The following is a 288,358-nucleotide window of genomic DNA, read 5'->3' on the forward strand; positions in this document are numbered from 1 at the left end:
GGCCACACACACACCCACCCCTTCATTGGCAGCAGTTGTGCCCCAGTTGTACTCTTCACAGCTAGATTTACATCAAGCACATTCAAAAATACGCCATTCCTAACCGTCCCCAGGATGACACCGGAGTAGGTAGCAAAGTCTTTGCTGAACCATGACTTGTTCATCTTAGCTCCTTTTAAAAAACACAGCAAGCAAGGGTTACTCCAAGCGGAGTCTCCCTTTTTTACAAAAATTGGGCCACACAGACACTACCCCTTCAGTGGCAGCAGTTGTGCCCCAGTTGTACACTTCACAGCTAGATTTGCATCAAGCACGTTCAAAAATACGCCATTCTTAACCGTCCCCAGGATGACACCGGGGTAGGTAGCAAAGACTTTCCTGATCCCAGCTCTGTTCATCTTGGCTCCTTTTTAAAAACACTGTAAGCAAGGGTTACTCCAAGCGGAGTCTCCCTTTTTTCCAAAAATTGGGCCCCACACACACCCACCCCTTCAGTGGCAGCAGTTGTGCCCCAGTTGTACACTTCACTGCTAGATTTGCATCAAGCACATTCAAAAATACGCCATTCTTAACCGTCCCCAGGATGACACCGGGGTGGGTAGAAAAGTCTTTGCTGAATCATGACTTGTTCATCTTGGCTCCTTTTAAAAAACACAGCAAGCAAGGGTTAGTCCAAGCGGAGTCTCCCTTTTTTCCAAAAATTGGGCCACACACACACCCACCCCTTCATTGGCAGCAGTTGTGCCCCAGTTGTATACTTCACAGCTAGATTTGCATCAAGCACATTCAAAAATACGCCATTCTTTACCGTCCCGAGGATGACACCGGGGTAGGTAGAAAAGTCTTTGCTTAATCATGACTTGTTCATCTTGGCTCCTTTTAAAAAACACAGCAAGCAAGGGTTAGTCCAAGCGGAGTCTCCCTTTTTTCCAAAAATTAGGCCACACACACACCCACCCCTTCATTGGCAGCAGTTGTGCCCCAGTTGTACACTTCACAGCTAGTTTTGCATCAAGCACATTCAAAAATACGCCATTCCTAACCGTCCCCAGGATGACACCGGGGTAGGTAGCAAAGTCTTTGCTGAACCATGACTTGTTCATCTTGGCTCCTTTTAAAAAACACAGCAAGCAAGGGTTACTCCAAGCGGAGTCTCCCTTTTTTACAAAAATTGGGCCACACAGACACTAACCCCTTCAGTGGCAGCAGTTGTGCCCCAGTTGTACACTTCACAGCTAGATTTGCATCAAGCACATTCAAAAATACACCATTCTTAACGGTCCCCAGGATGACACCGGGGTAGGTAGCAAAGTCTTTCCTGATCCCAGCTCTGTTCAACTCTGCTCCTTTTTAAAAACACTGCAAGCAAGGGTTACTCCAAGCGGAGTCTCCCTTTTTTCCAAAAATTGGGCCCCACACACACCCACCCCTTCAGTGGCAGCAGTTGTGCGCCAGTTGTACACTTCACAGCTAGATTTGCATCAAGCACATTCAAAAATACGCCATTCTTAACCATCCCCAGGATGACACCGGGGTAGGTAGAAAAGTCTTTGCTTAATCATGACTTGTTCATCTTGGCTCCTTTTAAAAAACACAGCAAGCAAGGGTTAGTCCAAGCGGAGTCTCCCTTTTTTCCAAAAATTGGGCCACACAGACACTAACCCCTTCAGTGGCAGCAGTTGTGCCCCAGTTGTACACTTCACAGCTAGATTTGCATCAAGCACATTCAAAAATATGCCATTCTTTACCGTCCCCAGGATGACACCGGGGTAGGTAGAAAAGTCTTTGCTTAATCATGACTTGTTCATCTTGGCTCCTTTTAAAAAACACAGCAAGCAAGGGTTAGTCCAAGCGGAGTCTCCCTTTTTTCCAAAAATTGGGCCACACACACACCCACCCCTTCATTGGCAGCAGTTGTGCCCCAGTTGTATACTTCACAGCTAGATTTGCATCAAGCACATTCAAAAATACGCCATTCTTTACCGTCCCCAGGATGACACCGGGGTAGGTAGAAAAGTCTTTGCTTAATCATGACTTGTTCATCTTGGCTCCTTTTAAAAAACACAGCAAGCAAGGGTTAGTCCAAGCGGAGTCTCCCTTTTTTCCAAAAATTAGGCCACACACACACCCACCCCTTCATTGGCAGCAGTTGTGCCCCAGTTGTACACTTCACAGCTAGTTTTGCATCAAGCACATTCAAAAATACGCCATTCCTAACCGTCCCCAGGATGACACCGGGGTAGGTAGCAAAGTCTTTGCTGAACCATGACTTGTTCATCTTGGCTCCTTTTAAAAAACACAGCAAGCAAGGGTTACTCCAAGCGGAGTCTCCCTTTTTTACAAAAATTGGGCCACACAGACACTAACCCCTTCAGTGGCAGCAGTTGCGCCCCAGTTGTACACTTCACAGCTAGATTTGCATCAAGCACATTCAAAAATACGCCATTCTTAACGGTCCCCAGGATGACACCGGGGTAGGTAGCAAAGTCTTTCCTGATCCCAGCTCTGTTCAACTCTGCTCCTTTTTAAAAACACTGCAAGCAAGGGTTACTCCAAGCGGAGTCTCCCTTTTTTCCAAAAATTGGGCCCCACACACACCCACCCCTTCAGTGGCAGCAGTTGTGCGCCAGTTGTACACTTCACAGCTAGATTTGCATCAAGCACATTCAAAAATACGCCATTCTTAACCATCCCCAGGATGACACCGGGGTAGGTAGAAAAGTCTTTGCTTAATCATGACTTGTTCATCTTGGCTCCTTTTAAAAAACACAGCAAGCAAGGGTTATTCCAAGCGGAGTCTCCCTTTTTTACAAAAATTGGGCCACACAGACACTAACCCCTTCAGTGGCAGCAGTTGTGCCCCAGTTGTACACTTCACAGCGAGATTTGCATAAGCACATTCAAAAATACGCCATTCTTTACCGTCCCCAGGATGACACCGGGGTAGGTAGAAAAGTCTTTGCTTAATCATGACTTCTTCATCTTGGCTCCTTTTAAAAAACACAGCAAGCAAGGGTTAGTCCAAGCGGAGTCTCCCTTTTTTCCAAAAATTGGGCCACACACACACCCACCCCTTCATTGGCAGCAGTTGTGCCCCAGTTGTACACTTCACAGCTAGATTTGCATCAAGCACATTCAAAAATACACCATTCCTAACCGTCCCCAGGATGACACCGGGGTAGGTAGCAAAGTCTTTGCTGAACCATGACTTGTTCATCTTGGCTTCTTTTAAAAAACACAGCAAGCAAGGGTTACTCCAAGCGGAGTCTCCCTTTTTTACAAAAATTGGGCCACACAGACACTACCCCTTCAGTGGCAGCAGTTGTGCCCCAGTTGTACACTTCACAGCGAGATTTGCATAAGCACATTCAAAAATACGCCATTCTTTACCGTCCCCAGGATGACACCGGGGTAGGTAGAAAAGTCTTTGCTTAATCATGACTTCTTCATCTTGGCTCCTTTTAAAAAACACAGCAAGCAAGGGTTAGTCCAAGCGGAGTCTCCCTTTTTTCCAAAAATTGGGCCACACACACACCCACCCCTTCATTGGCAGCAGTTGTGCCCCAGTTGTACACTTCACAGCTAGATTTGCATCAAGCACGTTCAAAAATACGCCATTCTTAACCGTCCCCAGGATGACACCGGGGTAGGTAGCAAAGTCTTTCCTGATCCCAGCTCTGTTCATCTTGGCTCCTTTTTAAAAACACTGTAAGCAAGGGTTACTCCAAGCGGAGTCTCCTTTTTTTCCAAAAATTGGGCCCCACACACACCCACCCCTTCAGTGGCAGCAGTTGTGCCCCAGTTGTACACTTCACAGCTAGATTTGCATCAAGCACATTAAAAAATACGCCATTCTTAACCATCCCCAGGATGACACCGGGGTAGGTAGAAAAGTCTTTGCTGAATCATGACTTGTTCATCTTGGCTCCTTTTAAAAAACACAGCAAGCAAGGGTTAGTCCAAGCGGAGTCTCCCTTTTTTTCCAAAAATTGGGCCACACAGACACTAACCCCTTCAGTGGCAGCAGTTGTGCCCCAGTTGTACACTTCACAGCTAGATTTGCATCAAGCACATTCAAAAATACGCCATTCTTTACCGTCCCCAGGATGACACCGGGGTATGTAGAAAAGTCTTTGCTTAATCATGACTTGTTCATCTTGGCTCCTTTCAAAAAACACAGCAAGCAAGGGTTACTCCAAGCGGAGTCTCCATTTTTTACAAAAATTGGGCCACACAGACACTAACCCCTTCAGTGGCAGCAGTTGTGCCCCAGTTGTACACTTCACAGCTAGATTTGCATCAAGCACATTCAAAAATACGCCATTCTTAACCGTCCCCAGGATGACACCGGGGTAGGTAGCAAAGTCTTTCCTGATCCCAGCTCTGTTCATCTTGGCTCCTTTTTAAAAACACTGTAAGCAAGGGTTACTCCAAGCGGAGTCTCCCTTTTTTCCAAAAATTAAGCCCCACACACACCCACCCCTTCAGTGGCAGCAGTTGTGCCCCAGTTGTACACTTCACAGCTAGATTTGCATCAAGCACATTCAAAAATACGCCATTCTTAACCGTCCCCAGGATGACACCGGGGTAGGTAGAAAAGTCTTTGCTGAATCATGACTTGTTCATCTTGGCTCCTTTTAAAAAACACAGCAAGCAAGGGTTAGTCCAAGCGGAGTCTCCCTTTTTTCCAAAAATTGGGCCACACAGACACTAACCCCTTCAGTGGCAGCAGTTGTGCCCCAGTTGTACACTTGACAGCTAGATTTGCATCAAGCACATTCAAAAATACGCCATTCTTTACCATCCCCAGGATGACACCGGGGTAGGTAGAAAAGTCTTTGCTGAATCATGACTTGTTCATCTTGGCTCCTTTTAAAAAACACAGCAAGCAAGGGTTAGTCCAAGCTGAGTCTCCCTTTTTTCCAAAAATTGGGCCACACAGACACTAACCCCTTCAGTGGCAGCAGTTGTGCCCCAGTTGTACACTTCACAGCTAGATTTGCATCAAGCACATTCAAAAATACGCCATCCTTAACCGTCCCCAGGATGACACCGGGGTAGGTAGCTAAGTCTTTCCTGATCCCAGCTCTGTTCATCTTGGCTCCTTTTTAAAAACACAGCAAGCAAGGGTTACTCCAAGCGGAGTCTCCCTTTTTTCCAAAAATTGGGCCACACAGACACCCCATCAGTGGCAGCACTTGTGCCCTAGTTGCAAACAGGATGTTTTGATTTGCATCAAGCACATTCCAAATCCACAAGTATTTACTCTCCTCAGGATGACACAGGGGTGGTAAATTCCTTGTGGATCCATGACTTGTTCATTTTGATGAACGTTAGTCTGTCCACATTGTCACTGGACAGACGCGTGCGCTTATCTGTCAGCACACACCCAGCAGCACGTTCAGAGACAACGCTGGCAGCTGGACACGACAAAATCTCCAAGGCGTAAGTTGAGAGCTCTGGCCATTTTTCAAGATTTGAAGCCCAAAATGAGCAAGGCTCCATTTGCAAAGTCATGGCATCAATGTTCATTTGGAGATACTCCTGTATCATCCTCTCCAGCCGTTGATAACATGTCAGACTTGTTGTCTCTGGTGGCCTTGCAAAGGTTGGTCTAAAAAAAATATGAAAAGATTCCATAAAATTGCTGTTACCAGCACCAGATACGGTGCTACTGGTACGGGTAGACTGTTGAAGATGACGAGACCGTCCCATGTTTGTCAAGTTACAACTGGGAGATTCACTCCCAAAGTTGAGCTAAGGTCGAGTAACAGCTTCTGCTGATACTTCTGCATACGTGCGTCCCTTTCTATGGCTGGAATTATGTCACAAAATTTGGACTTGTACCGGGGATCTAATAGTGTGGCAAGCCAGTAGTCATCATCACTTCTAATTTTGACAATACGAGGGTCATGTTGGAGGTAGTGCAGCAAGAAGGTGCTCATGTGTCTTGCACAGCCATGCGAACCAAGTGCACGCTGTGTTTGTGGCATAGAGGTGCTAACCGTTCTTTCTTTCTCTGACATCTCCCCCCAACCTCTTTCAACAGAAATTTGACCAAGGTCTCCCTCATCCGCTGAGTCTTCAATGTCCATGGACAGTTCGTCCTCCATTTCTTCATGTTCTCTTGCACCTTCCTCAACATTTCGCCTGCTACCATGCGCCCTTGTTGATCCCTGTCCCCCATGGTCCCATGCCTGCCGCGTTGGTGATGATGAATGTCTGGACCTTGGTGATGTTGTTGTGTCTTGTGCATATGAATCCTCCTGTAGTTCCTCCCCTTCCTGTTGTCTCACCCCTGACTCCGAATAGTGTTTAGCGTGTGCTCCAGCATGTAAATGACTGTAATTGTCATGCTGATAATGGCATTGTCAGTGCTAAACATATTCGTCGCCATGTCGAAACTGTGCAGAAGGGTGCATAGGTCCTTGATCTGGGACCACTCCATCAGGGTGATCTGCCGCACCTCTGCATCTCGTTGGCCCAGGCTATACGTCATGACTTATTGCACCAGGGCTCGGCGGTGCTGCCACAGTCGCTGTAACATGTGGAGAGTCGCCACATCGCATTTCAGGCGATGAACCGGCAGGCCGAAAGACTTCTGGAGCGATGCAAGTCGCTCAGCTGCGGCGGTTGAATGGCTGAAGTGAGCAGACAGTTTTCGTGCCCTGGTCAGAAGGCCATCTAGACCGGAATAGTGTGTTAAAAATTGCTGGACAACAAGGTTCAACACGTGAGCCATACAAGGCACGTGTGTCACCTTGACCAGGTGAAGGGCCGCACCCAGGTTTGCAGCATTGTCGCACACGGCCTTACCAGGCTGCAGGTTGAGTGGAGACAACCATTTATTAAACTCAGTCTCCAGAGCTGCCCACAACTCAGCCGCTGTGTGACTCCTATTTCCAAGACATGTCAAGCTAAAGACCGCCTGATGCCGTTGCGCTCTGCTGCCAGCATAGTAATGAGGGGTGCGTGATTCCTTCTGCGCAGTGCGAATGCTGGTGGCCTGACCAGGCAGGCTTGGGGCGTAGGTGGAGGACCCAGATGAGGTGGAGGAAGCAGAAGCAGTGGCGGAACTTGGACAGACAGAGGATTGACACACAAGTCGTGGGGACGGCAAGACTTGTGCAGCAGACCCTTCACCATCTATCACCATAGTTACCCAGTGCCTAGTAAGCGACTTGTAACGTCCCTGTCCATGCTTACTGGTCCAAGTATCGGTGGTGAAATGCACCCGATGACACACAGAGTTTCTCAAGGAAGCGGTGATGTTGTGTGCGACATGCTGGTGTAGCGCGGGCACACCTTTCTTAGAGAAGTAGTGGCGACTGGGCATCTGGTACTGGGGCACAGCGACAGATATAAGGTCTCTAAAATCCTGTGTGTCCACCAGGCGGGAAGGCAGCATTTCGGTAGCCAAGAGCTTACAGAGGGATATAGTCAACCTCTTAGCTTTGTCATGGGTCGCAGGAAATGGCCTTTTATTTGTCCACATCTGAGGGACAGAGATCTGGCTGCTGTGTGTAGACGGTGTTGAGTAGGGTGTCCCTGGAAAAATGCAGCTTTGTGAGGAAAGTGCAGGCGTAGACATGATGTCGCCTTCATCCAACGTTGGTGCTATCGATGTCTGAGAGAGCTGCACACACGTACTTGTTTCCTCTTCCAAACCAACTGATGACCTACCAAGCAAACTGCCCGTTGCAGTTACAGTGGTGGAAGTTGTGCGTGGAAAACCAGGTGTGACAGCTGTCCCCACAGTCCTAGAAGATGAAGAGCGCGCGGATGCACTGGAAGGGGCAGGCGGTGGATGGTTCGCTCCTCTAGGCCGCATTGCAGCACGGTGAGCTTCCCACCGGGACATATGATATTTATTCATGTGACGATTCATGGAAGAAGTTGTCAAACTGCTGAGGTTTTGCCCTCTACTAACAGAATCATGACAAATTTTACAGATCACATAATTTGGGCGATCTTTTGCTATGTCAAAAAAGGACCAGGCTAGGCAAGGCTTAGAGGGCATGCGACCTGCTGATCTACCCCGACTAGTGCTCAGAGGCACAGTGGTGGCTGAGGATGCAGTTGTAGACGAGCTACCAGTACTCCTACTCTGTCCAGGAAGGCGCAAGGTAACTTCGTCGTCAGTTGCATCCTCCTCCACCGTCTCTGTTGACCTCCTCGAGGGCCTGACTGTGGGTTGACAGTAGGTGGGATCTAGAACTTCCTCATCAATTGTTGTGTTTGCACTCCCCTCACCCTCAGACCGAGCCTCTTCTTGCCCTGACCGAATATTTAAGTTGTCATCCCAATCTGGTATCTGCGTCTCATCGTCATCAGTATGTTCCTCATTGTCTATAACAACAGGTGTTACAGTTTGTGAAAAAGGGTCAACATTATGCTCAGAAACTTGGTCCTCACGGCCTGAATCAGAGTCACAAAGGTTCTGGGCATCACTGCAGACCATTTCCTGGTCTGTACTCACTGTAACTTGGGAGCAGACCTCTGATTCCCAGGCTATAGTGTGACTGAACAGCTCTGCAGACTCAGCCATTTCGGTTCCACCATACTGTGCAGGGCGGATGGAGACTTCAGAGCTGGGAGAAAGCAAGTTTGATTGGGATGACAGCCCAGAGGACTGGTGTTTTTTGGATGCGGTAGTTGAGGTGGCGGAGAGGGCACTTGTTGGACCACTTGAGATCCATTCAAGCATTTTCCTTTTTTGGCCATCATCTACCTTTGTTCCAGTTGTTCGTGTCCGTAAAAAAGGGAGCACATCGGATTGTCCACGGTAAGTAGTAGACATCTTACTTTTGCTGGAAGATGGTCTATCTTCAGCAGATGTTAATGGAGCTTTGCCACCTTCCCCACGGACAAACCCTTTTTTTCTTTTTCCAACACGCCTCTTCCCCTTTCCACCAGCATCTGTCATTTTGCCACTCATTTTGATTGCGACAAGATTATGCACTTAAAATGTGGTAGTAAAAATTGAGAGGTGGTGTAGATTTCAGCGGTGGTCTAGCTTTATTAACAGCAGAATAAACATCAATAATTATCCCTGACAATGCAACTACGGCCCTTAAACTGGCAGCACAGTTTGGTAGTATAATGGCTTAGTAACAATGAGTTTGAGTGTGCAATGCAGGCAGACGTGCTGCAAATATCTTTGCACTAGTGGGACAATACAGAAGTCCAACAGCCACTTTTATGATGCCACTAAGTTCACTTAGTGTTTGCTAGTATAATGGCTTAGTAACAATGAGTTTGAGTGTGCAATGCAGGTAGACGTGCTGCAAATATCTTTGCACTAGTGGGACAATACAGAAGTCCAACAGCCACGTTTAGGATGCCACTAAGTTCACTCAGTGTTTGCTAGTATAATGGCTTAGTAACAATGAGTTTGAGTGTGCAATGCAGGCAGACGTGCTGCAAATATCATTGCACTAGTGGGACAATACAGAAGTCCAACAGCCACGTTTAGGATGCCACTAAGTTCACTCAGTGTTTGCTAGTATAATGGCTTAGTAACAATGAGTTTGAGTGTGCAAAGGGCAGGAGGGTACAGTGGCAGGGTTGTGGGACTCTGGGTAGAGGAAAGGAAGCCTGCCTTTCTATCCCTCCTAATGGGGAAATGCAGTGAGGAAATCCCTGACCTTAGCTACACAGACGCTGTCATCTTGTGTAGCTGTGAAACTCTGTTTTCCTGGACCTGTCACCTATGGCTCTGACACTGCCGGTATTAGTCCTTAAAAGGACTGATAGAAAGTGCTATCCCTATTCTGTACAGCGCTGTGTATAGAGCGTACACAGCAGTATTGGAGATAGGCGCTGCACCAGCGGTGACTGACACCAAGGTCGCAGAAGAGATAATGGCATCCGGACGGGCAGATACTCGTTTTTATAATGCAGGGACATGTGACATAGACATCCTATCACACATGCCGTTGCTTCTCTGGCTATAAGTCTACTTAGCTGTGTGTGTGTCTGGGATTGGCTGACATGCTGGCCCGCCGCACTACACTCGCGCGCTTAGGGAAGGAAGACAAGGAAAAAAAAAAAAATGGCGATCGCCATTATCCAAACAGCAGTGATCTGAATGCGCTGTTCCCGCACACTATACACTGAAATTTCATAATAGTGTGAGTCACAGAGTGACTTACACTATTACAGCGGAAAGCCAGCTAGTAATTAGCTGGTCTTTTTGCTGCTAGAACCGTTCTCGAACGTATCTAGAACTATCGAGCTTTAGCAAAAAGCTCGAGTTCTAGTTCTATCTAGAACAGCCCCCAAAATCACTCGAGCCGCGAACTGGAGAACCTCGAATCGCGAACCGCGCTCAACTCTACATCTAACATTCTCTTGATGGAAAAAAAGTGTGCTATATATAAACAGAAATATACCTTTATCGCATATGCATACTGTGACATGCGCCAAATATGGGCTCATAGTATATGTTCACACTGAGAAAAATATATCTAGCCCTAGTATCAGCGCTGCTCTGGATTTGCATCACTTGTGGGTGTTTATCATTTAATACAGTCACATTGATATAAAGTAACAAACTATTGTTTTAAAAATTGTCCAGACCTTTAAGCCAAGACAATCGCATCTTGCACAGTGTCTTATATCTCCACAATTGTGTACCATGCACTGTAATACTTTGTTTTTTTATGTGGTTTTAGCAACTGTTTTGTCATTCTATGTTTTTGTACCAATAAAAATAATTTTTGTATTTTAAACGTGCGTAACTACCCCCCCTTTTTCAGATACAGGGGGTGGAGTCAGGTGGTTGGCCCCGCCCACCGAGGAGTCCAGAGAGCCTGAGTCTGGAAAAGTAGTCAGTTGCTAGTTGCTGTCTGTTAGTGGAGGTGAAGTGAAGTGGAAGCAGGCCTGTGCCCAGGACTGCAGCAGACTGACAGGTACCAGGGTTGGAGCCAGGGCACCCTTGGCTAGGAGGCATACGTTGGCTTCAGCCTGCAGGAGCCGGGAAGACGGCTCGGTGGAACCGTGGTGGACCGGGACAGGGTAGTAGCTCGCCGGTACCGACCCGGGGAACCGACTCAGAAACCGGAGCACAAAGGGGAGTACTCAAATCCTGAAACGAGGTCCAGAAGCCACTGGACTGAGTTAATTAACTGATTGCGGTCTGGACTATAGGTCCTTTCCCACCCAAAGTCCCGACTGAAGACAACAGCCCAACAAGGGGGATAGAAAGCCACCGCACAGGCAGAGAGATCCCACGGGCCAGCGTCGGTGGGCAAAAGGGCTCTCCCGACATCCACAAAGCCTGGGAGCGGACTTCCGACACTGAAGCGCAGGTAGCCCACAAATACACAACACGGTGCAGGAGAAAGGCAGAGACCACCAACCGGGTGGGGACAAGACGCAGCCAGCTGCGGGCACCGACCACCATCAACTTGGTTTACAAGACACTCGTGTACGTTACTACCTGTGAGTACAACAGTGCCCTCCGGCCGCGCACCTCCCTGCATTGCCCAATTACTACACCAACGGGTCCCGGGGCCACCATCCCTGCCCACGGACAACTTGCTGCATAACATTTCCCTCGGGCGCCCCCGTAACTGCAGCGGTGGTGTCTACCTTCACCACATCCCGTGAGTGGCGTCATGAACTCAAACACGGCTCCGGCCGTACACTTATGTCCCCCTAAAAGCGCCAGCCCCCCTTTCAGATCGAAGTGGACCACGGGGCCCCCGGGTCCGGAGATGCTCGAGCCACCCACCAGCGAGCCCGGATCCGAGAGGCTCGGTTGCCGCCGAGCACGGGGCGGTACATTGCCGCTGCAAGGTTTTAAACAGTAATAATTTATGAATACCAAAGGTATTTATTGGGCTGTGTCAAAGCCAAATACTCCACTCATAGTTCCGCCCCACAGCCCCGCCCTGTTGCATGAAGAACTTATTGTATTAAACTTCTAATGAACATTAAAGAACAACCAGGCTGCAGATTTCTATGGTAAAGGTATCTAATAAATAAGTAGAACACCTTTGTAACCATACCTTTACTTTAACATACCTGATGATATAAGCAAGCTCAGGAGATGAGGCTGCTTCATATAAAGGACATGTGTCTTACAAAATTGGCATTTGTCTATACCTATAGAAGCAATTTAAGGTGTCAGTTTCTGACAGTGACATTAAACTTATAACACTGCTGGTGCTGCTGGCAATGGAATCTATTTGCTCCTCGCGATATGACAATGAAGAACAGATGGATTACCATGTTAGGCTAGCGCCACACATCCGTGCCTCCGGTACGTGTTTGGCATTTTTTAAACGTACCGGCGGCACGGAGACACGTACAGCAATGCTACCCTATGGTAGCAGGCACACACACGTAAAACCACACGGAACGTGTGTCTGTGTGCGTTTGTATGTGTGTGCGTTTTTCAAAGCGCTGACATGTCCGTTTTTTCACCGGCAGCACGGGTGTCACACGGCCCGCACCCGTACCACACGGGTGTAGTGTGGATGCGGTCCCGTGTGACACGCGCCGGAGAAAACACACATGTCAGTGAAAAAAAAACAAAACATTAACTCACCTTCTCCAGCCCTCCTGTCTCTGCCGCTGCTGCCTCTTGCTGCCGACCGCCGCTCATTATTCTCATTGAATATTCACTTCACTGCCTGGCAGCAGCAGCAGCGGGGAGACGGGAGGGCTGGAGACCGAGGATCAGCACCACGGACAGCAGCGCGGACATCAGGAAGGACCAGGTGAGTATAATAATTACCGGTTCTACGTGTGCTATCGCGGATAGCACACGTAGAACACACGTGTCACGCACGTACCAGAGACACGTACTCACCTGCACGCAACACGCAGGGAAAATACGTGTCTCTCGGCACGTGCGTGAATTTCACGTGAGTGTGGCAGAAGCCTTAGACAGTGGCCAGATGAAGACACTTTTTGCTGTGCTCAAATGAAGCTCAGTTGCAGGTTGAGCAACATAGGGAAACCATTATTTCCCTAAATACTGAAAGACTGCAATGTTCCAGTTTATAGTATAAGCAATTGTAGGTTGAAACCCACTAGTGGAATCAAGAAAAAAAGTAAAAATAAAACAAATATATAAAAATAAATTAAAATGTTATTGACTCTTGAAGAACGGAAATAAAAAATAAAATTACAATGATAAAAAATTACTGAGTAATTCATGGGTTAAATCTTAGGATATTTGACCTATTTTTATAAGTTATAAGTTATAATATAAGATGAGTCTTGTACTCCATTTAGCTTTCCTATACTGTATACCGTATATGTTTGCTAACTTTTGATTCTTACTGAAGGAAATGCTTCTAGAAATAGAACTCAAAATGGAATTTGCATCCCTTACAAATCATTCCCCTTTTATGTCCTGTCAGTGAAATCCCTGTGAGTGCTATCAAATTTGCTAAGTCTTTATGCAATTCTCTGATGATGTTGTTGGTAAGTCATAATGCAGTCTTCATCGATCTAACTTCTTCACAAATTACACTATTTTTTTTCAATGCTTTATATTCATGGAGATGAAGACTATAAGTCTTTAGTACAGTCATGGACAAATGTTTTCAAACTGACACAAATTATGGCTTTAACAAAGGTTATTGCTTTAGTTTTTATACTGACAGATAACATTAACTCTAGATTATCAAATTAATTGAAAAAAAAATGTCATTACTTATCATGAAGAGTCTGGTCTTCAATAAGGGCTCATTCAGATGGCCGTTCCGTCTGTCCTGTTCAGTTCCTGTTTTTTTGCAGACCTACTGACAGGACCATCTTTTCAATGTCTTTTGTGTAGGATCCGATGGCACACGGAAGCACTTCTGTGTGCATCCGATCCTAAGAAAACCCACATCGGATGCCATATGTCCGTTACGTTATTATGGAACGTGTCCTATTCTCTTCCGTAATAACGGACCATGACTCAATACAAGTCAATGGGTCCACAAAATGAAAGCCGCATGGAAGAAATTCAGTGTTACGTCCTTCAGGTGCCCCTGCAGACTGTATCCCACTCCCCCGCCAGCCCCACAGCTGCTTGCACTACAATGGGTCAGCATCTGATTGCACTGCAGTGTGTCAGCATCTGCCCACACAGCAGTGTCAGCAGCTGTGGGGATGACAAGCACCGACATTAGGAGGTTCATAAAATTCATTACCTGCGGTGAAGTAGTCCAGCACTCCTGACGTCAACGCTCGTTCTGACTTCCATGCCCGCCGCGTTCTCACACTAAGTCTCACGGGCGGCCTGAGACTGTGACTAGAGGTGACGTCACGGGGTCCCTCGATACTTCACTTGTGGACGCGGTGCACAATGGATGTCAGTGACGAGCACTGACGTCACGAATTCAGCGGAGTTCATCACCCCAAGTAATGTACCAAGCTACCCCCCTGAAGTCATCGCTCGTCATCCCCTGCGGTGACCTGGGCTGACCTATTGATGTTAGGTCAGGTCACTGCACTGTTCTCCCAGCCAATGGGGAGCATTGTGTTCTTCATTGACTGGGACAGTGAGTATGGATCATCGTGGGACCCCCTTATTGGATCATGCCAGACCTGGATTTGTTTTTTCTTTTCAATAAATTGGTGAAAAAGGGAATGTTTTGGGAAGTGTTTTTTCAAATAAAAATTTTTTTGTCATCTATTTTTTTTATTACTGACTGGGTTAGTGATGTCTGGTATATGATAGATACCGTGACATTACTAACCTCTGGGCTTGATGCCAGGTGACATTACACAGCTGGTATCAGCCCCATATATTACCCCATTTGTCACCGCACCAGGGCATTCGGGATGAGCCAGGTAAAGTTCTTAGACTATCACATCTAATGGATGTGGCAACTCCGGCCAGCTGCTGGATGATATTTTTAGGCTGGGGGCTCCCAATAACATGTGTTTACCCAGCCTGAGAATACCAGCCAGCAGCTGTGAGGCTTTATCTTGGCTGGTATCAAAATTGAGGAGAACTGCACATCGTCTTTTTAAATGATTTATTTATTTTACTGTATGATATAGACCCGCCCACCGGCGGCTGTGATTGGTTGCAGTCAGACGGCTGTTACTCAGCTTGGAGGACAGATACCCTGGACTGCATGTAACTCTCCTTCTGTTTTATTTTGCGGTCTGCATGGATGACACACGGACCGTATACGGAATGGAACGTGACAGATGCGGTTGTCACACGGATGCCACATGGATGCTTCCATGGAAAAACGGGACCATTTTTTGCGGACCACAAAAACGGAACAGTCGTGTGAATGTAGCCTGAAAGTTTTAAGTCACACCATGTGACATCTGCATCCTGACCGCATGCAGTGCACTCTTCACCAATTGCCAGTGAAAGAAGGTACTTACAATTGGCATACATGTGTCTACATGCCAAGTAGACATACTCAACTTCTAGTGTATTGAGAGAAGCAAAGCATGTCTAGTTGAAATGCGCCTGAAAGTATGCAGAAGACAATATGATCAGACTGGTTGCTTTAAAAGGGTTCTGGTGCTTAAAATGTGTTAATCATGGTTACTTCCAAATAAATATGTGCTTTGCATCAAAAGAGATTTATTGGCAAGTATATTGCTGCTTGTAGGATTGATCCTGAATCATCTATCGTATAGTTGTTAATTTCAGAATGAGAAGTTCAATGCTATAAAGAGAAGTTTAGGGTGCCTAAGAAGGTTCAACAACTGCCGTGACTGTCATCGATGCATTCCACAGCAGGTCCTCTATTCATTTAACAGCAGGTCCTCTATGCGTTTCACAGCAGCTCCTTGTGCTCCACTGCACTGTGTCGGAAGTATTTGGTATCGCAAGATGTGGTGAGTGTGTGTTTGAAATCTGATGTGTGATTGTGTGTGGGATCTGATGTATGTATGTATGTATGAGTGTGAGCGATCTGATTTCTGGGAGTGTTGGCCAGAAGCTGGGGAGAACACAGTGGATCATACTTGCTGGGAGAGCCCGCCAAAAATCACAGGAGGACCTGGGAGCAATGCAAAAATCCGGAGTTTGGTAAGTATGATTCTCCTGGGAAGGGGGATCTGCTTTTTGGAAGGCTGAACTTACACCATTTGTGTTTCCCGAGAATAAACAATACCCCAAAAATAAGCCCCAGCACATTTTTCAGGACAAAAAATAATATAAGACAGTGTCTTAGTTTTGGAGAAACAAGTGAGTTCATGCCCAAGTACATATAGGTATGTCCTTGCAATCATATGGGCATCAACGCTGTGCTCTCTGCAATCACTGCTGTGGGCTTGCCTTTTTCCTTCAAGATCAAGGATGGTGCTCTTCCTGTCCCTGGCTGTTTAACCATGTAAATGCCATGATTGATGGCGGTTGCGACACCTAGGGGATTGGGAGAGAGATTGCGGTCTCTCTCTCTTCGGGACCCCCGCGATGAAACCACAAGAATGACTTCTGGTTCACCTGACTAAGGAAACCCTAAGTAACTATGCGTGCAGCATATAGGGACTAAGTAAAAAAGTAAACAAAAAAAAGAAAAAAATCTACAAAAAAAATGGAAAATGAAGAAAAAAATAAAAAAAATATTCAAATAAATAGGTATATTTGTGTAAAAGAAAAAAGTACACATATTTGGTTTGGTCACTTTCATAACAACCCAATCTATAAAATTTTCACACTAGTTAACCCCTTCAGTGAACACCATAAAAAAATAGATATAGCAAAAACTATTTTCATCATACAGCTGTCACAAAATTTGGAATTAAACTCAATGAAAAAGTTATATATAATTAAAAATACTACCACTGAAAACATGATCTTGTCCCCCTCCCCAAAAAAGCTACTATACAGCTCCATCAGCAAAAAAAATATTAGCTGTAGCTCTCAGAATATAGCAATACAAAAACTGATTATTTTCTATAAAATAGTTTTTATAGTATGAAGCAGCAAAACATAAAAAATGCTACACATATGTAATATTGCTCTAATCATACTAACCTAAAGAAAAAAAAGCTTTCTTATCAGTTTTATGGCATGGTGAATGGTGTAAGAAAAAATCCTGCACTGCTTTTTCTTCTTGATTGTGATTCACAAAAAGTGGAAAAGAAAGCGATAAAAAAAATTATGAGGCCCTAAATGATACAAACCTACAATTCATCATGCAAAAAACAAGCCCCTATATGACTCTGTCAGCAGAAAAAATAAAAAACTATAGCCTTCAAAATTCAGTGATGCAAAAAACCTTTATTTTTTTAAAAAGCATGTTTAGCATAATAGTAGCGAAACCTAAAAGAACTATATACTTGGTATTGCTGTAAACATACTGACCAGAGGAATATAGGTACCTCACGACCATCTCTACCATCACCTACTGTATCCTCACCCATCCCTTGTAGAGTGTGAGCCCTCGCAGGTAGGGTCCTCTTTCGTCCTGTACCAGTCTGTGCATTGTTTTGTTTTTAATTATTGTACTTGTCCCTACTATGCATACTCCTTTTCACATGTAAAGCACCATGGAATAAATGGTGCTATAATAATAAATAATAATAATGATAATAATAATCATGTATACTGCATGGTGAACAGCATAAAAACTAAAAAATAAAGCTATTATTCAACTGCTGTTGATTAGTTAATTCTTTCCCCCAAAGATCACAGTACGGAGCTGCTGTTATTAATCCTGCGCTGTACGCTGAGCGCCTATACCGGGGGTTATATGTAGGGGCATGTTATTATTCAAATTATTCCATTATTCCTTTGGGCATGACAGCTATTAAATCATGAGACAACCAAAAAAATATCCTAATATGAATGGAGACAAAATAAGACTCATGCACAAATAAAAATTAACATTTTTATTAAACAACAATACTAAAAATTCTTTACATAAATAGTATTTAAAAAAAGAGAAAAGTGAAGTACTACCAAGAGGAACCACAGTACTATCTGGTAAACTTAATTGGGAAGAAACGTAATACAATAAGTGATAGACAATCATATAAACACTATACGCAGTCTTATATATAATATTCTCATGAAAATATCACCTAAACATGTAAATACACTTTATAATTGCAATAGACTTTGGCCCAAAATACAGGTGTATATACAACATCAGAAAACAAATGTGGTGTGCTACTGTGTAAGACACACCTAACTGTATAAATCTACTTCATAAATTGCAACAAGCACACCCTCCTCCTTCTTTTCTTAGACTTGCCATGCACCCAAACAGTAGATTTCCACCATATGTGAGGTATCGTCGTACTCAGAAGAAATTGCACAATAAATTGTATAGTGCATTTTCTTCTGTTACCCTTGTGAAAAGAAAAGATTTGGGGTTAAAGCAACAATTTGTGGGGTAAAAAATGTTTATTTTTATTTTTACAGCTCAACATCACAAAATTCTATAAATCACCTGGAGATGCAATATGCTCACTAAACAGCTAGATCAATTCCTTGAGGGTGTCTAGTTTTCAAAATAGGGTCACTTTTGGGAAGTGCCACTGTTTTGGCACCTCAGGAGCCCTCCAAACACAATATGGTAAAGGTTCCAGCTAATTTTGCGCTCAAAAAGTAAAATTACTCCTCCTTCCCTTCTGAGCCTTGCCGTTTACCCAAACAGTTAATTTCCACCACATATAAGGTAGAAAATAGAAAATGCATCATACAACTTCTTGCGCAATTTTTTCTGTTACTCTTGTGAAAATAAAAGATTTTCAGTTGAAGGAACAATTCTCTGGTAAGGATGTATTTTTTTTTATCTCAGCTCAATGTTATAAAATTCTGTGAAGCACCAAAGGGTTTAAGGTGCTCATCAAACATCTAGATAACTTTGGTGTGTGGTCTAGTTTCCAAAATCTTGTCAATTGTGGGAAGCTCCACTATTTAGGCCCATCAAGGGCTTTCCAAACGTGACATGGTATCTGATATCTATTCCGAACAATTTTGCTTTTTAAACTTCAAATGACACTCCTTCCCTTCCGATCCTTGCCATGCGCCTAACCAGTAGATTTCCACCACATATAAGATATCAGCATACTCATGAAAAATTGCACAACAAACTGTATGGTGCATTCTCTCTTGTGACCTTTGAGAAAGCACAAAATTTAGGGCTAAAGTAAGATTTTTGTGGGAAAGAGTAAAACTTATTGTTTCTCCTTCCACATTAGTTTACATTTTATAAAGCACCTAAAGGGTTAATAAACTTCTTTGATGTGATTGTGAAAACTGGGAGTACTTTGCGGGGTGCAGTTTTTATAAGGGAATTACATTAGGGTATTTTCTGTTACTTTACCACCTCAAAGCCACTTCAAATGTTATGTGGTCCATAAATTGCTAAGAAATTGCTAAGAAACTTTGAACCCTTCTAACTTCCTAACAAAATAATTATGTTCAATAAATTGCACTGACGTGAAGTAAACACACAGGAAATGCTATTTATTAACTATTTTGTGTGACATAACTCACTGGTTTAAGAGCATAAAAAAATCAAAGTTTTAAAATTGTAAAATTTTCAAAATTTTAACCAAATATCCAAATTTTTCACAAATAAATGCAAAAAGTATCATCCTAAATTTACCACTATCATGGAATTCAATATTTCATGAAAAAAACAGTCTCAGAATCCATTGCAGCGTTCCACAGTTATAACCTCATAAAGTGATACTGGTCAGCTTTGAAAAAAAAATTGCCCGCTCATGAAGGTGAAAACAGACTCTGGGATGAAGGGGTTAATAATTAACATGAGCAAATCTGTTTGATAAAGGTTTGCCAATTTTGAATTTGGTACAAGCATTAGCGGAACACTTTAAGCAAAAGTCGGTAATGTTCGATCACTGATCGCGTTTTTCAAAAATGCTTTTTAAGCAATGTGTTATGCTTTTGGATAGAATTTTAGTGCTGTAACATGAAAGAGGGATGCGTTTAATGAGTGGATGGTGTGGAGACTCGGAAGACCCCTGATACGATTACCCAGCGTGCCATCTCCATTAGGGCCACTGGACAAGCTGGGTAAAATGCCTGAAAATAGCGCTAAGAAACAATGCGCCATTTCCGTGGCGGCTGCGGTTTTTATCGTAGAGGGGGGGAAACGCTTGGGCCTCACCACGCTGAGAATTCCAGTCTCCAGCTGCCTGGCTTTACTTGACTGGCGATCAAAAAACGGTGGGAGCTCACGCTTTTTTTTTAATTATTTTTTTAAATGATTAAAAAATAATAGTGGGCTTCCTGTATTTTGATTGCCAGCCAAGGTAAAGCCAGGCAGATGGGTGTGGCAGCCCGTAGCCGTCCGCTTTATCTGCCTTGAGAATCAAAAATACTGCGGAGCGCTACGTCATTTTTTAAAATTATTTATTTATTTTTACACTACTACTACTAGATGCTAGAATGTATGGCCTGGTTTCAGGTGAGTCCAGCATCCAATCACACATGCCCACTCTGTGACAACAGAAAATAAAGTCTGGCTCACTCATAAATGTAATTGGTGCCTCCGAGAAAAATAACAGTAGAGTCAAAAGGTAACTCGGGCACACAGTAAAGATAAGAGTCCGACACAAATGATATTTGAGTTTCAGTAAGCTTGTTTTATTGATGCAAAGGACCAAAAAAATCTGACGTATTGGCCTTCACATATAGGCCTTCCTCAGAGATGGTCTATGGTACAAATTCACAGAAAGAAAAAAGTAGAATTATTACATGTACAGACATCCATATGTCATATGAACATTACAGTCTGAAAACATAAAGATAGCATCAACAAGCATATAAACACTGTTGTTGGGTTGAAAATCAAAGAAACAAAACCATATATAGCAAAAGTTCCATTTTATGGAATGGTATATATTAGAGAAGGTCCGCATTACTCTGAACGAGAACCACCCTAACCCTAAGTAACACGGAAAAAAAATTAGGACATACCTAAATGATTATAGGAGGAACTATGTATTTGAATAACTACTCAAAACGAAATCCTCATGGTATATACGAATGCCTAAAAATAGAGAGATGTAAATATACTAGAGCCGGCCATAAGTGAGGGGTTTGAGTAGAATAGAAGGTATAAGAAAAAATAAAAACAAGGAAGAGGAAATAGAAGTAGAAAAGGTCCGAGAAGGGATTGTGAAAAAAGTCAGTTGCAGAATGTATAGAAACAAGTGTGGAGAGAACAGAAAAGAGGGAAGACCTATAACAGGACAGAGATGGAAACGAAGGGAGGGAGGCAAACACAGAGGAGAGAGAACAAATGAGTGAAGGTAAAAAAGCAAAAAGGAAAAGAAGGAGACAAACACTGCACACCACAAATGAAAGCAACTAATGCAGATACCTTTGTAAACATCAGGGATGCAGTAGATTGCACTCTGGTAATAAATAGGTACTACCGGGGGCCAGCTTATGCGGTACTATGAGACGAAAGTATATAGATTATAATCAATGTGAAGTTTCTATCATACTGGTATAAAATGCTCAATGTGACTACTATAGGTGTATACATACCTAATAGGAGGGTATGAAATGCACATAGGACTGCCAGTCAACAAATGTGCTTATACCTTTGTAAATCTCAGAAGTCTGGACTAGTGGCTAGTGTGATCTAAATACATGAAAATAGATTGCATATACTAGAACTGTCCTCATAAGATCGGGAAAGCATATAGCAAAGAAAAGTGCACATACCGCTCAATGAGAATACTGAACAAAAAGATGTCTTTCTTTCTCTAGAAAAAGGGGGCAATGCCCAGGTGCCAAACACCTAATGTTTTTAGTCTGTGAATGTACAAAAAGGTATGAAAATGTAAGACTATGCCACCTGGACTATTATCACATACAAAGCCATGTTAGGCTATGTGCACACGGTGCGTTTTTCTCGGCGTTTTTGCGCGTTTTTCGGGTGCGTTTTTGGCCTCAAAACTGCATGACTTTGCTTCCCCAGCAAAGTCTATGAGTTTTCATTTTTGCTGTCCCCACACAGCGTTTTTTTTCATCTGCGTTTTTGTGGTGACCACAAAAACGCAGCATGTCAATTATTCCCGCGTTTTTCACTGCGCTTTTCATCCATTGAGTTCAATGGGATGTTGAAAGACGCAATGAGAAACGCAAATAGCTGCGTTTTGGTGCGTTTCTAAGACCAAAAACGCAGCTATAAGCGCAGGAGGTGGGTAGTAAAGTGACGTGTACAGGAAGAGGATTCCTTCTGTCAGTATAGACAGAAGCATGAATCCTCCCGGTACCGTCACCGCCGCGTCCATCTCCCGTCCTGTGCATGTATGCTGCCGTGCGGCGCCATGTACAGGCAGGAGGTGGAAGCGGCTGCGAAAACAAAAGTTAACAGTAGAATAAAAAAAAAAAAAGTTATACTCACCTGTCTGCAGCCTCGCGGTGCCATGCCCGCTCCCAGCTCCTGTCACGGTATCGCCGCTCCCGCTCCGGCTGTGTGCAGTCTCCCCGGGGCAGGACCTTGCTTGCAGGACCTGGCGATGGATCACCTGATGCAGTCACCTGACGCATCAGCTGATCGAGTCTAGGGCTGACGCGGGCGCCCGGCCGGTATCAGCGGATGCGTCAGGAGACTTCATCCCTGATTACCGGCAGCTGCTGCAGCGATCGGACAGGATCAGACTCCCGCCCCATCGCTCCGGGAGCTGCCGGTAATTCAGCACATAAGTGAGTATTATTTTTTTTTTTTTTCTACTGATGCATCAGCTGATTGTATAATCGGCTTTTATACAATCAGCTGATGTGTGATGGGATTCACATCTTTGAACCTGACACATCATCTGATCGCTTTGCCTTCCAGCAAACCGATCAGATGATATTGGATCCTGATTGGACGGCGCGGGACCCTGACCCAGGATTACTGCGGAGGGGGGTTTATTTCAATAAAGATGGAGTCACTAATTGTGTTGTGTTTTATTTCTAATAAAAATATTTTTCTGTGTTGTGTTTTTTTTTTATCTTTACTAGAAATTCATGGTGGCCATGTCTAATATTGGCGTGACACCATGAATTTCGGGCTTAGGGCTAGCTGATAATATACAGCTAGCCCTAACTCCATTATTACCTGGCTAGCCACCCGGCATCAGGGCAGCCGGAAGAGTTGGATACAGCGCCAGAAGATGGCGCTTCTATGAAAGCGCCATTTTCTGGGGTGGCTGCGGGACTGCAATTCACAGCGGGGGTGCCCAGAAAGCTTGGGCACCCTGCACTGTGGATTCCAATCCCCAGCTGCCGAGTTGTACCCGGCTGGACTCAAAAATAGGGTGAAGCTCACGTCATTTTTTTTTTTAAATTATTTCATGAAATTCATGAAATAATTTAAAAAAAAGGGCTTCCCTATATTTTTGGTTCCCAGCCGGGAACAAATAGGCAGCTGGGGGTTGGGGGCAGCCCGTACCTGCCTGCTGTACCCGGCTAGCATACAAAAATATGGCGAAGCCCACGTCATTTTTTTTTTTTGGGGGGGCAGAGAAATCCTGCATACAGTCCTGGAAGGAGGATGCTGAGCCTTGTAGTTCGACAGCTGCTGTCTGCTCTCCTGCATACACTATTGGATGGAGGATGCTGAGCCTTGTAGTTCGACAGCTGCTGTCTGCTGTCCTGCATACACTATTGGATCGAGGATGCTGAGCCTTGTAGTTCTGCAGCTGTCTGCTCTTCTGCATACACTAGTGGAGAATGAAGAACACATTGAAGAAGGAAATGACATCAGACCTTTTTTTTTTTGTTCACTGATAAAAAACGCATAAGGACGCAGTGAGCAAAAACGCAGCAAAACGCAGCAAAAAAACGCACCAAATCGCGGCAAAACGCGTGCGTTTTTTGCCGCGTTTTTTCGACGCAGGTGCGTTTTTGTGCGTTTTTAGCGGCCAAAAACGCACAAAAACGCAGCGTCAAAAAAACGCAGCGTGTGCACATAGCCTTATAGTCAATAACAAACCTTAATCCTATTTAGGAAGTGTGACCAGATAATCCTGAAGCAGGAGATAATATGATTAGGGGAAGGAGATGAAGTTCCTGAGAGAATAAAGCAGAGAGCAGGTTGAGAAAACAGATTGTAGCCAGTGGGACAGAAAGAGAGCAATCTATACCTGATGGTGGAGAAACTCCTGTGTGAATACTGGTTGGAATCCTGCAATGCACATGGCAGCAGGAAGCAAAGCCTATTTAAGAGGTTCTTAATTACTTAAAAGGAGTCACCTGTCGGTGAAAGCCAGGACCGGACCGTGGTATGCGATTAAGGTTTGTTATTGACTATAACATGGCTTTCTATGTGATAATAGTCCAGGTGGCATAGTCTTACATTTTCATACCTTTTTGTACATTCACAGACTAAAAACATTAGGTGTTTGGCACCTGGGCATTGCCCCCTTTTTCTAGAGAAAGAAAGACATCTTTTTGTTCAGTATTCTCATTGAGCGGTATGTGCACTTTTCTTTGCTATATGCTTTCCCGATCTTATGAGGACAGTACTAGTATATGCAATCTATTTTCATGTATGTAGATCACACTACCCACTAGTCCAGACTTCTGAGATTTACAAAGGTATAAGCACCTGTGTTGACTGGCAGTCCTATGTGCATTTCATACCCTCCTATTAGGTATGTATACACCTATAGTAGTCACATTGAGCATTTTATACCAGTATGATAGAAACTTCACATTGATTATAATCTATATACTTTCGTCTCATAGTACCGCATAAGCTGGCCCCCGGTAGTACCTATTTATTACCAGAGTGCAATCTACTGCATCCCTGATGTTTACAAAGGTATCTGCATTAGTTTCTTTCATTTGTGGTGTGCAGTGTTTGTCTCCTTCTTTTCCTTTTTGCTTTTTTACCTTCACTCATTTGTTCTCTCTCCTCTGTGTTTGCCTCCCTCCCTTCGTTTCCATCTCTGTCCTGTTATAGGTCTTCCCTCTTTTCTGTTCTCTCCACACTTGTTTCTATACATTCTGCAACTGACTTTTTTCACAATCCCTTCTCGGACCTTTTCTCCTTCTATTTCCTCTTCCTTGTTTTTATTTTTTCTTATACCTTCTATTCTACTCAAACCCCTCACTTATGGCCGGCTCTAGTATATTTACAACTCTCTATTTTTAGGCATTCGTATATACCATGAGGATTTCGTTTTGAGTAGTTACTCAAATACATAGTTCCTCCTATAATCATTTAGGTATGTCCTAATTTTTTTTCCGTGTTACTTAGGGTTAGGGTGGTTCTCGTTCAGAGTAATGCGGACCTTCTCTAATATATATCATTCCATAAAATGGAACTTTTGCTATATATGGTTTTGTTTCTTTGATTTTCAACCCAACAACAGTGTTTATATGCTTGTTGATGCTATCTTTATGTTTTCAGACTGTAATGTTCATATGACATATGGATGTCTGTACATGTAATAATTCTACTTTTTTCTTTCTGTGAATTTGTACCATAGACCATCTCTGAGGAAGGCCTATATGTGAAGGCCGATACATCAGATTTTTTTGGTCCTTTGCATCAATAAAACAAGCTTACTGAAACTCAAATATCATTTGTGTCGGACTCTTATCTTTACTGTGTGCCCGAGTTACCTTTTGACACTCTGTGACAACGTCTGTGATTGTTATTATAACAAAAAAATAAAACAACAACACAGAGAAAAAATATTTTATTAGAAATAAAATAGAAGACATTTAGGACTCTATCTTTATTACTCAAAAACCCCTCCGACGTAGTCCAAAGGTGGGCTAGATACTTCAGCTCTGCTACTTCTGACTTACAGGACTTTCTATGATGTCATATCCATGTGACCAGTCTGGTGTGAATGTCATTACCTCATGGGTTACAGGACCTTCTGTGACATCATAGCCATGTGACCAGTATTTAACGCAATGTCTGTACAACATTCATACCAGACTGATCACATGGCTATAATGTCATGGAAGGTCTTGGAAGTCAGTGGTGGTTACCTGGGGGCACAGCAATAATCAGACCCAGAATCAGAAGCAGCTGAGATACAGAGTCTGCAGGACGTGTTGCGGGACGTGTTGCGGGACCTGTAAGTATAATGACAATGTTTATTATTAACTATATTCTTTGTTTAGCCCCCTGCCCCATCACATAACTGTAAAGTCCAAGTTCGGTGTTTGGATGCAAGTTTGTATTATCTCAGAACCTGAACTTGAACTTTTCAAAACGTTTGAGCGAGGCTCCCGAACACGAACATTGGGGGTTCACCTATCACTAGAATTAAGATCTTGGAAAAACTTCTTTGGAAAAAATAAATCTCCAGAATCTGTTGAAGGTGTTGAGGAACTGCTAAATTTATACCAGTGTCTTGGATGTCGCATGTCTCTGAAAATGCACTTTTTGCATTCACATTTAGATTTCTCCCCTCAAAATCTTGGGTATGTAACTGATAAAGAAGGCTGACGGGTATACGAGGACATTAAAGTAATGGAACACCACTACCAGGCTTTTTGGAATGACTCATGACTCAATGATGGTGTGATGCCCGTGGACTATCAGGTCGTCACAGTGTATTGCACAATCTGCCCTCCCGTGCAGTATCTACCTCCCTCTTGGTTATAAGTCCCTAACCAAGTGGTGTTGCCTACTTCAGCTAATCAAATCCTAGATACACCCTGCACCACACCCACCAGATACACCAGTGGACGGCTTGAGTGGAATAGAGTCGCCCACCTGGGGAGTCAGAGAGGGGAGGTGAGGAGTGTAGTGATTAGTCAGTAGTGAGTCAGAGAGCGAGTTAGTGAGTGGTGTGAGAGAGTAGCCCTCAAGCTGTGAGGAGCTCTGAGGAGGTTGGGAGCAGGGACTCCCATAAGGAAACTGTCTAGGTTGCAGATGGTGGTCTGGGCCTAGAGGAGTTGAACTCCCATTCACAGGGGAGGGGGGCTCGGATCTGTCGAGCAGGACAGCCGGCGGCCTTGCACCATCACTGGACTGGGACCAAGGTACAACGGGGTACGTGGACCCTAGGTCGTGGAGTAGATGCATGCAACCCGATAATTCAACCGTGGAGAACAGAGCCTTCAAAATTCGTTCCCAACTGCTCCAAAATCAGGGCACTAGCGCAACGAGGGGGATCAGACTTTAAATCCAAAAGGGTCCAGAAAATCCCAAGCGTGAGCCCTGAGAGCAAGCTCCCATACTTAGCCACAGTTAGGAGTGGGGCCCAGCAAATTTCACACTACTGGGACCACCAGAGAAGTAAACTTAGTGCCAGGGAGCAGGTCAAAGATCACCAGGCAGCACCATTGGGGACGGGACCTGAACTAGCTCCCCTTAGTGGCAGCGGTGTATAGAGACTTGGTTTACTCAGTTGTCGGTGTCTGATTAATGGACTGAGTGAGTACAAGAGTGATCCCTGCATCCCACGGCCTCTTCCTCCACACCGGGACCTGGGGCATTCCCCCTACCCGTGGAGGGTTCTAACACTTTGCTGCCCCGTTCCATCACCCCCGGGTACTCCCAACTGCAGCGGTGGTACTCCTAATTACCACACATCACATCACAAACTCTATAATCCCTTGTAAATAACCCATTCATTTGAGAGGCTGCATGACCCACATTTATTCCATTGGAGAGCAGAATGGTTATGACATGTAAGTGGCTGAAAAATGTAAAAGAGAGGAGAAAGAAAAATTCAAGGACAAATTCTGGCATAATTATGCTGGTTTGCTATTTGTGAAAGGAGACTAGGATTAAAAACTGCCTGAAACATTATGATTTACACACCTGTTGGTTTAATGTGTGTGGATTGTGGACCAATGTTCATCTTTTGTTAGGAGGTTCAAATTAAAATGTATCAGTAACCAAGTGCTGTTTTTCTATTTATTATATTATTTTGCTAAAAAAACAAAAAAAAACCAAATATATTCTTCACTATCAAAGGCAATTTTTTTAAAATATTACTCTTTTCTTTCCCTTTACATATGTTTTACAGTATGTCAGGAAATATATATGTTATATGTGTCTGGAATGTTGAATTCACTGTAACACCAAGAAGTAAACTGTACATAACTTAAGGCAGCTTTACACGCAACGACATCGCTAGCGAGATGTCGCTGGGGTCATGGAATTCGTGATGCACATCCGGCCTCGTTAGCGTCGTTGTTGCGTGTGATACGTACGAGCGACCGCTAACGATCCAAAATACTCACCACATCATTGATCATTAACACGTCGTTCATTTTCAAAATGTCGTTGATCTTCTGGGACGCAGGTTGTTCACTGTTCCTGAGGCAGCACACATCGCTACATGTGACACCCCGGGAATGACGAACAACAGCGTACCTGCGTCCTCCGGCAACGAGGTGGGAGTGACCTTCATGCGGCTGCTCTCCGCCCCTCTGCTTCTATTCGTTGCCTGTTGTGTGACGTCGCTGTGACGCCGCACAAACCACCCCCTTAGAAAATAGGTTGTTTGCCAGTCACAGCGACGTCGTTAGGCAGGTAAGTATGTGTGACGCGTACCTCCGATATAGTCCACCATGGGCAACGATTTGCCCGTGACGCACAAACGACGGGGGTGGGTGGAATCGCTAGCAACATCACTAGCGATTTCACAGCATGTAAAACGCCCTTTAGTCTTAGTGAATTTCCAGCTTTTAGCTGCATTTAGAGATAGGAAATACCATTCATCATTAATTAATGTTTGCATTCTTGTCTGCTAACACTATAATGGCTCAAGAAATATGAGAGGAGCATAATAATCTTCATGATTTTAGAGTAGATCAAAAAACTATGCTGGTACATTCACCTTATTACTAGTGATAAGCGAGTGTATTTGTTACTATTCGCTATTTGCAGAATAGTACATTACTCGGGCTATTCGTTATATAGCGAGTAATAGTGTATTCACCTTGCTATATTCGGATGTCCCACCCAGCAATTTTGGCACCTTATTTGCAGCCAACAAACATGATTGGCTTCTTAAACAATCACTGTAATACCGCAACCATCTTGGTTGTGGCGTTACCGTGATTGGCTGGCCGTACAGCGTCATAGGCTTTATAAGAGACTTTCCGCCACCATTTGGCGCACACTGCATCTGGAGCTGCTTTGTATCAATGTAGGGACAGAGTGAGAATCTGCTGAGAACCTCCTTTCTCCCCCATCATCAGTAACAGGATACACATGACCCCAAGCTTGGCCACTATGAGGATCTGTTTTGTATGTATCCTTTGGTTAATTCTGGCCTCTCACCGTTCAGCATTGAAGAGGGACATGAGGAGGTGGGATGCGTTGAATCACAAGTATTTGAGGACCTATGGCCAGAAGAAAGCCTTTGAGGAACATGATTTACTGTCTCCAGTGGTGGAGGCTGATGATGATGAGACACAGTTGCCATCACGTAAGCCTAATATCTCAAGTGGGAAGGAGGATGAGATGGAAGACGAGGTGATCGATGATGAGTCCACTGATCCGACAGGACCGTTGACATGTATAGCTAGCACAACCACACAGAGGAAGACGGATATGTAACCCTAACACAGGCACCAAAGGATAGTGCTTTGCCCAGAGTGAGAACTGGGTCAACTGTTTCTAAGAGCACCCCCACTGTGGTCTAAGTCAGGGCAAGGGGGCAATCACCTGCTGTCTGGAATTTTATTTGTAAAAGTCTTTCAGAGAAAAACATTGTAATCTGTAGCATCTGCCATACCAGGTTGAGCAGAGGCTAGGGGAAAGGCAACCTGACACCACAGATATGCGGAACCACATGGCAGCCAAGCACCCCAGTAGGTGGGCAGAACACCAGGGTACCAAATTTTTATCTGCGGGTCAAACCACTGCTATGTTGACTGTGCTACGTCCTTCACAATCTGCTGTCCAGGAAGCAGGCATTCATACATCCTGCCCACAAGGTGCAATTGCACAGACACAGCAAACATCAACTATATCCACTTCCTTGTCCCAAGGAAGTGTCCAGTTATTTGTGCCTGAGATCTTGGAAAGGAAGCATAAATACCCAGCCACGCACCCACAGGCACAAAACCTAAACTCGCACATTGCCAAATTTCTAGCCTGGGAGATGTTGCAGTTTAGGCTTCTGGGAACACAGTGGCTACATGATCTCTTGGCTGTGGCTGCACCACAGTGTTCAAAGCAGCCACTATTTTGCCCGTTGTGCCATCGCCGTGTTATACAAGCACGTGTTAAACAATCTCAACTGTGCTCTGACCAGTGCTGTAACCGGGAAGGTCCACGTTACAACTGACACGTGGACAAGCTTTTGTGGACAGCAACGATACATATCTGTCATGGCACACTGGGTGAACCTTTTGGAGGCTGGGAGAAACTCAAAAACTGTAACACCACACATCCTACCTATGCCAAGAATAGAGGGCCCAACTTCCACCAGCGTTTCCACCTCATCCTATGCCATTTCCTGTCTCCCCTCCTTCTCCTGCTCCTCATCCTCTGCTGAATTACCCACCCCATCAATGCAAAGCTGAGAGTTTTGCAGCAGCGCATCGGCAAAGTGACAACACGCCATGCTGAAGCTGATCTGTTTAGGTCAGAAACCACATACTGCAGCAGAGCTGTGGCAAGGTGTAAAGGAGTTGATCAATCAGTAGCTCTCTCCACTGCACCTGCAACCTTGCCTGGTCATTTGTGACGATGGGCATAACCAGGTGGTTTTAAAGATCGGCAAGCTGGTACACGTGCCATGCATGGCTCACGTGCTGAACCTAATTGTTCAGAAATTTATGAAAACATACACTGACTTTCAGTACCTAGTTGAGAAGGTGTTCTATATTAGTGCCCATTTCCATCATTCCTCTACCACTTTTGCTGGTCTTACAGCACTGCAAAAGCGCTTCAATTTGCCAAATCACTGACTCATGTGCGACCTGCCAACACGGTGGAACTCTACATTCTATATGGTGGCAAGGATTACTGAGCAGCAGAGGGCAGTAGCTGAATACCAGCCTCAAAATGCCCGTCAAACTGAGGGTCAGCCACCACACATAACAACTGTTGAGTGGGTGTGGATCGCTGACATTTGTGAGGTTCTTGAGAACTTTGAGTACTGCACCAACCCTGTGAGCGGTGTTCATAAGGTGACCATAAGGTCAGGAGACCGCAAAAGATCTTGCAAAAATCCCATGAAAATGATAGAAGACAATGCACAATAGTGCACAAGAGTGCACAAGAGAGTTGAAAACTTAGCTGGCTGCAATTTACTAACTACACAAACACAACTAGAAATAACGGTGGAGCGTTCCTAACAAACCTAGACGCCTCGTCACTGCCAGAGAACTAACTAACCTTAAAGATGAAATGAGGAATCTTGACTTGCCTCAGAGCAGCCCCAAAGGAAAGTCAAAAGCCCCCAACATATAACAAAGGTGATGTAAGAAAAAAAATCCACACAGATAGTAGATATAGAATTAAGCAAAGTGAGGCCCTGCCTGCTACATACAAAAGTACAAGATAGATTGCTTGTTGCAGCCAGTAAAAACCCTGAAAAAATGCCAACGTCTGAAAAACAATTCTCCTAAAGACCACACAATCTTCCACCCACTATATCAGGAACTCTTATGTAAATACATTTAAATAGAAAAAACAAACATAATGGGAAAAACCTTAACTACCGTACAAAAACACAGGAGCTACAAAAATACAAAAACTACTGAACAAAACAGGGAGTAATAACTCCCTTTCTTACTAGGAATAAATCTCTCTCTAAAAATAGTGCAGAAAGAGCATTTATTCAGTTGCAATTAACAAAAGGGAATGTTCTCAAACATTGATTTAGAAAAAGACCAAGATTAAGCAGAAACACCCTTCAGTGCAAATTCAGCCCGTAACCAAGCCCAGACTAAGAGAGCAAAAATACTTATCAGAGTCATAGCTGCAGACTCAGAATGACATGGAGACAAAACAAAAGGAACGAAAAAGCCACTGTAGAAATCAATCCTGGAAAATCCAAAAAGGAGCAGAAAAAAGCAAAAACAGAACCTACAGGGAAAGGCAAAAAGCCAAAAGGCTGGAGGAGAAACTTCAGGACATCCTCACATGGAGTAGAACCAATTATAACTGGCAAAAGTTAGACATAAACTGCCTTCCTATATCCTCCAGTTTGGACTCCAAGGCTCCCTGAAGCAGCAATTATCTCCTACACCTGTCTGAGCAACAGATGCAGAATCAGACTCACTTCCAACACTAGCCACCAGAGGGAATCTAGAAACACTGCGCCATCTCTGATGATATTCACAACAGAGCGGTGATCAGGGTATTATCAGCTTAACCATCCCGTTGCTGTGTCTGTTGAAACAATCACTGCAGAATCTCAAAGAGGAAGCTTTCAGTGCCGAGTATGTGGCTATGGAGCCAGATTTCCCAATTGGTGATACTACCCAGCCTAGCCAATATTTTGAGGCAACATTGAGTGATGATGAGGAGGAAGTTTTGTTTTTCTGTGCTACCCAGGGGATTCCCAATGCTACACAGGGGACTCTCAATGCTGGCTTCATGTCTGTCCAGAATGGATGGGCAGGAGAGGAGGAGGTGGAGGAGGAGGAGGCGAATCAGCATAAGGAGAGGATGAGTGTTGTTCCTCCTGGTGTGAATGCAGAACCTTTGCCAGTTAGCAGCTTGGCCCACATGGCACAGTTCATGTGTAAGTGTATGTGGCAAGACCCTCACATGATACACATTTTATCCAATAATCTTTACTGGTTGGTCACCTTTGTGGACCCACGGTACAAGGATACATTTCCTTCTCTCCTTTTGGAGTCACCAAAGAGTTGCACAATGGAATCCTTCAAGAGGGTTGTTGTAGATTAGTTGATGAAAACATTACCCTCAGGCAATGCTGACAACATAGTTACTGGCTCCTTTCAACACCAAGGATTAATGGGGAGAGACGCCAACACCAGGTCCAACATAGGTGGGGGAAAAATGTGCACAAACTAAGCCATTTTCAATAAACCAGGACATCAGCAAGGGCTATCTGTGCCTGTAACAATGCAAAGGAATGAGAAGTGGCAAAACATGGTCAAGGGGTGACCATACCTGCGTCCTTTCTGATGCTTCAGTTCCCTTTAATTATTGGATGTCCAAGCTGGACACTTGGCTCGACCTCTCCTTATATGCCTTGGAAGTGCTGGCCTGCCCGGCTGCTAGTGTGATGTTGTGATGTCAGAGCGTGTTTTCAGTTCTGCTGGGGCAATTATCACTGATAGGCACTCCCACCTCTCCACAGAAAATGCTGACAGACTAAAGTGGGCTTTACACACTGCGATCGTACGATCGATAGCGAGATCGCAAGCGATCGTACCTGCCCCCGTTGGTTGTGCGACACGGGCAAATCGCTGCCTGTCGCGCACAACCTCACTTACTCCCGGACATCAGCAATGGCTATCTGTGCCTGTAACAATGCAAAGGAAGAAGAAGTGGCAAAACATGTCAAGGGGTGACCATACCTGCGTCCTTTCTGATGCTTCAGTTCCCTTTAATTATTGGATGTCCAAGCTGAACACTTGGCTCGACCTCTCCTTATACGCCTTGGAAGTGCTGGCCTGCCCGGCTGCTAGTGTGATGTTGTGATGTTAGAGCGTGTTTTCAGTTCTGCTGGGGCAATTATCACTGATAGGCGCTCCCACCTCTCCACAGAAAATGCTGACAGACTAAAGTGAGCTTTACACACTGCGATCGTATGATCGATAGCGAGATCGCAAGTGATCGTACCTGCCCCCGTTGGTTGTGCGACACGGGAAAATCGCTGCCTGTCGCGCACAACCTCACTTACCCCCATCACACAGACTTACCTGTCCGGCGACGTCGCTCTGGCTGGCGATCAGCCTCCTTTCTAAGGGGGCGGGTCGTGTGGCGTCATAGCGATGTCACTCAGCAGGCATCCAATAGAAGCGGAGGGGGGGAGATGAGCGGGACATAAACATCCCGCCCACCTCCTTCCTTCCACATTGGCGGTGGAGGCAGGTAAGGAGATGTTCATCGCTCCCGCGGTGTCACACACAGCGATGTGTGCTGCCGCAGGAATGAGGAACAACATCGCTAATTCAAAGAGAATTATATTTTGTTTTAGGATGACCTCTCCACGGCAAACGATTTTGTCCGCTTTTGCGATCGTTTTAGGTCGCACATAAGTGTCACACACTGCGATATCGTTAATGACGCCGGATGTGCGTCACAAACAACGTGACCCCGACGATAAATCATTAACGATATCGTAGCGTGTAAAGCCCGCTTTACTCTGATTAAATTCAACAAGGACTGGATTTCTTCACAGTTTTAATCCCTCCAGATGAGAGCAAGCCAAACTAAATTCCCCCAAATTGTTCATTTTGGCTACTGATATTAACATCCACACCTTGCCATATAAAGCTACTTTTTTTCCTGAGTCAACCATGACTCAGGCCATAAAGCTAATTCTTGTAAACACTGCATATTGTGCAGTGGCGGACAAACTAGGACAGTACTCCTACTGCAGCCTAACTACTCTTTGTCATTGTAGGCCTTTTTGACGGGGACTAAATTTGTTAAACTATGCACATCTGTGTGACAACCGCATCCTTTCCGTTCTGTATATGGTCCATTTTACATCCGCGTGCCTACCATTGTTTTTTTTTTTGCATACTGGAGGCTTTTTTGCAGATGGAGGTTTACATACAGTCAAAAGCTAGCTGGATAGATAGATAGCTGGATAGATAGATAGATAGATAGATAGATAGATAGATAGATAAATAGATAAGTAGAATGCCCCACCCCCCTGCATTTTGTAATCTTGCATTGTTTAGTGCCTTTCATGTAGCACTAAAGGGTGCTTAGTCTTGTATTTAGCCACAAAATAAATAAATAATTAAAAAAACGACATGGATTCCCCTCTATTTTTAGTAGCCAACTAGTCTAAAGCAGCCTGCTGACAGCTTCACCTTGGCTGGTAAGCCAAAACAGAGGACACCCCATGCTGTTATTATAAAGTAAATAAATAATTTAAAACAAAAAAAGTGAGGTCTCCCCTAATTTGGATCACCAGCCAAGGTAAAGCGGACTGCTGTTGTCTGGTATTTTCAGACTAGGGAGGTCCATGGTTATAGGACCCTCCCTAGCCTAAAAATAGCAGGCCGCAACCACCCCAGCAGTGGCGCATCCATCGCACTTTGCCTCAGCTCATCCCGTTGCCCTTGTGCGGTGGCAAAGAGGGTAATATGGGGTTGATACCAGCTGTGTAATGTTACCTGGCATCAAGCCCTGGCATTAGAGATGTCACAGCATCTATCAGATACCCGACATCACTAACCCAGTCAGTAATAAAAAAAATAGACAACAAAAAAAATGTTATTTGAAAAAACACTCCCAAAACATTTCCTCTTTCACCAATTTTTTGAAAAGTAAAACAAATTTGGGTCCGGCATAATCCAATAAAAGGGTCCCACGAGATGCATACCATACTCACTGTCCCAGTTAATGAAGAACAGAATATCCCCCATTGGCTGGTAGAGAAGTGCAGTGACCTGCGCTAAGATCATTAGATCAGGCCTGGTCACTGCAGGGCATAAGGAGCGCCGACGTCATTAACTCGTGAGGTCAGCGCTTGTCACTGAGTTCCATGGCCGCGGCGTTCTCATGCAAACTGACCCGTGAGCCTATGCTGTCACCGCTAGTCAAAGAATCGGGCCGTCTGTGAGACTTGATGTGAGAACAGGCATTAAAGAAGTTAGTGACAAGCGCTGACGTCGAGCGCTGACGTCACGAGTTAACATCCTGCTGTTGGCGCTCATCATCCAACAGCTCCTCGCACACTGATGTGTGAGTCACTGCAGGGCTGGCCAGAGCAGTGCGACATACACTACAGGGGTACTGATAGACTGAAGACACACGGAAGTTCTTCCGTGTAGATCCCAGAATTCATATGTGAGTCAGAATTGCATGCAGGCATATTTTCCGGGCTTTCCCCATTTAGTATCATTACTTTCCCATCCATTTAAGCCTTTTCCTCAGGCCCCCAGACCTCTTTGTTGGGTCCAGCAGAAAATTTCTCGCATTTCCCATTGACTTGCATTGTACTCGCTACTTGGAACGAATACATGAATATTAGAAAGTACTCGTTATGAGTATATCGATTATGAATATTACGGTACTCTCTCATCTCTAGCAATTATATCTCTTGTTCCTCTGCCTTTTGTTTTTTTCTTTCTTTTAGGCCTCTTAGGGAAGTTGCTTGTGTTGATTGGCGATGTCTCTGTGACAATGCTGCAGCCAATCAGTGAGCTCACCTGTTTTACCTGTGTAGATGGCGGACGTTGCTGAGCTCACTGATAGGTTGCAGTTTGGAAGACAAATCACAGAGACCGAGAAACCAGTGGACACATGGCGCTATACCTAGTGACAGTAAGTAGTAGTACTTAATTTGTCTTGTTATGAGCACAGCAGCTTATAGGCCAGAGTTTTCTGAAACCATTTTGTGACGCCCGGGGACCAGGGGGTACTCAGATCCGGGCCACAGGGTCACTTCTGCGGGTATCACGGTGGTGTGACCCGGTCTGTGATTCCAGGCTCCACAGTAAAAGGGGTTTTGTTAAGGGAGATTGTCCGTGACGCCACAAAAACAAAAGCAAATCCAGCGCCTTGGCAAGGAGACTCGAGTGATAAAACTCCAAACCTTATTGTATCAAAATTAAAAAAATACAGACCACTATGTGGGGGGACAAGAAAAAGTGATCCACAGACAGAGGAAAAATTCCTACATGTTTCGACCAGTAGAGGTCTTAGTCATGGAATGAAGGAAGGTCTCCAGTGGAGGTGATTTAAAACCACATGCACACCATGTCATCAGAGCAGGTGCTCTAATTAAGAAATATGTGTTACCAGTCCATTCAAAGTGAATGTGTGCAAACATATGTAACAAGACATAATAGAGACAAAAAATAAAATAAAAAAACTACACAATGTGGCAGTCTATGAGAAAAAATTAAAATAAAAATGGATACAGAGGAGGAAGATCCAGAAAATACAAAAGCAAAAACCCATGTATGCTAAAAATTGTAATAAGGAGGGGATGTAGTCACACGATACATTTTTTTTTTTCTTTTTTCTGCTTCCCTTCTCTCTCTCTTCTCCCTTATTCTCTTTTCCCCCTTCCTCTCCCCAAAAACATCCCTATCTCACCTTCTTCTCACTATCTATTATTGGATCAAATACTAGGTTGACAAACTAGATATAATTTTTTATATATTTTGTTTTTTATTTTTTTTTTTTTTTTATATACTATAATTGATTTATTATTAGATCCAAGAGAGAAGGAGAGAAGGGGGGGGGGAGAAACAAAAACAAAAACCCCAAGGGGGGAGGGGAGAGGAATAACTCCTTATGAATACTGTATGATGAGGTCATTTCTAAAATTCATACCATGTGGAACCCGTGTACCCAATTTAAAAATCTAAAAAGACTCCCTGTTGAAAATTTTTCTACGATGGTCACCCCCTTTCAATGGTTTATAGACTTTCTCAATACCAGAAAAGATAAGAGAATCAAGGTTCCTATTGTGTATAGAAACAAAATGTCTAGTGACCACAGATACATTAACAGCCGTTAAATTTGACGCATCGGACATATGCCGTCTGATGTGTTTTTTCAACGGGCCACTAGTGCATCTGTGGCGCCCCTGACCTGGTCAGGCACCACTGAGTACTGCACCCATGCTGGGGACAGTACAATACAGGTAATCCAGAAGGCTGACTGAGGTGTGACTACACAGGCGCATAGTGATCAGGTCTCACACATTTACCTTTGAGAGGACCCCTGGGGATCCCAGGAGGGGGCGAAGCCTCCATCTCCACCCGAGGGGTGGAAGGGGCGAAGCCTCCATCTCCACTCGAGGGGTGTGGTAGAGAGCCTGGTTGCTAGGTGACGTAGGCAAGAATAGGAGAGGAGGAGCAGTGAGCCAGTTTAGTGTGCAGCTCAGGGAAAGGAGACGTGAGGAGCAGACCCTGGAGCTGTGGCAGTCTTACAGCGTCCGCGCAGTGACTACCGACGGGGGAGAACGGTCACCTGGGAGTGCTGCCCGAAATCCACACACAGCTAAAGAGAGAGCAACGGAGTGGAAAGTAAGGAGACTGTCAGGGAGAACCAGGCCCAAACGGGTAGCAGGTCCCAGTGCAGGGATAGATTCACCTTTCCTTTGCCAAACCTGCATGAGGGGGCACTTTACACCCCCAAGGCAACACCACAGAGTCCGCAGCCACGTAGCCAAAGTTAGGGCCCATAGCTCACAGGAGGCAAGCAGCCGGAGTGATCTGGTCCAGGCTACAAGCAAACGGGCCAAAAAGAAGGGGAGAGAGGCACCAGCAACTTCCCTGGGTGACCCCAGCAGGGCTTCAAGCAGGGGTTACCTCAAAACACAACGGGCTAAGGAAGGCGAGTTGGTAGTCACCCTCATCAGTCAGCCTGAAGGACACCTGGTTCCAGCCTGGTTCATCCCAGCTACGCCCGGGTTACTCACCCTGCCATCATCAGTGAGTAAAATCCATGAAAGACATCCTGCTTGTGTGTGTGAGTTATTCTGCGACTTGTAGTTCCACACACCTACACGGGACCCTGGGGCATGCCTCACTCTCAGGAGGCTATTACAACTGACTGCACCTACCATCAGCCCCAGGCACCCCTAACCTGCAGTGGCGGTCTCCACTGACCGCAATTCTGAGAGTGGCGTCACGACAATCAAAATAGAGGATTTCCTACCTGTGACAAGATCCAGCCGAGTGGAGTCACTGAAGGTAATGCACCGCTGCACCGACACCGAGCCTCGGGGCCCCACACATCCCACGTACTGGATTCTGCAGGCCGTGCATTCAATCAGATAGATGACGTTTGGTGTGTTACAATTAATAAAATCTTTTATGTCATAGGATAGACCGGTGGTGATAGAAGTAAACGTTTTACTTTTTTTGACATGCTTGCAAGAAATACACTGATTGTGACCACAGCCGTAGAACCCAGTACATGAGAGCCAATTTTTGTTGTTTTTATTAGTATTCTGTGAGCCTTTGCTGGCAACAAAACTGGGAGCCAAAAGATTTGATAAATTGAGAGCCCGTTTAGCAACAAAATTGATGGAATAGCTAGTAAGAATTTGACTTAAGTTATTATCTTGATGTAAAAGAGGTAGGTATTTTCTGATGATTCTTACAATATCATTGAATTGCGGGGAATAAGCTGTAGCGAATGTTATTTTGTCAAGATGTTTCTTATTGTCGATTTTTTTGCATTTGAAAAGGTCTGTTCTATTGAGATCCTTTACTATAGATTGTGCTCGATTGAGACACCAGTCTGGGTAGCCCCTTTGTTTCAGACGTGTACATATCCCTGATGATTCCTCCAAAAATATGTCAGATCTGGAACAATTTCGTTTAGCCTTAATCAATTCTCCTAGAGGAATATTTTTGATGGTATGGGGAGGATGGCATGACTGGGCTTGTAGACGCCACCCACGGTTGTGGTGATTGTGGACACCACCGCTGCTCTGTATGGGGATCCCGGGAGCGGTGACAGGGAGCAGCAAAGTTGTTGGTTCTCCACTCCGTGGGTAGGGGGTAGTTGTCCCGGGGCCCAGTGATGGGGTAAGCAGGGAGCAGGGTGCAGTGCTGCGGTGCGGTGCCCGAGGGCACGGGCGTACTCACAAGTATTTCACACAGAATCACTGGTAAACTAGGAATTGCCGGTGTCCGCAGCCTTCGGTACGGGGGTGTCAGTGTCCCACACACGGTGAAGCAGCTCCTGTTCTTTCCCTGCAGCCAGGTACTTTTCTCTCCACTCTCTTCCTCTTTCTCCTCAGCCAGGAACGGGGAATCCACTCCCCTGCAGTGATCCGGGTCACCCTAGGTACTGTCGGGCCACTACCCTGCTCCGGCTACCTCTGGCCCCTTCCTCACTGCAGCCTGTCCCGGCCCTTTCGGAGCATGCTTCACTATCAGCCTGGGAGCTACAACTCCAGACTCCTCTTCTGTCTGTCTCTCCAAACACTCTGCTCCAGCCCCTCCCCTCTGCTCTGCTTTTCTCTTACCCTAGGGGATGTGGTTTGTCCTGCTGCACCGGTGTGAGATCAGATTACCAAGGAGGATTAACTCTTTCTGTGACAACCTGGCTTTACCAGGGCGTCACACACCCCCTTGGTAAAACACGGCCCGTCCTTGGGCCGTCTGGCCACCAACATTTATTAAAACTGGAAAAAATCAACACATTACAATCATACATCTTCCCACATCGGGAGGTACGTTTTCTAGAACTTTAAACTGTTCTGCCACCCCACACCTGCGGAGCAGATGGCCTCCTCCTGAACTTGAGGGCGTTTAACAGGGGTGACAGTCCATGAAACAGTCAACTTTTTAACTTGTGGGTAGCCATCCATGCTCCACTACCACTGCCACTGCCGCCACTCCTAGTACGGGGCACGGGCTCCGTGCTCTGCCTCCTGCTCAGAAGCCAGGACCACTTGGATGCCCTCGGCGCCGGCTACAACTGGCCTCGCTAACTGCCGAAGGCTCCATCTCTCACTGGCCTGCTCCTCCTCTCTGCAGGTGCACTCCGGCTGCTCCACAGCCGAGATGGGGTACCTGGGAGCGGTTGGCGCCACATCTGGGGCAGACTTCCAATCGGGTGCCACCTCCGTTGCGGCCGGGCGGACTGCCGGAGCCGACGTCATCACCGTGGCGGCTGGGCGGACTGCCGGAGCCGGGTAAGATGTCATCGGGGTTGCGGCTACTGCTTGTCCAGGAACGGAATTAGGCAAAGTCCTGGCGTCCCTGCCTTTACAGTCCTGGTCACATAAACTGCGGTTCCTTCCTGCTGCTCCCCCTTGGTACTCGGGAGCAGTCCTTCTAGCAACTTTTAAAGTTTTCCTTTCGCTTCCGGTCCTCCGGAGCTTCACTTCCACCTGCATTCTCAGGGGGCGGAGCCTCTTTTTTGCGCCCACCGCTTTGGGAAGAAGGCGCTGGGCGGGAGATTTTCGCGCCCAAAATGGCGGCAAAGATGGGGACTTTCAAAATTTTTGCAGCGGAACACCGCTGACAGTCCAGAGCAAGGCGCACTTCCTCCAGGTAACTGGATGGGTTCGATCCTGTTCGTGACGCCAAATGTGATGCCCGGGGACCAGGGGGTACTCAGATCCGGGCCACAGGGTCACTTCTGCTGGTATCACGGTGGCATGACCCGGTCTGTGATCCCAGGCTCCACAGTAAAAGGGGTTTTGTTAAGGGAGATTGTCCGTGACGCCACCCACGGTTGTGGTGATTGTGGACACCACCGCTGCTCTGTATGGGGATCCCAGGAGCGGTGACAGGGAGCAGCAAAGTTGTTGATTCTCCCCTCCGTGGGTAGGGGGTAGTTGTCCCAGGGCCCAGTGATGGGGTAAGCAGGGAGCAGGGCGCACTGCTGCGGTGCAGTGCCCAAGGGCACAGGCGTACTCACAAGTATTTCACACAGAGTCACTGGTAAACTAGGAATTGCCGGTGTCCGCAGCCTTTGGTACGGGGGTGTTAGTGTCCCACACACGGTGCAGCAGCTCCTGTTCTTTCCCTGCAGCCAGGTGCCTTTCTCTCCACTCTCTTCCTCTTTCTCCTCAGCCGGGAACGGGGAATCCACTCCCCTGCAGTGATCCGGGTCAGCCTAGGTACCGTCGGGCCACTACCCTGCTCCGGCTACCTCTGGCCCCTTCCTCACTGCAGCCTGTCCCGGCCCTTTCGGAGCACGCTTCACTATCAGCCTGGGAGCTACAACTCCAGACTCCTCTTCTGTCTGTCTCACCAAGCACTCTGCTCCAGCCCCACCCCTCTGCTCTGCTTTTCTCTTACCCTGGGGTATGTGGTTTGTCCTGCTGCACCGGTGTGAGATCAGATTACCAAGGAGGATTAACTCTTTCTGTGACAACCTGGCTTTGCCAGGGCATCACAATTTCATGTGCATTTGACAGCTAATTTGACCAATTTGAAGCTACCTTAACTCTGCTGCTCTTCCATTTATTCAAAACCATCCATTCACGAACATGAATCTAAAATCTGGTAGGTATGCTGCTCTTTTCTGCTATGTATATTGGATTTTTTTATGCATTCCCATGGATAATGTTTCTTTTGTTGATACTGGACATCTCCTTTCAGAAAGAAAGCAATATTCATGTTAAACTTGATTCTAATGAGGTCTGCCTGTATGACATATTTGCCTTACTTACACAGATTTTCTAGCGGCTGGCAGCTTTAGTAGACACACAGAACTAATAAGCTCCTGGGCATGAATATCCCGAACTTATTTCAAAAGCCAAGTGTGAATACCATATGTGGAGGGAATGTCTGAATATGTATTGCCTATGATATAGTAAGGCTGTCTATTTCATTTGTCTCTCCTATTGCATAGCATTGTACATCTTGCCAATTTCAAAATTATTATGCCACAGGCTTCACAACTGCAATAGGGATTTTGCAAAGCTTTGTATAATACGTTAGCCTAAACCTTTGAGGCAGGTAAATCAGATATGTTATACTGCTTATTGCATTACATTTATTTCTGAAATTATATTTATTTTGAAATAGTCTACATATTAGAATTGTGAGTAAGGATAACACCTGACCATTGTGTAAAAAATAGAATAAATGAGTGTCAATTAATGCAGAGACTTCGGCTTGAATAAATAAGTAAATGTTAGTGCAGTGATACCCAGTGTTCAATATGTTTAGATGGGTCGTTTACTACTTCACTAACCTGTTTGTATTTGTATCTGTGCCCCATGTAAAATTAAAACACCATAAACTCATTCCAGATTAGCTCTGTTCCAGTGATGTTAGCGCTATGTCTGTTGGCGCCTGTAAAATTGTTAAGCAGACACAGCGCCAATGACATCACAGGAAGTACTGGGTCTCAGAGGTGACTTAATGATGTTTTTTTTTACATTGCTACCAGGATTCAGGAGTGGGAAGACAGATCTTGAAGGCAGTACTCTGCCATTACAAGGCTCTGGGATGTCAGATTAACCATGTTCATCTTAAAGACTAAGGAATTATATAGAACCTTGCCATTCCAAGATGCTGGTGCGTTATGTGAACCTTCTCCAATTGCAAGGCTATACAACTGTCAACTATTACAAAATGCTGCAACATCAGATTTACCACTTTGATCTTGAAGGTAAACTTCCCTTATTACTATAACTGTTGGCATCAGTGCAAAGCTATGGGGCAGTCTCCACTTGCAATTGCTTTCTCATGTCATATCAGCATGAGAAATGAATCGCAGATTGCTGCATTTGGCAGCAAGTCTCGGCTCACAAGCACCCATACAAGTCTATGGGTGAATGTGAAACATCATACTGCACTCGCATGTCATCTGACCGAAGTGTGATGTATGCAGAGACAGGCCACAGAGGGGAAGAAAAAAGTTCTCCCTCTCTTCTTCTCCACAGCTGTGATCCAATTGCAAGATGGGATTACACCCGCAGCAGAACTTATGCGCAAGTGGAATCGAGGCCTTTTTCTGAGTAGCCACATGGCCCGTATAGTCAATAGCTTTAACTCAGAAAGCGCAAAAGTGTAGAGGAAATCTGACAGAAGAAATGTCATCGTTCTTTATTAGCAGCACTATCATTTCAGACTAGCACTCGCTCAGGGTCACAATAATTGGACTCTCACCAATTCAAGATTGAATAAATATCCTACTAATATACCCAATGTCTATGATGATACATTCCCTTTAAAGCTTGTAAGATTTTTTGTTCTTGACTCAGTCCAAATATTTCAGTTCCCAAAATGCACAAGGCACACATCTAATGCACAAGGCAAGCAGCTAACATCTAATGATGTTATTACATATTTATGATGAGAATGAAAAGGGATTTTCTTAAGACAAGTTATAGTAAGAGAGCACAACTGTTTTATTTCTTCTATCTCTGCGGCTCGCTAGAGCTGATTACTATGGAGGCAAGCTGTTAACATCAAACTATTGCCCTCTCAGCAGTATTTTTTGTTAAGCATTCATTCAATACAATGCAGGATTTCACTCCTGTTTTTCTAAGGCACAAGCATTGGCGTTTCATCACGTAGAAAATTAAAATATAAAGAAATTGCTAACTATGATGTAATCTGCCCACACAACAGATTCCTGTTTAATATGTAAAAAAAAGTGCGTTGCTCCACATTTTTATGCGGTGCAGTCAAATTATTTTATGGAAGATTTAACCTATTTTGTGCTCCACTATATGTAGATTATCAATCTGTACAATGCAGTCTCGGTGACAATCCTATATATATATTTTTTGTCACAAGGAAGCATTGCAGGCTCGAAAGCTTTCAATCATCACAAACTACTTAGTTCATGCTGGCAGGGAGCAATCACCTATGATTCTTGTTCATTTGACGATCATTAATTAAAGCACAGCTCCATTTTTCATGCAGTAGAACATTTTGAGGATATACTGTACCATATAAGACTATACATAGACTTACCGGGAAATTGTTTGGCTACTTTACTTTGATTCAAAACACATTTTTTTTATAATGAGACTATAAATTCACTCTACATTTATTGGAGTCAATGAAATGCTCTGAAACGTGCATGTGTTTCCAGTAATATATTATTGTTGCATAGAAAACCTAGGTTATAGAAGTTGTCCACTTTGACCAATTCATTGTTTTTGGACCAGTTTCACACGCGTTTTGACGTTCAAAAATTAACTGGAAACAGAGCTCCTTATGGAAACTCCACAGTCTCACATATACCTATGTGGTTGTCGAGCATGGGTCAGGAGACTCAGCCTGTGAAATATCACTTTGTAAAATTAGCCTTAGAAAAGTGCTATTAAACAGCTGAGTCACAGGCAATTGGTTGCAATCTTTATCAGAACCTGGAAGAAAGTATAATTTCACTCCTCTGACATTCATGGCCAAAGTATGGACTACCAGGGGTGGACACATCATTGGTGCAACAGGGGCCCATGAAGCAAAGAGGCCATTTCTCTCAAAAGCAGGTGGAATCGTGCATTATTATGAAATATTGGATTGCGAAAGGCCCATATACTGTTCTTGCACAGGAGCCCTCTTCTGTATGTGTCATTTAAGGCAGACCACAATATATTCCTATCAGTCTGTTGACTTTTGGTAAGGACACCTGACTCTAGTGGTCTGTTGCTCAGCTTCATGCGAGCCATTTGCAGTGTTTATACGGATCACAGTGGGGGTAATAACAGCATGATTAGACATAGTGTGTAACAGAAAAAAATAATTTGAATAACCCCGCCCACCCTCTCCCGGAAGTGATCTGTTTATGGCTGGCTGTGTGTGGGCTGAAATTCAAACTGCTAATCAGTGATTCAGAACCTCCTCGGGCCAAGTTCTGACCAGTGGAGATTTGATTCATTTGCTGCCAGCGACCTGAACATCCAAAGGTTTGCTCATCTCTAGTGAAAGTGTTAATTTTCCTTAAAGCACCTCATCAGCTGAAATTACACATTAGAGACTTAAAATCAGTGGGTTCTCCCTGTAAATTCTTATGATGTTGTCTACCATGTAGCTAGTTGGTCTGGCTTATGGATAAGGGCCATAAATTGACGTGTCTCCGTAATTTAAGGGTTTTTGTCATCATAGAAAGTAACAGTATAATGCTAGGGTATGCCATTACTTTCTTATTTTTATGATTCTGCCTGTGAGTCCAGAGAAGAGCAACTAAGATGGTAGAAGGTCTGAAAACCATGTCATATGAAGGCTGGCTAAAATAACTAGGACTGTTTAGTTTTCAAAAGAGAAAGCTGAGAGGAGATTTAATAGTGGTCTACAAATATCTGAAAGGAAGTCACAGTGCAGAGGGAACTACCTTATTCTCATTTGCACAAAGAACTAAAAGAAGCAATGGGATGAAACAAAAAAGAAAGAGATACAGACTACACAATATTAAAAACTTTCTGACAGTGAGGGCAGTCAGAGAATGGAACAGGCTACCACTGGAGATAGTGAGGGCAGTCAGAGAGGGGAACAGGCTACCATGGGATGTAGTGAGGGGAGTCAGAGAATGGAACAGGCTACCACTGGGGGTAGTGAGGGCAATAAGAGAGTGGAACAGGCTACCATGGGATGTAGTGAGGGGAGTCAGAGAATGGAACAGGCTACCACTGGAGATAGTGAGGGCAGTCAGAGAGGGGAACAGGCTACCATGGGATGTAGTGAGGGGAGTCAGAGAATGGAACAGGCTACCACTGGGGGTAGTGAGGGCAATAAGAGAGGGGAACAGGCTACCATGGGATGTAGTGAGGGGAGTCAGAGAATGGAACAGGCTACCACTGGGGGTAGTGAGGGCAGTAAGAGAATGGAACAGGCCACCATGGGAGGTAGTGAGCGCTCCATCAATGGAAATCTTTAAGTGGAAACTGGATAAACATATAGCTGGGATGATTTGGAAAACCTGCACTTGCAGGGAGTTACACCCAATAGCCCCTGAGGTCTGTTTTAGTTCTACCATTCTATGATTTTATCAATCAAACAAAAGTGCTGAGTAATGTGGTCATCTTCTACTTGAATAAAGCTGTATGGCATTTCTCAGACAACCAAATAAAATTATATGGTGGGAAATATTATCAAGTGATTTACTAAAAACTGCAAATTTATAAAAGGCAAAGAAAAATGAGGCCTCTGTAGTTCCCCAATAAGTGCATGAATTCGCATTGGTGTGTTATTTTGAATAAATGTAAAATATTTTCTGAACCTCTGATATTGGTATTTTGCTATATTTTTTGCAACTGTATACTGAATACTCAAAAAGGTGCTTATGAGTAAGGAATAATCGTTTCTCCTTTTTAATTGTTTCCTCCTTCCTAATAATAAAGTCTTCTTAGTTCATAATCGTCTCCCACCAGAGCAGCAGTACTAATGCACGACTTGTATAACAAATTATGGCTACATTGTGAACAAGGTAGCAGTTTAGCCTCTTCGACTTGTCTTAACATTTCCCAGTAACTATTTTTTTTTTTCATTAATATTGAAGTTCCTCATAGTACAACTCTCTTATCTTGACAGTACCTCAATGACTGCAGCTGCCTCATATTTTTAATTATTCATGTACAAACAGGGACAGCACGAGTGTCTGTTGCTCACTAATTGAAGTAAGGAAGCTCAGAATAATGAGTACATTTCATCAGTACATCTCAATAAAGACTAAGTGCCAGTCATTGTAACTGTGGAAAAAAACGTGCTGCACATTAAACTTTATAAGGGGAATCAATCATTCATCTAGAGCTTCAATCTGCGTTTTCCGCCTAATAACATCTTGCAAATAACTCAAAAAGTGAATACTTTTGGTTATGTAACATATTGATGCATCTTCTTTGATCCATTTATAGGCTTACATAAACAATGGCATAATAATTACTAATCAGACTTTAATTAATTGGCTATATGTGATTAATATTTTGTGTATATGTGGCTGTACCATTGTCTGGTCTTTTCTGTAGTCACATACGGAAGTGAAACCTGGACGATAAAGAAACAAGGCAGTAGAGGAATCATCATCTTTGAAATGTGGTGCTGGAGAAGGATATTATCAACATCATGGATGGTAAGAAGAACAAACAAGTTAATCTTGGAACAAATCAGGCCAGACATGTCACTCGAAGCAAGGATCACCAAGCTACAACTTATCTACTTTTGGTCAATAAACGAATAGAGCAATCACTGAAGAAGGACATCATAGTCAGACAAATAGAAAGAACAAGGTGAAGAAGAAGACCAGAAATCCGATGGCTTGATATCATCCAGATAAAGGCGGAAAAGACCCTAGTGATCCTATCTTTCCTTGTACAAAAACGATCTTCCTACAGAGCGTTCATCCATCAAGTCGTCATGGTTCGAGAACCAGCCGAAGGATATTAAAAGAAAGAAGAACCACCATTCATGTGTTCACCTGTGCCAAACAAGCATATAGCTAAATGATTGTCTAAATCTTTTCATGGCCTAAAGTGCTGTTAATTTAACATAGCTTACACTTTTAGTCATGATTTTAGAAATTACTTTGTCCATTCCTATACAAGTTGACTAAATCTTCCTTTCACATTAAAGAAGTCAGGATAATTCACTGTTTCATGCTGAATTTTAATGATAGATTTTTTTGCTTTTGCAGAAGGCAAGCTGGTTTCAGAAGGGTCTGTCAGCAGCTTTTTACCTCTTTCCATAGAAAACGTACACATTTCGATAAAGTAGACATTCATTAAGAATATTATCACACCACTTCAGTTTGGGTTTTTTTTACAACCACATACCACCGGGATGTCAATTAGCCCATCTGCTTGTCCCGGCAAAGTATAAAAAAATTATTACATTATATGTTGCAATTAAGAACTTAAGGTCAAAACGCGTCAACAAATATGTATTACCACAAAGCCCATTGAATGTTAATAGATAGTAAATAAAAGGATAATTTTCATTCACACTGATTTTGTATCCAAATTTTCTTTTTTTGGATTCATTATATGTAGGTGGAATATGTTAGGTTAATTTGCAGAAGATTCCTATTTTGACTCTCTTCAGGAATGCACATTGAAGTCATAGGTCCTCTGGGGTATTGAGAGCTCATTAATGTTCTAAGCCTTTAGTAAAGCTGAAAGGCTTGTTTTACTGATGATTTATTTCTAGAATATGCCATCAATGTCCAATTAGTGGAGTTCACTCACTGTAATATTTGCTGATATCTGCAACAAATGGACACTGCCACAAGAATAGGGAAATAACTGCACTCCAAAACTAGGCAAATCAATTCTAAAGAAATCAAGTTAGTTAAAAAAAAAACAAAAAAAAAACAAAATTTGAGGACTAAGCAAATTCTAATTCTGGGGAATTCAATTTTTAAGAATTAGCAACTCAGCTGTCATTCATGTGAGTTGGTAAGGGATTAAGAAAAGTGCCATATTTGCCTTGCCCCGCACCTGTCCATGTTGAAGCAGTTCTCTGCTTGCTCCCTAAGGCATCAGCTCCTTCTCTGGTGCTGTGTCTCGACACACATAAAGATACAGTAGTGTCATAATGTGCATGTTTTCTTGCAGTCATGTTGCCAACATGACCATGTTGAGTAATACATGTCATGACATAACAATGTTCATTGCGATCTAAACAGCACTGGAGGGGCTGGCAAAGAATGATGAGAAGACTGGTGCTTGTCACTTAGGGAGCTACTAGAGGAGAGTTAGAGACCTGTAGCGCTAGTGCAAAGTCAGTGTCCCAGTTTACGATTTTATAACCCCTTATGGGTCAAATTTGTTATGTTTTGTGCTTTAGAGACCTTAAGCGCACAATATACAAAACAATTTTAAAAGCAAATAAAGCCCAATCGATTTACATGCAAATCAAGTTTAGGAAAACATTGGAGTTTATATGGCAATTTTGATTTTTTTTTTTGGGGAGACTCAATCATTTTACTGCATTCTCCATGCTACTTTGGGGGACATTTTGCATGTAAGAGGAGCAGAATGCCAGATGAAGAGTCGCCTGAAATAAAATACTTTGCAGAAACCCAGTTCCAAGCCATATTTGCCTCATATTTGTGGAAATGATCTGATTGTCTTTTTTTCTCCTCTGTTTTACAATTTTATTCATGTACATCAATCTGTCTTTATGGGTGTTTCCCAGTGACCTAATAATAGACTTAGCAGTAAATTTGAAGATTAAGATCTGCAGGGGCAGGGAGAAAGCAGCAGACTAAACCAATGAAGAGACAGGAGATATGTCTCAGACCACCTTGGACTCCCAATATGCTTTATAGTTAACCTTTAGTGATATATCACATCTATAATAATCATCATGTGCAAAACACCTGGTAGTAAGTTACATGCCTCAATTACTAGTAATGAACAAGCCTATTAATAATTCTACTCAACATTGTTTTTTCAAAATGCGAAGGATTCCGATTCCCTTCAAATTTTAAACCTGACTAATCAATTCTACCATCTCTACTCATAACATTCAAATAAAGAGCCCACTGGGAGGGAACATTATGAAAAATGAATTCATTATTTTCCCTATCAGCCAACTGTTCAGCCAAAAAAATGTTTTAGGGACTCAAATGTAAGCGGAATTTGGTTTTGATTGTCATTCTGAAATAAAACTGCAAATGAAAATATCTTCCTGTGGATAGTTCAGAATGCAATGCATTGACACACAAAAGCTCTTTTTAATCAACCTATTGTGATTTGATTTATTAGGAACCAGAATTAGGATTGAAAAACAGCAGCCTAGTCAACAAATTGAAGTAACCCAATGATTGTGCTCTGCAGTTGCATAATATTTTCAGGCCTGGATCAATCATTTCTACATGGCCAATTGTTTGTTTTATGTAAGAATATAATAATAGATTTTCTGACATGAAATATTTTATTTCACATTACTTGCATGGATATTTCTTTATGAAAATCTTCTATGGCAGCAATGTGCTGATTGTTCATGGAAATAATCACGGAATTTGTGGCTGCCAGCTGTTTTGTTGGAAATGCTAAAGGAAAGCTGACTTCAAGCAGTTAAATCGCTGAGGAACACATATGAAGTGCATTGTGTAAGTGTAGTGACATTAAAACCTGTGATCATGTAATGGAAAAGACTGATTCATTTTTTTTTTTATATTTATGTTTTGGTGTTAAAGGGAAAGTGACAAATATAACCAGTTAACTTTGTATTCTTCACAATACAAAATCAGTAACAGTTCCTATTGATTATAAGGCTACATAGTCTTCTTTTAAGGCTGAGTCTATGTTGAGGCCCATCTGGTGAGATGGATCCCAAAGCCGAAGGTCCAAGTGGGCAAACAGTAGTCGGTGCAGCAGGCAGATGACGCACGTGAGAAACTGGTAGCATAAGCACTGGAGGTCACAGACAAACAGGAGACTGAGAAGCAGGCAGCAGAAACACTGAAGGCCTTAGGCAGACAGTAAACCAGAAAGCAGGTAACAGAAATACTGAAGACCTCATGCAGACAGAAGACCAGGAAGTGTCGAGGGCGGAAGGGACGCGCTCGCCACGCTCAGGTCCGGGGCTTCTGCTGCTGCTCGGTGGCTTGAGCAGTGGGCCGGACCCGGGGACTCAAGCAGTGCTCCTCGTCCACGAGTGAAAAGGAAGTGGTTTGTTTAGGGAGATAGTTTGTGACGCCACCCACGGGTCGTGGTGATAAAGGGAACCACCGCTGCTGGTGACGGGGATCCCGGGAGCGATGGTAGGGAGCAGCTAGGATGTTGTCCCCTCCGTGGGTAGGGGTTGGTGATCCCGGGGCCCGGTGGTGTAACGGGGAGGCTGGATGGCTGGGATGCAGGGTTGCAAGGGCAGCACGGCGCGGTGCCGGATGGCACTGGTGTATTCACTCAGGTTGTCAATGACAGAGTCTCTGGTAAACCAAATGGCTGGATGGACGAATCCCGCAGCCGGCTGTAGTGTTTTTCTGCTCTCCCCGGACGGTTGATGGTGGCTGTCTTTCCCTGCACCTGTTAGAATGTTCTGACTCCTGTGGTTGCCCACCGGTAGTCCGCTCCCTGGCGTATAGGTACCGAAGGAGCCCGTTTTGCCCGCAGGCGCTGGCCCTTGGATCTCTATCCTAGGCGGTGGCTGTATATCCTCATGGTGTGGACTGCTTCCTTCTGTTGGGTCTTTGTTGTTAGGAAACCCCTAAGGTTCCGGTCACACTCGGATTAGACCGTTGTCAATGGCTCCAAGCCTAGTCGGGGTCCGATGGCCCTGCCTGTGTGCTTAGCTTCACTCCACTCCCCAGTTCGGTACCGGCGGGCCACCGCCCGACCCCAGTCCTATGGTTCTGCAGAGGTCCACTAACTCCTGCAGACGGCCACCACCGTCTGCCAACCTTGCTGTTTGTGTCTGGGCCCCGACACAGACACTTGCAGTTTCTGACCTCTCACTTTCACCTCCAAACTCTAACTCCTCACACTTTTCCCGCCTCCAGGCCTGTGAACTCCTCGGTGGGTGGGGCCAACCGCCTGGCTCTGCCCCACCTGGTGTGGACATCAGTCCCTGGAGGGAGGCAACAAGGGTTTTTGTCTGACTGGTATGACTATCCAGGGGATGGGGTGTGTAAGGTGTTATCTCTGTGACTACCTGGCTAGTCCAGGCCATCACAGAAGCAGGCAGCATAAACACTGAAGGCCTTATGCAGACAGGAGATTAGGGAGTAGGAAGCAGCTGCTCAAACCTCCGGTTTTAGCAGAGTCGGCCAATCCGGCTCTAAAACCTATGCAACGGATGCGGCGACAATGCCGCATCCTTTGCATTAGTTTTCGACATGAGGCCCATCCGGTTTTTGCTGCTTGCGGCATGCTACTGAGCATGAGCAGTGGAAAAAAACTCATACGGCGGCCGGATGCGGTGTTTGCCGCAGGACGCCGCATGCGGCGTCCATAGGCATGCATTGCAAATCGCGACGCATCGGCCGGATGCGGCACGATGCGTTTTTTTTGCCGGACAAAAAAACGTGCCAGGCAACGTTGCATCTGGCCGCTGCATTGGCTAAATCTGCCGTATGCGTCATAAACCGGACCGAACGCAAGCCCATGCGGCACAATCCGGCACTAATGAAATTCTATGCAAAAAACCCGCAACCGGCGGCAAAAAAAAAGCGGTTGCATTTTTATGCAAGGCGCTGGATTGTGCCGCACAGGAAAAACCGGATGTGTGAAAGCAGCCTTAGTGTGCCCAGGCAGATAATCACATGGAAGTACGCTGGGCCACTTACAAAGCCTGACATGGAGCAAATCAGAATCTAGTACACCAGGTTAAGGGGAGCAAACTCCAGATCAGGGACAGGTGTGTTAAAGGACAAATGGCAACATTGACTACAAAACAGGTTATACAGCCAAAGACAGCTCCCTGCAGCTGATTTGTTGCAGCAGAAGACAAGTGAATAGGATGGTTGTAGCGCTGGTGTCCCTGCACCCCTCGCTTCCCTTTCAGGGATGCTCACTTACTCACCGCCGCGGTCGGCTAAAACCACATTACCCGGCATTCCTGCTCTCCTCCATGTGGGTGCTTCCTGTTTCCTCCTCCCGGGGCCTGTGCACACTGCTGCCCTTCTCTTAAAGGGCTAGCTCACCATTTTCTGGAAGTGCCTATCAGCCTATTGCTTAGAGGCACTGGGAACCTAATGCACTCTCCCACTAGGGAAGGTGAATGGTTAACGTATTCAGTTAGTTAGTGGTTCTGTGCCCTAGCCAGCTACTTGTCAGGTCCCATTATCCACTTCACGTCTATTATAGTGTACAGTGCCCTTGCCTGTCTCCCGGTCCTGTCGGTACTCTGTGTCCATTCTCCCTGGCCATGCCACCAGCCTCAGCTACCCCAGAGGCATATGCTATACTAGAGACTATGCCTGTACAACCCGGCCATACCTCCATCCTCAGCTAACCCAGAGGCCCTTGCTATACTAGAGACTGTGACCACCTAGGCCATGCTACAAGCCTCGGCTACCCCGGAGGTCCTTGCTATACTAGAGACTGCGCCCATCTACCCAAGCCATAGCAACATCCTCAGCTACCCCAGAGGCCCTTGATTTACTAGAAACTGTGCCTATGCACCCAGAGTATGCCACCAGCATCAGCTACCTCAGAGATCCTTGAGATCTTTGCTACACTAGAGACTATGTGTGTCCACCCCGGCCATGCCACCAGTGTCAGTTACCACAGAGAACTTTGGTACACTAGAGACTATGTCTATTACTCCTGGTGTCCATCATTGCCCTAGGAGTCAGCTACCACAGTCCCGGTCACTGCCCTAGGAGTAACACCTGGCATCTGCCTCATAATCAGTGCTTAGTCGAGCCCCTCCCTTACCTCCTAATAAGCCTGGGGTCCCACTGTGGACCAGTGGGTCCACTCCTACTGACCACTATATCATCTCCTGTGGTGATGGTTATACAGGCATTGTGACTTCTAGGGGACCGTGACCATAAAAAGGAAGTCACAAAAAGTTGAAACCAGTTAGATTTGTTTTCATTTTGCTTGTCCTAGTTACCTGCATTGTGATATACTGTAAAATTCTCTCCATCACCTAAGCTTCTGTATATATGATTCAAATTTACTACTAAAAACTTTCTTCTTCATATTTAATTCACGCTATACTGTAGCAGCTGCACAAAGCAATCTTTGGCTACATGACCTATCATGTCAGAAGCAAACTCACCAAAGAACCTCAGCCTTAATATCTTTAGTAGATTATATTATCAAGAAGTTGCAAAATTTCATGATGGCCTTAATTGAGGGTCTGACACATTTTCCACACATTTGTGACTTATCCACAAAATAGATTATTTAGTATATGCTATATCATTTGAGTCTTCTGAGTCCCCACATACTTCTTTAGACACACAATGTGGAGGAATTATAACATACAGTGGCATTTATACTAACACTCCATTTAGAGAAATAGGCACTGACAAGTACTTTCACTCTCACATACTTGTTAGGGAGGAACCATGGGACATACATGCACATAAAGACAGCTACATATTAGATGTTTACATGTTAGATGTTTTCCTCTTTAGTCAACATCATATTACAATGGTTAAGCTGAAAGTAATGCCTCCTGTTTATATACATGCATACTACAACAGATATAGAGAACATAATACAAGATAATAACACAGTAGTAAAGAGCAAGATTTCAGCTACATAACATCTGATCCACCAAAGGCAAATTGTTTTTTTACACTTGTGAAGATAATGCCATTGTCTGGAAAAGTTTTCCTACATTGTCTATCTTTCATTGGTCTAAATAGATGAAAGTTTGCAGGCGCCAAGTCCCGTGGCTGTAGTAGGATAGTTCAGCCAAATTTTGCAATCTGCTCGATGGTTTTGGCACTGATATGGAGCTTGGCATTATCCTTTTGAAACGGAAAAGTTGTCTTCCGTCCCTTTAATCTAGAATTGCAAGCCTTGATCTAAGCATCTTCATGTAGCATTCATAATTGACAGTCCTTCAATCTGCAGGAAATCCAAAAGAATCACAACTTTCCAATCACAAAACAACACATATATTTACTTTATTTCATGGGGAGTTTGTATGTCACCACTCCATAACTGCCATTTCAAAGTTGGCTCATGGTGGTAACACCAAGTTTTAGCTCCTGTGACAATGCTGTCCAGGAAGCACCTCATATTGGTCCATCAGATAATGACCGATATGCATTTGATACTTTTTCTCTTCCTTTGTTAGCATCCATTTGTACCCACCTAGCATAATCTCTGTAATAACCAAAAGTTTCCACCATCTTCTCCATTGCATTAAAGCTATTTGGAGTCAGATACTGTCTTGGTAAATTGCCCTTTAGAAGCTCTTTCTCAGACATCTACAAAAATAACAGGAAATCAGAGGAAAGTTTTAACCTTTATTAAAACGCTGGCCTCCAGTTCAGATGTTTTAAGATAACACAACAAAATATGCAAATTGTTTCTTCAGCGAGTAGAACTCTAGTACCACCTACTGGAGATAGCAATCTTAAAAGTCAAAAGGGACCCTTAAATGATCCTTGTCATGTGGCTTATGATTTATGCCAGATCAGAACCTCAATTTGCAGACACTGTGTTTTGGGATGGTTGTGCCTCATCAGTGAAAACTATGAGATCTGATCTGACTGTATGAGAGGTTAAGATGGGGTCTAAGAGAAAGCTATCTCTCATACTGCCAGATCAGATCTCATACGTTGAATTGACGAGGGACACCCATCCCAAAACATTGTATCTGCAAATTGAGGTTCTGATCTGGCATAAATACTAGAGATGATCGACTACCTCAAATATTCGGCTTCGCGAATATTTGCCGAATTGGTCGCCGCTATTTGACTATTCTCAAATATTCGATGCACAATGTAAGTCTATGGGAAACCCGAATAACAACTACTCGAAACTATTCGGGCTTCCCATAGACTTACATTGCGCATCAAATATTCGCATAGCGGCGACCTATTCGTCGGACATTCGAATATTCAATGAGCAATGTAGGTCTATGGGAAGCCCAAATAGTTCCAAATAGTTATTATTCGGGTTTCCCATAGACTTACATTGCGCATTGAATATTTGAGAACAGTCGAATAGCGGCGACCTATTCGGCAAATATTCGCGAAGCCGAATATTTGAGGTATTCGATCATCCCTAATAATATTCCCCGGAAAACTTTTTGGCATGCTGATAGGTCATCATTCTAAAGATCTAACAAAATGCACTTTTCATTATATTGCTTAACCCTGTTCTGCACACTAAATTGTACATTAAAAGCCATTCTATTCTAATCTAAACTCTCTGTATTGTAAGCTTTACATAATCACTTACATAATCAGGGTGCTGATTGGCTGCTCTGCAGCCTATCAACAAGCTTTATTAGTTTGGCAAACCCGAACAGGAACCAGATGTGCAGTCAAAAGTTTGTGTTCACTGTTCAGCATCGACCAAAAGGTGTTTGGTATGGACACCAAACTTTACAGTTCGGGTTTGCTGATCCCTAATATTGTTTGAATTGCAAAAGGTATCTGACTCCAAAATACAATGTCTAGTAGTGCATTCAGTTCAATTTCCTCTTGAATTACCTGGTCATGATGTTAGTACAGTGTTTTCCTGACAGCAAAAATCTTGCATACTGCAAAAAGAAACTTCACTTTTGCACAGCTTTAACACTAAATAAAACTTGTTTCTAGCCAAGTGTTACAGGTTTATAGCTATGATTGGGACTGTCACACTACAAAATTGAAGGCAATGAAGGGCATAGACCCACTTCTCCCTGAACCAGGAATTCCCTGGAGTACGTGACTAAGTTCCTAACCAGTTTTCACCAGAGGCATCTGATGGTTAGGTTGGACTTAATTGACGATAGGCACGAGGAAGCACCCTGGGGAAGCTCCTGGTTGCTGTGCTCCACCAAGGTGAAAAGACAGACATGGGTAAAGAAACAACAATCATACTATGCACACCACACTAAAGGAAGGAGTAAAAGGAAGGGATTAGTGAGGCAAAAAACAGGGAATAAAGGATGAAAAGACACCAAACAAACTTCCAAGCAGCTATCTCTAGCTATGGTTCCTACTAAACCTCCATAGTAAGAAAAAGGTATAAACTCTACTGGCAATTACGCAAGCTTATAAGTGAGTAATTATAGTAGAGGGTAGTGGAAAAATCAAAACAGCAAAGATAAGCTATAATGGAAAGCTTAAAGTGACCAAAAGAACTGCTAAAGTCCTGCAGCATCAGACCAAGTAAAATCTGCACAGCTAACTGAAAAGCAAAGCAGATCCGCCTGGTGCAAGTATGCATGTAGTTATGCGTTGCAATTTTCTGACACCTTAAATAGAGGAGACAACTCTCTGTCATGGGTAGAGATGAGCGAACCGGTCCCGGTTCGGCTCGAGGTCGGTTCGCCGAACGGAGGTCCCGTTCGAGTTCGGCTCGTCGAACGTTCGACGAACCAAACTCGAACTGCATAGGAAACAATGGCAGGCAATCACAAACACAGAAAAACACCTAGAAAACACCCTCAAAGGTGTCCAAAAGGTGACAAACAACTCACAACACAACACAAACACATGGGAAAGTGACAAGGACATATTCTCATGCGAAAACAAAACAGCTGGACAAGGAAAAAGAGGAGGACACACAGATATATGAGTATATGCAAGGAAACATCGATTCCATTATTGTGCAACTTGAGCCCTGCTCATTTTAGGCTTCCAATCTGGATAAATTGCCTGAGCTCGCCACGTACGCCTTGGGGATCTTGTCGTGTCCTGCAGCCAGCGTTCTCTCGGAACCTGTCTTCAGTGCTGCTGGGGGTCTGCTGGCAGATAAGCACACGTGTCTGTCCACTGACAATGTGGACATGGCTCTCAGAGGACTTTTCTTCCCCTGGGTCAGCCAGGGGACGGGAAAGGCACGCGTATTTTTGAGAGTGCTTCATGCAAAGCATCTTTTTCTTTTTGAAAAGGGGCATCAACTGATGTCAGTCAAGTGGGGTGTGTGTGGCCCAATTAGTGCCAACGAGGGAGACTGTGGTTGGAGTCCCCTCGCTGTGTTTCTAAAAGAACCAAAATGAACAAATCATGGCTCTCAGAGGACTTTTCTTCCCCTGGGTCAGCCAGGGGACGGGAAAGGCACGCGTATTTTTGAGAGTGCTTCATGCAAAGCATCTTTTTCTTTTTCAAAAGGGGGTTCAACCGATGCCAGTCAAGTGGGGTGTGTGTGGCCCAGTTAGTGGAAACGAGGGAGACTGTGGTTGGAGTCCCCTCGCTGTGTTTCTAAAAGAACCAAGATGAACAAGTCATGGCTCTCAGAGGACTTTTCTTCCCCTGGGTCAGCCAGGGGACGGGAAAGGCACGCGTATTTTTGAGAGTGCTTCATGCAAAGCATCTTTTTCTTTTTCAAAAGGGGGCTCAACCGATGCCAGTCAAGTGGGGTGTGTGTGGCCCAGTAAGTGGAAACGAGGGAGATTGTGGTTGGAGTCCCCTCGCTGTGTTTCTAAAAGAACCAAGATGAACAAGTCATGGCTCTCAGAGGACTTTTCTTCCCCTGGGTCAGCCAGGGGACGGGAAAGGCACGCCTATTTTTGAGAGTGCTTCATGCAAAGCATCTTTTTCTTTTTCAAAAGGGGGCTCAACCGATGCCAGTCAAGTGGGGTGTGTGTGGCCCAGTTAGTGGAAACGAGGGAGACTGTGGTTGGAGTCCCCTCGCTGTGTTTCTAAAAGAACCAAGATGAACAAGTCATGGCTCTCAGAGGACTTTTCTTCCCCTGGGTCAGCCAGGGGACGGGAAAGGCACGCGTATTTTTGAGAGTGCTTCATGCAAAGCATCTTTTTCTTTTTCAAAAGGGGGCTCAACCGATGCCAGTCAAGTGGGGTGTGTGTGGCCCAGTTAGTGGAAACGAGGGAGACTGTGATTGGAGTCCCCTCGCTGTGTTTCTAAAAGAACCAAGATGAACAAGTCATGGCTCTCAGAGGACTTTTCTTCCCCTGGGTCAGCCAGGGGACGGGAAAGGCACGCGTATTTTTGAGAGTGCTTCATGCAAAGCATCTTTTTCTTTTTCAAAAGGGTGCTCAACCGATGCCAGTCAAGTGGGGTGTGTGTGGCCCAGTTAGTGGAAACGAGGGAGACTGTGGTTGGAGTCCCCTCGCTGTGTTTCTAAAAGAACCAAGATGAACAAGTCATGGCTCTCAGAGGACTTTTCTTCCCCTGGGTCAGCCAGGGGACGGGAAAGGCACGCGTATTTTTGAGAGTGCTTCATGCAAAGCATCTTTTTCTTTTTCAAAAGGGGGTTCAACCGATGCCAGTCAAGTGGGGTGTGTGTGGCCCAATTAGTGCCAACGAGGGAGACTGTGGTTGGAGTCCCCTCGCTGTGTTTCTAAAAGAACCAAAATGAACAAATCCTGGCTCTCAGAGGACTTTTCTTCCCCTGGGTCAGCCAGGGGACGGGAAAGGCACGCGTATTTTTGAGAGTGCTTCATGCAAAGCATCTTTTTCTTTTTCAAAAGGGTGCTCAACCGATGCCAGTCAAGTGGGATGTGTGTGGCCCAGTTAGTGGAAACGAGGGAGACTGTGGTTGGAGTCCCCTCGCTGTGTTTCTAAAAGAACCAAGATGAACAAGTCATGGCTCTCAGAGGACTTTTCTTCCCCTGGGTCAGCCAGGGGACGGGAAAGGCACGCGTATTTTTGAGAGTGCTTCATGCAAAGCATCTTTTTCTTTTTCAAAAGGGGGTTCAACCGATGCCAGTCAAGTGGGGTGTGTGTGGCCCAGTTAGTGGAAACGAGGGAGACTGTGGTTGGAGTCCCCTCGCTGTGTTTCTAAAAGAACCAAGATGAACAAGTCATGGCTCTCAGAGGACTTTTCTTCCCCTGGGTCAGCCAGGGGACGGGAAAGGCACGCGTATTTTTGAGAGTGCTTCATGCAAAGCATCTTTTTCTTTTTCAAAAGGGGGCTCAACCGATGCCAGTCAAGTGGGGTGTGTGTGGCCCAGTAAGTGGAAACGAGGGAGACTGTGGTTGGAGTCCCCTCGCTGTGTTTCTAAAAGAACCAAGATGAACAAGTCATGGCTCTCAGAGGACTTTTCTTCCCCTGGGTCAGCCAGGGGACGGGAAAGGCACGCCTATTTTTGAGAGTGCTTCATGCAAAGCATCTTTTTCTTTTTCAAAAGGGGGCTCAACCGATGCCAGTCAAGTGGGGTGTGTGTGGCCCAGTTAGTGGAAACGAGGGAGACTGTGGTTTGAGTCCCCTCGCTGTGTTTCTAAAAGAACCAAGATGAACAAGTCATGGCTCTCAGAGGACTTTTCTTCCCCTGGGTCAGCCAGGGGACGGGAAAGGCACGCGTATTTTTGAGAGTGCTTCATGCAAAGCATCTTTTTCTTTTTCAAAAGGGGGCTCAACCGATGCCAGTCAAGTGGGGTGTGTGTGGCCCAGTTAGTGGAAACGAGGGAGACTGTGATTGGAGTCCCCTCGCTGTGTTTCTAAAAGAACCAAGATGAACAAGTCATGGCTCTCAGAGGACTTTTCTTCCCCTGGGTCAGCCAGGGGACGGGAAAGGCACGCGTATTTTTGAGAGTGCTTCATGCAAAGCATCTTTTTTTTTTTGAAAAGGGGCATCAACTGATGTCAGTCAAGTGGGGTGTGTGTGGCCCAATTAGTGCCAACGAGGGAGACTGTGGTTGGAGTCCCCTCGCTGTGTTTCTAAAAGAACCAAAATGAACAAATCCTGGCTCTCAGAGGACTTTTCTTCCCCTGGGTCAGCCAGGGGACGGGAAAGGCACGCGTATTTTTGAGAGTGCTTCATGCAAAGCATCTTTTTCTTTTTCAAAAGGGTGCTCAACCGATGCCAGTCAAGTGGGGTGTGTGTGGCCCAGTTAGTGGAAACGAGGGAGACTGTGGTTGGAGTCCCCTCGCTGTGTTTCTAAAAGAACCAAGATGAACAAGTCATGGCTCTCAGAGGACTTTTCTTCCCCTTGGTCAGCCAGGGGACGGGAAAGGCACGCGTATTTTTGAGAGTGCTTCATGCAAAGCATCTTTTTCATTTTCAAAAGGGGCATCAACTGATGTCAGTCAAGTGGGGTGTGTGTGGCCCAATTAGTGCCAACGAGGGAGACTGTGGTTGGAGTCCCCGCGCTGTGTTTTACATGCTTTTAGAAGGGCATGACATGGCTTAGAGGTTGACTTTCAGCATCTGGAAACTGTTGGCTACCAAAATGCTGCCTTTCCAACCTTTTTAACCGAGGATTTTCGAGACCTTATGCCCATCGCAGTGCCCCAAGAGCCGATGCCCAGGCGCCACTCCTTCTCCAACAAAGGCGTGCACGCGCTACACCAGCATGTCACACTAAACATCACTGATTCCTTGAGAAACTCTGTGTGACAGGGTGCATTTCACCACAGATAATTGGCCCAGTAAGCATGGACAGGGGCGTTACATGTCGCTGACTGGGCAATGGGTTACTGTGGGGAGAGATGGAGAAGGGTCTGCTGTACAAGTCTTGCCGTCCCCACGAGTTGTTTCAATCCTTCTTCTGTATGTAGAAGTTAATACACTGCTTCTGCCTCTTCAACCTCGTGTGGGTCCTCCACCTTGGCGCAAACCCTGTGTGGTCAGGCCACTCTTCCTTGTAACTGCGCACAAGGACTACCACACACCTCCTTACTATGCTGGCAGCAGAGCTCAATGCCATCAGGCGGTCAAAGTTTTACTTTGAAATGTATGGGAAATGTGAGTCACACCGCTGAGAAGTTGTGGACGGTTAGCTCTGGAGACCGAGTTTCATCAATGGTTGTCTCCACTCAACCAGCAGCCAGGGAAGGCCGGGTGCGACAATGATGCAAACATGGGTGCAGCCCTTCGCTGTGACAATGTGACACACGTGCCTTGTGTGGTTCACGTGTTGAGCCTGGTTGTCCAGCAATTTTTAAAGCACTATCCTGGCCCACATGGCCTTCTGCAGAGAGCACGGTGTAACGCCTTCCTTGATACACACACTCAGATGGGCTGTAAATGATAGGCTATAGGGAAGCCACTCACCAAGCAGGACCCCTAGAACCCTGAAACACTTTAACCCCTATACAGGGATTAGGAATTGCACAGGGCCCAAGGTGATTAATATCTGTGGAAGGCTGCAGTTCCAGAGAATAGTAGTCAGGCAGGGTCAAAACATTAATTGAGGAACAGGAACAGAATGGGACGGCCAGGACTTAATCAGAAAACAAGCAGAGGTGAAATGCGGATCGGCCAACAAGGTACATAAACAGCAAGCAGGAAAAGTAGTCAGGTAACAAGCACACAAAATCATAAAACTGAACTGGGGGTAAAAGCAGAGCTATGTCTGGCAGTGGTCTGCAGACAGGATGGGCATAAAAAAGGGTGTGGTGTCTTCCCATTGGTTGTAGCTGAATGATGGTATTTCATCTGTGAGATACCCACCAGCTACATTCAGCCAGAGATTCTGCATCTGTCAAGGTAATGCAGCCCAGTGGGTGAGCATAACCTGCATCCACCTGCGCCGCTGGCATCGACTCCTCTCCCATCATCAGCACTATTCATGAAAGGAACACGTTGTCACCTGGCGACCGGAGTACAAATTGACGGAGCGGACTCCGTTGGTGACTTAACAGCCGTGTGCGGCAATGATGCAAACCTGGCTGCGCGCCATCGTCAGGGCAATGTGACACACGTGCCTTGTATGGCTCACGTGTTGAACCTAATTCTCCAGCAATTTTTAAAACACCATCACGGCCTACATGGCCTTGTGCAGCGGGCACGCTCGCTATGTGCTCACTTCCATCGTGCGCACACAGCAGCTCAACAACTTTCGTCTCTACAGAAGTCTTTAGGTCTGGTGGTTAAACGCCTGAAATGCGATGTGCCCACACGCAGGAATTTGAATCTGCACATGTTGCAGCGTTTGTGGCAGCACCGCCGAACCCTGCTGCAATACGTTATGACATATAGCCTGGGATAACTTGATCCAGAGGTGGTGCAGATCACGCTGCTGGAGTGGTGTCAGATCAAGGACCTATGCACCCTGCTACACATTTTACAAATGTCGACGAAGATGTTTAGCACTGGCAATGTCATTCTTAGCGTGACAATTCTGGTCATCTACATGATGGAGCACACTGTAATTATTATTCGGAGTCAGGTGTTGGGACAAGAGGAAGGGGAGGAAGTACAGGAGGAGTCATATGCGGAAGGGATAACAAGATCTACGAGGTCCAGATGGTCAGCGGCACCTATGCGGCAGTCATGGTGAGGGAGAGGGATTAACAAGGGCGCATAGTATCAGCAAAAAGTGTTGAGGAAGGTGCAGGAGCCCATGAAGAAATGGAGGACGAACTGGCGATGGGCATGGAAGACTCAGCAGATGAGTGAGAGCTTGCTCACATTTCGGTTGTGCGAGGTTGTGGGGAGAGGGCAGAGGAAGGAGGCACGATTCTCACCTCTCTGCCACCAACACACCAAGGACTTGGTTCTCCTGCATGCACAAGACACATGAGCGCCTTCTTGCTGCACTACCTACAACATGACCCTCGGATTGTACGAATTCAAAGTAATCCAGAATACTGGGTTGCCACACTGTTAGATCCCCGGTACAAGACAAAATTTGGCAAAATAATTCCTGCCATAGAAATGGACGCACGTATACAGGAGTATCTGCAGAATGTGGTACGCAATCTTAGATCTACTTTTCCACTAAACACCAGTGCTGCACAGAGTGAATCTCAACGCTTTGTCATGGATAGGAGGAAATGGTCTTTTACTTGTCCACATCTGAGGGACCGAGGGCTGGCTGCTGTGCTGAGATGGCGTTGAGTACGGTGTCCCTGCAGAGTTGCACTTTTGGTCATATACCAAAATGAGTTGAAAAACGACAGATGCTGGTGGAAAGGGGAACAGGTGTGTTGGAAAGGGGAAAAAAGTTTTGGTCCGTGAATTTGGTGGTTAAGCAACAGTAACATTTGCTGAAGAAACACCATCTGTTACAGTGGGACTGGCAGATTTGGATAAAGTGGTATATACTATGTTACCGCTATATAACGAAAATTAATAAGAAAAGAAAGAGAAAGGTATATATCCCCATCAGCAGTCAGTGTCCACCGTGCTCCCAGTTGGAAAAGGAGAGGTTGGCAACTGGAAGGTTTGGTGGAGGATACAGAGCTGTGTGGCTATGAACTAATAGTAGCCTGAACCGAGTTAGACGCCATTCGGATCTGGAGACTGGGAGCCCTGTTAGCGTCACAGGGTCCACATGCCCACCCAGCCCAGGAACTCCCTGTTAACAACACAGGGGCCATTGAGTACGCTGACCGTGTGCGTAGGGGCACACCTGTGGACAGCAGGCGCATCAGCAGCAGCAGGCCTGTTAATGCCACTGGGCTGCACAAGCAGGACTGGTAGGACAGGAGCTGGTCTTAACCGTTCTGCGTTACCAACTGTGGTGGTGGCCTGCATCGACACCCTATCCTTGCCTACCTCTGGCCTAAAGCCGCAATGGGTTCAACACATGGAGGTGTGCTCTTTCGGAGCATAATAGAAGACTGCACACCTCCTTGTTGGCTCCAGCCCCTTTTATAACCTGGGTCCGCCCCAAACCAGGGTGAACCACAATGCACCTCCTGGAGACAAAAGTAGAGTGACACATCATGAGTGGCATAACTAGCGTCCTATTTGGAACCGCAACTTCAATGATGACCTCATGGCTGCCATGACCCAAACACCGCACCAGTCATCGTCTGACCATCAATAATGCGGTGACAAGTCATAGGGGTGGGCCTCTGCAAGCCATTTGGGAGTACACCTGATGCCCTGTGGTCTATATTGGACCCCCACATCAGGGGCAGGGCCAAAGAGTTCATTACCGGACCTAGTCTCTGATGCAGTAAGTGCCTGAGCATGCTCAGTAGCATGAAATACAGTCTCTGAAAAAAGACTATCAGCTTTAGCATGGTGTCTAGGCACAAAACAGGACTTAGACCCGGCACGGAATGCAAGCACCTGTGCAAAGAGGCTTTTCACACTTAGTGTGGGAGCATGCGCTGTATCCCGAAATGAAGACTTAGCGTCAGGAATAGCACAGTCAGGCTGAGCATACTTACTAGGCGAAACACTGTAATTAGGCTGCAGCTGGGGTAAATCGGCACATGCATGCGCACTAGCTGCCTCTCCACACTTAGGCGTGGAGGGGAAATTGCTCTTGGAGATGCTGTCTATGAACAGAAGGAGAAGCTAAAGGAAGCCTGACTTTCTATCCCTCCGAAATATCAAATGCAGCAATGAATTCCATGAGTTTGCTATAACATTAGCGTAGCAAAATGTGCATGAGGGTGTCATGTAGAGGTGCTATAAATAGCTTGGCACCAGTGGGGCACTAATGGAATACAACAGCCAGTTCTATGATGCCACTAAATGGCAGTATTTTTTGCTATCATTATAGCTTATTAAAAAAAGAGCAGGAGGGTGTCATGCAGAGGTGCTGCACATAGATTTGCACCAGTGGGGCACTAATGGAGTACAACAGCCACTTCTTGTATGCCACTAGGTACACTGACTGTTTGCTAGTATAATGGCTTAGTTAAAAAGAGTTTGAGTGTGCAATGCAGGCAGAGGTGCTGCAAATATCTTTACAATAGTGTGAATAGACAAAAGTACAATAGCCACGTTTAGGATGCCACTAGGTACACTGAGTGTTTGCTAGTATAATGGCTTAGTTAAAAAAAAGTTTGAGTGTGCAATGCAGGCAGAGGTGCTGCAAATATCTTTACAATAGTGTGAATAGACAAAAGTACAATAGCCACGTTTAGGATGCCACTAGGTACACTGACTGTTTGCTAGTATAATGGCTTAGTTAAAAAAAAGTTTGAGTGTGCAATGCAGGCAGACGTGCTGCAAATATCTTTACAATAGTGTGACTAGACAAAAGTCCAATAGCCACGTTTAGGATGCCACTAGGTACACTGACTGTTTGCTAGTATAATGGCTTAGTCAAAAAGAGTTTGAGTGTGCAATGCAGGCAGAGGTGCTGCAAATATCTTCACAATAGTGTGAATAGACAAAAGTACAATAGCCACGTTTAGGATGCCACTAGGTACACTGACTGTTTGCTAGTATAATGGCTTAGTTAAAAAGAGTTTGAGTGTGCAATGCAGGCAGAGGTGCTGCAAATATCTTTACAATAGTGTGAATAGACAAAAGTACAATAGCCACGTTTAGGATGCCACTAGGCACACTGACTGTTTGCTAGTATAATGGCTTAGTTAAAAAGAGTTTGAGTGTGCAATGCAGGCAGAGGTGCTGCAAATATCTTTACAATAGTGTGAATAGACAAAAGTACAATAGCCACGTTTAGGATGCCACTAGGTACACTGAGTGTTTGCTAGTATAATGGCTTAGTTAAAAAAAGTTTGAGTGTGCAATGCAGGCAGAGGTGCTGCAAATATCTTTACAATAGTGTGAATAGACAAAAGTACAATAGCCACGTTTAGGATGCCACTAGGTACACTGACTGTTTGCTAGTATAATGGCTTAGTTAAAAAAAGTTTGAGTGTGCAATGCAGGTAGAGGTGCTGCAAATATCTTTACAATAGTGTGAATAGACAAAAGTACAATAGCCACGTTTAGGATGCCACTAGGTACACTGACTGTTTGATAGTATAATGGCTTAGTTAAAAAAAGTTTGAGTGTGCAATGCAGGCAGAGGTGCTGCAAATATCTTTACAATAGTGTGAATAGACAAAAGTACAATAGCCACGTTTAGGATGCCACTAGGTACACTGACTGTTTGCTAGTATAATGGCTTAGTTAAAAAGAGTTTGAGTGTGCAATGCAGGCAGAGGTGCTGCAAATATCTTTACAATAGTGTGAATAGACAAAAGTACAATAGCCACGTTTAGGATGCCACTAGGTACACTGAGTGTTTGCTAGTATAATGGCTTAGTTAAAAAAAAGTTTGAGTGTGCAATGCAGGCAGAGGTGCTGCAAATATCTTTACAATAGTGTGAATAGACAAAAGTACAATAGCCACGTTTAGGATGCCACTAGGTACACTGACTGTTTGCTAGTATAATGGCTTAGTTAAAAAGAGTTTGAGTGTGCAATGCAGGCAGAGGTGCTGCAAATATCTTTACAATAGTGTGAATAGACAAAAGTACAATAGCCACGTTTAGGATGCCACTAGGTACACTGACTGTTTGCTAGTATAATGGCTTAGTTAAAAAGAGTTTGAGTGTGCAATGCAGGCAGAGGTGCTGCAAATATCTTTACAATAGTTTGAAAAGACAAAAGTACAATAGCCACGTTTAGGATGCCACTAGGTACACTGACTGTTTGCTAGTATAATGGCTTAGTTAAAAAGAGTTTGAGTGTGCAATGCAGGCAGACGTGCTGCAAATATCTTTCCACTAGTGTGACTACACAAAAGTACAATAGCCACGTTCAGGATGCCACTAGGTACACTGACTGTTTGCTAGTATAATGGCTTAGTTAAAAAGAGTTTGAGTGTGCAATGCAGGCAGAGGTGCTGCAAATATCTTTACAATAGTGTGAATAGGCAAAAGTACAATAGCCACGTTTAGGATGCCACTAGGTACACTGAGTGTTTGCTAGTATAATGGCTTAGTTAAAAAAAGTTTGAGTGTGCAATGCAGGCAGAGATGCTGCAAATATCTTTACAATAGTGTTAATAGACAAAAGTACAATAGCCACGTTTAGGATGCCACTAGGTACACTGAGTGTTTGCTAGTATAATGGCTTAGTTAAAAAGAGTTTGAGTGTGCAATGCAGGCAGAGGTGCTGCAAATATCTTTACAATAGTGTGAATAGTCAAAAGTACAATAGCCACGTTTAGGATGCCACTAGGTACACTGACTGTTTGCTAGTATAACGGCTTAGTTAAAAAGAGTTTGAGTGTGCAATGCAGGCAGACGTGCTGCAAATATCTTTCCACTAGTGTGACTACACAAAAGTACAATAGCCACGTTTAGGATGCCACTAGGTACACTGAGTGTTTGCTAGTATAATGGCTTAGTTAAAAAGAGTTTGAGTGTGCAATGCAGGCAGAGGTGCTGCAAATATCTTTACAATAGTGTGAATAGACAAAAGTACAATAGCCACGTTTAGGATGCCACTAGGTACACTGACTGTTTGCTAGTATAATGGCTTAGTTAAAAAGAGTGTGAGTGTGCAATGCAGGCAGAGGTGCTGCAAATATCTTTACAATAGTGTGAATAGACAAAAGTACAATAGCCACGTTTAGGATGCCACTAGGTACACTGAGTGTTTGCTAGTATAATGGCTTAGTTAAAAAAAGTTTGAGTGTGCAATGCAGGCAGAGGTGCTGCAAATATCTTTACAATAGTGTGAATAGACAAAAGTACAATAGCCACGTTTACGATGCCACTAGGTACACTGACTGTTTGCTAGTATAATGGCTTAGTTAAAAAGAGTTTGAGTGTGCAATGCAGGCAGAGGTGCTGCAAATATCTTTACAATAGTGTGAATAGACAAAAGTACAATAGCCACGTTTAGGATGCCACTAGGTACACTGAGTGTTTGCTAGTATAATGGCTTAGTCAAAAAGAGTTTGAGTGTGCAATGCAGGCAGAGGTGCTGCAAATATCTTTACAATAGTGTGAATAGACAAAAGTACAATAGCCACGTTTAGGATGCCACTAGGTACACTGACTGTTTGCTAGTATAATGGCTTAGCTAAAAAGAGTTTGAGTGTGCAATGCAGGCAGACGTGCTGCAAATATCTTTCCACTAGTGTGACTACACAAAAGTACAATAGCCACGTTTAGGATGCCACTAGGTACACTGACTGTTTGCTAGTATAATGGCTTAGTTAAAAAGAGTTTGAGTGTGCAATGCAGGCAGAGGTGCTGCAAATATCTTTACAATAGTGTGAATAGACAAAAGTACAATAGCCACGTTTAGGAGTCCACTAGGTACACTGAGTGTTTGCTAGTATAATGGCTTAGTTAAAAAAAAGTTTGAGTGTGCAATGCAGGCAGAGGTGCTGCAAATATCTTTACAATAGTGTGAATAGACAAAATTACAATAGCCACGTTTAGGATGCCACTAGGTACACTGACTGTTTGCTAGTATAATGGCTTAGTTAAAAAAAGTTTGAGTGTGCAATGCAGGCAGACGTGCTGCCAATATCTTTACAATAGTGTGAATAGACAAAAGTACAATAGCCACGTTTAGGATGCCACTAGGTACACTGACTGTTTGCTAGTATAATGGCTTAGTTAAAAAGAGTTTGAGTGTGCAATGCAGGCAGAGGTGCTGCAAATATCTTTACAATAGTGTGAATAGACAAAAGTACAATAGCCACGTTTAGGATGCCACTAGGTACACTGACTGTTTGCTAGTATAATGGCTTAGTTAAAAAGAGTTTAAGTGTGCAATGCAGGCAGAGGTGCTGCAAATATCTTTGCAATAGTGTGAATAGACAAAAGTACAATAGCCACGTTTAGGATGCCACTAGGTACACTGAGTGTTTGCTAGTATAATGGCTTAGTTAAAAAAAGTTTGAGTGTGCAATGCAGGCAGAGGTGCTGCAAATATCTTTACAATAGTGTGAATAGACAAAAGTACAATAGCCACGTTTACGATGCCACTAGGTACACTTACTGTTTGCTAGTATAATGGCTTAGTTAAAAAGAGTTTGAGTGTGCAATGCAGGCAGAGGTGCTGCAAATATCTTTACAATAGTGTGAATAGACAAAAGTACAATAGCCACGTTTAGGATGCCACTAGGTACACTGAGTGTTTGCTAGTATAATGGCTTAGTCAAAAAGAGTTTGAGTGTGCAATGCAGGCAGAGGTGCTGCAAATATCTTTACAATAGTGTGAATAGACAAAAGTACAATAGCCATGTTTAGGATGCCACTAGGTACACTGACTGTTTGCTAGTATAATGGCTTAGCTAAAAAGAGTTTGAGTGTGCAATGCAGGCAGACGTGCTGCAAATATCTTTCCACTAGTGTGACTACACAAAAGTACAATAGCCACGTTTAGGATGCCACTAGGTACACTGACTGTTTGCTAGTATAATGGCTTAGTTAAAAAGAGTTTGAGTGTGCAATGCAGGCAGAGGTGCTGCAAATATCTTTACAATAGTGTGAATAGACAAAAGTACAATAGCCACGTTTAGGAGTCCACTAGGTACACTGAGTGTTTGCTAGTATAATGGCTTAGTTAAAAAAAGTTTGAGTGTGCAATGCAGGCAGAGGTGCTGCAAATATCTTTACAATAGTGTGAATAGACAAAATTACAATAACCACGTTTAGGATGCCACTAGGTACACTGACTGTTTGCTAGTATAATGGCTTAGTTAAAAAAAGTTTGAGTGTGCAATGCAGGCAGACGTGCTGCAAATATCTTTACAATAGTGTGAATAGACAAAAGTACAATAGCCACGTTTAGGATGCCACTAGGTACACTGACTGTTTGCTAGTATAATGGCTTAGTTAAAAAGAGTTTGAGTGTGCAATGCAGGCAGAGGTGCTGCAAATATCTTTACAATAGTGTGAATAGACAAAAGTACAATAGCCACGTTTAGGATGCCACTAGGTACACTGACTGTTTGCTAGTATAATGGCTTAGTTAAAAAGAGTTTAAGTGTGCAATGCAGGCAGAGGTGCTGCAAATATCTTTACAATAGTGTGAATAGACAAAAGTACAATAGCCACGTTTAGGATGCCACTAGGTACACTGAGTGTTTGCTAGTATAATGGCTTAGTTAAAAAAAGTTTGAGTGTGCAATGCAGGCAGAGGTGCTGCAAATATCTTTACAATAGTGTGAATAGACAAAAGTACAATAGCCACGTTTACGATGCCACTAGGTACACTGACTGTTTGCTAGTATAATGGCTTAGTTAAAAAGAGTTTGAGTGTGCAATGCAGGCAGAGGTGCTGCAAATATCTTTACAATAGTGTGAATAGACAAAAGTACAATAGCCACGTTTAGGATGCCACTAGGTACACTGACTGTTTGCTAGTATAATGGCTTAGTCAAAAAGAGTTTGAGTGTGCAATGCAGGCAGAGGTGCTGCAAATATCTTTACAATAGTGTGAATAGACAAAAGTACAATAGCCACGTTTAGGATGCCACTAGGTACAATGACTGTTTGCTAGTATAATGGCTTAGCTAAAAAGAGTTTGAGTGTGCAATGCAGGCAGACGTGCTGCAAATATCTTTCCACTAGTGTGACTACACAAAAGTACAATAGCCACGTTTAGGATGCCACTAGGTACACTGACTGTTTGCTAGTATAATGGCTTAGTTAAAAAGAGTTTGAGTGTGCAATGCAGGCAGAGGTGCTGCAAATATCTTTACAATAGTGTGAATAGACAAAAGTACAATAGCCACGTTTAGGATTCCACTAGGTACACTGAGTGTTTGCTAGTATAATGGCTTAGTTAAAAAAAGTTTGAGTGTGCAATGCAGGCAGAGGTGCTGCAAATATCTTTACAATAGTGTGAATAGACAAAAGTACAATAGCCACATTTAGGATGCCACTAGGTACACTGACTGTTTGCTAGTATAATGGCTTAGTTAAAAAGAGTTTGAGTGTGCAATGCAGGCAGAGGTGCTGCAAATATCTTTACAATAGTGTGAATAGACAAAAGTACAATAGCCACGTTTAGGATGCCACTAGGTACACTGACTGTTTGCTAGTATAATGGCTTAGTTAAAAAGAGTTTGAGTGTGCAATGCAGGCAGAGGTGCTGCAAATATCTTTACAATAGTGTGAATAGACAAAAGTACAATAGCCACGTTTAGGATGCCACTAGGTACACTGACTGTTTGCTAGTGTAATGGCTTAGTTAAAAAAAGTTTGAGTGTGCAATGCAGGCAGAGGTGCTGCAAATATCTTTACAATAGTGTGAATAGACAAAAGTACAATAGCCACGTTTAGGATGCCACTAGGTACACTGAGTGTTTGCTAGTATAATGGCTTAGTTAAAAAAAGTTTGAGTGTGCAATGCAGGCAGACGTGCTGCAAATATCTTTACAATAGTGTGAATAGACAAAAGTACAATAGCCACGTTTAGGATGCCACTAGGTACACTGACTGTTTGCTAGTATAATGGCTTAGTTAAAAAAAGTTTGAGTGTGCAATGCAGGCAGAGGTGCTGCAAATATCTTTGCAATAGTGTGACTAGACAAAAGTATAATAGCCACGTTTAGGATGCCACTAGGTACACTGACTGTTTGCTAGCATAATGGCTTAGTTAAAAAGAGTTGGAGTGTGCAGAGGACAGGAGGGTACAGTGCCAGGATTGTGGGGCTCTGGGTAGAGGAATGGAAGCCTGCCTTTCTATTCCCTCCTAATTGTGAAATGCAGCGACGAAATCCCTGACCTTGGCTACACAGACGCTGTCTCTGTTTTCAGGACCTGTCACCTATGGCTCTCTGACCCTACCGGTTTGAGCCCTTAAAAGGACTGATAGAAAGTGCTCTCCCTAAGCTGTCCAGCGCTGAGTATGGAGCGCATACAGCTGTATCAGCGATAGGACTCAGGACGGAGCTGTGACAGTGATGTCTGACACCAAAGACGCAGAAGAGATAATGGCGTCCTGGAGGAAAATGTCCGGTTTTATAATGCAGGGACATGTGACATGGACATCCTATCACACATGCCGTTGCTTCTCTGGCTAAAAGTCCACTTAGCTGTGTGTGTGTCTGGGATTGGCTGACATGCTGGCCCGCCCCACAAGACGCGCGCGCTTAGGGAAGGAAGACAAGGAAAAAAAAAAAAAAAGGCGATCGCCATTATAGAAACAGCAGTGATCTGAAGGCGCTGTTTCCGCACACTATACACTGAAATGTCATAATAGTGTGATTCACAGAGTGACTTACACTATTACAGCGGAAACCAAGCTAGGAATTAGCTGTTTTTTTGCTACTAGAACCGTTCTCGAACGTTTCTAGAACTATCGAGCTTTTGCAAAAAGCTCGAGTTCTAGTTCGATCTAGAACAGGCCCCAAAATCACTCGAGCCTAGAACTGGAGAACCTCGAACTGCGAACCGCACTCAACTCTAGTCATGGTACCCTTGTAATATGTTCTTGGGAAACTTGGCTTTGTGTTTGTTCATTGGTGCTCACCACTAGTGATGAGCGAGCACTGCCATGCTAGCTTGCTTGGTATGCAAAATGAACCAGCTGAACGTTCAGGCATGCTGTCATGGACCGGGATACGGGGGCTCCTCATTTGCCTTCTGGAGCAGTTCCTCCCCGTACCCGAAGTCGCTTGGTCTAGTCTTTTGAGCCACGGATGCTGACCAGGACTTTTTGGCATTCTGACACTAAGTGTCAAAAAGAGTCTACTGAGCATGTGCGGGATTCCTATGGGCGTTTTGCCACTATCTGAGCATGTGAGTGATGTGGCACGTTCCTAATGGCTACAGTGACATCATCGGTGATGTGGTACATTCCCATTGGCCGCCGTGACATCATCAGTGATGTGGCACGTCCCCATTGGCCGCCGTGACATCATCGGTGATGTGGCACATTCCTATTGGTCGGTGACGTTATCAGTGATGTGGCACATTCTTATTGGCCAACATGACATCATCAGTGATGTGTAGGGCTCCCATTGGCCAAAGGGGCTGGCTAAATGTGGTCCCTCCATCTTTTGGGCGGTACAGAGATGATAAATAGCTCTGACACCCACATGGAGGTGCGCACTCGTCTTTGTGCATACCGCTGTACACATCTTAGATAGGGTTAGGCGGCAAAGTCCCACCGGACTGATTGAGGGTCAGGAGGCGGGTTAGGGTGAGGCGTTGCGGTCATATCCATTGACCGAGTTAGGGTCTGTAGCTGGCAAAGCTAGGCTCTAGTGATATCGGGCTTGGGCGGCTTTGGGACCGGTAGCTAACCGGCTGTACCATATAGCAAGCCAATATAGGAGCAGTACCCTGTACACTCACCACTGCAAATACCCTGAGCCCTGCTAGCAGGGTACGGCTAGTGTTCTGCTTATCCACTTCTTTAAATACTGTGTATGCTACATAGATATTACCTTTTGTGAAGGAACAGAAGTGTAATGCGCCATATAGACTCTGTGAGTTAACAGAGTTCTGTTTATTTACTATCATATTTCCTTATCTGATTCTGTCATTTAATAGAGTTCAGTATACATACTGCAGTACCGTGTGGCTTAGAACATGGTTACTGCATATACAGGTCCTCTGTGACGGGACAGAGTCTCTTTACATCTGTTGGTACCTCTGTGTGACCTGTAACATAGAGTACCTTAGTTACCGGGTTACTGTTGGGTTTCAGTAGGGCCTTGTGCCACCAGCTGCAGTTCTGCCATCACTACACGGTGGACCCTGACCACTGGTAGTAGTATATCTTCATCTATTCCTATACCAGGAGGTCCCCCGGTAACACATGCTAGTCTTGAGTGCTGAGTATAATGGAAATCAACAGGAAACTCAAGAATTCTTCCAGAACATCTTCATCAAACTTTATGTGGGCTTTGAAGATCATCATACTTAGTGAGAGGCTATTACAGCCATTATACAACTATTTGGGGGACTGTGTTGGCCATCATACTGTGTAGGGACTGTGGGAGTCATCATACTGTGTAGGGACTGTGGGAGTCATCATACTGTTTGGAGGGCTTTAAAAGCCATCATATAGTGTGGTGGACAATGCACTGTTTGTTAAACTCTGCTGCCATTATTCTGTGTTGGGTGTTGTAGGTGACATCATACTGTGTGGAAGGATTGTAGAGGTTTTCACACTGTGTGGGATCATCAAACTGTTGGTGGGATCACTGTGAGAATTATATTGTGGGAAATCACTGTGGAGGTATAATTCTGAGGGGCTTGGTATTGAGTCGTAGTACTGTGTACGGGGTACGGTGAGGACAAATTGTGTAGCAGAAATAATAGTGTAGTATCACATTATGTATAAGGGCATTTATTATACTTTATGGTGATTCTGAAACAGGTTTAATAGTATATGAGAAAACTTAGTGTCTTTAGTAGGAGGCTCTATATACATACATACGTATATGTGATGCAATGAATGTCTCTTCCTGTATATAAAGTCTAGGAGTTGTTACTGTGCATATGTGTTGTGATTCTGTGTACTCCACTGAATTTTTTTTTTTCAGAAATGTGGCCTAACATTGTCTTTTGTTATTGATCTCATGAATTTTATGTGCTATCTTGCTTTTTTGGCTATATTTTTCAGAGTTTTTCTGATTTTAATATAGCAAAGGTCATGACTTTTTTACATTTAAATTCTCTTTTTTTTATCTACTTGTTTTTTTTACATTCACATAAAATCATGAAAAACTTTATAACTGGACATAATACATATGTGTACCGCATGAGGTTTGTAGTTGAAGCAACTAATATGACTTGGTGCTTTATTGTATTCACTAATATATTGAATATAGCGTGTTTCATCATCTGGAAACAGGCATGTATTTGTGCAAATCAATAGGCAAACCCAACAACAAATCAGTGTGTAGAGAATTTCCTTTGTAATTATTTTCTACGAAGAAAACTACATTGAATTTTCATTTGGAAGATGGTTTATCAAATGAAACTTGTTTAACCCCTTAACGACCTTGGACGTATTGAGTACGTCATGGTGACATGGTGCTAAACGACCCATGACGTACTCAGTACGTCCTGGCGAAATCGCGGTCCTGGAGCCCCGGGGAGTGAAATTTATTTACTTAAACGGTGGATTCGGGAAGGAGGGGACCTCTGCCTGACGTCAGGAGGGGTGGTGCCTCCTCCCCGAACCTACAGAGGCTGTGATTGGCTGACGAACGCCGCTCAGCCAATTACAGCCACTGTAATGTTCCAGCCATTGAAAATGGCTGGAACATTGAAATCCAGCCCTGATCAGTGCTGCTGTAGCACTGGCCATTGGCTGGAGCTGGGTGATCGATGCTTCACCCGCCCCCAGCTCTGATTGGAGAGACCGTTCTTGTGACCGCTCTCTCCAATCAATGTGGATCTGCGGCCTGTGATCGTCCCTAGAAGCCGAGGAGAGCGGTAAGTTGTTGTCCCCGCCGCCCGCCCCTGTCCCCGATCGCCCCTGTCCCCGATCGCCCCGCCGCTGCTCCCGCTTCACCGCTGTCCCCGCCGCTGCTCCCGCTTCACCGCCGCTGTCTCCGATCGCCCCGCCGCTACTCCCGCTTCACCGCCGCTGTCTCCGATCGCCCCGCCGCTGCTGCCGCTTCACCGCTGTCCCCGCCGCCATGCTCCCGATGCACCGCTGTCCCCGCCGCCATGCTCCCGCTGCACCGCTCTCCCCGCCGCCGCTCCCGATCCACCGCCGTCCCCGCCGCCATGCTCCCGCTGCACCGCTGTCTCCGCCGCCATGCTCCCGCTCCACAGCTGTCCCCGCCGCTGCTCCCGATCCACCGCCGTCCCCGCCGCCATGCTCCCGCTGTCTCCGCCGCCATGCTCCCGCTGCACCGCTGTCCCCACCACCGCTCCCGATCCACCGCCGTCCCCGCCGCCATGCTCCCGCTGCACCGCTGTCTCCGCCGCCATGCTCCCGCTGCACCGCTGTCCCCGCCGCCGCTCCCGATCCACCGCCGTCCCCGCCGCCATGCTCCCGCTACACCGCTGTCTCCGCCGCCATGCTCCCGCTGCACCGCTGTCCCCGCCGCCGCTCCCGATCCACCGCCGTCCCCGCCGCCATGCTCCCGCTGCACCGCTGTCCCCGCCGCCATGCTCCCGATGCACCGCTGTCCCCGCCGCCATGCTCCCGCTGCACCGCTCTCCCCGCCGCCGCTCCCGATCCACCGCCGTCCCCGCCGCCATGCTCCCGCTGCACCGCTGTCTCCGCCGCCATGCTCCCGCTCCACCGCTGTCCCCGCCGCCGCTCCCGATCCACCGCCGTCCCCGCCGCCATGCTCCCGCTGTCTCCGCCGCCATGCTCCCGCTGCACCGCTGTCCCCGCCGCCGCTCCCGATCCACCGCCGTCCCCGCCGCCATGCTCCCGCTGCACCGCTGTCTCCGCCGCCATGCTCCCGCTGCACCGCTGTCTCCGCCGCCATGCTCCCGCTGCACCGCTGTCCCCGCCGCCGCTCCCGATCCACCGCCGTCCCCGCCGCCATGCTCCCGCTGCACCGCTGTCTCCGCCGCCATGCTCCCGCTGCACCGCTGTCCCCGCCGCCGCTCCCGATCCACCGCCGTCCCCGCCGCCATGCTCCCGCTGCACCGCTGTCTCCGCCGCCATGCTCCCGATCCACCGCCGTCCCCGCCGCCATGCTCCCGCTCCACCGTTGTCCCCGCTGCCGCTCCCGATCCACCGCCGTCCCGGCCGCCATGCTCGCCACTGTCCCCGCCGCCGTCGCACCCACCTTTTTCAGCCGCTGCTGCCCCAGATCGGCGGCGGCCGCCGCCGCCTCCGTCATTGGCTGCCCCTTCTCCATCGCCACACCACCTATCCCTCCATGTGCTGCAAGCCACCCTCCCCCCACGTGGGGGGAGGGTGGCTGGCTTGCAGCACATGTGGGGGGAGGGTGGCTGGCGTGCAGCACATGTGGGGGGAGGGTGGCTGGCTTGCAGCACATGTGCTGCAAGCCACCCTCCCCCTACATGTGCTGCAAGCCAGCCACCCTCCCCCTACATGTGCTGCAAGCCCCCCTCCCTCCCCCTACATGTGCTGCAAGCCCCCCTCCCTCCCCCTACATGTGCTGCAAGCCCCCCTCCCTTCCCCTACATGTGCTGCAAGCCCCCCTCCCTCCCCCTACATGTGCTGCAAGCCCCCCTCCCTCCCCCTACATGTGCTGCAAGCCCCCCTCCCTCCCCCTACATGTGCTGCAAGCCCCCCTCCCTTCCCCTACATGTGCCATCTCTCTCTCGCATCAGACTCTGCCCCCCTCCCCGATCTGCTGCCTGCTCTCTCCCATTTTCCATCTACTGCCCCCTCTCACCCTCCTCGATCTGTTGCCTCCTTCATCTGCTGCCTCTTCTGTCTGCTGTGATCCTGCTGCCTAGATCCATCCTGTAAGGTAGGTATCCCCATCTCACCCCCCCCATCCTCTGCCGCTCCTCCATCCGCTGCGCCATTTCCCATCATCCATCCGCTGCGCCCTTTCCCATCCTCTGCCGCTCCTCCATCCGCTGCGCCCTTTCCCATCTTCCATCCGCTGCGCCCTTTCTCATATGCCGCCCCGCCCTCTCGCATCGCATTATCCAGCGCAGTTGCTCGCTTCCAGACTGCAGTGGATGATGCGATGCGAGACTCGTGCATTGCTCTCACGTTTGGCACTGGTCTTAGTGGCAGGCGCTCTTTTTTTTTTTTTTTTTTTTTTTTTTTACTGATGTCTGTATTTTTTATTTCGCCAAACTAATTTTTTTTGTATGGGGGGGGTCTAGTTTCCAAAATGGGATCACATGTGGGGGAGCTCCATTGTTTAGGCACCTCAGGGGGGTCTCCAAATGAAACATGGCGTCTGCTAATAATTCCAATCAATTTTACTGTGAAATGGCGCTCCTTCTCTTCTGAGCCCCGCCGTACGCCCAAACAATTGATTTCCACCACATATGAGGTATCGTCGTACTCAGGAGAAATTGCACAATACATTTTATGGTGCATTTTTTTCTGATACCCTTGTGGAAAAAAAAGCTACCTGTTTGAAAAAACAATTTTGTGGTAAAAAAAAGAATAAAATATTTTCACGGCTGAACATTACAAACGTTTGTGAAGCCTCCAGGGGTTCAAAGTGCTCACTAAACAGCTAGATAAATTCCATGAGGGGTCTAGTTTCCAAAATGGGGTCAATTGTGGGGGAGCTCCATTGTTTAGGCACTTCAGGGGGGTCTCCAAATGAAACATGGCGTCCGCTAATAATTCCAACCAATTTTGCTGTGAAATGGCGCTCCTTGCCTTCCGAGTCCTGCCGTGCGCCCAAACATTTGATTTCCACCACATATGGGGTATCTGCGTACTCAGGAGAAAATGCACCATAAATTTTATGGTGCATTTTTTCCTGATACCCTTGTGATAAAAAAAGCTACCTGGTTGAAGCAACAGTTTTGTGGTAAAAAAATGTTTTTTTCTTTTCACGGCTCAACGTTATAAACTTCTGTGAAGCCCCCAGGGGTTCAAAGTGCACATCAAACAACTAGAAAAAATATTTGAGGGCTCTAGTTTCCAAAATGGGGTCATTTGTGGGGGAGCTCCATTGTTTAGGCACCTCAGGGGGTCTTCAAACCCGACATGGCGTCCGCTAATGAGTGCAGCTAATTTTGCACTCAAAAATTCAAATGGCGCTCCTTGCCTTCCGAGTCCTGCTGTGTGCCCAAACATTTGATTACCACCACATATGGGGTATCTGCGTACTCAGGAGAAAATGCACGATACATTTTATGATGCATTTTTCCTGATACCCTTGTGAAAATACTAATTTTTATGGCTAAAGTAACATTTTTGTGTTAAAAAAGTAAAATTTTCATTTTTTCGTCTACATTGCTTTGGTTGCTGTGAAGCTCCTAAAGGGTTAATAAACTTCTTGGATGTGGTTTTGAGCAGAGTGAGGGGTGCAGATTTTAGAATTGGGTCACTTTTGGGTATTTTCTGTCGCCTAGGTTTCTCAAATCACTCCAAATGTGATGTGGTACCTAAACAATTTTTTTTTGTAAATTTTGTTGGAAAAATGAGAAATTGGTGATGAACTTTGAACCCTTCTAACTTCCTAACGGAATTTTTTTTTTTTCAAAAATTGCGCTGGTGTAAAGTAGACATGTGGGAAATGTTATTTAGTAACTTTTTTGTGTGACATATCTCTCAGATTTATGGGCATAAAATTTCAAATTTTGAAAATTGCAAAATTTTCAAAATTTTCGCTAAATTTCCGAAATTTTCACAAATAAACGCAAAACATATCGGCCTAAATTTACCACTGACATGAAGTACAATATGTCACGAAAAAACAATCTCAGAATCGCCAGGATCCGTTGAAGTGTTCCAGAGTTATAACCTGTCAAAGTGACACTGGTCAAAATTGCAAAAAATGGCCGGGTCTTTAAGGTGAAAACAGGCAGGGGGCTGAAGGGGTTAATCATGTCCAGTAGGCACCTGACGCCCAAGCCTAGAGGCAGCCCTGATGAAAAGCCACTTATTTCCTTATGCTAGGAGGAGTGATAGATTGTGTCCTCTTCTAACATGTTTGTTCTATTATATACTTCTATATGATAGAATTTTTTTCTACCATATATTTTATAACTTCCTTATGCCGTTCTTCATTTATTTCTCTTAAAAAATGTATATATAGATTGACAACTGGGTACTACCATTCTCATAATGGTTGTGCAAAGTCATCAAGGAAGCTCCTTTTACTAGCTCTCTCATTTGTCTAGTAGAGTGAAGCCCCTGTCTCTAATGTGTAGTGAAGTTAATAGGATGAGCAACAAAATATTCTGAAACTGGATTTGGACAGATTTGCACAATTCAGGAGGAGTATTTAATTTGCATTGAATAAAAGAAATGGCCAGACCCTCCGGATACTTGTCCCCTTGTCGCTCATCTTCCTTTATCTCATCGGTTCCTATTCCTTCTTTCTTTGGTATTTCAATGGATGCTGCTGCTGAATGGGCACTGTGTGAAAATTGTCATTAGTGGCACCACACATTCAAGCTGGAAGATCGGAGAAAAAAGAAAATGGAAGAGCAGGGGTGGTATGGTGAGGGTTGAGAAGAGAGAAGTGTCACATACACACTTCTCAGTATGCAACAAGCGGGACATCTGCAATTGTTAATTTATCTCCCTTCACTCAATCCATTACTAAACCTCTGTTATAGGCTATTAAGTGAGCATAAATCACACCCCAATACAGTCTACACATCCTGGCTACACAACATACTGCCAACTGAGTGCCCAAAATATACTACTGTTTGACACTAAAAAAGGTTACACACTCTGTAAGGCTATGGATTGTTTAAAGCATACATTCATCAAACTTGTACAATGTTTAAGCTTTAATATAAAAAAGTGCTTACAATAAAAAGTTCTAAACGATAAAATCGATACAAATATGCAAAACAGCTATAAAATAAAAGGGAGAAAATAACAGAAATACCTTAAATTTCTAGTCAATAATTAACTTCTGTTTCCTTGGGGGAAGAGAAAAATGAAATATGAAACATGTTCAAGCATAGGCAAGCCCCCACATATGAACATCTTTTCTAAGTGCCACCAAGCTTTTTAGATTCTTGACCCTGGACTCGTGTTTCCAGGGTGGCTTAAGGTCCCTTTACACACTGCAACATCGCAAACAACATCGCTGTAACGTCACCGGTTTTGTGATGTAATAGGGACCTCCCCAGCGACATTGCAGTGTGTGAAACACATCAGCGACCTGGCCCCTGCTGTGAGGTCGCTGATCACTACACATCGCTCAGGACCATTCTTTGGTCCTTTGTTTCCCACTGTGCAGCATGATCGCTAGAAAGTATCAGTGTGTAAAGGGGCCTTTACAGCAACTTCGTTAGTGACTTCCCTTTCAAAAAGCTGCTTTACATTGCCCCCAATGACTAGCTAGGTCGTTCTGCAGGTCTGTATCGCTGTTGCGTCATTTTCCAGGTATGCCTGTTTGACAGCTCACCAGCGACTCACCAGGGACTTTGTAGCAATCCCGGCCAGGTTGGGATCGCTGGTGGGATCGCTAGAAAGTCTCAGTGTGTAAAGGGGCCTTTAGATGCTAATATTCCAATCTCAGATCTGTAACTGGACCGTTTGCTAATTTACGGTTGAGTACCTTGCATATTAAATAGCCTTTTTCTTCCAAACACGCCCCTTTCCTATTGTTAATAGAAAATGTCAAGCCTGGCCACAAGGGACCATCTGTTTAGGCTTTGAAGCTTTGTGTCTAAGGCCAAGGCATCACAAATGACATTGTCTGTAATCTCATGGAAATCCCGTTTGGCTTTGAGTACCTGTAGTACAAACCCTAAGGCTATGTGCGCACGATGCATCTTTGTGGTGACCACAAAGATGCATGTTTTTAGTCCGGAAAAAAAACTCTTCCTCGGCATGCATTTCTTGCCCCGTTTTACTTTGTTTTTTACAACATTTTTGGCAAGTGCATTTTCTATGTCTAATCTATTTACTGTAAGGGTCAAAAACGCTGGCAAAAAACACAGAAAGAATTGACATCCTGCATCTTGTGGTCACCACAAAGACGCAGCCAACAAAAAGGTGCAAAGTGCGCAGAGCAAAAGTGAAATCTCATAGACTTTGCTGGGGAAGGAAATGCATGCAGTTTGGGACCAAAACTGCACCCAAAAACGCGGCAAAAAAATGCAGCGTGCGCACAAGGCCTTAAGGTTATGCTCTTTGTGTAGAGATGACAGACTTAAACCAATGTTACTTTACTGCTGAGGTCACACATTTCCCTGACAGTTATATATTTTTTTATAGTATGTTTTTTTTTAACTTCTCCTATCTCTCAGAATTAAACAAAATTGAATGCAAATTTTCAGGGAAATTTGTAGCGAATTCGATCAGCTTAGATTTGATTTATTCATCTCCAGTGAACAAGCCTTTTAATGTTGAGTATTCCCAGAGGATCCCTTAATAATGTATCCAAAATAATTTTAAATCACACCTTTAATATATAGAAGCCACAAAAGTATATGGTGTTCATATTTAATCCTGTCATTTTTATTGGCACGGATATACTGAACGTTACGTGCGGCAGTCAGACATTAATCCCTATAATTTTCTATCACATTGTTAGCTAGGCAGCCAGACAGCCAGCTGTTGACACTGACCTCTTAAGTGACTCAGGGCACATTGCTCAGGCACTGATGAAGATTAAAACACTGTTTGTTTTGTTCATCATCGGTAACTTTCTTTTTTATTTTGCATCAGCACCAGGGAACAGATGGGCCTTAAAATCATTGTTCCACTGATGAAGAAGATAAATTGTTTTTGTGTATGAATGAAACATCAGATGCGGTACACCTTTGTGACTTCACCTTTAAAAATAAAAAGTAGTAAATTGCTGTCGTAAGGCCCCTGGGAATGGCGGATATGCATGGCATTCTCATAGGCATTGGTTCAAACATTCTGGCAATGATTTGAATGGACGATATGAAGAGAAGAAAGCCGGCGTCTGTTTGAAATTTTGTTGACATTGGAAACACGAATTTCTCGATCTACTGGGAAATCTTTATGCAAGTCCTTTTTATTTTTATTTTTTTAAGAAAAGGAAATCTTGGTTTGGAGGAAAATACTCTTTTTTCTATAAGAAAATTATCACATTTTTTATATTAAGTTCCTACTATACGTCATAGAGACAAAACCGACAACAACAAAAAACAGCAAATCAATTTTTTTATTTGTATCTTTGTATTTTACATTTTTTTTATGTTAACAGAGCATTGTCATTTATATATTATCATCACCATGCTGACTCTAAAAATGATGTAACTACTCAAGCTGAAATTATAACTGGGCCTTACCCCACAATATACGTAAACTATGGTGTTATTTGTGACCAGTCTTTTGTTGTCATGATATGTGGAAAAAAAGGTGTAATCACACGAAACAAAGCTGACTCATAGAAATTAATAATTCAGTTTTATTGCATATATACATCAAGGAGAGATAATAGCGGTGTGATGGTAGAGCCAAGTATAGATTTTGCACAAAGATTCAAGCTACATATTTGATTATTAACATTAAAATGTAAAAACTAAAGTCAATATTTCTTTTTTATTGGAAGCGGTGAGAGTAATTTATTATGGGTCAAAGGAGACATGGATTTCCCAATCATGTTAAATTTATCTAATGCTGCATATGCTATAAAAAATATCTAGATATGTCAGCTGCATTGTCTTAAGGCCCCGTCACACACAGAGATAAATCTTTGGCAGATCTGTGGTTGCAGTGAAATCATGGACATATTGTTCCATTTGTGCACAGCCACAAACCTGGCACTGATTGTCCACAATTTCACTGCAACCACAGATCTGCTGCAGATTTATCTCTATGTATGACAGGGCTTTTAGTTCAACTCATGGCTAGTATACAATGCATGTGCAGCAATATTTTGCACAAAAAGGTCATACACATATGAAAATATTACACATTTTGGATTTCTCCTAAAGAGCTAATTTCACTCACAGGAAGACAAGGCTCTTTCTACAGATTAACTTATGTTCAGACTTAGAGATATGAAGCAGAAAAGGGAATAATGTCTGATCTACTATAGAAAAAGTGAAAGAAATATTAAGAGGTTATCCAGCCTTAGGGGTACTTTACACGCTGCGACATTGCTAGCGATTGCTAGCGATGTCGAGTGCGATAGCATCTGCCCCCGTCGCTCGTGCGACATTTGGTGCACGCTGCCATAGCAAACATTATCGCTAGAGCAGCGTCACACGCACATACCTTCTCAGCGACGTCGCTGTGACCGCCGAACAATCCCTCCCTCAAGGGGGAGGTGCGTTCGGCATCATAGCGACGTCACTGCGGCATCACTAAGCGGCCGGCCAATAGAAGCGGAGGGGCAGAGATGAGTGGGACGTAACATTCTGCCCACCTCCTTCCTTCCGCATTGCCAGTGGACGCAGGTAAGGAGATGTTCGTCGTTCCTGCGGTGTCACACATAGCGATGTGTGCTGCCGCAGGAACGACGAACAACATCGTACCTGTGGCAGCAATGATATTAAGGAAAGGAGCAACGTGTCAATGATCACCGTTTTTGAACAATTTTTCGATCGTTGATCGTCGCTCCTTGGTGTCACATGGTGCAATGTCGCTACCGGCGCCGGATGTGCATCACTAATGGCGTGACCCCGACGATATATTGGTAGCGATGTCGCAGTGTGTAAAGTACCCTTTAGGGTATGCTTGCACGAGCGTGTGACTTAGATGAGTGCAATGCGAGAAAATTTCGCATTGCACTTGGACCAATGTTAGTCAACGAGGGAGAGCAGATGGTCAGCTTTTTTCTCATCCAGATTTTGGATGAGTGAAAAGTCGCAGAATGCTGTGATTGTCAGCGAGAGACATATCACTTGCACCTATACAAGTCTATGGGCACAAGTGACTGCACTCAGATTACATCCGAACGCCAGGCGATATACGCACATGCTGAAAATGGAAGAGATGGGGAAATTAACCCCTTCCTCTCCTCCCCAGCTAACGCCCTCTACTCCGCAGCTGTGATCAGATCGCAGGATCGGATCACAGTTGCATGACACTTAGCTCATGCTGGCAGCACAGCGGGAGCTGAGGGTCATTAGCATATTGCTTCCGATGCACTCCCATCGGATGACATATGATCATGTGAATACAGCCTTAGGCTATGTACTGCCCCCGTGCCAGCAGCGGAGCCGCTTGGATCCGGAGCCGCTGTGGCTCGAGGGGTCTCCAAATCCAGGGGGTCCGCGCGGACACTCAAGTTAAAAGAAGGGAGGAACTATGTACAAGCGGAAGTTTGTGATGCCACCCACGGTGCGTGGCAATGTGAGAGACCACCGCTACTGTTGGGGAGCCTGGTGACGATGGTGTAGCAGCAGGATGTTTAACCCCTCCGTGGGTAGGGGGTTTGTGTCCCGGGGCCTATTGGATGGTTGGTGCTTGGGGTGCCATTGGGGATAGGAAAAGGGTTTTTCAGTGTACTCACTCAGTCCAGGAATAACAACACTGACAGCTTGTAAACCAGAGTTCTGAGCACCACTGCAGCTTGTAGGGAGCACGCTTGGGTCCGTGCCCTTGGTGTTGTTGTTAGCCTGTGGCCATTTCCTTGGCACCTTTTTCTCTATTTGGACCCTCAAGTGTAAAACTCTTCAGGTCCCGTTCACCCGTATGGCTAACGGAGTGAGCTTGCGCTCAGGGTTCACGCGTAGGATTTGTTTGGACTGTATTGGGAAAGTCATATCCCATCGGTGCGCTAGTACCCCGATTTTGGAGTGGGTTGTGGACGAATCTTGAAGTCTTCACCCCCGTCGGGTAAGTTACCAGAACGCGTGAAGCTACTTTCCAGCCTAGGGTCCACGTACCCCGTCGTGCCCTGGCCCCTGCCCGATAATAGTTCAAGGCCACCTGCTGCCCTCCTCAGCAGTCCGGGGCCATTGACACAATCCCCTGCGACTGAGGTTCCAGCTGCTAGCAGGCCCAGACCAATGTCTGCAACCTAGTAACTACAGGAGCCCTGCTCCAGGCCAGTGACCTTTCCCTCTCAGAGAGTCACCTCTGCCTCCTTCTCCTTCTTTTGCTCCACTGTTACTTTTTCACTTTCCCCTACCAACCCACCAAATGGGCGGCCCTATTCCCTTCAGGCCCCTCAATGGTGTGTCTGGTGGGTACAGTTTAAAGTGTTCCTAGGATTTTGATTGGCTAAGCTGTTAGCAACACCAAAAGACCAGGACCCGTAACCAAGGAGGAGTGGATATTGTGCAGAAGGGCAGATTGCACAATACCCTGTGACGACCTGATAGGCCAGGGCGTCACATTACCCCTTTGTTAAACATAGATCGTCCGCAAGCTACAGGACACCAGAGGTTTATTTTTGTTTTGCTTTTAACTGTAGAAAGGAAAATATAACAGGTTAACACATTTTTATTAACGGTCTCCATCCCTCACAGGGGGGGCAATTCACTTAAATGTTACTAAAATTGTTAAGAGTTCGTCGCCCAACGGTGAGACGCTACCGGTTTCTATGGTAACAGAGGCTCAACCTACTCCATTGCAGCCCCTTCCTGCAACAGTCCAGTCCCAACGTTCCGGATCCCAATAACCCGCCACCTAAACAACCTGTTTCCCCTGGAAACCTATTGTGGGTCCATGAGCAGGTTAAGGTCCTGGGTGTTGTCTTTTAGACGACTCTGATTGGCACAAGAGGTGCAACTATTATACAAGACACAAGTTTGTGTTGGTCATGCCAGTCCTGTGACCGTGGTCCATGTTTACTTATATATAAAACTTAAACGGAGTCAAAGTGCCCATTGTACACTTTTCAACAATTTGCTTGCAAATCTGGTAATTTTCCCTCTTTTCATTAAAACTGGTTGATTAGGCACTCTGTCACACATTCGTGCCTCCGGTACATGTTTGGCAGTTTTTTCACGTACTGGAGACACGTGCACACGTGGACCAATGTTACCCTATGGAACGTGTGTCAGTGTGGATTGTACGTTTGTGCGTGTTTAAAAACGGCCGACATGTCCACGTATCCTCCGGCATCATGGGTGTCACACGGCCCGCACCCATACCCCACGGATGTAGTGTGGATGCGGTCCCATGTGACACGCACCGGAGAAACATATGTCTTCATTATAAAATAAAAAAAACAAATACTCACCTCCTTCTTCCCTGCAGAATCTTCCGCAGTAAACTGTTGCTGCCGGCCGGCGCTCATTATGAGCATGTAAAGGAGGTGGGTGTGATGTCACGGATGCTGATTTCCGCCCCTCCACTCGGCCAGAAGCAGCATCATCGGAGAGTGGGCTAGTGGGCGTGGCTGGAGCCAAAGATCAGTACTCTGGACAGCAGCATGGACCACGTGAGTATGCAAATTACCGGTTCTCTGTGTGTTATCGCGGATAGCACACGGGGAACACACGTGGACCGCACGTACCGGAGACACGTACTTACCTCACGCAACATGCAAGGAAAATACGTGTCTCGCGGCACGTGTGTGATTTTCCCGTGAGTGTGGCACAGGCCTTACTAACATTTTCTATATGGAAAATAACAAACAAAAGCACAGATAGCTAACAATTTTATGGCATCGCAACTACTGGTACTGTAACATTTTTTATAACACTAGTAATAGACTGTCAGGTCCTGTAGCCATGCTTCTTTGAGACTACGTGCTACTGACGCCGACACATACCCTTCCTCAAACATTACATGTTTGGTTACCTCCAGGACATACCAGCCCCGCTTTCCACAATGCTGGGTATAGGTAACCATCTCCTCCGGCTGAAGATTATGCTCCGGGTGGCCCCACTGAAGGTGCTGCGCAACATCTCGTTGAGACACATACACCCCCGCTGTGAGGCCTTCTTCACGGATAAACCCCCATCCTTGGTCAGGGTCAAACCACTCCACAAGGCCACAGCACCATGGCCCTCTTACTCAGATAGCAGCGCTCCTTATCTGCTCCTTTTCTTCTCGATCATGGGCGGCAAGCTCCCGTCGTCGCCGGTCTCGGGTTGCAATTTCTGAATCTAGCTGGTACTGTTGTCGTACCCAGTAGGGGGCATCAGCGTCCGACCTCAGCTCCCTATCTGGCTCTGGCTTTACTTAAACTCTGGGGCCCCAACAGCCGTCGGGATGTCGCGTGGTAACGGAACAGGCAAACATCTTGGTTCCGCTCCCGTAGGTGCAAACTGAAGAACCGACTGCTCCGCAGACGGGATTGCAGGGTCTGGGTGTTCCGCCTCTGAGGACGGGCCGGGTCTGGTCTGGCCGGTGTCTAGGTAACCACTGCCGTGGCTGGAATGAGGGTCTCGGTCTTGAATTACACCATCCATTTTATCATACTCTTACATCATAAGTGGGAAAAAAAAATCCAAATGTGGCGTAATAGCAAGAAAGGGGAAAATCTGATAGGTTTTTTTTATTTTCAGAGTTTATTTTACCATAAAATTGACCTGCAAGTGTGATTATCCAACCAAATTGATTATGTAGATACCAATCATGTTTAGCTTTTTTTTTTTCATTTAAGTGGTGAAAAAAAAATCAGAAATTTTGAAGAAAAAAAAATGTTACTTGTGTTGTGACATTTCCAGAGCAGTAACATTTTACATTTTGAGTTATGGAGCTGTGTGAGGGCTTGTTTTTTACGCCCTGGTCTAATGTTTTTATTGGTATTATTTGGAGTATATGCAATGTTTTAATCACTTATTACATTTTTACTGTGGTTGTGGTGGCTAAAAAACTGCAATTCTGGTGTTCTAAAACTTTTCATTTCTTTTCTCGTTATGCTATTTGCTAATCAGATTAATTTAGTTTATATTTTGATAAATCTGACTTTCAGTTGACCCCTGACTGTCATGACAGCTCATTGGTGTCCGACGATCGTATCGATGAAAGCTCAGACCAGTGTGTCCCCCCTGCCTGTGCACATTAAAATCTGCTGTTAGAAACTGCAGCAGCATTTAACAGTGGCTGTTAAGCCCACTTTACACGTTGCAATTAGTTGTACAATCGCATTTGCGATGTGACACGCCCAGGTTGCATACGGGATCTATGAGATTGCACGTAGGTCGTTCATTTGCTGTCACACGAGCGTTAGTAGTCTATGTTAAATTGGTCAATTTTGTGTGCGATCCTTTAGATCATGTGTTCTGTGACGTATGCATTGAGCACCTTTTTTTTTTTTTTATTTATTGACTTGCCAAGCGTGTGTAATGTGGGATGCGTTTTTACTATGTCATCTGCCATTCAGCTCTGCTACATGGCCGCTAACAGCAGACACAGACAGCCGTGTAGCAGAGCTGAATGGCCGATGACAGCAGACACAGAAAGAGCCGCACGATCAGAATGAACTCGGGTGAACTTCACCCGACTTCATTGTCATGCTGCGGCTCTGTCTGTGTCGCGCCCTGATTAGCGGTCACCAGTGAAGACTCACCAGTGACCGCTAATCTCCTGAGTAACTGAAGTTAGCAGCCCTCTCTCATATACTCACCAATCCCCGATCCCCGGCGCTGCACGGCATTCTCACTGCTCCGGCGGCTTTTACTGTTTTGAAAAAGCCGGCCGCCCATTAAACAATTTCGTATTCCCTTCTTTCCCCGCCCACCAGCGCCTATGATTGGTTACAGTGAGACACGCCCCCACTTTGAGTGACAGGTGTCACACTGCACCCAATCACAGCAGCCGGTGGGCGTGTCTATACTGTGTAGTGAAATAAATAATTAAATAATTAAAAAAAACGGCGTGCGGTTCCCCCCATTTTTAAAACCAGCCAGATAAAGCCATACGGCTGAAGGCTGGTATTCTCAGGATGGGGAGCTCCACGTTATGGGGAGCCCCCCACCCTAACAATATCAGCCAACAGCCGCCCAAAATTGCCGCATACATAATATGCGACAGTTCTGGGACTGTACCCGGCTCTTCCCGATTTACCCTGGTGCGTTGGCAAATCGGGGTAATAAGGAGTTATTGGCAGCCCATAGCTGCCAATAAGTCCTAGATTAATCATGTCAGGCGTCTATGAGACACCCTCCATGATTAATCTGTAAGTTACAGTAAATAAACACACACCCGAAAAAATCCTTTATTAGAAATAAAAACACACACATATACCCTGGTTCACCACTTTAATCTGCCCCAAAAAGCCCTCCTTGTCCGGCGTAATCCAGGATGATCCAGCGTCGCTTCCACCGCAGCTGCATGGAGGTGACCGGAGCTGCAGCAGACACAGCCGCTCCGGTCACCTCCATGCAGCAAATGAACACAGCCGCGCGATCAGCTGCTGTCACTGAGGTTACCCGCGGCCACCGCTGCATCCACCGGTGGCCGCGGGTAACCTCAGTGACAGCAGCTGATCGCACGGCTGTGTTCATTTGCTGCATGGAGGTGACCAGAGCGGCTGTGTCTGCTGCGGCTCCGGTCACCTCCATGCAGCTGCGGTGGAAGCGACGCTGGATCATCCTGGATTACGCCGGACAAGGAGGGCTTTTTGGGGCAGATTAAAGTGGTGAACCAGGGTATATGTGTGTGTTTTTATTTCTAATAAAGGATTTTTTCGGGTGTGTGTTTATTTACTGTAACTTACAGATTAATCATGGAGGGTGTCTCATAGACGCCTGACATGATTAATCTAGGACTTATTGGCAGCTATGGGCTGCCAATAACTCCTTATTACCCTGATTTGCCAACGCACCAGGGTAAATCGGGAAGAGCCGGGTACAGTCCCAGAACTGTCGCATATTATGTATGCGGCAATTCTGGGCGGCTGTTGGCTGATATTGTTAGGGTGGGGGGCTCCCCATAACGTGGAGCTCCCCATCCTGAGAATACCAGCCTTCAGCCGTATGGCTTTATCTGGCTGGTTTTAAAAATGGGGGGAACCGCACGCCGTTTTTTTTAATTATTTAATTATTTATTTCACTACACAGTATAGACACGCCCACCGGCTGCTGTGATTGGGTGCAGTGTGACACCTGTCACTCAGAGTGGGGGCGTGTCTCACTGTAACCAATCATAGGCGCTGGTGGGCGGGGAAAGCAGGGAATACGAAATTGTTTAATGGGCGGCCGGCTTTTTCAAAACAGTAAAAGCCGCCGGAGCAGTGTGAATGCCGTGCAGCGCCAGGGATCGGGGATCGGTGAGTATATGAGAGAGGGGGATAGACTGACATGGACTGAGAGTGAGGGACAGAGATAGTGACGGACTGACAGAGATTAGTGCATGACAGACATTGTGAGGCGCTTCAGAACGCAGCTTTTCAGCTGCGCTCTGAAGCAGACCTTTTTGAAGCTGCGGTGCAGAGCGCACACCTGCGCACATAGCATCAGACACCAAAATCGTATGAGGGATGTCACACGTTACAATTGACTAGGTTCGTGCAACAAAACGCTCAATTCTAGAGAATGATACGATGTGTTTGCGATCAACGGTTTTGCGTTCAATCCTGATCGCATGTAGCTGTCACACGCAGATACCTCACAAACGATGCCGGATGTGCGTCACTTACAACTTGACCCCAACGACGGATTGTGAGATATATTGAAGCGTGTGTAGCGGGCTTTAGAGATGCATATTGGCTGATTAAACTAGCCAACATGTACACGGAGAGATGCAGACTCAGTTGTGTGAGCCCGCATCAAAGGCAGGGAGATGACCTATGTCAGACATAGTATGTTAAGGGGTTAAAATATTCAAATTCACATGGAACTCTGAATTTAAAGAAATTTGATTTAAAATCAATCTTCCATAGATTAATTTTGATTTTTCATTAAATAGAGATGAGTGGATTAAACTTTGTAACACATTGTTCAGCCTGCACCTTGAAAGAGGCTCACTTATTTCTGGAACTGTTTCGGAAAGTTTCAACCCACCCTTAACCTTTGCACTTCTGCTTAGTTCACACCACCCCAGGACAGAATAAACCACACAACAGCTTCAGAGCAGCCAACTGACAATTTCCCACTGCTTTTTAGTGCTACATTGATGTTCTATGCATCCTTTTTGGACTTAGCTGAACTGTAATATAGCTTCCCTGAGTAGAGGTTTTGTACCCCCAACCCTTTTTTGTTTTCTTTCTTGGTTGAATTTTCACATGGCCCCAGCAGAATCTCTAAAAATTGACTAATTTAAATCCAATAATAGTTTATTAAAAATGTTTGCAAGACCATGTTCCATTGGACTCAATAGTAGACCATGGCTGCCAAGCAGAGCACTGGGAACTTTCTCCTATCTGCCACTATCCTTATTGTTGTAAGCTTCGCAATGCTAGGATGACAGCCTGCAAATAAAAATAAAAATAGGTGTTAGAAATTCCAAATACTAGATTGAGATTTGCAGTGCTTCTTTCTTGGGCCACGGACTACCTATGTAGTTATTTACCAGGATCCTAGAAATCTTTTTGATCACCTCTACTGCTCAGCTCTTTACTCAAGGTAACTATAAAGGCAATCTTCAAGTCTTCTTACCTGCTACGCTCCAAGACACTTTCCCTTCCTTGATGAGTGAATTGAATGTGATCATGCTTGTCTAATGGACCAGTGTCAAGTGGCAGACTATGAAACCTTTTCACAGACCTTACATTACATGCTTTCGCATACAGCATACCACTCATCCAGTGCATTAAGTCACTTTTTTTTACTGTGTACCAATGTTCGCCCATTAAATAAACCTACATTAGCCTCCATGTCAATAATGCTCTTTCAATGGTCAATATTTTTTCAAAGCCCATTCAACTGCTAGTCTACTTAAAACTTGTGTGTATAGCCTGCGTTCTGCATTCTGAACACCTCTAAACTCTATCTTACTATCTCTTCTCTGCCCCTTTATTGTGTTACAGACTCTTGTGTTACAACCATCACTATCACTATTAAGGCTGGGTTCACACATAGCGACAGCGATAACGACGCCGCTGTTACGTCACCATTTTCTGTGACGTAACAGCGACCTAGTAAGTCGCTGTTATGATCGCTGTTTAGCTGTCAAACACAGCGACGCAGCAGCGATCATAACGTCGCTACATGTGCAGAGAGCAGGGAGCCGCACACACTGCTTAGCACTGGCTCCCTGCTCTCCTAGCTACAGTATACATCGGGTTAATTAACCCGATGTGTACTGCAGCTACATGTGCAGAGAGCAGCGCACACTGCTTAGTGCTGGCTCCCTGCTCTCCCAGCTACAGTACACATCGGGTTAATTAACCCGATGTGTACTGCAGCTACATCTGCAGAGAGCAGCGCACACTGCTTAGCGCTGGCTCCCTGCTCTACTAGCTACAGTACACATCGGGTTAATTAACCCGATGTGTACTGCAGCTACATGTGCAGAGAGCAGGAGCCGGCACTGGCAGCGTGAGAGCGGCGGAGGCTGGTAACGAAGGTAAATATCGGGTAACCACCTTGGTTACCCGATGTTTACCCTGGTTACAGCTTACCGCAGCTGCCAGATGCCGGCTCCTGCTCTCTGCTCGCTTCATTTCGTCGCTCTCTCGCTGTCACACACAGCGATCTGTGTGTCACAGCGGGAGAGCAACAATAAAAAAACGAACCAGGGCTGTGTGTAACGAGCAGCGATCTCACAGCAGGGGCCAGATCACTGCTCAGTGTCACACACAGCGAGATCGCTAATGAGGTCACTGTTGCGTCACCAAAACCGTGACATAGCAGCGATTTCGGTAGCGATCTCTATGTGTGAAGCACCCCTAAGTCCACACTGTCTTATCTTCTGTTAGCTGACACCTTTTGAAACCAAAAATCTTTACTACTAAAGCATGGCTAAAGCACTGAGTTTGTGGTCCACCGGTCCATCATAGTCTAAGACATGACAGTACATCAAATGTAGAGATAAGCGAACCCAAACTGTGCTGAACACAATCTTTTCACTGTACGTCTGGATCCTGTTCGTGTTTGTCACCTAAATAAAACTTGTTGAAAGGTGGCAGAGCAGCCATCCAGCAAGTTTTTAAGTTTTAGGCACTTTATGGAAACATCGCAGCCATACCAAGTTAAAAAAAAATAAAATAAAATAAAGCATAATGATTAAAGTAGGACATACTTACCAATCTCAGCGACGTGGTTGGAACACTGCTCTTTGGTCTGCTCATTATCCCTCATACAAATTCACTGTTTCCCTTACCCACTGTCTGTGACAGCATCTTTGATTGACTGCAGTCAGACTGACGGTGTGTAGGCATGTTGGCATCTCTGATTGGTTGTCTCTCTAAGGGCTGGTTGTTTAAGTAAAGTGTAAAAATAAATAAAAAAATTATGCTGGGTGTCCCATATATAGATGCCCAGTGCAGATATAGTATTTGGCTACAGGCTGCAGCCTCCAGCTGTGTGCAATATGTATTAAATTTAATAAAAATTAAAATTAAATGTCCAATTGTGTATTAAAATACGAGGGACCCCATGCAACTTTTTTAATTACTAAAATAAATATTTTTTTAAAAAATTGTGTGTGGTCCCCCCAATTTTGATACCTAACCATGATAAAGCCAACAGTTGGTGGCTTGTATTCTCAGAATGGGGAGACCCATGGTTATTGGCCCTCAAGCCTAAAAATTACAGCCTGCAGCCACCCAGAATTGTTGCATCCATTAGATGCAACAATCCTGGCACTTTAACCTGCTTATCCTGATGAGGTGGTAATCAGGGTAATATAAGGGGTTAATAACAGCTCACGGCTACCACTAAGCCTTAGATTTGTAATGGGGGAGTCTATGAGACCACCTATTACTAATCATGTAAGTGAAAAGAAATAAACACAAACACCAGAAAAATCCTTTATTGAAATAAAATACAAAAAAAGGCTTTCTCCAATTTATTAACCCTACGCTTGTACTGAGATCCAACGTAATTCACACAGGATCCCACTATGAACACGGCTCTATTACATACTGAAGTTACAGTGTACGAGCACAGAACATGACCACCCGCTGTGGCTTCAGGCAGAGACTGACTGGGCCACAGCTGGGGCATCACTGAGTTTACCTGTGGTATTAGCTGTAAGCTCCCATGGTCCTCCCTCTGTGACTGCAGGTAAACTCACCTCAGGTTAACTCATTGAACTCAGTGATCGCACCTCAGGTGAGCTTGTTAAGTTCAATGAGACCTGCATCTCTTGGCAGAAAACCACATTTTTTTGCCAAGAGATGCATCTTCTGGCAAAAAAAATGCATCTAAACATAATGTGGTTTTGATGAGATATTGATGCGGGCTTTTTTTGCTACGAGATGCAGATTTGGTGCAGAAATGTGTTGTATAAATTTTCACCACCAAATCTGCATCTTCTGGCACAAAATTGCACAAAACCCATGGTTTTGACATGGTTTTGGTGCGGTTTTCTGCCAGATGAATATTTGATGCAGAAATCTGGGGCAGACATATTTGCACCAAATCTACATCTCCTGGCAGAAAACCGCAGTGATATAGCATCAAATCCAATTTTGTGTGTTTTTTGCCAAGAGATGCAGATATGGTGCTGAAATTCGTACACCAAATTCCTTCAACAAATCTGTATTGTCTGGCAAAAAATGCATTTAAATTCGAGGTAGTTTTGATGCATTTTTTTGCCAGGAGATGCTGTTTTGGTGCAGGAATGGGGTTTATAAATTATAGCACAAAATCTACATGTCTTGGAAAAAAACAAAACACGGTTTTGGAAAGTGAAAGTGCCGCTGGATTTTTGGACCAGAAGCAGTCTCATTTTCACTTTGAAGCCACTGCCTGACAGTTGGATTGCGGGTAATAGCCATGGAAACCCAGTTTTGACCTCCAGTGAACCGATTGATGTCACTTGTCACAGCCAGGCTCCCCCTTATCTGTCAGTGCTTCCTAGAGCCTGAAGAGAGTGGACATGTTTCCCCTCTCTCCAGGCTCCAAATGTTACAGTGCCATGATCCTCGTGGGACCTTGTATACATTACATTGGATCTTCAAGGGTGTTTTTTAGGCTAACAAAAGGAGTGAAAGCGGGTGTGTATACTTTATATCAAGTAAAGGATTTTTTTGTGTTTCATTTTTTTCACTTACAGCATTAGTAATGGGGGATATCAGATGCCTTCCCTTACTAATCTAGGGCTTGATGGCAGCTGACAAATCACTGCTGTCGTTAACCCCTTATATTACACCAATTGTTACTGCACCAGTGCAATTGGGATGAGCTGGGTAAAGCCAGGAATTGTCTCATTTAATGATTGAGACAATTCTGGGCAGATATGAGCTAATATTTTGAGGCTGGGGGGCCCAATATTGGTGGCGGCTCCAATCCTGATAATACCAGCCTCCACCTTTCTGCTTTACCATGGCTGGATATAAAAAATAGGGGTCCCTACATCTTTTTTCCTCCTCTATTTTATATTCAGCAAAGGTAAAGCTCACAGGCCGGGGCTGCTGCCCGCAGCTGTTTTACCAGTGCTGGCTATCAAAATATGGCGGGAGCCTACGTCATTTTTTAAAAAAAATATTTATTTATTTTTACACTACTGTGCTTCAAACTGACTCTAACAAATCACAGACAGAGACAGAGTAGAGGCCATGTATAGCAGTCTGCAAGCATTCACAGACACAGCCACAGAGGGTGGGCAGGTGAAGCAGTCAATATTCATGAACCTTAATTAACAAGCATGGAAGAAAATCTGACTGCGGCATGATCCTCTACTAAAGGCCTGAAATACACGTCCGCAGAAAACAGTGCGTGTCTCGCGGTCCGTTTTTCGGGTCCATGTTCCTTTTTTGATGTCAGTTTCTCCGGTACATGTTACATCAGTGTGATGACGTATGCTTGCTGTGCGTGCGTGTAGAATGTCTGTGTATGCGTGAGATACATACGTGTCATGTCTGTGTGCAGTCCATGTGTCTTGAGCCGTTTCACCATTAAAAAAAATAAAAAACGCAGACGTACGGTACGGATAGCACACGTACATGCTATGTGTCATGTACATGCAGGCACGGACCCATTGACTTTAGCGGGTCCGTGTCTGCGTGATGCCGGTGAAACGCGGACATGTCATCTGTGTTAAAAAACGCACACACGTACAAACCACACGGACACATGTTCCGTGTGGCTTTACGTGTGTGTGCCTTTTACCATAGGGTAACAGAGAACGGTAGAGAAGGGTTTCAACACCGCGCCAATGACTGACAGATCCAGAAGTGTCAGATTAATGTTTATTTATTTCACGCACAGGTCAGGTCAAAGCGTTTCAAGAGACTCAGCTCTCTTCATCAGGACAAGCTGGCAAAGAACATCAAATCTCTTGATTGAGTAACCTGGAGTTACATGCTTGCATAGGAGTTGTGACTTTCACAACCCCTTTTGGTGAGTAGATTTGCTCATCCCAGACCCCTTATATACCGGGGTAAGACCCTATTGCGCTTCTTTTTCCACAGATTTTCCTATTTTTACCATAGGGTAACACTGGTGCACGTGTGTTCGTGCCGCCGGTATGTGTCAAAAAGTCCCAAACACGTACCGGTGGCATGGATGTGTGTTGCAGGCCAAACATGGTATTTATAACTATCCTGCTTTTACTTCCATTTAACTTTCACCACAGACGACTAGGGCTTACTACGGCCATTTTACAGCCATATTAGAGCTACAAATATCTAGTCCCATTGACTGGTATAGAGTTTGTTGTTCAGACGTAAGTTTGACATCACGTTCACTCGCCGATCCCGATTTTTTTTCCTGTGTTGGTTCAGTGGACCCAAATATCCATGGAATAGCTCACCACTAATCTTATTATTATTATTATTATTATTATTATTATTATTTTAGCGCCATTTATTCCATGGTGCTTTACAAGGGAAAAGAGTATACATAATAGCAAGTACAAAAATCACAAACATTATAAAAACAGACTCTATAGGAGTAGAGAGGAAGCTGCCCGCGAGGGCACATAGTTTACAGGGGATGGGTGAGGGTACAGTAAGTGAGGACAGAGCTGGTTGCGCAGTGGTGTACTGGTCTTAGGCGGGCTTTGCACACTACGACATCGCAGGTGCGATGTCGGTGGGGTCAAATTGAAAATGACGCACATCCGGCATCGCATGCGACATCGTAGTGTGTAAAGCCTAGATGATACGATTAACGAGCGCAAAAGCGTCGTAATCGTATCATCGGTGCAGCATCGGCGTAATCCATAATTACGCTGACGCAATGGTCCGATGTTGTTCCTCGCTCCAGCAGCAGCACACATCACTGTGTGTGAAGCCGCAGGAGCGAGGAACATCTCCTACCGGCGTCACCGCGGCTTCCATAGAATATGCGGAAGGAAGGAGGTGGGCGGGATGTTTACATCCCACTCATCTCCGCCCCTCTGCTCCGATTGGCCGCCTGCCGTGTGACGTCGCAGTGACGCCGCATGACCCGCCCCCTTAACAAGGAGGCGGGTCGCCGGCCAGAGCGACGGTCGCAGGACAGGTGAGTCCATGTGAAGCTGCCGTAGCGATAATGTTCGCTACGGCAGCTATCACAAGGATATCGCTGCTGCGACGGGGGCGGGGACTATCGCGTGCGACATCGCAGCATCGGCTTGCGATGTCGCAACGTGCAAAGCTCGCCTTAGGGTTATTGTGGGTTGTAGGCTTGCTAGAACAGGTGGGTCTTCAGGTTCCTTTTGAAGGTTTCCACAGTAGGTGAGAGTCTGATATGCTGGGGTAGGGCGTTCCAGAGTATAAGGGAGGCGCTGAAGAAATCTGGTATGCAATTGTGGGAAGAAGAGATAAGATGGGAGCAGTGAAGGAGGTCTTGTGATGATCTGAGGTTGCATGCAGGTAGGTACCGGGAGACTATGATGGAGACAGGTTGTGGATGGCTTTGTATGTCATGGTTAGTGCTTTGAACTGGAGTCTTTGTGCAATGGGAAGCCATTGAAGGGATTGGCAGAAAGGACAGGCTGGGGAATAGCAAGGGGAGAGGGAGATTACTGGGGCCACAGAGTTTAGGATAAATTGGAAGGGTGCAAGAGTGTTGGAATGGAGGCCACAAAGCAGGAGGTTGCAGTAGTCAAGGCAGGAGATGATGAGGGTACATACTAATGTTTTTGCTGATTGTTGGTTAAGGAATGCACAAATCTGGGAGATATTTTTGAGTTGTAGTTGGCAGGAGGTGAAGGGGGCTTGGATGTGTGGCTTGAAGGATAGAGCAGAGTCGAGGGTTACTCCGAGGCAACAAGCTTGCAAGACTGGGGAGAGTGAGCAGCCATCAACTTTGATGGCTAGGCTTGTTGGAGGGGTTGAGAGAGGAGAAAGAAAGATAATGAATTCAGTTTTGTCAATGTTAAATTTTAGGAATCGTGCAGAGGAGAAGGATGAAATAGCAGATAGACATTGTGGGATTTTGGTTAGTAGGGAAGTGATGTCAAGTCTAGAGAGGTAGATCAGTGTATCATCAGGATAAAGGTGATATTGAAAGCCATGGGAGAGGAGATGTCCCAGGCCAAAAGTGTAAATGGAAAAGAGGAGAGGTCGAAGAACTGAACCTTGTGGGACACCAACAGACAGGGGGCGAGATGAGGAAGTGGTGTGAGAGTGGGAGATGCTGAATGTCAGGTCTGTTAGGTATAAAGAGATGCAAGATTGGGCCAAGTCTGTGATGCCCAGAGAGGAGAGAATCTGTAATAGGAGGGAATGGTCCACTGTATTGAAGGCATAGGGCAGGGCCAGGAGGAACAGGACAGAGTAGTGTCACTTGGCTTTGACAGTTAGTAGGTAATTGGTGATTTTAGTTAGGGTAGTTTCAATGGAGAGATGTGTTCAGAAGCCATATTGTAACCAGTCAAAGAGGGAGCAGGAGGAGACGTGGGAGGACAATTCAAGACAGACATGTTGTTTCAGTAGTTTTGAGGCAAAGGGGAGAAGTGATATGGGGTGATAGCTAGACACAAATGATGAGTCAAGGGAGGACTGTGGTTAGGTTGGAGAAGGGTTAGGACAGGAGCTGGTCAAGTGCATAGGTCATGAGATCTGATTGTGAGAGTAGAGTGGAAAGGTTATCTATTGTCATGGTGGAGAAGCTGGATTTGGAGGAAGAGGGCTGAGTAGTTGTGAGGAGAGGCTGTGGGGCCAAAGTTTGCTCTAATGTTATCAATCTTCTGCTGGAAAAAGAAATAATGTACTTATTATATACATGCATGCATTACAGTTACTTTGCAAATAGAAGGGATGAACAAAATTAATAAGGCAAACAGCTTGGAATCTCTCAGATATTGAAACAATCTCCATAATAGCACAAGGATAATACATTACCCAGCTATTTATTTATATTTTTGGATATACCCTTTGATAAAGAGTATCCCTTTTATATATGTAGACCTAATGGGTTTGCATTATGTTTATAAATATCAAATTTCTAGCTGTTTTGATGTTTATGTGATAAAAGGCATAGTAGGCAATATTATACCTTTTAAAACTTTCTATGTCCAGGCCTCTAGTGCACTTATTCCACTTTAAGGGTCTAGCCATACGTAAAGGATTTTGCAGAATGCATGACTGCTCTGATTTTGCTCTCCCACGTATTGTCCAGGAGGAGCTTCAAGAATTATTTTTGAATGCTACGTGGAAAAAAGGACACTTATTGTACTGTATATTGAAAAAAAGGCATCCTGTCAGTGAGAGCATTAATCTTACATTTAAGACATAAATTTCATGTTTGAGTTGTCTGCAAATTGAGGCGCTTCCTAATTAAAGAGAAGTACCATCTATATATGGACTTTGCACTTTAGTGCCCAAACAGAGTTGTGACTGTAACTATGTAATTGCTCTGAACTAATTACTTAATGTATACAATAGCTAGCACACAGTACACCATTTCAGTTGGCACTGTTGGGGTTGCAATAACTACCGTGTTTTTCCAAAAATAAGACCTCCCCCAAAAATAAGCCCTAGCAGGGATTTTCAGCATTTTCGAAGAAAGGCTTAAATATAAGCCCTCCCCCGAAAATAAGCCCTAGTCCCGGATCAATAATGAAGTGTCCGTGCAGCTAAAAAAGTTACAGATACTACAGGACACTTCATTATTGACAGCGGCACCCGGCAATCACACTCACCAGACGCCGAGCAGCAGGACCTGCAGTGATCGCACACCCGCACACATCAGCTCACACACACACATACACACACACACAAAATCAGATCTCACACACACACCAGATCTCACACACAAACATCGGATCGCACACACAGTCAGATCGCACACATAATCAGATCGCACACACAAACATCGGATCACACGCAAAAATCAAATCACACACACAAACATCGGATCGCACACACATCGGATCACATACATACTCACCTCATCCAGCGACACCGATCTCTTCTCGCCGGGAGAATCCTGAGAGGCAGTGCGGTGCAGCGCGATGAACAGGACCTGCGGCCGGACACGTGACTTGCTCTCATTCCCTGCTGCCGTAAGTGCTGGATGTGATGTGATGTGATGTGTGTGTGTGTGTGTGTGTGTGTGATCTGCTGTGTGTGTGTCTGCAATCAGCTGTGTGTGTGTCTGCGATCGGCTGTGTTTTTCTGCGATCGGCTGTGTGTGTCTGTGTTCGGATGTGTGTATCTGTGATCGGCTCTGTGTGCCTGTGATAGGATGTGTGTATCTGATTGGCTGTGTGTGCCTGTGATAGGATTTCTGTATCTGTGATCGGCTGTGTGTGCCTGTGATCGGATGTGTGTATCTGTGATTGGCTGTGTGTGCCTGCGATCGGATGTGTGTATCTGTGATCGGCTGTGTGTGCTTGCGATCTGCTGTGTGTGATCTGCTGTGTATATCTGCGATCTGCTGTGTGTGTGTGCCTGTGATCGGCTGTGTGTATCTGTGATCAGCTATGTGTGCCTGCGATCTGCTGTGTGTGATCTGCTATGTATATCTGTGATCTACTGTGTGTGTGTGTGTGTGTGATCTGCTGTGTGTGTGATCTGCTGTGTGTGTCTGGGATCTTCTGTTTGTGTCAGCGTGTCAGCTAGCAGCAGGGTAGGACAGCGTGCAGCATCGACCGGAGATCACAGGAGGACCTGGGAACCACGCAGACGTCCTGGTCTGGTGAGTATGAGTCTCCTGGGAAGTGGGGGGGTCTGCTTTTTTGGGGGGGTAAACTTACCCCCAACCGTGTTTCTCCAAGAATAAGACTTCCTCCAAAAATATGCCCTAGTGCTTTTTTGGGGGGCAAAAAAAATATATAAGACAGTGTCTTATTTTTGGAAAAACACGGTAGTAACAGACCTAATATATTTATAGTTTAATGTAAACTATGCGTCACTCCTACAGTTTAGTAAAATAATTGAGTAACACAATAATGTCGTAACACAATAAGACAACTTAAATTTCAAAACTAGGCACAGGTTTATTCTGAGGACAATCTTTTTTTATTTTCAAAATGTATCAGAAATTTAAAAAACTACATATTTCTATTTAATAACATGATCTTATAGGATTTCTAGGATTAGTTTATGATGACTATGCATGTGTCTGACCTGCAGGACATCCTCTGATCCTGAGGATAAAGGAGATATATTATTACTAGTGATGAGCGAGTATGCTTGTTACTACTCGGTACTCGCACGAGTATCAATGTACTCGGGCTACTTGGCGGGGACCGAGTAATCTCGCGATACTCGTGCTGTACTCGGGGTCTTCATGTTGGCGCTCTTTTTACAGCCATCCCTTATGCAGGGATTGGCTGGCAGACCACTGCAATGCCACAGCCCTGTTGTGGAATTGCAGTGATTGGCCAGCCCGCACAGCGTGACCGTGCCTTTAGCCCGTCACTTCCCCGCTCGGCTACGGCCCCTCCCGCACTCCACTCCGCGTGTATATATATATATGCACGCTTACACACACACGCACGTTTTTTTTTTTTAATTTACAGTTTTATGGTTTCTACATGCTGCCGGGGGTCATTTCAGAATAATACTCGGGTCTCCCATAGGATAACATTGGGCTCGGTGCTCGGGCCGAGTACACGAGTATTTTGAGATGCTCGGCCCGAGCCTCGAGCTCCCGAGCATTTTAGTACTCGCTCATCACTAATTATTACATCAACTTCACCATTCATTTCTGTACAACAGTGTCACAACCACCAACTGCAGCCAGATGCCAGGAAAGCAGCTATACAACCCAAACCTTGAAGGAAGATGCAATGCACAATCAGAAGGGCGTTCCCTTTATTATCAATATTCACCAGTGCCAACAGGTTAGACAATATATGACAAAATTTAGACAAATTTATTTGAGTGCAGTTACTTTTTACAAAAATACGTATTCTCCATAATGTTATATTTTTTAAAATTTCTTTAGCTACAATTCAGCAAAGTAGAGGACAAACAATTGGTTAATAAGAACAAAAAAGCCAATAACATATCACTCACAATACCGCCACTGCCACTGCTGGCTCTTTCCTGTATGGTCCTTCACGCCTCCTTTAACCACCACCACTGCAAGCTCAAACTTCAGGCCTTTAAACGTATGACCAGGGCTTCCGACTCCAATCAGGCTCGTTGAAACTTGGTTTGGCAGGTTTAGTTGGACTTTTGATAAAGTTCGGTTTGGGACCTGGAGTTGACGTCAACCACACTGCAAGTCACTGATTCAGCAGTTCGGATCTCCGTTAACTTACAGGGAGGTTTAAAAAGTGCACTTCTAACGTCAATATCACAGCGTACACCAGGATCTTATGGCATAGGACTTCCAGACATGAATATGCCTGGGATGTCCCTGTGCATGTACAGTGATGAAGCACTAGTTTTCAGTGGTGGCAAAGGTACAAAGAAGTGTCAAGGACATTTAGGGGGCAAATAATGTGGCGCCCTGGACTAGCCAGGTCGTCACAGGTACTACAACACACACCCCACCCTGAGACAGGCACATCAGCCAGACACAAAATCCTTGTTGCCTCCCTCCAGGGGCTGATAACCACACCAGGTGGGGTGGAGCCAGGCGGTTGGCCCCACCCACCAAGGAGTTCACAGTCCTGGAGGCGGGAAAAGGAAGGGAGATCAGTTAGAGAAGTGCAAGTGGAAGGAGTGAAGTAGTAGCGGAGGAGTAAACTAACCGTGTCCGGGTGTGTGGCCCGGGCACTAAGAGCAAGGTTGGCAGACGGTGGTGGCCATCTGCAGGAGAGGCCGATCAACGCGGAACCGTAGGACCGGGGACGGGCGGTGGCCCGATGGTACCAAACCGGGGAGCGAAGTGAAGCCAGCACACTCAGGCAGGGCCTACGGACCCCGACCAGGCTTGGAGTTGCCATTAGAGGTCAAATCCGTCAGTGACCAGAACCCCAGGGGTTTCCTAACAGCCAAGACCCGATTGAAGGCAACCGTCCGACCCGCAAAAGGAAATACAGCTACCGCCACAGCTAGAGTTCCAAGGGCCAGAGCCTGCAGGCAAAAGGGCTCCTCCGGCACATATACACGCTGGGGAGCGGGTTACCGGTGGGAACCCATCGGGACTGAACATACACAAAGGTCCAAGGAAAGGCAGAACACACCAACTGTCCGGGAGAAGTCACAGCAGCCGGCTGCGGGACCCGTCCATCCAGCCGTTTGGTTTACCAGAGACTTTGTGTACATTTGTGGCTGAGTGAGTACAACTGTGCCGTCCGGCACCGCGCTGTGCAGTCCAGGCGACCCTGCACCTTGCCAACCCTGCCTCCCCGTCACCTCACCGGGCCCCGGGACCACCAACCCCTACCCACGGAGGGGGAAAACAACATCCCAGCTGCTCCCTACCATCGCTCCTGGGATCCCCGTCACCAGCAGCGGTGGTGTCCAACTCACCACAACCCGTGGATGGCGTCACGGACCAAATCCCCAAACCAAACTACCCTCTTTCACTCACGGGCGAGGAGCGCCGCTCGAGTCTCCGGATCTGGCCCACTGCTCGAGCCACCGAGCAGCCATCGCAGCAGCGCCGACCCGAACGTTAGAAAGCGCAGCACAGCGGCGTCCTATCCCGCCTGCGACAACTTGGCATCACCATCACCGTTCTGCCGGCTGGTATAAGTGCGCCTTGTGCCCCGCCGGCGGTGTCCGGATGAAAAATTTCAGAATCTGCCATCTTGGGCGTGAAGATTTTCCCGCTCGAGCGTCTTCTCGAGCAGCGGAAACACCAAAGCCGAAGCCCCGCCCCTGGAGAAGAGGTGCCGAGAAAAGACCAAGGGGGGACAGATGGCGTCCGGCCGCATGTAAGCCGAGGCCATAAAAGCAGGGACGCCAGGACTCTGCCGCCATTTGGTTCCTGGAATATACCGCTGCCAGCATGCACCATCTGTCCGGTAGCCCCGCATTCCCCGAGATATAGAAATCCGGACCGTCCGTCTGAGCAGCCGTCTGCAGGTGAAAGTGCAGCTCCTCCTGGAGGAGTGGGAGGCCGACATGGCAGATGTGGTGGCGGCCATACGGAGACGCGAGGTGGAGGAAGTCTTGGAGGAGCGGCTGAGCGACCAACGCCCCTGTTTTCTTACAGGATCGGTCGTCGCGGCTGAGGGGCCCGGTCTGTGCCCGCTCACCCTGCTGCCTCCCCCGCTACCCGTGTTGGCTGCTGCCGCCCCGCCACTAGGCCCGCTACCCCCACAGCCGGTAGCGGAACCCTTCCTGTCCGCCCAAGCGGACCAGCCTGCAGACAAGGTCCGAAGATGACCCGCATCGATTCCGTGGAAGCTCCCGAGGGCAGCGTCGGTCTGCGAAGACACATCGGTGGCATCGGAAGTGACCGCACCCAGTACCGTCCCGGCTCCGGTGATCCGTCTCGTCCAGGAGGAGGCTCAGCGGGTGAGGACTCCTGTACCCATACCCCACGCCTCGGCTGAGGCTGCGCTGGGTCGCCGCTGTGAGGCAGCACCCCAGGCCATGACACTGCGAGACCTTCCACAGCGGACGCCAGTAGTGGGCAGTGTGGAGGAAGTCCTGCGGGGCCCGACCCGCGCGCAGGGGCAGGCAAATACCCCTTATTGGGACAGGGAGCCGAGCCAGGTGGGCTAAGAAATTGCGGAGAGGGAGAAGCGTAAGGCTGAGCTGATAGCCTGCACGATTCAGGAAAAAGAGAACCTCCGCAGAGCCACCTTCCGGGTACGGGGCCCGAGATACGAGGGTCAGGTGCGAAGATTCGACCCCCACTGGGGATATGGATTTATTTTTGAGCCGGGCCTGGAAGCCGAGGTGTTTGTGGCCCGTAGGGATGTCAATGCCCACCTACCAGAGGGCCACCCGGGTCGCAACTTGTTCCCAGGCGATTTAGTAACCTACACGCGGCACTGTGGAGAGAGGGGCTGGTTTGCCCTTGATGCCAAGCTGAGAGGAGTCAAGGAGGCCTAGAAACTGGCCCAGTCCCCTCCTCCGGCCTGTGGTGTGGACTTGAAATAAGGCAGCGGTTCCTCCGTTGCACCGTTGTCCCCGTTGGGACCACCAGTACCGTAACCTGTTAAGTAAATGAGTAAATGAATGAATCAACCGAAATTTAACCTGATTGACACCGTGATTGACCCAGCCGTTGCCGGCAAGTTGTCCCTTATAGGGACCATTTGTACAATTGGCATGAGGAACTCTTCATGGACATGCCTGAGAACTTGCAGGGCACCCACGAACTTGTGGGATTGTAAATATGTTGGGGCATGTTTCCGTTGCCTCCTTCGGAGAGGCAGATTGGAGGAAGGGCCCGCAGCAGAGGAGGCTGGGGCCCGGCCACCACTAGGACCGGTGGTCATCCTCCGGAGGTCAGGGGTCCCCCATGGACGTGGGGTCCCCTGAAGTGACAGCCAGGTGCGAGACACCGTACCCGTTCCCGCTCGGGCAGCCTGGATCTGGACTGGGGTCAAGGGGTGCTGCCCACTTCTTAGGGGCAGCATCAGGGTTAGGTTGCTTGGTTGGGAGAGCGGAAGCCGTCCACATAAATATATGTGTTTTGCAACGTTTAAGTGACCTGCCTCCCGTAAGGGAAGATTTTAAAAAAAATGCATAAACTGTTGATGTTTTATATTTTTACAGTTGAAAAGAAAAATAAAACCGGTGATGGACGGGCAGCCCGTGGACGGTCTACATTTAACCAAGAGGGAATGTGGCGCCCTGGACTATCCAGGTCGTCACAGGTACTTTGTGTACATTTGTGGCTGAGTGAGTACAACCGTGCCGTCCAGCACTGCACTGCGCAGTCCAGGCGACCCTGCACCTTGCCAACCCTGCATCCCTGTCACTTCACCGGGCCCCGGGACCACCAACCCCTACTCACGGAGGGGAAAAACAACATCCCAGCTGCTCCCTACCATCGCTCCCGGGATCCCCGTCACCAGCAGCTGTGGTGTCCAACCTTACCACAACCCATGGGTGGCGTCACGGACCAAATCCCCAAACCAAACTACCCCCTTTCACTCACAGGCGAGGAGCGCCGCTCGAGTCTCCGGATCCGGCCCACCGCTCGAGCCACCGAGTAGCCATCGCAGCAGCGCCAGACCCGAACGTTAGCAAGTGAGCGCAGCGCAGCGGCGTCCTATCCCGCCCGCGACACTAGCAGTGTAAGTGAGCTGCAATGTGAGTATGTTTTTTGTTTACAATTACTTTTTCATGTTCTGGGATTTCTAAAGGTACATTAATTTTGCTGAGAATAAACTATTTGCAAATTGAAATTCTCAGTAAAATCTGAGTGATTTGGTGATATGGCAAACCTTGTCAGTACCACTCATCTCTAGAGCTGACCAAAAAGAGATGGCATATCCTAGATACAAGACAACATTTTATAAAACTGGAAGTTTTATAACGCACATATTAATAATATATGTATTTTAGATCAAAATGCTACCATATATTCAGTCTCCGGTATGAGTGTGCCAAGTATCTGAGCAAAGAGTATTTTGCAACAGCTGCTAACAACTAGATGATGTTAAAATCAATACTTTCACACAATAAGAAAACTACATGAGTTTTATTGTTGCAAGCATTGCTGTCTCATATTCAGAAAATAATCTAATGTTACCATCTTAAGTGCACATGAGTAAGCAAAGTTTAAAAGGCAGTAATATGCATTGGGAGCATTTGTATTAGACCATCATATTTCACAAATATATGAGCAGTAATTGATAATGGTGTACAACACAGGAAATTGCACAGCTATCATGTGACAATCCAAAAAACTGAACGTTCCTTTTAATAATAAATCATTATTCACCTTAGTGAATGTTTGCATCATAATATTCATGATTCATGATTAGCGATGAGCATACCCATGTATATTCGGGGTTCACCAAACAAGCAGAAGTGAAAAAAAAAAATGGGGTTAGTCATCAAGTTCAATCGCCCATCCTAAACAAGGAACCCTTTACATGTCAATGGGCACGAGACATTTGGGGATGTAAAATGGCCATAGTAAGTGCTAGGTAGCAGTGGTGGAAGTTAAATAGTAGTAAGTGCAGGATAGTTAAAGATATCGTGTTTTCCAGAGGATCACGCTGCAGTCAAAATCTTTTTCGTTCCTGCTAATTAAGATTTATCAATATTCTCTGCTTCCCCTGCCTACCCTCTGTGTCCGCATCTGTGACTGGTTGCAGTCAGTTTGCTGTATGAGAGTATAAAAATAAATAAATAATCATAAAAAAATTACGTAGGCTCCCACGATATTTTGATAACTAGCACTGGTAAAGCAACAGCTTCAGCCTGCAGCCCCCATCTGTGAGTTTTACCATGGCTGGATATCAAAATATAGGGGAAAAAGATGTAGGGTGCCTGTGATTTTTTATATCCAGCCATAGTAAAGCAGACATGTTGGGGCTGGTATTATCAGGATGGGAGGCGCCATGGATATCGGCGCAAACCAGCCTAAAAATACCAGCACATATTAGTTACAATAATTCCTGGCTTCACCCAGCTCATCCCGATTGCCCTAATATGGTGGCAAATCTGGGTAATATAAGGAGTTAATGACAGCTCCCAGCTGCCACTAAGCCCTAGATTAGTAATGGGAGGTGTCTATGAGACCCCCCATAACTGATCTTGTAAAAGAAAAGAAAAGACAAACACCGAAAAAATCCTTTATTTGAAATAAAATACACACATCCTCTATCTCTCCTTTATTAACCACCAAGACACTCTTGAAGTTCTATACGAAGTCTCATGATGCTCCTCAGCTCTGCTACATCCAGAGCATGGATAGAGAGAAAATATATCCGCTCTCCACAGGCTCCAGGAAAACAGACATCAGCGACGAGAACCTGGGTGTGAACTCTGCTGTCTCCAGCCAACAGGGGACCAGCTGTGAGCAGGTGACATCACTCAGTTAAGCACAGATCACATCCATGCTCCCCCGCTGCTCTCAGTGAAAGTGAGACAGGATTGTCGGATTGCTGGTCATGGCCATCTGACAATCCAGTCTGACTTAGCAAGTGTCACAAGGGTCTTGAGCAAGAATCAAGTTGCATCACCCAGCATGGCCTGCCACTCTCCGGACAGGAGCATGCATCTGCATGTATTTCTATGGAGTTGTATGCTTCTATCTGGAGAGTGGAAGGCAGTTTCTGGTTATGCAACTCATTTCTCACACTGAGAGCAGCGGGGAGCACAAATGGGACCTTTTCTGAACTGAATGACGTCACCTTCTCACAATTGTATCCCCCATTGCCTACTGACATCACTAAGTTAAGCAGAGGTCCCACCCAAGCTCCCCCTACTGCTACCAGTGTTTCCTGGAGCCTGTGGAGAGTAGACGTGTTTGCCCTCTCTCCAGACTTTGGATGTAGCAGTGCTGGGATCATCATAGGACTTCATATTGATTACGTCAGCTCTTCAAGGTGTTTTGATTTTTTTATAAAGGAGTGGAAGAGGGTGTGTGTGTGTGTGTGTGTGTATTGTATTTAAAATAAAGGATTTTTTTGGTACTTGTACTTTATTTTTTTCATCTACAATATTAGTAATGGTGGGGTTTCAGATGCCTCAGATTACTAAAATAGTGCTTAGTCGCAGCTTTGAGCTTTCATTAACTCCTTATTACCCCGATTGCCACTGCACCAAGACAATCGATATGAGCCAGGTAAAGGCCGGAATTGTCTCATTTATTGGATACAACAATTCTGGCCAGCTGGGAGCTGGTATTTTTAGGCTGAGGGGCCCAATACCTATGGTGCCTCCCATTCTGATAATACCAGTCCCCACCTGTCTGCTTTACCGTGACTGGATTTTTAAATTGGTGGACCTACATCTTTTTTTAACCCTCTGTTTTGTTATCCATCCACGATAAAGCTCACAGGCGGCAGCTGCAGCCTGTCGCTGTTGCTTTACACACGCTGACTATCAAAATATGGTGGGAGCCTATGTCATTTTTTTAAATTATTTATTTATTTTTACTCTACTATGCAGTACACTGACTGCAACCAATCACAGACACAGACACAGAATTGGAGGTATTTATAGCAGTCTGCATTCAATCACAGACACTGACACAGAGGCTGGGTGGGGGAAGCAGTGAATATTCATGAACCTTAATTAGCATGCACAGAAGAGAGTCTGGCTGTAGTGTTATCCTCCAGGAAACAACAGAAAACACGGTATGTATAACTAACCTGCTCTCATTATCATTTAACTTCCATTTCTAGTCCACCATTTTTTTATTTATTTTTTACAGTGATTTCCCTGGCCAATCCCGGCCATGCCAATACTTGGTATGGGTGTGATGGCTCCGGAAGTGCCCACAGCCTAAAGGCTTTCTGATTGGCTACTCTGCAACCTTTTATGACAAACATGAATAGTAATTGGACATACGGTCAAAGATCTGTGTTCGAGGTTGAGCAATGGTACGCACCAAGTACTTTACAGTTTGGGTTCGCTCTTCCCTATTTATGATTCTTAGCAAAATCTTAAATATTTTCACACACAAATGTATGGAAGTAAATTTCATATATGAAATACTCAAAAGGAGAGAATTCAGGTAACGGGCACTCCCAAAAGCAAAATGTGGATTATTCACCAGAGTTAATAAAAAATGAAATTTCTTAAAGAACACAATGCATTTTTACTGTACTTAGTCTTCCTTAGGTACCTCTGATTATATTATTGCTCACAATACTCAGAAAATCATTACTTTCCCTCCTGCTTTTCCATATTGTATATATGAAATATTGTAATTAATTGTAATTAATGCCATAACTAAAAATCTATATAAAATTACATTTTTTACCATCTTTCCATCTTAAGGGGAACTTGTCACGTTGCACATGCAGCTCAAACTGTGGTATTTTGACAGTTTAGGAAAGGATATAACAAATAGATATATAATTTTGTAGGAAATTTTAAGTATAATATATTTTATTTATTTAGATTCTGCTCTTTTTATTTTTTTAGCATAAAACAGTTTTCAAGAACATCTGTCAGTCACTAAATAAAATAAGTCATAGTGAAGTTTATTCCCACAATATGCAATAGAACATATATTCTTTCTTACTCTTTCACTTGGTCAAATATTGTATATTTTGCTTTGCGTGTCAGGAAATGACAAACTGGTCAAGTACTTATCAACAAATGGTTAAAAATGTTGGGGTAGTATATGTATGACTGGTTTAAAAAAAATTTGCAGAGTCAGCAGTCATATGGACATTGTGCAGTTGCAGGTTTTATAAGTTGATTGTAAGAGACATCCAAACTCCTCAGAGAAGGCAGAAATGGTTTATCTTTGTCTCTGCCTTCCTGATCAGTATATGCACAGTGCGAATGGAGTTGTTTCTTACTTTGTTTGAAATATTATAATAAAGTTTATTTTTATAGCGCCAACATATGCAGCAGCAGTTTATAATCAAGTGGGGTGTTGTACAGACAAAAGCAAAGCATAGTAGCACACAGTTCAGTGGCCACAATAAGAATGAAGGCCCAGCTTGCAAGCTACAATCCATAGGGAAATAGTGGAACACAAAAGGTGATGTGTGCTTGTAGTATCTGGTCCAGCCATCATTATAATAAATTATTGATTTAATGTAAGGATTATGATCCGTTCTTTAGACAGCAGCCTTTTAAGTGCACTTTCGTGCTACTAGTTGTATGGAGGATATGAGGAAGGAAATAGGAGGGATAAGGTTATGAATAGCATTTAGAAGGTGGGAACAGGGGAGGGTAAGGTTAGTGAGTTAAGATGAAAATCTTTTCTGAAATGTGTTTTTAATGCATACTTTAAAATTTGGGGGCGGATATTAGTCACATCATTTGGGGTAGTGCATTCCAGAAAACTGGTGCAGCACAAGAAAAGTCTTGGAGACTGAGGTGTGAGGTTTGGATTAGGGAGGATGTTAGTCTAAGATCATTTGTGGAATGGAGGGGGCAGGTAGAATAATAGACAGTGATGAGGGATGAGATATAGGATGGTGCAAAACTGTGAAGAGCTTTGTGGGTGAAAGTTATAAGTTTGTACTGTATTCTGTAGCTGATGGGTAGCCAGTGTAGTTACTGGCACAATGTGGAGACATCGGTGAAGCGGTTATACAGGAATACAACCAAGCCTGGCTGCTGCATTCAGGATGGCTTGGAGAGGAAAATGTTTGGTTAGAAGGAGACCGATCAGTAAAGAGTGGCAATAGTCCAGATGCGAATAAATAAGAGCGACAATCAGGATGTTTGTACTTTCAAAGGTGATAAATGCATGGAGTGTGGAGGAAAGTTGAGTTTATTCCGTGCTAACACCAAGATGCAAAGTTGATTAATTCATCTGTTTTATTCTTGTACAGGTCTACGCGTTTCAGAGATTTCAATCTTCTTCTTCAGGACTATCAAGAAAAAAAGAACCCGACTTTCCTCCACATTCCATGTATTATCTCTTTCGGAGCTGTGGTTGTGCACCATATCTGCTACATGATTATAGGTGTTGTGACTACCACAACCCTCCTAGGTGAGTTCATTACTTTTTAACAACTTGGTGTATACCCAGGTAAGACACTATTTGTGCTTCCTTTCCACAGTTTCTGTTGTAAAGGTGAGAAATGGTGAGCTTCTGGAGATGTTTTTAAGATATAAGTGACATGCGAGTGAGTGATTGCATGTGGGGAATGAAGATAAGTTATGTGTCAAATATAACCCCAAGACAGGGAGCATGCCATTTTTGAGTAATGATTGAATCATCAAAAGTAATGGAGATGTTGGGTATAGGTTGGTTAGTAAAGGAAGGAAACACAAGAAATTCAGTTTTGGAGAGATTCAGTTTCACATAGAGGGAGGACACATTTTGAGAAATGGCAGACAGACAATCCCTGCTATTTTTTAATATAGCAGGGGTGATGTTAAATGGTGTGCTTAACCCCTTCAGCCCCGGGGCACTTTCCGTTTTTGCGTTTTTGTTTTTTGCTCCCCTTCTTCCGATAGCCGTACCTTTTTTATTTTTCCATCAATCTTGCCATATGAGGGCTTTTTTTTTGCGGGACAAATTGTACTTTTAAATGAAATCATAAGTTTTACCATATGGTGTACTGGAAAGCAGCAAAAAAATTCCAAGTGTGGAAAAATTGCAAAAAAAGTGTGATGGCACAATAGTTTTTGGGATCTTTTATTCACGGTGTTCACTATATGGTAAAACTGATGTGTGGGTATGATGCCTGAGGTTGGTGCGAGTTTGTAGACACCAAATATGTATAGGTTTACTTGTATCTAAGGGGTTAAAAAAATTCACAAGCTTGTCCAATAAAAGTGGCGTACGTTTTGCGCCATTTTCCGAAACCCGTAGAGTTCTCATTTTTTGGGATCTATGGCTCAGTGAAAGCTTTTTTTTTGCGTCTTGAGCTGATGTTTCTAATGGTAGCATTTTTGCGCAGATGCTACGTTTTGATCGCCTGTTATTGCATTTTGCGTAAAACTTGCGGCGACCAAAAAACGTAATTTTGGCGTTTGGAATTTTTTTGCCACTACGCCGTTTACCAATCAGATTAATTGATTTTATATTTTGATAGATCGGGCATTTCTGAACGCGGCGATACAAAATATGTGTATATTTATTTCTTTTTTAACCCTTTAATTTTCAATGGGGGGAAAGGGGGGTGATTTGAACTTTTAGGTTTTTTGTTTTTTTTTTAATTTTTTAAAACTTTTTTTTTACTTTTTTTATTTTATTTTACTAGTCCCCCTAGGGGGCTATAGCGATCAGCAATCCGATCGCTGATCGCTATCTGCTGATCACAGCTATACCGCTGTAAACAGAAGAAATACTCACTTTTTTTTCCTCTGCTCCGTGCTGAGGAAAAAGGAAAGTGAAACTTCGTAGCAGCAGGCGTCATCACATGACCCTGTGCTACGATGGCAACGACCGAACGTCACGTGATCACTCACGTGACTTCCGATGGGGGCGGCGGTAAGTAGAAAACATGGCCGCGCGCATATAGATCTCGCTGACAGATTTTGGCAGCGAGATCTAAGGGGTTAATGTTCCGGGTGGAATGCGATTCCACTCGGAACATGTAGGCACACATGTCAGCTGTTGAAAACAGCTGATATGTGTGCCGATCCACGCCACCTGCCCGCGGCAACGGGGCGGGGCTTACCGGGACACGATCCATGATGGAAAGATCCGTCCATGGTCGTGAAGGGGATAATTGAGTGTCATCAGCATAGAAATGATACTAGAAACCAAATCTGTTGATGGTTTGCCCAATATGGGCGGTGTATAGAGGGAAGAGTAGGGAGTCCAAGACTGAGGCTTGAGGAACCCCAAAGGTGAGGGAGAGAGGAGAAGAGTAGGATCTTGTAAAGGAAACAGTGAAAGAGCGGTTAGAGAGATAGGAGTAGAACGAGGTGAGAGCGGTGTCCTTGAGTCTGATAGAGTGGAGCATGGTCAGGAGGAGTTGGTGATCCACAGTGTCAAAAGACTGAGAGATCTAATAGAAAAAATAGGGACTTTGCTGAGGGCCATTTCAGTGGAGTGTAAAGAGTAGACACCAAATTGTAAGGGATCAATAAGTGAGTTGTCAGAAAAATAGCGGATTAGCTGAGAGTAAAGCTGGTGTCACACACAGCGACAACGAAAATGACGTTGCTGCTACGTCACCATTTTCTGTGACGTTGCAACGACGTCCCGTCGCTGTCGCTGTGTGTGACATCCAGCAACGACCTGGCCCCTGCTGTGAGGTCGCCGGTCGTTGCTGAATGTTCAGCTTCATTTTTTGGTCGTCACTCTCCCGCTGTGACACACACATCGCTGTGTGTGACAGCGAGAGAGCGACGAAATGAAGCGAGCAGGAGCCGGCACTGGCAGCTGCGGTAAGCTGTAACCAGCGTAAACATCGGGTAACCAAGGGAAGACCTTTTCCTGGTTACCCGATATTTACCTTCGTTACCAGCCTCCGCTCTTGCTGCCAGTGCCGGCTCCTGCTCTGTGCACATGTGGCTGCAGTACACATCGGGTAATTAACCCGATGTGTACTGTACCTAGGAGAGCAAGGAGCCAGCGCTAAGCACGGCTCCCTGCTCTCTGCACATGTAGCACAGCGACGTTATGATCGCTGCTTCTGCTGTGTTTGACAGCTAAGCAGCGATCATAACAGCGACTTACAAGGTCGCTGTTACGTCACCGAAAATGGTGACGTAACAGCGACGTCGTTGTCGCTGTCGCTTAGTGTGAACCCAGCTTAATCCAAGCATTGCAGGAGTTTAGAGATAAAGGGAAGATTAGAGACCGGTCTGTAGTTAGCAGAAAAAAAAACAAAAATAGTTTTCAGCCTACCGTTGTAAGCCTTGAATATGAAACGTTCTCTGATGCATAGAGGATCACCAGGATTGGAGGCCCAGGGGAACAGTTTTCAAAATAGTTATAAAAACATCCAGCACCATAACAAGAATCCAACCAGGAAGATGGATAAAAAGTTTTTTCATTTTATTTAGATCCTAAAAAATACATGCAAAATTAAAAAGCATGACCAAAACCTGACATCTTTCGGACCCTAGAACATGGTCCTTAATCATAGGTCCTATGAGTAAGGACCATGTTCTAGGGTCCGAAACATGTGTCAGGTTTTGGTCATGTTTTTTTAATTTTGTATATATTTTTTAACATTATGATCTATATAAAACAAAAACAACTTTTTTATTCATCTTCCTGATTGGATTCCTGTTATGGTGCTGGATGTTTTTCTATATACTTTGAAGTCTTACAAACAAAGTACATTTTAATAAATGCATCTGGAAATAAAAATGAGCTTGACAATTGTAAATGTTAAAAAATATACTCCTGTGCTGAGATAATTATGTAAACATGTTATGGACTCTGTAGTGGCTGTATCTGACCATGCAAGGACATGGTAGGCACATACCACACCTGTTGGTCATGGAAAGAAGCAAGAGAGAGTATACAGACATCACATCATGGGATCACAGCTGATTTCTGTGAGGTAAAACATTGTTTTTTTACAGGCAGGGAAATAATTTATCTCACAGAAAGCAGCAGCTGCGATCCTTTGCTTTCCTGAATGTATACTCTTTTTCTATATACATACATATATGTATACTTTGCACTGACGAGGGGCAAGCACCCCGAAACACCGTGTCTGCAAATTGGGATTCTGATCTGGCATAAATCCTAAGTCATATGCAAAGGATTGTTAAAAATTCACTTGTGACTTTTAGGATCGCTACTTCCAATAGGTGGCACTGCGCTAGAGTTTGTCTCCTTTACTGGAGAAACAATTTGAAAATTTCCCAGAGGGGCGTGGCAGCTAGAAGTCCCCTTACTGGCAGCCAGACAGACTTACTTGCAAAGTCTCCTTAAGGAGAATAGTGTTCCCCCGTGGTCCCCACATAGCTTTCTCATGAGCCAGATCAGACACCCCATACTTTGCACTGACGAGGGGCAAGCACCCCGAAACACCATGTCTGCAAATTGGGATTCTGATCTAGCATATATCCTGAGTCATATTGCAAAGGATTGTTAAAAATCCACTTGTGACTTTCAGGATCGCTACTTCCAATAGGTGGCGCTGCGCTAGAGTTTGTCTCCTTTACTGGAGAAACAATTTGAATACTCTTTTCCTATCTCTCCTGCCAGGAGATGTGGTATGATCAGACGATGTCTCTGTAAAGTTAGACACAGCTATTACACAGTAAACAGCAGGGGCACAGACTGCCAGGACCCAAACACCACCTTTTCCCCCCTAGAAAGACACCACACAGTTCTTTATAAGTTAAATTACTTTTATTTTCACTTATGGAGAGGCATAGGGAAAAAACACTCTCATCTTTTACTTTGGCATAAATTATGGTCGCAGCTTTAAAATTAGGCATTACCAGCCAACACCATGGGGTTTTGGGAAATTTTCCGCCACCGGCCGTCCGGTACGGGTATTTCACCACCACTTTTCCTACCCCTTCCGCTGCTGCGACTTAACACAGAGACACTCCACAAAAACTCATAAAAACAAAGGGGAGGGAGGGTGGGAAACAGGTCCGGGTCCAGGAACAGAGAGACTGGAAGCTGGGCAGCACAGTGACATATATCCGGTAGGCGGGCAGGAGCAGATCATACCACAGGAGCCAGGGGTAGCTGGTGAGTCTTTCCAGGGGGAGAAACCACCTAAAATTAGCATAGGGGGCCTGCAGTCAGGTGGCAGCATCTCAAATTTTGGCTGCAGTGCCCCTCAGACTGCCAGGACCCAAACACCACCTTTCCCCCCCTAGAAAGACACCACACAGTTCTTTATAAGTTAAATTACTTTTATTTTCACTTATGGAGAGGCATAGGGAAAAAACACTCTCATCTTTTACTTTGGCATAAATTATGGTCGCAGCTTTCAAATTAGGCATTACCAGCCAACACCATGGGGTTTTGGGAAATTTTCCGCCACCGGCCGTCCGGTGCGGGTATTTCACCCCCACTTTTCCTACCCCTTCCGCCAAGGAGCAGCACAGCGCTAGCAAGCTGCGACCCCCCCAAAAACCACCGTACCTGAGCCATCTTCTCGCACATTCCCACTATCAACCCATCTGAAACCGCATCATTGAAGATGCACCCGCTCCCTCATAAGGACAGCAAAGTTAATACCTTCCAGCTGGCGGTACCACACCAATTTTTTTTTTAAATATATATATATATATATATATATATATATATATATATATATATATATATATATATATATTTTTTTTTTACACAATCAACTTAGGTAGGCACTGGTTGCCCGTGCACCAAGGACAGTCCCGTAACACATCCTTCCTTGGATACGTTCCAATATGAGCTGAAAATCACCTCTGGCTGACCCATCTTAAATTAGGAAAATAACAGGGAAAGTTGTACCATCTCTGACCGGATGAGGGTACGAGGCGAAGCACAGCTAGGTGGCAGGAGACCAGATCTGTGACACCTACTTGGGTCGCCAAGTCAACTGTGGAGGGCGGCTCACCAATCCTGAACACCTCAGGTAGCGCACTCAGCTAAACCAGCCCCCGGCAACTTCTCCAATCACCACCCAGGTCAATGGAAACCAGGACCAACCGCCAGGGCGAGGATCAGCTTCTCACGCTACCCGAAAAATATGGGCATGACCTAAGCTCGAACAGTAGGCCAACTGACATCTGAAAAAGGAAACATTGTCAGAAAGGAAAACTCTTAAAACCAGCAAAATTCTCATAACCAGCAGACCCTCTTCCCCTTGGGGTGGATTTGACAAAACCACACGTACATTGTTGTTTTTTTTTTTATTATAAAAAACAAACACGGCATGAACGTCCCTCAAAAATGCAGTTGCATTGTAGACCCCTTCCCATTGAAATCATGTTCATACACACTTGCCCCAAAGCCTCAGGAGTGCCCCAGTTTTGGAGGGGGAGGGAGGGGGTGTTTACAACTTAGGTACTGCAGCTGGCGAACCCATAATAAACAGCCATCACCGTATTACCTCCAAAAATTGCCCGCTAAATATGGGAAAAAATCTTCATGGTTAAACATGCTCCATGTCGCCCCTGTTCGTCTAAGAGCCATCACTAACGCCCTCGGGCATACCTACCAGGGGTGGGGGAAAAAGAACCCAAACTGTGAAGGAAGAATAAGCTTGACTAGATAGACCTAGGTCTTTCTTCAACCATGTGACTTATGCTTTAAGGACAGATCCGCAATGGGCATAACCGCCCAGCCCAGTACCTTTTATTAGGTCGACAAACAGCTAGGAAGTATTAGTCCTCCTAACATCCACCCACTTGCCGCTAATCCACCAACCTTTCCATACCGTGAGTCCCACTAGGCCTTAGTCATGCAGGTCTAGTTCCGCAACTGAAAAATTGGCGAGGCAAAACCCCATACCATTTTGCTCACTACAGGCAAAAACGGTGCTCGTTCGTGAAGTAGAATCACTAAATACTGCCGGTTATATATTAGCAAGGGATCGCTTGAAAATCATCATGCTCTTCACCCACCTGATAAACCCCACTCGCTGCATACCTTACCATAGGCCCATCATGTCTGTGTTGTAACAGGAGGCCGGATCATCGGCCTCCTTTCACTGGGAATACCACTACGAATTTAAGGAATCAAAACCTTGGTCCTGCCAGCGGACGGAGTTAACGAAGATAACTGGGATTGGAAAAGCAATAGGGGGTAAAACAATGCTATCACGACAACTGAATACCTGTACTGACTATAACCTTTCATTGGCTGATGTGCATTCTAAAAAGCGAAAAGCCTAATCAGCCCACTTACTGATGAGGGAAGTTGTAAACGGGTGGTTAGACGTTTTTTTCCCGGGCTTGGTAAACCAACTGATAATACCACTTTTGGAGTCTTCACTCACCCCCTTTTCCAACTCCAACCTATTTGGGGGAAAGTCACTGCTAGGAGGTAGGTTTCTCGAAACATGGCCCCTAGGCCAAGCATACTGACTTTTTTTTTTTTTTTTATAAAAACCCTGTTGTGTTGAAAACAAGCCCAAGAACAGCTAGACCTGCTGCTGTTAAATACACCACACAACTATTTGACCATTCCTGCTCTTGGAGCGAATGTAGCCGTTGAAACTTAAAGAAAAAATTCAGCTACACCATCAGTTCCTCCTTTTCAGGTGCCTGATTCCATGTAGTGGAAAATAAAGTTTAATCTTTCCGCACCTAGGATTGGACCAATGTACCAATACCGGGTAACGTGACCCTGCCGCTTAGTCATACACTGGGCAGCCTAGGAAAGGCGCCTTGGAAACAATAACAGCAATAGAAAATGACCTTACCCGCACAGTTGAGGTTCATACCTGTGGATCCGCAGGGGCTGAAAGATGACAACCTCCATACAATGAGTAATAGCCAATAAAAACTACTTCCATGCGGCAAAACCTTCCAAAATAAAAGGCAAACCCAAAGGAAGGGGATTTTTTTTTTTTTTTTTTAATTCATAATAGGTGCTTCAAATAATGAAGCTACTTGGCACCCTCTATAGTATAGTATTAGAATGATTGCTGTCTGATAAAACATTGGAAAACACTTGACAGTTGCACACACCTGAGACGAAAACTAAAAGTGTTTTTTTTTTTTTTTTTGAGAATATTCATGTGGACGTAGTTGCTCAGGAAATATTAGTGAGCATAATTATGCAATTACATAAAAAATGCCAATTTTCACATTTCACATGTTCATTTTCGTCTGTTAAAATAAAACTCCAACAAGCACGAAAATGCACAGAAATATACTTTGCTATTACCATAAAATTCATAAAATCAGTGACCAACATAACTCCCATCTTTTCAGCTACAGAGCTAAGTTAGAGTGTATAACAAGGGGGGGGGGGGGATCCTGTGAGCCCAACATATTGTAACCCTTCTATAAATCACTTGACAGGCCACATCTAAAATCTGGGATCCAGTTTGGGCTTGGCTTTTTTTTTTATAAAAAAGGCGGTGGGTGGGCATTCTGAAATTAGTCGGTTCAAGGAGACAACTAGATTGCAAGGAATGGAGGAGATCTCATTTATAAGCATAAATACGTGTGTGGTCAATATAAAGAACTGGAACATTACATCCTCCTCCGCAGCTAAATGGGAAGGGTTCTTTACAGTTAGAGCAGTCAGACTGTGGAATGCCAGCCACAAGAGGTAGTAAATGGCAGATATTATAACGCCTTTATCAATGGGTGTATGATGTCCTCAGTACACCTATGGTGGTGGTCACAAATAACTTAGTTACAGAATGTTGAATTGAGGGGAAAAGCTGTTGCCTGGTGACATCACGTGACCCCTCCCCCAGGGCGCTTATTCCACCCCGCAATCCCACATAATGATACTTGCCAGATTGTGCAGGAAAAAAGGGGCGGCCTGACTCTAGATGTTCCTTGCCCAATTCCAACAGCAGCTCCGCTGGCCAGACCAATGTACACTCAGATGATCTTCATCCCGCCACGGGACCGCTTAGTCTGAAGAAAAAGGGGGGTCTAAATCTACACATGTGACCCTGCTACTCTGACACTCACGACGCCCGGAGCCCCGACACCCATGCAGAATCCCAGGTGAAGAATACAGGGTCCGGTCAAAGCCGCTACCAACGGAAGGAGAGGTGGGGGGTTTGTTCAAATGAGTGAGGGTTGTTCATCCTAAGGTGTCACGCCGACCCCTAAAGAGGAGGGGGGTGAAAATCACTGGCACTAGTGGAAGAGGTAGGGTATCAGCATGTGGAGGCTATGCCACCTGCTGCACCTCTCCCTGCAATACTGCCAATGCACGTCTCGGCTTACCTCCCCCACTATGCCCCTTAATTCAACTCCGGTCATGGCGGCTACCCGCGCCATAGTCCCTGCACATGACTGTGCAGCGCGATGATCAGCACCGCACCCACTGCCGCCATAATATGCTGAAACCCAGTGTGACAACGGGTAGGGGCTGTTAACCGTCTCCATTGTATAATGTCAAATGGGGAGGGGGTTTTGCCCGGGAGGTTAGGCTTGGTGTAGGTGGGGTATCAGCAGGAGGGAACCATGCCACCTGCTGCTCCCTGGAAATGTTCACTACCCACCCCTCTCAACCTGAACATTGAAGTGGATCCTAACAGTATCCCTTAACCCGCCCGCTCACTGGGAGACCCACCTGGCCCCTGGTTCATTCCCAGGCTAGCCCCCTTGGCTTTCTGGGGCATACAAAAGGGGGTGGGGGTTCAGTGTGTGTGGGATGGAGCATTTTTAACTTTTGCAGGTTAGTGCCTGCATATTACATTCCCCACTACAGTGCCTCCAACCTGCGCTGTGACAGGGACTGCACTGACTCTCAGTCTGCACTTTAATCCCCCTGCTCCTCCTCAGTACAGGCGGTGGTGGCTGGCCGGCGGGTGGGCGGTTCCAAAGACAAAGAGCGCGAAGCGCTCTTTTTCAAACTTAATGGCGGCTCAAGCTGACCGGCGGGTGGGTAGTTCCCTCAGAACGCCGCTCGCCGGCACACATAGCTTGAACCTCAGGTGGGAGGGAGCCGCTCACAACTAACAGCGCTGTGAGTAGGACGCTTCCCTCCCTGCTGATGGGGGTGAACGACAGCGAGCACAAACGGGCCGGCGGGCGGGTAGTTCCCTTAGAACGCCGTTCGCCGGCACATGTCGCTTGTGCCTCAGCAGGGAGGGAGCAGCTCACAGCTAAAGTGCCGTGAGCAGGTCGCATCCCTCCCTGCTGATACCTCTCTTACCGCCTCCCGGAGCGGGTACATGCCACCGGCCGCCCAAACAGATCCGGGTCCAGGAACAGAGAGACCGGAAGCTGTGCAGCACAGTGACATATATCCGGGAGGCGGGCAGGAGCAGGTCATACCACAGGAGCTGGGGGTAGCTGGTGAGTCTTTCCAGGGGGAGAAACCACCTAAAATTAGTATAGGGGGCCTGCAGTCAGGTGGCAGCATCTCAAATTTTGGCTGCAGTGCCCCTCATACTGTATATAAGAATATGTTAACAGGTATTTTTTTTTATTACACAGTACACAGCAGGGGCAGATATATAAGATTATCTTAACAGGTTTTTTTTTTTATTACACAGTAGAAAGCAGGGGCAAATATATAAGATTATCTTAACAGGTTTTTTTTTTAATACATCCAATTGTGGAAATTATTTTTATTCCAAGATCTATTGAATAAAGAGTACTTTCTTCATGGGACAACCCCTTTCATCTCACCCACATACATTTTTTTGCCGTTTTTGTGTAAGTCTGTGAGGAGATTTTATTTTGTTGTTTTTATTCCTCTAAACCTGCAGAAAAAAATCTTTTTTAGGCCTTGTGCGCACGCTGTGTTTTTTTACATGTTTTTGTGAGATTTCAGGTGCAGTTTTGGTCTCAAAACTGCATAAATTTCCTTCCCCAGTAAAGTCTATAATATTTCATTCTTGCTGTGAGCACGTTGCAGTTTTTTGGCTGAATATTTGTGGTGACCACAAATATGCAGCATGTCAATTCTTTTGCATTTTTTTGCCAGTGTTTTTGAGCCCTTCTAGTAAATAGATTTGACTTAAGAAACGCATGGGTAAAAACACGGTAAAAAAACGCAGTAAAAAACATAAAAAAACTCATTAAAATGCATACATTTTTTGGATGCGTTTTTGAGACAAAGCTGCATTTTTGTGATCACTGCAAATATGCAAAGTGTGCACATAGCCAGTTGCTGATTTCACCAATCCATCCAAATTATCAAAACTTTGCAAACAAACCTGTAAAAGTCTCAAAATAACTTGAGTCTTATGATGTCTGCAGAATATAGGTGTGGTACATAGTTCAACCTCCATCTTAAGTCTTGCTTTTGGATATCTTCATATAATTCTTACTACTCATAACAGTTCATAATCATGTCCATAACACTTCTCCTTCTTCTTAAAGGGAAGCGAAGAAGTTGCACACAAGGTGTAGCAATGCAGCTATGTCACTCCGAAGCATGTGGCTGTGTGTCACCACTGAGCCATACACTGCACTAGTTCAATTAGATGTGGGGAGGTAAATAAATGTGAATATAGCTTACAACCCACTATACAGACAGCTAATAATTAGATGGGAATGAATGGGAATTTAGCACTCATCCCACTATACAGACAGCTAATAATTCTTCAAATATTTGGCTCTCTTGATCTCACAAGGATTATCAAGAAAGATTGTAGAATGTAAATTCATTCTTAATCTCAAAGATGAACTTTCCATAGGTTTTCAGTCTTAATCTACAATTTAATAACCTTCCATTTTTGCACATTTTGCCACTTAAAATACATTACTTCTAAGTACCATGATTGCATATACAACCTGTTTAATTCCCTGACTATGTAAAGGACAAAGGGGACAAAGATTTACTAATAAAAAACACAACCCCCTGCTGTGCTTTGACTTTGGATGAGATAAATCACTATATTTCAGTCTTCTACAGGAAAATATTCTAATTCTCTGTGCGAGTTTCAATAGGGATCTTCAAATGGCTGAGTCACCTACACTCCTGAGCTCGCTTCATCGTTACCATTCCTTTTCACGTTCATCTATGTACCAAGGATCTAAAAAACAGTACATAGTGCTGCATCCTAATGCCATAAATTATTATAAAGGCAGCAATGATATTGGGGTACGTCCTCGTTAGACTAGACAACACTTTACTAACATGCATTTTGCTTAATACTTGTAAAATAATGTGGCTTGGTACACAATCCCTAGAGCTTTCTGACTATTAAGGTCAAAATATGACATTCAACATGTAATATCATTCAATACTGTATATAAACTATATTAAAAAGGCATCACTTATGGCCTTCAAATGTGCAAACAGCAATTCTACAAGTTATTTTTATATTTATATAATACTTATGTGACTTTGCATAGAAATAAGATATAACCTTGGACACAGTCATGCCCTTGTATTATGTTATTAACATCAAGTAAGAAAAAAATGTATTCTAAAACCTCCTATAACAACCTTGCTGCTTCCTACACAAATAGCAGAGATTGCAATTTTATACTATATATATATAGAAATAAGGGTAAACAAGGAATAATATAGATAGATGCTGTAGATAGATAGATAGATAGATAATAGATAGATAATAGATAGATGATAGATAGATAGATAATAGATAGATAGAGAGATACATAGATAGATAGATACATAGATAGAGATAGATAGAGGGATAGATAGATGATAGATAGAGATAGATAATAGATAGATAATAGATAGATAGATAGATACATAGATAGATACATAGATAGAGATAGATAGATAGATAGAGGGATAGATAGATGATAGATAGAGATAGATAGATAGATGATGCAGAATACTTTTATAATTAAAAGTGTTGATAGTTTATTTGTATGAATTAGCAAAATGTAAAGTGAATGAACAAAAGAAAAATCTCAATAAATTGAATATTTGTTGGGACCGTTCTTTGCCTTCAAACCATCTATTCTTCTAGTTGCACTTGCACATCAATTTTGAAGGAATTTTGCAGGCAAATTGTTCTAAATATTTTGAACAAATAACTACAGATCTCTGTTAATGTAGGCTTACACAATTTGTCTATCTGCTTATGTCATCACTGACAGATATAAAGATGTTGAAAATTGGGGGTCTGCTGTAGCCAGATCATCACTTCTAGAACTTTTTGCTCTTCTTTATGCTGAATATAGTTCTTAGTGACATTTGATATATCTGAGGTCATTCCAGAATATATTTGGAGCCTATCAGATGCTTTACTGATAGTTTTGCATGATGGTTAAGTATCTATTTTTATTTCTCATTTTCAAGGACACCATATATTCCAAAGTCCACATCCACTGAAGATGTGTGGTTCGTTCTCCAAGATGTTTGGAATAACCTCCTCCTATTAAGCTTCTTTAAAAATCGTGTGCAAGTATGCCTAATAAAACTGACACATTCTTGAAAGCAAAGAATGGTCACACCAAATGTTGATATGATTTAGATTTCTATTTAATTTACTTATGTTGCATTCTGTTAATTAATAAAAAATTAACTATTACTACTTCTATTTTTTTAAACATTCTTACTTTGAAGCACAAACAAGCATTCAATGCTTCTGTAAAGTATCTTTAATAACTATTTCCTGATATTGTGATGTGTACAATCCCACCTAAGAGACAAGACTAACAGCGCACCAGTCCAACATAATAGAGGGAGCGGTGCACAGATATTCTGAACCGGTTACCAGGTAGTATTGAGACAAAAAAACTAAAAAATCCAGCAACCACAAATGATTGATTAAAATTAGAACATGTTTTTAATAGATATTATTAAAGCTAAGCTTTAAAGCACTTGTAGACAAAGGATCTGTCTATGCATTTTGAGCAACCATAAACATGAACATCGTCTTATTCATGATTGAGTGCATGTTTGTGTTTGTTCGAAACGCGTAGATGTATCCTTTGTCTACATATGCTTTAAATTTTGTTTTTAATGGACATTATTAAAGCTATGTTTTAATTTTAATCAAGCATTTGCGGTTGCTGAATTTTATTGGTTTTTGTCTTTTACTCTAAACCAATGTTCAAATAGCAGCACTAAACCTCAGAACAGTCTCGTCCACAAAGTGTGAATGTAACTAGATTCCTGTGCAGCTCCATCTGCTCAACTACATAGTACAGGAGCGCACAAGCCGCCTGCTATTTACATTTCTGTCAGGACTATAAATTGGACCAGAATACTGCATGCCAATTGTTTTCCATGTAGAATATTGACCCTGTGCACTGGCACACTAGTTATATTGGGTCTATGTGGTCTTCCTATGCGGTATTATATGGTTGTGTGAACTGGTGCTAAAATTGAGCAGATATTATCATCTGCAGATAATTCTGTTAAGTTAATATAAAGAGGTTATTTTATTTTTGCTTATTGTAATAATAATAATTATTATTTGACTGCTGTCAGTGAAAAAATTGTATTACCATTTAGAGGCTTAAAAGTAAAGATGAACAGATATCAAAATTAATTTACAGTAAAGGAAATAATTATTTGATTCTTTGCTGATTTTGTAAGTTTGCCCACTGACAAAGACATGGACAGTCTATAATTTTAAGACTAGGTTAATTTTAACAGTGAGAGATAGAATATAAAAAATAAAATCCAGAAAATCACATTGTATAAATTATATAAATTTATTTGCATTTTGCAGAGAGTAATAAGTATTTAATCCCCTACCAACCATTAAGAGTTCTGGCTCCTACAGACCAGTTGGACTCTCCTAATCAACTCATTACCTGCATTAAAGATAGCTGTCTTAAATTGTCACCTGTATAAAGACTTCTGTCCACAGACTCAATTATTCAGTCAGACTCTAACATGGATTGATGTTAACATTTTTACATAGTTACTGTACATAGGTTGAAAAAAGACCTAGGTCCATCTAGTTCAACCTTCCTCCACCAATTCTACATTCTGTCATTAAGTCATTTATAACCAACAATGTTATGTGTACTGAGGAAATCATGCAGACCTTTTTTAAAAGCTGTTTTAGTATCTGCCATTACTATCAGGATTCATCGGAAGTTTTTAGGAAAGTCAATACCCTGTTCTGGGAACTTATATAGAAAAATCAGCAAGCAAGAATTTGTCTTGAGACTCTACAGAGAAGTAAAGAGGAAGGGAGTATGGCAGTTCCCAACCCGTGGATCTATTATATGGCTATTTTATGAGGAGATGCAGCACTTCAGGGAATGGGGAAAGGATGAGGCATATGATGACAGGGTAAATTGGTACAGAGCTTTACAAAATGGAGATACCCAGTGGCTTTCTTAGATGTGGGATACTCACAAAAAAAAACAGACCATCTCTCCTAACACTGGCACTATTATAAAAGATAGGGGATAGAGGAAAGCAATTGTCGGGAATTTCGGGAACAACAGAGTACTGGCCCTTATGGCATATTCAAGAACTATAAGAGTTGCAGAAGCTTCAGGGCATTAGAATGTAGGTGGGTAGGGGTGTGCATTTGGTCTCTCAGATACTAGAGGATAATACACTTAAAACCTTTGCTCAACTTCAAGCTAAATTTAGAATACCATATGGTTCCTTCTACCAATACTTCCAACTAAGGCATGCCTTTGAGATACAGACACGCCAAGTGGGTATCATTATAGAATGGAATTACACCCTCACCAACTTGCTGACCCTTGACCGCTCCTATAGTATTATTTCTATGCTGTATACAGCAATGCTCCCTGGTCATCAAATCAATTAATCTGATCAGTAAACGACGTAGTGGCGAAAAAATTCCAAACATCAAAATTACGTTTTTTGGTCACCGCAAACTTTGCGCAAAATGCAATAAAAGGCAATCAAAAAGTAGCATCTGCGCAAAAATAGTATCGTTAAAAAACGTCAGCTCAAGATGTAAAAAATAAGCTGTCACTGAGCCATAGATCCAGAAAAATGAGAACACTACGGGATTCAGAAAAAGGCGCATAACGTGCGCCAATTTTTTGGATAAACTTGTGAATTTTTTTTAACCCCTTAGATACAAGTAAACCTACACATGTTTGCTGTCTACAAGCTCACATCGACTTCAGGTATCTCAGCGATACATCAGTTTTACCATATAGTGAACATGGTGAATAAAATATCCCAAAAACTATTGTGCAAGCGCACTTTTTTTTGCAGTTTTTCCACACTTGAACATTTTTTGGTGTTTTTTAGTACACTATATGGTAAAACTTATCATTTTATTTAAAAGTACAACTCGTCCCACAAAAAACAAGCTCTCATATGGGAAGATTGACAGAAAAATAAAAAAGTTACGGCTCTCGGAAGAAGAAGAATAAAAAAACCCGAAAAAAGCGTAAAAACGGGGGTGAAGGGGTTAATAACTGGCATACAGTAGAAGCTTCGTGTAGTGGTTGGAGAGGAATATAATTCTGGCTGCTGCATTCAAGATGTATTGGAGAGGGAAGAGTTTAGTAAGTGGGAAACCACTTAGTAGAGAATTGCAGTAGTCCAGTTTAGAAAGAATAGGAGCGACAGAAAGATTTTTACAGAATAAATTATAACAGAAGGTCAAATTCTTGAGATGTTTTTGAGTTGTAGGTGACATGAGCAAGTGGGTGATCAGATTTTGAGAGTGAAGGCAAAATCTGAGTCAAATATGACCCCAAGACAGTGAACATGGTGCTGTCAAACTGTACACAGAAATGGTAATATTGGGTTTAGGAAGATTAGTAGAGAGAGAAAAGCTGGTGTCACACACAGCGACAACGACAACGACGTCGCTGCTACGTCACCATTTTCTGTGACGTTGCAGCGACGTCCCGTCGCTGTCGCTGTGTGTGACATCCAGCAATGACCTGGCCCCTGCTGTGAGGTCGCCGGTCGTTGCTGAATGTCCAGCTTCATTTTTTGGTCGTCACTCTCCCGCTGTGACACACACATCGCTGTGTGTGACAGCGAGAGAGCGACGAAATGAAGTGAGCAGGGAGCAGGAGCCGGCGTCTGGCAGCTGCGGTAAGCTGTAACCAGCGTAAACATCGGGTAACCAAGGGAAGCCCTTTCCCTGGTTACCCGATATTTACCTTCGTTACCAGCCTCCGCCGCTCTTGCTGCCAGTGCTGGCTCCTGCTCTGTGCACATGTGGCTGCAGTACACATCGGGTAATTAACCCGATGTATACTGTAGCAAGGAGAGCAGGAAGCCAGCGCTAAGCAGTGCGCGCGGCTCCCTGCTCTCTGCACTGTGACATGTAGCTGCAGTACACATCGGGTTAATTAACCCGATGTGTACTGTACCTAGGAGAGCAAGGAGCCAGCGCTAAGCGCGGCTCCCTGCTCTCTGCACATGTAGCACAGCGACGTTATGATCGCTGCTTCTGCTGTGTTTGACAGCTAAGCAGCGATCATAACAGCGACTTACAAGGTCGCTGTTACGTCACAGAAAATGGTGACGTAACAGCGACGTCGTTGTCGCTGTCGCTTAGTGTGAACCCAGCTAAAACATGAGAAGTTTAGCTTTTGACAGATTTAATTTTAGATAGAAGGAGGTCATGATGTTATAGACAGTAAACAGATAATACCTGGTATTTTGTAGTAATGCCAAGGTGATGTCAGGAGCAGAAGTGTGTAATTTGGTGACATCGGCATACAGATGGTACTGTAAATCAAATGTAGTGATGGTTTGTGCAATGGGGCGGTGTATAGAGAGAAAAGCAGGAGGCCTACGACAGAACCCCGAGGAGCCCTAGGACAGAACAACGATGAGCCTGGATAGTAAGGAGAAGAGGAGCGGAAGAGGAGCTGGCAAAAGATACTGTAAAGGAACAGTCAGAGAGGTAGTAGGAGAACCAGGTTTTTAAGGCTGATAGAGCAAAGCATAGTGGAGGTGGACCTGGTGATCCACAGTATTGAATTCCACAGAGAGATCCAGAAGAATGAGTAAGGAGTAGTGACTATAAGATTTAGCTGTTAGTAGATCGTTAAAGGCTTTAGTAAGAGCAGTTTCCATACAGTAGGGTCGGACTTGGGTGTCTGGGGCCCACCAGGGTAATTGACTCTAAGGGTCCACCCTACAGCTAAATATAAATACCCATTAGTGTTATTACCATTATTGTGTTGCATTGACTGTATACACAGGTGGCTCCTGCACATCTCCTGTGCATCATATCTGGGATGTACATTTACAGTAGTTTGCAGTAGAGGGTCTGTGGTGAAAACAAGTTATCACCGATCCACAGGTTCGGTAGGTGATATTATTGATCGGTGGAACCAGACTAGTGGAAACTGCACCGATCGGAAGGTTGGGGAACTTTTATCCCTAACAGGGCACTTTAATCCCCATTATAATATGCAGCGGCGGTAGGTAGGATGTGTGACCGCAGCTCCATTCATCCTCTTTGGGATGACAAAAAAAGCCAAGCACAGCGCTCGCAGCTACTGAGGTAATGAATAACACGCGTTTTGCTCGATTTGGTGCGTTTTTTGCTGCGTTTTGCTGCATTTTTGCTCACTGCGTCTTTATGCGTTTTTTATCAGTGAACAAAAAAAAAAGGTCTGATGTCATTTCCTTCTTCAATGTGTTCTTCATTCTCCACTAGTGCATGCAGAAGAGCAGACAGCTGCAGAACTACAAGGCTCAGCATACTCCATCCAATAGTGTATGCAGGAGAGCAGACAGCAGCTGCAGAGCTACAAGGCTCAGCATGCTCCATCCAGGACTGTATGCTTGAGGGAGAGTCAGGGGGAGCAGACCTACAAGGCTCAGCATCCTCCATCCAATAGTGTATGCAGGAGAGCAGACAGCAGCTGTCGAACTACAAGGCTCAGCATCCTCCTTCCAGGACTGTATGCAGGATTTCTTTACCCCCCCAAACAAAAAAAAGGACGTGGACTTCGCCATATTTTTGTATGCTAGCCGGGTACAGCAGGCAGGTACGGGCTGCCTCCAACCCCCAGCTGCCTATTTGTACCCGGCTGGGAACCAAAAATATAGGGAAGCCCTTTTTTTTTAAATTATTTCATGAATTTCATGAAATAATTTAAAAAAAAAATGACATGAGCTTCGCCCAATTTTTGAGTCCAGAAAGGTACAACTAGGCAGCTGGGGATTGGAATCCACAGTGCAGGGTGCCCATGCTTTCTGGGCACCCCCGCTGTGAATTGCAGTCCCGCAGCCACCCCAGAAAATGGCGCTTTCATAGAAGCGCCATCTTCTGGCGCTGTATCCAACTCTTCCAGCTGCCCTGATGCCGGGTGGCTCGCGGGGTAATAATGGGGTTAGGGCTAGCTGTATAGCTGGCCCTAAGCCCGAAATTCATGGTGTCACGCCAATATTAGACATGGCCACCATGAATTTCTAGTAAAGATAAAAAAAAACACAACACACAGAAAAATATTTTTATTAGAAATAAAACACAACACAATTAGTGACTTCATCTTTATTGAAATAAAGAACCCCCCCTCCGCAGTAATCCTGGGTCAGGGTCCCGTGTCGTCCAATCCGGATCCAATATCATCTGATCAGTTTGCTGGAAGGCAAAGCGATCAGATGATGTGTCAGGATCAAGTGCCTGAATCCCATCACACATCAGCTGATTGTATAAAAGCCGTTTATACAATCAGCAGATGCATCGGTGCAAAAAAAAAAAAAAAATACTCACGTCTGTGCTGAAAACTGGCAGCTCCTGCAGCGATCGGATGAGAGTCTGATCCTGTCCCATCGCTGCAGCAGCTGCCGGTAATCAGGGATGAAGTCTCCTGACGCATCCGCTGACACCGGCCGGGCGCCCGCGTCACCGCGATACTTACGATCACCTGATGCGTCAGGTGACTGCATCAGGTGATCCATCACCAGGTCCTGCATCTATCGGAGGTGTCCAGCCGTCTGCACACAGCTGGAGCGGCGATAGCGTGAGAGTAGATGGGAGCGGACATGGCACCGGGAGGCTGCAGACAGGTGAGTATAACCTTTTTTTTTTCTACTGTTAACTTTTGTTTTCGCAGCCGCTTCCACCTCCTGCCTGTACATGGCGCCGCACGGCAGCATACATGCCCAGGACGGGAGGTGGAAGCGGCGGTGACGGTACCGGGAGGATTCACGCTTCTATATATACTGACAGAAGGAATCCTCTTCCTGTACACGTCACTTTACTACCCACCTCCTGCGTTTATAGCTGCGTTTTTGGTCTTAGAAACGCACCAAAACGCACCAAAACACAGCTATTTGCGTTTCTCATTGCGTCTTTCAACATCCCATTGAACTCAATGGATGAAAAGCGCAGTGAAAAACGCGGGAATAATTGACATGCTGCGTTTTTGTGGCACCACAAAAACGCAGCTGAAAAAAAACGCTGTGTGCAGACAGCAAAAATGAAAACTCATAGACTTTGCTGGGGAAGCAAAGTCATGCAGTTTTCTGAGCAAAAACGCACCCGAAAACTGCACAAAAACGCCGCGAAAAACGCACTGTGTGAACTTACCCTACCTCTGATTGTACGACTCCTGGTTTTGGCTAGAAATACTGAGGTAAAATTCTTCCCAAATACACATTGTGTGCAAGTGGCCTTAAAGAAGATGATTACTTGTTTTGACAAGAGAACCTCTGTTACTGCATATATGCTACAGTGTAATAATCACAGGACAGTGAGGGGTTTAATGTTCAAGTATTTAATCTCCCTCTTATAGAGAGAAAAAGTGACCTCCATACACAACACAATCCACTATACTAAGACCAATAAAACTGCATACAAGGGAGAAATACCACCACACCGTGACCAGACAACATATTACCACTAGTGATGAACGAGTATGCTTGTTACTACTCGGTACTCGCACGAGTATCACTGTACTCCGGCTACTCGGCGGGTACCGAGTAATTTCGCGATACTCGTGCTGTACTCGTGGTCTTCATCCCTGCATGTTGGCGCTCTTTTGAGAGCCAGCCCTCATGCAGGGATTGGCTGGCAGACCACTGCAATGCCACAGCCCTGTTAGTTGTGGAATTGCAGTGACTGACCGAGCCTTTATACCGGCGGGCGTGCTGTGCTCTGCACACAGCCATCTCATATTCCCTGCTTTCCCCGCCCACAGGCGCCTATGATTGGTTGCAGTGAGACACGCACCCACGCTGAGTGACAGGTGTCTCACTGCACCCAATCACAGCAGCCGGTGGGAATGTATATACTGTGCAGTAAAAAAAATAAATAAATAATTAAAAAAAACAGCGTGCGGTCCCCCCAATTTTAATACCAGCCAGATAAAGCCATACGGCTGAAGGCTGGTATTCTCAGGATGGGGAGCTCCACGTTATGGGGAGCCCCCCAGCCTAACAATATCAGTCAGCAGCCGCCCAGAATTGCCGCATACATTATATGTGACAGTTCTGGGACTGTACCCGGCTCTTCCCGATTTACCCTAGTGCGTTGGCAAATCGGGGTAATAAGGAGTTAATGGCAGCCCATAGCTGCCACTAAATCCTAGATTAATCATGTCAGGCGTCTCCCCGAGATGCCTTCCATGATTAATCTGTAAATTACAGTTAAAAAACACACACACCCGAAAAATCCTTTATTAGAAATAAAAAACAATAACAAAGTCCCTCATCACCAATTTATTAACCCCGACAAAGCCCACCATGCCCGGCGTAATCCATGGACCTCCAGAGTCGCGTCCAGCTCTGCTGCATGGAGGTGACAGGAGCAGCAGAATACACTGCCGCACTGGTCAGCTTCACACAGCAACTGAGGTGAGTAGCGCGATCAGCTGCTGTCAGTCAGGTAACTCACGGCCACCGCTGGATCCAGCGGTGGCCGCGATTAACCTCAGTGACAGCTCAGCTGATCGCTATACTCACCTCAGTTGCTGCGTGGAGCTGACCGGAGCGGCGGTGAGTAGCGCGATCAGCTGAGCTGTCACTGAGGTTACCCGCGGCCACCGCTGCATCCACCGCTGGATCCAGGTAACCTCAGTGACAGCTCAGCTGATCGCGCGGCTGTCTTCAGTTGCTGTGTGAAGCTGACAGGAGCGGCGGTGTATTCTGCAGCTCCTGTCACCTTCATGCAGCACAGCTGGATGCGACGCTGGAGGACTGTGGAGTACGCCGGACATGGAGGGTTCGTTGGGGTTAATAAATTGGTGATGAGGGACTTTGTTAGTGTTTTTTATTTCTAATAAAGGATTTTTCGTGTGTGTGTGTTTTTTAACTGTAATTTACAGATTAATCATGGAAGGAATCTCGGGGAGACGCCTGACATGATTAATCTAGGATTTAGTGGCAGCTATGGGCTGCCATTAACTCCTTATTACCCCGATTTGCCAACGCACTAGGGTAAATCGGAAAGAGCCGGGTACAGTCCCAGAACTGTCGCATATAATGTATGCGGCAATTCTGGGCGGCTGCTGACTGATATTGTTAGGCTGGGGGGTTCCCCATAACGTGGAGCTCCCCATCCTGAGAATACCAGCCTTCAGCCGTATGGCTTTATCTGGCTGGTATTAAAATTGGGGGGACCGCACGCCGTTTTTTTTAATTATTTAATTATTTATTTCACTGCACAGTATACACACACCCACCGGCTGCTGTGTTTGGGTGCAGTGAGACACCTGTCACTCAGCGTGGGGGCGTGTCTCACTGCAACCAATCATAGGTGCCGAAAAGCAGGAAAGCAGGGAATACGAGATTGTTTAATGAGCGGCTGGCTTTTTCAAAAGAGGAAAAGCCGCCGGAGTTTAGTGAACAGCTGTGCAGCGCCGCAGCAGTGATCGGGGAACAGTAAGTAAGAAAGAGGGGGAAGAATGACTGACAGACTGTGAGAGGGGGACAGACAAGACAGAGAGACCGACATCGCTAGTAAAAACCACAAAACGTGCGTTTTGTACATTGGAGTGCCACACAATGTTTTACGTAAAATCTTTCATGTATTAATCTCAAAAAGTAACATACACCAGCTCTATCTTACTATTGGGTATGTGCCCTTAACATTTCCGCCATGAAAATTCATTTTGGTGTCATTTTGGAAGGTTTTCTGGTGAGTCCGTAAAAATGGCGTAAAACTTGGACAAAATTGTTCACAGCTGTGACTTTTGAGTGATAAATGCTTCAAGGGATCTTCCCCATGCTGTTGCCATGTCATTTGAGCACTCTTCTGAGACTTTTGTGACATTTTTAGGGTTTCTACATGCTGCCGGGGGTCATTTCATGAAAATACTCGGGTCTCCCATAGGATAACATTGGGCTCGGTGCTCGGGCCGAGTACATGAGTATCTTGGGATGCTCGGCCCGAGACTCGAGCACCCGAGCTTTTTAGTACTCGCTCATCACTAATTACCACCACACACTGATTGAGTACAACCACATACAAGAGAATAATACTACCACACCATAATTAGACGACATAGTAACCGAATATTACCACATAAAAGGGAGAAATACCACAACACTATAACCACATCACATAATAACCAAATAATACCAAACACAAGAGACAAATATCAACACACCATGAACAGACCACATATTACTACCACACAGGGACATATAATACTGCAATAATGACCATGAATAAAAACTACAACACAAAAAACATTAATATTATCATCAGTGCCATAATACACAGGACCTCTGTATACAGTGTATGTACGTATACATGTAATACACTGACTTACCAGTGACATCTCTAGCTGATGTTATTCATCTTTGTTTTTCTATTCATCTGGCACTGACCGCCATCACTTCTTCCTGACATGACTTGACTGCAGAAAATAACACAGTCACCTAAAGCTAATCACTCCCAGAGCACATTCCTCACTTTTCCTTCAATTTCTACACCATGTCAGACTTATTTCCCTCCATGGAAGATAGTATCCTCAAAATTAAATTATATTACAGCAGTAATAATGATCATGAATATAAACAACAATACTAATAACACTAATATTACCATCATTGCCATTATACACAGGAGCTCTGTATATAGTTTCAGTGTACAGGTAATACAGTGACAACCAGTGACATTAATTACTGATATTATACACATGAGCTCTGTATATAGTGTGCGTGTAATACACTTACTTACTAGTGACTTCTCTAGCTGAAGTTATTCATCTTCGCTTTTCCTCTTCATGCGTCGCTGACCGCCATCACTTCTTCTTGCCATGATGCAACTCTACAGAAAATAACACAGTCACCTATAGCTGAACACTCCCAGAGCCCATTCCACACTTTTTCCCCAATTTCTACACTACGTCAGATTTTTGTTTCCCATGGAAGACAATATCTTCAAAATTAACTTATATTTCATCAGTAATAATGTCCCCTAATTTGCCCCTACAGTAATTATGTCCCACTTGCCACCATAAACCAATAATGTATGTCCCTCATTGTGGCCCCTTTATTTAATACTGTCTTGGGAATCAAGTGGAATCCAAAGGGGTTGTTAATTGCTTCTTGCGCAAAATATCCCCCCACACACTGTTCCTCTCCAAAATAGCCCCAAAAAGTGTCCCTTTACATAATATCCCCCAAAAATTTGCCTCTTCTATAATATCTTCCCCATATTACATCCCTGTATAAATCCCCCCCTCAGCGCTCCTCATTATACTATGCTACCTTTCACAATCCCCTTCCTAGGTGCCTCATAATTTCCTTCATTGCCCTATAATGTCCCGATTTGCTTCATAATGTCCCCCACTGCCCTATAGTGTCCCCCACTGCCCTATCCTATAGTGTCCCCCACTGCCCTATAATGTCCTCCACTGCCCTATAATGTCCAAAATTTGCATCATAATGTCCCCACTGCTCTATAAAGTCCCAATTTGCTTCATAATTATAATGCTGCCACCAGGGGGAGCCAGAGCTCTGCAGCAGAAGACACTACACAGAGCAATGAAAACCAGGAAGTGAATACACAGTGTTCTCATACACTACCTCACAGCACAGCTGAGAAGCAAAGCTGCAGGACATGCAAGGAATAGTCAGGCAGGCTGGGTCAAATACAGTACGGGCAGAAGTAGGACCGGAGGAATGAGCAGAAGCGGAGTCACAGTCAGGCCAAGGTCAGTACCGGAGGAAGCGACCAAGTGGGGAAATAGGAGAGGGTACAGAAGACAGGAGGGATGACCAGGGGATGGAACTCAGACAAGGGCACGGGGGCACAGGAACAGACAGATCAGGATATCACTCACAGGACCAGCAATCGCAGGCAAAGCAGTGCTAAGCTTATAGCCGGCGCTGGTTCACTGGAAATGTCAGCTTTTAAGGCATCCAGGGTCTGGAAGTGAGCCCCGAGAGAAGGCTCCGCCCCCTAGCCATGTGGACGGGGAGGCGAACCATGACAATAATGTCCCCCACTGCCCTGTAATGTCCCCCATTGCCCTATAATGTCCCAATTTGCTTCATAATGTCCCCCACTGCCCTATAATGTCCCAATCTGCTTCATAATGTCCCCCACGGCCCTATAGTGTCCCAAGTTGCTTCATAGTGTCCCCCACTGCCCTGTAATGTCCACCACTGCCCTATAGTGTCCCAATTTGCTTCATAATGTCCCAATTTGCTTCATAATGTCCCCCACTACCCTATAATGTTCCAATTTGCTTCATATTGTCCCCCACGGCCTATAATGCTCTCCACTGCCCTATAGTGTCCCAAGTTGATTCATAATGTCCCCCACTGCCCTGTAATGTCCCCCACTGCCCTATAGTGTCCTAATTTGCTTCATAATGTCCCCTACTGCCCTATAATGTCCCAATTTGCTTCATAATGTCACACACTGCCCTATAATGCCTCCATTGCCCTATAATGTCCCAATTTGCTTTTAGTGTTCCCCACTGTCCTATAGTGTCCCACACTGACCCATAATATGCTCCATAAAGTCCCCTACTGCCCCTTAATTCCCCTTATGAAGTAACATCGCTCCTCCCCCACTGCAGCCCATGTAAAATTATTGTACATGTCCTATTCAGTTCCTCTGGAGCGCTTAACTGTGAATGCACATTGTCCTCCTCTTCATCTCTGCAGCTGTGGCCCCGGTGATGATTGATGTCGGTGGAGGACTGAGGCATGCTTCTCTGCCTCAGTCATGTGATGTCCTCCTCCTCTGCATCCCCAGCCCCGGTGATGACGGTAGGTCGCGGTGCAGGGCTGAGCAGCGCTCATCTGCCTCGGTCCTGTCGCCGGCTGCACTGTTCAAATGTATGCATGCCTGAAAGACATGCATACATTTGAATAGCGGCACGATCTATAGGTCCTGCATACATCATCTTTGAGAAAACTATACCTCATGACCGTCATTTATCACAATATGAGGCACAATTGCCCTCAATGGGGCAAAACGTGTGCCTAGCACATACTCCTATACAAGGTCAAAAAACAAAAGAAACATGGAGTAATAAATAGTGCAAAATAGTAACAAATTTTATTCAATTATATGAAATAGACAAGACACAAAAAAATGGGGGGAAGGGAATGGCCATGTAAACATAATAAAATGCACAAAATGGGGGGATGGGAGTGGATGGTGACCCCAGGGGAAGAGGCAGCAGCATGTATGGAAACGATTCAAAAATGTCAGTATAATAACCTGACTGGCAGTTATTATAGACAAAACACCAACATGACAGCATGTAATAAATAAATAGTCATAAAGTGCTAAATGCATAAGTGGATTCAGTGCAAAACATAGCAGCATACAAAGATTATAAAGTGCCAAGTGCAAACATGAAATCGTAAAGCTGCTATGAGCACAATGCATATGTGAAATCCACTATATCACCTGCCATCAACATAGTGCAATATATAACAATGTACAAAGGGCTGCTTGCAAGATGCTGATTGCAAAAAAGAAGCCAAGATCCCCAGATAGGGAGACCCCCCATAGAAGAGTGCCCCCTATAACCTCCAACGTACGTTTCGCAGGATGGATATTACCACTGTGGGTACCGCTTCATCAGGGAGGAAAGGCGATGATGAAGCAGTACCTGATGAAGCGGTACCCACAGTGGTAATATCCATCCTGCGAAACGTACGTTGGAGGTTATAGGGGGCACTCTTCTATGGGGGGTCTCCCTATCTGGGGATCTTGGCTTCTTTTTTGCAATCAGCATCTTGCAAGCAGCCCTTTGTACATTGTTATATATTGCACTATGTTGATGGCAGGTGATATAGTGGATTTCACATATGCATTGTGCTCATAGCAGTTTTACGATTTCATGTTTGCACTTGGCACTTTATAATCTTTGTATGCTGCTATGTTTTGCACTGAATCCACTTATGCATTTAGCACTTTATGACTATTTATTTATTACATGCTGTCATGTTGGTGTTTTGTCTGTAATAACTGCCAGTCAGGTTATTATACTGACATTTTTGAATCGTTTCCATACATGCTGCTGCCTCTTCCCCTGGGGTCACCATCCACTCCCATCCCCCCATTTTGTGCATTTTATTATGTTTACATGGCCATTCCCTTCCCCCCCTTTTTTTTTGTCTTGTCTATTTCATATAATTGAATAAAATTTGTTACTATTTTGCACTATTTATTACTCCATGTTTCTTTTGTTTTTATACCTCATCTTTGCAGGCCTGGGGAGTCCCGCAGTGCAGCGTTGTGACCTTTGGTGAGTCACATGACTGTGATGTCACTAAAGGTTATTCTGAAACTGCGGAAGCTTCAGCGATCACACAGAATTTGTACGATCATAGAAATTTACGATTGAAAGGCTGGGGGCCCCTTAGATCATGGGGGCCCTGTTTCAGTTGCCCACCAATAAACTCCGGCCCAGAGAAACAGGTGGCCCCATGACCCTGTACAGCGGCCCCGCCCTATATAACGCACGAGGGGCACTGAGGGCCTGGGGCCTACCGGGGGATTCCCGGGAACCGCGGTGGGCCAGTCTGACCCTGCCATAGAGTGTAAGGAGCGGAAACCAGATTGTAATGGGTCAATAAGAAAGTTATAGATAGCAGATTAGATGGGACTGGACCAAGTGATTCAGAAGTTTAGACATGAAGGAGAGATTAGAGACCGATCTGTAATTAGCAGTGCAGTTTTGGTTGAGGGAATTTGTTTTAGTAATGGGTGTAAGCTGCTGTGCTTCAAGAAATTTGACGAGAAAGAGAGATTAAATATTTTAGTTAGGTGAGTGGCGACAGCCGGGGAAAGGGATTAGAAAATATATGAGGGAATAGGATAAATCGGTAAGGTAGTAGGGAAGAATATTTGAGGAGCCTGGCAACTTCTTCTGTGACCAGTTGGAACACAGGCAATGAGCTTGATGAAGTGTAGGAGTGAAGAGAATGCATGATATACAAAAATTTAAGGTTTAAACACATGCACAGGCTGTTTTAGAAAACATCAATTGAAAAACATTATGGCATAACTCACCTATCAGATGGTTTCCCCGCAGCATATGTTCTAGCATTGTGTGGCTAGATTTGCTATAGTGTAAGAATGAAGGAAGTTGGATTCATGACTTTTATCCATGGGTATCTTAAAAGACCATGAATAACTGCTACAATACATACAGCTCAATTTCCATGGGTGTATTTTTTTTTACATTTTCTCACATTATGCCTCACGTCAGACATTACATGTGCCTTTGAAGTCAGAGAAAAACATTTTTGTGAACATATATATATACCAAGAAGTAGCTCATAGGTTTAAACTGTAAAGGATACAAACATAATTGAAATCTAATTATAATAATTATAAGTAATTACAAGCTTTCAGTGCATTTATACTCTTGTTCTAGAATTTTCCTCACATGGTAAATTATAAGACATTATAATACATGAAAACAAATATTTAAATTAGTTTGTCATATGCACATAACAGTCCACCCACCATTATTGTTTTTGAGCAGATATTTTATGATTTTTCTCCCTAAGTCCTACTTGTAAGAACTCAATTGCTTAATAAAAATAAAAGCAGGAAAACACCCTGGCTTTGCTTTATGCTTCTCTTTAACATCTGTATGCAAAGGTAGTCGAGTCTCTACCCTGTTTTATGTTATATGTTGTCTAAATCCTGTTTTATGTTATATGCCCTGTTTTATGCTATATGTTGTCTGTATACTAAAAATATTATATAGTATTGATTGTTATAAATGTGTTTTAACATGTATATGTTGATAGTGGAGTGTAGGGTCTGGATATAGCAGAGTCGGAGGCTTTTACCAGCAGGCGCCACCTAACAAGTGGGCTGGATCAGCAGTATATTAGATATCAGATAAGACAGGGTTAAGTTGAGGTAGAGGAGATGTGATAGGTGGCATGTGTGTTGGCTGGTAGTTCGGGCCTTATGGGGTGCCAGTTCTGGATAGGGCTCCAGTAAGAGAAGTCGCCACGGTGTCAGGACCAGTCAGGTAACCTCAGGAGGTCCAGAGCCTATGACTCAACCTAGCAGGCTTAGAGAGTCATGCGACTAGAGAACCATCGAGGGAAAGAAGGGGACAAAGATGTAAGACAAGACATAAACCCAGTAGCTTGAGGATAAGTTCCAAGATAGCGAGGGACAGGTCAAGAAAGAGTACTCCAGAAATAGTAGAAGCAGAACTCTGAGGAGTGAGGCTATAACTGTCATAACAGTATAAAGAATAAAATGAACAAGTTTTGTTGCCAAGTGAACTCTGGTGCCACGTGGGTTACCATTTTGTCTATGACAAGGACTGATAGTGGGGTGATTGACACTAGCCTGAAAAAAACAATAAGTGTCATGCATCTCAGTTTAAGCCACACCCATAAGCAGAATCTCTTTGGCGAAGGAGCATGGAGCCCATAGGGCATGATATCCGTGCCTTCCCACAAGTGGTGCTACGAGAAGGGTCATTCTCTGCACAACCCTCCATTAAGGGCTGTGAGGAAGAGGCCTAAAACTAAAAGATTAATGGCCATTAAATGAAAGATGGCAAGACATGGCCTGAGAAATAGGCAGAAGAGCCAGAAGAGGCCCCCTGGGGGTTGCAGTTTAAAAGCTGGAGGCTCCATCAAAAAAACAGGAGAGCCCTATTCTGTGTCCAAGACAGAGCTAGATGGACTGAGATGGGAAATGGATCCCTTCTTGGCTGAAGACGGCTGATAATATGGGCTTCCCGCTCATAGTGGCTACGGCCGCCATAGCTTGCAAGCTTGGATCACTCAGGTGACCGCCAAGGCGAAACAGGGGTGGCCAGGCAGGTTACAGCTATTAACGAAGGCCCTGACAGGAGGACAACCATGGTGAAAGCTGGCATCTGCTTAAGGCTAATCCCCACTAGTCAAGGTGATAACCCCCAAGCAGCCTTGCAGCCATGGAGAATGCCTGCACTAGTAGGTGCCCTGAGGCTGTGGTCACCACTGACTACCCAAACTGTGAGTGCACCTCATGCTCAGTGGCTCTACCCCAATACTGAGTGGCTGAAAAATCTCCAGCCCCTCAGAAGCTGGATGCCTGTGGGCTTGTGGGCAGCTTGTTTTAAATATTTACCCTCATCCGGCACCCGGATGACTGAAATGAACGTTGGCCTTTCACTGATATAGACTAAAAGTAACCTTTTCATTTAATGTTTTATATTTTTGTATATTAAAGTTATGGTCAGGGTTGACCACATTAAAGCGGGGAGATGTGAAGAGGTGGTTGAGTCCCTATACTGCTTTATCTTATATGTTGTCTACCTGTACTGTGAAAGGTGTTTTATACTAAACACATTATATGGTGTTGATTGTTTATAAATGTGTGTTAAAATGTAAATGCTCCTAGTGAAGTGTAGGTTCTCGATGTAGCGTAGTGTGGACTGTTTATCAGCGGGTGCAACCTGGAGGGCAGGCTGGAGCAACAGTAGATTAGCTATTGGATAGGACAGGGTTAAATCAAGGTAAAGGAGGATTGACAGGTAGCAAGTGGGTTGGCTGCTATTGTGAGCCTTTTGGAGTGCCAGTTCTGGATAGGGCTTGAGTGAGATAAGACGTGGCCACAGTGTCAGGGATAGTCAGAGTACACTGAGGTAACCTTGCGAGGTCCGAGCCTTTGTCTAACCCCAGCGGGCTAGGAGAGTCGTGCAGCTGACTAGAGAATCATCAGGCTAAAAAGAGGACAAAGCAGTAAGGAAGTAGGAGAAGAGACACAAACCCAGCAGTTTGAGGACGTGTTCCAAGACATCAGGGGACAGGTCGACAAATAGTACCTAAGAGAGTAGAAACAGAACCATGAGGAGTAATTCCATGTCTGTCATAATGGTGTAAAGAATAAACTGAACAAATTTGGTTGCCAAATGAACTCTGGTGTTGTGTGGGTTACTATTTCATCTTTGATGAGGATTGGCAGCGGGGTGATTGACACCATCCTGAAGAAACCATTAAGGGTCATGAACCCTACCTGAAGTCAAATCCGTAAATGGAGACTCATTAGTGAAGGAGTGCGGAGCCTGTACGACCAGGCGTCCATGCCTGCCTTCATGTACATACAGCAAATCAAAAATCTTACAAGGTGTAAGGGAAGGTCAGTGCTCTGACACCTGGTGAACATAGGTGGTACTGCAGACTTTTTAATATTGCATACACTCACTAAAAAGGTTTTTTTATATTAACATTCAAATTTTTTTATTTAGTTTTTTCCACATAGATTAACAAAATAATTCAAGATATATTGAATACTAAGGCCTCAATTCATCATTACCTTTGAGCCTGAATTTTCCGCTTCTTTTTTGTGTTCTGAGCCATTTTTATTTGCATCCAATTCATTATTCTATTTGTGACTTTTTTAGTTTTAAGTCTATTTTATATGTGCTCACCTGAAGGTTTTTTTTCTCCTTTGTGGGCGGAATCCAATACTTCCAGATGTTTTCACCCGATTCATTAATTGCAACTGTAAATGTAACTGTTTAAAAACTTGCTAAATTTGTCTCAACTTCACTTTCGTCTTCTCTGGCATGTTTTTCAATACATCCACACATTGCTGCAGTTCTTTTGACTTTTTGTTGCCAATGTGCAAATTTTGGAAGCAAACGCTGCGAAAATGTATTAAGACAGTAAGAAAGTCCATTTTTTTTTACTTTGCACTAAATTTATGAATTGTTTGCACTATTTTGGTGAATTTGGCACAAAAAAATGGCAACTAAAGGGGGCTTTACACGCTACGACATCGCTAATGCGAACTCGTTGGGGTCACGGAATCGGTGACGCAAATCTGGCCGCATTAGCGATGCTGTTGCGTGTGACACCTATGAGCGATTTTGCATCGTTGCAAAAACGTGCAAAATCGCTCATCGGTGACATGGGGGTCCATTCTCAAAAATTGTTACTGCAGCAGTAACGAGGTTGTTCCTCGTTCCTGCGGCAGCACACATCGCTCCGTGTGACGCCGCTGGAACAAGAAAGCTCTCCTTACCTGCCTCCCGGCCGCTATGCGGAAGGAAGGAGGTGGGCGGGATGTTCGTCCCGCTCATCTCCGCCCCTCCGCTTCTATTGGGCGGCGGTTCAGTGACGCAGCTGTGACGCTGAATGAACTGCCCCCTTAGAAAGGAGGTGGTTCGCCGGTCACAGCGACGTCGCCGGGCAGGTAAGTACATGTGACGGGTCTGGGCGATGTTGTGCGGCACGGGCAGCGATTTGCCCGTGTCGCACAACAGATGGGGGCGGGTACCCATGCTAGCGATATCGGTACCGATATCGCAGCGTGTAAACTAGCCTTAATACAAGACAGAAAAGTAAAGTGACTTAAAACAAATGATGACTTGGGGCCTTTATGAACTGACAGCAACACATTCACCCCATATCCTTCTTTGCATTTATAAGTCACTTTTTGCTTTTTTGTCTAGTGGTATTAGATGTTGTTTTTAGTGCCAAATTCACCAAAATGGTGCACATGGTACATGAATTTGACACCAAGTATTTTAGCTTTTGATGACAAAAATCGCACATCAGAACTAAAAATAGCAAGAAATACACCTAAATTTTGGCATACTCAGAATATACAATAGGGGTTGGGGTGAATTTGTGACAAATTTTACCCCTTTTTTTATAAGTTTCAATTGATGTATCAGGCACAAATATCTGGAATCACTATGCTCTGCCCAGCAAAGTAAGAAAAAAAAGGTGAGCCCACATAAAACAAACTACAGAAAAAGATGCAAATAGTATATTTGAGTAGCACCAAAAAAAGTGCAAACACACAAAACAAGACAAAAAATATGCACAAAGGCAATGATGAATCATAGCCATTGTTTTATTTTTTCAAAATATTTTAAGCGTTAGATTAACAATACTTTTCTTGCAAATCAATCAATAATTTTATAGTGACAGTCTACATTAGTCATGCTAAATAATGCATACAGGAATCATTGCAACATCCATTCCCTTGTATTACATTATTATCAGTGGCATAACCAGAATAGGTTAAAGGAAATATATACAGTATGGCATTTTTAGAGCCTACAAAGACAAATGTGTTCAACCGCCGCAATACGATCTTTCCTAAGGAATACTGAGTAATGTTTACTATATCAAAACCAATATCACTATAGAAAGGCCAAATGTTGTCCCCACACCAAGCCCATATTTTACCACCATATAAATATAACCACCATCCTGTAACTAAGCAAAACACATTATCATTATTCCAATATAGGACATAAAAAGGGCAAATGTACCACATAACACCATAACCACATATTAAAAGCATAAATGATCATTAAAAAAAATCACAGTGCTAGCATTAATATTACCTTGTGAGTCAGTTATACTGTATACAGGAGGTATGTAGGTAGTATAGACTGTAGTGTACAGCTAATACTGTGATCACCAGTCACATTATATAAATAAACTCTGTAGATAGTATATAATGCATAATGTAAGAGTACAGGCAATAATAATTATATCAGGGCAACATGGTGGCTCAGTGGTTAGCACTGTAGCCTTGCAGTGCTGGGGTCCTGGGTTCAAATCCCACCAAGAACACCATCTGCAAGGAGATTGTATGTTCTCCTTGTATTTGCGTGGGTTTCCTGTGGCTTCTCCAGTTTCCTCCTACACTACAAATACACACAGATAGGGATCTTAGATTGTGAACCCCAATGGGGTTGATAAATGTAAAGCACTATGGAATTAATAGCGCTATATAAATGAATAAATACTGTATTATTGTCATTGGTGTTATTGTAGACAGAAGCTCTGTAGAAATTATACACTGTGCTGTATAATGTAAGTTTACAGGTGATAGACTGATTACAGGTGACATTTTACACCGGAGCTCTGTAGATAGTATATAGTGTATACAGTACAGGTAAATCCAGTGCTTCACTGGTGATGCCTCCATGTAAAGTAATTAATTTTCTTCTTTATCCTATGCAGACCATTATATATTCTTTCAACAAGTTATCGCTGCAAAATGGAACCCGCAGAAATCTATAGCTAATAGCATCCAGAGTATCCAACCACTTTTTCCTCCTACTTCTACACTACGCTGGATGAATTAAAGTTACATATTGTGTTGGATACTAGTATGTGACTAACAGTAACACTCTTCCCCCCCAACAGCAACAACATTCTAAAACATAAAATACATTTCAGTAGTGATGTTTCTCTATTTGACCCCGTCATAGTAGAAATGTCCTCCATTGTAGCTCCCATTTAGTTTTAATGCTTATGTTTCCTTTTGCGACTCCCAAACAATAACAAAATAATCCTTTGACCTCCCATAAAGTAATAATGTCTAGCCTTGTGCCACAGCAGTAATTCCCCTTATACTGTGGTACCCATATAGTAGTAACATACACCATGTTTAGCCCCATACAGTAATATTATCAACCTTTTATGCTCTGTTACAGCTGTTATGCCTCTATTTTAGTTTTTGAAAGTATGGTGCCATAATGCTAAATATTAGTAAGTTATGGGGCAACAATGAGAGACATTATTAATGTATGGATGGACACTATGGATGATATTAGAAATGTTCCCTTTTGTAGCCTCTTACTTTAATTATGTATTCCATTGTGGACCCATTCACTAATATTACACCCATCTGCAACCACATAATGTAATAATTTCACCCACTCTGCTTCATACTGCAAAATTATCCCCTAATGTGGCTTTATGAATCAATAATATTCCCCATTGTGACTCCTACAGTTATAATGATGTAAAAAGCCACTAATGATGTCACTCATTGTGATTCCCATATACTTACAGTATAATGTATCACAATTCTGGCACCTATACACTTATAACATTGCCCATTTTGGTCCCCATATACTTATATTGTCCTTCATTTTGACCCCTATAGACTTACAATATTCTCATTCTAGCCTCATACACATATGTCACCCATTTTGGCACACAAATGTGTAATGTTACCTTTCTGAGCCCCACTGCATATAATGTCCCAAAATTATGGTCCCCATACACTTTTAATATCCCAAGTCTGGCCCAATATATTTAGATTGTCTCCCATTCTGGGCTCCAAATACATATACTGTAGTGTCTCCTTTCTAACACTTATACACATATAATTTTCCCATTATAATGGCCCTCATAAATATATAATATCCCCTCTATTGCCCCTATCATGCCCCTAATATGCTCAATTCTGGCCCTTATACAAGTATAATGTCCCCCAATTCTGGCCTCCAAATACAGTTACAAGCAAAAGGGTAGCAATGTTTTGAATTTTTTACTATCAGGCTCTAAATCTCATAATCAGTACATTTTTTTAAGTTGAGACTACTTTCAGTTTATAAACAATCATCTTGGCTATCTCATACATAAATTTGACTTAAAACTACTTAGCATATTATTAGTTATTCAGATTCTTGTCATAACATAGTATTGTTCCCATTTTGCTACTGGTGATGGAAAAAAACATTTTCTTTCTGAATACTACAAATTACAACTTGTTCTCCCATTCCCTAATAGCTGAGTGATCTATGAGGTTGATTCCCAAGTGAAAAGGTCACTGGTTCGAATTGAGGAGCAGCCATGAAGAAGATTTCTCAAGAAAAGAGAAACAGCATCATCCAGCTGATCGATAGTGGTGTCTTTATCAAGAAAATTACCAAACTGCATCATGTGAACATGTGAATGCCATGTCAGTTGGAACAATACAAAATGAAGTGCATCCATCCATTTAAAAGCCAAGAGGTGGACTTCCAGACAAAATGTCAGAATCAACAAGTCAGCTCGTTACAAAGTCTATTAGTTCTCGCACAACAAACATGGCAGTGGAAGTGGCTCATATGCTTTGTGAGATTACAGATGTCCATGCAAGCACCATGCACGTTACAAATGTCTGGAGTGGTAGCCCAAAAAAAGGTGAAAAAACCTTGACTACAAAACCATCATATGAAGCATGAAAAGTGGACAGTAGAAGATTGGAAATGGGTTATTTGGTGCAATAAAACAAAAGTCAATAGACTAGGCTCTGATTGGTGCAAATGGGTCTGGAAGAGACTAGGGAAAAAGGGGCTAACAGATTGAGAAGTTGAAGGAACCGTTAAGTTAAGTGGAGGAAACATGAGGATATGGCACTGTTTTAGAGCCAAAGGCATTGGGTGTTTGAGCAGGATTGATGGTGGTCTTAATGCTGAGCTATATGTGAGTATCCCACAAAATGAGTTAATTTGTACACTCAAGTACTATGGGTGTGAAAAGGACAACAGTGTTCCAGCAGGACAATGCACTGAAACATATGTTGAAATTGGGGAAGAAATGGTTCAATGACAATGAAGTAGAGGTGCTGTATTGTCCCCCACAGTCCCCAGACCACAACCCAGTCGAACACTTGTGGGTAGATTTTAAAAAAAAAAAAGCTGTATACATACCCAAGTGAGTTGACGAGTATGAACTAATATTGGAATTGTGTAGAAATGGCCTGGCATCAGATTTCGATCAAGACATGCTTGCATCTGATCAAGAGCATTCCCCCAAAGGATTCAGGCAGTGAAAGGGTAGCAATGTTTTGAATTTTTTACTATCAGGCTCTAAATCTCATAATCAGTAGATTTTTTTAAGTTGAGACTACCTTCAGTTTATAAACAATCATCTTGGCTATCTCATACATAAATTTGACTTAAAACTACTTAGCATATTATTAGTTATTCAGATTCTTGTCATAACATAGTATTGTTCCCATTTTGCTACTGGTGATGGAAAAAAACATTTTCTTTCTTAATACTACAAATTACAACTTGTTCTCCCATTCCCTAATAGCTGAGTGATCTATGAGGTTGATTCCCAAGTGAAAAGGTCTCTGGTTCGAATTGAGGAGCAGCCATGAAGATTTCTCAAGAAAAGAGAAACAGCATCATCCAGCTGATCGATAGTGGTGTCTTAATCAAGAAAATTACCAAACTGCATCATGTGAACATGTGAATGCCATGTCAGTTGGAACAATACAAAATGAAGTGCATCCATCCATTTAAAAGCCAAGAGGTGGACTTCCAGACAAAATGGCAGAATCAACAAGTCAGCTCGTTACAAAGTCTATCAGTTCTCGCACAACAAACATGGCAGTGGAAGTGGCTCATATCCTTTGTGAGATTACAGATGTCCATGCAAGCACCATGCACGTTACAAAAGTCTGGAGTGGTAGCCCAAAAAAAGGTGAAAAAACCTTGACTACAAAACCATCATATGAAGCATGAAAAGTGGACAGTAGAAGATTGATAATGGGTTATTTGGTGCAATAAAACAAAAGTCAATAGACTAGGCTCTGATTGGTGCAAATGGGTCTGGAAGAGACTAGGGAAAAAGGGGCTAACAGATTGAGAAGTTGAAGGAACCGTTAAGTTAAGTGGAGGAAACATGAGGATATGGCACTGTTTTAGAGCCAAAGGCATTGGGTGTTTGAGCAGGATTGATGGTGGTCTTAATGCTGAGCTATATGTGAGTATCCCACAATATGAGTTAATTTGTACACTCAAGTACTATGGGTGTGAAAAGGACAACAGTGTTCCAGCAGGACAATGCACTGAAACATATGTTGAAATTGGGGAAGAAATGGTTCAATGACAATGAAATAGAGGTGCTGTATTGTCCCCCACAGTCCCCAGACCACAACCCAGTCGAACACTTGTGGGTAGATTTAAAAAAAAAAAAGCTGTATACATACCCAAGTGAGTTGACGAGTATGAACTAATATTGGAATTGTGTAGAAATGGCCTGGCATCAGATTTCGATCAAGACATGCTTGCATCTGATCAAGAGCATTCCCCCAAAGGATTCAGGCAGTGATGAAAGCTAAAGATCAATTTAAAAAATACTAACAAAGTAATAAAAATTAAAATTTAGATTTGTAGGCGCAAAACAGTAACAATAAAGTGACATGACAAGAATTTTCATAACTATTCATATGCTAAGTAGATGCAAGTAAAATCTATGTTTGAGATATCAAAGGTGATTGTGCATAAAATGAAGGTAGTCTTATGCTCAAAGATGTAGTGGATGGTGAGACATGGAGCCTGAAAGACAAAAGTTCAAAACATTTACCATTTACAGTTACCCTTTTCCTTATCACTGAATTTATAATGCCCAACAATTCTGGCCACCAGATAATCAAAGTCCCCATTTTGCACATATATTTTGCATGTAAAATTATTTCCATATACTTGTAACGTCTGTAATTCTAGACCCTATGTACTAATAATGTCCGCTGGTTCTGAACACGATAAACTTATCATGTCCCACAATTCCGGCCCCCATACGCTTAAAATATCCCCCAGTTCTTGCCACAATATACTTACGTTTGCATTTAGGCCTCCATAGATTGTACATATAATGGCTCTCATGTACTTATAATGTCCCCAATTTCGGACCACATATATGTGTAATGTCCCCCATTTCTGGCCTCAATACATTTAGAATGTAGCCAAATTCTAGAAGCCATACACTTACAATTTCCTCATTCTGCCCCTGATGCACTGCATGTATACAGTCCCTGACAGAAGTTCTGTCGCTTATTCATGTTATGTAATTAAAAGCTTATAACCTGACTTTAAATTCATCCATTGGTTTGATAAATTACTCTTTTGAAAGCTGAAACCCTCCCAAATTTGGTTTAGGTTATGAAAATAAAGTTGCTGCAAAGCTGAAATATTGATCATTTAATGAACATAGAAAGGTCACATTTTGGCAAGACAAGCGTTTTGTCGCATTGTCATATAATGCACCCAATCTTAGTTTACATCCTCACCTGTGCTCACTAAAGGATCGGTTAATTAGTGGGTGTGTAAAAAAAGAAATCCAGCAACCCAGAACTTCACTTGAACTGCAACTTGACCTCTGACAACATGGCAAAAATCCACCCTGCAACCAAAGCCTTGATTATCAAGAGGCTGAAGAACAGATCCACTGCAGAGGTGGCTGGCACCTTTAATGTGTCTCGGCATTAAGTTCAAACAATTAAAAAAAGATCTGAAGACACTGGAGATGTTTTTGACAAGCCCAGGTCCAGCAGACCCCGCAAGACAACTGTTTAGGAGGAACGTTTGTTGGTTAGAAAATCAAAAGCCAGCCCCTCTTCCACTGCAGCAGATGTCCAAAAGGCCTGGTCTCCTCAAATCTCTGTGTCAACTAGAACTGTTTGTAGGAATTTGTCTCGCAATGACCTCCATGGTCGAATCAGTGCCCAGAAGCCAGCACTAAACAAAAGGCAATTAAAAAACCGTTTGGCGTTTGCCAAGTTCCACAGCCTGCTAAACAGATGGACGCTGGAAAAGTGTCAGAAGGTGGATTTCTCTGATTAATCTTCAGTTGAATTATACCACAACCACCACAAATACTGCAGGAGACCTACTGGAGCCCGTATGGATTCAGAAAACAGTTAAGTTTGGTGGTGGAAAGATCATGGTCTGGGGTTACATTCAGTATGGAGGTGTGCGAAACATTTGCAAGGTGGAAGGCAATATTAATAGCCTAAAATATCAAGAAGTATTAGCTACCTCTTACATTCCCAATCATAAAAAGGGTCAAATTCTGCAGCAGGATGGTGCTCCATCTCATACATCCATCTCTACAACAAAGTTCCTCCTGGCAAAGAAGATCAGGGTGCTCAAGGACTGGCCAGTCCGGTCACCAGACATGAACATCATTGAGCATGTTTGGTGTAGGATGAAAGAGGAAGCTTGGAAGACAAAACCAAAGAATCTAGATGAACTCTGGGAGGCATGTAAGACTGCATTCTTTGCTCTTCCTGATGACTTCATCAATAAATTGTATGAATCATTGTTGAACTGCATGGATGCAGTCCTTCAAGCTCATGGAAGTCACACAAAATATTAAAAATGGCTCTAATAGCACCACAACTGCATTCACCAATGTTATGCAACATATCTTTGCATTAGAAGTTAATTATTTGTTTGAATTTCACATTACTTTCTCTGGGCGACAAAACTTTTGTCTTGCCAAAATCTGACCTTTCTGTGTTCATTAAATGATCAATATTTCAGCTTTGCAGCAACTTTATTTTCATAACCTAAACTAAATTTGGGAGGGTTTCAGCTTTCAAAAGAGTAATTTATAAAACAATGGATGAATTTAAAGTCAGGTTATAAGCTTTTATTTACATAACATGGATAAGCGACAAAACGTCTGTCAGGCACTGTACTGTTCCTATATATGTATAATGTCCCCCCAATTATGAACCTCCTATGTTTATAATGTCCACCAATTTTGGAACCCATATACTTATTATTTCCCCCCTTTATGGACATTATATTTGTTGCATCCTCCATATACAGTACATGTAAAATCCTCCATTGTAGACTTCTTCCCATAGAAAGTAGGTAGTATTATTGGCTATGAGATATTAAAATAAATGATAATGACAAGTATTACAAAATTTCTAACATTCAGAAGACTAGAAATAGCAGTAAATGCTAAATAACAGCAAATCGATACTTACTGTGATTTTTTGTTGCCTTTGATATAGTATCTGCTCTCTAACGTACATTGAGGTCTGGTTTAACAGAGAATATTGTTTTAAGGTTATGGAGACATCTTTGGTGATCTTGACATCATTCTGCTTCAGATTGGATAAAAATATTGTGACAGTTCTATATCTTTGAATTCATGTTTTTCCCTCAATCCGATTGTTACAGGTACTTAAATGAAGAATATTATATTTAGAAAAAAATTAGCTCAATTTCCAATAACAAAATTAAATGTGGACTCCACGCTGGTAGAGTTGCCAGGGAGAATTGAGCAAAAAGATTTGCAGTGCCCTAATCCAGCATCCAGTCAATTCCTCCATGGCAGCCTGACCGAGCATCCTAGGCTCCTGAGTATATAATAGGGACCAAGTTCTACATCATTAAGTCGTGTGGCCTAGTAAATGTCACAGGATGCAATGCTTTAATGTGGTCTGACTGCCACAGACTACTGGATTAGACACTAGACAAGATAACACAAAACTCTACTTCCTAGGTCAGAGGTTGATCTAGGCTTTTCACCACTGGGGCCAAGAATTCAGTTTGGCGCCCCCCAAATGTAGTTTGCGTAATCGTCATGTGACCAATTTATATGCAATTTGCTTACTTGTCAAATGCAGACAAGCTGCTTTTCCTAATTCTCTTAGTGTTCAGTGAAAAACTGAGAAAAGCAGGAAGAAAAGCAAGTTGTTACATGTCCGTAAGTATAAAAATTGTGTTTCTGTGGAGTGTCCATGGAATGACTGTGGAAACCAGCAAGAAGAGCTGAATCTTGACAGATAATATATTACATGCTGTTCGGATTGGCATGCTACAGTGCTTAATTTTATGAGTAAAGGGTTTGTCCAGGCTTATGATGAAAATCTGCAGTCACTTTAGGTGACTGCAGGCTTCTGAATTCTCACAGAGCATGCACTGTAAACGTTTAAGATTCTCCCTTGCCAGTGACGAGAGAGCACAAGTATGCGATTTACCTTACTTCTGGCGACATTCTAACTAAACATGTCTTGCCTCGCTCAGCGCATTTTCATTGAGCAAGGGCACGCATATCTAGCTATCACGTAACTGCCATGTATACAAATTGCATACTTTCGGTTTTGTGACCTCCCACTCTCAGAGCCAGCATCAGAGAACCCTGAGAGTGTGCAGTGTGCACATTGTGAGAATTCAGAAGTCTGCAGTCACATAGAGTGATGCAGGATCATAAAAAATTTGGACAACACCCTTGATGCTCCTAACATAAATAAAACCATAGTAATACTTAACTTGTCAGTTGGCACAACACTTTATTAACATAGCCATGTATTATGCAATCTTGCAAGTTATAGATTGTTACATATGTACAGGATCAGAAACAATAACAACACACAAGACTACTTTAGTAGAACTCCTTTTTGTTCAAAAGTAAACCATCACAAACCTTCATCAGTACAGAAACACATCATCAGAACTGCTAGCAGTACATAAATACATCTCTAGAACACCCATTAGTACAGAAACAGAGGATCACAACCCTCATCAGTATATAAATTCATCACTAGAACCACCAGCGGTACAGAAATATATAACCAGAACCCCCATCAGTAAAGAAACAAAGCATTACAATCATGATCAGTGCAGAAATTTATCATCAGAACATCAGAGTACATTCATCATCAAAAGCACCAACAGCCCAGAAATACCTCATTCAAACCTCCATCAGTACAGAAATACAGCATCATAATCCCCATTAGGAAAGGAATTCATCACAAGAACCACCAGCAGTACAGGAATACATCACCAAAACCATCAGCAGTACAGGAATACATCACCAGGACCACAAGCAGTAGAAAAATACATCACCAAAACCCCCATCAGAACATGGTGCCTCAATTGTAATAAGAGGTCAAACCCATGTATATTTATCTTACATGAGCCTATAACTCCCAGAATGTTCTTAAAAATAGGAAGGAGATACTGAGAGTTGTTATAATCAGTCATCATCCCACTGTGAACCATAAAGGAGCCACAGTACTCATGAGAATTGGTATCATAAATAATAATTTTCATCTAGGTACCTTATTGAAAATGTTGTCTCTGATCAGAGTCATTCTCTTTCTTTTCTTCATTTAGAAGAAAATGCCATGATCACTTTTCAGATTCATAGCTCATCTTTGATGACTTCCATCTTCTGTTGTCTTATGCAGCACATCACAGCACGATACCCTTAAAAATACTAGAGTGCTTAATGCATCTGAATAAAAATATCTGTCTGAAGGAGTCTGAATAAATAATTGTGTCCCTTGCACAAAAGATGATGCATACAATTGTCCTTATTAAGGTTCATGCCCTCCACACTGCTCTCTCCTTTTCATACTGGGCCCCCTCTTCACAATTTCTTCTCACACTGATTTCCATATTCAGCCCAGGCTCAATATTGTTCTCCCTCATCACACTCCCCTTCTTTGGCATACTGTCCCATTCTTTCTGTGGCCTCACACTGTCCCCCCATGCTGCCCCATCTCCATACCACCCTCACAACATTATGCAGTCTCTGTTCTGTGCGCCCTCGCATTTTTCTCATGCCATACTGTCCCCTACCTACCTCCACACTCATCACCCCACACTGTGACTGCACCCATTCCCCACTCACTCATACTGTTCTTGTATACATCCCCCTTGCTGCCCATAATGTGTCCTCAAACTCTTACCCACACACTCTACATAGTGTGTCCTCAAATTATACCCCCTCACTCCTTTTACTGTGTCCTCAACTTCCAGGACCTCACTCACCATTCTGTGCCCTCAAATTCATTCCCCCTTTGCTCCCCATACTTTGTCCGTATACACTTTCCCTCCATCTGTCCACATATTGTGTCCAAATACATTCCCCCACCCTCTATCCCTATACCATGTACTCAAATTTCTTCCCCTCCATCCCTAATTACAATAAATCTTTGATGTATGCAGCTCCACTGGAGCACTTACCACACTAAATTTCTGCAGCCTATACAGTGGTGAGTAGTGACATCAGCAGTGTTATCAGCTGACCTTGTCACATTGCTAACATATCCTTGACTGACCCTGTAGTGCTGGCAGTCAGAGCTTCAATTGTACTCGTGCCTGAAAGTCACAAGCACAATTAATTGCTGGAAGCCAATGTGCTGCACTTTCTTGAAGCTGACTGTCAGCTTGACAGCTAGCTCATAGGACAATGCCCACCATGGGGTGTTGCAAAATGCAGCCACTGCTGAGATGCCTCAGACTGCTGCAACAGACGGCCTGACGGTGCCACACTGTCAGCTGCACCTGAGTCATATACCCCGAGCTCCCCCTAGATAGACCACTACATAGGTGAATGGAATGGAAGTGGAAAAAGTTGTTGTACAGCATCAATGCAATCTGTTAAAAATTGTTTTTTACTAAAATTCGTGTCAAATCTCAGAAATCGAAAAGGTGATTATTGAAATAATTAGGATTGCCTCTGCTTTTTCTCTGATTTTACTGCAATCACATTAAAATAAAGTTTTAAGAATGTATTGGTGCTGGACAGTAATATTTTTCCACTTACATATAAAATATAAAATTCAGAGCCTAGCCTTTAGAAGCATTTTTTTAAAGAATGGATTGTTCTAAAAAAGCTCACTAAATTTGAGTACGGTAAGGTAATAGGAAACCTCCATGGTAACAAGTCAGGTTGTGAAATTGATTCCCATCTAAATATTAAATATTCATCTCTGAATAGTTCTTTTGAAAACTGGAAGAATTTAGGAGCCACAACAATTCAGCTAAAATGTGGAAGACCACATAAAGTATAGAATGGGGTTATTGAGTGCTAAGATGCATAGTGCATTAAAGTTGCTAATGCTCTGCTAACTCAATAACTGAAAAAATCCAAACCTCCCCTGACAATAATGTCAACTCAAAAACTCAGCAGGAGCTCCATGATGTGGTTTTCAATGGCCTACCAGATGCATGTAAGTCTTAAATCAAGAAGCACAGCTAGAATGGGGTAAAGTATGTCATCACACATCAAAGGACAGTAAAACAGAAGAAATGTGTTCTGTTGAGGGAAAGATTACATTTCTCTATCTGACAACTGAGGGTTATTATTATTATTATTATTATTATTTATTTATAGAGCACCATTGATTCCATGGTGCTGTACATGAGAAGGGGGTTACATACAAAATACATATACAAGTTACAGTAGACAGACTAGTACAGAGGGAAGAGGGCCCTGCCCTTGCGGGCTTACATTCTATAGGATTATGGGGAGGAGACAGTAGGTGGGGTGTAGGTGGGGCGACAGCTCCGCACGGTGGTGGGGCAGCAGCTCCGCACGGTGGTGGGGCGGCAGCTCCGCACGGTGGTGGGGCGGCAGCTCCGCACGGTGGTGGGGCGGCAGCTCCGCACGGTGGTGGGGCGGCAGCTCCGCACGGTGGTGGGGCGGCAGCTCCGCACGGTGGTGGGGCAGTGAGGTCATTCAAGGTTATAGGCATTTCTGAACAGATGAGTCTTTAGGTTCCGTTTGAAGTTTGCAAGTGTAGCAGATAATCTGACGTGTTGAGGCAGTGAGTTCCAGAAGACTGGGGATGTTCGGGAGAAGTCTTGGAGACGGTTGCATGAGGAGCGAATGAGAGAGGAGGATAGAAGGAGATCTTGGGAGGACCGGAGATTACGTTTTGGAGTGTAGCGAGAGATTAGTTCAGAGATATATGGAGGAGACAATTTGTGGATGGCTTTGTAAGTCAGTATTAGTAGTTTGAATTGGATACGATGGAAGATTGGGAGCCAGTGAAGGGACATGCAGAGAGGAGAAGCGGGGTGGTAGTGAGGCGAGAGGTGGATCAGTCGGGCAGCAGCATTAAGGATGGACTGGAGAGGGGCGAGCGTGTTAGCAGGGAGACCACATAGGAGGATGTTGCAGTAGTCGAGGCGGGAGATTATGAGAGCATGCACTAGCATTTTTGTAGATTGAGAATTGATGAAGGGACGGATTCTGGAAATATTTTTGAGTTGAAGACGACAGGAGGTGGTGAGGGATTGAATGTGTGGTATGAAGGACAAGGCAGAGTCAAAGGTCACTCCGAGGCACCGAACTTTGGGTGCTGGGGAGAGCGTGATGTTATTTATTGTAATAGATAGATCAGGTAGAGAGTGTAGGTGAGATGGAGGAAAGATGATCAGCTCAGTTTTGGCCACATTGAGCTTTAGGAAGCGAGAGGAGAAGAAGGAAGATATAGCCGATAGGCACTTTGGGATTCTGGACAGCAGAGAAGTGACATCTGGACCAGAGAGGTAGATCTGAGTGTCATCGGCATATAGGTGGTACTGGAAGCCATGGGACTTTATGAGTTGTCCCAGGCCAAATGTATAGATAGAAAAAAGTAATGGTCCCAGGACAGAGCCTTGAGGGACACCAACAGAGAGAGGACGGGATGAAGAGGTTGTGTGGGAATGGGAGACACTAAAAGTGCGGTTGGAGAGGTATGAAGAGATCCAAGAGAGGGCGAGGTCTCTGACACCAAGGGAAGAGAGGATCTGTAGTAGGAGGGAGTGGTCAACAGTGTCAAAAGCTGAGGATAGGTCTAGAAGTAGGAGTATAGAGAAGTGGTTGTTAGCTTTGGCAGTAAGTAAGTCATTTGTGATTTTTGTCAGGGCTGAGTCTTAGTTTGGTCAATACCAATATCACTAGACAGCAAAATACAGTAAGGCACATAGAAGAGAGTTGATGATATGAGGTTTTCAATCGGTGGTTTGTTCTAAGCCCTTTAGTTTGAGTGAAATAAAATTTTAATGCTTCAGCATATCAAGAAATTTTTGGACAATTATATGTGTGGCGCCCCTGAGGCTTCAGTCGCCACAGGGTACTGCACCTGACTTAAGGTGCAGTGCTTAACCCGGATGCAGAGGAAGTTGGTGCCGGTTCCACAACACACCAATTCACACACACATTAGGTTGCCCTCCTTTACCATGGACCGAGCAAGGTTTGGGTCAAAAGTGGTCATCAACGTGGCTGGATCTTTAAGATACCAACACACTTGGGATCCCCAATTCCCTATTGGCGGGAAACTGGGAAGGGGGGGAGCAGCCACCAGGGGGAGTTAGAAGCAACACAACAATTAGAGAGTTCTACAGCAGGAATGGAAGGGAGCAGTCGGGTTTTACGAGTGGCTCTGGTGGGACGCCGAGGGGAGAGCTTTATTGCTCCCTCAGGACCAGCACTGTACAGGGTGCAGAACCCAAGGGTGAATTATACTTCAGGCTTGGGGTATTGCATGTCCCTCCAGCTCCCACAGTTCCTGGAGCACAGTGCTATATAGGATCCGGGGTCGTATTCCAAGGCAGGCCCCACAACGGAACCGCAGTACCTGCATACAGGATGGGAGTAGAACACTTTTCAAGAACTGGGGTCCCCAAGAGCTTCAGGCAACGGGGATCCAACACCAAACGCAAGGAGGAAGGACCCACTGTTCACTGTACCGGCTCTGACTTTTAAAGGATCCGGGTTCAACGGGGACCATCACAGGACCAGTACTACCCGGGCGAGTGGCATAACTGTGCGTAAAACACCTGGAATCCGCAGAGACTGTGTCCGCCTGTCATTCCCGGAACCGCCGGCCCGCGCTTTGGCGCCTGCCATTACTACTCCCATCATCACCCTCCCCGGGGCCCGCTCCACCCGTGGGGAGCAGAAACACCTTAGCTTCTACTACCATCTGTCCGGAGGACAGCGACAGCAGCGGCTGCTACTCCCTGGCCGCATACCGCAGGTGGCATCACAAAAACAACTTCCACCATCATCCTTCACCATCCCCTCCTTTATTGTACACCTCGGGGCCAAAAAACTGGGCAGAAAGGGCAACCCCGTGACATCAAGAGATCCGACTTCATCAGGCCTGGTGACGAGTAATTTAACCCCTGTCCCCATGGGTGCTACATATGCATCGAAATTTGTGGGAGATGTTTGGGGAAGACACTATTCTATTCCAGCAAGACTTGTCTTATATGCACAGTCAATAAAATTGATTAAACAATGGTTGCGTGAGTTTGATCTGGGAGAACATTACTAGCCCTGAAAGAGCCTTTGAGACAAACTAGAAAAATAATTGTGAGCTAGGCCATGGAGTTTAAAATCAGTGTATGAATGAAGAAACATTCCCACAAAATGTCCTCTAAAATCTTGTAAGGAGCCTTCTCGATAGAGTAAAAGTTATTTTAGCTGCAAAGGGGCAACAAACTCTATGTTAATGCATTTGGGTTTTGAATGGTATGTCATAAAACTGTTGTTGGTGAAATGTGCAGGTGTACCAATATTTTTTCCCTCAATATATCTTATAAATAATGTAATGCATTGCTGAGATGAAGGTTTTTTTAGTTTTATTTGATCTATTACAAAGTTAGTTGTCCATTGATAATTTTTTTACCTTGTCAGTAGAAATAGTGGAGATTCAATACATTTTTACCAAAACTTCGATTCGTAGGAAAATACTTTTTACCACCTATCGGCATTCCAATTGTCCTGAAATTATATATATAGCACACTAACGTCTTCTAGAGCTGTACCCAACTTCTTTCTTCTATTCAACACAAATACAGACTTAGTAATGTCAAAGTGACCTCACCATAACATTATCCTGACAATAACCCACTAAACATTTGATAATAGTTTACTGACAGACTTTTCATGTTTTTTTTAAATTAAAAACAGTCAAAAATTATCCTTTTTAGTCTTTTGTTATCAGGCAGACTTTTCTGTACCGAACACTGACTCATACAGAGGGTATCACTATCAGAGGTAATATCATCCAGCTGTGACTGAAACAGATGATTTGCCATATATTTCATAATGCTTTTCCCTTTCTTCCAACTAATACACTTGCACTCTTTGTATACAACATAAACCCGGATTTCAAGTTCATAATATTCATAGTACGCCCACTCATGTTCGGAAACACTACTCATATATCTCACTGACCCAGGCCACTATTCATACATGGATATTAAATCTGTACTTTCAGAACATCAAAACCCTTCCATACAGTGACCCCGGTCAGCACAAAGCGAATCACCTCTGCTCCCAGGGGGTCCCTTCAGAGAGGCTTCAATACCTCTTTCCGCAGTTTAGCAGCCTCTATACACCAAATCCTGTCAGTGCACACACTCTCAGAGAGGCTGATTCTCACAGACTGCTCTGTATCAAACAGTCTCAGGAAGACCCATGAGACACACCCATGGGTGGAGGTATGCGGATAGCCAGACCACTCCATGTCTCCAGCCATCCATAAAACCTGGCCCTGACATGCCCAAGGAAGACTTGTGGCACTGCATGTACCAGAACAGACATCCAGATTGACACTATTTGTGTTTTACCTGCCTTGTTGCAGTGGCCAGCTTAAAAATAATTAACTGCAACATACTGTCTAATCAAAAGCAGATAAGGCACTGAGCTGATTAATAGATGCTTGTGTAGTGGTAATAAGAGAGAATGTTTTTGTACATTAGCTTTAAGAATCTCTTTTTATTTAAATGGTCTCCAAAAACTAGGTTACAGAATATCTTCTGCAGCAACTTGTAGGGGATTCCTGCACCAGCAACCAACAGAGGTGTTATTGATATCACAATGCCTTTGGAAATCAGTGAGCTATTCAATTAATACAGTGACATGTTAGACTCTACAAAAAAATGTAATATTTGTTACTGATTTGTTACTGATCTTCAAAACACATGCACACATATACCCACACACACATAAGCACACACATACACCCACACGTACACACACGCACACACACTCACACCCATATGCACACACATGCACACACCCATAAGTGCACCCACACACACACACACACACACACATACACATACACCCACACGCACACACATACACCCACACGCACACACACACACCCATACGTGGAGCCTCACACACACATACACCCACACATATACACCCACACGCACACACATACACCCACATGCATATACACGCATACTTACATGCACACACATGCACACACACACACACACCCATACATGCACTCACACACATACACTAAGGCCGGTGTCACACTTGCGAGTGCCTCGCGTGTATCTCGCGCAAGTCTCGCGTTGCATCACCCGGCACGGACTCACACTCTGCTCACAGGAGCGGGTCGGTTGTATGTATCTCTATGTATCTGAGACGCTCCTGTCTGTAGAGTGTGAGTCCGTGACAGGTGATGCAACGCGGGACTCGCGCGAGTTACAAGCGAGGCACTCGCAAGTGTGACACCGGTCTTACACCTACATGCACACACACATATTTGCACACACACAAATGCACAAACACATGCACATACACACATACACATACTCACATACACACACATGAACACACACATATATACATCCACACACACATAAACACACGCACACACACACCCATACACACGCATGTACTTTGCTTTACCATGCTTATCATAGTGAGAGTATACTTAGCAGATTCTGCAAGTCAAATATGAACCAGGGATTTACCATTTGCCCTCCATGTACAGATCATCCTTAAACATCTCCTCAGAATAGAAAACAATAATATTGTCTGTTTACATTTCCTTAAGTAATTTTAGAGTGAGGAAATGTTGCAAGACAACACAAATCTAGGGCATTCTTTAAATTATACAGCAAGGATGCCAAACAGGAGCAAAAATACATTTTTTTGTAGAGCAATGAATTATGGTTTGACCCTGTCATGCCCTTAGATTAGTTCATGTCCTTATACATTGCATCAGCCTGTCAAGAAAGTTTACTGTCTTAATTATATTTAATCATTTTACAAGAAGAGATCATCATGATTATGAACTTATCCTACCACTAGACTTCCAGACAAAAGACTTGGTATTAGCATACTGTCTGTTTGTGAAGGTCAGATTGTAATATTCAGCACATTTCTAATATTATGTATTTTAAGACCAGTTTCGATTTGCTAATTTTGTTGCAGTTTTTTTCTCCATAATATCTCAAGTTAACGTGGATAGGACTTTCCAGTCATTTTTCAGAATAAACTATCCTGTGTGAGTACAAATACAAAAGGAATTACTCTTTTCTGGCCATTATAAGGCTTGTATTTTCATTTTCACTTGTTTTCGCCCTCCACATGCACCTCTAATCTGAGCTGATGAGAGGTGACTTGCTGATATAATCTCTACCCACACAGAGGGGGATACCTGCGATACCTGCTCTTCATTGCCTTTATTTTTACCACACAGAGACAAGTAAAAGAATCATGTAGGCAATCACACAGCAGTGTTTATAAGTCTACCTATGAATTCAGCACCGAAGTGAAGAAAACAAATCAGCACAATCTTTCTGCGTCTACCTCTGCTTGTTTCCTTACTCTGCTCCTCTCTCTTCCTCCTCCTCCCCCTCCATACACTCTAATGGCTTGTGTCCCATTAGTATGAGTGAGAGACCTGCAAGTCAGTCTTGTTGAGTAAGACGGATTTGAACATTTTTATTTTAAGTGAATACTAAGATCAGGAGGCAGTGAGAAATGGCTCATAAGTGGAAAAGGAAGCAGATTTCTCTTATTGTTGAGGAGGGCCATTAGATCAAATACTTAATTAACCTCCAGACATAAAGGATTGTGGGAAAAATTTCTAATGAAATCATTTCACCTTACATAAGCCTATTCAGATCATATACGTGACATAGATCTAAAGATGGATGCCATTTCCTGTTCTCCACACTCTGCTTTGGTATGCAAGGAATGTCCAGATGTAGGACGACCACCATTTAAGGGAAAGACCCACTGGCCAAAGCAGAGGACCAACCCACAGATGACGTCACGGATCTGCCCACAATGATGTCATAGACCCGCCCACCAATCAGCCCATGGAATAGCCCATTGACCAACCCACTGACCAATGGACACATCCGTGCATGCCCACTGTAGCGCTGGCCACCTCCCTTTTCCTAGTTTATAAAAGTTATGGCTTTGTTGAAATAAATGGTGCCATACTCTGATCAAGGAGACGTTACATCTGACTCTGATGTTATTCTTTCATGCATGCACTTGATCCACACTAATTAGGTCAGGAGCAGGCAACTGGTAAACATTCTAGAGTGTTCACCCTAACATTGAGATATATTACAAAGTTTCTTTTATTTGCCTGTACTATTAATTTATTCAAAGTCTGTTCAAAGTACAATTCCCAATTTATGCCAAAACTAGGTGAAGAAAGGTGTGTAAGAGAAGTATAATTGAAAGATTTAGGACTACCCTGTATTTGCATATATGGATAGTTTTTGTATTATCAGCAGTTTCCTCAGAGTTTATTCTGTCTCTTTAGAAGATTCCCTACCACAATCATGAATTCACATATAATGAATATGAATTTTGTAGTGTTGTTCTCCCCAACTATAACAATATGCAGTTTGTGTTTTAGACTTTAGCACACAAGTATATAAATCGGATGAGTGGAATGCCATTAAAAATGGCATTCCACTTGGACCAATGTTATTCGATGGGGCAATTCCGATCTGGGATTTTTTTCTCAGTCCAAATCAGACTAAGGAAAACATGGCGGCATTGTCTGAGAGTCTTGCATCACTTGCACCCATACAAGTCTATGGGTGCATGTGAAACATTGGACTGCATGGATGTCATCAAGTTCAGTCCTATATACATCTATATAAACAGACAATGGAGAAGATGGAGAGATTAATCTCTCCATCTTCTCTGCACCTGTGATCCGATCACAGGATCGAATTACAGTAACATGACACTCGGATCACGCGTGCAGCAGAGCCTGAGCCAGGTGTCATTACCATATGCCATCTGATGCTCTCACATCGTATGCTGTACACTCATCTGCCCTAAGGGTATGCTCACATCTGCGTATATAAGATTGTTGAGATTCAAAGTCAGAATAGTTGGAGACAAGTGTGCATTGCATATGGATGGCACACACATCTCAAATGCTTGGCCTTGTGACATCTTGTTTTTTTTCTTGGACCCTTCGACTTGCATTGGAGAGTCTCAGCCATTTTATCCGCCCATACACAGCATGTTGCAATTTTTTCCTCAGCCTGATTCCAGCTGAGGAAAAACTCACAGATGGACACTAACTCATTGTTTAGTATTCTAGGAAGTGAAATCCGATTTTTTATCTGACACAAGCACTAGCTAATTTTAAATGCAGATGTAAGCAAACTTTAAGGCTGGAGTCACATTAGCGACTACCATATCATACAAACGCATTTGATGCATTATGCTAATGACCCTCGGCTCAGGTTCTGCTGCGATCATGAGCCAAGTGTCATGCGACTGTGATTCAATCTTGCGATTAGATCACTGGTGCAAAGAAGAGGGAGAGAGTGATCTCTTCATCTCCTCCACTGCCTGTGACTGTGTATATCCCACTGTACTCTAATGTCATCCGAATGCAGTCCAATGTTGCACATGCACCCATAGACTTTTATGGGATATAGAAGAAAGCTAGCTCACCCTCTGGAATCCTGTGGAGAGGAGGCACCAGATCTGCATGGACAATACTCTAACTTGAGCTTCAGCTTCAGTAGAAACAGCCAAAGGATTCCAGTGGAGAAGGCAGGGATAAAATCTTCATGCTTTTGACAAAGGTAAAATCTTATTTATGGACATGAATAAGATTCTACCTTTATCAAAAAGTGTTGGACATGCCCCCTAAGGGGTCTATTTGGTGCCAGTGCTGCTTTACATATCATTATAATGGTTTCTAATAAAGCATGAAGATTTTATTGCTACCTTCTCCGCTGGAATCCTTTCATTGTTTCTTCATAGAATTTTATGGATGCAACTGAGACAATCCTTGCAGAGAATCGCAGCATGCTGCAATTTTTCTTGTTAGGACTGAGCAAAAACTTGCAGATCTGTGATTCAACTTTTACTAACATTGAGCTGAGTGCTATGCGAGATTTCTTTGTATTGCACTAGTGTGAATCACACACCAGTATGGCGCCAGTCTTATACCAACTATAGTTTTCAGTAATTAGATGGAATTAAACCTGTAGGATCAATATTACTAAAGAGAAACCACAGTACCAGACAAATGCACCAGAACACTGGATGACATTTATTAACAGTTAAACACTTATTTTTGGCATAAGCTAAGTCTCAAAAAGTGCCAATTTGAGCAGAACTTGCAGATGGTTGAAAATTGTATAAAAGTTTAGATTTTTGATAGCCAAAACCTTCATAAGTGGGTCTGATTCACCAGTAAGACGCATGGGTAACAAATGTAGATGAACGGTTCTTTTGGATTTTGATTTTGCCGGGTTCGTCAAATTTGTACTTTGAATCACAATACTGAAAAAACACTATTTGTGTTTTCAGAGAGGGAGTTGTCAGTGTGGGAGGAATAAAATAAAGGTTGTTCTTAAGGTGCTGATACTATGGTAATGAAGGATCAATTGACTCACGGTCAGACTGAGTGACTCTACAGGTGCAGAACTTTTTTGCAATATTTTGACTATTATTCACAGATTCACACTATCGCTCTTTTAATTAGTTTCAGTCCTGTAGGAGCACACCACAATCAAAGTAGTCCTTCTGTTATCACTATCTACAATGAGGCATGCGCTTTGACCTCCTATGTCTACATTCTACAACCATATTGTTCCTTGGTCGGACCCCATGTTTTATAAAGGCTGTGTTTCATGACTGCTGCTGGTCCCTTCAGGGTTAAGTTTGGTTGACGGAGCTTGCTCTGTTGTGCCTTGCTCCTGGACTCACACTGCTTTATCTTGGCATGGTTTCCTCCAGAGCGTCGCCAGTGATAGCTCCTCTATTACAGCTTTCGCTTCTGGTTTTGTGAGTTACCTGATCAATCCTGCTACCCAGCTGACCTTTCCCTGACCTCCATCTCCTGTGTTATGTTTGTCTTTCCTGTCTTCCTGACCCCGGTCCCATCCTCCATCCCAGTCCCTGCACCCTCCATCCCTTGCTCTAACTGATCTCCCGGCTCCTGACTACAGTGACGTTACCTGACCTTGTTTCTGCTTCCTGATTTGCTATTTACATGCTCTCTTGGCTGCTGACTCTCATGCTTCCACCCGGTTTACGGCCTGCACATTACCCCTGTTCTGATGTGACCTACTGGTGCTGACACTGCTGACTACTTGTTCTCTGTGTTTGCATCCCTGTAAGCTTTACTATTTCTGTAGGGAGAGTTGTGTCCACTTGGCTTCTGCGCCCCCTGGTGGAATCCTAAAACTTTGGTAGCCCCCCTAATTGGCAGTGCTACAATCAAGAGATACCAAAGCTGTAGTGTGTTAAGGGTAGTCTTTGTGGTAATGCAAAATGTCATTTGGCTACTCGCTCATACTTCAGGAGTGTGTGAAATGGCGCATTGCATAATTTTGCGATCCTCATAAATCTGATCACAAAATATTCAAACTTACATAGACCAGCAAGTTATAGGTGATTTAACTCAAAGTTAATCCTCCACAGATTGATCCTCTCAACTTTAATAACAAAGCGTACAAAGATTTATCAAGATTTATGCCAGAATATATAAAATAAAACTTCTAACTTACCCTGACAGCCACCGGTATATCAAAACAGGATGGAAGAAGGGAATAGAAATTTGATTTACAAAGAAGTTATTCTCTACAAATGTAACTTTTCTAACTATGCTCTGAGGTCTCTCAGACTTTAAAGCATAATAAGTAAGAAAACATTTTTATACTCACTTCACGGCTCACGTCTACAGCCCCTCAGTTCAACACCCATCTGGTTCCCACTATTTGCATTGAAGTCCCGGATTTCTCTTATCGACCTGGGACTTCTGGCTATGATGAGACCCAGGATAGTTTTACGCAAACACGCAAAAGGTCCCAATTCCATGATGTCACTGCCCATTGTGAGCGGCCCGGAGATCAGAAGATTCAACGAGGACCGGACAGATGATTCTGAAGAACAGAGGGCTGAGTGACAAGAAAACTTTAATGATTTTTAATTTATTTTTTAACCTTTTGCTAGGCATTTCTCAGTTCAAAAAAATCAGCTCCCAGTAGTTATCATTTTGCTGGATCTTTGGTTAAGAAAATGAGAAAAAGAAACTGCATTTTGGTTAATTTGGATTTTTGGAAAATAAGAGTATTGTTGAATTCTACTGTAATTTATTTTGCTCATGTCTAATGGTAATGTAATAGGAAGGCAAAGCCATGCATATGCAATATGTAACTAAGTGATGTAAATAATGCAAAAAAAATAAACTTGTAGCAGTAGCTATAAACACCTCTCCCTGGTCCCTAAATTATAGTCTGTAAAACATTGGTCATCAAAGTACATATTTGTATAAGCAGACACGGAGGATTTCTTCACCCTTCCAGGTATAATTTTGGCCATCATTATGAGACCATTCTCTCGGCATTGTCTGATTTGCATCCACTATGTCCAATTTGTTGGATGTGCATTAAAGCTCATTGAGCTAGCTAGACTGATTGTATTTCACAATACCACTCTAGGTAATGCTTTAAGTATTGTGATAACATAAAAAATAGATTCCACTACAGCGCTCTGGCACAATCATGTTTTCAGTCTGCAGACACAAAGCGGCTTTGAAGTAACGTGCTGCAAGTTGTGAAAATCAACTTGAACGTTTGGATTATCAGGATAGAAAGGTATAGGAGAAAGGATAGCCTAACTTAAGGTGATATATATGGAGGATAGACGGCACCATAGACAGTGTAGGCTGCAATACTGCAGGAAAAACTGCACTACTTAAGTAAGGTTCTCTGTCATTCGGTCTAACATCTTAATGTTAGATTGAAAAATGGAAAATGTAATTAGGTGAATGGTCATCTTTCCTTATTTTTATATAGTTTGCTTGTGAAGAAGATTCAGATTTTCCATCTTCCTCATCCAATGACATCATGGTGTCCTTGAGTCAAGTTCGATTTGACAAGGTGTACCAATGATATTGAAATACCTGAAGAAACCCATCTGGCCTCTAGCACAATGTCACAATATAAACACTTGTTCTCAAGACATCCCAGAAAGAGCTCTCCTAAGAATGTGACACAAACAATCACTTTCCACAAATTGCTATTCTCAATGGAAATGCCTTTATTTTTCATAGATGCCTCCATTGCTCCCCTCTTCACCCCCCTTTCCTTCCCTGCACCAAGCAGTGCAGAATTGTTACCTGGCAAATCCCTCTTCATGTTTGATGATAGTAATTTTTAGCTTAGTGATTTAACTGCATAACCTGAATGGACAGGTCTATCATATACTCATATAGAGGTCATTTGCCTTCTATAATTTTACAACCTGCATGGTGCTGGAACAGAACAGCTATGTGGCTGCCCTTGCATAGGGTCTCTGCCATATGGCTGTATACAATGCAAAGAGCCTGCAGAAAATTGGATCATGAACAAATCACATTTTACTGCTAGCCGCTGCATAGAGCTTCCAACTTTGGCATTCTATCAAAAGGAAGCACAAACAGCAGCGGCTGAGAGAAGAAGCCCAGTGGAAACCACTACTGGGAACTGGGTATAATAACACTGCAGCCCCGGACTTGTGGGAATTCTCAATCTCGTTGTCCTTGGGCTTGTAACTGCGAGGATGCTATTGCTTATTGCTATGCTTACAACCAGGGCATGCAGCCATCACACTGAATGCCAATAGTAACAGCCCAGAGGCCACATGCAGGACAGCACTCTATATAGCAGCATCAATGCAAGCTCACAAAGGTGAATACAGAACGGTTGGGGTAAATTTCACAGCTAAATGTGTTGCTAATAAATAAATGTTTTATACCATCTGGTAGTGTCAGGCTGGGGTAAGAGGAAAAACAGAATGGAAACCTCATATTAGATAACCAGAAGATGTCAATCAACCATCTATTCCTACACGTTTAAGTTAAGATATCTCAAAAAGGTTCACCGGCACTACACACTGCAAATCCAATTATTACGTATGCTATCCTCCATCCACTGTGCAAAAAGGAACATATAGATAGATAGATGGATAGAAAGATAGATAGATAATAGATAGATAGATAGATAATGGATAGATAGATAGATAGATAGATAGATAATGGATAGATAGAGTGATAGATAGAGAGATGATGGATAGATAGATAGATAGATAGATAGATAGATAGATAGATAGATAGATAATGGATAGATAGATAATGGATAGATAGATAGATAGATAGATACATAGATGGATAGATAGATTAATAGATAGATTAATAGATAGATAATGGATAGATAGATAGATAATGGATAGATAGATAATGGATAGATAGATAGATAGATAATGGATAGATAGATAATGGATAGATAGATAGATAATGGATAGATAGATAGATAATTGATAGATAATGGATAGATAGATAGACAGATAATGGATAGATAGATAGATAATGGATAGATAGATAGATAGATAGATAGATAGATAGATAGATAAAGTGATAGATAGATAAATGGATAGATAGGTAGATGATAGATAGATAGAAAATAGTTAAATCAATTGATAGACAGATCAATTGATAGATATATAGATCTATCAGTGATATATAGATATAGGTAGATAGATACAGATAGATAGATAGATACAGATAGATAGATAAATAGATAGATACAGTAGATAAATAGATAGATAATAGATACAATGTAATAAACATAAATAATAGATAATTACAAATAGATAAACTTAAATAGATATATTTGAAATATATTGGTAGATGATCGAAACATAGACAATACCTACTACCTTATCCGAATACTACACATAACATTGCATTGCACATATGCTGAGTTGTATAGCATTGTCCACACTGTAGGCTCTGCTAGTGAGTAGTTTATGTTCTGCTATAATACTATCTAACATTACTACCTACATAATTGCTTAGAGACAACTATTAAAGCCCCTCCTACGCAAATCCATATCCATACATGCATCCCCCATACACACATCCACCACACACACGCTTCATGCATATGCCGTATATCTCTACAGTGAATCATCAGGGCAGAAATGAATCTTCTTCTATTTTAATCTATTGATCTTAACATGATGCATGACTCCAGCTTCATTAATATGTAAGCTTTCTTATGATCCAGTAATTAGTAGGTCCAGCATGCACAGCAATATGTTGTACAGAACAGAAGGCATATCACTCTACAATGACATATGCAGACATACCGGCTACATCTTTGACTTTCTTTTTGCACTAATGATGATATTCATATAAACAGTAAAAATACAATGAGACTTTGTTGAGAAATCATTCTTCATCTCTTTTATATCATGCACTGTACATTGCTCTATTCACCTCCCCACTCCCAAGTAAATCCCTGCCTCACCTTTTCAGACACAGCTGACACCAGTTTCCTTCTCTTCATTCAAACAAATTGGTACAATTGGTGCCAGGTTCGGATGGAAAGGGTCATTGATCACTGAAGGAATTTTCCTTTAAATCCCAGATGGTGATTGCTTAAAACTTACAAATTTTAAGACAAGGGGAAAGTTCTCAGCAGAATTGATGAGCATATAGCCTGGATTGTCACATAGAAATACTCTGAGAAATAAACCTTTGTGTAGTTACTGCCATTTTTGGAAGAAAAACAGAAGGCAACTGATTGGTAACACCAAAATTAGTGTCTTTTTCATCGTTGTGGGGGATGAAGGAAAATTAGGACTGTAGTATAAATTTCATGACTTATCAGTTTGCTCTAGTTAAAAGTGACAGACTAAGCTGCAGATCACGACTAGTGATGATGATGAGTAACCCTTTATTGACTGCCCCCTAAGAGAATCAGACCTATTCTTTGTGAATTTCACATCAGGTGAACCAATTCTCCCATCTTGTAGAGAGGAGCAGGTTTAAGAAGTGCCTTCTGCATTGATTCTGCAAGATGAGGAATAACCAGATTTGTGGGAATCTCAAAGCTGTGAGATCAATTCTACTATCTCCTGTCTTGACGCCTGCCCCTATATCTCGGTTTAAAGCTGTGTTATGTATTATGGAAGAGCAATGATCACCCAGGATACCCCACACACCCACAAAAATGCCAGGGCTTCCCAATGCTCGCCCACGTCACAACCCAAGTGCTCCCCCTCCGCTTTCTTCTGCTCTCCTTCTTCCAGCTTGTTTCCACGATGCTAAGGAAAAGAAAGATAGATCTAGATGCAAACAAAAAGATAGCTTCAATTGGAGAAATAGAAAGGGGAAGATAATGAGGTGTAAGTAATCTGGGAAATGAAATTGTTAGATGTGATGTGAAGCTTTCTACTCACAATAGAGGGAAAAAAGTGAGGAGGCTTCGGAGAGACAGGTGAAGACAGGAGACAGAGGTAGAGACGGTGTGAAGATGCCTGACTGTGATCGACTCGCCCAATTATCTGCTGTCAGCAAAGGAGGGGGCAACAGGGGCGAAAAAGAGAGGACAACAAACGGGTAAAGCCAAAGAGGCTGAAAGAGAATAAATAGGAGGTAGACAATTGAAGCAGTGGTGTGAAGATTGTTGGATTTGTGTCAAATTTCCAATGATCTGTTGCCTACGACTGGAGGAGGAGGAGGATAGAGGGGTGAGGAAAAGAAAAAAAAGATAGAGAGGGGGGAGACGAAAAGAGAGGGCGAGTGAGGAAGACCTCAGCAGGCAATGCTGGACAGAGGCTGCAGATCCCTGGCTGGCTCCATTCAGCTGACTGAGAGGCAGATCTGCATGTAGAAGCAGTCCATTGAAAACACACAGCAGCTCCAGCACACTGCACATTGCACATTCCCAGCACGTCCATAGCTCATTTTTTTTTTCTTTTTTTGCCACAGACTCAGTAGGAGCAGATAGGAAGAGAAAGACAGAGAGGAGAGCCAGCAATCCCTAAACTCAGCCTGGATGTGCTAAAATTCACCTGCAAACTGGTAAGTAGATGATTCCCTTCAATCTCCAGACACTTTTATTTTTCAGTGAATGAGATATATCTTGCGGATATATTTCTATATTTGCAGATGAGAGCACTGCTGCAATCTAACCCTCGGTTCTTCTCCCTCCTGTGCTATTTCAAGCAATCTATTTACTGCCTTGTATTGTAAACCTCTATCGGTTGATGTTTTACATGTATACAGTAGATGCTAGAATTTCCATCCATGGTAATTATTGCAATCTGTACATTGTATGCACACAGGAAATGCAGTAAGATGCAGGTGCATTGGAGGCTGCTGGAGATCCTACACTAGTTCATGCAGCATTGTGTTTATTTCTGGGGTTCTGAAGGGATAGATTGGGTGCATGGATTAGGGAATTCTTTATTTGGTTGATATCATGGAGTTCCTGCCAAGTCGGTTTCCTCACTTTTGCACTCTGGAAATGTATAGGTATTTTTGCCTGGGAACAGCACTAGATATCTTCACGGGTTGATCTGTGGCACTGAAACCCCAGTCCCAGACCAGGGAGGCAGAGCTTTAAATCATGGATCATCCCAGACTTAGCTGCATTTTGCTGTCAGCTTCCTCGTAGATTGGAAGATCATGTGGGCAGAATAATTATCTGTACATTCTTTTATCCATTAATGGGTGTTTAAGGCATACAATAGCCCGTGCATTAATTTCTTGCTCTCCTTGGAATCAGCAAATCAATCACATCAAATGTCCACTCTGACATTTCGCAGGGATGAACAATGACAATTTTGTCCTTATTCAGGAGGATAACTCTTTCCGATTAAATGCAATCATTAATCTTATCTCCATTGCATTGAGTATTCTGTATATTTATCTAGATACTTAGGTAGAGGAAGATATACTGATGCTATTTCAGACATTATTACTTAAGCTTGTGACTCATGAAAAAGGTAAGGTTTGATACTTATATGCCCCTGGTTATTGGGATCTATTTGTGTATACACGCACGGCACATTGCTTCCTATGATATGTGTGTTTAGGGATGGTCCAATTATGCAATACATTGCATATAACTTGATGGCATTGCATAATTGCAAATTTACACATCAATATACAGCGTCATGAAGCTATTGTCTGTCGTTGATGATCCAGCAAAAAGAATTGCCACTGTGCTTAGGGACAGCTTATGTTTATTAAAAAAGCTCAATAATGTCAAATCTATATTTTCTTTGTTTTTCAGCTTTCCTTACAGATCAAAAAAATGAAACCATCTCCAGCAGAAACTCGTCTAAATGGACGTGTGTTGTGGATAATTCTTTTAAGCACAATTGCTCTCGCATGGACTACACCAATTCCCTTGCTGGAGGATTCAGAGGAAATAGACGAACCATGCTTTGATCCTTGCTACTGTGAAGTGAAGGAGAGCCTTTTCCACATTTATTGTGAAAATAAAGGATTTACAAATATTAGCCAGATTTCAGAATCCTGGTCTCGACCTTTTAAACTGTACCTTCAGAGGAATTTGATGAGAAAATTGTACACCAACAGTTTTCTGCATTTGAACAATGCCGTGTCTATTAATCTCGGAAACAATGCATTGCAGGACATTCAGGCAGGAGCCTTTAATGGTCTGAAAGTTCTGAAGAGGCTTTACTTGCACGAAAACAAACTTGACATTTTTAGAAATGACACTTTTATGGGGCTGGAAAGCTTGGAGTATCTACAAGCAGACTATAACGTAATTAAGAGGATTGAGAGCGGGGCCTTTAGAAATTTAAATAAGCTGAGGGTATTAATTCTCAATGATAACCATATCCCCTTGCTTCCAACCAACTTATTCAAGTCTGTGTCTTTAACACACTTGGACCTGCGTGGAAACCGATTAAAGATCCTTTCTTACAGAGGTATGTTGGATCACATAGGCAGAAGTATTATGGAGATCCAGCTAGCAGAGAATCCATGGAACTGTACTTGTGAGATTGTGCAGTTAAAAAGCTGGCTGGAACGTATTCCTTATACCGTGCTGGTTGGGGACATTACATGTGAAAGCCCCTTTCACTTTCATGGCAAAGATCTAAGGGATATAAAACGAGGTAAACTTTGCCCCTTGTTATCAGAAAGTGAGGTTGAGGCAAGTCTGGGTATCCCCCAGCTACCATCAAGCAGAGAAAATACATTCCCTACTAAGCCATCATCCATGTTGTCATCTTTTCATGTCACTGCTTCTTCTGTGGAGTACAAGACATCAAATAAGCAGCCCACTACAACCAAGCAGCCCAAAGCTCAAAAACCTTCAACGACACCGAGAGGCCTTTATCCAGGCCCAAATCAACCCCCGATTGCTGGCTACCAGACTAGACCACCGATACCAATCATATGCCCAACTGGATGTTCTTGCAGCTTGCATATCAATGATTTGGGGTTGACTGTAAACTGTAAAGAGAAAGGAATTCATAATATTTCAGAACTGCTGCCTAGACCTCTCAATGCCAAGAAGCTTTACTTAAGTGGTAACCTAATACAGAAAATTTACCGATCTGATTTTTGGAATTTTTCTTCTTTGGATTTATTGCACCTTGGAAACAACCGTATATCTTATGTCCAGGAAGGAGCCTTTATCAATCTTCCTAATTTGAAAAGCTTGTATCTGAATGGGAATGACATAGAAAGGCTGACGCCTGGCATGTTCAGGGGTTTACAGAGTTTAAATTATTTATATTTCGAGTATAATATGATAAGGGAGATCCAGCCTGCTGCTTTCAGTCTAATGCCAAATCTGAAGTTACTATTTCTTAATGACAATCTGCTGAGAACACTCCCAACTGATGCATTTGCAGGCACTTCCCTAGCAAGGCTTAATCTTCGTAACAACCACTTTCTTTACCTTCCTGTGGCAGGAGTTCTGGAGCACCTTAATGCCATTGTGCAAATTGATCTGAAGCAAAACCCATGGGATTGTACCTGTGACATTGTCCCTCTCAAGCAGTGGATAGACACCATCAGCTCAGTCATTGTGGTTGGTGAGGTCCTGTGTACAAGCCCTGAAAATCTGACAAACAAGGATCTAAAATCCATTGAGATGGAAGTATTGTGTCCAGAGATGCTGCATGCTACCATTTCTTCTGTTTTTCCTGGAAACATAGTACCCACCACCCATTCAGTGCTTGACTACAACACACCAGGGGGTGCCATTCCACTGTCAGTTCTGATCCTCAGTCTTCTAATACTCTTCTTCTCGGCCGTTTTTGTGGCTGCAGGCCTTTTTGCTTTTGTGCTTAGAAGGCGCAAGAAACTGCCTTTCAGAAAAAGACAAGAGGTCGATTTGACTGGCATTCAAATGCAATGTAGAATTTTTGAGGATAGACCAAACAACTCCCCAGAGAAGGCACCTGGCCATGTCTATGACTACATCCCACATCCTGTGACCCAGATGTGTAACAATCCCATCTACAAACCTAGAGAGGAAGAGATGGGGGATGAATTTTCTGAAACAAAAGAAAATAACACTAATTATAGGACCTTAATAGAAAAAGAGAAAGAGTGGACCATGGCAGTGTCAAATTCCCAGCTTAATACTATAGTTACTGTCAACCAGAGTGGGGAAGTACCAAGTTTTCATGAAAATGGGGTCCTCTTTCCTGGCATAATTGACCGGGAACGCCCAGCTCCCACGGTGGGGTTTGTGGACTGCATTTATGGCACAGTACCCAAATTAAAGGAGCTACATGTACACCCGCCTGGCATGCAATACCCTGATTTACAGCAGGATGCCAGATTAAAGGAAACCCTACTTTTTTCAGCTGGAAAGGGGTTTTCAGACCAAACCCAAAGTGAATACCTCGAGTTAAGGGCCAAACTCCAAACTAAGCCGGATTACCTCGAAGTCCTGGAAAAAAACACTTATAGATTCTAATCTTGCATAATTTCATAGCGCCCAAACAAAAAAACGCATGATTCAAGATGATACCGTTATGCTCCCCAAATTGTTTTGGAGGAAGGGCCATACTCTAATCATAATTAATTGAAGTGCCTTCGCAGACTTTTGCCAGCAATGTTATCAATCATTATTTTTTATATAGGAATCTAAGAAACTTGACTGTGCCATGTAAGGTATGGGGATGTTTGTACTGATCCTGATAAATAATTCCACGTGTCCTTTTTTTTGGCAGTAACTTAAAACCTTTTCAGTTAAGGGTTTTGGGGGGATGGGGATAGGATAGCATTGTGGCTTCCTTATACAAAGAAATGCCCATGGCACAGTTCCTGTAAATTGATGCAGTTTGCTGCATGCCTGAAAAAAAAAAACTGCAAAGGGGTTAATGCTCGAATGTTCTCACTCAAAACAATAATGCTCATTTATTTTCTTTTATCTACAACTCAACATCCAAAAATCTGGATTCACCGCAAAGCATCATGGTTTAATGTATATTTGATTTCTTTCATTTTGCAATGCAGAAAAGTAATGTACATGAGACAGCTAGGGATCAACATCTTTGTGAATTCATGATGATGCCAGGATATTTTTTTCTGCAGCTCTCTGCAAGTTATTTAGCAATGCTACTGGGTACGTATCACTAACAGCTTTGTAGGAAGCACTTTTAATGTCTTCTCTCCCCCTTCCCCCTCCTCTTACTCTTCAGCCTCTCCCATACACAAAGATTTTACAAAGATGTGCATATATTTATTCTGTAATTTCAGTGACTATTAATTGTAAAGATAATGTTTAACCAATGTATAGTGATTATGCGTCTGGTATAGCTTTCCTAATAAAAAGAAAATCATTTAAAACAATACATACATATACCAATATATACAGAGAAAAGGCTTTATGGTAGAATTTAGCTATGCCCAGCCTAATTTATGTCCATTTGTTACCTTGCTGACTAACGTTGATCACTATTTTGTTGCAATCAGGGCATGATAGAGAGGTATACACATGACTAGAAGGCTCCTGCTTTGATACAGTATAGTTATTCCGGTACCCATAGCACTTTACAGTCTTTTGCCGATTCCTCAATAGTAAAGGATAAATAATTAACAATCCTCTGGATAACACCGGATTCAATTCTAAGAGATTTAGAAATAAAATATTACTTACCGGGGTAGAACCATTTAATTTATATGTCACGTTTGAAAAATGTCTGCCCTGCTATACTCCCTATAGTCAATTATCTGGGGATCCCGCACTATTCTGCTATTCTGTATGAATACAATGCAGAAAATATTTGATTGCGTTCTTCGAGGTATACGTTCCTCACATAGCACATGCAAATTTATCTCATATATAGAATATAATCAAATAATCTATGAGAATATATTTAAATATAGATTAAAAGGGGCCGTAAAGCCCTGCGTTAAACCCAAAGAAAATTGAATTTGTGAACTGGTTTATTTTTCAAGCTCTAAACTGGAGAGAAAATATAAAAATCATTCCTATATTTGAACAGCAGGGGGAGCTTTAGTCTTACTATTGTCCATTCCGAGAAGCAGGCACCTGGTTCTTGGCTTTAGAGCTTTGCATTATTCCTGTATTGCAGCCATTCCTGGATCTATTCTCCTCTGCTTCATTTCCTGTCTAATTTAAGTCTCTAATGAAATCATTACTGTACATTGAATGTAAAACCGTCAGATGTCACTAATGCCTTACATAAATATAGAGAAAATTAATAGAGAATGTGAAAAAGAAATACATAGCTTGACACATTTTGGTTTTGCTGCATAGTCATCCACCCTATGATTTACATAATACGCTACTATAGGTTATTGTTATGATCTATTAGGCTGATTTTATGCAAACGTCTATGTACTGTATGTATCTATGTGTATGTACGGATTACAACTTGCTTCATTGGTTCTTTTTATTTTCTTTGGATAGTTGACAAAGTAAACATGATCATCATTATCACCATCATCATTATCGTTGTCATCATCGTCATCTTGTAAAGTCGATGACATCATTGCTGAGGGTATATGGTAGTATATAGGAGATTCATCACTGCCTGCACATGCTATATTGAAAGCTATAAACCACTTCTTTATGCTGGCATACCATGGTAGGGCAGTATGGTGCAGCTGGCATAGATCTGGAACTCAGGGTTAACATTTACTATAAACTATATCTCCTGATGCAGCAATCCACCGTTTAGTGGCTCCAAATCCGAGCACCAGTGGAGGTTTAGTTTATTGTCAGCTGAGGTCCTGGCGGTTGCTCATCACTTTTGTTGACCATTTTATTTACGTCATTTATTGAATAGGAACCCTTCATGAGTTAATTCCATTTTCTATATGTATTTTCTTCCCTCTTTATTTTTTTTTCCAATGGCTGGAATCATCTGCTTGCTTATATTCAGCGGCTAGTGCTTATGACTGCATTGAACACTACTATAAATAGGCAGCATGTGCATATTATTGAAAATAAAAATCAAAATGCAAGGCCAAACACTCCTCCTGACAGTAGATTCCATGAATCCCAAGCATGCATTACTTCACTGTATTTCTTTTCTTATTACACTTCCATGTGCAATCCCTGGTGTTACTGGTGCTGTAAACATTTTAAACTGAGTGCTCCGTCCTATTCCATAAAGTATAATACAAAGTTATGTTTATATATTTTGCTAATAAAATAAAAAAAAAAGAAAATAAATGCAACAAAGAGAAGAAAAAAATGAAAAAAAGAAATAAAAAAAATGTTTCCCCCTTCTCTCCCCCCTTCCCAAAAAAAAAAGAGCGAGAAAATGAGAAAGTCTTTACTTGGATAAAGGGACTCTTTCCAGCCCTGGATGGTGCGGAATTCTATTTATTCAGTGGAAATGAATTTATTCTTTGAGAATGGAAAATTTTATATTAAAGGAGATACTTTTTGGCTTAAATTTGGTTTTATTTTCTTATGTAGGAATCGTTTAGTTTTGAGCTCCGGATTTGATGCTGCATTAGTGGCTTCTGTGTGTGTGTGGTGTGGGGGGAGGGCAGGGGCGTTGTTGTGCTCGGATTTTCTTTTTGTCTGTTGCAGACAGTTACTGTGCAACATTTTGGGATTGCTCTGACTGTGAGCAATAGCAGCGGACAGAGGGATCACTGTCTTATTTATCTCAACTCTGAAGAGTTCACATTTTCTACTGATCAATAATGAATGCACAAGCCTTATCTTTTTAAACTGATATGACTAGCACCAGTCATGATAAATGACAATATTAATACTGAATCCTGGCATCGTATTGCACAAATGCTGACATGTAGATTGATATGTCAAAGCAAAGATTTCCCAATACACTTGTTAAAAAGGTACCGCCATTGATTTGAATTTTGTCATGGTTCCCGAGATTTATTTTCCAGCATTTGGTTGACCATATTGATGAACCGTTCACAGACTATCTTTCTCTCATCAACAAGTCCTACCTATTAATAAACAGAAATTAATTGATGTTCCCATCCGCTCAATAACTTGCTGCTGTTGTTTTCTCACTTGCTATTGTTGCAATTGTAATTGATGAAAATGTGCATAAATCACTACTCCTGTGTAACTAACAATCTGTTCTTGGGGAATTCATCTTCTAGTTATTGTCAGACGTCATACACAGTCTACGTTCCCATGTTGAGTTTTTCATGTTGCAAAATTTCTGCAGCTATTATTTAAATTGGGTTATTTGCATTTTTGTATTGCGTTTTTGAGTGAATTTCCATTTGAGTGTTTTTCCAACAATGGAAATCTTCAAGTAGAAGCTGGATAAATATATAGCTGGGATGATTTAGGAAAGCCTGCACTCACAAGGGGTTGGACCCGGTGGCCCTTGAGGTCCCTTCCAACTCTACCATTTTGTGATTCTATGCATTTTTTTTTAACATTTTATGCTGCTGCGGGTTTTGTCTTTCTTGGAATTACAACAAAAATTCTAAAAAAAGTATAAGGCCTAAAAATTAACCTTATTTAAATTAGAATTAGTCTAATTTAAATAAATAATTTTAATTGAAATTTTTAGACCTTATACTTTTGTTCAAATTTTTGTTGTGCTGTGTAATGTGTAACTTTATGGCCCAATGTAAAGCATTTTATGGGTATTCTGTTCTAATATTTTACACAAAGCTTCTTTGCTTTCAATACTTCCTGTTATTGGGCTTTGGCAAAACGTTATTTATATATTTAGATGCGGTCTAAACGCAATTTTGATTTATTTCCGCCATAAAAAGGCATGTGCTTTTTTTACCTGCAGATTTTTTTAATCTACAGCAGCTTTATGGGAAAATCTGCACTTAAGGCAGGAAACACATTAGCGTATGGCATCCGATGCAAGAGCAATGGATGCAATATGCTAATGACCCCGGTTCAGGCTCTGCTGCGAGCGTGAGCCGAGTGTCATGCAACTGTGACCGGATCTTGAGATCGGGTCACAGCTGTGAAGCTGAGGGCGGGCGCTGCGGAGGAGAGGGAGGGTTTAATCCCCCCATCTCCTTCATTGTCAGCCTGTGCGTATATTGCACTGCACTGGTATAACATCCGAGTGCAGTCCGATGTTCCTCTTGTACCATTTTACGTGAATGGGTGCGAGTGATACGGCTCTCGCAGAAAATCGCAGCATGCTGCGACTTTTCTTGTATTCAGAATCTGGATGTGAGAAAAGCTGACCAACTGCTCTTCCTCATTGACTTACATTTGTCAGAGTGCAATGCAAGATTTTCTCACATTGCATTCGTCCGTTTTTCACGCTCTTGTGAGCATACCCTAAAACTAAGCATATCCTCGAAGGAAATTGGTATGCTGCGGATTGGAAACATGCTAGAAACGAAAGATTGGTTAAAAATGCTTAAAAAGACACTATGTGCAAATTGGGTCTTATCCTAAAACACTATCAGCAAAGGTGCTGTAAGGGTAGCCATACCTGGTGTGGTTGTGAGAGTCACAACTACTGTAATGGCGTAAATATGGCTGCAGCAGAACCCACATGGAGATGCAGTTCAAATTTGGAGAGAAAAGAGTTAGTAAACCGTGCTGCCGTAGAAATGAGGTTCCATGAAGGAACGATTTTAGAAGGAATGATTTCATTTGTCTACGTTTTTCAAAGCCTTATGGCTTCTTCCTCAGGACAAATAATTCATGACTTGTCCTGAGGAAGAAGCCGTAAGGCTTTGAAACGCTTAGACAAATAAAATCATTCCTTCTACAGGGATCCTCTTTTCTATGGCAGCACGGTCTATTAACCCTTTTCTCACCAAATTGGAACTATGATGAAACAAAAAAAGCACAGTTGGCACAACATTTTTGTAAATCCCATCCACTTCTCTGGAATTGTTGATTTGACACAGCAAAATATGCAGCATCAAAAACTCATTGTGGAAATGTAGCCTTAGGATCAGGAAGCCGATGATGGAGAACTTGATAAATCATCCTAACCCCTATGGTGCTGGATTTAGAAAGCCACACAAAGTGATTACATCTCTTTGTTGGAATCTGTGGTGCTGTGTCATATGATATGTACCATTGAAATTCATGGTGCTTCCATTTTGTAGGAGATCCCAAGGGGTTTAGATGTTATACCAAGTATAGGAGACCCATTATTGTATCTCCCGTGATTTTATTCAACCTTGACATCTAAAAAATGACTAAGTGTAGAATTTCTCCTTGAAATAAAGAATTATTATTTAACCATTCCATATGAAATTTAGATTCAGGAACACTTCCATATGTTTCCCTTGCATTTTCATAAATGGTGGTAAACGTTTACACTTGTCCCATTTATATTAGTGGGATATCAATGCACTATGCAGTTCTGGAGATGTGTTAAGAGACAGACTTATCTGCATGCTTCTATCATTCATATCATATTGCCTTACAAGTTTTGTTTTATTGCTTGTCTATCAAAGTCAATGCTACAAGCTGGTTGGTTAATGTATTATATTATTTATATATCCATACCGAGCAAGGATTAGCATTGCATTTGTAAATTGCATTTTGGAGAAAGTACTGGAGTATTTTCTCGACAACTATAAATATTGCTCTAACTATTCCCCACTGTGTCTGACACGGAACTGAGCAACGTTACTGTTTATCATAAATACTTGGTCATACGCCTCTCAATGAACTTGTCATACATGTCTTAATAAATCCTGCAATGAGGTTTTGTTACTGGCATAAAGTGTAAAAATATATTTATACAAGAAAAGGTTAATGGAATATCCAGGAGAACAAATAAACATTTTAATTATTGACAAAGGATTCACATTAGTCTATTATCATTTTGTATGTTTATTTTATTGCTAATTTTTTGTTTTCTTGCTTTTATTTATCTATTTACTTATTGATTTTGCTCTTAATCTAACGTCTCTGTTATTTGTAACCACAGTGTTCTCATTTGGGCCGTAGGGACATTTGGGCCTTCTTAGGCTCCAGGCCCTGTAACCCCTGAACTCACTATAGTTATGCCCCTAACACGGGCCTAACAGCATGTCTCTATCTGTCTTTGGATAAGAAATCTACACAAAGATTAACGTATTTTTGATAAAAGATGATTACTGGTTTATTATACGCATTCATTACTCTGGTGGCAACTATATACCATGTGGTCAAACTGTGATAGATTTTTGTATGTATGCATGTACTTATGTATGTTGGCATAAAATACATTTAGCGATGCTCCCCAATTGATATTTGGACTATTTTCATATGGCAACTATAATCACTATTAACCCCTATAAGCATCACTTCAGTGTTTTATTCTTATTACACCACTGGAGTATTATCACTAATCCTCATAGTTACCAACAGTCATCTACTTCTGACCTTGATGCCACTTCAGTCATCTTCTGCAGTTTGTGACCTGTCGGTCGCCTCAGCATTTGCTGGGTAAGCCTGAGGTCCCTTCTCAATAAAAGTCTATGAGGCCCCGAAAGAGGCTCTCATAGACCACCATTGAGAGCTTGTGACCGCTACCATTGACTTCCTCTTAGTCAATCAGGAACTGCTGTCACACGATGGTTTGAATGGGAATAAAGCAGTGTCGGGAAAAGCAGAAGTTGACTCTGCATTACTAAGGGCAAGTAACTTGGATTAGTGATAAAACTCCAGCAGTAAAATAAAAGACAAAGAAAACACTGGAATGGTGCTTTAAACAAGCAGTATTGTACACCAATGATTCCATGGATTTCATAGGCATTATTCATGATTAGAGTTGGGCAGATTGATTGAAATTCAAATTAGCTGTCTTTGTTGATGTTCATCAAAAATTTGATTTGCTGAAAATATATTTGCCACATACCACATTGCTGAAAATCCTCTAAAGGCGGAGAAAATATGAGTAAAACACTGTTAGGTCTCACAAGGCTATATTAAACCCTTTTTGAGCTCAATGCAATCTCAGTCTTATTAAAGGGAACCAATGAGCAGAATTTTCATATATAAAGTAAAGCCAGTGCTATACTTGCACTAGGATACTGAAGTCAATCATACCTTAGCTGAGAGATTGGATGTTTGATTGCAGAAAAATGTGTAATGAAAGATACAGAAATGCACTGATTGAGTGACGAGTGCATCGGGGTGGGACTATTGGGTCGGGTCTTGCATGATTATTCCTCCCATGTATGCTTGCCTAGTCTTTCTCCCCCTGTCTCCTCCATTATATTTATGTCAGGTGAGCATGCAACAGAATCTAGAAGTATTTCAAGAATTCTTCACTAAAGGGTACTTTACACACTACGACATCGCTAGCGATCTCTTTAGCGACGTAGAATTCTAGATCGCAAATGTGATCTTTCGAGATCGTACATAGGTCATTTAACGCATGTGCGATCCCGAAAGATCGCACTTGCGATCTAGAATTTCACATCGCTAATCAGATCGCTACCGATGTCGCAGTGTGTAAAGTACCCTTTAGATGGCATTGGAGTCAGCGCCTGCATATAGTGCTATCTCTGGTGCCATCCTATTGATGACGGTGTTTTCCTGCTTCAGACGTGTCAAATGTTCATGCCAATGACAGCAACTTCAAAAAAAGGGTGCTGGAGACAATGCTAAGCACAGGGATTGACTCCGACACTATCTTAGGCCTGCGACACACATCCGTGCCTCCAGTATGTGTGTGCCTTTTTTTTCACGTACCGGAGACACGGGCCCACGTGGTCCTATGTATTGTTATTGTTTTGGACACACGTAAGTATTCAGGAACGGAACGTGTGTCCATTCTGTACTTACGTGTGTCCGTTTTATAAAACCGCTGACATGTCCGTGTTGCTCCGGCAGCACGAGTGTCACACGGCCCGCACCCGTACCACACGAATGTAGTGTGGATGTGGGCCCGTGTGACACGCGCCGGAGAAAGACACGTGTCACAGTAAAAATAATAAAAACACATACTCACCTCCACCATACCTGCAGTCTCTGCCGTGGCTGTCCCCTGCATTCGTCCCCCAGTGAATTTGAACAACGCTTCATCTTCACTGGGGGCCGGAAGCAGCGTCAGCGGGGCGTGGCTTTGGCCAGACGCTGTCATTCAGCACCACAGACAGCGCCGGATGATGCAGGTAGGCGGGACTTTCCGTTCTCCGTGTGTTATTACGTATAACACACGGAGAACACGTATGTGCCACAAAAATGGCACACAGGAAACAAACCACCCCTTTAACACGTACATGACAAAAACTTTACGTTTTGTCACGTAAGTGTGGCAGAGGCCTTAGTGAAGATTCCCTGAAATACTTCTAGATGCTACTGCATGCTCGCTGGAAATAAATATAATGGAGGCGACAGGGGGAGAAAGGCTAGGCAACCATGCAGGGGCAGAATAACAATGCAAGACCCGACCCACATAGTCCTGCCTCGATGCAAACGTCACTGAAACAATCAGTGCATTTCTGAAACTTTGATTACACATTTTTCTGCATTCAAGCATGCAGTCTCTCAACTAAAGGTATGATTGGATTTAACATCATAGCGCCAGTATGGCACTGGCTTTACTTTATATATGAAAATTCTGCGGGCGTTTTCTCTTTAACATCCAATTGACCTTAATCTGCCTGTCTAGAAAAAACTAGATGTTAACTTGATAACCAATGGTAAACAACTTTGTCTTCAGACTATTACAACAATGAAGCGTAAAAAAATAATACGATTACAACATGTATACTGTAATTTCTAATATATATATATATATATATATATATATATATATATATATATATATATATATAAAAATATATATATATATAAGGTTTGCCTTTTTTACAATGCAGGAACCACACTTTCTTTGTCAGACAAGCCGCTTGATTTCAGGGTTTCTATTAAATGAAAAACTAGTACAGGGGGGGTCTTAAACTGCCCTCCTTGTTTTTAGAGCGGGAGTAATAAAAAAATTCTGTTAATATTGCACTGTTACTGCAGTATATCACAAATTAATCAATTTATAGTCACACAGACTATGGAGGTACAGCACCTCCCTATATACTGTGTCACTTGAATGTCTAGAATATTATTCACAGAATGAGACTATGATTCCATTTTCGATGTATTTCAGCACTTCAGTAATAAAACACAATTCGATTAGGCCTTTTTCATTCTCTATGTGGAATGAGTTTTGTGCTACACTGGCTAGCCCTCATCTTTTATAGTAGCTGTTATAGTCCCACCTATACCATATGATAGCTGCACATATTAAATTTGTTGACGCTCTCTGAGTATTTAGAAGTGTGTGAAATGACCCTCTGTCTCTTTTTTGCCAATTCTTAGGAACTGAATTTCAAATTGTTAGAATTCGACAAATTTCAGGAAATTTGACTGAAAGTCGATCCTCCATCTATAACCTCTATGTAATACACCATGATTCTGGTCAGTATTTTATTTTTTCGGATCTTGTACATTATACAATTCCAGAGAAGATAGAGAGCTATCATATTTTTATGGGAGCCATTTACTTTTACTATTCTTGAATCTCTACTAAAAATAATTTAAACAACGAGCACCATATTTTTTTCCATGATGTCTTTTGTTTGTTTCATTTGTTTCTTTATTTTCTGGTTTAGAAAACCTATTTTCCATCATCCTATAATGTAGTTTACAGAAATGCTTGTTTCTTAAACCAACATATTCAAAGATATATAGCATAAAATGTTAAACATCAGGAAAAAGATATATCACTTACAGATGTCTTGAAAAAGAATATACTTTGGCTAGCTGTCATTTAAAGACAACCGGTGATCAGAATTTTATACATCAAAATTAAGTCATGTATGTAAAGGTGCTTTAATGTTGATTAAAGCTTTACTTTAATTGCGGAAATCTGTTGTGTCATTTTAGAGAAATCCATAGCAGAAGTTGTATGCAAATGAGTTTTAAGTGCTGTGGGTGGGCCCTGCCTCTCTTTATTTTCCCATCGACTGCCTGCCTCCTGTCTCTAAAGCATGAGAGACCTATCAGTGAAAGACAAGGAGCAGGCAGGGGGCGTGAAAAAGAGAGAGGGCAGCACTTCTGTAAAGGCAGTGCCTGCCAATTGAACTTGCAGCTCATTAGCATACAATTTTAACTGTGGGTTTATCTAAATGGCAACATAGACTTTTACAAACTAGGCAAGGATTTACTTTTTATACATCTCATTATTTTGGGAAAGGAATACTGACGACAGGATATTTTTAAAGGCACTTATATTGCAAAAAACTCACATACATTAAAAGGGATGTACTCTTTCAGTTAATATTTGGCCATGAGCACAAAATAGTATAAGAAGCAACCAATGTTGTACTCACCTTCCAAGGGTCCACTAAGAAGTCTCCATTGATGTTTTCAGTGTCTCGCATTTTCAGCAGCACTGATGATTATTGGTTTATTTTATGGATATGTTACTCTGGTGGTAAATATTCTACATGTACTTAAAGAGGCAGTTCCCATTATATTAAGTTTTTATTTTATATGCAGTTTGTTAGAAAACTATAAACTGAGCAGTATGCATCCACCCGGAGTCAACCAGTGAGACTCCATCTCTGCTTCCGGTGTTTGGTATTGGCCGCCATGCCTGCAGCACCTTGACACTGTGGCAGCGGCTTTATCAGTGTAGACCAAACACCTCACTCAGCGCTGCTGAGATCACTGATTGGCTGCCATAAAGTCGCCTTGACATCAGTAGGAAAAAGCTGAAGAGCAAAAAGTGCAATAGGATCTTATCTGATAATTAAGGACGAATTAGTGCAGGGAATTGCTCACCTGGTAAGCTTGTCACACCACAAGAATAAAGCTTAAAATTGTTAGCTGCTGCAGTCCCTCAGGTAAAAAAAGTTGAAATGCCAGAAGAGAAACAGTAGTTGGATTGTCCACGCTGCTGATGCGGATCCGAAAGAATGGTTTAGATATCAAGTAGATTTGATGTGGTTTTATTATCTATGTGTTTTAAAGTCTTTTTACTTCTTTCTCAGGATATAGCCACGTACAAAATTACTTTTTGTATGTGGTTAAAACCTGATAAAAAAAGTCTGAAGATATAAAAAAGTGTAAATAACTAAACCACATCAAGTCTGCCTTCTATCCAGGACCATTCTTTTGGATCCCCATCAGCAGCACAGATAACCCATTTGCTGTTTCTCTTCTGACATGACAAAAGTGGCTGTCACAGTGTTTTCTCTGTTGTAGAGTTTTGTGACAGGTTCCAGGTCAGAGTCTCCCTTTATCTTGTGAAACTCTGGTGATTAAATTGATTTCCTTTCCTTTGGGAAGGAGAGGGTTAATGTCATTTATCTTCCAGCATTTCCTGACTCCTAGTCAGGTGTTTCCGATTGGGACCATGGTCAGTTCCTATAAATACCCTCTACTTCCACCAGAGGGTGCCGGTTATTTTCATTATTTGGTAGCTTGGATAGGAGGAGAAAGGAGCAGGTGAAATACTCTTTCTGAGACTTGTGTTGTGGGCTGCAGAATTGGTTCTTGCTGCAGCAGTTCTAGATGTACTGGTTGTACGGTATGGATATTACCCAGTAGTCTGTTGTCTTTCCCCCTTTCATGCTGTTTCCCCTTGTGCACTTTTAATGGCTCCTTTGTGTGTGGTTGCCGTGTGTACGAGTTCTTGTCATTGTTACACCTGTTTTGTCCTTATTTATCTGTGGGGATGTTGACTTCTGTTCTTGCCCCTTCCCCCGGGCGGTGGGTTTTGGGGGGGCGTGTTATCATCAGGGTCAAGGACAGGAGATAAGGTGTAGGTTGGGGGCCCAGGCCTCCCTACCTTCAAGGGTACCTCCAGGTGTTAGGGTGAGTGCAGGGGTCCAAGGGCTAGTATAAGTGTCCCTGTGAACCCTTGTCACCCGTGACAGTGGCACATTCAATGCAAATGCCAAACTCCTGCAGCTGAAGAGGAGACTTGCCAGTAGACCTAGGGTAGGGTGAATACAGTTTTTTTTTATGTAAAACTGTGCTTAGGGATGAAATTTTACTAAGAGTAGACAACCCCTTTAAGTAATATATGTATTTTGGTAGCTATGGTATCATGGGAAATTGAGTAACATTGCATTTCAAGAAAATTAAATAGGTCACATGCATGATCAGCTGGTTTATGGCACCTGTCCTTTTGTAACAAATCAGGTAGGTCCAAAATACCTGTGGATGACAAACATGACTTCCAGATATCAGTAAATTTGATATGAATCGCCTCGCTCATCGTAGGACTAACCCTTCAAGGGTTTGCACTAGTGGTAAGTTGTAAGCGAGCATTACCATACTCCGGTGCTCAGTACTCTTAATGCACAGTTGGATGTTCATATGGGCGCAACTGGAGTACTCAAATATAATGGATGTTAATGGGGGACTCAAGCATTTTTCTGGAACAGTTCCTGAAAAATGCTGGAGTCCGCCATTGACTTCCATTATACTCGGGTACTCAAGTTGCTTGCATCCGAGGATCCAACTTCGCGTTACGAGTACTGAGCACCAAAGCATGGTAGTGCTCGCTAGTTACGAGTAGTGCAAACCCAAGCATGTAGTGGTTGCTCATCACTAGTTACGAGGACAGAGCACCCAAATATGGTAGTGCTCGCTCATCACTAGTTACGAGCACCCAAGCATGATACTGCTCGCTCCTCACTAGTTATGAGTACTGAGCACCCAAGCATTGTAGTGCCCGCTCATCACTAGTTATGAGTACTGAGCATCCAAGCATGGTAGTGCTCGCTCATCACTAGTTACAAGCACCCAAGCATGGTAGTGCTCGCTCATCACTAGTTACAAGCACCCAAGCATGGTAGTGCTCACTTATCACTAGTTACGAGTACTGAGCACCCAAGCATAGTAGTGCTCACTTATCACTAGTTACGAGCACCCAAGCATGGTAGTACTTGCTCATCACTTGTTACGAGCACCCAAACATGGTAGTACTTGCTCATCACTTGTTACGAGCACCCAAACATGGTAGTACTCGCTCATCACTAGTTATGAGTACTGAGCACCCAAGCATGATAGTGCTCACTCATTACTAGTTACGAGCACCCAAGCATGGTACTGCTCACTCATCACTAGTTGACACATCTATAATAAATGTTCTTGACCCTTATCAGTTATCAGGAGCATTGTGATTCTGTTTGATGCCTTACTACCCCTGTTGTTGCCCCTACAGACTACAGCTAATCTAGATGTAAATAAGAAACAGAATACCCTGTGATCTGCTTATTCTAGGATGACCTAAAACAGAAAACATTATTCATAGTAAACAACCCATTTAATCCCCAGCTTTGGTAATACATGTCACTTTTATCTGATATTTGATTGTCTCAGGGAACCGCTGATTTACAAGGTTTGGTTTGTACATTGGAGGAATTTGCAGCAATTTCAGAAGTCATATTATATAATTTTTCTTTGGTTATTTATTTACATCAAACCTTTCTATGTAGTCAGTGAGCGAGCCATCTGAGAAAGAAAATCCGCAGTAAATCATTTTGCTTTGAGAGACTTGCAGATGCTAACAGATGGAGCACAAATGACTGAACACTGCCGTACACAGAAGTCAGCCTAATATATCAACCTGGGGAATTGTCACTAATTTATACTTTTCATTTCAAGTTCTGTATTTTCTTGCTTCTGTACATTTCTATTTTCCGTACACTGTCTATGTATGTATGTTGATTACCTTTGCTGATTACTATATTCTTGTGAATTCGAACAAATCCTTGTTTCCAATAGCAACTAACCGGGATTATACTGGAGAACGGCAGAGCGGACTATGGTCGCTATGGGAGACAAGAAGACTTTTTTAATATCAGACCCGGTGGTTTGTGGTAGATATATGTTCATTGCATGATTGAGATTCTCAGCTTCTAATACAAATGGGATTTAACAGCTTGAGTAAATAAGCAACACAGATTTGTGCAATGAGATTATGGAGATTTTTCTTGTCTATCTGGATATATTACTGTGCACAGATACGTTTAATGCTACCATGTTATAAATCGCAGAGAGTAATGATCATTATTTATTCTAACTTCATATATTTCAAGTTTACTCTAAACAAGAAATCAAGAAAAGTAGAAAGGGGTTTTGTGCGATCATGTTTTCTTATTTCTCCAGAAACAGGCCCAATCAACCATGAGCCATATCTGGTGTTCCACTCAATGGATTTTTAGTGCCGGACATTGCTTTTTTTCTGTGGACTCCTCTTACATTTTCATTACAAAGATTTTCAATTTTTGTTTAATTGCAATTGTAAAAAGTTGATTTGCAAACGTTCTTTCATTTGGAGAATTATTTTTCTTGCTTTACAGGCTTTGACTTATTGTGTACCTTTACCTCTCTACCCCTTGGTTTACTTCATTATTAGACATTCTGTTATGTTGTTAAAGGGACTATGTCATCAGATTTTTGCCACCTAATCGGAGAGCAGCAAAATGTAGGGACAGAGACCCTAATTCCAGTGATGTGTCACTTACTCGGCTAATTGTTGTAATTTTTATAAAATTTCTTTTTTCTATAGGATATCTTTAAGGAGACTAGTAAAGCTGCTGCCATGAAGTCCTCAATATTAATAAGATCTTTATAAGTCTGCTGCATTGACTGATTTTCAGCTTTCTGCCTATGTACAGTGTAAACATAACACTACCAATCAGTGTTGTTACACAGAGTTCAGCATTCACAGAACTGGTAGTCCTCCAAAAGATAAAAGAGTGATTTTATTAAAACTGCAGCAAGCATGTTAATAAGTGATAAATTGTTGGAATCAGGATGTCTGCCCCTTCAGAAAGTTGCTCTTAGATGGACTCACATTAACGGGAACCTGTCACCAGGTTTTCCCATATAAACTGTGGGACCCAACAGTGAGCCCTTATATACAGCATTCTAGAATACTCTATATAAGTGCACAAGCCGCTTTGCATAACATAAAAAACAACTTTGATGATACTCATCTGTGAGGTAGTCCGGTCCAATGGCTATCGCTGATCTTGACTTGGTGCACCGTCTCTGCTTGCAATCGCCGTCCTCTTTCCCAGCTTCATATGGATGATGCGTTCTACATCACCCACACAATGTCCTCCATAGTGCTCCTGCGCCCTGTTGAGGGCAAAGCAAAGTACTGTATTGCACAGGTGGGAGAAAAGATCAAAGAATGCCCGTGCATGCGCACTACAATACTTTGATCTGCCCTCAGCAGAGAGGAGTATGCATGCGCAAGAGTGCAATGGAGGCCTCTGTGTGGATGACATAGGATGCATCATCCACATAAGAAAGGAAAAGAGGACAGCGATCGTAAGAAGACAAGAGGCACTGGATCAAGATCAGTGACACCAGTTGGACTAGACCACTTCATAGGTGAGTATAATAAAAGGTATTTTTTATGCTATACAGGATGGGCTTGTTATACAGTTATACAGTATTCTAGAATGCCGTACATAACGGCTTCCTTTTAGTGGCCGCAGTTGATATGGAAGAAACCTGGTGTCAGGTTCCATTTAAGTTAGCTATTGTATAGAATTGTTAAATATAAACTTTGTTGTTAATCCTCAACCAGATTATGGTTTATTCTTATACTTTACATTTTATGATTATGCTTAAAGCAGTACTATCATCAAAGCCATTTATGGCATGCTAAAAGTGCATTTTGGCCCCATCATGGGCACTGAGGTTGCTGCACAATCTGGTTCTCCCAAAATCACTTCTAAGGCCCCTTTCACACGTCAGTGATTCTGGGACGTTTGTGCTTGTTTTAAAACGTACCAGAATCACTGACATACAGTTAGGTCCAGAAATATTGGGACAGTGACACAATTTTCGCGAGTTGGGCTCTGCATGCCACCACATTGGATTTGAAATGAAACCTCTACAACAGAATTCAAGTGCAGATTGTAACGTTTAATTTGAAGGTTTGAACAAAAATATCTGATAGAAATTGTAGGAATTGTACACATTTCTTTACAAACACTCCACATTTTAGGAGGTCAAAAGTAATTGGACAAATAAACCAAACCCAAACAAAATATTTTTATTTTCAATATTTTGTTGCGAATCCTTTGGAGGCAATCACTGTCTTAAGTCTGGAACCCATGGACATCACCAAACGCTGGGTTTCCTCCTTCTTAATGCTTTGACAGGCCTTTACAGCCGCAGCCTTCAGGTCTTGCTTGTTTGTGGGTCTTTCCGTCTTAAGTCTGGATTTGAGCAAGTGAAATGCATGCTCAATTGGGTTAAGATCTGGTGATTGACTTGGCCATTGCAGAATGTTCCACTTTTTTGCACTCATGAACTCCTGGGTAGCTTTGGCTGTATGCTTGGGGTCATTGTTCATCTGTACTATGAAGCGCCGTCCGATCAACTTTGCGGCATTTGGCTGAATCTGGGCTGAAAGTATATCCCGGTACACTTCAGAATTCATCCGGCTACTCTTGTCTGCTGTTATGTCATCAATAAACACAAGTGACCCAGTGCAATTGAAAGCCATGCATGCCCATACCATCACGTTGCCTCCACCATGTTTTACAGAGGATGTGGTGTGCCTTGGATCATGTGCCGTTCCCTTTCTTCTCCAAACTTTTTTCTTCCCATCATTCTGGTACAGGTTGATCTTTGTCTCATCTGTCCATAGAATACTTTTCCAGAACTGAGCTGGCTTCATGAGGTGTTTTTCAGCAAATTTAACTCTGGCCTGTCTATTTTTGGAATTGATGAATGGTTTGCATCTAGATGTGAACCCTTTGTATTTACTTTCATGGAGTCTTCACTTTACTGTTGACTTAGAGACAGATACACCTACTTCACTGAGAGTGTTCTGGACTTCAGTTGATGTTGTGAACGGGTTCTTCTTCACCAAAGAAAGTATGCGGCGATCATTCACCACTGTTGTCATCCGTGGACGCCCAGGCCTTTTTGAGTTCCCAAGCTCACCAGTCAATTCCTTTTTTCTCAGAATGTACCCGACTGTTGATTTTGCTACTCCAAGCATGTCTGCTATCTCTCTGATGGATTTTTTCTTTTTTTTCAGCCTCAGGATGTTCTGCTTCACCTCAATTGAGAATTCCTTAGACCGCATGTTGTCTGGTCACAGCAACAGCTTCCAAATGCAAAACCACACACCTGTAATCAACCCCAGACCTTTTAACTACTTCATTGATTACAGGTTAACAAGGGAGATGCCTTCAGAGTTAATTGCAGCCCTTAGCGTCCCTTGTCCAATTGCTTTTGGTCCCTTGAAAAAGAGGAGGCTATGCATTACAGAGCTATGATTCCTAAACCCTTTCTCCGATTTGGATGTGAAAACTCTCATATTGCAGCTGGGAGTGTGCACTTTCAGCCCATATTATATATATAATTGTATTTCTGAACATGTTTTTGTAAACAGCTAAAATAACAAAACTTGTGTCACTGTCCAAATATTTCTGGACCTAACTGTACGCAGACCCATTATAATGAATGGGTCTGCTCACACGTCAGTGATTTTTCACTGATCGTGTCTCCGTGCGGCGTACCCGCGTGTGCGTGATTGCCGCACGGAGACATGTCCATTTTTTTCTGGCATCACTGATGTCCCACGGACCACGCAGTGGTGTGGTCCGTGAAACACGTGCCAGAAAAAAACGTGCTTTTAAAATAAAAAACATTTTAGCTCACCCGGCGTCCAGCGTTGTCCTCTGCAGCCCGTTCTCCCTGCTGCTTCTGAGCCGGCTCATTATTGTCACGCATATTCATTATGCGCAACACAGCCGACCCGGAAGCAGCTGCTGCGGTTGTCACCGCCGGCCGGATGCTGCACCGCGGGAGTGATCAGCACCATGGACAGCGGGAGCGCGCACAGGTGAGTTATTTTCTACGTGCAATCATGGGCCACGGAGAACGGAGCCCGGATTGCACTTAGACAACCCACGTGTGCCATGAATCACGGCACACGCAGGGACATGTGCATGTTTTACACGCCAGTGAAAAACGTCACTTTTTTTTCACTGACGTGTGAAACGGGCCTAAGAGAGCTCTGAAAATTACTGAGCATGCTATCAATGTGTCACAAATTGCCCGGATAGGGCAATTCCTTTAGGTGCTTGGTGCCATCTAAACTAAGATTAGAAACATAGGCACTTTAGCTCTCACCATGTGAAGCAATAAACCAAACAAACAATAAATAGAGCTCCCGTGTGAGTCTAAAAGGTGGATCAATTTTAACTAAGTTTTGGTTTGGCTGGGTTAATGTAGGTTAGCATTAGTGATGAGCGAATAGCAACTATTCATGTTTGGATTATTAAAAAAAAAATCCCAAAGTACTATTCCGGTATTCGTTATGAATAATGAACCTAATGCAAGTCAATGGGAAACACGTCCATTTTTTCTTGCCGTGACGAAAACTGGAATAGTAGTCTTTATTCCATAAGCATTAGCCGAACATGAATAATTACTATTTGCCTAGTTGCCTCTTCTTAACCTCTTTACGACTGATGATGTACTGGTGCGTCATCGGTCATGTCGTGGTAATCACCACTGGCTGCTGCGGTGAGCCGGCGGTGATTCCCGCACATGTCTGCTTATTTGAGGCTAACAGGTGCCTGCTTGCCACTTAGGTAGCGCTGTCAAAATGGGACAGTGCAATTTAAATGGCTGCGGTGAGGTTCAAACCGTTCGCCGCTACCATCGGCGGCCTCGTGATGCGTTCATAGGGAGGTGATAGTTGCCATGGTAGCGATAGGTCATGTGATGAACCCTGTCGCTATCATGACAAACTTTCTCTAAAAGCCAACAGAGCGGCGGCTCATAAAATGAACAGTACATTTCTGCTGATAAGAGCTGTGCAGCTCTGATCAACAGAAATGCACAAGCAATCAGACTGCTGATTCATAAAATCCCCTATGGGACTAATAAAATAAATAACATATATAAAAAAGTTTTAAAAAATATGAAAATAAATAAAAAAACCTAAAAGTTTAAATCACCCTCCATTTGCCCATTGAAAATAAAACAGTTAAAAAACTAAACTACACATATTTAGTATCACCGCATTCAAAAATGTTCAATATATCAAAACATAAAATCAATTAATCTGATAGATATACGGCGTGGCAAGGAAAAAAATTCCAAATGCCAAAATTAAGTGTTTTGGTCCCTGCAAATTTTTTTAAAATACAATAACAGGTGATCAAAACAGGGCAAGTGCACAAAAATAGAATAGTTAAAAACACCAGCTAAAGACACAAAAAATTAGCCGTCACTAAGCCCCAGATCCCAAAAAGTGAGAACACTATAAGTCGTGAAACCAAAAGGGCAATCCTTTTCTTGGATAAAGTTCTGAATTTTTAACCCCCTATATAAAAGTAAAAGTATACATTTTTGGCACATACAAATTTGCACTAACCTGAGGCATCATACAGACATATCAGTTTTACCATATAGTGAACACTGTGAATAAAATACCCCCAAACAATCATGCAATTGCAATTTTTTTGCAATTTCACCGCACTTGATTTTTTTTCCCATTTTCCAGTACAGTATATGGTAAAAATAATTATTTCATCCAAAAGTACAAGTCGTCCTGCAAAAAATAAGCCCACGTATGGCAAGATTAACAGAAAAATAAAAAAGTTACGTTTCTCGGAAGAAGGGGAGCAAAAAATGAAAAACAGAAAATCGTTTGGGGGTGAAGGGGTTAAACAAGCACTTCCACTAACATTTTTATTAAGTTATTTATTTAATTTAATTTTATTAATTATTTATTTAAACGAGTGTGTATATGTGCATGTTGAGTAGTATGAGTGTATTAATATACTCACCGACCAATACTCTTCCCAAGGTCCATTGCCTTTCTTCTGCTCTTCTAAGTGACGTAATTATAACTGGCACCTGCTAGCTCATTCTATACTCTATGTGTGAGACAGAAGACTAAGGGCCGTTTCACATTTGCGCTATTTTAACGGATTCGGGCTCCATTACAAATACAGTACAGTTCATTTATTTACAGTGGAAGCGCGACATCGTGTGGACACAAGCGGGTACTGCATGACACACACACGCGCCATAGTAACGCGCTTCAAATGTAAATAAATGAACTGTACTACATTAGTGACGGATTCCGTTTGCGTCAAAACAACGCAAGTGTGAAACTAGCCTTATTGACAATAAAAGCCAATGGAACTGCATTCTGGCGCTCCTTAGTCTTACATTGTAAAAGTCACTTCCAGGTCATGGAGAAAGCAGCATGACCCAGGTTTGTCTGCAGAGCGGTAACATCATTCAGAAGAGTAGAAGAGAACACCACAGAGAGCAGCGATAGGCAAGTATAATAATACACACACTACATTACTTCCACATACAGAAATATTTAAAAAATAAAAATGTTAGTGGCCGTGCTTCATTAAGAAGGAGCCTAGCTGTGCACATTATTTTAGTGGAAGGGTTCCATGTTAAAAAGTATACAGAATAGCTCCCCTAAAATAAAAACATTACCAATTGAAGGCGACCCTGTAATTTAGTGCTCAATACTGTTACAAGCCATGCAACATGACTGGGGACATTACCCTAGTCAGTCAGCCATCAATACACAGCTAGTTCAAGGTATATACAATAGTGTTGAGTGAGTAGTTAACTATTCCTACTCGCTATACTGTTAGCGCGTACTGTACGCTACTCACATATTCGTTACAAGTAGCGGGCGCAATGTAAGTCAATGACAAATTCTCGCTAGGAAGCAAGTAACCCGAAAGCCATACTTTTTATGCGAGTAACGAATAGTACGGCTTTCAGGTTACTCGCTACTTAGTGAGTATTTCCCCATGACTTGCGCCCGCTACTCATAACAAATATGTGAGTAGCGGACAGTACTGTCTAACAGCATAGCGAGTACGAATAGTTAACTACTCGCTCAACACTAATTTACACCAGTAGAAAGCAGGTTTTGGCTGGCTGAAAGGGATTCCATTGTTGCACATTTTCTTTTATTTATTTATTATTATACACCGTATCTACACCCAGTGTGCCCTGTGAAGAGTCATCAAACAAACGAGTAGGAGAATGGGTTAATATTCTGCAAAGTCACACTGTCCAAATGGTGTAGAATACAAGATAATTTATTAGTCAACAAGTTTCAAAGCCCTCAAGGCTTCTTCATCAGGAAAAATCATATAAAATTGATATGATTTATCCTGATGAAGAAGCCATGAAGGATTTGAAACGCATTGACTAAAAAACCATCCTATATTCTACACTGTTTGGATTTTTACAGCTTGGAATATTAACATTTTCTCCTACTCGTTTGTTTAATTTCCATGTGGGTTCTGTGGTGGCCTACAGGCGATTTTAGTGGTTGTGATTTTCACAAGAATGAGCCTCTCCCAGACATTCAGTATTGTCTATATAGTGGATAAGACTATTTGCACCATTTTCTCTTTCCACCTACATTTAACTGCATAAAGTCATAAAATACTTCAATTCTGTTAACATTAAAAAGTTATTTTTACTTTATTTTTATTTATGATTTCTTCTTTAAGTGGGGCTGATATATCAGCCCCAGTTACATTGGAAATTCAGCCACCTGGCTGCTTAGCAGTGCTCACTGGGTTTGCTCTGAGTCTAAAAGCAGAAGCACTAAACCTATGTTCCCACAGGGCATTTTTGCTGAATTATTTAGCATGGTTTTTGCCTTGGTTTTATGCAAATCCATGCTAAGTCTCAGCAAAGTCTATGATATTCCTGAAATCTCATGCACACACAAAACACCTTAGCAAAAAACCTGTGTGAACATAGCCTAAAGGCCCTGTTACATGCAACGACGGATCTAATGATATATCGCCGGGGTCACGGATTCCGTGACGCACATCCAGCATCGTTAGTGAGGTCATTGCGTGTGACAGCAAGGAACGACCGTTAACGATGGAAAATACTCACCTTATCGTTCCCCGTTTATACGTCGTTCCTTTTTAAAAAAATGTTAATTGTTGCAGGACCCAGGTTGTTCGTCGTTCCCGAGGCAGCACACATCGCTACGTGTGACACCTTGGGAACGACGAACTGCAGCTTAACTGTGGCCACCGGCAATGCGGAAGGAAGGAGGTGGGCTGGATGTTACGTCCCGCTCATCTCCGTCCCTCCGCTTCTATTGGGCGGCCGCTTAGTGACGCTGCTGTGACGTCGAATGAACCGCCCCTTAGGAGGCGGTTCGCTGGCAACAGCGACGTCGCTAAGCAGGTAAGTCCGTGTGATGGCTCCAAACGATTTTGTGCGCCACGGGCAGCGATTTGCCCGTGACGCACAAAGGCCGGGGCCGGGTGCTTTCACCAGTGATATCGCTAGCGATATCGCTGCGTGTAACACCCCCTTTAGAGTGTTTCATAATGTGTATACACAATTGCTGGCTTAGTTTGTCTATAAAGTGATGGAAAAGGCAAACAAGGCAATAAACCATGTTTATGTTCTTTGCGGGAAGTATGGCTGGCTTTACGATCTCATGAAAACTGCTTACTCTGCATTAATGTTTTAGAACATAGTGTAAAGTGTGGATGGTCCGGACATTTATGAGACAAACTGTGCATGCACTGTCAATAACAATGTAGGGAAAAAACAAAATGTGCAAATTAGCTCTATCAAAAGAAACTATCTCTCCAGTGTCCCATATTGGAAATAACAAGTTAGCCAAAATGTACATGGGTATCTGGCTTGGCTAATATCCCTAGTCATTCTGTCTTGCTTATTAAGACTTCAACATTGACTCACAAGGTAAATAGTTGACACTTTGCCTTTTATGCTTGGAGAAAGAATATTTCTATGTTTTAAAGCTGTCACCAGGTTTTGGCTCCCTCATCTGAAAGCAGTATAAAGTAGAAACAGAGACCCTGATTCCAGCGATGTATCACTTACTGAGCTGTCTGTTTAATTGAAAAATTACCGCGCTAACTGGATGAATGGGGAAAGGGTGTGAATGGGTAGACCTAATTTCAGGTATACAAATAAGGAGACACAGCAGGGAAGTAGTAAAATGCAAACTGATTTATTGTATAATAATTAAAGATAAAATACAAGGTTTAAAATTATAGATAAAAAAAACAACCTCTGCGTGGAGGTATTGTTGAGAGGGTCCTGGTGAGGAACTTAGAGACAGAAGGGGAGGCTTGGGACCTGTTAGGAATACCAAATGAAAATAATAAATACAGGAATGCTGTCATTTTGAGAAAACCAATGTTTTCTTTGCTGCAGAGCTAGCAGTTATACAGAGCTAATGACTATGCTGGCCTACCAGGCATCAGGCCAAGTAGTCCTCTAATGATAATCTACTGCTGATTAAACAGTGATTTTATCAAAACTATACTAAGCAGACCAGTAAGTGGACACATCTCTGGAATCAGAATCTCTATCTCTACATTATGCTGCTCTCAGATTAGGTGGCAAAAAAGGGTTACAGATTCCCTTTAAAGATTGTTTTATATAGCTTAACTAGGTCATATTTAAAGAGACTCTACCAAAAAAATGTTGCCACCTAATTTTAAAGCAGCATATTGTACGGGCCAAGACCCTTTTTCCAGCAATGGGCTGCATAATGCAGTTTACATAACATCACAGCATTATTAGCCACAGATTATCACTAGAAAATTAAAAAACCTGCAAGCATGAGCTCTGTAGAACCTCGCCCCCACCACTGATTGACATCTTTGTGTGCACACTGTACATGAGCAGAAAGCTGCCAATCCTTTGTGAAGGCGGGGTTATACAGAGCCTCTAGTTCAGTTCTACAATGTTATATCCTACTAATACCGAGGATTTTAGTTTCAGTTTCATTTTAAGGATATTTGAACAGTTTTTAACAATGAAGTTTTTATCTACTTTCCAGTATGTTGTTCCGCTCTTATGAATGCATGATTGTAAATCTTGTCCCGTGTATGATTGCTCATAGAAAACTGTTTTATACACTTTCATGATGAGAATAACAGGTTTGTGGAATTACAATGTGTTTTAATAGTAATGTACTACAAGGGAGCAATTTCATGTTTATGTTTATGCCTTGTATAAGGCTTGAAGTAATTATACATTGTATGGCACAGATTATATGGATCGCTTTCCCTCCTCAGAGATCCGGTTGTTTAATGACTCATGCCAAAAACTGGTTTTGAATTTTCTGGTCTAGTTGTGAACATAATGTAGAATGCACATCCAAAATCTAAGGCAATCATGTGTTTTGAGGCTGGTCACCATTTATTTGTCTTAGTCCACAATGGTATCATAGTGCCTTGTTTTCTGCTGTCTGTAAAATAAGGCACAAACACTGCTTTTTTGTATGTGTTTTTTTTTTTTTTTACTGTTTTGTTAAAGCCTTATACTCCTTATTCTGTAGGTAATGGCCTTGACTTTGTAAGTAGAATGCAATTACTCAAACTACAAAAGTTAATGGGCTGTCTTATCCTGGTTGACGCATAAGGCAGTCTTTTACAATGTTAATTGTAACTATTGGTGAAAGAAAAAAACAATTATAAATTCTAAAGAAGAACAAAAAACAATTGATTGTCTATTTTCATTTTGTTTATGACCATTATATGATGCTTATGAATAAACATGCAGATATATTAGTGTGTTAGACCTTCTGTAGCCTAAAGCTATCGCTTTATAGAACTACAACTTTGATTTACTGTCAGATCATTTTTTTTAAAGTATTACAATATTCTATAATGACTGATTGTCATGGGTGTCTTAGATGAACCCAAGGAAGCCTATACTGACCCTAAAGCTGGGGCCCCTGCGCTCATACTAACCCCCAGAGGTACCTTTAATGGTATGGAGATCCAGGCCTCTAACCTAGGTCCTATCTCCTGTCCTTGTTCCTGATGTAATGATCCCCCCTTCACAACTCACCACCTGGGGGAATGGGCACACACAGGAGACTACACCCCACCAAGAAAAATAGACAAACAGGGGTAAAAACTGCAATAATTCGGTTTCACACACAGCGATGTGTGCTGCCGCAGGAATAACAAACAACATCGTATCTTCAGCAGTAATGACATTATGGAAATGAACGACGTGACACAGATCAGCGATTTTTACGCTTTTGCGCTCGTTCATCATCGCACTTAGGATTTACACATTGCGATGTCGTTTCCGGCGCCGGATGTGCATCACTATCGTCATGATCCCGACGATATATCGGTAGCGATGTCGCAACGCGTAAAGCCTAAGACTTAGAACCAATCACCAAAACCTGCAACCAAGGAAAGTCCGTGACACTGATTAAACAAATGCATATGTGGTAAATAAGGCAAGACTTACACAACACAAGACAATTTGTATATAGATTTTAAATAATTTGAAAATATTGAAAAGAATGAACTATTTGCTAGGAAATAATGTTAATTTCAGCTTTATAGGGCATCTTTATTAAAACCTTCTAACTAGAAGACTATGCAAAGTAAAACAAAATGGTCTTTATATGCTCAATTTATGATGCTGTTTCCTTCTTATTGATAAGCCTGGGGCAACTTTACACTATGTAGCATACATTTCTAAGACATTTTTAGTTGTCTTACTAACTGTGCCAGGAATTTAATGCATAGTTGAGAATGGTAAAAAAAAGTGTATGAAACACATAACAATTATGGTGAACAAGATGTTAATGAGAGTTTATCTCAGAATTCTAGACAGTTCAACTATGTAAATCTCACGCATTGTGTCATCGTCATCATCATAGTACATGGCAGCAGATTTTTGTCAGTAATATCTCTGTACATTTGTCCATCAATCCTTCTTTCAACGTTATGAAAGTTGTCAGTGCCATATGCTACAAAGCAGATCCATACCATAATATTCCCACCTTAAAATTCCCAAAACTTCACTATTGGCATGGTGTTTTGGGGTAGTGCCTTTGGGACTCTAAACACGTTGTGTATTATGGTGCTGAAGAGTTCAATTTTGGTCTCATCTTACCATGTTCTGCAATTATTTCACAAGTTTGTCTAAAATGTTGTTGGGCAATCTTTAAAAGCACTTAAAAGTGTTTTTTGTTAAGCAAAGGAGTCATACGTGGTGAATGTGCAATGCATACATGTCATATGTGGTCCTTGGCTCTTGGATAACTCTTTTTGACTATTGTTTTCACTCATCTGTCTGAAATTTTACATGGAGTATCTGGTCGTAACCTGTTTCTAGTGAAATTATGTTGTTTCCACTTCCAGATTATAGCCCCAACAGTTCTTACTGGAGCCTTCAGTAGTTAAGAAATTCTTCTGTAACCAATACGATCAGTATGTTTTGCAACTATATGGTTGCAAAGGTCTTGAAATAACTCACTGGTTTTACCTATCATGAATTGTTTCTTGTGTGGCATCCAGGTAATCAGATACCTTTTAAAGGCCATTAGTTGAACCAGCTGATAATAGTTTTCACTAGGTGGCAGGATTGCTTTCTAATTTGGTTTTGCAATTGCTTTCCGGTGCATTAAAAAGAAGAAACAAATTTGTTGCTATAATTTAAATGCAGTAAGAAAATACAAGCTACACAACAGCACTGCTGCTAGCACCTTCCTTACTTTTATCTCCCTATCAATTGAATCTCTATTATTGCCAGATTACTACAGTTATCTTATTCAGTGCTACAGTTATTTGCTTATTACTGACTTGAGTAGTTATATACTTCAGTGTTTCCTCTATCTCTATTAGTGATCAATAAGCTCCGAATTATTCCCAATCTTCCAAAAGTATCCTAAAATGCTGCTGCCTTTCCTACCTATGCTTTTATACAGGCTATGATAGTCCTTTTTGATTGACTGTGCCATACCATATTATGTCATGTATGCAAGGCATTATGAGGAAGCCTGTGAAGTTGTGCGCAAGTGCATGCCAGTCTTCTGTCACTGAGGCCATCTTCTGCAATGTGTAAAAATTACTCAGGCATTTCTTTAGCGATTTCATAAAATTGAATCCCAAATTATTTGAATTCAGCATTAGCTGCAAATATCATAAAATTTGACTAGAATTCGATATGCATTGCAATTATTTGATCGTCTGTAGTGGGGAAAGTGACTTTGCATCAAGCTTTTCTTATTTTATTTTTTTTATTTTTGTAATAGTAGTTGAATTTTGTTAAAAAAAAATTGCATTTTCGCACCTGTTCTACTAGTTTAATTTGACAACTGTACAAACCATGCTTACTACATACTGCAGCTATATTTTCTTCTGACATGTAGCTACCTACATAGAATTTCTTACTATGTCTCTTTTGGTAAGAGTTGAATAATTGTGGTTGAATACATCATTCATTAAAAATGTTTGTGTTGCACAACATTCATGGTTAAAGAAAAAGTGTCAATGACAATGTATGGGTAATACAAAAAACATATTAGATGAAAGAGTGTGGGAGACATCATCAGTAGCAGAAATTGCACCATCACAACTGACATCATGTGGCAGTAGTGCTATTACACTCAAGCCACAATTGGTGCCCTTTGACTATGACAAGTGTATTAGTGAAGTGGAAATGGGGGGCAGTATAGAATATATGGCACATGACTTGTCTCAGTCACATCAGGACAATGTTACCTCTGGTAGCGACATCTTCAGCTATGTTATTAAATGTTCTGTTGGTTGCTACTAGCTTACTGTCCATTTCTATGGATAGTAATAGTATAGATAAGTTTTACAATACTAATGTTCTACTTGCATTAAACAGATTAAAAGGACACTTTCCTAGTAGAAAATTGAGTGTAATACCAATCTTTTCTGGGAAATTGGAATACTTGTGATTCCTGGCAAATTTATTTTGAAAAAATTGCAGAACCCAGCGAAATTGAATTTCAAAACATTTGATAATCTCTAATTCTCACAGTTTATCACTACCTATTGATAACTACCAGTAAAGGTAATACATTAAACATTATAATACATAGAAAGTATATGTCCATAACACAAGGAAATGTTTCACATTTTTCATGAGAATTTATGCACAAACTATTAGTAACCGTTTAAGGTTACAGCCATGTAGATGAAAGCATTGTTACAGTATTTCTGTCTCATCCTGGGTAGAAAATGTGTCTTGGGAGAATAGAAAAGAAGCAGAAAGAAAAATGACAAAACACACAGCACATCTAAGTTATAACATGTCTGATTGTTATACTTTTAACATACATACTGTATACTGCTAACTGAGGTGTTCGTTATTTTAATTATGTTTTTTTGTAATTAGGGGTATTGTTGTTGTATTCTTTTTACTACCAATCCTCAGAGATTTCTCAATAAAATGTCATATATTAAAACATTCACAATACTTCTATAGCTGACAAATAGAGAAAATAAACACAAAATCTAATATTGATGTCAATGTGTACAAGTGTAAACATAAATACCTATACTTTCAAAAAGTATACATAGTAATTACAGTGAAATGCAGTCATGGTCAAAAGTGTTGGCACCCTTGAATTTTTTTAAAAAAAATGAAGTATTTTTCACAAAAATTATTGCAATTACACATGTTTTGTTATACACGTTTCTTTCATTTGTGTGTATTGGAAAAACACAAAAAAACTGAGAAAAATTGGCACATTGGACATAACTTCACACAAATACCAAAACATGGGCACAACAATATTGTTGGCACCCTCAACTTAATATTTGGTTGCACACTATTTGGAATAGATAACTGCAATCAATTGCTTTCTATAACCATCAACAAGCTTCTTACACATCTCAACTAGAATTTTGGCCTACTCTTCTTTTGCAAACTGCTCCAGGTCTCTCATATTTGAAGGATGCCTTCTCCAGACAGTAATAGATCTCTCCATAGGCGTTTAATTGGATTTAAATCTGTACTCATTGCTGTAATCATCTGCACTCATTCCATACATGCCTGGGTACTTCTTAAAGTAAGTTTGGGGTCATTGCACTCAAGGAAGACCCATGAGCTAGGACACAAACCCAGCTTTCTGACACTGGGCACTACATTGCCACTCAAAAACCTTTGGTAATCTTCAGATGTCATGATGCCTTGCACACAGTCAAGGCACCCAATAAACAGAGGCAGCAAAACAACCCCAAAACATCTTTGAACCTCCACCAAATTTGAATTTAGGTACTATGATACTTTCTTTGTAGGCCTCATTCCATTTTTGGAACAGTAAAATGATGTTTTTCACCAAAAAGCTTGGTCTCATCAATCCACAAGATGCTTTCCCAGAAATATTTTGGCCTACTAATGTAAAATATGGGAAACTCCAGTCTAGCTTTCTTATGTCTCAATGTCAGTAGTATTGTCTTCCTGGGTCACCTGCCAAAGCGTTTTATTTAATTAAAATGTTGACCACTAGTTGGAGCTGATACTGATGCACCCTGAGCCTGAAGGACAGCTTAAATTTCTTTGGAACTTTATTGGGGCTGATTATCCACCATATGGACTATTCTGCATTGCAACCGCTCATCAATTTTTCTCTACTGTCCAGGTAGATTAACTGCAGTGCCGTGGGTTACACTGTATACTTCATGATTATGTTGTGCACCTTTAACAAAGGAACATCAAACTCTTTGGAGACGGACTTGTAACCTTCGGATTATTAATATTTTTTTAACAATATTGGTTCTCAAGTCGTCAGACAGTTCTCTTCTTTCTGTTCTCCATAGATAATGTGGCACGCACAGACAAAAATTAAAATATTGAGTCACTTTCTCCCTTTTTATCTGGTTCCAGGTGTAATTTTTATATCGCCCACACCAGTTACTTGCCACAGGTGAATTTGCATGAGCTTCATATTCTTGACACAAAGTTTCTTACTCACAATTTTGAAATTATGCCAATATTTTTATCCTGCTCATTTTTGGGGTTTCGTGTGAAATGATGTCCAATTTGCATTTTTTCTCTGTGTTTTTTGTGTTTTTCAAATACAGAAAAGAAATAAACATGTGTCTAACAAAACATGTATAATTACAATACTTTTCGGGAAGAAATACTTCTTTTTCTTTCACAATTTGAAGGGTGCCAACATTTTTGGCCATGACTGTATATTTACATCATCATGTAATGTGTAAAACTCTGATAATATGGGTGCTTAGAGCTTTTGGATGATATTGTTACTACAAATTTAGATGTTAGAGTAGATCAAAACAATTCAAAATACTCTGGTTTTATGGCTACATCAGTAATTCTTGACTGCCAACCAGAGCCTAGCAAACAACTTCCTACCTGCTGGCATCTTCAATGTCTCTTCTGATTAGTAGGTTCTGCTAGGCATAATGCATGTGTCAAGCACTGCAGTGATTGCATCACTTCGAGCTACAAATTAGAAGAGGAACCAGGGATGTCAGGAAGAAAGAAGTGGTTCGCTGTGCTCTCATCTGACAGACACAGAATACTTACACTAAACCAGGGTCGAGAAAACATTTTTGGTAGTCTTTATAATATATCTTATGATATCTTATAACAGTACTTTTTCAAGAAGACTGTGGAGAGTAAGTATAAAGTCTTCATTATTAATCACTGTATTGTACAATGAGAATCATATGTAGTCTCAAAGTAGGGAAAAGAAAGAACATGGGAAAGAGTGAGAAAGAGGAAAAAATCAACTATGAACATTGACTAGTGTAATGCGGCTTTGTGCACAAGAAATGTGATTGTAGTTTAAATCATGAATTCATTCAAAGTCTCCATTATCTCTTAGGCGTTCTATTCTAAAGAACAGATACAGTATATGGGACCTAATTTTGGTGGGGGTGGGTCCTAACATTGTAAAGCTGCATTAGCTGCCCTAAAATGCCATGATCACCATTTCATCAGATTAGCGAAATTTCTGGTCACTCAAAAGATGTATTGTTACTAGGGATGATCGAATACCACAAATATTCGGCTTAGCGAATGTCAGCCGAATAGGTTGCCGCTATTAGACTATTCGCGAATATTCGATGCGCAATGTAAGTCTATGGGAAACCCGAAAAACAACTATTTGGGCTTCTCATAGACTTACAATGCGCATTGAATATTCGCATAGCGGAAACCTATTCATCGGATATTCGTGAAGCCGCATATTTGTGGTATTCGGTCGTCCCTAATTGTTACCTCAATTAAAGACTTGTCTAACTAGGGAAAAAATCCTGAAGCAACATTAATGGTGAATTAAGAAAAGCAAAAGAAAGAAGAGAAATCTTTTACTGCACCAGTTCAGATGGGCTTTGGTCTCTGTTTAAATTGAAGTAGAGATTATTGCTGGTGTGACATATCATTGCTCCTACTATAATCACAGAGGGCTGAAGGACCATAAAACTATTGTAGTTTTAGTAGCGGGGGATTTATTAGTCCAGTATGGATTGTTTTCTTATTTCAGTACATGCTGCTTTCAGATTTTTCACCAGCTGGAGAACCCCAGTTGCGCTGGAGACCAAAGTATTGCCAAATTGTCAAAGGTTGTTAAACCTCCCTTTAGAGACATTGAATAGGATTTGTAAAAGACACACATGCTTCAGAAATAAACCTATCAATGTATAGAGCAGATGAGCAGATTGTTTATTAAAAATGTCTGGACTGAATCTGGCCTGAACATATCTTAGTGCAGATATATATATATATATATATATATATATATATATATATATATATATATATATATATATATAATTGCCTTATTCTGTCTGTCTGTCTGTCTGTCTGTCTGTCTGTCTTGCTCCAAAATTGTGTCCTTACGGTGACACAAAGCTGATTGGCCGCTTGGCTCGCCATGGCCCCGCCCCCCCGCACGGATTGGCCGCTCGCCCAGGCTGCGCCCCCACACGGATTGGCCGGCCGCTCGCCCAGGCTCCGCCCCCCCCCACAGATTGGCCTCTCGCCCCGGCACCCTGGAGGCATTGGCAACTCGGCCACGCCCCGCCCCCCTCACGCAATGCCCGCTAGCTCTGGCCCCGACTACCAGGTGAGTACTGTACCCCTGGGAGCCCACATCAGCGTATGCCGCCAAACCAGCCGACACATACCCTCGCATTGCTGGGGCTGGCCGGCGTATGCTGGTGTGGGCTCCCGTGCGAGCGGGGGACGAGATGCGCTGTTAACCATGGTAGCATAGTTACCAGCGCATCAAGGTCCTGCAGCGGCGGAAAATACACACACGCGCACACATAACAGCACACACACACACACATCAGATCACACTCACTCTCACACACACATCACATCGCATCCACATACTCACAACATCCTGGGATATCGCTTGCTTCTCGGCGGCGATATTGTGCTGTGAGCTTCCAGGACCTGCCGGAGGATCACATGGCCAGAAGCATGTGATATCTCCAGATGTTGTGAGTATGAGCGCGTATGTGCAATATCGTCAATGTGTGTGTGTGAGTGTATGCGATCGGGTGTGTGAGTGTATGCGATCGGGTGTGTGTGAGTGTATGCGATCGGGTGTGTGTGAGTGTGTGTGAGTGTATGCGATCGGATCTGTGAGTGTCGGCAGAGGAGCACGGCGTGCTGGAGGAGGCTGGGAGGAGAGAGGCTGATCCTGGGGAAGGCTGGGATGGGGAGGCTGAGAGAAGAGAGGCTGATGCTGGGGGAGGCTGAGGCTGGGGTAGGCTGGGAGAAGAGAGGCTGATGCTGGGGACCGAAAAGGTATCAGCTGGGGACAGAAAAGGCTGATGCTGGGAGGAGAGAGGCTGATGCTGGGATGAGAGAGGCTGATGCTGGGGACAGAGAGGCTGATGCTGGGGACAGAGAGGCTGATGCTGGGATGAGAGAGGCTGATGCTGGGGACAGAGAGGCTGATGCTGCGGGTAGAGAGGCTCATGCTCGTACAGCATGGGGGATGGAGCACGATGGGGGGTGCGCAGCATGGGGGATGGAGCACGTTTGGGAGTGCGCAGCAGGGCGCATGGAGCACGTTTGGGAGTGCGCAGCATGGCGGATGGACCACGTTTGGGAGTGCGCAGCATGGCGGATGGAGCACGTTTGGGAGTGCGCAGCATGGCGGATGGAGCACGTTTGGGAGTGCGCAGCATGGCGGATGGAGCACGTTTGGGAGTGCGCAGCATGGCGGATGGAGCACGTTTGGGAGTGCGCAGCATGGCGGATGGACCACGTTTGGGAGTGCGCAGCATGGCGGATGGAGCACGTTTGGGAGTGCGCAGCATGGCGGATGGAGCACATTTGGGAGTGCGCAGCATGGCGAATGGAGCACGTTTGGGAGTGCGCAGCATGGGGGATGCAGCACGATGGGGAGTGCGGAGTATGGCGGATGGAGCACGTTTGGGAGTGCGCAGCATGGCGAATGGAGCACGTTTGGGAGTGCGCAGCATGGGAGATGGAGCACAATGGGGGGTGCGCAGCATAGGGGATGGAGCACGATGGGGAGTGCGCTGCATGGGGGATGGAGCACGATGAGGAGTGCGGAGTATGGCGGATGGAGCACGTTTGGGAGTGCGCAGCATGGCGGATAGAGCACGTTTGGGAGTGCGCAGCATGGCGGATGGAGCACGTTTGGGAGTGCGCAGCATGGGAGATGGAGCACAATGGGGGGTGCACAGCATAGGGGATGGAGCACGATGGGGAGTGCGCTGCATGGGGGATGGAGCACGATGGGGAGTGCGCTGCATGGGGGATGGAGCACGATGGGAAGTGCACACCTCCCCCCAACACACTCACACACACGTGCGCGCACTGCACAACACACCACACACACACACTGGGAACCACAAACAACTGCCCTACACAGACACCCACACACACAGACAACGCTGCACACACAAATATACGCACATACCGCACAACACACACATTGCACAAAACATACCTCCCCCAAAACACACCACACACACACAAACCGCGCAACACACACACAACGCTACAGACACACAGCGCTCCACAAACAACGCAACACACATACAACACCGCTCTCACCCCCGTCACACCCAGACAACACCCAGAACATGTACAGCGCCCTACACAAACACTTGGTAACTACACACAACAACATCTATATATATATATATAACAAAAATCATACATGAACTACACAATACGTAAATTCTAGAATACCCGATGCGTAGAATCGGGCCACCTTCTAGTATATATATATATATATATATATATATATATATATTCATAAGTTTAGGGTCATTTAGATATTTCCTTATTTTTGAAAGAAAAGCACATTTTTTTCAATGCAGCTAACAATAAATTAAACATAGATACACTCTATACATTGTTAATGTGGTAAATAACTATTCTAGCTTCAAACGTCTGGTGTTTAATGTAATATCTACATTGTGTTTATTAACGATGTTAGAAGGCTAATGGATGTTTAGAAATGCCTTGTAAACCCTTGTGCAAGTATGTTAGCACAGCTGAAAACAGTTTTGCTGATTAGAAAAGCTATACAACTGACCTTCATTTGAGCTAGATGAGAATCTGGAGCATTACATTGGTTGGGACCATTAAACTCTCAAAATGGCCAGGAAAAGAGAACTTTCATGTGAAACTCGACAGTCTATTCTTGTTGTTAGAAATTAAGGATATTACATGCGAGAAATTGCCGAGAAACTGAAGATTTCCTACAACGGTTTGTACTACTCCCTTCAGAGAAGAGCACAAACAGGCTCTAACCAAAGTAGAAAGAGACATGGGAGGCCCCACTGCACAACTGAGAAACAAGACAAGTATATTATAGTCCCTACTCACCTCACAGGTCCTCAACTGGCAGCTTCATTAAATAGTACCCGCAAAACGCCAGTGTCAACGTCTACAGTGAAGAGGCTTCTCCGGGATGCTGGCCTTCACGGCAGAGTGGCAAAGAAAAAGCCATATCTGAGACTGGCTAATAAAAGAAAAAGTTTAATATGGGCAAAAGAACACAGACTTTGGACAGAAGAAGATTGGAAAAAAGTGTTATGGACAGACGAATCAAAGTTTGAGGTGTTTGAATCACACAGAAGAACATTTGTGAAATGTAGAACAACTGAAAAGATGCTGACGCTATATTTCAAACATGGTGGAGGAAATGTGATGGTCTGGAGTTGCTTTGCTGCTGGTAAAGTCGGAGATTTGTACAATGTAAGGCTTCTGCCACACTCACGTGAATTTCACGCACGTGCCGAGAGACACGTATTTTCCCTGCGTGTTGCGTGCAGGTAAGTACGTGTCTCTGGTACGTGCGTGACACGTGTGTTCTACGTGTGCTATCCGCGATAGCACACGTAGAACCGGTAATTATTATACTCACCTGGTCCTTCCTGACGTCCGCGCTGCTGTCCATGGTGCTGATCCTCCGTCTCCAGCCCTCCCGTCTCCCCGCTGCTGCAGTGAAGTGAATATTCAATGAGAATAATGAGCGGCGGTCGGCAGCAAGAGGCAGCAGCGGCAGAGACAGGAGGGCTGGAGAAGGTGAGTTAATGTTTTGTTATTTTTTCAATGACATGTGTGTTTTCTCCGGCGCGTGTCACACGGGACCGCATCCACACTACACCCGTGTGGTACGGGTGCGGGCCGTGTAACACCCGTGCTGCCGGAGAAAACACTGACATGTCAGCGCTTTGAAAATCGCACACACGTACAAACGCACACGGACACACGTTCCGTGTGGTTTTACGTGTGTGTGCCTGCTACCATAGGGTAGCATTGCTGTACATGTCTCCGTGCCGCCGGTACGTGTAAAAAATGACAAACACGTGCCGGCGGCACGGATGTGTGGCGCTAGCCTAAAAGGGATTTTGAATAAGGAAGGCTATCACTCTATTTTGCAATGCCATGCCATACCCTGTGGACAGCGCTTGATTGGAGCCAATTTCAGCCTACAACAGTACAATGACCCAAAGCACACCTCCAAATTATGCATGAGCTATTTAGGGAAGAAGCAGATAGCTGGTATTCTATCTGTAATGGAGTGGCCAGCCCAGTCACCAGATCTCAACCTTATTGAGCTGTTTTGGGAGCAGCTTGATCGTATGGTTTGATAAATAAAAGTATGATGTCCATGGAAAAGACAAAATTGTCTGGGTGACCATACAGACCATACTTTTGGACACACCTTCTCATTCAAAGAGTTTTCTTTATTGTCATGACTCTGAAGATTGTAGATTCACATTGAAGGTATTAAAACTATGAATTAAAACATGTGGAATGAAATACTTAAAAAAGTGAGAAACAACTGAAAATATGTCTTATATTCTTGGTTCTTCAAAGTAGCCACCTTTTGTTTTGCACACTCTTGGAATTCTCTTGATGATCTTCAGGAGGTAGTCACCGGAAATGGTTTTCCAACAGTCGTGAAGGAGTTCCCAGAGATACTTAGCACTTGTTTGCCCTTTTGCCTTCACTCTGCAGTCTAGCTCACCCCAAACCATCTCGATTGGGTTCAGGTCTGGTGACTGTGGAGACCAGGTCATCTGGCATATCACCCCATCACTCTCATTCTTAGTCAAATAGCCCTTACAAAAACGCAAACTGGATGGAATAGCATGCCGCTGCAAGATGCTGTGGTAGGCATGCTTGTTCTGTATGCCTTCAATTTTGAAAAAATCCCGAACAGTGTCACCAGCAAAGCATCCCCACACCATCATACCTCCTCCATGCTTTATGGTGGGAACCAGGCATGTAGAGTCCATCCGTTCACCTTTTCTACAAAGACACGGTGGTTGGATCCAAAGATCTCAAATTTGGACTCATCAGACAAAAGCACAGATTTCCACTGGTCTAATGTCCATTCTTTGTGTTCTTTAGCCGAAACAAGTCTCTTCTGCTTGTTGCCTGTCCTTAGCAGTGGTTTCCTAGCAGCTATTTTACCATGAAGGCCTGCTGCACAAAGTCACCTCTTAACAGTTGTTCTAGAGATGAGAAGGTGTGTCCAAACTTTTGGTCTGTACTGTATATATATATATATATATATATATATATATATATATATACACATATACATATATATATATACATATATACATATATATATATATATATATATATATATATATATGTATTGTGAGGTAGCGTGGTCGGCTGCGCAGCAGAAGACATGGGATCCAGGCACCAAGGGTCACAGCACACGGTTTAATATCCAAACAAAAGTCCACAACAGTACACATGTGCCTCTCCGGCAGAGAACTAAGGGAGTTGTGTTCACTCCCTCACACCCGGCACACCCGCCCTTGTTCCTGTTTCCTTTTAACCCTTCCTTCAGCCTGTAGGGAAACAGCATTAACCATGGAGTGGAGTTACTTTCTATCATGGAGTGAGCACAACCGGGGCGAGACATACCGGCCGTCATAGATAACCCCAGTCACAGTCTCACATACGCCCCCCCCTCAGTTCAAGCGTGCGGGGTTGAACTCCTGCCATCAAACACGGGCCGCGGGACAAGGCATCGGCGGTGCCCTGCAACCTACCGGCCCGGTGTTCAACCGTAAACCGGAAGTTCTGCAGAGAAAGGAACCACCGGGTAACCCGGGCATTCCGTTCCTTGGCGGACCTCATCCAGACCAGCGGAGAGTGATCAGTCACCAAGCGAAACTGTCGTCCCAGCAGGTAATAGCGTAGGGACTCCAAGGCCCACTTGATCGCCAGGCACTCCTTCTCCACTACGCTATAATTCCGCTCGGGAGGGGTGAGCTTCCTACTTAAGAAGGTGAAGGGGTGTTCCTCCCCCGGAACCACCTGAGACAGCACTGCCCCCAGGCCGACCTCAGAGGCGTCAGTCTGTACTATGAACTCCTTCCAGAAATCAGGGTTGACAAGAACGGGCTGTCCACACAGGACCCCCTTCAGGGCCCGGAAGGAGTCCTCGGCCTGCGGAGTCCAGCGCACCATGACGGACTTCTTGCCTTTGAGAAGGTCCATCAAGGGGGCTGATAGTCCCGCAAAATCTTTTACAAACCTCCTGTAATACCCCACGATACCCAGGAAGGCCCTAACCTGCTTCGTGGTCAGGGGTCTAGGCCACTTCTGGATCGCCTCAACTTTGTTAATTTGGGGCTTAATCACTCCTTGGCCTATTACGTAGCCCAAGTAGCGGGCTTCCGTGAGCCCCAACTCACATTTATTGGGATTGGCTGTCAATCCGGCTGTTCGGAGCGCGTTCACCACCGCTTGTACCTGTTCCAAGTGGGTCTGCCACTCAGAGCTGTAAATAATGATGTCATCAAGGTACGCTGATGCATACGCCTGGTGGGGTTCCAGCACCAAGTCCATCAACCTCTGGAACGTGGCCGGAGCGCCACGTAACCCAAAAGGCAAGACAACATAGTGGAAGAGACCCTCCAGCGTAACAAAAGCGGTTTTCTCCTTGGCGGACTCCGTCAGTGGCACCTGCCAGTACCCCTTGGTCAGGTCGAGCGTGGTGAAATATCGCGCCTGTCCCAGCCTATCAATCAGCTCATCCACCCGGGGCATGGGGTAGAGATCGAACTTGGATATTTTGTTCAATCTCCTAAAGTCATTGCAGAACCTTAAGGAGCCATCGGGTTTTGGTATTAGGACAATGGGACTAGCCCATTCACTCCGGGATTTTTCGATGACCCCCAGGCGTAGCATTGTCTTCACTTCCTCTGATATGGCTTGTCTTCGAGCCTCCGGCACCCGGTATGACTTCAGGCGTACCTTCAGGTGAGGCTCGGTGACAATGTCATGTCGTATCAGACTGGTCCTACCAGGCAGCTCGGAGAAGACATCGGGGTTCTGCTGAACCAGCCGTCTGGCCTCTCGCCTCTGTGTCTTGGTGAGGGCTTCTCCAATCTTTACTTCCGGTTCGTTCTCTCCGGAGGTCGCTGGAGCCGGATGTGAACGACCCGAAGAGGAGGGAGATGGGGAAAAAACAACCATCAGGCTTTCCCGTTCCTGCCAAGGTTTTAATAGGTTGATATGGTATATTTGTTCAGGTTTCCGCCTACCGGGCTGCAATACTTTATAGTTGACCACCCCGACTCTTTCCTTTATCTCGTAGGGTTCTTGCCACTGAGCCAGGAATTTACTCTCCGCCGTGGGGATTAAAACCAACACCCGATCCCCGGGTTTAAAGGTACGCACGGTGGCTTGTCTATTGTAGCGGCCGCTTTGCACGGCCTGAGCCTCCTGTAAATGCTCCTTCACAATTGGCATGACCGCGCTTATGTGGTTCTGCATTCCTAAAATGTGTTCAATCACACTTTTATGGGGGGTGGGCTCTTGCTCCCATGTTTCCTTTGCCAGGTCCAACAATCCCTGGGGATGTCGCCCGTATAACAATTCAAAAGGCGAAAACCCCGTGGATGCCTGTGGCACCTCTCGTATGGCAAACATCAAATACTGAAGCATCATATCCCAGTCTTTCCCGTCTTTGGAGATCACCCTTTTGAGCATGGTTTTCAGGGTTTTATTGAATCGTTCTACTAACCCATCCGTCTGAGGATGATACACAGACTTACGCAACTGCTTGATCTGGAGTAGCCGGCATAGCTCTTTGGTCACTTTAGACATGAATGGGGTCCCCTGATCCATAAGGATCTCCTTGGGCAACCCCACCCGGCAGAACACAGCAAACAACTCCCGAGCTATAAGCTTCGCCGCAGTATGTCTGAGAGGTATCGCCTCTGGATACCGGGTGGCATAGTCAACGATCACTAGGATGTGTTGGTGCCCTCGAGCAGACTTTACGAGGGGCCCCACCAGATCCATCCCTATCCGTTCAAAAGGGACTTCTATAATGGGTAACGGTACCAACGGACTGCGAAAGTGGGTCAGGGGTGCGGTAAGCTGACACTCCGGGTAGGTTTCGCAGAACCGTTTTACCTCCCCAAAGACCCCGGGCCAATAGAACCTTTGCAATATTCGCTCCTGCGTTTTCTTGACCCCTAGGTGGCCACTCATCAGGTGTTTATGAGCCAAGTCGAGGATCCGCCGGCGATACGGCTGGGGCACCACCAACTGCTCTACCCCCACGCCCCGTATTTCATCTACCCAGTAGAGTAAATCCTGCTTCAGAGCGAAATGGGGGTACCTTACCTGGGCACCGGGCAGCTGTGCCACACCGTCAACTACTGTCACCCGACTCTGGGCATGTATTAATGTAGGGTCCTGGAGTTGGGCTGTCCCAAACGTATCCAGGGACGCCTCCAACTCCGGGATGGGCTCGACCGTCTCAGCCTCTCCTGCCAATACCTCTAGGGGCGACCTATCGGGTTCACATTCTGTCCCTATCATGGGGACCCCTACGGCAGGCGTCCCGGATTCAAGATTGTAGGGCTCAGGTCCCGGACTGACCAATATCTGAGGGGACTTAGGAGGTCCCTTCCATAAAGTCCAAAAATAGGGCAGATCCCTTCCTAGGATCACGTCATAGGGAAGAGTGTTAATAAGTCCCACCTCATGTTGCACCTGACCGCAAGGTGCTGTGATGGTGACAATCCCCGTGGGATAGTCTCGGCGGTCCCCATGTATGCAAACCACCCCCACGGTACGTCCTGTGGCCTTTACTTTAGCCCTCAAGGTTGATCGCACAAGGGTCACTAAGCTTCCGGAATCCAACAAGCCTGTAACCGGACATCCATTCACCTGTATTTGGCACAAGTGGGGCTCAGTCTCTGGGGAGACCAGGTCAGCGGTACACACCACCTGAGCATACATTGAACCCCGCCGGGTAACCCCACAATCCATGGGCTCCGTGGTGAGTGGACACTGGGCTTCCATATGTCCCACCCGCTGGCACCGCCAACATCTAATAGGGAAGGAAACCCCCTTGACAAGTTGTCGTTTAGGGTACATAGCCTTCCGGACCTCAGGGACGAAGGGCGCGGCCTCAGACGGGACGGTAGCGGACTCCTGCACCGGTGTCAGGGGTGGGTCCTTGGCCCTAGGCTTGGAGGGGCCGGACCGACGAGCGGTACGCAAAGTCTCAGTGTCCCGTATCAAGTCCTGTGTAGCCACATGCCGCTCTACCAGGCCCACTAATTAGTCCAGGGTACTTGGGTCGCCCTGTCCTACCCACCGTTGAATGGTGACGGGTAAAGTGCGCACAAAACGATCAACTACTACCCTTTCCACCATTTGCGCCGTGCTCAGAGTGTCAGGCTGCAATCACTTCTTTACGAGATGCAACAACGGGTTTGGCTTCCTCATAGAACCACTGATTTACCCGCTGAGCCCATACATAGGTATTCACCCCCATCCGAGCAAGTATTTCGGCTTTCAGGGTCGCATATTCTAAGGCGTCCTCGGTACAGAGGTCCAGGTACGCTTTTTGGGGCTCCCCCGTCAGATAGGGCGACAATACCTCAGCCCACTGGGGGGTCGGTAGCTTTTCCCGCTCGGCCACCTGCTCAAACACCGCCAGGAACGCTTCCACTTCATCCCCCGGGGTCATCTTTTGCAAAGCTTGTCTCACCGCTTTCCGGACGCTGCTGTCGTCACCCGGTCCCGGGGTTGTTGCTGCCGGTCCGGCACGGATCGACTTAGCCAGGAGAACCATCTGTTCTTGGTGCCTTTGTTCCTGCAATTTCAAAGAGTGCTGCTGATGATCCAACGACCAGAGCAGGTGTGCATTGATCTGTTGCTGCTGCTTTAGTATTTCCTCCATGGCGTCGCCGGGTTTGGGCTGTAGTATAGCCGCTTGAACATGTGCTACCGGGTCACCAGAAATGGAAGCTACACCTCACCGGGCTGGCATGCCCGCCGATTCTCCACCATATGTGAGGTAGCGTGGTCGGCTGCGCAGCAGAAGACACGGGATCCAGGCACCAAGGGTCACAGCACACGGTTTAATATCCAAACAAAAGTCCACAACAGTACACATGTGCCTCTCCGGCAGAGAACTCAGGGAGTTGTGTTCACTCCCTCACACCCGGCACACCCGCCCTTGTTCCTGTTTCCTTTTAACCCTTCCTTCAGCCTGTAGGGAAACAGCATTAACCCTGGAGTGGAGTTACTTTCTATCATGGAGTGAGCACAACCGGGGCGAGACATACCGGCCGTCATAGATAACCCCGGTCACAGTCTCACAGTATATATATATAGATATATACTGTTTGGTACTTGTGCTATAGTTAATTTTTCAAATTGATGATAACCCCATCACAATGATTGTGCCTTTTACAATCTAAATTTCATATATGTCATTTACACACATGATGAAGGAGTAAGCGCATATCCCCGAAACATGTAGTGTGGTGACTTGATGAATAAATATATTATTCTTTTACCGGAGTCTGGAGCTTCTTACTGTCGAGCGTGGATCTCCTAATACCACTTTTTTTTTTCTTTGGAAAGGAAATATCTAAGTAACCCTAAACTTTTGAACTGTAGTGTACATGAATACAATATATGCATACAACATAAGCTGTATAACAAAGGGTTAGAGTGGGTATAGGTATTTACAGTCATATGAAAAAGTTTGGGCACCCCTATTAATGTTAACCTTTTTTCTTTATAACAATTTGGGTTTTTGCAACAGCTATTTCAGTTTCATATATCTAATAACTGATGGACTGAGTAATATTTCTGGATTGAAATGAGATTTATTGTACTAACAGAAAATGTGCAATCCGCATTTAAACAAAATTTGACCGGTGCAAAAGTATGGGCACCTCAACATAAAAGTGACATTAATATTTTGTAGATCCTCCTTTTGCAAAAATAACAGCCTCTAGTCGCTTCTTGTAGCTTTTAATGAGTTCCTGGATCCTGGATGAAGGTATATTTGACCATTCCTGCTTACAAAACAATTCCAGTTCAGTTAAGTTTGATGGTCGCCGAGCATGGACAGCACGCTTCAAATCATCCCACAGATGTTCAATGATATTCAGGTCTGGGGACTGGGATGGCCATTCCAGAACATTGTAATTGCTCCTCTGCATGAATGCCTGAGTAGATTTGGAGTGATGTTTTGTATCATTGTCTTGCTGAAATATCCATCCCCTGCGTAACTTCAACTTCGTCACTGATTCTTGCACATTATTGTCAAGAATCTGCTGATAGTGAGTTGAATCCATGCGACCCTCAACTTTAACAAGATTCCCAGTGCCGGCATTGTCCACACAGCCCCAAAGCATGATGGAACCTCCACCAAATTTTACTGTGGGTAGAAAGTGCTTTTCTTGGAATGCCGTGTTTTTTTGCCTCCATGCATAACGCCTTTTGGTATGACCAAACAACTTTGTTTCATTAGTCCACAGGACCTTCTTTCAAATGTAACTGGCTTGTCCAAATGTGCTTTTGCATACCTCAGGCGACTCTGTTTATGGCATGCTTGCAGAAATGGCTTCTTTCACATCACTCTCCCATACAGCTTCTCCTTGTACAACATGCGCTGTATTGTTGACCGATGCACAGTGACACCATCTACAACAAGATGAAGCTGCAGGTCTTTGGAGGTGGTCTGTGGATTGTCCTTGACTGTTCTCACCATTCTTGTTCTCTGCCTTTCTGATATTTTTCTTGGCCTGCCACTTCTGGGCTTAACAAGAACTGTACCTGTGTTCTTCCATTTCCTTACTATGTTCCTCACAGTGGAAACTGACAGTTTAAATCTCTGAGACAACTTTTTGTATCCTTCCCCTGAACAACTATGTTGAATAATCTTTGTTTTCAGATAATTTGAGAGTTGTTTTGAGGAGCCCATGATGCCACTCTTCATAGGAGATTCAATTAGGAGAACAACTTGCAAGTGGCCACCTTAAATACCTTTTCTCATGATTGGATACACCTGCCTATGAAGTTCAAACCTCAATGAGGTTACAAAGCCAATTTGGTGCTTTAGTAAGTCAGTAAAAAGTAGTTAGCAGTGTTCAAATCAAGAAATTGATAAGGGTGCCCATACTTTTGCACCGGTCAAATTTTGTTTAAATGCGGATTGCACATTTTCTGTTTGTACAATAAACCTCATTTCAATCCAGAAATATTACTGAGTCCATCAGTTATTAGATATATGAAACTTAAATAGCTGTTGCAAAATCCCAAATTGTTATAAAGAAAAAAGGTTAACATTAATAGGGGTGCCCAAACTTTTTCATATGACTGTAATATAGGTTTTTTTTTTAGTCTATGGATACAGAGTTTATTCAGAAAATTTGCTGCTAACTAGTGATGAGCGAGTACTAAAAAGCTCGTGTGCTCGAGGCTCGGGCCGAGCATCCCAAGATACTCGTGTACTCGGCCCGAGCACCGAGCCCAATGTTATCCTATGGGAGACCGGAGTATTTTTCTGAAATGACCCCCGGCAGCATGTAGAAACCCTAAAAATGTCACAAAAGACTCAGAAGAGTGCTCAAATGACATGGCAACAGCATGGGGAAGACCCCTTGAAGCATTTATCACTCAAAAGTCACAGCTGTGAACAATTTTGTCCAAGTTTTACGCCATTTTTACGGACTCACCAGAAAACCTTCCAAAATGACACCAAAATGAATTTTCATGGCGGAAATGTTAAGGGCGCATACCCAATAGTGAGATAGAGCTGGTGTATGTTACTTTTTTAGATTAATACATGAAAGATTTTACGTAAAACATTGTGTGGCACTCCGATGTACAAAACGCGCGTTTTGTGCTTTTCACTAGCGATGTCGGTCATTTTTTTTTCATTCTATCTCCCGTCAGTCGGTCTCGCTCTGTCTGTCTCTCTCTGTCTTGTCTGTCCCCCTCTCACAGTCTGTCGGTCAGTCTCCCCCCTCTCTCTTACTTACCGTTGCCCGATCACTGCCGCGGCTCTGCACAGCTGTTCACTAAACTCCGGCAGCTTTTCCTCTTTTGAAAAAGCCGGCCGCTCATTAAACAATCTCGTATTCCCTGCTTTCCTGCTTTTCGGCGCCTATGATATGGTTGCAGTGAGACACGCCCCCACGCTGAGTGACAGGTGTCTCACTGCACCCAAACACAGCAGCCGGTGGGTGTGTGTATACTGTGCAGTGAAATAAATAATTAAATAATTAAAAAAAACGGCGTGCGGTCCCCCCAATTTTAATACCAGCCAGATAAAGCCATACGGCTGAAGGCTGGTATTCTCAGGATGGGGAGCTCCACGTTATGGGGAGCCCCCCAGCCTAACAATATCCATCAGCAGCATGTCAGGCGTCTCCCCGAGATTCCTTCCATGATTAATCTGTAAATTACAGTTAAAAAACACACACACCCGAAAAATCCTTTATTAGAAATAAAAAACACTAACAAAGTACGTCATCACCAATTTATTAACCCCGACAAACCCTCCATGTCCGGCGTACTCCACAGTCCTCCAGCTTCGCATCCAGCTGTGCTGCATGAAGGTGACAGGAGCTGCAGAAGAAACCGCCGCTCCTGTCAACTTCACACAGCAACTGAAGACAGCTGTGCGATCAGCTGAGCTGTCACTGAGGTTACCTGTTATCCAGCGGTGGATGCAGCGGTGGCCGCGGGTAACCTCAGTGACAATTCAGCTGATCGCACTACTCACCGCCGCTCCGGTCAGCTCCACGCAGCAACTGAGGTGAGTATTGCGATCAGCTGAGCTGTCACTGAGGTTAATCGCGGCCATCGCTGGATCCAGCGGTGGCCGTGAGTTACCTGACTGACAGCAGCTGATTGCGCTGCTCACCTCAGTTGCTGTGTGAAGCTGACCGGAGCGGCCATGTATTCTGCAGCTCCTGTCACCTGCATGCAGCAGAGCTGGACGCGACACTGGAGGTCCGTGGATTACGCCGGACATGGAGGGTTTGTCGGGGTTAATAAATTGGTGATGAGGGACTTTGTTATTGTTTTTTATTTCTGATAAAGGATTTTTCGTGTGTGTGTGTATTTTAACTGTAATTTACAGATTAATCATGGAAGGAATCTCGGGGAGACGCCTGACATGATTAATCTAGGATTTAGTGGCAGCTATGGGCTGCCATTAACTCCTTATTACCCCGATTTGCCAACACACTAGGGTAAATCGGGAAGAGCCGGGTACAGTCCCAGAACTGTCGCATATAATGTATGCGGCAATTCTGGGCGGCTGCTGACTGATATTGTTAGGCTGGGGGGCTCCCCATAACATGGGGCTCCCCATCCTGAGAATACCAGCCTTCAGCTGTATGGCTTTATCTGGCTGGTATTAAAATTGGGGGGGACCGCACGCCGTTTTTTTAAATTATTTATTTATTTATTTTACTGCACAGTATAGACACGCCCACTGGCTGCTGTGATTGGGTGCAGTGAGACACCTGTCACTCAGCGTGGGGGCGTGTCTCACTGCAACCAATCATAGGCGCCTGTGGGCGGGGAAAGCAGGGAATATGAGATGGCTGTGTGCAGAGCACAGCGCGACAGCCGGTATAAAGGCTCGGTCACTCTGTGCAGGCCGGCCAATCACTGCAATTCCACAACTAACAGGGCTGTGGCATTGCAGTGGTCTGCCAGCCAATCCCTGCATGAGGGCTGGCTCTCAAAAGAGCGCCAACATGCAGGGATGAAGACCACGAGTACAGCACGAGTATCGCGAAATTACTCGGTACCCGCCGAGTAGCCCGAGTACAGTGATACTCGTGCGAGTACCGAGTAGTAACAAGCATACTCGCTCATCACTACTGCTAACTAATGATGAGTGAATAGTAAAATATGTATGTGGAAGATGCCTGGATGCATTTCTGAAACAAAGGTTCTGGGAACAATGTTATCAGAGTATTGAACCACTTTGTTGGTCAGTCCCGAAAGTATTTTTTGATAACTAGCGCATGTAAAGTAGACAGCTGTATCCTTTATCTTGGCTGGTTATCAAAAACAGAGGTTCCCCACAAGATTAAAAAAATAAATAATTAAAAAAAATTAAAAAAAGACACAGGCTCCTTTACATTTTTGATAACCACAGCAGATAAAGCAGATACTGGGAAAACCTAGAATCATGTTTCAAATGGAACACACCTGCCCAAGGGGATAGACAGAGAATGCAGATACTGGGGAATGGTATTCTCAGGCTGGGAAGGTCCATGGTTATTTTGCCCACAGCAGCCTAAAAATAGCAGCCAGCAGCCACCCCACAATTGGCACATCTATTAGATGTGCCAACTGTGGCGCTTTATCATGATCATCCTGATGGGCCTGGTGTGGTGACAATCTGGGTATTATATAGAGTTGATGTCAGCTGTAATTTGTCAAAAATCCCTCCTGCTATTAAACTCTGGGTTGATAATGGAGATGTGTCTTTGAGACCCCTCCATTATCAACCCTGTAAAAAGAAAAAGAATATCAACACACAAAAATACTTTATTATAAATAATAAAAAACACATCATCTTCCACCAATTTATTAACCCCAAAACACCCCCATGGTTCCAACGTAATCTACACGACATCCCATGACGATACCAGCTCTCTTCCATCTAGAAGCTTTAATGATGGAAAATGTGAATAATCACTGCAGCTTCTGGGAACAGTAAGGGCAGCTGGGAACCCAGCTGAGAGAAGTGGTGACGTCAGTATGTCACCGGAGTTCACAGCCGGGTTCCGACGGTACGACGTGTAACCACCGGTGAACCCACTACCGGATTTGTGTACTGCCAGATTGTGGGATATGGTGGTACAGTAGTCTGACAATCCAACAGTCAGCTCACTGTAGGGCTCTCTCACTGGCCTTGGTGAACTCAGTTGAACCTGCTGCTGGTTTGCCAGACTACTGTGCATCCAGGTCCAACAATCAGAGTCCAGCAATCTGGCAGCGGGTTCAAATAAGTTCACTGAGAGCAGCAGGGGAGCCCATGAGTGTGAACTCTGGTGACCTGACTGCCGGATTGCCAGACTGTCAGATTACAGGACATGGTGTCCCAGCAGTCCAACAGTCCAATAGCTATGAGGCCTGGAAAGCTTAAAGGAGCCTTTAAGGTTCCTGGAGTTTCTAGCTGCTGGGACATCTGGAGGCTATGAATCAATAAAAAGTCCACAACCTCCAAGTGACTTGAATGCTGTACTGCTGTGCCACCATGTCTCACAATCCAGAAGTCCAGCAATACAGCAATCACCAGTGGTCACACTTGGTACCATGGGATCCTGGCTGTGAATACTAGTGAACTAACTGATGTCACTGCCTCTCACAGCCAGGTCCCCCACTGTCCTCAGTGTGTCCCAGGAGCTGCAGTGATCATTCACATTTTTCATCACTGCAGGTTCTTGATGTATCAGTCAAAATAGTTGTGAGACATTGTGTGGATTACGTTGGACCTGGAGGGGTGTTTTTGGGATATATTGCTTCTCCCACAGGCGATTTTCTATTTTTGTATTTCCTCCCCTTCATCCAAGAGCCATATTTTTTTTTTACTTTTTCATCAATATAGCCATATAAGGGCTTGTTGTACTTTTAAGAGACAGCATTCATTCTCCTCCATATTGTACTGTACAAGGGGAAATAAAAATCCAATCGTGGTGAAATTGCAGAAAAACTGCATTTGCACGATTGTTTGGGGGGTTTTATATTTACCATGTTCTCTATTTGGTAAAACTGACCTGGCATTATTATTCCACAGGCCAGTACAATATTGTAGATAACAAACATGCATAGTTTGACTTTTACCTAAGTGTTGAAAAAAAAATCAGAAGTTTGTCAAAAATAAGAGTTGCTCTTTTGTCGCCATTTTCGGAGACCCATAGCGTTTTCATTTAATGGAATCAGGGGCTCAGTGACAGCTTCTTTTTTTGCATTTTTAATCATACCAAATTTTGGATAGATGCGACTTTTTGTCTGCCTGTTATTGCATTTTAATGTACTGTTACGACAATCAAAAAATCTTTATTCTGGAGGTTTGATTTTTTTTCTCGCTATGCCTTTTACTGATCAGATTAATTGATTTTACATTTTGCTAGATCGGGCATTTCTGAATGTGGTGATGCTAAATATATTTTGATTACTATTATTATTATTGTTTTATTTTCAATGGGGAAAAATGGGGGTGATTTGAACGTCTAGGTTTTTGGTTTTTTTTTTCATATTTTTAAAAACTTTTATTTTTACATTTTTTAATGATTTTTCTAGTCCGCAAGGGGAAGGGACTTTATGCCTGTATACTCTGATCGCTTCTCCTGATCAGAGCATGACTTCAGTATCGCTCTGATCAGGAGAAATGCTGTGTTACTATGAGTACCATCGTTCTGCTGGCATTCCCAGAAAACATATCATGGCAGCACCAGATGGCATCCTCTGACCTCACACTGCCATGTTAACCCATTGGTGCCCCATGGTGGCATCACGGGGCCACTGATGTTCTGACACCCCTGGACTAGTCAGGTCGTCACAGGGTACTGCACGCTCTTTTTCTTCTCAGTGCAGGACTCAACCCCTCTTGGTTCTGGGTTCCCAATTTGCAGTACTGCCTCCATAAGCATCCAAAATCCCAATCACACCTTGCACCATATCCTGTCAGGCACACTAGTGGGCTGCAAAGCTGGAATAGGGCCGGCCACCTAGGGGTCAAGCAGGGAGGTGGGAGGTGACAAGTCAGTGCAGTGGTAGCCCTCGAGCAGTGGGGAGCTTTGGGAAAGCTGTGAGTTGGAGCTCCCAGGGGAGAAGTAGATTGGGTTGCAGATGGTGGTCTGGACCCGGAGGAGTTGGAGACCTGGTCGCAGGATATTGGGACTGGGTGTCTTGCTTAGTCTAGGAGGACGGTCAGCAGCGGTACAATAGTCGGTCTGGGGCTGAAATCATGTCGGGGTACTGGACCCTAGGTCGGGGAGAGGCTTCAAGCAACCCGGCAATTAACCTGCGAAGGATAGGGTCTTTATGGACTGTCCCCACGAAACTCAGAGATCGGGGGCACTAGCGCAACAAGGGGGATAGGGCTTTCCAACCAAAGAAGCCCACTGAAATCCCAAGCATTGGTTCCTGAGAGCACAGGTCCTTCACACCAAAAAGACAGCTTCAAGCTTACGGGCCACTTGGACTACTAAAATCTGTGCACGGAGGCAGGCTCCGGACCATCAGGCAGTACTGCAGGGGACGGAACCCGGATGAGCTCCCCCAAAAGGGCAGCAGAACCCAGAGACTTGGTTTACTATGTTGTCAGCGTCTGCTTTCCTCCTGAGTACCTGAGCATCCCTTGCCCCAGCTCCCCTGCGCTCCCCTGCAATCCATCCCACCATGCAGAATCCCGGGGCCTTCCATACCCGTGGAGGGTAATGTCATCTAGCTGCCCCCATTCCATCACCCCTGGTACTCACAATGGCAGCGGTGGTACTCTCTATTACCGCACACCACGGGTGGCGTCCCAAACTATTTAATCCCCCTGTAAATAACCCCCCCAGTACCCCTGAGCCCCCGGGTCTGGAGACCCTCGAGCCACGAGCAGCGACACCCGGATACGAGCAGTTCAACCGCTGCTGGGGTGATACAATGTCAGCTGGGAACAGTGTGATCCCCACCGGAGTGCTTTAGATTGCCCTTTTAGAAATTGACAGGGTGATCTAAGGGCTAAAAAGGTGCAGGTGGATCTCTGAGCAGATCAGCAGACATGTGTGAGGAATAATGCAGGCTTGTATTAAAGGGCCATACACGACCAGTGAAGTATAGGTGCGTCATTGGTCATGATGGGGTTAATACATTGGTGTAAAAGGGTGTGTTTTTTTATTATTTAAAATAATTTATTTTTGTGTGTTTTCATACTTTTTCTTTTTACTTTTAGGGTTGGTAATAGCAAGATCTCACAGAAACCTCTCCATTACCAACCTAGGGCTTCATGGCACCCGTGATTTTTGACAAATCAAAGCTTATATCAACCCTATATATCACTCCGATTGCCATTGCACCAGGGCAATCTGAATGAGCTGGGTAAAGTGCCACAATCACTACAAAATTAGAATTCATTATAGGGTTTAATTTGCCAAATGAGGTCACAAGTGGGTGTTTCTGCATTTTTGGCACCACAGGGGCTCTGCAAATGCATCATGTCCAAATTTGCATTCCAAAAATCAAATATCCCTGTTCCCTTTCGAAACCCTGCCATGTGCTCATTTGTGTAACAATTTATGGGCTCCATTTTCTTTTATTATCCATTGTCAAAATTACAAATTTAAGGATCAAATATTATGTTAGAGGAAAAAACGTAACCAGTTTGAAATCCACACTTTAAATTGTTTTTGAACACCTATGGGTTCAAAATACTCAAGGAACCCTACATACATTTTTTGGTGGGTCAAATTTCCAAACTGGTGTCACTTGTGGGTTTTACTGATGTTCTCGTATCCTAGGGGCCCTGCTAATGTGACATGCTGCCCGCAATCTGTTTCAGCCAAATTTGTTTTCCAAAACTCAAATATTGCTCCTTCTGTTCCGAACACTGTTATTTGTCAAAACAGAACTTTTTGACTAAAAATGAGGTATATCATGCTCATAAGAAAGTGAGCAACAATCTCTTGTGTCTACCTTTTGGTGTTGCCTCTTCTAAAAGTGAGAAGTTGGGTGCAAAAACAACATTTTTTGTGGAAAAAAATGAAAATTTTTAATGTGACGACTTAATGTTATTAAATACTTTAAAATACCTGTGGGTTCCCATTGCTCACTATATGCCTGGATAAAATCCTTGATTGGTCTAGTTTCCAAAATTGGGTAAATATTGGGTGGTTTCTGCTTCTTGGGTACCTTAGGGGCCCTGCAAATTGAACATTCAAATATGGCTCTTTATGTTCCAAACCCTCCTGTTTGTCCAAACCAATATTTTTCACTACATGTTGGGTATCATCATGCTCATAAGGAAGTGATTAACAAATTGTGAGGTCCAGTTTTTGGGAAAAAATTGAACATTTTAAATATGACAACCTAATGTTATCAAATCTGTGAAATCTGTAGGTTCAAAATGGTCAATATGCTCCTGTAAAAAAATCCTTGATGCATCTAGTCTCCAAAATGGGGTGATTTGTGGGGTGTTTCTGCTGTATAGGTACCTTACAGGTTCTGTAAATGTAACATGGTGCCTGCAATCTATTTCAGCTAAATTTTCTTTTCAAAATTCAAACATTGCTCCTTCTATTCCGAACCCTCCTATATAAATGAATAATTATTATTATTATTATTATTATTATTTGTCCAAACAGAATTTTTTAATTACATGTGGGGTATCATCACACTCATAAGAAAGTGGCTAACAAAATGTGAGGTCTAATTTTTGATGGTACCTTTTGTAAATGTGATAAAACAACATTTTTGTGAAATTTGTGGGTAATTTGTGAAGCGTTTATGCTGTTTAGCTACCTTAAGGGCTCTACAAATGAAAGTACAATCTATTTCTGCCAAATTGGTGTTCTAAAATTCAAATGTTGCTCTTTCCCTTCCAAGCATGGCTGTTTGTCTAAACAGAGGTGTCTAACCACACATGGGGTATCAGCGCACTCAGAAGAAACTGGGCAACACATATTGTGGTCCACTTTGTTGTGCTATTTCTTGTAAAAGTAAATACATTTGGTCTAAAGAAACAATTTTACATAAAATTTATTTTTTTTTTCATTCCACTTTTCAATATTTCCTGTGAAGCACCTAAAGGCTTAATACATTTATTGGATGTAATTTTGAGTACTTTGACGGGTACAGTTTATTGGATAGTGCCAACTTTGGGTGTTTTCTGTCACATAGGTTTCTTAAAGTCACTTCAAATGGGAACTGGTCCCTAAAAATATGGTTTGTACACTTTGTTGGAAAAATGAGAAATTGCTGATAACATTTTTAACCCTTCTAACTTCCTAACAAAAAAAAATTATGGTTCAAAAATTGCACTGATGTAAACTAGACATCTGGAAAGTTCATTATTAACTATTTTGTTGACATAACTCTAGTTTAAGGTCATAAAGATTCAAAGTTTGAAACTTGCAAAATTTTCAACATTTTTGCCAAATTTCTGATCTTTTTCACAAATAAATGCAAAAAAAAAAATCATCCTTACTTTAACACTAACATGACGTACAATTTGTCACAAAAATAGAGTCACAAAATCACTAGGATCTAATTAAGTGTTCAAGAGTTTTTATATCATAAAGTGATGATGACACAGGTCAGATTTCTACAATTTTGCCTGGTCATTAAGGTCAAAAATGACTCCGTCATTAAGGGGTGAAATCACTGGAGCAGTGACAGAGAGGCAATGCTTGACCAAGAGAGGGTCCTTTTAGGCCTCTTTCACACATCAGTCACAAACACACACATTTTTCATTGACGTGTTAAAGATGCATTTGGCCTTCCGTGCGCTGTGACTTTGCACACGTGTGTTCTCCATGTGCTATCCATGATAGCCCATGAAGATCAGGCGCTCCTACACTCACCTATCCATGGCGCTGCTGTCCGTGGTGCTTATGTCTCCTGCTCTCCTTTCTCCGACCACTGCTGTCTCCCTTCTGCGGCTTGCAGATAATGGTGCAGTGAATATTCATGAGCATAATTAGCTGGCCTGGAAGCAGGAGACACCAGCGGTCAGAGACAACATTGCTGGTGACAGATGAGTATAAAAATAATTTTATTTCACAGTTATGTGTTTTCTCTAGGTCGTGTCAAACGATCATGTGACTTCAGTAATGCTAGAGAAAAACGGACTTGTCTCCATGCGGAACACACAGATATTTTGCGTGCGCCGCACAGAAACATGATCAGTGAAAAATCACTGATGTTTGCGCAGACCCTTTGATTTTAATGGTTCTGCGTATGTCCGTGATTCCAGTGCGTATAAAAACTGCAACATACGTACCAGAATCACTGACGTGTGAAGAAGGCCTTAGGTGTATTTCAGTATATAATGATATTACTATGTAACACCCAAATAGTGTACTCAGTAAAAAAATAAATAAAATAGAGTCCGTTTATTGATAGATGATGTGAATTATTTACTTATTTATGACTTTCATCTATTCATCTTTCATCTAACCTCAGTGGTTTGAAATCTACCAGGATGATATATTAAACGCTTTGCAATCATCTGATTGACACTCAAGAGACTACTAATGAATCCCATGTCAATAAGATCAATATGACTTAACCCTCTGAGATGTCATATCATCAGTCACCCACTCATTTGCTCTGTATATTCACTGAGAAACATCCAAAGAGAAGTGACAGCAAGATCAGGGTAAACTGTTCATCTGCTGCCAAAATGAGTCCGAGGATTTATTACTTCCTGTTTGGTTTGTGACAATGACACAGCAGGTTATAAAGTTGGTTGCAAAAGAACATCCCTCTGATACAGTTTAATGTTTAAAAATGTTAATACATTTTCAATGTTTGTTATTGTTTTTCATTAGACTCTTTTACTTTACTTGGAACATATTGTTATCACTGCATACAATAGTCTTTTCTATTTATAAATAAAGAAAATTGACCAAATCTATGCTACATCCTAAACTAAATAGTCTGTCACAAATTGTAGAATTCCTGAAAACTTGTACAGACAATAATGCGTATTGGAAATTTCTTGATCATACCTGGGGGTCTTGAAAGCAGAGACAGACGGACATACCAGGGACAACACATTGGGTGTTAAAGGTAAGCAAAGGATGCTATTATCATGAACTGAGGTATGGGGGCTCCTTGTTTGCCTTCTGGAGCAGTTCCCCGTACCCGAAGTAGCTCGGTCCGGTCTTCTGAGCCACGGATGCTGACCAGGACTTTTTGGCATTCTGACACTGTCAAAAAGAGCCTACTGAGCATGTGCGGGATTCCTAGGTGTGTTTTACCACTATCTGAGCATGTCAGGGATGTGGCACGTTCCTATTGGCCACAGTAACATCATCAGTGATGTGGTACGTTCCCATTGGCCACCGTGACATGATCAGTGATGTGGCACATCCCCATTAGCCGCCGTGACATCATCGGTGATGTGGCACATTCCTATTGGCCATTGACGTTATCAGTGATGTGGCACGTTCTTATTGGCCCCGTGACATCATCAGTGATCTGTAGGTCTTTCATTGGCCAAAGGGCTGGCTACACATGGTTCCTCCATCTTTTGGCTGGTACAGAGGTTATAAATAGCCCTGACGCCCACATGGAGGTGCGCACTCCTCTTTCTGCATTCTGCTGTACACATCTTAGATAGGGTTAGGCGGCAAAGTCCCACCAGACTGATTAAGGGTCAGGAGGTAGGTTAGGGTGAGGCGTTGCGGTCATATCCGTTGACCGAGTTAGGGTCGGTAATTGGTGAAGCTTGGCTTCTGTGATATTGGGCTTGGGCGGCATTAGGACCGGTGGCTAACCGGCTATACCATATAGCAAGCCGATATAGGAGCAGTACCCTGTACTCTCACCACTGCATATAACCTGAGCCCTGTTAGCAGGATACGGCTAGTGTTCTGCTTGTCCGCTCCTATACATACCGTGTATGCTACATATATATTACTTTCTGTGAAGGAACAGAAGTGTAATGCGCCATATAGACTTTATTATTTCCTTATCTGACTCTGTCATTTAACCCTCCGTCACATACAATATCGGTTCTAACGAGTTCACATACAATGTGACTGTCAGGCGCAGGCTAGAAAAATACCTATAATATCTAATGTTTGCAATTTCAGTGCTCTAAAAGTGATCAGTGACCTTCATAGGGATGTAATAAAAGAGACTACACATAATCAGGTGCAAAAACCCATTTACTTAACATAAAACTAATAACTCTGAAATACAAATATTGCAAAACTCCCGCCAAATAGTCCCCAGTTCGACTCTGTCAAAAAACTCTGCAAAGAAAATTTATGGAAACAAACTTAATTTTAAGGTACCTTAAGTACTATTAAACACATATTCAATCAGAATTAGATCCTGAAGTTTCCTCAGAAAAATAACACTTGCAGAGCATGTGATGAATAAAAACATAAAATGCCAAACTTATTGAGTGTGACGTGTTCACATACAATGAGCCTGAGAGATTAGCGCAGTTATATCTGTCCTCCTGAAGCTCTGCAATCCAACTGTGGTATGAGGTTTCACAGAGCTGCTAGAGACAGGAGACTACCTGGAGGGAGGGGGTTTCCTCACAATCTGGTGAGGAAGTAGAAATGTAAGTAAAAGAGATGTGCCTGTCAGGCCTATTGTATGTGACGGAGGGTTAATAGAGTTCAGTAAACATACTGCAGTATCGTGTGGCTTAGAACATGGTTACTGCATACTCAGGTCCTATGTGACGGGACAGAGTCTCTTTACATCTGTTGGTACCTCTGTGTGACCTGTAACATAGAGTACCTTAGTTACCGGGTTACTGTTGGGTTTCAGTAGGACCTTGTGCCACCAGCTGCAGTTCTGCCATCACTGCACGATGGACCCTGACCACTGGTAGTAGTATATCTTCATCTATTTCTATACCAGGATGTCCCCCCATAAGAATAAAAAGGTTGTCAGCTCACCCCTCTTCACTCCTGGATTCTGCACTGATGCAAGGAAACGCCCTTGCCCGGGCAGCAATGGATATCAGCAAAGGAAAAAATCCAGCATCATGGAGATTTTGTAGAAATAAAACTTGATTTTATTGTAGCAGAATAAAAACATGCAGATTGTGCAGTGGGCACCGAGGCACAGGTGAAAAGTGTGGGTTACCCAACACGTTTCGAGCAGAGAGTCTTATTCATGGCATGAATAAGACTCTCTGCTCGAAACGCATTGGATAACCCACACGTTTCACCTGTGCCTTTGCGGATGTCCCCCCGTAACACCTATTGAAGCAAACTTTGTAGTTATTTACTTACTACTTTTTGTCTGATTTATGGTGTGCATGTGAATTACAATAAAATCTAATATGTATTTGATAGTGAGCATGCACACATTCTGTATAGATAATTGATGGTTTCCTCAGTAATATTTCCTCTGGAAGACTATACAACCTTGATCTATAACTGTCGAAATCAAAATATACATCTATAAGAAAACCGTGCCTCCTAAGGGGATATGTATGAGTGTGATGGATCCTGAAAAATGAGTATGGGCAAATGAGAGGAGAGATAAGATGGATTGCGCAGATTACAATAAAACACATAAAATCAAGGCATGTTTAAGAGGGGAAAAAAATCCTCTATCCAAACATTGGATAACAAGAGTCCACAAAATAATAAATGACTGTCCTCAGTGTCCATTTGATAAATATAGGAAGGAGGGAGAGAACTTACAGTTCGTAGTATTGTTGAACTTGTGTAGGGAAGGGATGATGCCACTTGCACTGTGAGGAGGTCTTGATAGAGATGGAGCAGATCAGTGATGGGGCAGTGGTTGTGGGTCAGATTGGGAATCCTGCATCCGATTAGCTGCCACGTGCCGCTGATATAGGCCTGTTGATTCTATATATATATGTATCTGCCTATACATACAAGCTAAAGGACTGTGTATACTCATTTTCTGAAAAACAAGATTATACCCTTCAAAACGTGTTGGAAAAATTTTGAACCTGCCAGGCTCTTGTAGCATCTCCGTGACATCACCCATCCACACTACTGGCCGGAGCATCTTTAGTTCCAGTGGTATGCAGTAGCTGATCGGACGCAGTATCCCAATCTGCCTCACAACCACTGCACCATCCCTGCAGCTGAAGCACATTAAATCCCCCACAGACATCAGCAGGATTAACTCTTGAAGTGTAGTAGTTGATCGAATGCAGGATCCCTGATCTGCTCCACCTCTATCAGGACCTCCTCGCAGTGTGAGGGGCATTATCCTTTCCCCACACATGTTCAACAGTACTACGAACTGTAAATTCCCTCCCTTCTTCCTATATTTATCAAAATTACATTGAGGACAGTCATTTATTATTTTGAGGACTATTGTTATATTACAAAAAGAAAACAATATATTTTATTCTCTTTCTAGAATACAATGTCGGAGAAATACACTGCTATGCACAATGTATCTCTATATACAGTGCCTACAAGTAGTATTCAACCCCCTGCAGATTTAGCAGGTTTACACATTCGGAATTAACTTGGCATTGTGACATTTGGACTGTAGATCAGCCTGGAAGTGTGAAATGCACTGCAGCAAAAAAGAATGTTATTTCTTTTTTTATTTTTTTTTTAAATTGTGAAAAGTTTATTCAGGGGGTCATTTATTATTCAACCCCTCAAACCACAAGAATTCTGTTTGGTTCCCCTAAAGTATTAAGACGTATTTCAGGCACAAAGAACAATGAGATTCACATGTTTGGATTAATTATCTCTTTTTCCAGCCTTTTCTGACTAATTAAGACCCTCCCCAAACTTGTGAACAGCACTCGTACTTGGTCAACATGGGAAAGACAAAGGAGCATTCCAAAGCCATCAGAGACAAGATCGTGGAGGCTCACAAGGCTGGAAAGGGGTACAAAACCCTTTCCAAGGAGTTGGGCCTACCTGTCTCCACTGTTGGGAGCATCATCCGGAAGTGGAAGGCTTATGGAACTACTGTTAGCCTTCCACGGCCTGGACAGCCTTTGAAAGTTTTCACCCGTGCCAAGACCAGGCTTGTCCAAAGAGTCAAGGCTAACCCAAGGACAACAAGGAAGGAGCTCCGGGAAGATCTCATGGCAGTGGGGAAATTGGTTTCAGTCAATACCATAAGTAACGTACTCCACCGCAATGGTCTCCGTTCCAGACGAGCCCGTAAGGTACCTTTACTTTCAAAGCGTCATGTCAAGGCTCGTCTACAGTTTGCTCATGATCACTTGGTGGACTCTGAGACAGACTGGTTCAAGGTTCTCTGGTCTCATGAGACCAAAATCGAGATCTTTGGTGCCAACCACACACGTGACGTTTGGAGACTGGATGGCCCTGCATACGACCCCAAGAATACCATCCCTACAGTCAAGCATGGTGGTGGAAGCATCATGCTGTGGAGCTGTTTCTCAGCCAAGGGGCCTGGCCATCTGGTCTGCATCCATGGGAAGATGGATAGCACGGCCTACCTGGAGATTTTGGCCAAGAACCTCCGCTCCTCCATCAAGGATCTTAAGATGGGTCATCATTTCATCTTCCAACAAGACAACGACTCAAAGCACACAGCCAAGAAAACCAAGGCCTGGTTCAAGAGGGGAAAAATCAAGGTGTTGCAGTGGCCTAGTCAGTCTCCTGACCTTAACCCAATTGAAAACTTGTGGAAGGAGCTCAAGATTAAAGTCCACATGAGACACCCAAAGAACCTAGATAACTTGGAGAAGATCTGCATGGAGGAGTGAGCCAAGATAACTCCAGAGACCTGTGCCGGCCTGATCAGGTCTTAAAAAAAGACGATTATTAGCTGTAATTTCAAACAAGGGTTATTCCACAAAATATTAAACCTAAGGGTTGAATAATAATTGACCCACACTTTTATGTTGAAAATTTATTAAAATTTAACTGAGCAACATAACTTGTTGGTTTGTAAGATTTATGCATCTGTTAATAAATCCTGCTCTTGTTTGAAGTTTGCAGGCTCTAACTTATTTGCATCTTATCAAACCTGCTAAATCTGCAGGGGTTGAATACTACTTGTAGGCACTGTACCTGTATAATTAGCCTACGGAGTCAGAGCCTGCAATGCAGCTTCGATTACAGAAAATTCTCCCTTTTGCATTACCAGAGCTCAAAGCTTTAGTTCCTGACTGCAATGTTAAATGTTGTAGCTTCTACTGTAGACCCTGGGAGCCCCCAGGGGAGTAAGGTGAAGGGAAATTGCCTAGTTTGCCCCCTCTAAGACCAGCCATGTGTAAAGAAAATAATGTTTCATGATCCTAAGGCTACAGTTGCTTCATAACGTTTATTTCTCCCTGTTAGCAAAATTGTAACACAGGGAATTGATCACTGTTGGTGTTTGCAGCAATCAAATAACTCTTAAATGCAATAGCCAGTAATGAAAGTGTCATGTAAATAGTGTGACAGAAGGAGATTGCTTCCTCTGTCACTTCATCGGCTCATTGTAGCAAATTAACAGGATAATTGCTAGGGAGATCTAGTTACTGTAGAAATTGGAGGCATATCAATGACTCCTGGTATGCCATGGATCAAAGAAAGATCAAGATGTGTTATGTGTTAACATGTGTTATGTGTGATATGCAGATTGTCAGCATTGTACTGATAGGTATTGATTGCACTGATAGGCTTGATAATGCACTGATCAACACAATTGTGATAAATAACATGTTTAAGTTATCAGAATTACCAATTATTGTAAAAAAATGAGTAAAAAAATTGTAAAAACATTTTCAGAAGAAAAAGTTTTTAATCAAAAAAAAAACAAATGCAAAAAAAACAAATGCCATCCCATAAAACACTCATATCGGGTAAACTGTTACAGCCAAAGAAGAATAAAAATATTGAATTATTTATCCTGCATGATGAATGCTGTAAGAGAAAAAATACTAAAAACTACACCAATATTGTATGAAATAAAATAACAATATATATGTAGCAGAAGAAATTTACCGCAATTACCGTTGCTGTGTCCGAAGTTCTTTATTTCAAAATTTTAGTGCAGGATAAAATCTTTAGCGGGAGGAGGCCTGCATGCCGGCTCCTCCTTTGTCCCCTGTGAGGAGCCGGCATGCAGGTCTCCTCCTGCTAAAGATTTTATCCTGCACTAAAATTTTGAAATAAAGAACTTCGGACACAGCGACGGTAATTGCGGTCAATTTCTTCTGCTACATATTGAATGGGACACTTACTTCTGTGGCCAGCACGTTGCTCCCGGATTATATACTCTGCTGGTGCTATATGTGCATACAAGTGTGTTTGCTAAACGGTAATAGAAGCATACAAGTGGTGCAGGGCTCATTTTTTCCTTGTTCATTTGGATTTAAAATAACAATATACCTCTACTATTAAACTGCATATTTATTATCCCACATATAAAGTGCAAAAAGGAACCAGAAAATGTCAAAATTTGCAGGGTTTTTGTTCATCTTCCCTACAAAAAATAGAATAAAAAATGAGCAAAAAGTCATATGCACTTAGAAATGGTACTGGTGAAACTCCATCTTGTCTGAAATTTGATAAGCTTTGATATAGCTTCGTTGACAGAAAAATGTTAAATTTATGACTCTCAGAATATGTTGACATATTGTCAGATATGTTTTTTTTTTTCTTTCTTCCCCTTAGGTTCAATAGGGTTTGTAGGTGTACCTGGTTTTTGTTTTTGTTTTTTGTTGTTTTTTATTTTTAAAGGAAAAAAGTAAAAAAAAATAATATGTTGACAAAAATATTTTATTTATTGTAAAGAAGCATTAAAACATAAGCTAAACTTCATGAATTTGCTATTACCAAAATCTTACTGACTCACAGAATAAAGTTAGCGCTTCTTTTTTGCAGCAAATGAAAAGAGTAACATTTGAAATATCAAAAACAGCAACAGAATAGTTTTTTTTCCTTTTATTTATTGTTTTTTCAAAAAAATAATTTAGATATCCATTTGTATGTACGGTACTTCAAAATAGTGCTACTGATCAGTACATCTCATCCCCCAAAAATAAGTCCTAATACAACTAATACAACTGCATTATTATTATTTTTATTTAATTATTATTATTATTATTATTATTATTATTATTATTATTATGGCTTTAGTAAAGTTACAATGAAAAGAAACGAAAAGAAAAATGTGAATGTTAAGGTAAAGTTGAGCCAAGTTCTTAAGGGGTTAGGCTAACTCAAAAAGTTATCACTGAGCAGAAAAATACTAGGAATGTGTCACAATTTTTATTTTCTCGTTAATAATTAATTATACAATAATTTATTTTAAATGCATTTATTTATCTTATTACTGATACTGCTGGGTCCTACCATTTCTAATTGCTGATGTAACAGGGTCTTACACACTGAAAGCACTGTAGCTCCTATATATAGTGATCAGTGTCCAACTAGACCTCCTACATTGTGGCTGCCTGAGCTGTGACCTGGACACGTCCCCTGGGCTGTAGGGGAGTGAAGTGCCAATTGCTGCAGCCAAGAGCTGATGTGTTATATGAGCTGTAATGTCCCCCTTTCACCACTCTTAAGCCCGCTTTACAAACTACAATATATCTTACGATGTGTCGGCGGGGTCACGTCGTAAGTGACGCACATCCGGCATCATAAGGTACATTGTAGCTTGTAACAGCTACATGCGATTGCGATTGAACGGTAAAACGTTCATTGCACGCACGTCGTTCATTCCTCATAAATTGCATGTCAGGTTGTTCATCGTACCCGGGGTAGCACACATCGCAGTGTGCGACACCCTGGGAACGATGAACAGATCTTACCTGTCCTGCGTCTTACCTCGTCCTGCGGCTCCCGGCCAGCAATGCGGAAGGAAGGAGGTGAGCGGGATGTTCACGTCCCACTCATCTCCGCCCCTCCACTTCTATTGGCCGGCTGCCACGTGACGTCGATGTGACGCCAAACGTCCCTCCCACTCCAGGAAGTGGACGTTCGCCGCCCACATCGAGGTCATATGGATGGGTAAGTACGTGTGACGGGGTTTAATCGTTTATGCGGCACATTCAACAAATTGAACGTGCCGCACATACGATGGGGGCGGTTACGATCGCATACGATATCGTATGCGAAATTGTAACATGTAAAGCAGGCTTTAGTGTTCAGCGGTGTGAAGTCAAAAGAGGTACTAGTGGTGACAATAGGATAATAGCTTGGCATTGTGCTATCAATACAAGGCAACTGAGCTGTTCTCACAACTGGAAGAACTCACTGCCACAGCTGTGCTCTGAGCTGTCTGCTGAGCCATGTATCTAAGCCTGTTAAGTTTGATGCAGTGTCTAATTAAGCCTTTCATGCAGGATGCAATCCAATAAGCCATGTATCTAAACCCATCATATCTGGTGCAGTCCACTGAGCCATGTATCTAACTCTAGCTAATGCAGCTGTGAATTCAAGCCTGTCATGTGAGATGCAGTTCACTGTGCAATGTATGTAAACACATCATGCACGTTGGAATCTATTGAGCCATGTCTCTAAGCTCATCATGTGTGATGCAATCCACTAAGCCCATCTTAGGAAATGCAGTCCGCTGAGCCACGTATCTAAGCCCGTCATGTGTAATCAGTCTGCTGAGCGATGTATCCTAAACCATAATGTGTGATGCAGCCATGTATATAAACTATCTATCTAAGCCTGTCATGTGTGAGCCAGTCTTTTAAACTGTGTATCTAAGTCTGTCATGTATGATGCAGATTGTTAATCTGTATATTTAAACCTATCATGTATTATGCAGGCTTCTCAGCTGTGTATGTAAGCCACCATGTGTTTTGCAGCCACATATCTAATCATGTGGGATTCGGCCATGTATCTAAGCTCATCATGTGTGATGGATTTGTGGGGCCCCGAGGTTCGGTGTCGGTGCAACGGTGCATTACCTTCAGGGACTCCACGCGGCTGGATCTTGTCACAGGTAGGAAATCCTCTATTTTGATTGTCGTGACGCCACTCTCAGAATTGCGGTCAGTGGAGACCGCCACTGCAGGTTAGGGGTGCCTGGGGCTGATAGTAGGTGCAGTCAGTTGTAATAGCCTCCTGAGAGTGAGGCATGCCCCAGGGTCCCGTGTAGGTGTGTGGAACTACAAGTCGCAGAATGACTCACACGCACAAGCAGGATGTCTTTCAGGGGTTTTACTCACTGATGGTGGCAGGGTGAGTAACCCGGGCGTAGCTGGGATGAACCAGGCTGGAACCAGGTGTCCTTCAGGCTGACTGGTGAGGGTGGCTACCAACTCGCCTTCCTTAGCCCGTTGTGTTTTGGGGTAACCCCTGCTTAAAGCCCTGCTGGGGTCGCCCAGGGAAGTTGCTGGTGCCTCTCTCCCCTTCTTTTTGGCCCGTTTGCTTGTAGCCTGGACCAGGTCACTCCGGCTGCTTGCCTCCTGTGACCTATGGGCCCTCACTTTGGCTACGTGGCTGCGGACTCTGTGGTGATGTCTTGGGGGTGTAAAGTGCCCCCTCATGCAGGTTTGGCAAAGGACAGGTGGATCTATCCCTGCACTGGGACCTGTTACCCGTTTGGGCCTGGTATCTCCCTGACAGTCTCCTTACTCTCCACTCCGTTGCTCTCTCTTTAGTCGTGGGTGGATTTCGGGCAGCACTCCCAGGTGACCGATCTCCCCCGTCGGTAGTCACTGCGCGTACGTTGTCAGAATTGTGTAGAGCTACAGGGTCTGCTTCTGCCCTCCCTGAACTTCACCACTCAACTGTCTTCGGCTCACTCTTCCCTCCTCTCCTGTTCTTGCCTACGTCACCTAGCAACCAGGCTCTCTACCACACCCCTCGAGTGGAGATGGAGGCTTCGCCCCCTCCTGGGATCCCCAGGGGTCCTCTCAAAGGTAAATGTGTGAGACCTGATCACTATGCGCCTGTGTAGTCACACACCTCGGTCAGCCTTCTGGATTACCTGTTTTGTACTGTCCCCAGCATGGGTGCAGTACTCAGTGGTGCCTGACCAGGTCAGGGGCGCCACAGATTCAGCTGAGCAATTTATCTAACTTAGTAATGTTTGAGTGATACAGCCATGTATATAAGGCCTTCTTGTGTAATGTACTCCACTGAGCCATGTATCTGAGCTCACAATGTGTGATGCAGCCATGTGTCTAAGCCCGTCATGTCTGATGCTGTCGCGTGAGAGGTGTATCTAGGCCTGTCATGTGTGTTGCAGTCTGCTGAGTTGTACTGCTGAGGTGTATATCTAAGCCTATGCATGTGAGATGCCATACTCTGAGCCTTGTATCTAAGGCCTTCTTATGTGAAGCACTCCACAGAGCCCTGTAGCTGAGTCCATAATGTCTGATTCAGCCATGTGGCTAAGCCCACTATGTCTGATGCAGTCCCCTGAGTGGTGTATCTAAGCCATCATGTGTAATGCAGTCTGCTAAGCCATATATTTAAGCCACTCATATGAGTTGTAGTACCCTGAGCCATGTATCTAAGCTCATCATGTCTGATACAGTCTAATGAGCTGTGTATCTGGTAATATTGTGAGAGACAGACTATATATGATGAGAAACATAGTGAGTAGCGCAATTCCAACTAACAGACTTGGCACTACCAGCCCCCGGCTGGCGTTATCATGGCTGGGAATGAAAATGGGGGGGACCGCACGTCGTTTTTTTTTTTTAATTATTTATTTAAATTTAAAAACAAAAAAAACGCATGCAGTTTATCTTAGGCAGCAGTCACAGCAAGGGACTCCCACTAGTGTGACATCGCAGCACAGCCGCACACACATCTGACAGGAGCATGCATGTGTTTCTAGGTCCATGCATGCTCATGTTCAGACAGCAGCAGGCTGTGCCGTGTTATATCAGACCCGCACGAGTCTGACATCGCAACACAGCCGAACTCACATCTGACAGGAGCGTGCATGTGTTTCTAGGTACATGCGTGCTCATGTTCAGACAATAGCAGGCTGTGACGGTTGATGTCAGACCCGCACGAGTCTGACAGCGCATCACCGACGCATCTGCACACTTCTGACAGGAGCGTGCATGTGTTTCTAGGTACATGCGTGCTCATGTTCAGACAATAGCTGGCTGTGACGGTTGATGTCAGACCCGCACGAGTCTGACAGCGCATCACCGACGCAGCTGCACACTTCTGACAGGAGCGTGCATGTGTTTCTAGGTACATGCATGCTCATGTTCAGACAGGCATCAAAACACCACTATTTTTTTGCCAGGAGGCGTAGATTGGATGCAGAAATATGGTGTAAAAATCACAGCATCAAATTTGCATCCCTTGGCCCCTAAAAATAAAAACAAAATAAAAAAAAATTGCCACAGGTGGAAATTTGGTGCTGAAAGCTGGTGCAGACGATTTCAGCACCAAATGTGCACCTCCTGGCAAAAAACCGTGGCAAAAATCGCAGAAAAATAACCACGGCAAAAACCGCGGCAAAAACCGCGGCAAAAACCGTGGCAAACAAATTGAGTCAACACACCACGATTTTTTGCTAGGAGGTGTAGATTGGATTGTGGAATATGGTGTAAAAATCACAGCATCAAATTTGCATCCCTTGGTCCCTAAAAATAAAAACAAAATAAAAAAAAATTGCCACAGGTGGAAATTTGGTGCTGAAAGCTGGTGCAGACGATTTCAGCACTAAATGTGCACCTCCTGGCAAAAAACCGTAGCAAAAATCACAGAAAAATAACCACGGCAAAAACCGCGGCAAAAATCGTGGCAAACAAATTGCATCAAAACACCACGATTTTTTGCTAGGAGGTGTAGATTGGATGCTGGAATATGGTGTAAAAATCACAGCATCACATTTGCATCCCTTGGCCCCCAAAAATAAAAACAAAATAAAAATAATTTTCCACAGGTGGAAATTTGGTGCTGAAAGCTGGTGCAGACGATTTCAGCACCAAATGTGCACCTCCTGGCAAAAAACCGTGGCAAAAATTGCAGAGAAATAACCGCGGCAAAAACCGCTGCATAAAAATTGTGTGAAAACACAATGATGTTTTGCTAGGAGGTGTAGTTTGGATGCAGGAATATGGTGTAAAAATCACAGCATCAAATTTGCATCCCTTGGCCCCCAAAAATAAAAACAAAATAAAAAAAATTTGCCACAGGTGGAAATATGGTGCTGAAAGCTGGTACAGACGATTTCAGCACCAAATGTGCACCTCCTGGAAACGCGGGAAAAATAACCGCGGCAAAAACCGCAGCATAAAAATTGCATCAAAACACTGTGATTTTTTTGCTAGGAGGTGTAGATTGAATGCAGGAATATGGTATAAAAATTTCAGCACAAAATCTGCATCTCTTAGCCAAAAAAACTGCACTTTTTCTGCTAGGAGAAGCAAGTCTGTGAACTCAGTGACCTCCACCTGAGGTCAGGTTACCTGCGATGACAGATGAAGGACCGTGGGAACCTCCAGCTGTGACCGCAAATGACCTGAGTGACATCACCGCTCAATGCGCAGTTCATTCATTCTCTGGAGCTCACAGAGAGCAGTCGGTCGTGCCGCTCTCTGTGATATTCAGATGTAGCAGAGCTGAAGCGGCATGGGACTTCTCCTGTGGATTACGTCGAAGCTGCAGGGTATTTGGGGGTTAATAAAGAGGAGAAGCAGGGGGTGTTTTGTACTTTATTCCAAATAAAGGATTGTTCTCTGTGTTTGTGTTTATTTACTGTCACTTACAGGTTTGTGTGATGCAGGTATCTGATAAACGCCTGTGGCATCACACAAACCTTGGGTTTAGCAGCAGCCGTGTGCCTTTGCTAACCCTGCTATTACCCCGACTGGCACCACATCACGCCAGCGGGAAGAGCCGGTATCGCACACCGGTATGTCGCATCTAACAGATGCGACATATCGGACGGCTGCGGGCTGAGGATGTACCAGCCCCCAGCCGGCATTATCATGGCTGGATGTGAAGATTAGGGGGGACCGCACGTCGTTTTTTTTTTTCTTTACTTTCACTGGAGTCACACGTGCGAGGGGCTCACGCGAGTCTGCTATGGCAGCACCCGGCAAAGCCTCGCACGTGTGACTCCGGGCACTGGATACACAGCACAGATACAGCGCGACAGCTGGGGCTGCAGCCGAGCGCTATAACTGTGCTGCCGAGTGTTTACTACTGTGAACTCACCGACAGACTGTACTGATTTCCCCGCCCACCGGCCGTCCTGTGATTAGTTGCAGTTAGCTGCCACGCTGCCACTCAGGATGGGGGCATGTCTAGCTGCAACCAACACGCGCCGGTGGGCGGGGAAACCATGAATATTGAATTTTCGGCTCCAGAAGGTAACAGCATGACCCGGAAGGAGTGTGCCGCCATGACAGCGCCTCGGTGGGTATGCCGCGCTCGCTCCTAGCCCCCTAGCCCCTCCACAAATGTTTTTACCCTCCGGATTACGGTCCCCATTGACTTATATGGGCACCGGATTCCGGAGCAGATTGGATTCTTTTTTAAATCTGTTAGCGATCCGCCGGCCCCGGATTATTGGCCATTCGATCAGCTCTACTAGTGATTAATAAGTTGAAAATATCAAAATTCATTTATTTTTTGAGATTTTCTACCATTTTATAAAAATAATAATAAAAAACATTGAAATGTTCATACTGTACATTTTTTTAACTATTGAAAAAACAGACTTGTAAATTTTTGTTCAGTTACAGTAGATCAACATATGAGTTTGGTAAGTGTGGTCTTTCACTACAGCTCTAGTAAATATAAAGCATATCAGGTATTAGAGGTTACAATTGCTGCCATACTTAGAGATTTGTATTTAATATTGGCCAAAGCATCTTTTACATAGAATATTAGTGTTGTCTTTGCATTGATCTATGCATCCTCAAGCTTATTGTGTTACTTTAGACTAAAAACACTTTATTGTCTTGCTTTGAAATGGTCTCTAGAGCAGATGAGTACATGCCTTTGGTAGAAAAATTAGGTTATAAGCTCTGCCGAGACAAGGAACATGGTGAATTAATTATTTTCTGTGCTCAGTAGCCCAATGCTACATAAAATACATCACAAAAGGAGTGTAAATCTTAAAGCAGTATCGAAAAGTCAAAAACATGACATTACGCAACCCTTTGATTTTATTATTACCTTTGAAAACCATTTCCAGGATGATTATTGTACAGTATATTTGATGTGTGATGCAATCCACATAGCCATCCATCTAAGCCCGTCATCTGATTTTTAACCAGTTATTATTGTTTTTTAGACATATGTAATTGTTAGGGATTGAAATGTTACAGACATTCAATGGATCCAATAGGCTTTTTATTTAGAATGTCCAGCTCCTCTTCATTACTGCCACTGGTGACAATGTTGTGTCCTGCATAAATGTACCAAAAATATTTTTGAATTCCAATATTAGTATGAAGAATTTTAAACCAACAGGTTTTATAACATTTGTGCTTGAAAACATTGTTTTAGCTCCAAGTTTGTAATTTTGTTAATTAATTTCCCCTGAGTTCAATGATACCCTACATATCAGGGGTCCCCAACCTGTGGCTCAGGAGCCACATGTGGCTTATTGACTTATGATGTAGCACGTGGTTGTCTTACAGCTTGGTGCATAAGCACCGGATCTAGCAAACAGCTATGAAGAGCAGGTTTCCAGATGGTGACTTTGTGAGTAGCCCCACATAGAAGAGCAAGTATTTGGGATAAGGTGGGAACCCCTGGATCTTGGTATACTTGCTCAGTGTGATTTCTGTGGAAGAGCTTTGGCTTTCATTATGCTGGTAATGATGGCTCTGGGTGCCACTATAGTGAGAGTGATGGGAGCTGGATGTGGCTCATGACCCTCTCTCAGAGCTAAATGGGGCTCACGGTGCTCTTTCAAAGTTTAATGTGGCTCTCAAAGTCAGAAAGGTTGGGGACTTCTGCTATATATGCAGTAATGTTTGTGCACATTGCCAGGTTCATAAAGGAAACAGCATTTGATTTTAGAGCAGAACATTTAACTGGAATATATAAAGATATTAGTTTGCATGTAAACATTATATTCCATTTACAGAGACTCAAACATGAGAGAACAACATTCAACAACAATAAATTAGGATACCACCACAGGGCGGTAATGGAAGCAGTGTGAGTGCCAGTGCCACCATCACACAATGAGGATTTGTTTCAGGGCAGTGATAAAAGCAGGGTAAGTGCCAGAAGCATGCACCCACTGCTTCTATTATATCTCTGAAACAAATCATCATCAGAGGACAGTACTGCTGTTACTCACTGCCTTTGTCACTGCCCTCTTAAGAAGTCTTGTTTCAGTGAAACAAGCTGTGGATGTCACGATGTGACTGTAGGATAGCAACTGACAAGACTTACAGGGGAAACAAAAACACAATCAAACCTACGCAGAAATAACACAAAGGAACAAACAGAGAAAAATTGCAAGGCGAAGAAACTACACTGAGCAGCAACAAGGGAGGAAAGGAATACACCAAACAACACACAGCAACCCTAGAAGCAACCACCTGTTACGACAGAAATACTCCACCTCTCCAAATCAGGATAGACAAGCTATAGAAGGCCCATTGACTGATTACAAGCACCTGTGATGCTAATTAGTGGACAGACCTTAATTTAACATGTCACTTTTGTCACATTATTTTCAGGAGTATCATCATTTCTGTCCAGGCCTATTTCATGAGTTTTATTTCTTAAAACATTCTGTGAAAGCATGGTTGAAAAGTAATATCTGACTTTCATTTGTTCATTTTCAAAGATTTTTGTATTTATTATTACTTTTGTCAGATTTAAGTTACTTCTGTGACCAATGTGGGTTTTTCTTTCATTAAATGAGGGGTACCAACAATTTTGACCATGTTTGTAGAAATGACATGTACAATTATGATATTTCTGATACTAAATTGTTACATTTATGTGTTAATACTGTCATATGTGGAGACACGGGGATCAGTGGGTGCTCTCGTCTGCTGGCCCGGCCACCTTTAGAAAAACAGCATGGCCCAGGGCTCATCTCAACTGAATGCCTGACCTCCTTAACCATGGGTGGAACACTACTCAGACAACACAGGGTGAGAGAATCACAATATTAAGACTTTATTGGATCCCAAAACAATTAACGGCATAAGGCACATAACCAGCAAAACCACAAAATGTAACCGGCAACAGTTTCTCACCCTTCCGCTGGCTCACCAGGAATTGGAATGTCCATGCCTCAGAGCTTCCAGGGCTACTGACTCCAAACCAGTAGCACCCCGCTTTCGGCGGGCACCCACCGAGAATGGAATAACGCCAGATTTAGGAAGCTGTCTGAGGTTTGCAAAGCCTGTAGTCAGGTGAATGGATTGTCCAAAGCTGGATTCCTTCTTTAGGTAGTCTTTGATATCACAGCCGAATCCTTGCATTCGATACTGAAGTCCATATAGTATTATAATCAAGGTTTGGTTATGGCTTGTCAATCGGATCCACAAGTCCTAGATTGGTAGCATGTAGCAAGAGTCTATCTGGGCAGTGGACAGTCCTCCTTCTTATATTCCTGAGCTCTCCATTCAGACCATTGGGGTCTTCACGATTGGTGGATAAGATTGGCTCTTATTGGCTAGATTTCAAACCGTATACAAAATATCCAAAGACAAGGGAGAGACAGCTAAGTTGCATCACAACTAGCAATTCACATAGTAATACAATGGGAGGTTTGCATAATTGATTTGTCTGGGTGTCTGACCTTCACTGGCCAAGGCAATTACATGAGTCAACAAGAACTGTAACACTAGACTCCTAAAGGCCCCGTCACATTAAGCAACATCGCTAGCAACATCGCTGCTAACGAACAACTTTTGTGACGTTGCTAGCGATGTTGCTGTGTGTGACATCCAGCAACAACCTGGCCCCTGCTGTGAGGTCGTTGGTTGTTGCTGAATGTCCTGGGCCATTTTTTAGTTGTTGCTGTCCCGCTGTGAAGCACAGATCGCTGTGTGTGACAGCGAGACAGCAACAACTAAATGTGCAGGCAGCAGGAGCCGGCTTCTGCGGAGGCTGGTAACCAATGTAAACAGCGGGTAACCAAGAAGCCCTGTCCTTGGTTACCCGATATTTATCTTTGTTACCAGCCTCCGCCGCTCTCACTGTTAGTGCCGGCTCCTGCTCTGTGCACATGTAGCTGCAGGACACATCGGGTTAATTAACCCGATGTGTGCTGTAGCTAGGAGAGCAGGGAGCCAGCGCTAAGCAGTGTGCGCTGATCCCTGCTCTGTGCACATTTAGCTGCAGCACACATCGGGTAATTAACCCGATGTGTGCTCTAACTAGGAGAGCAGGGAGCCAGCGCTCAGTGTGCGCTGCTCCCTGCACGTGTAGCTCCGTGCGCTGGTAACCAAGGTAAATATCGGGTTGGTTACCCGATATTTACCTTAGTTACCAAGCGCAGCATCTTCCACGCGGCGCTGGGGGCTGGTCACGGGTTGCTGGTGAGCTCACAGCAACTCGTGTAGCAACGCTCCAGCGATGCCTGCCAGGTCAGGTTGCTGGTGGGATCGCTGGAGCGTCGCAGTGTGACATCTCACCAGCAACCTCCTAGCAACTTGCCAGCGATCCCTATCGTTGTTGGGATCGCTGGTAAGTTGCTTAGTGTGACTGGACCTTAAGAGTCGTGTAGAAACAATGAGGGACTTAACTCCCATCTATAAACAAACTATCTTCATGTCTAGCTGAATTTTAAGAAACTTAACCCATGCCAGGCACTGACAGAGTCCATGTCGTCACATCATAAACCACTGGTAGCTGAATGACTTACAGTAGAACTTGCGTTAAGCCTCCTATTTCTAAAATAGCAACAAAAAGAGGAATAACTATCCTCCATAAATTATGAAATACTTACAGCAACAGAAGCAGTTGTAAACTACCCAGGCAAAAAATAAACAAAAAAACAAAAAAAAAAAACTATTGCACTAACAGGATGCAGCCAAATCCCCAGTAGGTGGAGGCATCACAGGTGCAAGAGAAAAAAATCACACACACATCTCCAAAATATTGAGGGGGTGATTGCTGGATGATAAAATGCACACTAGTGGCTTGCATAGGGCACCGTTCACACATGCAGGTGCATAGTAACTGGCCAGCAGCCTATTAAACGAGTATACTATTCAACCAGGCGGGCTGCCCCAGCACTTATATGCACCATACAGAGACGGAAACTCCACTATGCAAGGCCTTACATGAAGGGGCCTGGCTGCATCCTGTATAAAATGTTATGTGCAGAAAAATACTTGGAAAATATATATGAGGTATAAGTTGGCATTATGGCCAAAATACTGAAGGTCACAATCCACATCACGGATCTTCATACTTGTGGCTCCCTACACTAATATCTATATATACAGTACAGACCAAAAGTTTGTACACACCTTCTCATTCAAAGAGTTTTCTTTATTTACATGACTCTAAAAATTGTAGATTCACATTGAAGGCAGTAAAACTATGAATTAACACATGTGGAATGAAATACTTAAAAAAGTGTGAAACAACTGAAAATATGTCTTATATTCTAGGTTCTTCAAAGTAGCCACCTTTTGCTTTGATTACTGCTTTGCACACTCTTTGCTATCTCTTGATGAGCTTCAAGAGATAGTCATAGTTACTTAGGTTGTCACCGGAAATAGTTTTCCAACAGTCTTGAAGGAGTTCCCAGAAATGCTTAGCACTTGTTGGCCCTTTTGCCTTCACTCTGTGGTCCAGCTCACCCCAAATCATCTCGATTGGGTTCAGGTCTGGTGACTGTGGAGGCCAGGTCATCTGGCGTAGCATCCCATCACTCTCCTTCTTAGTCAAATAGCCCTTAAACAGCCTGGAGGTGTGTTTGGGGTAATTGTCCTGTTGAAAAATAAATGATGGTCCAACTAAATGCAAACCGAATGGAATAGCATGCCACTGCAAGATGCTGTGGTAGCCATACTGATTTAGCATACCTTCAATTTTGAATAAATCCCCAACACTGTCACCAGCAAAGCAACCCCACACCATCACACCTCCTCCTCAATGCTTCACGGTTTGAACCAGGCATGTAGCATCCATCCGTTCACTTTTTCTACAAAGACACGGTGGTTGGATCCAAAGATCTCAAATTTGCACTCATAAGACCAAAGCACAGATTTCCACTAGTCTAATGTCCATTCCTTGTGTTCTTTAGCTCAAACAAGTCTCCTCCGCTTGTTGCCTGTCCTTAGCAGTGGTTTCTTAGCAGCTATTTTACCATGAAGGCCTGTTGCACAAAGTCTCCTCTTAATAAATGTTCTAGAGATGAGAAGGTGTGTCCAAACGTTTGGTCTCTACTATATATATATGTATATATATATATGTATATATATATATGTATATATATATATATATATGTATATATATATATATATATATATATATATATATATATATATATATATATACAGTGCTGGCCAAAAGTATTGGAACCCCTGCAATTCTGTCAGATAATACTCAGTTTCTTCTTGAAAATTATTGCAATCACAAATTCTTTGGTATTATTATCTTCATTTATTTTGTTTGCAATAAAAAAACACAAAGGAGAAAGAAACAAAAATCAAATCAGTGATTATTTCACACAAAACTCCAAAAATGGGCCAGACAAAAGTATTGGCACCCTTAGCCTAATACTTGGTTGCACAACCTTTAGCCAACATAACTGCAAACAACCGCTTCCGGTAACCATCAATGAGTTTCTTACAATGCTCTGCAGGAATTTTAGGTCATTCTTCTTTGGCAAACTGCTCCAGGTCCCTGAGATTTGAAGGGTGCCTTCTCCAAACTGCCATTTTGAGATCTCTCCACAGGTGTTCTATGGGATTCAGGTCTGGACTCATTGCTGGCCATTTTAGTAGTCTCCAGTGCTTTCTCTCAAACCATTTTCTAGTTCTTTTTGAAGTGTGTTTTGGGTCTTTGTCCTGCTGGAAGACCCATGACCTCTGAGGGAGACCCAGCTTTCTCACACTGGGCCCTACATTATGCTGCAAAATTTGTTGGTGGTCTTCAGACTTCATAATGCCATGAACACGGTCAAGCAGTCCAGTGCCAGAGGCAGCAAAGCAACCCCAAAACATCAGGGAACCTCCGCCATGTTTGACTGTAGGGACCGTGTTCTTTTCTTTTAATGCCTCTTTTTTTTCCCTGTAAACTCCATGTTGATGGCTTTTCCCAAAAAGCTCTACTTTTGTCGCATCTGACCAGAGAACATTCTTCCAAAACGTTTTAGGCTTTCTCAGGTAAGTTTTGGCAACCTCCAGCCTGGCTTTTTTATATCTTGGGGTAAGAAGTGGGGTCTTCCTGGGTATCCTACCATACAGTCCCTTTTCATTCAGACGCCAACGGATAGTACGGGTTAACACTGTTATACCCTCGGACTGCAGAGCACTTTGAACTTGTTTGGATATTAGTCGAGGTTCTTTATCCACCATCCGCACAATCTTGCGTTGAAATCTCTCGTCAATTTTTCTTTTCCTTCCACATCTATGGAGGTAAGCCACAGTGCCATGGGCTTTAAACTTCTTGATGAAACTGTGTACCGTAGACACAGGAACTTTCAGGTCTTTGGAGATGGACTTGTAGCCTTGAGATTGCTCATGCTTCCTCACAATTTGGATTCTCAAGTCCACAGACAGTTCTTTGGTCTTCTTTCTTTTCTCCATGCTCAATGTGGTACACACAAGGACACAGGACAGAGGTTAAGTCAACTTTAATCCATGTCAACTGGCTGCAAGTGTGATTTAGTTATTGCTGACACCTGTTAGGTGCCACAGGTAAGTTACAGGTGCTGTTAATTAGAGAAATTAGAGAAGCATCACATGATTTTTCAAACAGTGCCAATACTTTTGCCCACCCCCTTTTTTATGTTTGGTGTGGAATTATATCCAATTTGGCTTTTTGATATTTTTTTTTTATTTTTTCATTGAAGACAAATTATATGAAGATAATAATACCAAAGAATTTGTGATTGCAATTATTTTCGGGAAGAATCTGAGTATTCTCTGACTGAATTGCAGGGGTGCCAATACTTTTGGCCAGCACTATATATATATATATATATATATATATATATATATATATGTGCATTAGTTTGTTTTTTGGGTTTTTTTTAGACTGGACAGTTCACGACTGCTTCTGTTGCCTCATATTTCGACTCTGAAAGTTCTGGTGAGAGGCAGGACTGTACTTTCACTCAAGGAGGAGAGCTCATCCTGCCAGAAATTGAGAAGTATGGCAAATGTTCATGGGTCACTAAGTGATTGTCACATTCCCAATTGTGTATAATAAAAAAAAAAAATAAAAAGTGTAAAAACCACTGACTTGTAATATCAGCTGTAACATCCAAAAGCCATGATATTTTCATAGTAAATTTTAATAAAGTCATTCTTCCTCATTTAGAAGACAGTGGTTTTTATACTGTTTATGTTTTATCAGATATAATTGGGAGAGCCACAAATACCTATTAAGCCTTTAACTCTTACTACATTTCTGATCCTACAATCTTGTTTGGAGGAAACACCAGAAACTAACTGGGCGGGCTGCCACCCAGTGAACGAAATAATTATTTTATCCATTGCTGATTTTGTAAGTTTGCTCACTGACAAAGACATGAACAGTCTATAATTTTAAGGGTAGTTTAATTATTAATAGTGAGTGATAGAATATCAAAAATAAAATCCAGAAAATCACATTATATAAATTAATTTGCAATTTGCAGAGAGAAATAAGTATTTGATCCCCTACCAACCATTAAGAGTTCTAGCTCTTACAGACCACTTAGATGCTCCTAACCAACTCGCTACCTCTATTAAAGACAGCTGTCTTAAATTGTCACCTATATAAAAGACTCCTGTCCACAGACTCAATCAGTCAGATTCTAACCTCTACAACATGGGCAAGACCAAGGAGCTTTCTAAGGATGTCAGGGACAAGATCATAGACCTGCACAAACTGTAATGGGCTACAAAACTAAAAGTAAGACGCTGAGTGAGAAGGAGACAACTGTTGGTGTAATAGTAAGAAAATGGAAAAAATACAAAAAAAGGGGCAGTCAACATCGACCTGGGGCTGCATGAAAAATCTCACCTCGTGGGGTATCCAGGATCATGGGGAAGGTGAGAGATCAGCCTAAAACTCCAGAGGATGAACTTGTTAATGATTTCAAGGCAGCTGGGACCACTGTCACCAAGCAAACCATTGGTAACACATTACACCGTAATGGCTTAAAATTCCGCAGAATCCTGCTTCCCAAAAAGGCACATGTGCAGCCGGCCCATCTGATGTTTGCCAATGAACACGTGGATGATTCTGAGAGTGATTAGTAGAAGGTGCTGTGGTCAAATGAGACAAAAATTGAGCTCTTTGGCCTTAACTCAACTCGCTGTGTTTGGAGGAAGAGAAATGCTGCCTATGACCCAAAAAACACTGTCCCTACTGTCAAGCATGGAGGTGGAAACAATATGTTTTTGGGGGTTTTCTCTGCTAAGGGCACAGGACTACTTTATCACATCAATTAGACAATGGATGGAACCATGTACCGTAAAATTATGAATGACAACCTCCTTCCATCTGCCAGAACATTAGAAATGAGTTGTGATTGGGTCTTTCAGCATGACAATGACCCAAAATATACAGGCAAGGCAACAAAGGAGTTGCTCAAAAAGAAGGACATTACGATCATGGAGTGGCCTAGCCAGTCTCCAGACCTTAACCCCATAGAAAACTTATGGAGGGAGCTGGATCTCTGAGTTGCCAACCAACAGCCTCAAAATCTTAATGATTTAGAGATGATCTGCAAACAGGAATGGACTAAAATTCCTCCTGACATCTGCGCAAACCCCATCATCAACTACGAAAAATGTCTGACTGCTGTGCTTGCCAACTATGGTTTGCCATCAAGTTTTAAGTCTTGTTTGCCAGTGGGATCAAATACTTATTTCTCTCTGCAAAATGCAAATAAATTTATATAATTTAGATAATGTGATTTTCTGCATTTTTTTTTGGATATTCTATCTCTCACTGTTAAAATTCACCTACCCTTAAAATTATAGACTGTTCATGTCTTTGTCAGTGGGAAAACTTGCAAAATCTGCTAGAGATCAAATAATTATTTCCTTCACTGTAATAACATTCACACAATTGTGTTCTCTTATTGCACAACACAAATAGATGCGAGTTTTACATTCTGATTATGACTATTCAAATAAAAAGTTCTTCACTGTCTTTTTTTCTCCCTATTATATTTGATGATAATGCAGATAATGCAACTTAGACAAGCCTAAAACTCTCCTAATTTTTAAATAATATAGAGAAGGAACTGAAGTGTGAGTGAGTGACAAGTAAATGTCAACAAGACACCAATAGCGAGTGTCAGATTTTTAAGAGTTACAGTAAATTTCCTTGAAAAGTTGAAAATGCTAATGCATTGCTAGATCCTCCTGATGTTTTATTTCTAGTTTAAAGTCATAAGGGAATCTTTATTTTGAATCACTCTAGGGAAAAATATGTCTGAAGCAATTATTGTTGGATTTATGTCTTTGAAAATGGCTTAGTGTATACAATAATTGTAGTTTTAGAACCCCAGGGTAACCAAATATGCAATGCAGACAAATCAAACAAAAAGCTATATTTTTATATTAGCAGGTTGCATATACAACATTTAGTAGCAGGGCCAATTCTATAACTGAACAGAGACATTATATTCTGCTGCTATTGGCCCTTTTAAACATTCTTCTTCCTGGTGGCTACTGTGACCAGCATTGGGCTTCATATATTCTAATCACAATGTTAATGTTAATTAAGAACAATTTTGATCTTGCTTAGACACAAAAGATCAATGCATCCTATTTGAATGTGCAATCCATATCTTTTTCTACAGCTTTAGTATATTGTATAGTCAGTCCCCCTTTATTTTGCTTATTTAGTTGCCTCATTCCTCCAATTTTGCCCAGATGTTATTAATAGGGATGATCGAATACCTCAAATATTCGGCTTTGCGAATATTTGCCGAATAGGTCGCCACTATTCGACTACTCACAAATATTCGATGCGCAATGTAAGTCTAGGGGAAACCCAGATAACAACTATTCGGAACTTTTCGGGCTTCCCATTGACTAAAGCGGGCTTTACACGCTACGACATCGCTAATGCGGAGTCGTTGGGGTCACGGAATTCGTGACGCACATCCGGCCGCATTAGCGATGCCGTTGCGTGTGACATCGATTAGCGATTTTGCATCGTTGCAAAACAGTGAAAAATCGCTAATCGGCGACACGGGGGTCCATTCCCAATTATCGTTACTTCAGCAGTAACGAGGTTGTTCCTCGTTCCTGCGGCAGCACACATCGCTGCGTGTGACGCCGCAGGAGCGAGGAAGCTCCCCTTACCTGCCTCCCGGCCGCTATGCGGAAGGAAGGAGGTGGGCGGGATGTTACGTCCCGCTCATCTCCGCCCCTCCGCTGCGATTGGGCGGCGGTTCAGTGATGTTTCAGTGACGTCGCTGTGACGCCACATGGACCGCCCCCTTAGAAAGGAGGCGGTTCGCCCGTCACAGCGACGTCGCCGGACAGGTAAGTATGTGTGACGGCTCTGGGCGATGTTGTGCGGCACGGGCAGCGATATGCCCGTGTCGCGCAACAGATGGGGGCGGGTACCCACACTAGCGATATCGGGACCGATATCGCAGTGTGTAAAGTAGCCTTTACAGTACATTGTGCATCGAATATTCGCATAGCGGCAACCTATTCGTCGGGTATTTGCGAAGCAAAATATTTTAGGTATTCGATCATCCCTAGTTATTAACCCCTTTTGCAATGTAGTCAATTCTTGTTTTTGAGTTTTCATTTATTCCTCTCCTTCCCAGAGCACTAGTGTTTTTATTTTTCTGTCCACATAGACATAGGGATTTTTCTTGTTGCACAAGATAGATTTTTCAATGACATGATTCAGTTTGCCACACACCATGCTATAAAACAGCTAAAAAAATAGCAAATATGTAAAAATTGTGGAAAAAGTATAATTCTTCTCTTTTTTTGGAATTGTTTACATTGTACAATCTGTGGTAAAAGTGACCTTGTAATAAGGCACTCCTCATTAGTATGATTGCAGTGATATTAAAGATGTCCAGTTTTTTTAATTATTTTATTGGTGAAAAAAATCTGACATTTCCCCCCAAAAATTGTAAGTGCATCACCTTATTCCAATACTCATAACATTTTTAATTTTTCAGTAGATGAAGCTGTGTGATATTGTTTTTTGTGGGTCAAGGCACTGTTTTTATTGATACCAATTTGGCTCAGTGTTTAGCACTGCAGTCTTGCAGCGTTGGCGTCCTGGTTTCAAATTCCACCAAGGACAACAACTGTAAGGAGTTTGTATGTTCTCTCCATACTTGCGTGGGTTTCCTCCAGTTTCTCCGAATTCCTCCCACTCTCCAAAGACATACTGATAGGGACTCGAGATTGTTAGCCCCAATGGGGACAGTGTTGTCAATGTATGTAAAGCGCTGTGGAATTAATAGCGCTATATAAGTGAATAAATATTATTATTATTATTGCTTATTAGACCTTTTTGTGGTATTGCAGCAACTCAAAAAATGTAATTTTGGCAGTCTTGGATTTTTGTGTACAATGTTTACTGATCATTTTTAAAGATGAGGGAACCTCCTGTGTTCGCCAAATGGTTCGACAAACATATCTGAACCCACCAAATTGAATGGGAGGCAGATACAAAGGCATAGAAAACACTTTTATTTTGGCCCAAAAAAGCACAAATCGTTTTACAATGGAGCCATACTATTGCGGCACACCCATTCATTTACTAGACTATTAACATAAGAAATATTGGATGAGTGACAGGAGTATTCCTGTTGGTCTGAGAACCCTGCCACTATAGATGAGATACAACTTGGATACCCGTCTTGGAGTCTCCACATTTCTAAAAGTTACAGCGAGACAGCAGGACAGTGGCATCAATTGCCCCACAGTACCCATAGTGTCTTAGCGTTGCAGTCAACCATTGGCCAAAATGACACAGGTTCTGGCCCAGCATTTGCAGCTTTCAAATTAGAGGTAGGTGGATAGATGAGTGACAGGTGTAGGCATGTTGCTCTGAGAACCCTGCCACTACAGACAAGATACAACTTTGAGACCCATCTTGAAGTCCCCACATTTCCAAAAGTTACAAGCAGACAACAGCACAGTGGCATCCATTGCCCCACAGTACCCATAGTGTCTTAGCGTTGCAGTCAACCATGGGCCAAAATGACACAGGGTCTGGCTCAGCATTTAAAACTTTCAAATCAAGAGGTGGGTGAATGGATGAATATCAGGTATAGGTCTCTTGCTCTGAGAACCCTGCCATTACACACGAGATACAAGTTGGAGACACATCTTGGAGACTACACATTTCTAAAAATTAGATGCAGACAGCAGTACAGTGGTATCAATTGCCCCTCAGTACCCATACTGTCTTGCACAGCAGTCAGGCATATGCCATGCACAAGACAGGGCTGGTCTTCATGACTGATGAGGAAGCAAAAGGAGGAGGAAAAGAAAGAATATTTAGTGCTTCATACATATAAAAAAAGCTAAATGGGAAAAATCACAGCGATGGGCACACACTTTTTGATTGTTGCACCACCAAGGCACTTGTTAGTAACATCAGTAGCAGTAGTAACAGCAGCCACAGAATCCATGACAAAGGTGTCACAGACTGCAATAATGCAAAATCGCCAAGAAAACTACACCATCGTCTAGCATGCTCAGTCTGCAACTGGGGTAGAAAAGTATTTGGAGCTCCATGAGTTGTTCATCTTGAAGAAAGTTAGGCCATTGGATTGGCCGTTCAGTCCTCTGGTGCCTTGCCACGTTGCTGGGGACGCCGTCAACTGAGGTGTCCGAGCATTACCCCCAGCAAACTAGAGGTTGTTCTGCTATGTCGGGATAGACCTGCACAGTATCCCGCTCCTGGCACCTCCTCTGAGCTCCATCCCACCCAGGATTGCACACTTTACAGAGGGCTAATCATCCTTTGGAACTGCCCACATCCCGCTCCTTCTACCTCTAGGATGGAGTTTACTGGACTGTGACCATCATCCACCTGGGCCTATCTACTGCTCTATACATATACATTAGACAGCAAGGGGAGCAGAAGCGTTCTTCCTCCCTCCTTGCTTTTTGATGTAGCAGAGCTGCATCGGTTAAAGAAGACAGAAAACCAGGATCGTGGAGGAGTGAGTGGAAGTAATAAAGAAGGCGTCCCTAAGAGTGTCTATGTATTTATTTGTAATAAAGTATTTTTTCTCTTTTTGGTGTCTTTTTTTAATCCTTTATTGGAGATTCTTAATGGCCGGGTCAAAGTTGGCCTGGTATTAAGAATCTCGGGCTTACCAGCTGGTAAAACAAAGCTGGAATTAACCTCTTATTAGCCACCGTGCCAACCATGCCACAACCCTTAGCTGCCAGGTACAGCAGGCAGATGGGGGATGTGGGAAGCCTGTACCTGCCTGCTGTACTTGGCTAGCATACAAAAATATGGCAAAGCCCACGTCATTTTTTTTTGTTTTTTGGCAAAAAAATTAAATAACAGGGCTTCCCTGGATTTTCCATTGCCATTGAAGGTAACACAAAGCAGTGGGGGTTAGCAGCCAGCTAGTAGCTGTTTGGGTTACCCTTATCTAGCAAAAGAAAATGCAGCGGGATCCCACATATTTTTTTTATTTGTGTTTGGAGATTTTTTTTTTAATGAATTTTTTTTAAAAAAAAATTGAAATGGGCTAACTATTTAATGAATTTCATGAAATAAAAAAAAAGTGTGATTCGCTCAATTTTTATGTCCAGCCAGGTACAACTAGGCAGCTGGGGACTGGAATCCGCAGTACAAGATGGCCAAAGCTTTCTGCCTCCCCACTGCAAATTGAAGTCCCCAGCTGCCCAAGAAAATGGCGCGTTCATAGAAGCGCCATCTTCTGGCGCTGGTCCCAACTCTTTCAGCGGCCCTGGTGCCGGGTGGCTCGCTGGGTAATAATGGGGTTAGGGCCAGCTGTATATTATCAGCGGGCCCTAAGCCTGAAAATCATGGTGTCATGCCAATATTAGACAAAGATAAAAAAACAACACAAAGATAAAAAAAAACACAACACAAAGGAAAATATTTTTATTAGAAATAAAGCAACATTCTAGGCTGACTGCTGCTGATTATATGGCATGGGTCTGATGATCACATGGTGTATCCAACCTATACTATAGGGTCACCTACTTAGAGTATGTACTGCAGTTGGTTAAATAGATTAAAATTACAAGTATTGCTGTGCTTTATTTATTTAGCATCTTTACCTTTGTCTGATTTTTGTGAGATGTGAGGGAGTTATGATGTACCTACTGCCTATCTTGTACTTTTGCTCTTCTGCTTTTATCCTGTACTGTCAGTCGTGTAGTTTTTTGATTAATACAATTTTTTAATATTTTTGAAAAATCTCTGACTATCTTGACTGTTTGAATCGTTACTCAGTAGTTTCTATAGGATACAAAATGACATCTATGTAGCATTCTGATGAACCGTAAATAGCGAGCAAAAGTTAAACCAAAGATTAAACTCACTTTACCCTCTACCTGTTCAACCCTCCCTCTGCCTGTTATCTGATCCTCTGAGATACCTCTTTTTTCGTCTGTAATAATTCACATCCCCTGAAATACTGTGTACAGTTCTGGATGCCCCAATTCAAGAAAGACCTCGATATATTAGAGAAATGTCAAGAGTAGAGAAACCAAGATGGGAAAATTTCTGTAAACTGTGTCCTATGAAAACTGGCTAACAGAAATACAAATGTTTAGTTTGCAAAAGAGAAGACTGAGATGAGACTTAATAGGGTCTAAAATATCTGAAAGGTAGTCACAGTGCAGAGGAACCACTCTATTCTCATTAGCACAAGGAAGTAGAAAAAGCAATGACAATGAAGTAGAAAAAGCAATGGGGTAAACTATAAGGAAGGAGATTCAGATTAGACACTAGGAAAAACATTCTGACAGTGAGGGTATTCAGAGAGTGGAATATGGTACCACATTAGGTAACTCCCCATGAATGGAAATCTTGAAGCAGAAGCTGGATAAATACATAGCTGGGATGATTTAGGAAAACCTGCGCTTGCAGCTCTATCTGAACTCCAACTTTACCATTTTATGATTCTATGGTTGTGGCCAGAAATCAGAGAATAAAGTAAACAGGCTGGACATGTGAGTCATTACAGTGGAAAGAAAAGGTAGCAGAGGATCAGATGACAGGCAGAGGGAGGAAAGGACAGGTAGTGGGTAAAATGAGTTTATATATATTTTTTTATCTTTTACTCACTGTTTACGGTTCAACAGAATGCTACATAGATGCCCTTTTTCTGAATCTGAGCAAAGCAAATTTTTTAAAAAATAACAAAATTGCTGATTTTTTTGTGTATTCAAGAACTCCATTCCACTCAGATAAATTTGATAGCTAACTATTCCCTCAAACTCTTCCATTGTCAGACATGGATAACAGGTGATTATGATCCAAATTGCCGTATAAAATCACCATTAAATAAATATAAATATCAAAAAACCTTTAGATAAGAATCCCAAGGATACATAATAGTGGTCATTGCATCAAGCACTTTACTATTTGGTAAACCGCTGCTATAATTAATGGAACTTTCTCCTGCCTAGTATTTCTATGAATATGTAATAAATATTTATTTTAATAATTGAATAAAAATATTAATTTTTAATATCAATTTCATCATCATTTCCTTTATTTATTGTATCCTTGGGATTCTTATCTAAAGTTTTTTTGATATGTATGGACAACAGGTGGTAGGGCTCTCTGCCCACCACCTGGTCTTTGTTATAAACATAAACACTTTGACACATGAGTAACATGAAACGGTAGACTTTTTATAGAGAGATGCCACACCTGCACTCAACTGGTTTCTTTAAGGACTAGAAAAACTCTAGTTACATGACTCAAAACACCACCCCGGACCTGACTCCCTGAAAGGTTGACGAGGGGTTTCACATACCTTCTGAAGGACCAGAGGGAAGGCCGCAATACACTGCCTTCAAGGGAAGAGAAAAGTGTGCTGTTTACCCAATAAGATAAACACCTTAAGAATAGAGTTAAGCGATGTTCGATGTTCGCCAATTTCATGTTCGAGTGATTTTGGAAGGTGTTTGAGCTGGAGCTCAAACTCGAGTTTTTTGCTAAAATCTCAACAGTTCGAGTTAGGTTCGAGAACGGTTTGATCAACAAAACGTGGTTTTTCACAGTAAGGCTATGTGCACACATTGCTATCTGCATGCATCCTGCATCCCCAGCACAATCCCTCTCTCTTTCCTACTCACCGATCACAGGCGTCTCACTGAATGGCTGTCACAAATCTGCGGCGTCTTTTCCTCTTTAGAAAATGGCTGCCGCTTCATTATTAAATCAGGTATTTCGTGCTTTTCCCGCACACCGGCGCCCATGATTGGTTGCAGTCAGACACGCCCCCACCATGAGTGACAGCTGTCTCACTGCAACCAATCACAGCTGCCATTGGGCGGGTCTATATCGTGCAGTAAAATAAATAAATAAACAATAAAAAAAAAATATATTTGATACCAGCCAGGATAAAGCCACACTGCTGGAGGCTGGTATTGTCAGGATGGGGAGCGGCACGGTATGGGGAGCCCTCAAGTCTAACAATATTACCCAGCAGCCGGCCTGGAATTGCCACATCCATTAGATGCGGCAGTCTTGGGACTCCACCCAGCTCATCCCAAATTGTCCTGGTGCTGTGGCAATTGGGGTAATAATGAGTTTAATCATGCCAGGTGTCTCCCTGAGATACCTTCCATGATTAAACTGTAAGAGAAAGTAAATAAACACACACAGTGAAAAATCCTTTATTTGGAATAAAAGACAAAAAAACACCCTCTTTCACCAGTTTATTAATCCCCAAATACACATCCAGGTCAGACGTAATCCATGCGACACTGTCAGCTCTGCTACATGAAGATGCAGCACACCATAGAACACGATCGCGCTGTGTCCTCTCCACATAGCAATGAAGTGAATCGCGCTGTCACTAGAGACGTCACTCTGCAATGCAGACGTCAAGTTTACCAAATCTGCCTACCTTTATCATTAGAGGCAGTAGTTCAGTGGATAGAGCGCTTGCTTAAGAAGCATAACTTTAAGAGTTCTAGTCCTGGTCCCGATAAAGAATTTAATTTATTTATTTTTTTAGTTTTTATTTTTAATTTAAATTATAATTATTATATATTTATAATTATAATTTAATTATGCACTGAGGGGAGGAGCCGGATATCAGCTGTGAGCCGCGGGACACACCTCTAAAATCAGAGCAGTTCACGGAATGAGGCTGCATTGCTCTCTCCTCTCTCTCTCCTCTCTATCTCTCTCTCTTCTCTCTCTCTCTCTTTTTCTCTCTCCCCCCTCCCTCTCTCTCACCCTCCCTCTCTCTCTTTCCCTCTCTCTCTTTCCCTCTCCTCTCTCTTTTTCTCTCTCTTTCTCTCTCTCTATTTTTCTCAGTCTCTCTTTTTCTCTTTTTCCCTCTCTCTCTCTCCCTCTCTCTCTCTCCTTCTCTTTCCTCTCTGCTCTCTCTTCTCTCCTCTCTCTCTCTCTCTTTCTCTCTCTTTCTTTCTCTCTTTCTCTCTTTTTCTTTCTGTCTCTCGTTCTCTCTCTCTCTCCTCCCTCTCTTTTTCTCTCTTTCTCTCTCTCTCTTTTTTTCAGTCTCTCTTTTTCCCTCTCTCTCTCTCTTCTCTCCTCTCTCTCTTCCCCACTCTTTTCTCTCTTTCTCTCTCTTTTTCTCTCTTTCTCTCTCTGTCTCACTCCTTCTTTCTCTCCTTTTTCTCCTCTCTTTTTCTTTCTCTTTTTTTCTCAGTCTCTCTTTTTTTCATTTTCCCTCTCTCTCCCTCTCTCTCCTCTCTCTTCTCTCTCTTCTCTCTCTCTTCTTTCTCTCTCTACTCTCTCTCAATCCTCTCTCTCTTCTCTCTCTCTCCTCTCTCTCCTCTCTCCTCTCTCTCTTCTCTCCTCTTCTCTCTCTCTTCTCTCTCCTCTCTCTCTCTCTTCTCTCTCACTGTTCTCTCCTCTTTCTCTCTTTCTCTCTCTTTTCTCTCTCTCTCTTTCTCAGACCTGGCGATGATCAGCTGATCCGGTCACCTGACGGAATCAGCTGACACTATAAGTCGAGCGGTGTGGCCGGCTTTCTACCGCCCGGCCGGCTAAACTATCAGCTGATGCCGTAGGACAGGAGTCTGCACTGAAGTGTGTAGTTTTTGGGGTTTTTTGCACTGATGCATCAGCTGATTGTATAAACGGCTTTTATACAATCAGCTGCTTTGTCATGTGATTCAGGCCCTTGAACCGGACACATCATCTGATCGCTTTGCCTTCCAGCATACCGATCAGATGATATTTGATCCGGATTGGACGGCGCGGGACCCTTGACCCAGGATTACTGCAGAGGGGGGTTCTTTATTTCAATAAGTCACTAATTGTGTTGTGTTTAATTTCTAATAAAAATATTTTTCTGTGTGTTGTGTTTTTTTTTTATCTGTACTATGTATATTTATATTTAGTATGTATATTTATAATGTGTTTTTATGTGTTTGTGTTTGCTTCCCATTTTTTTCAATGGGGTTCGAGAGGTTCGTCGAACGGTTCGCCGAACCAAACTCAAACGGGGCCTCCATTCGCCGAACCAAACTCAAGCATTTAGAGGGTGGCTCATCTCTAATCCTCACACCTGACACCCATGGCTGCAGATAGTTAAGCTGACTTTACAATATGATATATTGCATTGTGTTTTGGTGACCTTTAGAGATGAGCAAACCTCTAGAGGCTCGAGTTCGGTTCGGTGAGTTCGGTTCGGCGAGCCATTCGACGAACCTCTCGAACTTCATTGAAACCAATGGGAGGCAATCACAAACATATAAAAACACAACAGTCACTTTTAGGATGCCACTAAGTTTACTCAGTGTTTGCTAGTATAATGGCTTAGTAACAATGAGTTTGAATGTGCAATGCAGAGGTGCTGCAAATAGATTTGCACTAGTGGGACACTAATGGAAGTCCAACAGCCACTTTTAGGATGCAACTAAGTTTCCTCAGTGTTTGCTAGTATAATGGCTTAGTAACCATGAGTTTGAGTGTGCAATGCAGAGGTGCTGCAAAAAGATTTGCACTAGTGGGACACTAATGGAAGTTCAACAGCCACTTTTAGGATGCCACTAAGTTTACTCAGTGTTTGCTAGTAAAATGGCTTAGTAACAATGAGATTGAGTGTGCAATGCAGAGATGCTGCAAATAGATTTGCACTAGTCAGACACTAATGGAAGTCCAACAGCCCCTTTTAGGATGCCACTAAGTTTACACAGTGTTTGCTGGTATAATAGCTTAGTAACAATGAGCTTGAGTGTTCAAAGGGCAGGAGGGTACAGTGGCAGGGTTGTGGGTCAGTGTACAGGAAAGGAAGCCTCACTTTCTATCACTCCTAATGGGGAAATGCAGCGAGTAAGTCCCTGACCTTAGCTACACAGACGCTGTTATCTGTAGCTTTTAAAATCTGTTTCCACGGACCTGACTGTCACCTATGGCTCTGAGCCTGCTGTTATGATTAGCCCTTTCAAGGGCTAATAGAAACTTCTATCTCTATTCTGTATAGCGCTGTGTGTAGTGCGTACACAGCAGTATCAGAGACAGGAGCTACGCCAGCGGTGACTGACACCCAGACGCAGAAAAGATAATGGCGTCCGGATGGGCAGATACCCGTTTTTATAATGCAGGGACATGTGACATGGACATCCTATCACACATGACGTTGCTTCTCTGGCTAAAAGTCCACTTACCTGTGTGTGTGTCTGGGATTGGATGACATGCTGGCCCGCCCCACTACACGCGCGTGCTTAAGGAAGGAAGACAAGGGAGAAAAAAAAATGGCGATCGCCATTATCCCAGCAGCAGTGATCTGAATGCGCTGTTCCCGTACACTATACGCTGAAATTTCATAATAGTGTGAGTCACAGAGGGACTTACACTATTACAGCGGAAAGCCAGCTAGTAATTAGCTTGGCTTTTTGCTTCTAGAACCGTTGTCGAGTGTAACTAGAACTATCGAGCTTTAGCAAAAAGCTCGAGTTCTAGTTCGATCTAGAACAGCCCCCAAAATCACTCGAACCGCGAACTGGAGAACCACGAACTGCGAACCGCGCTCAACTCTAGTGTTTACATACATTGCACAGTGAACTGCATCTCACATGACAGGCTTGAATTCACAGCTGCATTAGCTGGAGTTAGATACATGGCTCAGTTGACTTCTCAGAGCTCAGCTGCGGCAGTGAGTTCTTCCAGTTGTGAGAACAGCTTGGTTGCCTTGTATTGATAGCACAATGCCAAGCTATTATCCTATTGTCACCAGTAGTACCTCTTTTGACTTCACACCGCTGAACACTAAAGCCTGCTTTACATGTTACGATTTTGTGCCGCATAAACGATTAACCCGATTTTTTTTTTTTTTTTTTTTTTTTTTTTTTTTTTTTTTTGAGATTTTTGGCAAAAAATTGCAATTTCTTGAGCTGCTTCGCCACGTCACGGCAAATCTCATTTGAAGCAGTCCTACACTAAAATATTTTTATAAAATGTGCCATGCGGCCTCACATATAAATAGCAGAACTGCTCTCAGCAGCACTCACCTGGTCTATTGCAGTCCCGTACCCATGACTGAGTCATGGCTGTGGGCGGGACAGGTCCAAGCAAATGCTGCATGAAGTATATATATAGCCTGTGGACAAAGCCTGATGACCCAATGTGAACAGTCACCAAACGCCAAAATCTATACAGATGGAATAAATCCCAAATTGGGGTGCATAGCAAGGTGGAGGTCAACCACCGACCAATTCAACAAAGAAACAACAAAGAGCCAGCACCAATGTGCACTAAGGCATCAAATATTCCAAACTGCATTATAAAAATTTTTTTTTTTTTTTTTTTTTTTTTTTTTTTTTTTTTTTGAGATTTTTGGCAAAAAATTGCAATTTCTTGAGCTGCTTCGCCACGTCACGGCAAATCTCATTTGAAGCAGTCCTACACTAAAATATTTTTATAAAATGTGCCATGCGGCCTCACATATAAATAGCAGAACTGCTCTCAGCAGCACTCACCTGGTCTATTGCAGTCCCGTACCCATGACTGAGTCATGGCTGTGGGCGGGACAGGTCCAAGCAAATGCTGCATGAAGTATATATATAGCCTGTGGACAAAGCCTGATGACCCAATGTGAACAGTCACCAAACGCCAAAATCTATACAGATGGAATAAATCCCAAATTGGGGTGCATAGCAAGGTGGAGGTCAACCACCGACCAATTCAACAAAGAAACAACAAAGAGCCAGCACCAATGTGCACTAAGGCATCAAATATTCCAAACTGCATTATAAAAATTTTTTTTTTTTTTTTTTTTTTTTTTTTTTTTTGAGATTTTTGGCAAAAAATTGCAATTTCTTGAGCTGCTTCGCCACGTCACGGCAAATCTCATTTGAAGCAGTCCTACACTAAAATATTTTTATAAAATGTGCCATGCGGCCTCACATATAAATAGCAGAACTGCTCTCAGCAGCACTCACCTGGTCTATTGCAGTCCCGTACCCATGACTGAGTCATGGCTGTGGGCGGGACAGGTCCAAGCAAATGCTGCATGAAGTATATATATAGCCTGTGGACAAAGCCTGATGACCCAATGTGAACAGTCACCAAACGCCAAAATCTATACAGATGGAATAAATCCCAAATTGGGGTGCATAGCAAGGTGGAGGTCAACCACCGACCAATTCAACAAAGAAACAACAAAGAGCCAGCACCAATGTGCACTAAGGCATCAAATATTCCAAACTGCATTATAAAAATTTTTTTTTTTTTTTTTTTTTTTTTTTTTTGAGATTTTTGGCAAAAAATTGCAATTTCTTGAGCTGCTTCGCCACGTCACGGCAAATCTCATTTGAAGCAGTCCTACACTAAAATATTTTTATAAAATGTGCCATGCGGCCTCACATATAAATAGCAGAACTGCTCTCAGCAGCACTCACCTGGTCTATTGCAGTCCCGTACCCATGACTGAGTCATGGCTGTGGGCGGGACAGGTCCAAGCAAATGCTGCATGAAGTATATATATAGCCTGTGGACAAAGCCTGATGACCCAATGTGAACAGTCACCAAACGCCAAAATCTATACAGATGGAATAAATCCCAAATTGGGGTGCATAGCAAGGTGGAGGTCAACCACCGACCAATTCAACAAAGAAACAACAAAGAGCCAGCACCAATGTGCACTAAGGCATCAAATATTCCAAACTGCATTATAAAAATTTTTTTTTTTTTTTTTTTTTTTTTTTTTTTTTTGAGATTTTTGGCAAAAAATTGCAATTTCTTGAGCTGCTTCGCCACGTCACGGCAAATCTCATTTGAAGCAGTCCTACACTAAAATATTTTTATAAAATGTGCCATGCGGCCTCACATATAAATAGCAGAACTGCTCTCAGCAGCACTCACCTGGTCTATTGCAGTCCCGTACCCATGACTGAGTCATGGCTGTGGGCGGGACAGGTCCAAGCAAATGCTGCATGAAGTATATATATAGCCTGTGGACAAAGCCTGATGACCCAATGTGAACAGTCACCAAACGCCAAAATCTATACAGATGGAATAAATCCCAAATTGGGGTGCATAGCAAGGTGGAGGTCAACCACCGACCAATTCAACAAAGAAACAACAAAGAGCCAGCACCAATGTGCACTAAGGCATCAAATATTCCAAACTGCATTATAAAAATTTTTTTTTTTTTTTTTTTTTTTTTTTTTTTTTTGAGATTTTTGGCAAATTTTGTAATCTTGAAGCCTACAGTACTGACTGAAGTCTCTGCTGACAGCACGATTCACTTCATTGCTACGTGGACCTGGTACAGTGCAATGGTGTTCTACGGTGCTGCTACATCTTCAGGGAGCAGAGCTGACAGTGTCTTGTGTAGAGATGAGCGAATCTCTAGAGGCTTGAGTTTGAGTTCGGTTCGACGAACCTCTCGGACCCCATTGAAAACAATGGGAGGCAAACACATAAAAACACATTATAAATGTACACATACAGTTAATAAACATTGCCATAACACTTACCTGTCCCTGCGGTCTGTCCTGCACTCTGTCTCCAACCGCTTTTATTTCCGATAATCGCTGCATCCTTCTGGTAACCAGCACTGATGATAGGACCTATCGTGACGTCAAAATAGCATGTGACTAGTCACGTGTCTATTATCTCATGGGCTACAGACTGGTCACATGGCTTTGACGTCACGCTAGGACCTGTCAGAGCATCTTTCCAGTATGCGGTGATCGTTTGTGTATCTCCGTGTATCGGCGACATACTTTGGCACACAGTCGACTCCCCGTTCTGCTTCCCCGTTCCGTTATTCACCTGCTGCCACAGCCGGTCAATAACGGAGATCACAATTGCTATAGCAACGCGCCTGTCAGCGGTAACGTCACCGCTTACAGCCGCAGCGGCACAGGGAATCAAGTAATCAGAGCACCGTTGCTATAGCAACGCGCCTGTGAGGGGTGACGTCACCGCTTACAGCCAGCAGCACTGATCACTCACGGAGTTAATTCTGCATGGGGAACAGCAGCGTATTTCTCCCATGCAGTGCTGCTGATATGATATAGCAGAGCTGCATGGGTTGAAGGAGAAAGAAGACAGAGGACCATGGATCGTGGAGGGATAAGTGGGAGTAATAAACATGGAGTCTCAGAGTGTGTCTGTGTATTTATTTCTATTAAAGTATTTTTTCTCTGTGTGGTGTCTTTTTTTAACCCTTTATTGGAGATTCTTAATGGCTGGGTAAAACTTGCCTGACATTAAGAATCTCTGACTTAATACTAGCTAGTAAAACAAAGCTAGTATTATCTCATTATTGCCCAGCGAGCCACCGGCATCAGGGCAGCTGGATGAGTTGGATATAGCGCCAGATGATGGCGCTTCTATAAAAGCGCCATTTTCTGGGTCGGCTGTGAACTGCAATTTGCAGCAGGGGTGCCCAGAAAGCTTGGGCTAACCTGTGCTGCGGATTCCAATCCCCAGCTGCCTAGTTGTACCCAGCCAGACATAAAAATGGGGCGAAGCCCACGTCATTTTTTAAATATTTCATGAAATTCATGAAATAATTAAAAAAGGGCTTCCCTATATTCGAAGTTCCCAGCCGGGTACAAATAGGCAGCTGGGGGTTGGGGGCAGCCGTACCTGCCTGCTGTACCTGGCTAGCATACAAAAACATGGCGAAGCTCACGTCATATTTTTTGTAGTTTTTGGCAATAAAAAGTAAAAAATGCTTCCCTGGATTTTCCATTGCCAGTGAAGGTAACACCAAGCAGTGGGGGTTAGCAGCCAGTAGCTGCTTGGATTACCCTTAGCTAGCAATAAAAAAAATGCAGCGGGAGCCCATTTATATTTTTTTCAATTATTTACTTAAATAACTAAAAAAAAAAAAGCTTCCCTGTATTTTGATTGCCTGATATCACAGTGCTGTAAAAATAAATCTTTAAAAAAAATGACGTAGCACTCCCAGGTATTTTTGATTCTTAGTGCAGAAAAAGCAGATAGCTACGGGTTGCCACCACAAATCTGCCTGGCGTTACATTGGCTGGCAATTAAAATACAGGGAAGCCCATTATTTTTTTTTATTTAAAAAAATAGTTAAAAAAAAATGACGTGGGGTCCCCCCATTTTTGATAGCCAGCTAGGGTAAAGCAGAAGGCTGTAGCCTGAAAACCACAGCTGGCAGCTTTACCGTGGTTGGGGATCCAATGTGGAGGTCACCCCAGGCTCTTTTTTTACAATTATTTTATAAATATTTATAATTACAAAAAAAAAAAGTATGGTCCCCCCAAATTGGATCACCAGCCAAGGCAAAGCAGACAGCTGTGGTCTGGTATTCTCAGGGAGGGAAGGTCCATAGTAATGGCCCTTCACAGCCTAAAAATAGCAGGCTGCAGGCGCCCCAGAAATGGCGCATCCACTAGATGCGCCAATCCTGGCGCTTCACCCCAGCTCATCCCGTGCCCTGGTGTGGTGGCAAACGGGGTAATAAATGGGGTTGATACTAGCTGTAAGGTCACCTGACATCAAGCCCAGCAGTTTGTGATGTCATCATGGCGTCTATCAGATACCCGACATCACAAACTGTCAGTACTAAGATAACAAATAGACAACAAAAAAAAATTTATTTGAAAAAACACTCTCCAAAACATTCCCTCTTTCACCAATTCATTGTAAGGAAAAAAAACAAAAGGGGGTCCTACAATGACACTGGACCATCTAGAATATGGGGGGGGACATGCTCAGGGAACGTATCCCCCATTTTCTAGGAGTGCAGACCCTCCATGTGAGGAGTGTGGGTGCAATGAATCTGCACCATGTCGTAACTGTTGCTAACAAAGCTGCAATGCCCTGCTCATGACGTAAGGGCATGCCTAATCAGGAGAACTATTCTACATTTCGAAATATTGGTATTTGCTGATATTATTTCTATTCCACCTACTATATATTAGGGATAGGATCTTGGAAATGAAATACCCCTTTAAGTCCAGTTATCCAGCTGAATGAATACTAAACAACAGAGCTCGCTATTTAGACATGTTTTCTTGTGGCGTATAATGGACTCTCATGTTTGGTAGTCGTTCAGCAGGGCAACTATAAAATCAAATACCTCCATTTGGAAATGTAGTATAGCTCTCCTGATCAACTATGTTCCTTACCTCATTAGCAGGGCATTGCAGTAGCTTACAGATGCATGGTTACCACCACTCACTGTGTCTGAACACAGGAAGCTGAGCGGACAGCCGCTCTGTGCATGCGGGAGCATCTATTGTGAAGGATGGGGCCGCGGGGGATTAACGCTGCACAGGTACCGTGGAACACCGGGGAACACCGGTGGGGTTATAGGGGGTGACCTGGCAGGGCCTGGGGAGGGGTTTTCTGTCGCATGTGTCATGGCACATGCGACAGAAATCAGAGGAGTAGGGTGAATGCGCTGCTGCTGTGCTGTGCGCGCTGCCATCTTGGATTTCCGGGAGGGGGCCGGGGGGGCACTTTGGCGACACAGGGGGACCGGAGGGGACCGGGGAGGAGATTTATCCCCCATCTGACATGTTTGTTCATGCCAGATGGGAGATAATTAATTTTTCCTGGCGCTGTCATTTACTGTAACGTGATCATCGGTATACGGAGTATGCTGGTGATCACGTGAGCGGGGACCGGAAAAACCGGCCTGAATCATAATCTCCAGTGTCTCAGCTACCCCCTGAAGCCCCGGAGATTTTCTGACGCTGGTGGGTGCTATTCACTTATTTCAGCCTGCTGTTTGTAAACGGCAGATCAGAATAAGGCTACATTCACACGACCGATCCGTTTTTGCCGTCCGCAAAAAACGGTCCGTTTTTCTCACGGGTGCATCTGTGTGGCATCCGTTTCCGTTCCGTATACGGTCCGTATCATCCGTCTGTCATGCGTGTGCCTTCCGTTTTTCTTGCGTACTGCAAAAAAACTGGAGGGAAAATACATAAATTTACCCAGGATCCAAACCTTCATGAGGCGGTCACATGTTCACTCCAGTGCCATCTTCTACTGTTTTTCACAGCGTAGAACGCTCTGGTGATTTTCCTGTGCTTGTACACTTCATATCAGTCTTTTCTGTCATTATAATGAAAGAAAAACACATAATGTCCCACTCTCCTGCATTTTGTAATTTTGCACCCTTTGGTGCCTTTCATGTGGCACTAAAGGGTGCTTAGCCTTGCATTTAGCCAAAAAAATAAATAAATTTAAAAAAAAAATGATGTGTGGTTCACCCTATTTTTGTAGCCAGCTAGGGTAAAGCAACTTCACCTTGGCTGGTAATCCAAAACTGAGGGTATCCCACGCTGTTATTTTAAATTAAATAAATAATTAAAAAAAAAAACACATGGAGTCCCCCCAAAATTGGATCACCAGCCTAGGTAAAGCGGACAGCTGGGGTCTGATATTCTCAGACTAGGGAGGTCCATGGTTATTAGACTCTCCCCAGCCTAAAAGTAGCAGGCCGCAGCCGCCCCAGAAGTGGCGCATCCATTAGATGCGCCAATACTGGAGCTTCGCTCCAGCTCATCCCGTTGCCCGGGTGTGGTGGCAAACGGGGTAATATATGGGGTAATACCAGATGTGTAATGTCACCTGGCATCAAGCCCTGGGGTTCATGATGTCAGGTGTCTATCAGATAGCCGACAACACCAACCCAGTCACTAATAAAAAAAAAATAGACGACAAACACATTTTTATTTGAAAAAACACTCCCCAAAACATTCCCTCTTTCACCAATTTTTTAGAAATAAAAACAAAACAAGGTCTGCTGTAATCCAAGTGGTTCCCATGACGATCCATACCATAGTCAATGTCCCAGTCAATGAAGAACAGAATGTTCTATATTGGCTGAGAGAGCAAGGCAGTGACCTGAGCTAACATCAAAAGGTCAGCCCAGGTCACTGCAGGGCATGACAAGTGCTGCTGTCAGGAGCTTAGCGAGGTACATTACCTGCGGTGATTGCTGCACTCCTGACAGCAGAGCTGTCACTGAGTTAAATGACCGCCGCCTTTACAACCAAGTATCGTGGGAGCCCGTGAGGTCACCGCTAGTGACAGTCTCGGGATGGCAATGAGAGGAGATGTGACAAGCGGCGGCCATGGAAGACAGTGACAGCGCTGACATCGGGAGGGCAGGACTTCACCACCGCAGGTAACCTGAGCGCGGTAATGTGTGCGGAGTGCGAGGTGGGTGGAGCCGAGTGGGATAATGTGTGCGGAGTGCGAGGTGGGTGGAGCCGAGCGGGGTAATGTTTGCAGAGTGCGATGTGGGTGGAGCCGAGCAGGGCCATGTGGCGCTGAGGACATCAGTGCCGGGGACTGCATGCCTGGGAACAGGTGAGTGTGAGTGTGTGTGTGTGTACATGCAGAGTGCAGGAGGGGGCGGAGCTGAGCAGTTAAGTGTCGGCTCCCTGCACACGTAACCAGGGTAAATATCGGGTTACTAAGCAAAGCGCTTTGCTTGGATACCCGATATTTACCTTGGTTACCAGCTTACCGCAGACTGCCAGCAATGGTTCCTTGCACACTGTAGCTGTAAAAAGCCACACTTTTGGTGATCGAATCGTTCTCAAACCTAACTCGAACTGTCGAGCTTTTAGCAAAAAGCTCGAGTTCGAGTTCGTTCTCGAGCACCCACCAAAATCACTCGAACATGAAATTGGCGAACCTCGAACATCGCTCATCTCTAGTCGTGTGGATTACGTCGGACCTGGAGGGGTATTTGTGGGTTAATAAAGGGGTGAAAGAGGGTGCTTTTTTGTCTTTTATTCCAAATAAAAGATTTTTTGGTGTGTGTGTTTCTTTACTTTCACTTTAAGTTTAATCATGGAAGGTGTCTCGGGGAGATGGCTGGCATGATTAAACTCATTATTACCCCGATTGCCACCGCACCAAGGCAATTCAGGATGAGCTGGGTAGAGACCCCCGGGACAGTCGCATCTAATGAATGCGGCTATTCCGGCCAGCTGCTGGGGGATATTGTTAGGGTGGTGGGCTCCCGATAACGTGGTGCTCTCCATCCTGACAATAGCAGCCTCCAGCCGTGCGGTTTTATCCTGGCTGGTATCAAATATGGGGGGAATCACATTTTTTTTAAATTTTTTATTTATTTATTTTACTGCACGATATAGACCCGCCCGCCGGCGGCTGTGATTGGTTGCAGTGACAAAGCTGTTACTCAGCTTAGGGACGTGTCTGACTGCAACCAATCATGGGCGCCGGTGGGCGGGGAAAGCACGGAACAACTAATTGACTAATGAAGCGGCAGCCATTTTCTAAAGAGGAAAAGACACAGCAGATTTGTGACAGCCGTGCAGCAAGACGCCCGTGATCGGTGAGTAGGAAAGAGAGAGGGATTGTGCTGGGAACGCAGGATGCATGCAGATAGCAACATGTGCACATAGCCTTACTGTGAAAAGCCACGTTTATGCTGATCGAACCGTTCTCGAACGTAACTCGAACTGTCGAGCTTTTAGCAAAAAGCTTGAGTTCAAGTTTGATCTCGAGCACCCCTCAAAATCACTCGAACATGAAATTGGCGAACCTCAAACATCGCTCATCTCTAGTGACCTTGTGCACATATGTACACAAAATTCATTTTTTATTTCCTTTACATTATTTGTTGATTATGGAGAGTCTCCAAAACATAAGCAACATTCAATTTTCATTGAATATCTTTGATGTGGTTAAAATTTTTCTCATAAATTCAAGCAATTTGCGGATTTAAGCATCTCTAACCAGTTCCTATTTTGACTTTTCAGTCAGTTTCATGAATACAGAAAATTTGCGATAGTGAAAGTTCTGGAGAGATGTTTATAGGTAATGAGTAGAGATGAAATATAGATTAACAGACACTTTGTTATCATTTCAGCATGATCATCGAGGATTTATATGCTCCATATCATGAAAAAGTCTCCCTACTTTATACTAAGAGGATAGTACAGTTCCTGCCTGGTGTCATTCTTATATAAAAGGACTATGCCTGTGGCTGCATGCTTTTATACAGCCATAGAATTCCTTACTGACTTGTAGTATTCGTGTCCTATCGGTAGGGAGTCCTTTTTAACATTATAAAACACTCTAATTTTAATGTCTTTACATAGAATTCACGTGACTTTCTCTTATCTTATATAATTGAAACTGCTATAGATAGTTTTGTTTCCTTGGAAACTAAAAACACTACTTATCACGGTTCAATGTGCTTTGGCCCTTACATAAAAACAATATTGACAACCAAGAAAAGTCACACCTGAACTGAAATTATATACAAGTTAATGATTTTTTTCAAAAAATAAATATGTGCGTTTACAATTTAAAGTTAAAACAATTATTATGTAATGAGAAAAGGTATAGATTTAGTATAATGTACATAATAAATGAAGATATATTTGACAAAAAATAACCTAAAATAAACTATGCTTCTTTGACCTCACTGATCATTTTCTTAGGCCTCGGTTCCACTTGCGCACAGCTTCCAGTTCGAAACCATGGGAAGCGATCTGCTAATGACCCTCTGCTGCAAGTGTCAGCCAAGGGTCACGGGACTGTGGTCCGATCTTGTGATCAGATCACAGCTGTGGAGAAGAAGCGGGGGAGCACTTTCTCCATCTCCTCTGCTTCCTGTCACTGCACATATCACACTGTGGTCGGTTGACATCTGAGTGCAGTGAGATGTTTCACAGGTATCCATAGACTTATATGGGGGTGTGTCGGCTAAGAATGCTGCGATTCATTTCTCATGCCAACAGGGCATGAGAAATCAATCGCAGATGGATGCTGCACCATAGCTTTGCACTGGTGCGAGTGCAGTCCGATGTTTTATTGGATTAAACTCAGCTATGTTAATCGCAAAAGGAACCAAGCCCTTAAAAAGGTTGTAGCTCAGGGATTTTGGGCAAATAGCATCAATCTGCACAACCTGTAATGGCCGTGAATGGTACTGCAATCTTTCTCCCAATAAAAAGTAAAGCTTTGGGCGCGCGTTGCAGATTTGGTGCAGACATTTTCTGTATTTAATCTGCATCTTGTCACAGAAAACATTTTTTGTAATGAAGTTAATGAGTGGAAGGGCTATAAAATGCAGTAAACAAAGGTACCAACAACTGACAATGCACAGTTTATTTTCGGCACCAAATTTGCAAGTAAAAAATAAGCAACGTATGCACAGCACCTCAGAATTCTCATTGACTTTTTTGGCATAGCTGGCATGGAGAGAGACATGCAGATTTGGGCCACAAACCACCCAAAAAAAGCATAAAAAAAGGGGAACAACTTTAGGGAGACAGTTTGCAGTACTATTCATGGTCACTAGCAACCATCTGATCAGGCAGAGTTCGTATTTGCTTGTTCACATGGATTTTCACAGGAAATACGATTGGTAGAAAAGATAATTCTCCATGAATTGAATGCCCCCTATTTTTTTTATTTTTGCATTCTCCAGAAGCCAGAGCATAGTAAATGTATAATGTAAAACAAAAAAAAATTACTCTCACTCTACCACTCACCTCTTTGGCCCCTTTGCTTATCATAATCACCCATCAAGTTCTTTTTGCATCTTCTTATCAATGCTGTAGGCACTGAATGTGTCCCTGATGGGACTTTGGCTATGATTACCCCACGTACGGTTCAGCACAACATCATGACATAACTACATGGACCATGACCTTCCTGTACGCATGCTTGGAAACATCCGGAAGTCCCAGCCTAACATTAACTGGTATGGGAATTTAGTACTTACAGCAGTGATAAGAAGATCAGACGATGAACCCAATAAGTGATTATGATTATTATTATATTTTAATCTATTGATGGCCCGTTGCAATTCAGCAAAATTGCAGCCAGCGTCCATGTTGCTAAATCTGAGAAGAAGTGAATAACAAAATGCAGATTTTGAAATATTCGAGGAGACTTCAAATATACTTGAAATTATTCACTTATCTCTAAGGGTCAATACAAAATATATGGATCTGTGTGGCTTGGAGCTGCTGTGCTGCAGGTCCCTATGTTAGTTGATCACTGATGATAATGGAATTTAGACCCCAGTAGAGATGAGGGAATCAAGCTGTGAAAGATCAGGTTAGAGTTAAATTACCTTAAATGTGCAGCTCCATGCTATTTCACTTTGATAGAAAGCCCAGCATGATTTAGCACACTGCTGAAGGCTCACTGATGATGATGGTTAATGATTAGGGATGATCAAATACCTCAAATATTCGGCTTTGCGAATATTTTCCGAATAGGTCGCCGCTATTCAACTATTCGTGAATATTCGATGCGCAATGTAAGTCTATGAGAAACCCGAATAACAACTATTCGAAACTATTTGGTTTTCCTATAGAGTTACATTGCGCATCGAACATTCGCATAGCGGCGACCTATTCGGAAAATATTTGTGAAGCCGAATATTTGAGCTATTTGATCATCCCTATTAATGATGTCAGGTAATTTCCACATATTGCCCTGCAGCCAGGGGTGGAACGATTGCGGTCAAAGGGGTCAGTATAACGACCGGACCCAGGGGTGCAGGGGGCCTCTTTCAGGTGGATGTGCGTCTGAGGGTGTTCATCCAGCTCAAATGCATTGTGTTGCAGAGACTTTTTGGGTCCCTACACCTCAAACTGTGGCATCACGGGGTCACAGGAAGCAGTAGCCACCACTAAGGCTAGTGCTGCTTAAAATAAATAATATTCACTGCTTTGCATTGCAATAATCCCGCTCACCTTCCTGTACAGAAGTCGGTGGTGGGAGGTGGCCAAGATTATGGGTGTAGGACACCATGACTATAAGATTGATTTAAGATTAGCAGGGCTAAACATAACCTATGCTCAGCAAACTACACAGATGCCTTCATGACAGGACACATCAAAGGCAGCTCTGAGGAACTGGACGGTCAGAAAAGTTTGTGGATCTTATGTCTACGGCCAGGGAACACTGGCCTGGACCGTTGGCTAGGTAGAATAAAACAATATGCTTATCACTACTCATCAATATTTAAAAAATAAATAAAAAAATATATAAATAATAAAAATCAATACTAAAAAACAAATACAAAATTAAGGTTTTGCAACTATGATTAGTCTTGCTAAGAATCATAGCGAAGACCACCAGGGTAGAATAGGATGTCCTTAACTAGTAGACCAAATTATATATATCCATAAAAATTAACTTCTATTACTGAATTGATTAAAAAAATGACCCAATCAGATACTCACAAACAAATACACACAATATGCGTGTTATCTGTGATCAATAAACACCAGGTAGGAAGGTATTGGGAAACTTGTCACTCAGGTGATAACAGGTATAAATCACATGAGTGACAAGTTTCTCATCAGGAAGGGCTATAATTACCATACTTGATATATTACCTAACTGGTGTGAATGTTATGTGTACCAAATTTGTTTTCACTAGAACTTTTTGGAGGTTGGTGGTGGTTATCTTATGGGGTAGTTAGGGATAATAAGAGACAGCTGTTGTGGAATGGGGGCACTACATATTTATGGTGTTTAAAGCCCCATTGTCAGGCAGGACTAAATGGAGGGAGAGAATTTTCCCTAGAGTCCCCTACTCAGATAGCTATTATTTATCTTTAATCCATCACTGCACTTTGGTCCCAGATAGGGCTGAGTGGATCCGAACTGTAAAAGTCCGGAACCGCGCGGTTTCAAACATTCCGGGTGCCGGATCCGGATCCGGTATTCCGGGTGCATGATCTGGATCCAGCACTGGGGAAAATAATTGAAAAATAAAGAAAAGCAGAAATAATTGCGGCACACTGCTTCCGAGTCGCGCATTCACTTCCTGTACTGTGCATCGTATACACACAGTTTTCCGTGCTTTCCCTACCCAGCAGCTGTCCTCTCTTCTGTGACTGGTTGCAGGCACATGCGCCCCCAGCCTTTGACAGTATCTGCCTGCCGAGCAGTCATCGCAGCTGTCATTGTCTGCACAGCCTGTAGTCATGCTCTATGGCCACTGGCTATGTAGCAGAGCTGAAGCGGCATGGGACCTTGTGTGGATTACGCCGGAGCTTCAGGCTGTTGGGGGTTAATAAAGAGGTGAAGGAGGGTGTGTGTTTTGTACTTTATACCAAATAAAGGATTTTTCTCTGTCTGTGTTTATTTACTGTCATTTACAGGTTTGTGTGATGCAGGTATCTCATAGACGCCTGTGCCATTACTAACCTAGAGTTTAGTAGCAGCTGTGCGCTGCTACTAACCCCTTATTACCCTGATTGCCACAGCTCTAGGGCAATCGAGAAGATCCGTTATTGCACCGGAATTGTCACATCTAATAGATGCAGCAACACCGGGTGGCTGCGGGCTGAGACTACCAGCCCCCAGCCAGCATTATTATGGCTGGGGATGAAAACTAGGGGGGACCACATGTCAATTTTTTTTAATTATTTATTTAAATAATAATAAAAAAAAGCCGCATCGCCGCCACAGCCGCGCACACTTCTGAAAGGAGCGTGCATGTGTTTCTGTGTACATACACGCTCATGTTCAGAGAGCGGCAGGCTCTGTTTACAAAAAAAATTAGAAAATAACAAGTCAGACTATGGTGATAAAAAGACTATTATAAAAAGCATTTTTAATGTGATATAAAAAACTTGGAAAAAACACTGCATTTGTAGAGCGCCACGCCCCAGGTCCTTGGGATACGCGTTCTAGGAGGTTGATAACGGGGATCACTGTCACAGGTGGCCGTGCTCGGTTCCGTGACCTGGGGGCGCTCGGTAACAGGGTTATTTTGTATGTCACTCTTGACACCACTGGCAGCTTGCGGTAATAAGATGTCCCGCCGCTGCTGTGGTTTTAGGGACAGAAGGTATAGCAGTAAGTGTGTTCGCGCCCTCTGCCAGTAGGGGGTTTAAGTCCCATATAGGTGTGCTGCACCTTGTGGTGCGCCAGTAATAGACATAACATAGGTCTTGCAGTTTAACCGATATTTATTCACTGGATGTTGCAAGTGCAGTTTGGTACGGCTGGTCAACCAAATTTCCTTTGTCCCGGTGCTGACTTGAGACCCAGTTGAGCCCTCCGTGCACATGCAGAGCTGATGGTCCCCTTGCCTGAAGCTGGCGGTGACCTGCAGCGCTCTGCTCCTTTTCTTTCCAGGCCCAGTATGACAGGCCTCGTGGTCCCTTGTGGGGTAGGCTACTTCTCAGTGCCCTCTCCTGGGTCCTATATATGAGGCTGTGTACCTGAGCCTATGGGTGGTGTGGTACCTTGGAAGTCACCACACACGGCTGGATCAGCAGACCGCCTGGAACTGTCGTCTACTCTGGGGTCCAGTACCCCATCGTGCATAATACCTGGGATCTGTCTACCCTTAAGATACTACCTCCTAGTTGCCCTTTGGGGGTCTCCTCACCATCCTTATACCCCTCTCACTCACTGACTCCTTTCAACTGTCACTCCTTCAACTGTCATTTTTCCTCTGCCTATTCTGCCTAGCAACCCCTGTCGCTTCCTACAAGCCACGCCCCTTCCCCAGGCTAACAGCTAAGGGATTGGGTCTCACATTTGCCCACCGTTAACCCTCTACATGCTGGCCCAGTTCTCAGGGAATGTGACCCCAACTGTGTGTGAGGTGTGGGTTGTCTGCAGAGGGCGTTCCAGAGAGCCCTAGAATCCTGCAGACCACTGGGGCAGCATACCCCAGGGTGCTGCAGATATATCTGGTATCAGTGTAATCGCACCGACATAAGAATAAAGTCAATAGGTATGACGAAAAAAAAAACTAAAAATGGAGTGTCAGCTCGCCAGTGTTTGATTCACCTGTTTTTCTCAGCAAACTTTCATTGCATGAATCCGGCCAAACCAGGGCCGGAAGAAGCACAATCAAGGAAAAGTATATCTCAAGTGACGATAAGGATAGAATAAAAATATTAAAACTTCACTTTTATTGAAAAAAGGATAATGGCAATATCAGAAACAGCAAAACATTGAATTTCTGTCTGTCTTACGCGTTTCGGCATCTAGCCTTATATATGGTCTAAATAGGTCTAATCATGATTAGGCTATACACCAAAACATGTAGGTCTGAAAGGACATTAGTGGATTTTGCTGTGTCTCTTATTACTTTTACTATTTTTAAGAAAAGTGAAGATTATATATTCACCCGATCATGACCGAACAATTCCTTTTCCTTGAAGAATACAGTAGTCTTATTCCGCACTTATCAATTGTACTGCATTCTGAATTGCACAAAAATAAAAATATAAAATATTCTTGCACTGCTGTCTATTTGTTCAGGCTACCTAACCCCCCCCCCCCCCAAGAATTGGTTAACATTTATCCTCTGCTCTGTACTCTGCTGAGAGCTTCTGTTGGGATTTTTGCTTAAATCCCCAAACTCGCGATATATACAAATTCCAACATGGAACCACTTACTATAATGAGGCAGACGGTGTCATTTTGGACTCTGTCTTGTCTCTGTTCCGGCAATGTACGATCATTTTAGGCTTCTTTTTTGGCACAAGTTTGGATAACCACAGCTCTGTGAACACCTGAAAAAGATGGACACCTCCAAAACAGACATGAAACAGAATCCAAAGTGCCTCAATCTGCCTTATTATATAAGTAGTTCCATTTAAGGTTTCCTTTGAATCATATTGTTAGGAAATTTACACGGAAACCCTGATGTAAGTGCATACAACACAAGAATTTCATCCCAGCCTTCTACTGAAATTGATTAAAAAAATGTTATGTACCCCAAAAATGTTACCAATAAAACCCATAATTATCCTGCACAAAACTTGCTGCCACTCAGGTCTGTTGTGTCCCTCTAAATATATACTGCTCAAAAAAATAAAGGGAACACTTAAACAACAAAATGGTATTTTAGTGTTCCCTTTATTTTTTTGAGCAGTGTATATGGGGTTTCCACATTAGTGAGAAAACAAACACTTTGGAAGAGCAATGGCTTCCACCCTCACAAATAAAATCAAGTGAGTTTGAGCTCAAAAATCCAAGTACTCCTCGACTTGTGAGCCTCACTATGGCTAAACTGCAGTAATCCACCACATGTGTCACATAACTGTAGTGGGAAGAGCCCAATTTACAATTTACAGGGTGCTTGTCACCAGAAGCACAAGCTAGCCAAAATGTATGGGCTCTATTCTGGCATATTTCCAACTTTCCAGAAAATAATGCTCATTGGGGATGTTGCAAAATAGTCACTTCAGTTATAAATTCATTAAGAGATGCAAATTGTACAGTGGGGTAACTTTGGGGGGTTTTCTGCTTTTTTGCACCTTAGGGGCTCTGAAAATATAAAACAGTGTCCAAATTTGGTTTCTAAAAGTTATGTAGTGCTTTTCCTTTATGAGCTCTACATGTGCCCAAACAGCAGTTTTTGAACTCATATCAGTTATCACTGCATTTGGGAGAAATTGCCTAAGAAATTATGGGCTCACTTCTGGGAGTTTCTAATGTTTTGTTACCACAAGAGACATGATGTCAGCAATTTACTCCAGCCATATTAATACTCCACATATTGCTTCTTCCCTTCTGATCCCTGCCGTGTGTCCAACCAGAACTTTTTGACCACGCGTATTGTCACCATGCCCAGAAAATGTGGGCATTAAACTGTGAGGTTCTCTTTTTCATAGAACCTATTGCAAAAGGGAAAAATCTGGGACCAAAGCAACATTTTTGTGAAATACGTAAATGACATTTTCAATATGACAACCTAATGTTATCATATTCTGTGTTTAAAACGCTCACTATACCCCTGGATAAAATCCTAGAGGTTTACAGTTTCCAAACTGAGATCACATGTGGGGGTTTTGGCTGTTGAAGCACCTTTGGGGCCCTGCAACTGCGACATGGCGACTGCAATTTATTTCAGCCGAATTTGTGTTCCTGAGACAGCATCCCCTCAACATGTGGTGAAAGTAAATTTGCTAGCAAAATGAACAAGACTCAAGCTGTCCTACATCCTGTCCTCGTGAAATGTCTTTCTGGTAACTAGTCTGCAACTCGAAGTACTGCCTCATCACTGTCATCAACTACATAATCATCCTCACCTACTTCATCCACTACCTTCTTTACAGCATGACATCTTTTTTGTGTAAAAAAATATGCATTCAGTTATCCAATTATACTTAAATTAAACATGTTCAAATTAACCCCTATTGTTGCCAGACCAACTGGATTGTACTGCCGTATATAGAAAACTTACGTGCGCTAGATGAAAGATACCTAACTGCCATTATGTATTTTATTAAAACGTAAACTCTGCCAGATTGGGGCAAAAAAGGAAAACTTTGTGACAACCACATTTATCACGTTATGTAAATTATTTTTTTAATACAATGTTCATAAACTCACTTTATAATTTTGGGTAAATTGCATATTGTGACTGCATCTGAGTTAAATTTTCCTGCTAGCACAATGATCAGGATTTTTGGAAAAGGGCATCATTGATGAAAATTAAGAAACTAAAATTTTATGAATTCTCTAAGGGAAATTGTCAAGGAGGAATATTTAACTTTTATTCAAAATTGATAACATATTTTTTGGGTGGTGGAATTAGAATATTTATAGGGAAATCTATGCTCCATAATTGATGAAGCTTTTCATAGCAGACTGTTGCTAACTGCATATATGGCCAGAAGACATATATTTGCTTTCTGCTGAGTCAACACTTCCATACTTTTGTGGAACCTGCCGGGAGCAGGTCAGGAAGGGCAACATTATTTAAATATGTTAATACCAAATTAAAGGCATATATGGACCTCATTATAAGAGTAAAGGGCAACAACTACATATGATATAGAAACAGAGGACCAAAAAGTCTTTAAATTTGCCCACAAAACGTCATATCCCTAGGTCAAATGACTCAAATAAGCACTGCATAGGAAATACAAAATTGTATATTTTATTAGTTATCAAAAAACAGTGCACAGGGATAGAAAAACATGTAAAACACAATGTACATACAGGACAATGACATACGGTGAGTGAAAAAATTCCGCACATCCACCCCTAGGTACATAAATCAGGGCTCAATTATGTTGCTCCAAGAGCAATAAATATATAATCACAGACTTAGGAACAATCACCCATATGGTTACCTAATAAAGATTCCCCATAAGGGATAATGAAATCCATGAGTTAGGGATCATGGTGGGGAGAGTTCCAGAATGTAGTGTCTTCTAATACAAACCGTGTAACCATCTACTGTGCTCACCTAGTTCTAAACAGCGTACCAGGGTGGGTGTGGGGAAATGTCCCAACACGTGTTCCGCGTTCTTCCTCGGGGGACCGTGCAGTACCCATAGTTCTTCATTTATTAAAATGCACCCCCATAGAACTCCATATATCTTAATGCAATCTCTATAGTCCTTCATACACAGTTGAAACCAGAAGTTTAAAAAGATATATATGCATGTTTTTCCTCACTATTTGACATGAAATCTGAATAAACCTTTCCCATTTTAGATCAATTAGGATTATCAAAATTACTTATATTTGATAAATACCAGAATAATGAGAGAGAGAGAATGTTTTAAGGCATTTTTATTACTTTTTGCAAAGTCAAAAGTTTACATACACTAAAGGGTGCTTTACACACAGCGACATCGCTAGCTATGTCACTCGTGAAAGAACCCACTCACATCGTTTGTGCGTCACTGGCAGATCGCTGCCTGTGGCATACAAAATCGCTAGTACCCGTCACACATACTTACCGTACTAGCGACGTCGCTGTGGCCGGCGAACTGCCTCTTTTCTAAGGGGGCGATTCGTGCGGCGTCACAGCGACATCACATGGCAGGTGTCCAATAGAAGTGAAGGGGCGGAGAGCAGCCGCAGAAAGTTTCGCCCACCTCATTGCCGGAGAACACAGGTATGGTGTTGTTCGTCGTTCCTGGGGTGTCACACATAGCGATGTGTGCTGCTTCAGGAATGATGAACAACCTGTGTCCTGCACGAGCAACGACATTTGGGAAATGGACGATGTGTCAAAAAACAACAATTTGGTGAGTATTTTACATCGTTAGCGGTCGCTCGTACGTGTCACACGCAACGATGTTGCTAACGAGGCCAGATGTGCGTCACGAAATCCGTGACCCCCAACGACATCTCGTTAGCGATGTTGTTGCATGTAACGGGGCCTTAAGAGTACTATGCCTTTAAACAATATGGGACAACCAATATGGTGATGTTATATCTTTTGAAGCTTCTGACTAATTTATTGGCAACACCTGAGTTAATTAGAGACACACCTGTGGATTTTTTTTATGCACACATAAAACACAAAGCTTCTTTGTGTAGCATCATTGGAAAGTCAAAATGAATCAGCCAAGATTTCAAGAAGAGAATAGTGGATTTCCACAAGTCTGGGGCATCCTTTGGTGCAATTTCCAGATACCTGAAGGTGCCTCATTCATTTGTACAAACAATGATATGCAAGTACAAACAAGATAGGAATTTACAGCCATCACACCACTTAGGAAGGAGACAGGCTCTGTGTACCAGAGATGAATGTGCTTTGGTCAGACATGTGGAAATCAACCCAAGAACAAAAGCAACAGACCTTGTGAAGATGCTGGCGGAAGCTGATAAGATTATGTCATTATCCACAGTGAAATGAAAAATATATCAACTTAGGCTGAAAGGCCACACTGCCAGGAAAAAGCCATTACTACAAAAGAAACATAAAAATATCCAGAATAATGTTTGCAAATGCACACAGGAACAAAAACCTTAATTTTTGGAGACATGTGCTGTGGTCTGATGAAACTAAAATTGAACTATTTGGCCATATAGACTATCGTTACGTTTGGATGACAAAAAGAAAAGGTTTGAAGTCTAAGAACACCATCCCAACTATGAAACACGAGAGTGGCGGTATCATGTTCTGGGGTTGTTTTGCTGCAAAAGGGTCTGGTGCACTTCACAAAATAGATGACATCAAGAGGAAAGAAGATTATGGGGCAATACTGAAGCAACATCTCAAGACATCAGCCAGGAACTTAAAGCTTGGTTGTAAATGGATCTTCCATATGGACAATGACCTGAAGATTACTGCCAAACTGGTTACAAAGTGGCTTGAGGATAACAAAGTCAATGTTTTCGAGTGGCCATCACAATGTCCTGTTCTAAACCCTATTGAAAATTTATGGGCAAAACTGAAAAGGTAGGTGGAAATAAAGCAACCTACAAGCATGGCTCAGTTGTACTAGTTCTGTCAGGTGGAATGGGCCCAAATTCCTACCTACTATTATGAGAAGCTTGTGGAAGGATATCCAAAACGTTTGACTCAAGCCATACAGTTTCGGGACAATGGTACCAAATACTAATGAAATGTAGGTAAACTTTTCACTTTGTAGAAAGTAATAAAAATCCTTTCTCTCTCATTATTCTGGCATTTGGCAAATGTATATAATTTTGGTAATCCTAATTGACCTAAAATGGGAAAGGTTTATTCTGATTTCATATCACATAGTTAGAAAAACATGCGGATGTGTCTTTTTAGATAGTGTATGTAAACTTCTAGTTTCAATTGTATTGTTACAATGCATCACCCATAGTCCTCCACATAGAAAAATGCATACGTCATTGTCATATATATGGTTTTATGGCCATTGTGCACCAGTGTACTCACTGATGTTTTAAAAATATATATATACTCACCTCTCCTCTTTCCCCCACTACTCCGGCCTTTGCAGTGGCAACTCTGTACAGTTTGGTGCAGAAGTGGCTGCTACATTCCTGGTCCCTGCTGCTGTCTCCTAGGGCTTGCATATGCCAGATAGGCCTCCTGGAAATGCCTGTAGGGTGTACAGACAGACACGTCCCTTTGCTTAAAGCGCCAGTTCACCGTGACAAAGAAGTGCCTCTAAGCTCGGATGAGAGGCATCAGCTATTTAAGACATACTCCGCTTAAGGGCTGTGCCTGGTCAATAAGTTCTATACATTGCTAGTTTTCAGGTCCCTTTGTGCTGCTGCTGTTACTGTTCTGTGTGCTCTTGCTGACTCCTATCTGTGTTTCAGTGCAAGACAATTCCACTGCTGCTGCAACTATCCGTGCCAGCTGCCTTCTATGTTCTTTGCTGCAGCTACTGCAAGTATTCATGATGGCCACTCCTACGACATCTGCCGCCACTGCTGCAAGTATCCTCTTTGGCCACTCCTACTATTTCAGCTGCTGTTGTTTCCACAAACAGAGACTGTTCCATGCTCCAGCTGCCGAGGTACCATTGATCTCCTAACGCTGCTCTCTGTCATCTGAATATTAGCATGTGTGCCTATCACCACATACAGTGGCTTTAGTGAAAACTCGGTAGCCAATCTAGCTCGCTCATCCAGGCCAGTAATCGGTTCCTTTGCTCCATTGCATCTACTAACCCGGTGCACGCCTGGTGAGCAAAACATCAATATAGCATCCAATTTTAAGCCTTGATTTTTTAGATAATGGAAAAACCGTTCAACAGACTATAACAATTTCTACTCACCGCAGCATGGTTACCAATAAAATGTAATAATCTCAGAGCAAAAATATATCGAAACCAGCAAAGTCTTTTGGCATTTGACTCTTTTATATTGATTTTGGTGTAAAATGCTATTCATACTAATAATTCCCTTGTGGACATACATTAAAAGACTGTATGTTATGCCGTGTGTTAAAGGGAACCTTTCAAGCGGAAAAATTATAATAACCTACAGATATGGATTTAATCTGCAGGTTAATTGCATTCTGAATCTTTCTGGCATCTGTACGTTGAACCCCACTGTTGGGAGGAAAGGAACGTTATTCCTCCCAACAACATTTGGACCTCAGTCACAGGAAGCAGCGGCAGTACCACTTCAGTCACCGCCCTGTGTATGGATAGTGGCAGCTGTAACCCTGCCCCCTGCACAG

The 288,358-nt window shown here is 43.3% G+C and overlaps 1 protein-coding gene and 1 long non-coding RNA gene across 3 annotated transcripts; one reads left to right on the forward strand and one right to left on the reverse strand.

The window, feature by feature from the left end:
* Window positions 1-52,603: 52,603 nt before the first annotated feature.
* On the reverse strand, window positions 52,604-172,988 carry LOC142296716 (uncharacterized). Its single transcript, XR_012751689.1, has 3 exons — window positions 172,563-172,988; window positions 171,629-172,448; window positions 52,604-55,274 (listed from the first exon to the last, which is right to left on the reverse strand). It is a non-coding gene; the product is annotated as an uncharacterized LOC142296716 (long non-coding RNA).
* On the forward strand, window positions 172,407-183,370 carry SLITRK3 (SLIT and NTRK like family member 3). Of its 2 annotated transcripts, none has more exons than XM_075340659.1 (3): window positions 172,407-172,508; window positions 173,095-173,187; window positions 174,404-183,370. In XM_075340659.1, the coding sequence occupies exon 3, from the start codon at window positions 174,425-174,427 to the stop codon at window positions 177,074-177,076; it is 2,652 nt and encodes an 883-aa protein (XP_075196774.1). In that variant the 5' UTR covers window positions 172,407-172,508; window positions 173,095-173,187; window positions 174,404-174,424; the 3' UTR covers window positions 177,077-183,370. The 2 variants fall into 2 exon arrangements, with proteins under 2 accessions (XP_075196774.1, XP_075196775.1); XM_075340660.1 differs by lacking the exon at window positions 172,407-172,508 and adding an exon at window positions 172,754-172,853.
* Window positions 183,371-288,358: the final 104,988 nt, after the last annotated feature.

This window comes from Anomaloglossus baeobatrachus, chromosome 3 (assembly GCF_048569485.1).
Source record: "Anomaloglossus baeobatrachus isolate aAnoBae1 chromosome 3, aAnoBae1.hap1, whole genome shotgun sequence".
Lineage (NCBI taxonomy): Eukaryota > Metazoa > Chordata > Amphibia > Anura > Aromobatidae > Anomaloglossus > Anomaloglossus baeobatrachus.

Excerpts from the sequence above, each read along its gene's own strand:
- SLITRK3 (XM_075340659.1), top strand. The coding sequence starts at position 174,425 with ATGAAACCATCTCCAGCAGAAACTCGTCTAAATGGACGTGTGTTGTGG.